Source organism: Danio aesculapii, chromosome 2, assembly GCF_903798145.1.
Source record: "Danio aesculapii chromosome 2, fDanAes4.1, whole genome shotgun sequence".
In the NCBI taxonomy this organism is placed as follows: domain Eukaryota; kingdom Metazoa; phylum Chordata; class Actinopteri; order Cypriniformes; family Danionidae; genus Danio; species Danio aesculapii.
The window spans coordinates 30,094,640-30,362,627 of NC_079436.1; the positions used below are offsets into that span (position 1 = coordinate 30,094,640).

At 36.6% G+C, this 267,988-nt stretch overlaps 8 protein-coding genes across 15 annotated transcripts in view; 3 read left to right on the plus strand and 5 right to left on the minus strand.

The window, feature by feature from the left end:
* ankrd33bb (ankyrin repeat domain 33Bb) overlaps positions 1-2,550 on the plus strand; it is a 19,064-nt gene extending 16,514 nt beyond the window's left edge. The window contains exons 3-4 of the mRNA XM_056466905.1: positions 1,456-1,596; positions 1,730-2,550. Of these exons, the coding sequence (XP_056322880.1) occupies positions 1,456-1,596; positions 1,730-2,550 (962 nt within the window). The remainder of the gene's footprint in view (positions 1-1,455; positions 1,597-1,729) is intronic.
* Positions 2,551-10,024: 7,474 nt separating this feature from the next.
* On the minus strand, positions 10,025-155,062 carry ctnnd2b (catenin (cadherin-associated protein), delta 2b). Of its 7 annotated transcripts, none has more exons than XM_056477004.1 (23): positions 154,836-155,062; positions 128,398-128,531; positions 114,624-114,736; positions 88,612-88,646; positions 86,005-86,115; positions 73,005-73,171; positions 70,282-70,822; positions 69,988-70,131; positions 67,736-67,985; positions 62,504-62,560; positions 47,468-47,600; positions 44,752-44,965; positions 38,449-38,632; positions 32,328-32,445; positions 29,695-29,880; positions 27,041-27,235; positions 26,464-26,614; positions 25,391-25,613; positions 21,302-21,386; positions 20,940-21,066; positions 17,130-17,261; positions 15,009-15,085; positions 10,025-12,300 (listed from the first exon to the last, which is right to left on the minus strand). In XM_056477004.1, exons 2-23 carry the CDS (start codon positions 128,524-128,526, stop codon positions 12,055-12,057), a joined length of 3,618 nt encoding a protein of 1,205 aa, XP_056332979.1. In that variant the 5' UTR covers positions 128,527-128,531; positions 154,836-155,062; the 3' UTR covers positions 10,025-12,054. The 7 variants fall into 7 exon arrangements, with proteins under 7 accessions (XP_056332979.1, XP_056333021.1, XP_056332987.1 ...); XM_056477046.1 differs by having other exon boundaries at positions 70,282-70,636; positions 85,999-86,115; XM_056477012.1 differs by having other exon boundaries at positions 27,062-27,235; positions 85,999-86,115.
* An 11,582-nt stretch (positions 155,063-166,644) lies between these two features.
* On the minus strand, positions 166,645-171,262 carry LOC130236252 (serine/threonine-protein kinase pim-2-like). Of its 2 annotated transcripts, none has more exons than XM_056466927.1 (7): positions 169,777-170,164; positions 169,477-169,574; positions 169,326-169,376; positions 168,246-168,627; positions 167,986-168,162; positions 167,648-167,777; positions 166,645-167,556 (listed from the first exon to the last, which is right to left on the minus strand). In XM_056466927.1, exons 1-7 carry the CDS (start codon positions 170,162-170,164, stop codon positions 167,538-167,540), a joined length of 1,245 nt encoding a protein of 414 aa, XP_056322902.1. In that variant the 3' UTR covers positions 166,645-167,537. The 2 variants fall into 2 exon arrangements, with proteins under 2 accessions (XP_056322902.1, XP_056322894.1); XM_056466919.1 differs by lacking the exon at positions 166,645-167,556 and adding an exon at positions 170,739-171,262 and having other exon boundaries at positions 167,644-167,777; positions 169,777-170,076.
* A 6,904-nt stretch (positions 171,263-178,166) lies between these two features.
* On the minus strand, positions 178,167-179,918 carry LOC130234903 (probable G-protein coupled receptor 141). Its single transcript, XM_056465239.1, has 2 exons — positions 179,902-179,918; positions 178,167-179,565 (listed from the first exon to the last, which is right to left on the minus strand). Exons 1-2 carry the CDS (start codon positions 179,916-179,918, stop codon positions 178,695-178,697), a joined length of 888 nt encoding a protein of 295 aa, XP_056321214.1. The 3' UTR covers positions 178,167-178,694.
* Positions 179,919-189,494: 9,576 nt separating this feature from the next.
* On the plus strand, positions 189,495-194,307 carry si:dkey-94e7.2 (uncharacterized protein LOC100141353 homolog). Its single transcript, XM_056466938.1, has 7 exons — positions 189,495-189,517; positions 189,773-189,888; positions 190,017-190,172; positions 190,309-190,413; positions 193,589-193,798; positions 193,903-194,095; positions 194,205-194,307. Exons 1-7 carry the CDS (start codon positions 189,495-189,497, stop codon positions 194,305-194,307), a joined length of 906 nt encoding a protein of 301 aa, XP_056322913.1.
* Positions 194,308-196,040: 1,733 nt separating this feature from the next.
* LOC130236275 (oxygen-regulated protein 1) lies at positions 196,041-202,952 on the minus strand. The gene is made up of 3 exons (XM_056466950.1): positions 202,284-202,952; positions 201,689-201,848; positions 196,041-201,550 (listed from the first exon to the last, which is right to left on the minus strand). Exons 1-3 carry the CDS (start codon positions 202,950-202,952, stop codon positions 196,041-196,043), a joined length of 6,339 nt encoding a protein of 2,112 aa, XP_056322925.1.
* Positions 202,953-209,565: 6,613 nt separating this feature from the next.
* On the plus strand, positions 209,566-215,998 carry tcea1 (transcription elongation factor A (SII), 1). The gene is given in 13 exon segments (XM_056466957.1): positions 209,566-209,752; positions 210,539-210,603; positions 210,693-210,798; positions 212,271-212,370; positions 212,505-212,650; positions 212,969-213,025; positions 213,157-213,171; positions 213,174-213,266; positions 213,269-213,309; positions 214,605-214,722; positions 214,725-214,750; positions 214,858-214,929; positions 215,909-215,998. Coding segments are annotated over 13 exon segments (930 nt in total). The 5' UTR covers positions 209,566-209,670; the 3' UTR covers positions 215,918-215,998.
* A 14,585-nt stretch (positions 215,999-230,583) lies between these two features.
* Positions 230,584-246,688, minus strand: rgs20 (regulator of G protein signaling 20). Its single transcript, XM_056477059.1, is given in 6 exon segments — positions 230,584-230,640; positions 230,642-230,776; positions 237,266-237,500; positions 238,095-238,172; positions 242,074-242,237; positions 246,621-246,688. Coding segments are annotated over 5 exon segments (666 nt in total). The 5' UTR covers positions 242,235-242,237; positions 246,621-246,688.
* Positions 246,689-267,988: the final 21,300 nt, after the last annotated feature.

A 267,988-nucleotide genomic window follows, 5' to 3' on the forward strand; every position in this document is an offset into this window, starting at 1 on the left:
ATCACCAACCCTCAAGTGTCTGCTAAGGTTGTAGCGCTCACCAGCTCTCCTCATCTGCCCTCTGACAAGCTATCTCTGTGGGCTCCCATCGCGCTCACCATGAGCCTTCGTAAGCCTTTTCAGTGCTGCACACCAGCTTGCCTTTGTTTGACTTTGTGCCTAATAAACTGTCCTTATTTTGCCCGCACCCCTGGTGTATTGTCTGTCCATTACAAAATGGAAGAAGAAACTAATCCATGAGCTGTTTACTGAAAGTTCCTGTAGAGCTCTGTCAAAGTCTCATACATAACTAGTCTTTTCTGATCCTTTCTTTAACAAACGGCTTTAACAAATCCCCCATTATAAGCGTGTAGATTGCTAAAGCACTAGTCAGGAAAATGACGGGAACAGCACAGACTTGGCTATAATGCTGAGGTATTTTTGCAAAAATAAACCTCAACCACTGACTCTTTACAGTTTCATCTTTGGGTAGAGAAAAAAACACTAACTTTCCCTCACACTTTCAATAATATCAAGCTAAGCACAGCGTCTTCATGGCTCATGACTTAAGGATCTGTTTGTCTTCCTCTTTATCTTAGTGGGCGGGACCGCAGGTTTAAATGTTCCCTAGTTTGCATGTGCAACAATTGGGGCTTATGTTTTGTATCCACGTCACGCCGAAACGGCTGAAGATTCGTTATCAAGACGATTCATTCGAACCACTGAGTTAACTTTTTATTTTTTTTTAGATAAATCAATAATTTTAAACACTGTCCACTTTCAGATTTAAGCCTTAGCTGGATATTTCACTTCACTTAGAGCTGTGTTACACACTACATGGAAGGTCATTTTCAAAAACCCATTATAGGGGCTCTTTAAAGAACCCCCTCCCTTCCAACCTACTCCTTTTTCCTAGATAGGTCCACACGGCGGCCCAGTCGTTGGCACTGTTAACTCACAGCAAGAATGTCTCTGGTTCAAGTCTTTACCAGTCGACATTTCTGTGCGGAGTTTACATGTTCTCCCTGTGCTCGCGTGGGTTTCCCCTGGGTTCTCTGGTTTCCTCCTACCGTCCAAAGACATGTAACATAAGTAAATTGACCAAACCAAGTTGGCACCATAGATGAACTCTTGGTCAGCAGTATATCTGTCCATAGCAATCCCTAATTTGTCATTAGACATAAATAAACAGGGCAGTTCTCAAGATCTACCAGAGCTCAAACTCTTTCACCCTGCAAAAAAGGTAGGAAGCCCCGGGCTTGAGGATCTTATGAGTTCAGGGCTCTTTCCCAGGACAGCATGCCAAACACGTTTATAAAGATACCTGTGGACATGGCCTAAGGTTAACTCTTGTTCTAGATCATGATTGTATCAACGCCAAAGTCATGAAATTCGTGAATGTATTAAATAATTCTGCCTTGAATAAGAGTGCCAGTTTGAAAGTAAATGTTTTCTTTACGACCTTCTGATTTATAGGCCACAGCATGATTACACACTACCTGCTAAACTATTTTCCTGGGATTGACACTGAGCGTAGGAACTGCCATGGCTTCACTGCGCTGATGAAAGCAGCCATGCAGGGTCGAGCTGAATGTGTGCGGTATCTCATGATGACAGGTACAGCATCATCAGCTGAAACATTAATACAGATTCCTAATTTAGTTCATGCATACATAATGATCCTCTTTTATGTTCCTTCAAGTGGGCATTCATTTTCCCCCACAAAACCTTTTGTCTTTCTTTTGTGCAGGTGGAGACATTGATGCAAGAGACTTTGGCCGTAAGCTGACACCCCAGGAATGGGCCTTGTTTACAGGCCGCTACGAGACTGCCAAACTGATTTCCAGACTAATGGATAAACCGTGTGCCGAACAGTTCTGTGACTCTTATCACATGGGGTGGCCTATGCTGAGCGAAATGGTGGCCCGATCGAAGGAGCCTAAGTCCTGCTGGAGGAAGTTCTCAGAGTGTATCTGTAACATGTTTAACATCAGCATGAAGACCAATCCCGTAGACGAAGGGGTCATGGACTACACTGTGCGAATGACCACAGCCCTGGCCAGTCCTCTTATAGCCACTGCCTGTCACACTGTGTGCCCAGGTAGCCCCCCGTGTGTAGGAAAACGGCGTCCTGCTGTACAGGATATCCTTCGCAGACAACGGCTGGCTGAGCTGAAGAACCTGGGACCCGACCGCCTCAACAACTACAAGAGGCTCTTCCAGAACTCCAGGGTTCTCTTGGTGCCCAAAAAGCAGGAACGTCGTGCCAGTCTGCAGCCACAGTTACTGCACAGTGTCGCAATGGCTTCTACTGTGGCCTTGAGGAGAAACAGCCTGCTGCCCCTTCACATGATGCGCAGGAGCAGCGTACGTCCTGGGATGGTGGTGCCTAAAGTCTTGCTGTGTAAAGCTCCTCCTCCAATACACATGCCAGAGCGGCCGCCACGCAGGAGTTCAAAAGATTCAGCACAACTACAGATCCCTAAGTGGAAGTATAAAGCTCTAAAGGAGGAGAAGAAGAAAGCTGAACAGATGGAAAGGTTGAGATTGCCTATTGGGAGGAAAAAGTAAAGTGGCTTTTGATGCCTTAGGTTCTTTCCACTGTTGGTTTCAGGGCTGTGAGAACTGCTCACTTTTTAGAATGCCATGGACTTTTGCACCTCAATTCTATAATGTAGTCTCACTTATACACTTTATTAAAGTGATGATGATTACTCATTTTTAATCATCTAACCTAATTTAACTAAATTGCCAAATGTTTTGGGAGATTTGTTTTTACATGCACAAGAATTTTAATGACATCCCAATCTTATTTGGTAGGGTTCAATTTGGAGTTGGCCAACCCTTTGCAACAGTAACAGCTTCAACTCTTCTGAGAAGGTTTTCCACAAGGTTTAGGAGTGTGTTTAGGAGGAGAATTTCTGACCAATCATTTACAAGTGCATTTGAGAGGTCAGACACTATCTACATTTCCATCCACCTATTTTTATGCGCATTTGGGACGTGCGAATAAAAAAAACCGGCTGATGGAAATGACAGGACGTGCATAAGTTTTGAAAATGCGTATAAAAAACAAATACACGTAACTGATTAGGACACACTTTTTATTCGATATGAAAAGATGCGCATAAACTGATATAGAAACACTTTTACCGAACAAATTCAATTACGCGCATTAAAAAGGTCATGTGATTTTGTTATAAGAGATCATGTGATGATAAAAATGTGTGAATGAACAAACCAGCAGGCTGAGCACATAGTAAAGCATCTAACATGTTGTTTTGGTCATTCTAAAACCATTAACCATTTCAGGTTTAGTGTTATTATATTATTAATTACCTCCAGAACTCGTCACCTTAGAATTATAAGGTTCTGACATTTTTGTCAAAATTGAGTTATTGACGTTCTTATTAAATGACAACTTATTTACATTAAGGAACTTTGTTATAAGTTGTTTACATTTTAAGACTTTTTATTTTAAAAACAAATGTTACACATATACTGTTTGCTATATGGAATGCAAAAACGTTGAAGCTCAAAAAACTCAGAACGCACATAGAACCTTATAATTCCAAGGTGACGAACTGTCAAAAGCGTCTGTGCTCCGTGTCTTTCAAACGCTACCACACATTCATTGTGTGTCGGCATTGTCTTCTGAGGCGCAAGTCATTTTTTTAATATGAAGAAAAGATTGACGCAGCTTCTCCTACTGCAGTTAATTCCATTTTTACCTTTTATATTTGCTGCCAGTTTATCAGAAAATGATGATTTTGTTCTCTTTGACTACTTGGATGGAAACACTGCTTTATTTGCATGTCTTATCTGTGATATTCCAGTTTTACGCTAAATTTAATTTGCATCTTTGGATGGAAAGATATCTACTGATGTAGATAAGAAGGCCTGGCTCACAGTCTCCACTCTAATTCATCCTGAAGGTTGAAGATTCTGTCAGGGTGAGGTCAGGACCAAACTCACTCATCCATCTTTTAATGGACATTGATTTGTGCACTGTTGCAGTCATGTTTGAGCAGGAAGAAGCCATCCCCAAACTGTTCCATCAAAGATGGGAGCATTGAATGTCCCAAATGTTGGTATGCCGAAGCTTTAATTATTTCTTTCACAGGAACTAATGGGTCAAACCCAACCCCTGAAAGACAGCCCCACACCATAATCTTCCCTCCACCAAACTTTACACTTAGCAGAATGCAGTCAGGCAAGTAGCATTCTCTTGGCAACTACCAAACCCAGACTTGTCTATCTGATTGCCAGAAAGAGAATTTGTCACGTCAGTGAAAAAAAAAAAACTCCACTGCTGTAGAGTCCAGTGGCGGCATGCTTTACACTATCCAAGTCTTTGCAGTGCACTTAGTGATGTAAGGCTTGGATGCAGCTGCTTGGCTATGGGAAGCTATTCTCTTCCAAGCTCTTTGATTTAATTTGAAGGCCACACACATTTTGGACGTCTGAAGCTATTGACTACGCAGAAATTTGGCCACTTCTGTGCACTGTAACCTCATTCTGTGATTTTAATGTGGCCTAAGTTGCTGTTATTTCCAGTTGCTTCCACATCGTTATATAACCACAAACAGTTGGCTGTAGAATATTTAGTAGTGAGGAAATTCCTTAAATGTACTTGCAGTATTTTACAGGTGGCAACCTCATGCTACCACACTTGAATTCATTGAGCTCCTGAGAGTGACCCATTCTTTCACATATGTTTATAGAAGCAGTCTGTATAGACATTATATATACACACCTGTGGCCATGTACTGTAAGTGATTGGAACACAAAATGTTTGGCATTCTGCAGTAGTGTATTTACAGAGTAGGAGTATTTCTTGCTGTTGCTCTTTTTATTTTACTGTTATTTATTTTTGCTTCTTTGAACCAAGTCATACTTGAAATATGTTGCACAGTATTTTTTTATATTGCACTAAAAGACTGAACTTACAAAAGAGAGTGTTATATAAAATCTTGATGAAAAATAAATAACATATTTATCAAGCATTTTCATAGAACTTGTCATGTGTTGGGTTGGAACTATACCTCATTTTTGACAGGAATGAAGACAGAAGAAGTGGGGGATATACATACAGTATGTTCAATGCATGATTTCAATTTAGCAATCTTTTGACTAACAAAACTCCATAATGCTTTTGAGTAAAATAATAATTAAACAAGTTTTGAAAGTTGTCCTTACAACCTCATTTCCACCTAAGTACAGTAAAGTCAGTATATATGCTATGAATAACTATAATAATTGGTCTAATCCTATGAAAACATGAAAGTCCACACCACTGCTACAGCAATGGACACAGGATATTGGACAATTGGATTAATCAGCGATAGATCACATACGGCTGCGGCCGGAAGTTAACGAGAATTATTTACATTATTTATAAAATTTCCCATTAATTGTATTTTATTAACGTCTACCCCAACCCTAACCCTAAACCCAATCATCACAGTAATGTAAAAACAGATGTGGATCTGGAGTCTTCTCTATTAGTAAAGCTGATTAGCCATGAAAACTATTTATATTGTTTATTACATTTCCCATTAATTGTATTTTATTAACGTCTACCCCTAATCCCAACCCTAAACCCAATCATTACAGTAATGTAAAAACAGATGTGGATCTGGAGTCTTCTCTATTAGTATAGCTGATTAATCATGTGGATGGATGATAACAGCCTTCTGAGCCTGAATCTGGACCATGGTGTAATGCAATAATGTAAATGCTTTTATAAAAATTAAGCACTTTCAATTAAAAACCTTTAACCTAAATTAATTCATATAAAGTCATATAAACATAGTAGATTTTAAATCTCAATATGCGCCTAACTTCTGTTGTCTAGATCAGAGATGCCCAAAGTAGGGCCTGTGGGCCCAAGTTGGCCCATTGCAACCTTTGATTTGGCCCACCACCCCATCTGAGGGAAGTTAGTATGATGGAGAGGGTTGGGATGGATGTCTTTAATACAGAGATCGTCATCTCTAATTTGACATAACCTTTTTTGTTGTTTTATTGCTGAGCTACAAAAAAAAGCAAACACAAATGAAATTTTTCAATTAAATGCTGTAAATGAATTTGTTTTTAAAATGTAAATACTGTCACTCAACGGATAGAGAACTATGCAGAAGACATCGGCAAGCAAGTCAAGGCAAAAACTATTATAATTCTGTTATAAATGAGATTGTTTTGTTTTTATTGTAGAAAGTTTTTAATTAAATGTATAAAACATGTATTAGTTAATATAAAGCAATGTTTTCTAGTCATTTCTAAACATTAATAAATAAACTAGGAAATTACCCATGGCAACTATATTTATCTTCAGCCCACTAGCCTCAATCTAGTTTGGTTTTTAGCCTTTCATAAGAAACAGTTTAGGCATCTCTGGTCTAGACAGATGATCTAGCTTTTGTTATGAGAAAAATGTTTCCTTACGAATTTCAATGATGATGTCCAATGAAATCATTTTACAGCAGTTGGACTACTATGGGTGCATCTTTACCAGCAATGCAGAGTGAAATGCAAAATCCATCGCCAGTAGGGGTCAGTCTTACATCTATTCGATCAAGTAAGTCTTCATGTTCCTAAAACACACAATCCAGACATGTGGCCATTTCAGCTCTCAAAATGCAGCTTTTCAATAACCATGTTTAATCACATACCGTACATGTTGTTTATTAGCAATACAAACCAACAGCATCACCACATATGGTCTTGTGTCGATTGATACTTTCTCATGCATTAGCATTGATGAGATTGAAAATAAATGGATGTGAAAGGCTTGGTGTTTCAGAGTTGTAGGCTGGAGATGTCATTTGGCGCCTGTCACACTTTTTTATACTACAAACTGGCTCTCAGGACAAAGTGAGAGGCACATACCCTGTCAATGTCAAAATGGCTCTCTGTGGGGAAAATGGTAATGAAACAGTCGTGATGAAACCCTAACAGGAGCTCATGGCTTGCTCGCCTGGCCTCTGATAGCTATCTAGGAATTCTATCAAAAATACAATAAATGGAAAACTCAAGGCAGTACAAGGTAACAGAAAACTCTTACGTGTTGATGTCTGGAACACAAAAATCTGGTTGAGTAAACCAATAAAAACATCTGTGCTGTTAAAGTGTCTGTTAAATCTTTTTAAAATGAAAGATATATTGGTTTGGATGAAACCCTAGTTCATATGCAGTATATTTTAAAGGGTCTGATTATGCTTTCACCTTTTGAATGTCAGTTTGTTGTGTGTTTGAGCATAAAAAAGATTTTTTTGTCTCCTAAAACTAAACAGCTTGTTTGGACTTCAGCTTGTTTTCTGGGCTTCAAAGTGCTGTATGTAAGTTTTTGACTCCAAACCCGCCCAATGCCAGTTAGCCAGTTATATTTCAGCACCCCAGGTTGCCTTTGTGGAAAACAGCATATTTGATTCCTTCAGTCAAAAAGGCTCTCAAAGCATACGTCCCTGACCGAGATGCAACCTCCGGTGGACAGTAGCAGACTCCGAAATGAGACACATATTCAGTTCCACATGAGGTTATTAGTTATCAAATAATATAAATATGACGAATGTAAACATTAGATGAGCAGGTTACATTGTAACCCAGTGTCCTAACAACACTCTATGTGACGAGATTTGCAGTGATAAGCACTTTGGCTGTTTGCACCAGACGAAACATGACAGAAATTTAAATACAGCCATTCAGAAGCACAGAATAGTGGACTTACTGCACTCCAACGAAGGTTTACAATCTAATTAATACATATTAAACCTGTTTAACATGATTAAATGTACATGCTGAATCACTAATATGTGTTGGATTTGAGTCACAGTTCTAAAGTTTAATTTCAAACGGTTTATTTTATTTTGAAGATGTGAGGTGAACTGTCTGCTGCCGTTTTCAGTAGTATGGCAACAAATGTCATGTAAAATGGCATTCAAACTCACATTATTAGCATTAAACACTGAATAAAGCATGAGGTGTACCTGAGATGATCATTGTCAGTTTATTCTTTTGTTCAGCTGCAAGAAATAGAAGCCATTTCTAAAATATTACTTTCAGGTGTTGGTTAGGACAAAAACTCCTTTTAATATGAAAAATACCTTCTATAGCGTGCCGTTGCTTTTATTTAGAACATGATTTAAATCAGCCTTTAGACTCGATAGTCAGGCACACTCCTGTTGGTGTCATCAATCTGGCAACCTGGTCTTGCGTTTGTTTTGAACTAAGTGCAATACCTAGTTCAACCACTGGGTGTCAAACTTACATACTGCACCTTTAATGATGTCACAAAGAGGCCCAAATCCTGTCTATGTAAATTCGAATGGTAGCAATGGGGAGGGGAAAAGCAACAATAACGTTAGCACTCTGATATGTCTTGCTATATGCGTGCATGCAAAGGTTCTGCGCAATCCTCCTGGCCAATATTCTCAGCATTTACATCTTGCTGCTTTGGCAAGGGGTTTGGTAATACTGAAAAACTGTCTGAGCTGTTTGGCAATCACAATGCACTGGGACAGCTAACCAATAACTAAACATTTTGTTTTCAGAAAGTGGGCCGTCATCAAACCCAGAACTAATTCCTTCATTTGAGCCAGGCTAATGTAAATGATGTGAAAATCATGTGCTTTTCGAACAACCAAATATGAGTGCATGCTCTAGTACAGTGTTTCTCAACCATGTTCCTGGAGGACCACCAGTTTTCCAAATTTTTCATGTCTCCTTAAACAAACACACCTGATTCAGATCATCAGAGAGTGAAAGATCTGTAATGGGTGTGAAAGACAAAGGAGACGTCCAAAACATGTGGTGTTGGTGATGCCTCCAAGAACGTGGTTGAGAAACACTGCTCTAGTACAGGGTTTCCCAAACCTGTTTCTGAAGGCACACCAACAGCACACAATTTCAACCTCTTTCTAATCAAACACACTTAAATCAACTCAGCAGAACATTAGAAGAGACTCCAAAACCTGAAATGAATGGGTCAGATAAGGGAGACATTCAAAATATGTACTGTTAGTGTGCCTACAGGAACAGAGCTGGGAAACATTGCTCTAGTACCCCCCCCCCCCCCCCCCCCCCCAATAGTCGAGGGCAAAGCGAGGCTTCGTAAAGCACTGAAACAGTCTAAGTAAATGTGTCGAAGCTTCGAATGTTTCAAAACCCGTCTCTACAGTGACACCTAGTGGTCACTCTTTATGTAAAGCTCTGGAACAGATTTAGCAAAACAACAGCAACAAAAAAACAGATAAGCAAATGAGGAATTAAACCCCTGGTTTAAGGGTCGAGGCTTCAAGTGTTTTAGTGAAGCGGAGAGAGTTCCAGATTAGCATGTTGTGATAATGGCTTCGATTCCAGGGTGATGCAGCTATTGATGTATGTTTTCTAAATGTTCTGTTCTTGTAATGTGTTTTGTGTTAACATTGATCTGACATCCGAATGAACACTTTGTGAATAAATATGTCTTGTTTTGGTCATAAAAAGTAACATTGTTAAAATACATCAAGTCATAATTTAATAAATAAAAGTAATTAATAAAAGTATTTTGGAATTCAAACTCGGCCTATTTGCAGCACAGTTATTCTGTGCAGACGCACGGTCCACTAGGCTACATGCAATAGAGTTTATTTCCAACCCTGTCAGTCAAAAGCAGATTCGCTAGGTCTCGAAACGCTTCTGAAATGACTGATGCATTGAATCGCTTTAGTCACATGACCAGGTGTTCAAAAACACTTTAGTCACGTGATCTGGGTGATTCGAATAACCTTAATCACATGACGTGAGTGTTTCGGATCATGCTTCGGTGCAGTGTTTCAAAACACTTGAGCTTCGGGATTTCGACCCTGTGTCGAAACGTCAGTTTCACGTCAGCCATCCCTACCCAAACAGAATCAAAACTTTGTAAAAGGGCATAATAGGACCCCTTTAAATAAAATTTGCCAATATAGTGCAGGTTGATACCAAATTTACCTTTAGAAATACCCAAATAAAGGAAATAACTCGGACAGAGAACGAAAGAAATCACAAAACGGTGATTCTCCATTAGTTTATATAGCAGTTGCAACCTGGCATTAAAAAGGTTCACAATTCTCTCAAACACTTTGTCTAGCAACAGAAAAAAAAGTTTTACTTACATCTTCAATACAGGTTGTCTGATATGTCTACTTTTCACAGATATTTTGCTTGTTCTTAGACGTTCACTATCAATGGTGCTGAAGATATGTGAGTTCGGGGATCATCCTGAATCCTTGCATCTGACAATTACCTAAGTGTAAAATGACATGAAGGAAAGACCAGGGCTTGCTTCAGACCTTCCCTCTCACTCTCTCTGCCAGACTTGAAATTTACAGTTTGAAAAATCGCTAAAATTACAGGGTAGTTTGATTCTTCGTTCTCCATTCAGTCAAAAGAGGAATGTTCACTCATCTTCTCTTGCAATAAGATGACCTGAGATATAGGCAATTACCTACAAGAAGAAAAAAAGTAAATCAAGAGGTGTGTCTAAACGCACACAGCTCTACTTCTAGATTCGAAGCTATTCGTTTTAGTGGAATCCGTTTTGCTAAGGACATGAAGCACATTCAAAACGCAATAATAAAAGGTAGCAAGGTGTGTGCCAAAAGGTGTTAGAGCGTGGTTTTAGCACCTTTTCAAGTCAATATTAGACACGCCATCACATCGGCCCTCGCTGAGCCCTGGTCTCGCCTCTTTTACACAGCAACAACATGACAACAGGAGGTCAACATCTGGTTAGAAATCAAGGTGAACAAAACCCTATGCTTTTTTTTTAAACTAGCATTTTTTTTCTTTGCAATGTTTCTGCGTTAGGTGACATCCACATCTGCACATAAAAAGTATATATATATTTTGTATTTATATAATATATATCCATACTCTATTGACAGATTTGTCTACGATGAGCTTAAGAACCACTGATTTTCTGGAAGAAAAAAAGCAGATTTTGCAAATGTCTATTTTACAACACAGCGTCAACTAATTGTACATCTTTGGAGGGGAAGTAGCTGTCAAAGACGTTGTCCCTCCGTTTCCTCTTACAGTGTGAATGCTGTCCAAACGCGTTTTTTCTTTAAAAAAAAAAAGCATTTACAAATGGGCGTCGATTAAACGAGTGACTCGTCGTTAAAGCGTATCTTCAACGACAGCTCTACAGCACCCCTTGGCTCAGGGATTACCACATTTGGCACATAACTAAGCACAGATCACTCGACGGATTGTGGAATGACCAGTCTTTACGTCAGTACAGCTGGAAAAAAGTGACAGAAAAAGAACTGACAGATATGCCTGAAATTGTTCTTATTATTGGTGGTAAACTCTGTCCAGGCAGTGATGCTCTGTCATCAGTAGTAAGTAATTTCCTCTCATAAAAAAAAAAAATAACATTAGAGCAAGCAAAACCTTTCTATCGCATTTTCTCACCCATAGAACAGGACGCTGAAGTTTAGGGACCGTATTTTGCTCTCTTTTTCAAAATACAGGAAAATAAAAGGATATATCGAGCCACGCGGGGAGGACACTGAAGTCTTTGCGTAATATACACAATGCACCTTGTATCTACATCTGTAATATACAACAAGTACTTTACACCAGACTCAAGAAGTTAAAAAGGAGGTACAAAAACAAGCAAATAATAAAAAGAAATCCTAAAAACAAGAACATACAAAGGCTTAGAGTGCGCCGGAGCACTCCGTAAAAAGCATGGTGTAACCAAAAGAGATGTCAAAAAACAAAAGAAAGTGTGAAAACTACTTCCTTAGCTTGTGTCGAATGTCATTTTCTTGTGCTTCACGTAACTATCCCATCTCTGCGCCACATATAGTATCTTCCGCTTTCCTGCTTTCATTCCCTCCGATGCTAAAGTTCAAGCAATCCGTTTGGTAAAATGCATTCCTTGCGCGTCTTCCCTAAAATCTCCAAGCACTTTCCTAACCGTGCTCACCGGCCACTGTGGTGCGAGCAGTGAACCGAACTGAAGGTTTACGAGTGTGAGATGTCTACTAGTGTTCATGCACATGCTGGTCTGGTGTCTGTTTGCCAGCCGCCTCAAGCCTGCCTCTACACCCAGGAGTCCGGCGAGGCAGGATAGTGGCTCGTCTCGTAGTTGAGTTCACTGTATGGGCGAGATGCCGAATAAAAGTCCACGTAGTTGCCTGTGGACTTCAGTCCCAGGTGCATGGTGCCGTCTGCGGCAGGTGGGGGCCTTTTATGCGCTTGGTCCTCGTAGTACGGCTCCTCAAAGTTGGCTCCTGGGGGAGTCTGGAAGGGAGGGTAGGCCTCTGGAGGGTTGCCTTGAGCCGAGACCTGACGGAAAAACAATGAGAGCATAAGGAAGCTGCATTGGGAGGTGACATAAATATATTCAGATGCAAAGAATCTCATTTACAATTCAAATCAAGCCCGATTGGTAGTAATGTTATGAAGAAAGGAGCCTATGAGATATTTTTAAAAGGAGCTTCATCTCATCTAGTGTTTCCCATTGTTTTGTTTTAAATTTAAACCACACTGAACTGAACTGAACTTCAACTCTGAAATCTGGACTTTACTAGAACTTCTATGTTAAGTGACTTTGACACAATCTACATTCTAAAAGCACTATAAAAATAAACATGAATTAAATTGAATTGTTTTGTTTTTTTCGTCTAGTTTCCCCCCACTGTACCTTTAAAAAAGACTCTTTTTTCATCCACACCTTACCACAATTGTGACCCGGGATAATTTCTAGAAAGTGAGATTCATTTATTGTCTGAAAGCTGAATAAATTAGTGGAATAAAACATTGATGTATGGTATGTTACTAAAATTTATCAAATACTGTTTAAAAATCTGATCTGTCCAAATTAAGTTCTTAGCGATGCATAATGCTGATCAAATATGTTTTTTAAATATATTTACTAACATTTTGTACAAATACAATATCATATACATATACAAATAAGTACCACACTTTTCAGCTTTTTCACAACCAAGAAATAATAACCATAAAAACAATATAGTTATTAAACAACACAGTAAATGTAAAAAGAAAAAAAATAATAGTTAAATATAATAACAAAAAGGCTTCATTCCTCTTCTGTTTTAAGATCAATTGTTATGTGATGGGACGCTGACAAAGGAATGTGGATCCAAATGCAGGTTTAATCAACAGAAGGGTCACGCAAGCAACGGTCAACACAGGGGCAATCAGATACATACAGAGAATCCAGAGTCGTAGTCAAGTAACAGGCAGATGGTCAAAAGGCAGAAAGCAGACAGGAATAAACAATAAAACAAGGAAAGGATCTAAACAAGGCAAAGCAAGGCGAGAGAAACGTGTCGTAATGTTCACAATACAGCTAAACAAGACTCAGCGCTGATGTGTGTATGTGCGCTGTATAAATAGTCCTTGAAATCAGTTCGTAATAATCCTCCAGTTATGTGTGTGTGTGCAATCAGCGTAATCCGGAACAGGTGCGTGTGACTGGTGCATGACTGGATCTGTAGTCCATATCATGGCGGATTTGTAGTTCTATGGTGATCTGCGTGTTTACCAGCAATCTACAAAGATTAGATCGCTGGTGATTGGGACATCGATAGAGTCAATATAATTCAACAAAGGTTTCCATGTTTTGTAAAAAGATTTTAAAGACCCTCTTAATGAAAACCTATTTTTTTTCCACTTTTAAACACACACAAAAAATATTTTATCCGTCTTTCAAATAAAGGTGGAGGTGTTTGTTTTCACTTAAGGAGAATTAGCCTAAAAATACACTTTATATATGTATGGAAGAATTTTTTTTTAATTCTTAATGAAAGATGATCTTCACTTCATATTCTAATGTTTTTTGGAATAAAAAAAAAAAAAATTGGTCACACTTTATTTTGATGGTCGTTTGTTGAATTTAAGTTACATTGCATCTACATGCCACCTAATTCTCATTAGATTATAAGTAGACTGTTAGGTTAGGTTTAGGGTTGGGTTAGTGTAAATTGACATGTATTTACAAAGTTTCTTATAGTCAGTTAAATGTCTGTTGAAGGAGCAGTATCAGCAGATATTAAGCAGACATTCTACTAATACTCAAATGGACCATCAAAATAAAGTTTTACCAAAATTTGACTCATACAATGTGTTTTTGGCTATTCCCTCAAATATACCCATGCAACTTATATTGTCATCTAGGGTCACACATCTGTCATAGATTTTGAGCTCCATATTATGCTTGATAAAGTTTACTAATTTAATATAAAGTCTATTAGATGTGAGAAACAGACTCAATAAACAGCTCATATATATTTATGCAGGAATCATCAATGCAATTTTAAAGTCAGTCCTTAAAAAGCAACTAAATTTCTCATTTAATTAAATTACAGGGTTATTTGGTACAATCGTAATATACAATGCTCAGCATATATGAGTACACCACTCACAAATCTATCTTTTAAATTCATATTTTTAATAGGAAGTCTATTCACCTTATCCTTCGCATACGAGCGGGCGCAGCCATTTGAATCTTTTTGGCTCGAGACTTCCGGTCTCATTCACTTTCATTCATTTTTAGACGTTAAAAACAGCTTGTGATGCTGCTTGATGTTGCAAACTGACATTTTCTTATTATACGGCTTTGTCTTTTATTTACTGAGAAATGGATAAAAATATTCGTTTTCAAAATAGGGTGTACTCAATGATGCTAAGCACTGTATATCTCTAGCTTCTCACACTTGTGAACTGGTAAAAGGAAAATGGACATTTCACATTGCTCATAATTAACCAAGAATTAACAATTGTTTCCTTTTTACTATTCATATGCTGATATTGACGGGACATTTCAAAATGTCCTGAATTAGCCTGTAAAGTATTTATTAATCTTGGTTGATGTTAATTTCAACATTTACTAATCATTATTAAAATCAGAAAAGTCAGTTAATACTATATAATAGACCTGAGCTAGCATGAACAAACTTTGTCATTAATGTTTTGTAAATAATGCAACCATACAGTAAACTATCTCCGAAACATTGTGCTGAGCTCACCTGGTTATGCTTGATGTCATCAGCAGGAGACATGTAAGCACCTCTGAACAGTGTAGATGTTCCACTGGAGATTTGAGCTGCAGAGACAGAGAATTATAAAGACTCTCAGAGGACCGGATGGTGATTTCGCTTTTTATATACTCCAGAACTGCAGGAGTTTACATCATCTTACAGGTGCAGAAACATTTTGTTGAGATAAAGTACATCACACCAGGATGCACAGGTGAGATTACAGATACCTTTCTGTGAATAAAACTGTAAACTGTTACTAATGCATTTACATTTACACATCTGGCACATGCTTTTTTTTATCCAAAGTGACTTCAATTGCACTGAAGGAAAACATTTGATCAGTTTCTACTGTGTCCAAACCACAACCTTGCCATTGCTAACGCCATGAAATTGAGCAACAGGAAGGCTACATACTGTAGCAATCCTGCATAGAAACCTGATATATGGCATTATATGCCAGATGACTATGACACAAAAATATATGGATTTAATATATACACACAAATATTTAAATATATTAGCTTTTTGTTTTATATATGGCTATATATACACTCACTTTATTATTATTACACCTTACAACTACTGGGTTGGACCCCATTTGCCTTGAGAACTATCTTAATCCCCCGTGGCATAGATTCAATAAGGTACTGCAAATATTCCTCAAAGATTTTGGTCCACATTGACACGACATCATCACACAGTTGCTGCAGATTTGTCGGCTGCACGTCCATGATGCGAATCTCCCATTCCACTACATACCAAAGGTGCTCTATTGGATTGAGCTCTGGTGACTGTGGAGGCCATTTGAGTACAGTGAACTCATTGTCATGTTCAAGAAACCAGTCTGAGATGATTCACGCTTCATGACATGGTGCATTATCCTGCTGGAAGTAGTCATCAGAAGATGGGTATAATGTGGTCATAAAGGGATGGACATGGTCAGCAATGACACAATGCTCAGTTGGTACTAATGAGCCCAAAGTGTGCCAAGAAAATATCCCTGACACCATTACATGACCACCGCCAGACTGAACCGTTGACACAAGACACATGGATCCATGCTTTCATGTCGTTGATGCCAAATTCTATGTGAATGTCACAGCATCTCATCAGACCAGGCAACATTTTTATAATCTTCTATTGTCCAATTTTGGTGAGCCTGTGCATATTGCAGCATCAGTTCCCTGTTCTTAGCTGACAGGAGGGGCACACAGTGTGGTCTTCTGCTGCTCTAGCCCATCCGACTCAAGGTTCAATGTCTTGTGTGCGTTCAGAGATGCCTCAGTTGTAACGAGTGGTCATTTGAGTTACTGCTGCCTATCTATCAGCTCAAACCAGTCTGGCCATTTTCCTCTGACCTCTGACATCAACAAGGCATTTGCGCCCACAGAACTGCCGCTCACTGGATATTTTCTCTTTTTCGAACCATTCTCTGTAAACCCTTGAGATGGTTGTGCATGAAAGTTTGAACTGCAGCACATCGTCTTGACCATGTCTACATGCTCAAATGCATTGAGTTGCTGCCTTGTGATTGGCTGATTAGAACTTTGCATTAACGAGCAGTTGGGCAGGTGTACCTAATAAAGTGGGCGGTGAGCGTTTATTCAAACGCATATGAACATATTTAAAAAATCAAATGTTAGAATTATTTTTATATGATACAGCCATTTTTGAAATTTTCTAAATATATGTTGCATTCATCATACGTCATATATTTTATATACAGTGTCAAAAAAAGAAATCATCATACCCCTTTGAAATAATTACTTTATTTGTCATACAGCATGAAATCAAATCTCTTTCCAAAAAACTTTTCCAGCCTTGGAAATGTTTTGTAGCCTTCTCCTAACCTGTGCCTTTCTATAACTTTATCCTGAAAGTCTTTTGAAAGCAGGGTGTAATGTGACTATAATAATTTCTACAGGGACTCAATGTGAAAATCCAAATATGAACTTGTATGCCATTTATTAGATTTCTATATGGGATTGTTAAATCTCTTTGCCTTTGGTCAAGGTATATTTGATGGTTTGTCTTATAATCAGAGTTGGCTATGTCAGTGACTTGGTGGCGATTATATGCAAGCTTTAAACACCTGAACTGCGGCCTTACCTGCCATAGCGTCTTTTCTGGAGGTGTGCTCGCCTTTGTTTCCATGATAAGTAGAGTTACTTCCAGTGGACTCGTAATCTGTCTTCCTCTCCTTCAAGCTCATCATCTCTCGAGGCGAAGTGGGGGCACTTGCTAAAAAAAACAAAAAACACCCAATAATGAGTGAGTAAGGGCTCAATAACAGCCTGTTCGCTCAGGCAAAAGTGTCTTGACAAATTTGAAATTCCAATAAGATCTCATTCCATCAAAAGATCTTTTATTTTACATAAAAAACTCATTTACTGTAATGAAGCAATTCTCTTGTTGCCTTTCGAGGCAAACAAGTGTCAGTGCTCTGCTCCTAATTGCTAAATGGAATTGGTCAGGTAATTGATTGGGTTTGTCTGGGCTTCTTACTCGTTCCTTCAACAGTCATTTATTTCACCTTTCTTGCCACTTTGGTTTTCACTTAAATAAAGCTGTCTAGAAACTTTCCGTAAGGGAGTGCATTACAAGATGTGATTTACAGAAGGTAACACTTCATAAAACACTTTATAACAGTGATTAATTATGCTAATTTACTATGGAAATCGTAGTATAAAATTTCATTAAAATAACGTTTTAATATGAGCTTCATTTAACAAAAATAAAATAAATTATTTTTAAAAAGGACAGTTTCCCTAGAAATCAAAATTTGCTATCAATTTATTCATCTTCAGGTCATCCAAGATTAATTAATTAAAGCAATTAAGGGAGATTATGTAATAAATTATGTTCAGGGTGTAGCGCAGACCAATGTTTCGCTTAATCAAACCTTGTATTGTCAGGAGCCGAAGCTATTAATTTTGTTTTAACTAGATACGTTTGTTTGCTTTTTGACTTTCAAATTGTCAGTATCCATCGACTTGCATTGTATGAGTCACTAAGTACCATGGTTTCATCTAGAACTTTTTACTGAGAGAACAAATCATCTATATATAAGTAATTATAGTAAGAGCAAAGTGTCCTTTTGTGGTGAACATTCCTTTCAAGAAAATGCTTGGACATTAAAGGCACAAAATGTGATATAGAATTTAATATAACATTTCAAATGTAATAGTGTTCTATATTTTGCTGACCTCTGTAACTTACGTTATCCCAAATGCTTTCAAAAAATGCTTTGCAGATTTCTGCAGGAGTCCGGAAGGATGTAAGGAAGATGACAACTCATCCTATGTTTCCACACTCAATCAGGTCGCACACCAGAAGCGCCGCTCGGTGACGTGCAGCGTCGTACCACGCAGCTCCATGCATTTTAGAATTCTAAACATAGGTTTCTATCAGGGTACACACACCGGCACCGCAAGTCGGCAGCTGTCCGTGGCGCCCAGCTACGACTCAGGGCACTGTTCATATTTCTGCTGCGCTACAGAGCGCCATCTGATTAGTTTGATTTTAAATAACATGCAAATATGCGCGTCTGGTGTGCGATACTTTCAACTGTAATGTGCGCACCGTGTCCCGCCGGTGTGTGACGCCCTTCAGTCATGGCATCATTGATCTATGCCTTTGTTTCTTGTGAATATGGTGAAGGTTCCACAAGGTGGAAAAAGATTGATTTTAAACAAAACATGTCGTTGTATTTATCAGTAAGAATTGCTTCTGTGCCATCATTGATTATTCTGAATGCTAATGAGTGACTCTTTGTTAAAAGTAAATCCGTTGTCCATTACACAGTCTAGTCCACCAGATGACAATCTTACTTGCAAATGTGCTCATTTTAAATTCCCTCAGAATAACAACTTGAATAAAAACATTGGGATAGTTCCCCACCACACCCTCCTGAGTAGCAGGTAGAATAAATATGCCCTTCATTGTTTGTCCCATGATATTCGGGCACATTATGAGCATTTAATATTCAGGTTGCCCTTAGTCCACACTTGAATAAACATAATGAGGAATCTGATTCATCACAGGCTGGAGATGATACAGCAGCACTGCTAGACATGTAACAAGTGCAAAAGCAAAATCTACTAAAATAAACATTGGTATTGAAACACAATTATAGAATGGACAGCGCCTGCTAAACAAAGCGTGTTAATTGAACAGAACAGACCCTTCTGTAGTGATGTGTAATTAGGATACACGCAGCGCCCCAACAGATAGTACAGTACATTATTCTCTGTCCTGCTATCAGCTGGAATGCACAAATATCATGGTGTACCCAGATCATGACAGCTGTGTTCCCTCAGTGATCACATGATGGCATAATACACACTTTCTGAGTGGAAAAAAATGCATAGGAATTTCTAACCGCAAGTTTTCACCATATTATGTGACAATATTCTTTTTAAAAACAATTTTTATATAAATTATTTTTAATTCATTCATTCGTTAATTTTCTTTTCGGCTTAGTCCCTTAATTAATCTGGGGTAGCCACAGCAGAATGAACCACCAACTTATCAAGCATATGTTTTACGCAGCGGACGCTCTTCCAGCTGCAATCCATCCCTGGGAAATAAATATTTTTTTTTTATAATTAATTAAACAATTTTTTATAATTCATTTTTAAGTAATTTTTAATATGATGACGCAACCGGAATGAGCTGTTTACCTTGAATGTCTTAAACTTGAGACATGCTTTATATGAAGGGCTTCAAGCTGAAAAAATACAACTTGAAACAAGTTCCTAGGTGAACTTATCTGCATGTCTAAATTTCACTGTAGCATTTTTTTAAAGCCTGTATTTATAATGCATAATAAGGATACTCTAAATGTATTATAATTCCTTATAAACAATGTGCATAATGCTGAACATAATTTTATCCCTTTAAGGGTTTATGTACTGCATATCCCATACATAGTTTTATATCTTCTGGTTTCCTAAGTTTCATATATTGGCATTGCTTGCTGAACAACATCATACTAGCACTAAATATCTTTCACTGTATGAAGTGATAAAAAAGTTGACTTTTAAACATCCAACAATTAGTTTCTGCCCCTTGTACCTTAAATAGAAACGTTAATAAAAAAATTAGTTCATGTAAATAAAATATTCACAGCCCCTATAATGGTTTATATAATTGTCAATATGATTGGGACTTGTGGAGCTGCGCATCGGTGGATTTGCACTTCAGTGTTTGGACTTTCAGCAGTTTTAAACCACACTGAACTGAACTGAACTGAACTTCAACTCTGAAAACTGGACTGACACTGTTTCAATTTACTAGAACTTCTATGTTAAGCTGCTTTGACACAATCTACATTGTAAAAGCGCTATAGAAATAAACATGAATTGAATTGAATTTAATATATAACCGACCATAGTCACTGAAAGTGTTTAAGACACATTTTTTTTTAGCAAAATACATGTTTGGAACAACATAAAGCCTAAAAGTAAAGTATATAATAGATCATCTGTGAAACGATGAAATAGCCCATAGCAGGCTAGGCCTACTGTAGGTCAGAAATCATTCATTATGCCTAAAAACACTGAAAACGTACATAAGCTTGATTAAAAAAATGAGATGCTCTGCCAAATTTGAGCATTTCCAGCACCTTGAGCATTGTGTTTAACAGTTCACTGTGTTTCAAGCCCCTGGCCAATTCCACCTCAGTGCACTCTGTCCATCTGAAACAATCCTATTATACAGATTGATTAGTTGACTAGGTGTTTATGCAACTCACTGCCTACTTGCATTAAAAATAAGTAGTTTTGATCATTCCAAGTACTTTTTGTATTCCCCTAATCTACTCCTGACAAGGAGATAAAGACGCTGACGATAGAGTGCAAAGAAAATGTCAATGATATCACTTGTGGTCAAAATGGAGGAAAGCGGAGCAGCTCTCACCTGATCGATTATTGGGTGAGGTCCGCACAGGAGAGATAGATGGAGTGCGAGAGGAGGAGTAAGGTCGTTGTCTGTCTCTCTCAATTGTAGATGAAGAGCCAACAAAGTGATACTGAGAATAACCGTCCTGTTATGAAAAAGAATTGGATCATGAAACATCACTCATCAAAACTTTCTGGTTACAAGTGTAAGATGGACACAGACCAACATTTCATGCATTCGATCTAGAAATGCTTTAAAATAGAAATTAATTCTGTAGATATACTTATTTGGCAGCAGAAATGTCTCTTGATGCCCATTCAAAAGTAAACAGATGTGAATGTAAGAGATGTAAAAACAGCAAGGTCTACCAAATTCATTACCTTCTTATAGAGGCTCCGCAAGTCTCTGTACTGCCACATGCTATTGAGAACTTGAGATGCTGCTTTCACCACTTTCGGTGTATGTCTGCAGGGAAACATAGTGGAGAAAATGGATAAAACAAGGCCCCATTGGCAATGACATAAGCAATATAGGAAATGAATGTTCAGATTCTAATCCATTTCTGGGGCTGCTAATAAAATAGATTGCTTCATTTTTACTTTTGCAGAGTGCAAACTAAATCATACTGCACAATAAAATGCAGACACTTTATAAAAAGTACAATCTCAGCTCTATAAACAAACAGTTGGCTATAAATAGCTCAGTAAAACAATCTGAGTTCAGCCGTGTGCATAGATTTCATTAACCCAGATGAATTTCTAAATTCAAAATAATCTCCAAAGGCAACCATAAACGCTATAACATACACTGTAAATGCTGAGTAGATGTATTCCTCTAAATATCAATTCATTTAAAAAATACTGCTCTGAAGTAGTTTGGGATCAATAGTTTTTGATCCTTTATAGTGGCCAAAGTGATGTCCAGAAGCATCAAAACAGATGCGTTTATTCGAAATATTGTTTTGTAACATAAAAGTCTTAACTTGAATGCATCCCAGTAGAATAAACTATTATAAACAGTAGAGTAAAGTTAACAGTTAACTAAATGTTGTGTCTTGTTATGCACTTTCAGAGTTGACTGATTCAGTGCAATAGCTCACAAACACTACTGGATCTACTGGACTTCCATCCATCCTAATATCTCCTGGGAGCAGGTTTGGCTTGCATGAAGGAGAAGGCTGTTGGTTGCACTTTCCAAATATGCTTTCCAAAACCGTTCTCACAATGAAGTATGTTTTATCTGAAACACAGCATCTTATAGATCCTCTGCAATTCACATATCAATTTTAACTATATTATTCCTGTTGTACTCTTATCTAGAGAAACCGAAAACTCATTCAAAATTAATTTTTCTGGATTTCTCATTGGCTTTTAATTGTATTTCTCCAAGCATATTAGCAATTGTTAGACAATAAAATGATTGACTGAGTGACCATTTTTTTTTACTCTAGAATCCAACAGGTTAAAATGGGAGGTTTTATTTCAGATAAAATGTGTGCTTCAGTTGGAGCTCCCCAGGGTTGTGTTTAATCTATATGCACTATATCTATTTTATTATTTATTTTATTTACAAATTCTTGTATGAGTTCATTTAAAAATAGATATAATGTAAAATATGCAGTTGATGCTGCTTTGGTGAGCCTTTTAAATAAAAAGAAAGAACACTGGCCTGTTATTGACCTCTTTTTAAACTAGTGTGAAAAATGTAAACCTTCTAAATATTTCTAAAAGTAAGGGTTTTAGAGAATATTGATTTTAGAGAGAGAGAGAGCGAGAGAGAGCGAGAGAGAGAGAGAGAGAGAGAGAGAGAGAGAGAGAGAGAGAGAGAGAGAGAGAGAGAGAGAGAGAGAGAGAGAGAGAGAGAGAGAGAGAGAGAGAGAGCATTCATTCATTAATGGGGAGCAAATTCAGTTAGTAACACATTATAAACTTAACCTCCTGGGGCTTAGTGGCCACATACATGGACAGCACATTTTAACTCTTAAATGGCTATTTCAAGAGTTCCCACTTAGATATGCTTGGCGTATAAAGCAGGTTTGGCATGCTGTCCCGGGAGAGAACCCTGAGCTCGGAGATATTTGAGCCCAGGGCTCACGCCCGGTCATTAAGCATATCAGGAGATCCGAGATCAGGTAGGTCTCGAGAGCTCCCCCTTTAGAAAAGGGAGGAAAAGGAGGAGATGGGGTGGAAGGGGGGATTCTTCCAAACAAAGATAGAAACAGTAGGGAGAAAATGATCCATTTATAGTAAACTAGGATCACTCTGATTGGATTATTACTGATTACAGATGAGTGGCCAGATGTGCTCAATCATATCACGAGCTCCTCTCGAAATTAGTTTATGAAACTTCATTTAAAATACTTTGAATGTTTTAAATTTTGTTACAGACATACAGTGTCATCCTGCAACAGTTTTGCAGCATATAAAATGTCCCAAACACTATTTATAACACTATTTTACTTTCTGATAGTCAAAACATGTTCAAAAAATGCATTTAAAAACAGTCAGGAAAAAGTGTTGTATGTAAATTTGGACCACGAGTACACATATATGGACATAATTTTTCTGTAAAGTACATCATATCAAAAGATGATACTTAGATTTTAATTCTAATTAGGTTCCAATAAGCCCAAATAGCAAAGAGAAATAAAAAAAAATTATGTAAAAAATACCTTGGGCCTTAAGAGGTTAAGTGGGATGTATGGACTGACTGTATAGGGAAAAAGCTTCAACAGAGAATGTACTTCTCAAAGAAACGATTGTCTTTTATTGTTGACAACACATTGTTGATCATGTTTTATAGTGCTTTTATCAAAATTATTGCAACATTTTGTGTGATCTGTTGGTATGAAAATGCTTCTGAGGCCCAGAAGAGGTCACTGGGAAAGGTGGTAACAACAACCAGTAAGATGTTAGGAATAAAATTAAAGAGTATTGATAGTATATACAAAGAAAGAGTACTAAATAAGGCTATCATGATTATCAGAGACATCCTTTATCATACACCTTCCAATTGTTACCAACACGCCGTCAATACTGTGTTCCCAGATGCGAAAGAAATAGGATAAAATTATCATTTATACCAAGCAATTAAGTTTTTTAATTCCTCAGTAGCTGTTGATGGGCAGTAGACTGGATATTTATTTAGAGGTACCATGTTTTTAAAATGATTTATTTATATAAATGCCAAATGTGAAATGTCCGATGTCTCTGTGAGTGTATGCTGCAAATAAAATTTCCTTACAGGGACAAATAAAGTTAACGGTCACACTTTATTTTTTGATGGTCCATTTGTTGAAATGAAGTTACATTGCATCTACATGCCAACTAATCCTTATTAGATTATAAGTAGACTGTTAGGTTGGGGTTGGGGTTAGTGTAAGTTGTCATGTACTTGCAAAGTTTCCTATAGTCAGTTAAATGTCTGTTAAATGTCGGTATGCACAGATATTAACCAGACAGTCTACTAATACTCAAATGGACCATCAAAATAAAGTAACTTCTAACGTAACTGCTTTAGTGGATTCAGAATAAACACTGTATGTACTGATATCCGTATAAATATACTTGATACTGTAAAAGAGTAAATCTAGTTTGTCTAAATTCTCTAATTAATCATGTTATCCTGAGTTCAGACAAGACTGGGACACTATAAGTTTGGTCCACTATAACATGTTTTATTACAGCTTGGGACACAGCATCTCTTCAGTACACAGTTTCAAGCTTGACAAAAAGGACTATGATATTAGTGTAATGTGTCAACTGTTATGTTGTATTTTTCTTATTTGTGATGACAAGATAGCCAGAACAAAACACAGCGCTTCGGTTTAGCCACTGTTTGTTTACACCCTTATTTTAAGAAGTCATCCACCAGTTATGCCTTCATCAATGTCATAAAAAAAGGCAAGCAATGATTATTCACATTATGTCAAGTAGTCAAAATTGCTTAATCTGTGTAGTCTGAACTCAAAAGACAAATTTTCAGTAATATATAAAATTCAAAACAAGACCAAAAAGCCTTTTGTGAGAAAGCGCTTGTAATTTATAGACAATTCAACCATACATTCGGCAGAAATTGTATTGTTTGTGCTACCATTCATTATTAGACAACACAATATCAGTGTGGAATAAAACAAAATCTATAAACAACTAATTATTTATAGGAAATTTAGAAGAAATGCTTGTAGACTTTCTAGCATTAAACAAAAGCTAAAAAACTCAAACCCTTATCTAATACATCCAGAGAAACTGAAAACTGTAAAGTGGCCTTTTCATTTTTTCCCGCAGCTTTGTATAAATCAAGATGCAGTATAGGCCAAATATTTTTAATGGAAATGTGTTTTTATTTTACAACTAAAAATTGAATATTAATTCACTACAAAAAAAGACGCTGTTTTATGATTTTAATTGCTAGTAGTCAAAATTGCTTAATCTGTGTAGTCTCAAAACAAAAAATACTAAAATACTAACTTGTCTCCTTTGCTGCGGGCAATGCCAATGAGTTTCTCGATGCCGCCAGCATCACGAAGTGCCTTGGTGTTCTCCATGTTCTTGGTGATGACTTCATGCAGAGCGCAGCAGATCGCTGTGATGGTGTCATCGGACATGCTTTTGCTAGATCCGCCGGTGCCAGTACTGTTGTTATTGTTGCCTCCTGGTAGACGATGTACCAGATCCCTCATGGCATACTTGCCTTTGATAAAAGTACGGAAAAGAAAAGTCAGAAAGGAAATATAACAACAATATGCCTTTTCAGAACTGCAGAATCTAGATTCAAATTCTGCACCGTGGGCATGCAGAGCTCTTTACATGCACTGAACCTCAAGGCTGGAGCACTGGAAATGCCAAAACAATATATCCACATCTCTGCGCAGCAGCTCGCTTACACTTCACGTGACCGCAAAATGGCCATTCCCACCGGGGAGCAAATCCTCAGCCTAACAACCTGCACTATAAAACTGCTTTCAACTGGTATGCATTGAAGTTACATGAAAGAAAGGTTCCCATGTGCAGCTTTGCCCACTTCATGACTGATTTCCTTAAATAATGAAGGACGTCTGAACTGCTCTATCCGCAAAGAACCCACAGGATCAGTATTCTGATGGTGCCAGCGTCTCGACATTTGTACAGTTTTATGCCTTTCCTCTTGCCCTATATTCCAAAAGAGATTCAGACGACTTCGAACTCACGCAGGGCTGAGACCAGACTGAAAGTGCGCCAGTGGTTGCCATGGAGACAAGGGGGCGCATCAGAATACACAAACTATTAAAAAGATCAATAGTCTGTTAGTGTCGTGAGCAGCCTTTCAAACAATGCCACCTCACCTCGCTGCAATACCTGACTAAAAACGCTACACGGATGCCCCTCGCTGATACACACATAACAAATACACATGCTTGCACACAAAAGAAAATAGATCTTGAAAGGCCTCTCTGCCTTACAAGTAATTTAAAAGTACACGTACCTCTGCGGCATTCGGCTCAGCTGGAGTCAAAGAGAAAATGTTAGCTTGAGGCAAACACACTTCCGTGTCTCGAACCCACCTATGAGCTCCTTGTTCCTGACATCAAGGGCCATGTTTCGGAGAGCTGTGGCCACGGCACAAACCACCCGGTCATTGTCTATTCTCAGCAGCTCCACCAGAATGGGAAGTCCTTTCTCTTTCCGAACCGCAGCACGGATGTAGACAGACCACTGTAGGCGTAGAAAACAGATGCAAGATGATTATCAAGATGCGCTGATGAGATTTTGTTGACAAGGTTGCATTACTTCATCCATATAACATGAGCAGAAAATGAGCATAACAGTAGATTCTAAAGTGTGAAATGTGAATATCCGAGTCGCTGTCTACACTTTCAAGACTGAGACTGAGAATTGAGACCCTTTCTACGTTGTATCCATTTGAAGATGTGAGTTTCAAGCTGTCAGTTCTCTTTCTTTCAAAAGAGACTTTGTTCTCGATATGAAGTTCACTGTGTTCTCTAAGCTATCTGTTTGCAGAACTCTGTGACCTTGATAGACAATATTGAAGCATGAATGTGTATGTGTGTCGGTCATAGTGGTGGTGGGTGCCAGAGCCAGTCTGGGTGGGTTGTGGCTCTTCAGGTGCGGGTTACTCACAGGCTTTAAGGTGGGGCCTACCTTCCAGCTACCCGCTGCCAGGTTCTGTAGAGCCCCAGCCGCTCCCTCCAGTGTGTCCGGGTTCGAGCACTCAGACAGCAGAGTGAGGTACGGTTTCACTATGGACGGGTGCCACAGCATCTGTAGTCCCTTCGGAGGGTCACTAGAGTCAGGAAAAGGTCCAACACCATCCCACTAAAAGCAGAGACAGAGCAGGTGTCATTACATACAGACAAGATATCTGTAACTGGTACTATTAAGAGAGGCATCGTAGACAGAATGTCTCCACAAATAATGTGCCAAAAATTGATCATTTATTTGTCTTATTTTCTGTTTAGTTTTACAACCCTGTGAGCAATATTTGTGAAATGTCTAATATTTACCAAACTCCTAAAGTGCTTATAATTTATGAACAATTAAAGCATACATTTTGCAAAAGTTGTATTGTTTATGCTTCCCTTTATTATTAGATAATACATTACCAATGTGGATTATTTTATTTTATACAACAGTTCTGTCTGGTTCTTAAATCTGATCACCTGATAGTCGTGCGATATTCTGCAAATAACAGCACTTGTCCAACCTCTTCACCTTACGGTATTACTCCGCCCACATACAGCAACAAGCTGAGGACACTCTACAGCTTGACAAATATTGCTGCTGTTGGACAATATAATGTACTTAAGGCTTTTTTAGTCAAGAATGTAGTTGTTTAGATTGTAACTATGCATTTTATTTATAAGGATAGTGCCTATTTTAAATATTTATCATTTATTAGAGACAGCGCGTTGGTGGCCATTAGCCTGTCACTGAGCAGAGCAAAGACGGTTGACATTCCACCACAAGATGGCAACAGAGACGGCATAATAAGCCCTTAGAAAATAAAAAACTGTGTAATTTCTAACTTCAGCTGATCAAATCATTATTAAACAGGCAAGTGACATTCTAAGTCGAACTCTCTCTTTTTTATGTTGCAGTGCTGAATTTATACCAGTGTGAGTGTGAGATGAGACTCAGATATCAGGAATGTATGTATTTTGTGTTGGCCACTCTTTGTATAGCCCTGAGTTAATTTTTGGTTGGTCATCTGTTTCTAATAAGTCTCCTGTTTTTGTTACTGCAGACTAGTTCAGTAAACAGAAAGAAAGAAGAAATGCCTACATGTGTTTAGTGTTTTTCAGTATCGCAAACGCAACAGTTATCTGTTAGTGTTTGCTTTGCTTTGGCAGTTTTTGGATAATTATTGTGATCTCCTGTTCGCTGTGTAGAGTGATGGCATTTCATGTCGTTCAACCTTATAATCTTAAAATGTCAGCAAAATCACCTGTTTTGTCATCACTTTAGACATTATGCTAGAGAATCAACACTAGCTCTAAAGTGACGTTGGTGAAGTAGTAACGACTTCTGCTGTTCTGACGTCAGCTACAGGTGTAAATGAATGGCGGAAAATAGTAGTTCCTCACACAAAAGGGTTTTTAGACTCTCCATGTTTGATTTTCTTTTTTTATATACGCGATTTTGCTGAAATGTTGTATAAATGCAATATCACACTCGTTGCAGTGCGATATGGCTATGTATCATCACTGGTGAGGGCACTAAGGCACTCGGCCTGTGACCTCGTGCCAAAGCACGCCTCCCAACAGTGCCTATATACAGCCATATCACACTGATACGCATGTGATATTGCTAATATAGCAATAAACAAATACCAACATTTTACTCAAACCCTTACCTAATACATCCAGAGAAACTGAAAATTGCAAAGTGGCCTTTTAATTTGTTTCCACAGCTTTGTGTAATTAAAAATGCAGTGGGCCAAATATTTTGAATGGCAATGTGTTTTTATTATTCTACAGCAAAAAAATTGAATATTAATTCTGCAAAAACAAAAATGGCACGGTTTTATGATTTGAATTGCTAGACACATTTGAGATGTGGCAGGCCAAAATCCTAATTTAAAAAGGATGGAGTGGGTTTCACAACAAAAAAAACAAAAAGTTGTGCCAAAGTTTAATGGGACAGCAAATTGTACCCTATTCATGGAAAGTGCCAGATGCTATTTATTTTTGGCCACTTTTATTTAGAAGCACTGTATAGACACACCAGGAAATGATTGGGAGAAGAGAAGAAATCAGGACGCGCCAATGTCTCAAGCCAGGCTTCAGCACATCAGCTCGATGTGCTATCAGATGATCATACCATAGTATATATAATGATTCATAAATTACAGTATCACTATAATAAATGGAAATATTTTTTTTGTTGTTGTGTATTTGTAAAATCTTTCAAGCTAAAGATCACAAGTTGTTTAGGATACAGAGTAATTGATGAAACAAGACACTCTCAACTGCCACACAACCAGATGTGCATTTGCATTGTTGTTACCGAAAGAGATGACATACTATTTATTTATTTAAAAGCCACAATGCAAAGTAATGCCACCTTTTACCTTGCTATTCATGCCATGCAAATGCAGAACAAACACTGCCGATGCCCCTGTCTTCATCTGTTTTCAGAAACTAAATGAAATCAGCCTGGAAAATACGTAATTATCCACTGGAGGAGGACGAGTGTCGACGCAGGCGACCCGCACACGAATGCCGCTAAGTGATGCTAATTGCCAGCAGCTGCAGGGATAAAAACCCCCGGCCCACCTGATCGTGGCTCTTCTTTTTCTTTTTCTTCTTGCCCCAGCAGCCGGAGCTCTCTGCATCCTTCCCGCTGGCATCGGTGCACAGAACCCCATCCAGTTCCTCCGATCCCATCTGCTGCCCCTGAGACGTCTCTGCCGCCAACCTGTAGGACAGGTTCCGCAGGATGCACACACAGTTCTCGATGGTCTGAAAGAGGGTGCGTTTTGTGCACAAATATAGGAGAGAAATTTTTTTTATTTCATATTATGAGGTATACAACGCATAGAAGCAACTGCAAATGGGAATAATCTTTTATAATCAGTATAATCTTTTGGAAGCACACCTTTTAGAGGTCTGACTTGACTCGACTTTTCACAGTAAATATCAAAATGTCTTTTTCTATTTGCAAAACAATCTGTCCGCTTTGGGAAGTCTGTGCATTATTGTGCTCTGAACTCTTAATAGTCTCTTGTTAGATTAGTCCTCTGGATGGATTCCAGTGGAGAGCTGGAGAACTAATCCTATTGTGATGAGCAGTGAGGCAGGAAAAACAAAGAGGACGACTTTGATCTTGTAAATGCTTTCAGAGGGATTAAAGTGTGATGTGCTTTTTTTTTTCTCATTCAAACTTGTTCTCACCGAGTATTATGCTAGTAACAGAGACCCCTCGAAAATCAAACAAAATGTAGACTCAGTATAGAGAGGTGTGTAACAGCATGCCTTTATCTGTGTAATTACCACAAAGCTCTCTTAAGAGCGACCACAGATATACAGAACAGTTGTTGGTGGCATAAGCAATTATAGAAGCCAAAAAAACCTAATCTGACTCCTTTGATACAATGTCCTTTGTTTATGCTACAAATCTACCAGTTTGTACCAGTTTTAACCATCCAAGATGGTATAACTGAGTGGCCAGTGTAATAATGAATCAGGATCATCACAGAAGACTCAGTGATTACTGATATAAAACAATGCATCACAATAATGTAAAAACATAACATTAAACACTATAAAACATATATAAATAGGTTCAACTGTCTTAAAGGGCACCTATGATGCAAAATCAACTTTTGGAAGCTGTTTGTACAGAACTGTATATAGGTATAGTGTGTCCACTCTCATATTGGAGTGATAAAAAACGCAGCAAGTATTTTTATTTTCCTGACATTAAAATTGGATCTCAGTGGTTTTAGGGCCCACGTGATATAGGAGTGCAGTTTCCCTACCCACCAAACTGATTGACAGGCATGTATTAGCATGTCTCCGTAGTAATGCATATAAACATGTCCACAGAACAGGATTTAAAAAGAAACTGGAATTAAAAGATGTGTTCAACTCTCTGTGATGACGTGTGATCAAACATTTTTAAAACAGTGCATGTTTTAATAAATAATAGTAAGTAATTTTAAATGAAAACACTATGTAATTCTAAACCGCTGGACCACAGTCGCATAGTGTCAGTATAACTTACAGTATATGAGGAGCAACAATATACAAGAGCAAAAACAGTGCACAGATTTATAAATTAAAAAAATGTGCACTCGCTTCTGAAAGTTGTACAAAGTCAGCATTAGCACATTAGCACAACGCACAACTGAAAACATTAATTAACTAGGGGGCGGCACGGTGGCTCAGTAGTTAGCACTGTCGCCTCACAGCAAGAAAGTAACTGGTTTGAGTCCCAGCTGGACCAGTTAGCATTTCTGTGTGGAGTTTGCAGGATCTCCTCAAGGTTTCTCCAGGTGCTCCAGTTTCCCCCACAGTCCAAAGACATACACTATAGGTGAATTGAATAAAATACATTTTCTGTAGTGTATTTCCCAATACTAGGTTGCAGCTGGAAGGGCATCCGTTGTGTAAAACATATGCTGGAATAGTTGGTGATTTATTCCTCTGTGGCGACCCCTGATAATCAGGGACTGAGCCGAAGGAAAATGAATAAATGAATGAAAACGGTAACTTTGTCACAGATTTAGAACCATAATAGAAAACTATCATCTTTGCTATTTTTCGCTATTTACAAATGTATGATTCAGTCTTGATTCAGTTTTTAATTCCCTCTTATGCCCTACATAAGGGTGCTATAGCACATGCACATGTGTATTTAAAATATTTGCTATATACATACAATAAAATAATGCTTGGTGGCATCTCATCTTTAACCCAAAAGGAATGCAAAAAATGGATTGTACTACATGATAATGCACAATTTACTAAAAATAATGATCTGTTTAAGTTCACAGGACATACATTTCAGCACACACTGACAATATATGTTTGCAAATGTGCAATGAAACAGTGGTTTTAGCAAAATGGTTAGTAATTTAAGACCATAGATGTCTAACTATGCTTTAGGGAAATGCACCCCAAATCAAGAGTTTGTGCGCAATATCCATCAGACGGTAAGTCAATGGACTATGGGTGGTCTGTGAACACAACATCTGAGACTAAACTGTCTGGAAAGATTTATTCAGCAGAATTGTTTTCCACTATTCTGCATTTTGTCTTCAGTCTCATCTAACATTTAGCAGTGGCGAAGTGCTCTGCTGCTGTATTGGAATGGTCTGGGAGCAAAAACTGCACAACTAAACCTGCTAGAATTCCCAATGAATGCACGCACTTTTGTAGAAAGGCAGAGGAGGGAAAGGTCAAACCTTGCTGTCGATCTCACTGGTGCCCAGGGCTGTCTGGATGACATAAAGCAGCGCATCAGTCAGACCCTCACACTCACGCATCCTGCGACGGGCCTCTTCTCCAGCCGAGCTCACATTCCTGTAGAAAACACAAGAACACACACATGAACTCAGCGTTGTGTATGTTGGATGCTATTTATTACATTTCACCAGTTTTGAGCTTCTAAGTTAATACCAAACCAACCAAACAAACAAAGGACAGATGGTTTTCAGCATTACTCATATTTATTACTCAGTCAGCTGTTTCTTTCTCTTTTTTATGCACTTCTCATATAATGTTGGTTACACTTCCATCAGATGTCATGTTATAAATGCCCATTGTGATCTCCATGCATGTGTTTATAGTAGGGAAGGACTCTCCTTTGGCAACCATTTTTTCGGTAAAACAGCCACTGACAATATATGTATTAGGAATTATTTTATCTCCTTTTTAACCATGGGAAATATATCCCAAAAAAAAAAGTAAATAAACTACTGTAGAAAAAGGGTATCACACATTTATAACTTATATAGACCTATCTTTTTAGTAATACCCACAATGCATACACACAATGCATCACATAACAGTATGATGCATGAGTGTGCTCCACGCGGGCTTGACAAACACCTGTAGGACACACTCCTCCTGTCTTAATGCACCAGACATTGTGTTAGAAACTCTCATATGTTTTACATGTTTGTTTATATAACTGCTATTTTCATTTATAACACTCCATTTTTGCATCTTGTTTAAAAACACCATCAACAGCAGCTACGCTAATTATTTTCTTTATTCACTATTTCCACCTGGGGAAACTCATCCCAATGCCCCTAGACACTATGAAGCGCCATTGATGCTATCCAAGACCTGTGAAGAGATGATCCCAAGGTATCCATAATCCTGGACCAGGCCGTATCCCGAGCTGATGCTGTGGTGGTCATGAAGGAATGGAGTGCATGAGACTGATTCCTGAAAGACCAAAGTGACAAACGATTCCCTGCATTGATCCTATGGGCAAGCCTTACTCACACCTGCAGCTTCTCCTCGATGGACGTCCAGCTTCTCCAGGCTCCTTCACCTAGACTGCGGCTCCACACAGGAAGTTTGGCCAGAAGAATAATGGCAGTGCCCAATAGAGCCTGGTTTCTCTCGAGGTTTTTTTTCCCCTTCACTTTGTCAAAGTTTTTTTTTCACCATTGTCGCCACTGGCTTGCTCGGATCAGGACTTGAAATTTAAGACACTCTGAACTAAACTAAACTAAACTAAACTTCAAATCTGAAATCTGGACTTTACTAGAACTATGTTAAGCGGCCTTGACAGTTTACATTGTAAAAAGCACTATATAAATAAACATGAATTCAATTGAATTATAGGGCAGTACTATACGTATTCCTCTCCAATAGCCCTTAGTCACAAATAAGATCCACAAAACATGGCAATGATTTGTTTTCCACATTTTCTCCAACATGCAGAAAATGAACTACTATTGTGTAATTTCTGAGGAGTATCTAGCTTTTTGAACCAACAAAAAAGGCTTTTTTTTTAACATAGCAAAATTTCACACATCATGTTTAAGAGGCATCACCATGCCTCAAAGCAACAAGCCTAGATTCCCAAGAGCTGGAGCCTCAGGAGACCTGAATCGGGAAGTCTGATCTGAGCAGGATCTTATTGGAAGGTGGCTGTGAGAAATCAAAGAGAGCATCCTGTGGTCTCTCTCTCTTTCTCTCTCTCTCTCTAAGTAGCTTCTAAGGGATCTGTGTGTCTCAGGCAGCTGCAGGTGGTGTGGCAACTGTGTCCAACCATTAAATATTCAATCAGACTTCTAGTTCCTCAGCCATCCATGAAGAGGATTAATTATCACGCTGGGCGTAGGGAGCTTAGTCCAGCCATCCAAGAGTGACTCAGCACTTTCTACAAGTCCTGCTGCTTCAGACCTGAACGCTGATGAGCAGAGGGAATAAGTATAGCACTGTATGTGCATATAGTATGCGTTATAAATGTAAAGTGTTGTTAATGTCAAGCAAAAAAAATTCCTGAGCTCCAGAAGTGCTTTTTGATGTTTCCTGTGAGCTCCAGTTATACAATCAAAATGCACCTTTCCATTGAGTAAGCAGAAAATAGAAAGCAACTGGAAAATATTATATTAAGATCGCACTGTATCAACAGCACTATGATGGAAGCCGGAATATGTGTGAATAATGTGATTAACACTTATTCGTGATGCACTAACAGCTCTAACGAAGACAAAGCCACGACACACTTGAGTCAACCGTATTAGGCAGGCTTTTTAGACCACACATAGTGGAGTACCCGGATTCATAAACATCTGACACAGTGCCAGAGGTTTTCCCATGCCTTTGTCGTGCTAAATCCAACCCCCATCCAAACCTTTGGACTCCAAGGAGTTGCTGTAATCCCTCATCAAAAAGTCAGTCACGTCATGGCCATGTTTTGTTCTAGTTAATTGCAAGACATTATTTGTGCAAAATATGTGCAGGCTGGTTAGATTTTTGGTAAGCTAACAATACATTCATATAGCTTGCCACACAATGTTATATTACATTATAATGTTATTAATCTCTTTTTGACATTTCTGTGGTTAAGAATGAATGTAAGATGCGTTTGACAAGTTTAGACAATGGGAAAGTCATTATAACCTATTTTATTGCATAATAATTATGCACAGTATACTTTAAACTATATACACTAGTTTAGAGTTGGTTGTTGAAAAAGTATGTAATGTTCACCAACACAGCAATGAAAAAAACACTATAATAATGTGAAATAGTATTGCAATTAAAACAGGGTGTCTGCAGGTTTCGTAAAGTCAAATTTAAGACTTTTAAAGACCCTTTTAAGACCATTAAGAATTATATTTTAGACTTATACAGGGTTTCTAATGGCCCGGTATTATCGTGAGGAATCATTTAATTGTTTTATTTTTTTCCCACTGATTGGGGAATTTAATTTGGGGAATTTGCTGTAAAAACAGCTGTTGTGAACTGTATCTCTTTGCAATATAAAACTTGAATATTAAAAATAAGGTTTTATTAAGATGTATTGTTGGTCATTGGATGGATGTTGGCCCGATTAAGTAGCTTTACTAAGAAAAAGGTAAATGAAGACCTGTTTAAAATTATTTAAGGCCTACAACACAGTATGTCAGTGAATTTAAATCCTTTTAAGGCCTTTTTTAAAATTTAAGACATTTTAAGACTTTCTAAGACCCAGCGGACACCTTGAAAAATAAATTTGAATTATATATATATATATATATATATATATATATATATATATATATATATATATATATATATATATATATATATACACTTTTAATTAATTTTTTAAGATCTGTCACATGACCCTTCAGAATCATTCTAACATGCTGGTTAATGTTCAAAATCACTATTGTGGTAAATAAATATCAGTGTAATATTTTAGTGAAAAACATAAAAAAACATTTGTTTGAGAATTATTTAATGAACTGAAATGTCAAAAGAAAAGCAGTATTGTGTATTATTATATGTATCTATTGTCACTTTTGATTAAATGAATGAATCCATGCTACATAAAAGCATTAAAAAAAGAATAGGTGATGTAATCGCTTTGGGCTCCAAAGAAAATTTGGATAAGTAGAAGACTTTGGCATGCCACCAGGTCCACAGTTACAGTGCATAACACTTTTCCAGATCTAGAGAATCCTACTGTCGAATCCGTCCAATAGTGGGCAGAATATAATCCTGCTAAAGTGGCAGAACGAGCTCCATCACGAAATGGTTTAATGCTCAGAGCCTGAGACCAGCCAAATTCATCAAATGCAACTGAATCTATTTATTCAAATCAATTAATTTAAGTTATCAGTGAAGGGGCTCCTGGAAAAGCCTCAAAGCTAATTCTCAAATATGTTTAGTTGACACAGAGAAGCACAGTGCTATTATCCAGTGATGTACTTTAGCCTGCTGAGACCCCAATATACTGTGACATTTCTGAAAGCGCGCAAATTCATCATATCAAGTCACACTGCAAGATGGAAGCTATGAGGCATTAACATAATATTTGCATAATTCTTACTTGTATAATCATCTAATAAAACAATGAATTGCTTCTAGGTGAAGATTAAGCCTCTAGAGAAACCACAGATCTTTTAAAGTGTTGCTGTACTTGTACACAACCTGACAAAAGTCTTGTCGCCTATCCAAGTTTCAGGAACAACAAATAATAACTCGACTTTTAGTTGATCATTTGGTATCAGAAGTGGCTTATATGAGGCAATCGCCTGTAGATTACACTTATTTTACCAAAATAAAATAAGATGATTTTTAATTATTTAATTAGGACAGTAAGGTCTGAATTTGCTGAGACACAAGTTTTGTCACTTAACAGAAATAATGTACAGTATAGAATATAAAGTCATGGTGCAGTGGTAAAAGAATGAATATTGTGTATGACTCCCATGAGCGTGGAGGACTGCATCCATACATCTCTGCAATGACTCAAATAACTTATTAATAAAGTCATCTGGAATGGCAAAGAAAGTGTTCTTGCAGGACTCCCAGAGTTCATCAAGATTCTTTGGATTCATCTTCAATGCCTTCTCCTTCATCTTACCACAGACATGCTCAATAATGTTTATGTCTTGTGACTGGGCTGGTCAATCCTGGAGCATCTTGGCCTTCTTTGCTTTCAGGAACTTTGATGTGGAGGCTGAAGTATGAGAAGAAACGCTACCCTGCTAAAGGATTTGCCCTCTCCTGTGGTTTGTAATGACGGCAGCACAAATATCTTGATACCTCAGGCTGTTGATGTTGTCATCCACTCTGCAGGTCTCTCGCACACCCCCATACTGAATGTAAACCCAAACCATGATTTTTTTCTTCACCAAACTTGACTGATTTCTCTGAGAATCTTTGGTCCATAAGGGTTCCAATGGGTCTTCTGCTGTATTTGTGATGACTAGGATGCAGTTCAACAGATGATTAATCTGAAAAATATGCCTTCTGCCACTTTTCCAAATGATCAACTAGAAGTCAAGTTATTATTTGTTGCTCTTACAACTGGGATCGATGACAAAACTTTTGTCAGGTAGTGTATATAAATATGAATAAACAATAAATATGGTGGCGACGCAGTGGCGCAGTAGGTAGTGCTGTTGCCTCACAGCAAGAAGGTTGCTAGTTCGAGCCTCGGCTGGGTCAGTTGGCATTTTAGTTTCTTTCCATGTTCTCTCTGTGTTTGCATGGCTTTCCTCTGGGTGCTCCTGTTTCCCCCACTGTCCAAAGACAAGCGGTACAGGTGAATTGGGTAGGCTTAATTGTCCGTAGTGCATGAGTGTGAATGAGTGTGTATGGATGTTTCCCAGAGATGGGTTGCGGCTGGAAGGGCATCCGCTGCGTAAAACATGTGCTGGATAAATTGGCAGTTCATTCCGCAGTGGTGACCCCGGATTAATAAAGGGTCTAAGCCGACAAGAAAATGAATGACTGAATAAATAGGGTTCCCCCATGTTAGGACAAATATCAAATTCCCTGAATTTCACTTAATAAAAAGCTGCATTTCCATGCCATCTAATGAACAAAAAAATAGGCCACTGTTCTGCTTACATATTAATAATATAACATTGAAATATGTTAAAATAATACCAATATTAAAATGGTTTTGCTTGAATATAATTGTGCATGACTTTAATATGAGAACAACAATTAATAATTTACCATCCCTCTTCCATAATTCATATGTAGCTCAATATTGTTTTACATTTACTTTATACTTAGCTTTCTGTCATCTACTTTGTAACACACAGTCTTTGGAGTGCTCATTTTGAAGTCAAAGCTCTTATAATTTGTATTTGACTTAAGTGGCTGTCACAGTCAAAACAGAACAATATATAAATATGACACAGAAAAAATATATTTTAATAAAAGCAAACTACAATTTAAAGCGACAAACCAAAAAAATCCCTGATCATCCACGACTATGACCAAAAATATATAAACATTTCCTGACTTCTAATGGAATTCCATGACCTGTGGGAACCCTGAATATAAAAACAATAGATGCTGCATTAAACTCGCACTGGTATTAAGTAGAATGTGTACCTGAGGCACCCGGTAGCATTGCGGAGCACCTGTGAGGAATGCAGGTGCAGTTTGCGGTCATCCTGAAGGGGCGAGGTGTCCCATCCCGAGTGAGGAATAATAACCGTGTTGGTCAGCACTGCCAGGGCATCCTGAATTATGGGCATCTTCAGAGCATCGCATGAAGACAAGTTCCACAGCACACCTGTACACAAGAACATCAGCTATGAACCAAAAAAAGCATCTGATCCAGCGGTGAAGAATGCACTCTATATTTATACACAACCTACAATTTTCCTGATTCACCTTGAGCACAAAAATATATGCAATTGAAAGCACTGATTGCAGCAGGCTAACAACATGCCTTTGAATATTGCATGAGGTTTTGGCCCTCAAACATGAAATTATTTCTAAAGTTTCACTAGTGTGTCCTCATCAGCCCCTGTTGGCATGCGGGCTAAAATGTGTTAAATTTTGCATACTATTTGTCCAAAATTGTACGTTATGAATATTTCATTTCCACCACGAGACCCCTAACTGCTCCGCTTCAACTCTCAAGTACTTTCGCACATTCCTCCTCCCTGCTGCTAACTGTCTAAGCTAATTGTATCTTATCATGTTTGCTAAATATCACAGACTTCCAATTCCCGAACATTCAGCAAGAGAAGTGCATCCCTCTTCTATACAGTAGTGCAATTAAATTAAAGAAATTAACACTTTTATTTAGTTAGAAATCATTTGTATGGTCAAGTGGTTGTCGTAAAACATGCATACAAAACATTACGATAAAATAAATGGAGTTCTTCTGAACTGACTATTAATAAAAGAATACTGAAGAAATTAAATCAGGTTTTCGCAAAAATATTAAATAGCCAAACTGTTTTCAACACTGATTATTGCAATAAATGTCACCAAGGCAGCTTATTATAACATAATTATTGTAAGACATATTACAGGTTTATAAATATGTTGAGAGATGAATCAATATTGACCTAAAGCTTAAATAACAATGCATTACCTATACAGAAAAACCCCATACAGTCCAGAAAAACCACATAAGCTTTACATCCGCAGTATCTTAAAATCCCATTTGGAGTACATGTGAAACATTTCTGAACACTTTTTATGTAAAACTCGTGCACATATTATATGATCAACTGTGGACATGTGTGGAGACGTGATCACACTACAGTGGAGACTCTTTAAACTCGTGGAGACGAGTTTCATATTAAAAGATGTTTGTGATTTTGTGATTTTAACATGCTATTTTATATATAAACTGTGTGAAACTCAAGCTCAATCAGTATTTAATATGGGATACTGTGGTCTTAAAAAGCTATTTAATTAACAGTCTGTGCATACAAATCATCTAAATACATCCAATATTGTTAGTTTATGTTCAAATTTACCTTTTATGTTAGAGATGAAAACCTCCACTGAATTAAACTGCAGTAAAATGCATCTTATAATTTTTTTTTTTGCATAAATCTATTAATAAAGCTCAGTCCTGATCAAAACTACTAAATGTTTTTAAAAAATTACAGGATTTTAATGCTTTAATTGCCAAGTTCGCAAATGATGTGACTGATTTGGTGAAAAAATAAACACAAAATGATGTATTTTTAATATAAAAAGTAATTGTGGACTGGATTTTTTTTACCTTTCATCAAAGTCTTGAACATGTGAATGATTAGTAACAACATTGGCTTTAATGCATTGTTAGATTAAAATTGTTTCTCCCTAATTCACTGCTGGTGGCTGTTTTTGCCCTTTTGACTTCCAATATAACCACATTTGATGGTGCTAAAATAGTCTTTGTTTTTGTTTACTGCATGTAGTTCTGAGAGCGGAGACGCATATTTTGATCTTCTCAGACATCAAGGTACTGTAAGTAAGCAAAGGTCACTCTCACACACTCACGGACACACACATACAGGCTTTAACTTGCTGTTATACTGCTTTTTTACTAAGCTTTTTTTTTTCTGAAGGGTTAATGTTGCCAACTGATGATCAACAGTAAAAGCTACAAATTTGACCTCTTCCAAACAGGAAAAACCACCAACAATCAAAAATGCATGATATGGTGCCATGGCTTTGTAATACAAAAATGTGGTTATAATGGAATTCAATGGGGCAAACACCACCACCAACAGTAAGTTAGGGAGAAAAAATGAACATCCATAAAAACAATGCATCAAAAGCAATGCTGTTTTTGTGTGTTTTTTTTACAAAATCAGTGACATCATTCATGAATCTGACAATTAAAGAGTTTTATTAAAGTAGTTTTGATCAGGACTGAGGTTGATTAACAAATTTATGCAGAGAAAAAAAAAGAAAATTAAAATATCTGATGCATTTTTACATTTTTAATAATTTAATTTAAGGTACTTAATTAGCATAAGGGTTATTTTAATGAGTTAAAAAAAACTCTAAGCGTTTTATCAAAATATGTGTCAAAAAAAGCCCAACAGTACATAAGGGTTAAGAAGTATTTACTTTGCAACATCATTAACATATTTTTATTACATAGTATGTCATCAAGGTGCACATATTTAATAATAGTCTTTTTAATGAATCATTAGTCACAGAAATCATAGTCCTTACTAGTGTTTGTCAATCAAGCTTATACAGGTTAGAGTTGCCCTGTTAGCCCTTGCTGGTTGATGCATCATTTCATTTTAAAAAACATGTTTCACCATTGACTGCCATTCTAAATTGGCTATGCATTCAGACTAAATAAAATGGTTTGTAAGCAATACATATGTCGTTTTTCCATTACATTTTATTTGAAAAGCATGAAATGAACTTGCTGCAGTGCGCTCTTGTAGGTCCGTCCTCTGTGCTGCTAGCAGGTTGTACAGCTCTGTCCTAGCCAATTCAATCTTATCTCACGTTATCCTATCCAATCTTGCTTGTTGAACATCAAAGATGTCCTGTCTTTATGCGCCACCTGCAGAACGAAGACTTCTGAGCTCAAATTCTGGCTCCAGTCACAACAGGGCCGTGTCTGGCTTCAGAGATCAGCAGGTAATGGGTCTACGAGGTGTTACAGGATGAGAAGACTTTTTTTCTCCTGTTCTGATCCACACTCAAATTTGCATGCTAATTGTCTGTGAGAAAGCTCAAATTGCTTTTCTGTTCTTTCCAAATGTGTCATCTAACGTGAATAACATGCACAGAGACATGGAGCTGTAATAAGCAAGTGCCATTCTGCTTCTATCTGCCTATATTCAGTTTTAAACACTGTAGCTGTTTCTCCGAGCGCTGGATTGAGGATGATGGTGATTTTTCAATTGATGGACGTTTAGATTGCTCACCAAGTCTGAAACACAAGGGAGCCGCAACATCCTATTGAAGTGTCTCCCAACAATTCAGCATCTGACATTTATGAAATGCCTGAAAAAGCAAATCGCCGCCCAATTTTTCAGACATCTCGCAGAAAGCTTCTTTGTAACAGGAATATTTCTATAGGGGATTTAGAAGAGCCTTTGTCTTTTGTCAACGCGTCAAGACTCATTATACACAAGTCCCTAAAGAGGCTATGCCAAGCACTGGCATTATCCTTAATTATTATAGCCCTTACCAATTAGGAGATCATTAACAAATCATTTAATGGGTAGCAGGGTCTACAGTAACAAGCGAGCGATTCTAGGAGAGCTGATTAACAAATTGGGCCCAATTATAAGGAAGCCCTAGATAGTGACAGAAAGGTCACATACAATGCATTTGTATGCTGAACGAGCAAAAAGGCGGAAATAAGGACAGAGTGCATTCATATATAGGGGGGCAGACATTGCATCCTCATCAGGCACCGCATAAAAAAGACAGGATGTTTTGATCATGCCCATGATGGAATCACATTGGTCAAACATCCTTTTCAGTTAAACGAAGTGAAATACAGTGTCTTTCAAGTGGAGTTGAAAATATTGAAAGACAAGTTTTAAATGTATGAAAGACTCGAGTGTGGTATTCTTGAGTTGGAAATTGACAAGCTTCATTTTTAAATGTGTATTTGATGTATCAAAGTCCCCTTTTAATCGTTTTGGACTGCTCATTTTTTTTTGTCCATAAGATGTAAACTAGGGCTGCACAACATTGTGATATTTTACTTTTCTGCAATAAATATTGCAATGGGGCGACACGGTGGCTCAGTGGTTAGCACTGTTGTCTCAGCAAGAAATTTGCTGATTGGAGTCCCAGCTGGGTCAGTTGGCATTTCTGTGTGGAGTTTGCATGTTCTCCCTGTGTTCGCGTGGGTTCGCGTGGGTTCGCGTGGGTGCTCCGGTTTCCCCCACACTCCAAAGACATGCTCTCCAGGTGAATTGAACAAACTAAATTGTCCGTAGTGTATGTGTGTGAATGAGTGTGTGTGGATGTTTCCCAGTACTGGGATGCAGCTGGAAGGGCATCCGCTGTATGAAACATATGCTGGATAGTTGGCAGTTCATTCCACTGTGGCGACCCCTAATAAATAAAGGGACTAAGCTGAATGTAAATAAATGAATGAATATTGTGATATATACAAATGGATTGAATAGCTGTATTTGACAGTTTGTTTTTTGAGTTTAACAATATTCAGGTGCAGAAATTAAATAATCACAATGCAAAACAATTTTTTTCCGCATATATTTAATGCAGATCACGTTAGTTGTGTGCCTATGTGTCTAAACGCTTACACATTGTTTAATAAACACAGGATGAACATCAATATACAAATATCTTTACATATGACAAAAATTAAAAGATTAAAATGTTACAAAAATTATTTTCTGGGTGCAGGGCACATTTTTAATCCTTAAAATTGCAAAAGTGGATTTGGACATGGCCTTAATGGTTTTGCGCCATGCGCTTTAGACTTTGCCCCTAGATCGTCAAAATAGAGCCCTTGTTTTCGTTAAAACATGTTAAATTATTTGCCAATGGGATAATTATTTAAAATGATCTTAATTTCAATTTGAAACATACATATTTAGATTAGAAACAAGAAAAAATGTAAGCAATTTTTTTCCCCCATAAATCGTATGAATAATTAAATAAAATCAATCTTGGTTACACCTCCAAACATCATACTTTTTGTTTTCCAACTTTCTTGAAATGCTTATTCCAAGGCCATAAAAACACATGCAAATGATAAACTTTCACTCTATTATGATTAAACTTAGCAGTGACTCTACAAATAAGATGAGCTCTGTCGCTCCTGGTCAACTATAATTCAGACTCAAAATTGCAGATCTTGCGACGTGACTATTGATGCGCACATTGCGATAGCGATGCTGAAACGATATATTGTGCAGCCCTAATGTAAACACTAACTGCACTGTTCATTTTTTCAGTCAGAGAAATGCAGAGAGATGGAACAACAACAGCACTACTAAAGATGGCAATAAACATAGACATGATAAGTTGACAAGTTTCATGTGTGAGTGGAATAATGGATATCACTTACTGCACTTTAAATGACTTCAGAGTCATATTTATCAATCATACCTTTTGTGAAAAAGTGCAGATGCAGCAGTTATTGCATGATAGACTGACTTAAAATGTATGATAACTTATAACTTCTGTTTTTAAAATGTTAGATTATAATGAAATGCGTTATGTACTCCATCCTGAGACATGCGATAAAAAATAAAACGGGTGTCATAGTTTGCCAAAGAATGCAAATATTGTCATATTTCAGAAAAAAACAATAATAAAAATGCTGAAATTTGAATCTGACTTGTAGCATAGCAAGAATACTGACTACTTTGCTGTTATAAATACTGTAACTGTTATTTAGTGCTAAATTGTTGCAGTTAGGTTAGGTGGCTTAGGTTTTATTATGAATTTGTTAGGTAAATTTGTCACAAAAAACTTGGCAGTCAGTGTTTCCCAACCCTGTTCCTGAAGGCACACCAACAGAACAGATTTTCAACCTCTTCCTAATCAAACACACCTAAATCAACTCATTAGAACATTAGAAAAGACTCCAAAAGCTGAAGTTACCAGGTCAGAATAGGGAGACATCCAAATTATGTAATGTTGGTGCCTCCAGGAACATGGTTGGGAAACACTGCCCAAGTAATTAAAAAATTTATAATTTTCCTCATTTTGAATTCAGATGTGGTTAATTTGGTTGTTTCAGTCTACTTCTGTGTTTTGTTTCCATGAATATGTGACTTATTATGATAACAAACAGCTGAGTCAGAGGTATGAGTATCCCAGGTCCCCTAAGTCTAGCAGCATTTTATCTTCCAGTGTGGACAAACAAATTACTTCTCGCCTGAATCATTTCATGTCAGAGAACAAAGGAGAAGAAACAAAAGTGCTTATTTCTGTGAGTACCTGTGAGCAGCTCTCTGATCTCCACGTCAGTTGTCTTGCGCAGGAGTCGCACGAGTGCAGGGATGCCACCGCAGTTCTTCAAGGCAATCTTATTGTCATCGTTGGCCTTGCCATAAACCAGGTTTCTGAGTGCACCACAGGCACTCCTATGCACGTCGGTCATACGGTGATCCAGCAAGTCCACCAGCAGCTGGATCCCACCCTGCCTTCGTATCTGATACACAGAGCCACACATATACTGTATTAAAGACACCATAGACACCATCATTCAACCATGTAAATACACACCCACACACGAAAACATACAGCGATGTCCAAAACTATTAGAACTCTTGGCAGATTAAAGAGGTTACAGTTGTTTTTTGTTGAATTGGCCATTTTCAATATCCATAAAATAAATGAAATATCTACCAAATCATGATTATGCTCTATGAACTATAGAATAGAATCATCATAAAGATACAGAATGTAGTTTATCTCTTGGACAGCAGCCTTGCTGCTTTTCAGTTTGGCCAGAGGAAAACTGGTCCCCTAATTAAGCCAAGTTTCTCCAATGTTTTGTGCTCCACTTCCATCAATTGGTGGAGTTTTGGTTTCTTGCCACCGTCACCTCTGGCCTGCTTGGATGAGGTTGCTAGAGCTGCTCTTCATCGGTTCGTCCTTGAAAAGTGACATTTGCATCAAACTAAAGTGAATCAGTTTTAATTTAATTACATCTACAACATTCTGCCACTACTCTGCTGCCTGCTTATTTTGATGAACATGTTCCATAATCTGAAATTTTATTTTATTTTTTATAATTTCTTTCCATCTATATCAGACCTGGGCATTTTACAAAGAGCAGGCCACATGCGGCCAGCTGGACTTCTTTGATCGACACATATGAAGTATTTACTTAATTTAAATTTAACCGCAAACAGGGCTTTGCAATGTGCTGGTCTGATATTGCGAGTCAACAAAAAGGGACTTTCACGTATAGCGTTTTGTGTGCTTGGTTTCGTTTAAATCGCAAATAGGAAGGGATGCACATGCGGTATATGTCACGCTCACGTTTTCTAGGCACCGCGAGTTGAAAAAAATCGAAATTTTTATTCAGAGAGCCACGAACGAACCACTAGTCATGAGACAGAAACCAACCAGGCAGCTTCACACTTTGTATGGAATTTCACAGTAATTAAGGTAGACTAATTACCTCACATTAACGATTTAACAAATCCAGATACAGATCCTCTCTCAGTGATGATCATTAGATCATATAGCCATCTCACATTCAACCTGACTTCAGTGCACTTGTTCAGCCCAACACATGCTAGAATTCTCTCAATGAACATTAAAAAAAAAATATATAAATATAAATAAAAAAAATGAATGAATCAATGAATGAATAAATAAATAAATAAATAAATAAGTAAATAAATAAATAAATAAATAAGGGCAGCATGGTGGCGCAGTGGGAAGCACAATCGCCTCACAGAAAGAAGGTCGCTGGTTCATCTATGGACCTATAGGTGAATTGGGTAAGCTAAATTGTCCGTAGTGTATGTGTGTGAATGAAAGTGTATGGATGTTTCCCAGTGATGGGTTGCAACAGGAAGGGCATCCGCTGCGTAAAACATATGCTGGATAAGTTGGTGGTTCATTACGCTGTGGCAACCCCAGACTAATAAAGGGACTAAGCCTAAAAGAAAATGAATGAATAAATAAATAACTAAATAAATAAATAAAAATTAACTAAGGTGAAGCAATCAAAAAAAAACAACCCTGTGGCATTTATATGAAATTGAGATTGTGATGCTGGTCTTTAAAATACTTTTGGTGTAAAATGGATTCTTTTTAAAACTTTTGAGTTTTTCTGAATGTTTATTGAATAGTTTCACAGAATGTTTTCTATTGGTCTGGCCCTCTAAAACTGCCACAGAGTCTAATGTGGCCACTTGGAAAAATTTATTGCCTACCCCTGATCTATGAGAAGCATCTTTGACACAATTTGCATTGTAAAATGCACTACAGACATAAAAATGACTTGATTACCATACAAAAACAAGTTAGACATACCAAATACTTAAGTTAAAAGTGGACTAAACAGTTTAACCATCCACATCTTTTGAACATTAAGAAATTAAATCATGTTTTGAAGCCAAAAAATGTACATTTTTTACTTTGTATTATTTTTTTATCGGTCAGGTCTAATCATTTTGGCCACCACTGCAAATAGTACATGAGGGTGTGTGTATATATGTCTAAGCTGTTTAGTCAGTAGTGTTTTAACAAAATACAATCATTGTTTGTATTCAATGAATTCAAAAATTGATCAAAAATTGTCAAAAGCAAGTCTTTTGTCAAAAAAAGCAATTATTAGAAATATTTCGAGGGCATAAACAACAGAGGATGTGGGCATAAGAATACACAAAAGCCGTGGCAGCAAGAATGTAAGCTTTATCAAGGCCAAGCGAAATAAAGATACATAATATAATTATTGGGTGATTAATTGTGAGAATGAAGACTTTTTTGTTCTTGTTTTTAAAACATTTGTTTCTTTACCCGAGATACATAACAACAGACAGATAAAGAAAACACTGAGCTACCATTCCTGCATTGACCAGCATCTGAACTAGCATGGAAATTCAAATAAACCTAAAACCATGATCCTCACTGCAAGCATATATAAGTAGATAGTCTATACAAAACAGCTTTGCTGTTGGTATGCAGGAGTCACCTCTGATTTGATCTTGTTGTCTCCAAAGCACAAGTGCTGCAGGTAAGCGGCAGCATTGGACTGTACCGATGGAAACTGGTGCTGCAGCATTTGGATGACCTCTGGCAGCTCCGGATCCCTCCAGCCAAATTCCCTGAAGAGGCACATAAACATGCATAAGTGAACACAGAGAAGCTTTCACATAGACAACAATGCAAACATGTCTTTGAATGCATCTAGCATACTGCAACAGCTTACTTTTATATGGGCTGTAAACATTTAATTCTCCTCTCTTGGGTCTTTATGTATTTCTTTTCACAATTAATCAAACCGAATGCAACTGGTTTGTAATTTCTGCCAACGTCTGATCTCCTGCTGTTAGTTGCACTACTTTTCTCCTTTGAAAATAGTAAAGTAGTAGTAATTAACGTAGAAAACGAATACCACTAAACAATGGAAACAAATGAACCTCAAAATATGATGTATGACAGTGTCGGTAAGGAGAATAAAAACGGAAAAACAAATAACGCATGAGAAACAAAAGGTATTACAGCCAAACATGCCAGCGATCATTTTATATTTGGAATTTTATGCTTTCTGCAGAGGAACGTCAGATCATGGGTAATGTATACAGACAATAACATCCTCCCGGAAATGTGAGTCTCATCACAGGTGTCAGTGACAGCTAGCTGTGCTATTGCCTGGAGCTATCCTGAGGTGCATCAATCCCCAAAGGAGAAGATCTGCATTTTGTAAACCCTAGGGTCCCGCGACTCGATCATCACAATATCAGAGCCAACAGCAAATAAAATAGGAGTAAACAAATCCAACACTATCCTCCTGATGTGCAAACACAAATTCTGCACGTAGGCAAGATAGGAGAACTCGATGTCTGACATATCGAAGTTTGTTTCTCTCTCCGACCACCAACCACTGTCTCTACACTACCGCCATGTCAGAGACTGTCAAACAAGAGGAATCGATTCAGATAATAAGATACACTATGTGAGAGATGGGGTGCTAATCATAGAAAGAAAGCGCAAGGAAGGAGAGAAGCGAAGAAAGGGAAAATAAGACATGTGTAGGCAGAGAAAATGCGATGCTGGCAATAAAAAACCCAACATGATGGACAAACATCTCTGTGTAAGAGGCACCATGGGAAACATCTATTGTAGCATGTCCTGTTTCTATATAGTGCAACCGGTAAACCTGAGAGGGCAATTGCGGTCGTGAAAAAGAAGAATGGGATCCATTGGGAAAAGGTCAAAAAGGAGATAATACTGAAAGATAGCTACTTTGTTTTCAATCGCTGTATCATTGTTGGTTTTATCACTGTTTAACCTTGAGAAATAAGCGCTTGTTTGAAGCACATCTCGCTGAGCTCGAACTATGTACTGAGAGATTTGTTCACAAAAACAGAGAGCAAAATCCATTATGGTGGGTAGGAAATGGCCATCAAAACTCCAATGCTATGACAGGAGGCTGACACAAATCACAGGAGCGGACTAACTGATAATGTTTGCGTTAATCAGTAATTAAAGCATAACATAAAAATGACTATAAAATGGATGAAGTTTATATGGTAATCAATGTAGCGCTGTCGCATAAGCCAACTCTGGGTTAATTAGTGTAAATACATTTTTGACAGAAGCTCTAAAATGACTGTGTTAATTAACTAGTGCACTAAAGTGAAATCATTCACTCAGTGTTTACCTCGTGTAATTATAGATGGCAATAAAGCAAAAGGCAAGGGTCCCAATGCTTTATCAGCTTTTAAGTTTATCAACTGCTCAACAATTTTATATTACAGCCAATATAGATAATATAAAATATAAGATAATATAACTATAAAAATCTAAGCATCTTCCAAAAGTGACACATACAACCATTTATTAAACTATAAATCATGTTAACGGAGTCTTTTGTCAGCTGATCCGAATGTTATTACTTGATTGAATTGGTGTTATCAGTGGTTATCAGCTAATGTATTTGGGCCAGTAATGGCCTTCTGTGCCTACTAGTAGGCTCAGAAGGCTGTTATTATCCATCCACATGGTTATTCAGCTATACAGGCCGGAAGTTACCAAGAATTATTTATCTTATTCATTACATTTCCCATTAATTGTATTTTATTAACGTCTACCCCAACCCTAAACCCAACAGTCACAGTAATGTAAAAACTGATCTGGATCTAGAGACTTCTCTATTAGTATAGCCGATTAACCACATGGAAGGATGATAACAGCTTTCTGAGCCTTTCAGTAGGCACAGAATGCACCTGCTGGCCCATATCTATCAGCTGATAACCACTGATATTGGTTATTCAATCGAGTGATAACATTCAAAGCGGGTGTTTTTGCAGACATCCTGTCATTAACTATATTTATACTCTTGTCAGTTAAAATACTTCCAAATTAAGCCACTGAAGAATCATTCATTCAGCCTCTGAGCAACACATACTGTAGTTCATTTCACAGTGAATCACTGTTATTAATTAATCATTTGACAGAATACTTCAGTGATTCATTCATAGACAGTCAAGAAACACCACAATGTCCTGAATGCCTCATAATGAAATGAGAATAGATTTAAGCTTGATTTAGGATATTTTCAAATTTAGCCATTCTTTTAATGAATGGCCATTTTCAACATGAATGTCAGGGGCTTCCAGTTTCAAAGCAATCTGTTATGCTGCTTGATGCTGCTACAGTAACTGCTATTTGGTATAAGTATTTAATTTATTGCCACAATCATACACACACAAAGTAGTTTGTAGCCCAAATAGTTTTACAGTTTTCTGCATTTTGTTTTACTTTTAGTCATTGACCTGTAATGGCTAATGTGTCTCTAATGCTATCTCATGGCAATTCGTAACTTTTTGATTTAGTTGCTAATTCATATTGATTTGTTTAATCTCATTCATACATTTTAGTACAATTCACTCATCCCTCAATGAGGAGTTAGGGGTGGGGTTTGAGGGCATGCCTTCCTTTCAAGACCATAAGTTTTCATATTAACAACATTGTATGAACTTTTCTGAAAATACATGTTTACTCTTGAGATCGGACTTGTCTCACAGATTTAAAAAATACCTTACTTTTAGCCTGAAAATACAGTGGATATAGCAGGTAGATAAATTCAAGTACAAATTGGTGCAAGCCGGTACAGTCACAAACTATTTGTCCGTTGCTTTTTTAATTAATCAATAATGCGATTATAACAACTGCTTAGGGCAATTTATTCTAGCAATTAAAATTACTACCTTTCAGTTTAGTTATAGTAATATGTATAATATCATGCAATGATTTATTAAATGTATAGAAATTACTTATTAAATGCATTTAGTTTTGCCTTTAACCTTATAATCTGTTTTGTAATTTCTCCTAGAAAACTCTCGTAATTCCACCCCCCTAGCTTTAATTTTTTTGGTGCAGTCTCCAACAACAGTCTCCAGCTCGTCAACTTTCGCCATCATCGCCGGCCATATATATTTTAGTGTTCCACCAGTTAAGAGTCTGATATTGCGTTTATACAAGGGTCTACCGAGGGTCTAAAAATGACAAAACAGGTGGTTTTGCAGACATTTTAAGATTATAAGGCTGAACGACATGAAATGTCATCCGTCTACAGAGATTTCCCAGTATTTCTTTGTTGCAATCGGGATATCACAATAATTAACCAGGGCCCAGAAAAAGCCAAGTTGTGTTTGCGATAAGGAAAAACGATAAACACATGCAGACATTTCTTCTTTCTTTATATATATAAGCGGTATGAATAATTTCGGCTTTACTGTTTATACACAGTAGCTGTATATATATAGAAATTATTATGCACATACAGTTTCATTACAGTAAAAAAATGTCCAATGCATTTCATTAAATCAGTCAGAGGAGGCAAAATGTAAGTTTTAGCTCATGCTTGTTTCTGTCATTGAAAATGTTATGAAACTGCAATATTCTATTTTGTACTCAAAGATACCTCTGATACCAAGCCCACCAAAGTAGTGGGCAGTCATAGTTGTGTTTTACATCCATCGATAATGCAAAATCCTGTCATGAACGAACGCATACATAAGTGATGAGGACTAAACGTGTAGGGCACGCAGATTTATGAGATATTTGCTGCTCTAGAAACTGCCGATATCATTTATGATTAAAGTCAGAATAGTAATGGCACCCAGCTCGTCCTCATTCGCATCATTAAACCTTAGCGCTGAATCATTCCCAGCAGGCCAGTCCTACAGGGAACACACACATATGCAGAGTGCAAGCTGCTGGAGCCTGGTGACACTCGCTCCTCTCTGTCAGGTCTGTCACTGGCAGCCAAATCCCTAACCTCGCCATTACCACAATTAATGCCCGGCTGAGGCCACACCCCCCACAGTACAGCTCCAATCACTGTGACAGGCCGATGAACCTACCATTAATCACCAAACATGAATAATCAAACGTCTGCTCAGAACCCAGGCCTACAAAAAAAAAAAAAGAAAAGTCATTCCTTGCCAAAGCCGGAGAAGGATTTGGCTGGGAAATGACTCATTCACGCTACAGAGAACAGAGAGCTCTTTGGTTGTGCATGCGCTCAGACTTGTGATTTCACCCTTCATGGTCTGATATAGAGACATGCTTTGGATGGATGGCTGGTCTACTAATAAACCGCTCGTCCCTTAACCTTCACCTGCAAGATCCACCCCCTTATTAGCACTATTAAACTAAACGTTGACCTTCATTCTCGCTGTCAGAAACATGAGAGAGAGGCTCTGTTCCAAAACCTTCTGAGCTGCTAACATACGCAGCATTTTAAAGTACATCTTATAAGCTGCACATAAACTGCCACTTAATTATATCTTCTGCTCAAACTGACCAAATAAAAATCAGCAATTCTTTCAAGCGAGGAGCATTGCTCAGTAAAATATCTCCAAAATGATGGATAATAAATTTTAATTAGCTAAAGTCTGCAAAGTATTTTTTTAAATGTGATATATAATGTTATGTTTTTTCTAAGGAATGAGCATCCTAAGGAATTAGTGCCTCTATTATGATTTTTCAGATGTTGAGATATTTTGTTGTCTCCTCCAATAATTTTACATGCATTCAAGGTTAGAAATACTTTACTTTTCACATAATATAGGTTTCACATGACTCTATTTAAAGATTTGTTCTTTCTGTGCTCTTTCTGTGAGGTTAGTCTGATTTGGCCAGATGGCCCAGTCTGTTTTGATTATTCTACAGTATTTTTTGGAAATAAAATGGTCTCATTGCATCTCCAAAACCTTAATCAATCTGTACATACAGTAAGACAGTAACAATGGTATTGATTTTTATCATATTAACATAAAGACCCATTATGATGCATTGAAAAAACTATTTAATCAACCGAAACCTTTATCACAACCATAAATTGAGCATTATGTTTCTTAGGGCGTCCTCACACTATGCACAGTTGCCATGAACCATGCTGAAGCGCGATTGTCCCCCTCCCCTCTCCCCCAATGGCCTGCACTCACACTGCGTTTTGCCTTCCGAACCTAAGCACGCTTACATCATCGATGAAATGACTGTTCAGTTTAACAGAAGAGAAGCGCTCTTGCTCAGCACAGTGGACATTGCTTTAGTCATATAATTTTAGTCATTTGGGATGCAGTGACGTCCAGTCAAATATTTTGCCGAACAGATCCACATTTTTTGACGTTCATAAATTATCATAAAGTCCTCGTGCTGCACATATCAGGAGGTTTGCTAAAGGTGCAAGCAGACGTGCAGCAAAGGGGTTTGCATCTTTAATAAACTATGACAGTTTGCTTTCATTGAAAAGTAAAAATTATTATTAAATCCATATGAAACAGTCCCTTTAAAGCTGACATTGCATCTTCAGTTTCGGGCTCAGGCGCACTTTGCCCAACCAAACCATGCTCTCACTCACCTTTTCCAATCGGGCCAGGGTCAGCCAACTAAAATGCGCCTGGCCCGATTCTGAGAATTCACACTTCAAGCGAACCGGAAACGTGCCTGGGCATGGTTCAGATAGCATAGTGTGAGTACACCCTTAGAGAGTGAGTCCAAAGCGCGTCTGAGCCTGAAACTGAAGATGGAATTTCACTTTTAAGGGACTGTTTTATCTGGATTTATTAATCAGTCTAACTGTACAATGAATGGAAACAGTTGTGGTTTATTAAAGACTCAAACCCCTCGATGACTATTATGATATATCATGAGTGTCAAAAGTAAAATGATATAAAGCAAAGCAATGTCCACTGTGCTGAGCAAGAGCGCTTCTCTTGAATTGTCGCATCATCGATGACATAAGTGTCTTCAAGTTTGGAAGGCGAAATGCAGTGTGAGTGCAGGCCGTCAGGGGAGAGGAGAGGGGGGACAAGGTAACTGTACCTTGTCTGAGTAAGCCCTTCGTGGTATGTTTTTACTTAGTTTGTGGTATATTATGAACTGTTGTAGCGGTGTAATTACTTTATCTCTGAATAAAAAAAAATAAATAAAAAAACACATACACACATTTCTGTTGAGCTTATGAATGCAATGAGTTTAGATAAGTCACCACTGAATATGCCAGAATTTAGTTGAGTGCATTAATACTTAGTGATCAATCATAGCTAGGAAGTACTCATATAAGACATTTATTTGTTAACCAGTGACTGCAACGGGATGGTTTTATAAAAGTGCAAAAGTTGTGCTATAATAAAGCTTACTCTCAGAAACTTGCTTCTTGACATAAGGTCAACGACAGAAGAAAATGATAACATAACACATGATGTAAAAGGCAATATTTTAAATAATAGAGGCATATAAGCTTAAATTTTTTGTGTGTTTTTTAGATTAACAGATGGCAATGACTGTACCATTTAACTATCAGTTAATCGGTTCCATGATCATTCATTCAATTAATTCATGAATTAATTCATCAGGGGACGCCACAGCAGAATGAACTGCCAACTTATCTAGCATATGTTTTACACAGCGGATGCCCTTCCAGCTGCAATCCAGTGGTTCCATGATCTGCTTCAATGTAATTAAGATGAACAGGAAAACTTGCTCAGTAGTCTACTAACAGAGTTGCGTTTATACTCACATTCATACAAACTTTCTAACTAGAAGATTTTAAAGGGGGCCAATTATGCTCCTTTATATAAGATGGAATTAAAGGCAAAAGTGTCCCCAGAATGTGTCTGTGAAGTTTCTGCTGAAAACACCTCAGAGATCATTTATTCTAACATGCTGTAAGTGCTCATTTTTGAGTGGATAGCACATACACACTTTGAGCACATACACACTGCTTTTTGGAGTTTCTCATTAATTGCAAATCAGATGCTGCTCTAGCCCCTTTGGCAGAAGAAAGCAGAGACTTAACATCCTGCATCTCTGACACTCTCAAGAGAAAACATTTGCTTGGTTTTGTCATGCCTGTCACAGTCACAGGACATTGCAGTTCTTCATCATCATGAAAGTGCATTATCTGCATCTGTCTCAAAGCCTTGCCACTCCCGATAAACTATTTTCTAAATGCACACATCTGAAGTGCACAATTCCATTCAATTCATCTTTATTTCTATAGCACTGCTTACAGTGTAGATTGTGTTAAAGCAGCTAAACATAGAGGAAGAACATAGATGAGAGACAGAGAAAGCCAGCTGTCAGCAGTCAGCATGTCCATGAATGCCAACAGCTGGGTAATAAATCTCATTTTTATTAGCTCTATTTCGATCTGGCTGTTTAGATCTGTTTGTTTACACACATACCCCTTTTCCACAAGCATGAACTGGGTGATACAGTAGTTCAGAGCCAGTGCTATTGCCAGTTTAGAACTGGCTCTAATGTCAAGCTAAGAACTGCAACATCACTTAATACATCCCATCTTTCCCAGCAATGCAAATGTGGAACGAGTCAAACACGCCATAAACATTGCATTGTTATTAATGCTAATGGGTTTGTAAATCCAATCCCAGCATATAGTATACAACATGTTTGTGCACCACACTATTATTTCAACTCAGGCTCATTGGAAAAACATTGCCAGGGCTACATGTTTAAGAACCGGGAAAATGTACCTTTGCCTAAATATGGTTGCAGTTTTTGTTTTTCACAAATCCAATAGAGGCCACGGTGAACATTTTCTCAAAAAGGTTACTAGGGCATGTTTTCTCATACCTGCTATTTCTCGCTGTGTACATTTCTGCCAGTCTCAGATGTAGTAACAGTATTTGTTAGCGGCCTCATACTGCCCGTAGCATTCGCTTTCCAAACAAAATGTAATCATAAGTATCCCAGGACACATATTCCCTTGTTCTCAAATATGCAGCCCAGGGCACATACTCCCAATATTCTGTTTTGCATAATTTGCATGGATGGAGATTACAAGTGATAATATTTTGTTTGTGCAATGCTCCTATCACTGTGTAGACTGAGTGTGATAATAATGTGTTCAGAATATGGAATTAGATGCTTTGTTTCCAGTGAGAACTTAGAGAAACTTGTTCATGCTTTTATCACCAGCAGGGTGGATTACTGTAATGACCTCCTCACTGGCCTTCCCAAAAATACACTATTAAAATCAGAGCACATCACACCTGTCCTCAGGTCTTTACACTGGCTCCCAGTTAAATTCAGAATAGATTATAAAGTATTATTACTTGTCTATAAATCACTAAATGGCCTAGGACATCAATACATTACAGATATGTTCACTGAATACATACCTAACAGACCACTCAGATCTTTAGGATCAAATAAACTATAGAAATTCCAAGAGTTCAAGGGTGAATCAGCTTTCAGCTACTATGCCCCCTACTGCTGGAATCAGCTTCCAGAAATGATCAGATGTGCTCCAACATTAGGCACATTCAAATCAAGACTGAAAACACATCTGTTTAGTGGTGCCTTTACTGAATGAGCACTGTGCTACATCAGACAGATCGCACTTTTCTTTTATTACCTGTTTTAACACATTTTAATTTGTTTAATTGTTTCTTTTATTCCTGTTTATGTAAAGCACTTTGAATTGCCATTGTGTATGAAATGTGCTATATAAATAAACTTGCCTTGCTCTGTTATTTCCAAATTGTTTTTCAATAGAGTTTTGCTTCATCTTGTTGATCATAGTAACCCTGACATCAGCCCCTGATACAAGCGGTTGTTACTTCTAGCTCAGCTAGGTTTGGTGATACTTAAGATCCATTTCCCTGGTTTGGAACGAGGCTCTGACTTTAAACCAGCATTCAAACTGTACTGACGGTAAAGAGGTAAGTGTGGGCACACATCAGTGTTCGAACACCATGTAAAGATGAATTTTCCATAATAGGTCCCATTAAAATACAGATTGAAAGGAAGCTCGTTTGTGGTGACAATGAACAAATCAATCTGTTATTGGTCATAGAGCTTATTTCCTGCAATAACACAAAAGCCAATAAAGAAAATTATTGGCTTTTTGCGAAGGGGAGTAGGGTGATGCTAACCTCTGGGTTGGTCTCCAAAATGATGTCATCCCTGCAGCACTCTATTGAAATCAATGGAGTCTCCTGTGGGAGAGGCTGCTCATAGGTTTTGGGACAAAGCTACAGAGAGAAAGAAATGGGTCTTGTTGTCTATGGATTTATAAAAGGTTTGCTAGGTGTGCAGCCTGAAAATCCTTTAGCAGAGTGATGTAACATTTGAGCACTCACTGGATTGAGACAAACTCCCCTGTTTGTGACAGGTCTTTGTTTGGGCTTTTGTTCTGGTTCAGTCAGGTGAGCCTATCTTTCATCCCCATAGCAGAAAAATTAACACCACAAATCCCAGCTTCATGTTACAGCTCAACAGCCAAAATAACCCACTGGGCCAGAGGAAGAAGAGGATAAGCCCCTCGTGGACCACTGGCTGTTGCGTGGCATAAAAAAAACAGCCAAATAAAAGCATCATAAATTATGCATTCAGGATGCCTGGCTGAGCATGATTATTAAGAGCTAATGGGTTGATATTTTGGAAGAGATGAAATGGAGGTAAATTTAATATAGACACACACAACAGTCCTCATCAAAAACACGTAAATGTCAACGTATTGATGTGAAGCTAATATGGGCCAATTCCCAAAATACTACACAGATTTAGTGTACTAATTTAATCTTTTTCCTTTATTAGTGACGATTACGGTATGTGTGATTTTCAACATTTAATTGAGATATCTGAATTAATACTCAAAGTTAAAGAAGTAAATGTTGGCAAAACAACATTATAATGCAGTTATAATAAAGAATGGTAAAAATATAAATGAAATACTGAAGAATAAATATCTAAGTGCCACATGCTAAAAGCCTCATCATAACTGCCACTCTGCAGGCCTGTTTGTATGTCATACAACTAGCTTCTGGCATTACAGGCAGATGAATGAAGAACTTACACATGCTGAACAGAGTAAATAAGACCAGCCACCAGCCCATGTAATCGCTGCAGCTCTAGCTTGTGGCTTAGCCGCTGAAGCGTGCACACTGTTAAAACAAACACTCTAATGAGCATAGAGCTCCTCTGTCCTCTCAGCTTGCTCCCTGGCTTTTCTATTCAAACACGAGCAGAATGCTGAATAAGCTTCACGTACATGAAACATGCACTTCATGCACTTCCATTCTGGTGCGTGCCTTTGTCTGAAAGAAAATGAGTACTGGAACAACAACATGTGACAGCTCAATCAAAGATGATGCGCATACAAAATAGATTAGACAAGAACTGTGAGCTTATAGATAAAAGCAAAGCTGAAATGCCTTTTTATCTATCCCACCTAAAAAAGATAGTCAATCTATAACATTATTAATTCAACTTCATGGTGTTTCAAACCTCTAAGACTTTCTTTTATCTTTTAAGAATGTTTTTAAAGTTTTCGTTCATACATTTGAAGTAAAACTGGGATGATATATAAAGCATTTAAAAGGGGTTTTGAAGGATATGTTGGGGATTCAGAGTAAATGCGGTCAGAATCTTTACAGTGGCTTTTTTCGAACACAGCAATGTAACTTTGACCAATTGCTTGAGCTCAGGGTGGGATTATCTACTATTCTAACCAGCAATTGACAAACAACTATGATAAAATAATCAAATTAATTCCTAATGGTCAAAACCAACTTCCACCCTTTAATATACAAGTCCCTCACTCAACATATAATTTCGGTATTTTAAATTAACAACAAAATATCTAATCAGCCAATCAGATGCCAGCATGTAGATGTGGTCAAGACAAACTGCTAAAGTTCAAGCTGAGCATCAGAATGGGGAAGAAAGGTGATTTAAGTGACTTTGAATGTGGCATGGGCTGTTGATCCTGGAAAGACAAAAGCTGATGGTCTACTGGGTTAAATATAATGGGTCAAAGAAAAAAAACACACTTTTCTTAAAGGGGGTGTTTAAAGGACTGTCATGAAACCTTTATAATCATGACATGACACATCGTGAATATGAATGAGATTTTATGCATGCTTATGTCAACTGCATCATTCGCTCAGTGCATAAGGGACATTGTTTGAGATGACTGTGCCATGACATCTTGACATAACCAAATACATCATATACTGTCTTGTCATAACCAAGACATAAGTTACAACATGATTGTCATGAGGCCATTGTAATTGTCATGAATTTTATAACATCATCATCAACTACTACAGCGGTACAAATTGAATTTGTTATCATTAATAAATAACATTTTATCACGATTATAGTTATAAAATTATTTGACAGTTTTTGACAGTTTTGACACTTTTAAGGGAAATTTTTAACGACAAATTTATTTCGATTATGTCAAATTCCTTTTGATTCTTTCATTTTTGTGAAAATATTTATGACACAATTATAATGGCCTCAAGACAATATTAATTGTCTTGGTAATGTCAAGTTGTCATGACAAAGACATCTCAAACAATGTCATCTTTGCATTTGAAATTACATTACTGAGCGAATTACACTTAATAACAGTTGGTTTAAGCATGAATAAAATCTTGTTCACATACATGATGTTACTCATGTCATGATTATAAAGGTGTCATTACAGTCTTATGAACACCCCCTTCAAGTAAACATATCGAAAACATCAAGTGAGCTCAAGTTCAGTGTGCTAAAATGCCTTGTCAATGACACATTACAGCAGAGAATGAGCTGACTAATTCAAACTAATAGAATTGACACAGTAAGTCAAATAACCACTCGTTACAACCAAGATCTCTGAACACACCAATAATATCCAGCTGCAGACCCACAGACCCACAGACCCACAGACCCACAGGTTTCAGGCACACACAATCCAGCATACACGATCTAGGCAAACCATATATGGTTACGACGGATGTTATTGTTATTAACGTCTTCTCTCATATTGTACACAATAAACAATAGTGTACACTATTTCACAAATACGCCAATCAAGACGGGCGAATGGAGATCATTGTTTCCAATCGCCATTCAATTTAATAGAACTATCTATCCATCCATCCGTCCGTCCGTCCGTCCATCTATCTATCTATCTAATTAATCTAATTATAATTAATTTTTTTTTAATTATGTAAAAGTTTAGTAAAAGATAAAGTATTTTATCAGTTTATAACTATATTAATTTTATATTATTAACTATAGTAATTCATTTTAATGACACATTATTGTTTTGTTTTTTTGTTTACAGCAAAACAATTTTAACCAAGTATGACTAGTGCTAGATTGTGTGTGCCTGAAACGTGTGTGGGTCTGCGGGTCTGCAGCTGTATTTACAGTATCTTGAACACACAACAGATTCAACCTTGAAGCAAATAGGCTACAGCAGCAGATCCCACCAGTCACACTCCTGTCAGCTAATAGTTACAATTGTGAGTGAATAATTTTTCCAGAGAGGTTCTTCTATTAAAATCCTTATTTAGTCATCCAGAACATTCTGTCAATCATAGTGGGTAAACAACATTTGTTCCAATATATCATTTGCCTCTGATTTAGGGCAGGTTTATGTCAGGTTATGTTGTTCCAGGACCAAAACAACACAATTTACTTCAGTAAATCATATTGTGTGGGGCAAATGACCTCAGTCGGTTTGAGATTACAGGTGGCTAATACTGACAGGTTTCGCCCTACAGTAGAACGAACCTCTAATGCACGCTTTTGACAGCTGTAAGAGGAAGTGGGAACTCAGAGAGCTGCTAACGGTCACATAAATATGATTTGTGCTGCCAGGAGCAGTGAGTTCTAACAGGGTGTGAATGTGTGACCCGTGGTTGACCCCCTATTTAGGAAATAGTGGACATCAGTGTTTTGGATCCAGCTCACACATGCTTGAATGGCCCTGAGAGGCGGCTTGAACTGTCTGCAGTGAGAGAGGTCAGCAAACATCCCTGTCACGTTCAGTGATCACTTCATCTCCTGTCGACCACTCAGAGCACGGATCACAGAATCAACACTGCGCTGCTCAGCATTAGACTATATTAATGCCTCCACATGCCTGAAAAAACAAATGCTTCTGACATTTTTCAACAAAACAATTTCCACAGATTTCTAACACAAATCCTCACATCTTATATTAGTGGAGTCATTCTGAAAACAAAACAGTTCAGTTGAATCACAGATCATATATTGTTTATAACTGTGGGTAAAGTCTGTCTGTCTGTCTGTCCGTCCGTCCGTCCGTCCGTCCGTCCGTCCGTCCGTCCGTCCGTCCGTCCGTCCGTCCGTCCGTCCGTCCGTCCGTCCATCTATCTATCTATCTATCTATCTATCTATCTATCTATCTATCTATCTATCTATCTATCTATCTATCTATCTATCTATCTATCTATCTATCTATCTATCTATCTATCTATCTATCTCTCTATCTATCTCTCTCTCCATCTATCTATCTCTCTCTCCATCTATCTATCTATCTATCTATCTATCTATCTATCTATCTATCTATCTATCTATCTATCTATCTATCTATCTATCTATCTATCTATCCCTCCGTCCGTCCATCCATCCATCCATCCATCCATCCATCCATCCATCCATCCATCCATCCATCCATCCATCCATCCATCCATCCATCCATCCATCTATCTATCTATCTATCTATCTATCTATCTATCTATCTATCTATCTATCTATCTATCTATCTATCTATCTATCTATCTATCTATCTATCTATCTATCTATCTATCTCTCCATCCGTCTATCTGTCTCTACATCTGTCTGTCTGTCTGTCTATCCATCCGTCCGTCTGTCCGTCCGTCCGTCCGTCCGTCCGTCCGTCCGTCCGTCCGTCCGTCCGTCCGTCCGTCCGTCCGTCCGTCCGTCCGTCCGTCCGTCCATCCATCCATCCATCCATCCATCCATCTATCTATCTATCTATCTATCTATCTATCTATCTATCTATCTATCTATCTATCTATCTATCTATCTATCTATCTATCTATAAGTCAATATTTTAGTATTTTAGTTCTATTTAAGTTTTTTTCACTGTAACCATAACTGTAAACTATTTTGACTGAAAAAATCTAATTGGCAACCTGAACCCAGTGTTAATGTTTTTGTTGCCAATACAGTGATTAAATTATGCAAAATGTGGTACACAACGACACAATCATGGCTGTTGCTTGCATTGAAATAAGGACAATGGTGTTAAATAAAAGTAAAAAAAAGGATAATAAGCATGCTTTAACTTAAAATGATAACGAAACAATGAATGACAACACAACAGGAGACACACGCACACAATCACACACACAATGTGATGCTTTGCAGCAATGAACGACTCTGGTCACCTATGATATATCACTTCTTGTGTTAAAAAAAGAGATCTGAACACGTGCTTTACTATGATTTACTTCTAATTACTCTCCATTATAATAATCTTGACCAGGCTTGACCAACAAATGTACTTTCTATAGATGAATAGGTAGATCTTTTCTTGTAAACACACTGTAGAAATTCCAAAAAAAGCATTTTCTGACAAATTGTGTAAAGCAAAGCTGGTCTCAACACAGTCATGCTGCCCTAGCGTATGATGTTGAGTAGAGAGGAGAACAGTGCTTTTGTAGATGAGGAGTAGAAATGTAAATAAATGTTGGATTACTTTGTCATTCTTTGCTCGGCTTGATTTTGATTCCAGACAAGGAATTCAGGGTCGTACCTATCAGGAGACAGGCAGAGAGAGAGACAGGGTAGGTGTCTAAGTACAAAGGGATTTGACATTTTAAAAATATAATGTATTTACTGTGTTTAGCTGTCTTCTTACTGCTACATGAACATATTACACACTTGCATTTGACTTTCCACATGCACTATAAAGTTGATTTGTAGCTGGTTTTTATTAAAGAGGGGTCTCACACGATGGATAACAACTCCATCTATATCATTCTGGTGTGAACTCATAAACTGCAATACATGTTTGGGGGTGGGATCAGTTTTCACATTTCAAGTTTATGTTTAAGTACTGATATATATGTTTAGACGTCCTCTGTACTCTACCTTTAGGAAGAAAAACAACAGATAATCCAGATCAAGAGTTTTCAAACCTAAGTTGATGAAAGGTATTAAATGAATGTCTGACACAATAAATAACAATAATGGAATCTGATATTAAACTAGATACTATGCAAAATTGCTGTGCGACAATATTTACTGTTCGAAAAAGCATTTAACATATACATTTCAACGTACTTACAGTGCTCAGCATAACTGAGTACACCCCATTTTGGAAACAAATATTTTTATCCATTTCTCTCAGTGAATATAGGTCATATATTTTGGTGCATTTGTACAAAACAGATTTATTAAACAGCTATATTTATTAAAACAATGTTTTAGTCACCGAACGACTTTAGAAATAGGAAGATAATACATTTAAATTCATGCAAAATATTGGGAAAAAAATAACACTACAAAAATTTCAAAATTTTTTTAGACATTTTCTGTTTCTCTTAAATTTAGCTTTTTAAATTTTTTTATTTACATTTTTCCCTAACATATAAATTTGGGTGTACTCATTTTGGACCGTTATCATAAGTTATTTTGTTAGATAAGCTCCAGATTTGGTATCAGTACTGACTAATCTAACGTATATGCACAAATATAATACTGTAAAACTTCTTATAGAAATATTTATTTAAATGAGAATTTGTGAGGGATGTATTCTGAGCACTGTATACTTATAACAAGTGTTATTCGCCTTGTAGAAAACAATGCTGCCAGGTCAAAAGAAAATAAATACTATCAAAAATGAGCTTTGGTTTAAGAATAATGAAAATATAAAAACATAATTATTTAAATTTGGAAACATGTTTCTTGTGTAATAGTATAATACTCATGTAAAATTTCAGTATAACTGGTTCTTTACTGTAACAGTACATACAAATGATATAAAGATCAATTTAGTGCAAATATTTATAAAAATGCTCCTGACAATAGTTAATTTCTCTGTTGTAAGCTGTAGACACTCAATGGCTTTACTGAAGTAAATGTAATACCATAAGACATTGTTAAATGTTTATTAGGATAATGTTCAATTAAGAAATATAAAAAGAGTTTCAAAACAATGTGTGGAATAGTGTATTTGCTCAGTATGTTTGCATACCAAACTGAAAAATGCCTCCCAAAACATTGTGACATTTACACAAGTGTTTTATATTTTATTGACTCCTTGATTCATGGTTTCTGCAGGTTTCACCAAGCTAAATTTAAGACTTTTAAAGACATTTTTAAGACCATTATGAATGAAATTTAGACTCATAAAGGGCTAAATGCTAAGGACTTTTTTAAATGGCCCGATGGAAAAGATGTTTATTTGCCCTATCAAAAATATATATATATTATAATTTAATACATTCAATATAATAATAAATTAATAATATATTTTTTTATATTTTAAATATTTCTTAACAAAATATTTTATATATTGTGTGAAAACAAGCAAGCTCTACTTGTATCTACACACGTTTTTCCAACATAAAACTTTCTTTAAAATAATAATAAAAAAGAACAAATTTTTTAAACTAAATGTATGCTCCACAATCTGTCCAGGTTGGTGTCCTCAGCAGAAAATACATGGAGCACTTTTAAATAAATGTTATTGTAAGGAAAGTAATTAAACCATTATGATAAACAGTTAAAATGACCTTTTTTAATAAAAATTTTTAAGTTTTACTGAGATGGATTGTTGGGGATTAGATGGGTGCCAGATTGGGTAGCAATATATGAACAAAGGAAAATTAAGACCTGTTTAAAAAAAAGATTTAGGACCTGCAACACAATATTTCTGTAAATTTAAGACTTTTTAAGGCCTAAAATTTAGTTTTTGACATTTAAGACATTAAGACTTTTTAAGACCTCGTAGAAATCCTGTTGATCATTATTTTACAGTACTTAGCATCATACAAAAAGTTTGAAAACCTCTGATCTAGATGTTCCTGGTTCTTCAAAAGTGGTACAAGAAGTTCTAATGTTTTGTGTCTTTTTATATCCAAAATATAGCCAAACATGCTTTTTAAAATGGCGTTTTTAGTTGACAAAAATGATATTTTCTGTAATTGTTGTGCTAAAGTGTGATCGGTGTGGTTGCCAGACCCACCCTTTAATATACCAATCTCTTTTAGTGAACCAAAGGAATGTTCTGAAAAAGTATGAAATTGTCTGTGCATATCTGTGCATCTTTTTGCAGCCAGTAAATGCAATGCATCACACGTCATACCATCTCCACCATAACCACTAGCAGTGAAAAGACATGGAAGAGAAACAAAAGCATGAGGGGTCAACAAAAGGGATGACAAGAAATCAAAAAAAAAAAAAGTCAAATCAGCAGAAAAAGCAAGCAAACAAACAAAAAAGAGAACGATCTACAGTACTTTAGTTCACAGGAGATGATCATCAATGGCCTCTCAGCACATCAAATTAATGTCACACGATAAAACCAAAAATATGCTTAATATCAATATAAAGACAGAGTGAAAAAGGTGGAACTGATTACCTCATGCGCTAATATTTCTGTAATAATACTATTGTGGAAATGCGTGATATGTTTTTGTGATTTAGCCTTTTGTAAGTGTACATAGGCAACCAAGGGAACTGCAGGTAGTGAGGTCATGTGAAGTCTGATTCATGCTGTAGGGGAGAGAAGAGTAAGATGTGTCACCCTCTTAATCAAGCAATGTTGTTTTTAATTGGACCACATATTGGGAAAAAAGTCCATCATAAGCTTCTTGGGGTAGAAAAATGCACAAATAGTAGCGTTTCATTCATTCATTCATTTTCTTGTCGGCTTAGTCCCTTTATTAATCCAGGGTCGCCACAGCGGAATGAACCACCAACTTATCCAGCACATGTTTTACACAGCAGATGCCTTTCCAGCTGCAACCCATCTCTGGGAAACATCCATACACACTCACTCACACTCATGCACAACGGGCAATTTAGCCTTCCCAATTCACCTGTACCACATGTCTTTGGACTGTGGGGGAAACCAGAGCACCCGGAGGAATCTCACGCGAACACAGGGAGAACATGCAAACTCCACACAGAAACGCCAACTGACCCAGCTGAGGCTCGAACCAGCGACTATCTTACGGTGAGGCGACAGCACTACCTACTGCGCCACTACCTCGCCAGTAGCGTTTCATGATCTTCATTAATATTATGACTATTATGAATTTTAACTTTAAAATAAGCATAACATTTCTTTGGACAAAGACTAATTATATCTACAACTGTTCAAATGTTCGGGTTTAGTAAGATTTCTTTTTAATTAAAAAACATTTTCAGCAAAAATGCAAACAAGATTCACAATTAGGATATTTAAAAGTTATTTAAAATATACACAAAATATCTCTGTTTTGAATATATGCTGTTTTTTAACTTATCAACCTTAATAAATAATAAGATATGGTTTCAGACACACTACCTGACAAAAGTCTTGTCATTGATCCCAGTTGTAAGAGGAAAAAATAATAACTTGACTTCTAGTTGATCATATGGAAAAGTGGCAGAAGGTAAATTTTTTCGATGAATCACCTGTTGAACTGCATCCCAAGCATCACAAAAGCTGCAGAAGACCTAATGGAACCCGCATGGACCCAAGATTCTCATGAAAATCAGTCAAGTTGGGTGTAGGAAAAATGGTTTGGTTTACATTCAGTATGGGGGCGTGTGAAAAATATGCAGTTTAAATGGCAACATCAACAGCCTGAGGTATCAATACATTTGGGCCGCCCATTACATTACAAACCACAGGGGAGGGCAAATTCTTCAGCAGGATAGCACTCCTTTACATACTTTAGCCTACACATCAAAGTTCCTGAAAGCATAGAAAGTCAAGGTGCTCCAGGATTGGACTGCCCAGTCACTAGACATGAATTTTATTGAGCATGTTTGGGGTAAGATGGAGGAGGAGGCATTGAGAATGAATCCAAAGTATCTTGATGAACTTTGGGAGTCCTGCAAGAACACTTTCTTTGCCATTCCAGATGACTTTAATAATAACTTATATGAGTCATTGCAGAGTATGGATGCAGTCGTCCAAGCTCATGGGAGTCATGCACAATATTAATTATTTTTCCATTACACCATGACTTTATATTCTATACTGTACATTATTTCTGTTAAGTGAAAAGACTTTTGTCAAAGCAAAGTCAGACCTTACTGTCCTAATTAAATAATTAAAAATCAAAGCATGATTATATATATTTATTTTGGTAAAATAAGCGTAATCTAGAGGGTTTTGCCTCATATAAGCCACTTCTAATATCAAATGATCAAATAGAAGTCAAGTTATTATTTGTTATCCCTAAAACTTGGCGACAAGACTTTTGTAAGATAGTGTGTGTGTGTGTGTGTGTGTGTGTGTGTGTGTGTGTGTGTGTGTGTGTGTGTGTGTGTGTATATATATATATATATATATACACTGACCCCAAAAGTTTGAATGGCATCAAAACTGTGGGGTAAAATTAACTAATTGAAATTAGTTATGTTGGCTTAATAAACAAACAAATAAATAAATACTAATAATTAAATTGTTTAAAGTCATTTCATTAAACATTATAAAGCATTAAAAGACTTTTAAAATAGCTAGTTTTTTTTAGCTTATACACAAATACAGCATTTGCTGCTCGCAAAACTCTAATCTGTATTACTTTTCATTCCTTTTTGCCCAAGAAAAAAAAGTGACACATCTTCCCCACAATCTCCCCAACAGACATCTTGTGCGTGTGAAGAACTATCTGATGTGTTAATCACACAGCATGTGAGTGTGTCTCTCAGTCCCGCTAAGTGAGTGAGCTCTTTCTTCAAGATGCTTCAAGACAGTGTGAGGACTCACCTGGGGTCCTTCTGGATGCTGTCCACCGAGGGTGACCTGACCAGCGTGGCCTCTGGAGGCAGAGCGGGTCCTGATTTGCTGTAGGGCGAGTCTGTAGACGGGCAGAACTGCAGTGTGCGGTACGGGTTGGCGTAGTCGGCGGTGGAAGGACCTGGGCCGGTGGCGTAACCAGCACGAGGGAATGTTCCAGTGGCATTTTGGCTTCCGGTGCGCTGTAAGGGTATGGAGTCAACACCGGGAGAGGAAGGGGCTATAACAGGAGAGTAGGGACAGAGCAGAAAGTTCAGGACCTGGTCACAAAACTGGTTCATTGGATCTTTGGGTGCAGCAGAAGGTGAAGCATGTTTTACAATTATGAGAGAGGAGAAGGAGGACAGGAGGAGCAAAACAGAACAGACAGGATGTTAAATCATCAAAAATAACTAAATGACCCTTAATGATAGTTCTTCAGTAGGTGCTTTATTAGCTTGTCTGAGTGTCAATGCAAAGCAGTTTTTTTCCGCTCTAGCCTGCTTTTGTTCAGATTTGAATAGCTACCCAGAAAGCAGCACTGAGGGCTGTTCATCCTGACCGCGGAGTTTTCCAGCTGACCGAGCTCAGAGCCGAGCTGGAAACATTCCCTGCTTTCAAGTCAGCACGAACATTTGCTTTTTTTATTTAACCTAGACTGGTTTCTCTTTACATAGTGTTACTAATAGAACAGTAAACTTTTATTTTATTTATTTCCATTTTTAAGCTTTGTCAGGCTATTTAAATGGTGAAGGCATAGTCGAGATCGCTTGAATAAACGGCTTTTAAAACGGCTAAAATTAGACAAAAATACTGTTTCCTAGGGCTGGGCAATTTGGCCTAAAATCAAAATCTTGATTAATTAAACATTTTAACTCAATTACAATTAATGAACGATTAATTTATTTATTTAACAACTTTTATACAGTAAATGTTCTCATATTAAGGGTGCATTACTTGATTTAAAAAAAATTGAAGGAAACACACACTATCTATAATTATTAATTGAATATTCATTCATTCATTTTCCTTTCATCTTAGTCCCTTCCAGCTGCAACCCATCTCTGGGAAACATGCATACACACTCTCATTCACACACATACACTACGGACAATTTAGTCTACCCAATTTACCTGTACGGCATGTCTTTGTACTGTGGGGGAAACCGGAGCACCCAAAGGAAACCCACGCAAACACAGGGAGATCATGAAAGCTCCACACAGAAATGCCAAAACACCTAGCCGAGGCTCGAACCAGCAACCTTTTTGCTGTGAGGCGACAGCACTACCTACTGTGCCACTGCGTCACCCAATTAAATATTATATATTCTATATATTAAATAGAATGTATCATTCCTGCTTATATCTGATACGCAAAACATTACAATTTAAAAAAAGATTTATTTATAATCATTTACTAGTGTCATTTTTAAATTTGTATGAATATTTCTATTGCAGAATACAAAAGATCATTTGAAAAATGCTGGGGCCCAAAATAACATTGGACCCCACTACTATTGCTTCTTTTCCCAAAATATTTTCTTTTTTAATTGAACCCAATTGAACCATTTTGTTTTGTAATTCAATTGACTTAAAACCAATACATATTTGTTATAATTGTACAAGCTGAAATGCACAACCATTAGTCTGTAACAAGTATAGTCAAAAATAGTCCTCTAACGTCTTTTAGTCAATTTGAAGACATTTTTAGGAACAAAACACATGTCTACACATGCCATAAAGCCCCATGAGTAAGTTGTAATGACGTTTTTTTGAATGATTTGGAATGATTTTTTGTAATTTATTTAACTTAAATTATTGTACAAGCAGAAATGCACAACCATTAATCTGTAACAAGTACAATCAATAACAGTTCTCTTACATGTGTTTTTGTAGATCTGCAGACATTTTTGGAAGCAAAACATGTGTCTAGACATGCCATAAAGCACCATGAGTGATAATAATGATGTATTACATTCACAGCTAAAAAACAAAATGTGAACAGAAGTAAATTGACCTTAGTGCATTAAAAGCAAAACCTGATACGATCTCATTCGGTTATAGGGATGTTTAGTAGCTCACTGCTATTAATTGGGCTCTTGGGAAAACATTTCTATTTTGAACCAAAAGAAAGCTGAAACAACCCTTTTACTTCTTAAGCACACCTGAGCCACGATGTTCCAGATGAGAAGATTTAGTTTTTCCCCTCACCATTTTTAGAGAACGTGATGTCTGCAGTCTTACCCTGGGCTTGGTTGAAGTTCCTCAGGGGGGCTTTCTGATAGACTCTGTCCTCATAAATGGGGTCGATGTGGTGCTCGGGAGACTGCAGGGGTCTGAGCTCGGAGCCCAGGTGACTGTGCTGACTGCTGTACGAACCCCTGGAACCTGCATCGTTGAGAATTCGCAAGCACCATTAACCAGAACATAAGTGCTACAAAATACACTTAAATACAACAGTGTCAGATTCTGATGATATCAAACAAGCACAACGTGTGAAAATGACCAGTGCTTATGTGTTTTTGAAGGCGTACTGACCTGCCAGACTGCCCGGTCTCTGGAGAGTGGCGTTGGCGTACAGATCATGAGAGATCTTGTACTGGTCGGTGGTGTGCAACATACGCTTGGTGGGTGACAGAGTGGCGTAGCTTCCTACGGCGGCGCTGAGCTGGTGTAGCGGAGACGAGTTGGAGACATTGCCCGCTCCGGCCATGTGTAGTGGTGAAGAGGACGACCCTCCTCCCGCCGCCATGTTGATGGGAGAGCTTGTGCTGTAGGATTTGGCCAGCCGGCTAGGGGACTGCTTGGGCGACGACACTCGTGCCAGAGTGGCATAGCTGGGCATGTCAGAGGCTGAGCCCAGCCTCTGCAGTTTGGAGGGGGAGCCCAAAGCCTGCATGGAAAAGGGAGAGCTCACTCGCTGAGCTGGTAGAGTGGCGCAGGAATAGTTTACAGGGGCTGTTGGCGGATCGTCAGGCATGTGGAATGCACTGCCATGACTCTGGGCATAGGAGTCTCGAGAATGGGCCCGGGCGGCTGTCTCTCTGGCAGCCAGCTGGGTAACACGATTAGACGTCACCTGGAGGTAAGTGACACGTAAAGAGCTAGCATTTCACTCACTCTACCAGCTTTGAGCTAAGTGATGGTGACCCACATCATGTTTAAGGGGGAATTGGGAAAGGGGGGGGGGTGAATTCGCTAATCGATTGCGTCACTTTTATTTGCATTTAGTAGACACTTAGAGGTGTGGGGACACATCGTAGCTTCTGCCTTCTTGGAACGCTCAACAAATTGTCATAGATCAAAGATGCCACAACATTGTATAGTCGTCCATATTCAAGTTCCTGAATATATTAAGATTACCTTCACAGCTGAAAATGTGCTGATTTATATTTTTAATGCTGAGTTATAGTAGCTAGTGCCTTCATCTAGTTACATTAACATCTAATGACATTACTTAAATTGCTTAAGTCTGTCATATACAGTTAAAGCCCCCTGTTTATTTTATTGTTTAAAGGAGAGCAGATTTTTTCAACATATTTCTAAACATAATAGTTTTAATAACTTATCTCTAATATCTGATTTATTTTATCTTTGCCATGATGACAGTAAATAATATTTTACTAGACATTTTTCAAGACACTTCTATACAGCTTAAAGTGACATTTAAAGGCTTAACTAATTAGGTTAACTAGGCAGGATAGGTTAATTAGCCTGGTTATTGTATAATGATGGTTTGTTCTGTAGACTATTGAAAAATAATATAGCTTAAAGGGGCTAATAAGTTTGACCTTAAAATGGTTTTTAAAAAATGGTTGCTTTTATTCTAGCCGAAATAAAACAAATAAGACTTTCTCCAGAAGAAAGAAATATTACCAAACATACTGTGGAAATGTCCTTTCTCTGTTAAACATGATTTGGGAAATATTAAAAAAAGAAAAAAAAAATCAAAGAGGGGCTAATAATTCTGATTTCAACTGTATATCTGTGTAACTATGGTTGCAGATGTACAATGAACTTGCTCATGAGTGTTAATTGCTTTGATATTAACATAAGATATAAACACTGCACTGACAATGATTTTTGCAAAAAAAAAATTGTTAAAATTGATGGTGTCAGAATTCACGGAGTCCTGTACATGATATGTGAAGAAAAACAACTTGTTGATTATTATAATACATTTGTTTTGTTGTTTTAGTTCTACGTTGTGGTACTGATTTATATCTTAATAAACATCATGCCCCCAATTTAACTCAATTAGAATGATACAATGGATTAGTAAAACATTGCCATTATTCAACTAAATAGAGATCTAATTAATAAAATATAACCACAAATTAAAGTCAATGGAATATAGAAGCTAAAGTTGAGAGAATTTTTTTATTCATGTCTATATTGCTTATTTGCTGCATGTTTTGTGAACGAAACATCTTGCATGAGCTTTTAAAGATAAACAAAAACATTTTCAGTGCATTGTTCATAGTTTCTTATTGTGTTAATTTTATACTGTAGAAAACATATATAATACCATTTCATATATAAAGTATTTGAATAAATTGTAAAATTACTTCGAGTAAAACTGACTAAATTTAATAACATAGCATGATGAAATATTGGATAAACAAGTTTTTTTCTGTCCTCAAAAGAAAAGTCAAACATATTTTTCACCAAAAGACAAAAACCATAGCTTAAAAAAAGATTCATGCACATAAATGGTGGACGCAGTTCTTAGTGAATTCCCCCAAAGGGTCTTCTTGAAAAACAGGGCTCAGTTCATATGGTTTAAAACACAGGTGTCAAACTCAGTTCATGTAGGGCTGCAGCTCTGCACAGTTTTGTTCCAACCCTAATTAAACTAACCTGATCAAACTAATTAAGTCCTTCAGGCTTTGTTTGAAACCTACAGGTAAGCATGTTGGAGCAGGGTTGGAACTAAACTGTGCAGGGCTGCGGCCCTCCAGGAACTGAGTTTGACACCCCTAGTTTAAAGGGATAGTTCACCCAAAAATGTTATTTATTTATTTATTTATTTATTTATTTATTTATTTATTTATTTATAATTTTTGACTCTCAAAGGGCTAATCTGCATTATATGAATAACCAAGGACCATGGTTTCACTTAAAAATCTGTACAGAAAAAAAGAACTGCCTATATTTACAAATGGCCTGAGGGCGAGTCAATTAACGGAGTAAATTTTACATTTTTGGGTGAACTAATACTTTAGAGGTGTCAGAGGTTTTCCAAAGCGATGAATCCCCACCTGATTATAGCTATGTAAGGCTCCTCCCACCTGACCACTGCGAGGCGGCTGAGAGGCCGACAGGTCGCCGAGGGCCAGGGTCTGGTTGCTATGGTAACTGACTGGATAGGGAAAGGTGCCCTCTTGATTATTGAGCTGCAGAGCACTCTGAGAGAGGATGCCTGGTCCTGTGAAGGGGAAATTAGGGAGAAAGAGACACATGATTAAAACTGATCCGCTAAGATTTGAACTCTAAGGGTGTGTTCACAATTGATGTTTGCCTTTCTTGTTTCATTTGATCTAGACCCAAAAGCAAAGTATACATTTGGTCATGGTTCAATTAGCATTTACACTAGACATGTGACATTTAACGTAACTAGACACTTTTAGAATGCCTTTTAAGAATATTAAGATTTAGTTTTTGCAGTGGTGTGTAAAGTCTTCTTGAAGTCTACTTAAAGTCTTGTTGAATACTTAAAGCCTTAATAGGCTATTTAGTTTCAGACATAAACAGTTTTACATGTTTATCTGGCCGATGCCATGTCCATAATGACAGAAAATGTTCGGATTACTTCTATATTGTAACTCATTTAAGTCATTATAGTTTAATTATTGAAGGAAACAACTAATGTTCAATAGTGCTTTTTAAATAACATTCTTCTCTAACAAATCCATATGGTCCTTGTGCATTCTTAAAATTTGTGTCACCACATAACATCTCATACTGTGTCATTATTTATGGAACAAAAATAAAGCCATGATAGAAAAGCCATGGGTGACAAACTTAGGAATCTGTATGGTAGGTAGGTCCATTTTAGCAGTAGTTACTTGAAGTAACATTTTCCTCATCAGTCTCTCAGATGTTTCTGGAGGAGTTTTGGAGTTTTTTTGCACAGCTCTTGCCACAACATTTCCGTAAGGATGAGGTCTGGATCTGTTGTAGATTTGGTAGTGTTCTAGGGATCATTGCCTTGTTGCATGAACCGATTTTGGCAAAGCTATTGGAGAGGCATTGCATTCACACACAACTGAATGCTCCAGAACAACAAACTGCTAAAACTTCTGCTGAGGATCAGTTAAGGCATTTGAAAAGATAAATTTTTTCCCTTCACTTCTGTCAATTGGTGAAGTTTTGTTCCTCGCTACTGTTGCTACTGGCTTGCTTGATTTGGGAATTTTAGAGCTGCACATCGATTGATTTCCTCTTCAGTGTTTGAACTTTCAGCAGTGAAAATTAAACCACACTTAAATGAACTAAACTGAACTTCAACTCTGAACACTGGACTGACACAGTTTCCGTTTACTAGAACTTCTGTGCTAAACTGCTTTGACACAATCTACTTTGTAAAAGCACTATAGAAATAAATATGAATTGAATTGAATTGAAAAAGCAGTGACGTTTTTGTTAATGCTACATAATACAGTGTTTTTCATCTGAGGTTTAATTTTCCAGATTTTAAGATGTGCCAAAGTTACCTGTTGTGGTAAAATTAGAATCTCAGAGTGTCCTCATTTATTTTAAATTTATAGTATAAATCAATTCAAATAATGTAGAGCTTTTCAGAGAGTGAAAATCAGTAACTTCACATCCGTTTTTAAGACTCTTTCCATACACTCTTTCAAGACCTCATCACCACTTTAGGTTGGTAACATTGCCGACATTTTAACGTACAGTATATTTACTAAATACTGATTGTAAGAAACTAATCCTAAACAAAAACATTACTCATAAACTGAATAAAAATGCTAATTGGCGCCTGTAGAACTCCAGGATTTTATCGATTTCATAAACTACACAGTAGGGTTGGGTCGACAGACGATGCCATCGTCCTTTGCCGATGGCCGATAGACATCACGATGCTGAGCCAGCATCGCGATCCTCCACCCCGCCACTGTCACAGCAGCAACCCGCTTGAGAAAAATACACACTTAGGCCCTGTTTACACTGATATGTCTTATTTTTAAAACGACATTTTCGAATGAAAACGATCCACGTCCACACTGGCGTTTCATCTAGCACTTCTGTACGGCGTCGGCTATCCGTCCACACTATACTGTTGAAAGCGCACATCATATGACCACACACACACACACACACACACACGCATGCGCTACAGAATATGCGCACGTCTGAGCTCCAGGCAGTCAGTGGGAGCTGTGACCACAAAACCCTCGAGAGCAGTGCATGTCACACAGTTTATCAAGGATGTACCACTGGATCGCGTCTCACTATTGTTAAACGTGATATTTAATTAATCTTGTCTATCTAACGACTCTTCGTTCTTTTGAATCTATCAGGTAACGTGTCACAGCATCAGTACACCGCTTCAATCTTTTGCTTTCAGGCTTGTACTTAGTAATTTTAGTAAAAGATACTGTCGGTTGGTTGCTGGTTGTGCACCTTTTTTTACCAACCACGTTTGTCGATGCCATTATAACAACACAGATCACTCTGCCTATTCATGCCAGAGTCCTGCGGAAAAAGTGATTGACAGGTTGTAGTCTGTATATAACTTATCTTTATTATTTATGATTTGGTTATGGGTAAAACAAAGACCATGTGGGTCAGGTAGTTGAAACGGTAGGCTACAAATAATTAATTTGTAATTAATTAATTTATTGTTCATAAATAATTAACTCACCGCTGCCTATGACGACGATGCCATCGTCCATCGTGATGTTCCACATTAGACATCATACGATGCCAAATTGGTCGAAATTTCCCAACCCTACACAGCCCCCCAATATTCTGATAAAATTCAGATAAACTTTAGCATACAACTTTACATTGCAGAATAAAAAATCATACAAAATTTAAGACTTTAATACTTTTTAAGGGTCAAAAATTTATTTTAATACTTTTTAAAACCCCACGGACACCCAGTGTTCAAATAACCATCAAAACAGTGACGATAAGGCACACACAAAACACATGCATATTTAACGTACTTTACGAACATCCAAAACAAACCGTCCTTCAGGTGGTCTCGCTGGTATTAAATTAACAATCTGGGCTTTAAATTATTTAAAATAAAGTGCAGTTATTTCCTCATTGTTAAAAGACTCTGTAAGTTCGTGTTCCATGGATATACGTAGTGATGTTGTTGTGGAATTTGGCCATCGATGATGTTAAGTGTGTCTTTATTCGCTTTATTCGATGCGCAGCAGGAAAGAAAAGTCTTTCAGCAGTGCATGCAGTCACAAGTAAAGTTCGCAACCGGATCACCTGGAGTTTTGTGCTATCAAATACAGCGCTGCATGCAATAAACTCACGCTCAGTCAGGCGAATTAAAGGTCTCATTGCCTGTCAATCAAATTAATTATAATAATTATATTATATTATACATGGTTAATAGTATTCGAGTCAATGAAATAATAACTTTAATAGGAAATAAAATATCTTCGTAAGAATGTGATGAGTTATTCACTTCTCTGCCAGAGGCTGCTCTATGGTTTTAAAACCCTTTTCAAACTGTATTGTTTAGACCTGGATCATTTTTTATATTAAATGTAGTGTAGTTTATTTGTGGATGTCTGATGACTAGTGCGCTTCGTCTGAGCCATCTGTGGAAGCTAGGCAACAGAGCAGCGACGTCAACACACAGAATCAGCACGGTTGTCTAACCGTGCCGAGAATTCCGGGCCGAGAACGGTTTGTTATCATGCAGCGCCTTTCCAGGCTCAGTGGAGAAACAACCGTAACCATACCCAAGTGTTCTAGGAACGGTTCGGCACGATAGTGGAAAAGCAGCTTATGCTATAAACTGGGCTAAACGCACCCACTGTATGTGAGCACATGCAACGGTATTTTTGTCAGTTAAGATGTCAAAGCAATCAAAAAATTCCTCAACACATAAATAAAGATCTACTGCCAGAAATGTTTCTGACGCCATTCTGAGCAGTAATGAGCAATGTCGTGACTATGAACAAAAAAAAGAGCACTATGATTTGCTCGAGCACATCTTGCCCTGTTTTTGGCTTGTTTAGATATGTGATATATTTAGATATGGGCTGTGTTCATATTTCAGTTGAACCGCACACTGCTCACACATTCAAATGAACTGCACTAATGGAGGAACATACCACATTTGTTTCAAACAAACCAAACATGCAAATTGTGAACACACCCTTGCTCTAGTGATTTCAGCATACACTTAACTATGCTAACTTCCTTTAACGCTGATTATTGTGTACAGCCCACTGAAATCAAGACGCATGATGATTGTGATGATAATGTCAAAGCAGCATAAATACACCATTACATTTCCACAGAATCAAAGCCTAAAAATCTAAACTTACATCAAACTTTATTTCCTTTGCCTCCTTTCAAGCTCAAGTGTTTCCTTGAGGAGATGTAAATCTCGTTAGCCTTTCTTCTTCGTCCATATAATTCCCCTCACCTCATTTTACCTTTGTAAAATTGGTTAATTGCTTCACCATTTCATCTCATATTCTTTCATTGTCTTCCAGCCTCCATTCACAGCACTTCTCTCTGTTTTACTTTTCTTTATTCTGCTCATTATTTCAAGCCTCACAGTGAGTAGATGGACAGAGTAGGCATGCATAATTAATCATTGCTGGAAGACACTCAGTGAGCACACATTTAGGAAAACGGGGTCAGCGTGAGCAGAAATCGCAGTCCCTTCTCTTTGCTCGGCCCTCCTGTGATATCGGCTTGACACTGTACCATATAGCAGTGATTTCCGGTCCTTCTGTGTCTTACAATCTGTCCCCAACAACCACATAAATAAGAGTACTTCTGGAAAGCGCTCCCTTTTACTGGTTATCAGAATCGCAGAGTTACATTATCAAAGCAGACACATTCATTTGATTGATTGTAAAACTATAATAAATAAATAAATATTACACATTGTTGGCTAAATCAAATGAAGCAGAACCAATGGACTTATCTATAGTTTGTTCAGCAGATTCTATTCACAGGATGAACATTTTGGAGAAATACAGATTGTTTCAAATAGAATGCTACAAAGAAAGCCATTCCTGGAAAGAGTATTTCAAGCTAATTTAAAAATTCACTGAACAACTGTGTCAAGCACATCCAGTGCTTGATAGAAATGTAGACTGGTGAAATTTCATTTTGTATTCACATTCATTTAATATATGTTGGACTTTCAATGCAGTTTTTGACCATATTTAATTAAAATCCTGCATGTATTGCATAGTGAACATTCATATATTCATATATTTATTTTAATTAAATGTTTTTAAAGAATATGAATGGTGTTATCAGCAGAGATGCACTGAACTGATTTAAAAAAAAAAAACAGGAAATACATTTGAAGAGTTTAGATGCTAAAACCTCTGAAAGCCATTTGATATTTTCTTCGTAAATTAGCATTTTTCTCCAACTTTTGTGTGTTGGCTCAGAAATGTTGCATTTATACAGTAGTGACGGATAAGTTCTTTTCATTGCCTTTCAAGTGAAATAACTGAACATAAACATAAAGGAGGTTGAGAAAAATTCTCATTTTAGGAGAACATTTCAGACGCCATTTAGAGGTTTTTGCATATGAATTCCACTTTTACAAAATATCTTACATGTACAAATGAAATGTAATGTAAAGAATTATAAAATCAAATAACGTTCCTTCTATTAATCAACTAAAAAATCCCCAAAACAAATAATCATGATTTCCACAAAACAAAATAGATTTTCAACAACTGTTTTCAACATTAATGAGCAGAAATGTTTCTTGAGGACCAAATTGTCATTTTAGAAATATTTACAGTAGAAGATTAGAAATATCATTTGACATATTGAAAGAGAAAATATCTATTTTAATTTATAAATAACATTCCATTAAATTTCATTTTTTGTTTACGATCAAATAAATGCAGATTTGTTGAACATCAAACCCTTAACAAAACCCAAACATTTTAATAAAAATGTGCACTTGAAAAAGTACAAATGTTTTAATCCAGTTAATTTAAAGTCCACATGAACAGGAAGCTGCAACCCAGTTCCTAGAGAAATGTAATATTAAATGAGAAAACAGTGGGCATGACTTGTTTTTTTCTACTGCAAGCTGATTGGATGTAGTAAAGTAGCCATTTTATTCAGAAAGATCAGGAAAGGAGTTTTAGAAAAGTTATTACAACCTCCATTTTCACTATTTCTGTTTGTTTTCAAAACAGACAGTTGGAGTGACGTGATATGTTAATCACACCCAATACCTAAGACCAGATTTGGGTGTAATGCGTTCCACAGTTACGCATTACTGTATTCTAATTACATTTTTGAGGAACGCAGTAATATAATGAATTACATTTTAAATTTGAGTAATTTGATCACATTTACTAAAGTCAATGTAATTGCGTTACAAATATGGATTTTAGAAGAAAAAAATGCTTCTTTTAAATCACGTTTTCTGGTGCAGCGTCAGTTAATAAGCATGCACTTTTAAACTGCTGGAGAACGCGAGTTGAAATGGTTGCTGACGAGAGTGCTTGCTTCTTCAAGTGGAAATACAGACATTACTTTGATTTCATTGAGCGTAAAAACAAAAAATGTCCAGTCTCTAAAGAACTTTAGACTGTTTTCAACTCGACCAGCAACTTGTTCAAGCACTAGAATAAAAAGCATTCTGCAACAATACACGTCACCAAGGAGGACACCATTGCCCAAAAACACAGCGGCCAAACTCAGCCTAAACAGGCTATCTTCTGAATGTGAAGAGAAGCGTAGCTGCTTATGGGGCAGTTCACATGTTGTGTCTTTTGCATGCACGCATATTGGGAGCGCATATTACACTCGCATGCTCGCATTTTCCAGCCGCCCACAGTTGAAATCCGCGAGTCTCATGACAAGAACTGACTGATCAGCTTCATACTTTGGAATATAGACATTTTGGTAGACTAATTACCTCAAATAAACGCAAAACATTCAAACACTGCAGTGCTTTTTCATACTATGGATGTCAATGTTTACAAGTATCCAGTTTTCTTCTAAATGTTTTCTTTTGTGTTCCAAAAGTAAATAAATAAATAAAACAACAAGCACACGATGAGAGATTTTAAGTTTTGGGTGAACTCTTTAAGTCTTTTGAATATGTCAAGCTGCTGAGATCAATCCATTGTTTTTCAGTAAATATTATACTACTGAAAGAGCTGCTATTTATTTTGTATTTTTATAGGTATATTTTATGTTTTAAAAGTAACTTCAAAGTAAAGTAATTAGTAATCTGATTACTTTTTACATAATGTAATCAGATTACAGTTTTCTAGTAGTAGTCAGTAATTTGTAATCTATTACTTTTTTTAAATCAACTTACCCAACACTGCCTAAGACATAGGAAATCTGAGAAATTAACTGAAGAAAAAAAACAGGAAGTGCATTTTCAGATTTCAATTAAAGATTACATAATCATATGGTTAGTTTTGATTTCAATCCTAATTCTTTTATGCCATTTAAGTAATCATGTATGAAAATAACTGTTAGCTGCAGCCCTTTTTAAAGTCATAACATAAGTTTTACAGGATTAGCAAAGCAAAATCTACATTTCTGTTCCCCCGTACCCTGCTAAAGTACTTCCTGTGGTTTATACTCCTGTTTGGAAATCACTGCCATATTGCACTACACATCATCTGCATGCACAGAGACAGGTTTAAATGCCGTTTAATCTCTGACAGCCTGCAAAGTCGATCATGATGGTGTGTGGTTTGCGTCGTGTTAACCGAAGCTTACTGCTGCACTGTCAGACATGTTTTTTCCTCCTCTGTGGACTTCTGACAGCACCAAAAAAAATGTTGCATGTCTTAAAAGATGTGCCAGTTTAAAAAGGCCTGATGGACAAATAATGTCTGTTTACAAATATCTAAATGTCACAACACGCTGCGAGATTTGTTACATTACGAAACACCTTATTTTGGTGATATATCTTTCAATTACTTAAAAAAAAATCTTGTGGTTTATGAAAAGATTTCTCATAAGCTGACACACATACACACACACTATGTGATAGAGTGACTTCAAAACAATTGAAGATGATAACTGGGTAATTTCAGATGGGTAATTTCAGATGACCCAGTAATATCAGAAAGTGGCCCGCCCGACTGATATAAGTTTACTACTATAACCACTTAAGCCACTATCAGATTCAAAAAGAGGCGCATTTACTGGAAGTTTCATAAATCCATAATCAGACTTCTGGTTCTTCTCCAGTCTCAAACCAAGCGTCTCAGACATTTTAAGATGCCATTTGCTGCCACAGAGATGGCTGTGCAGCAGACGGTCCATGTCCAGGTGGCTGGTCACTTATCTGTTTGGGGAGTGGGCTTTTTATCTCCTCACTCTATGACCTGCATTTTAGATCAGGGCCGATATGAATATTTAAACTGAATTCTATTTATAACTCACAAACAGAGAGAGTGGAACTACTACAGCTAATAAATACAAAATCGACTTTATGTGTGTTGGATGGTTCCTTATAAACCATTAAGGGTCTGTGTATACAGTTGAAGTCAGAATTATTAGCCTGCCTTTGAATTTTTAAAAAAAATAATAACAGAGCAAGGAAATTTTCACAGTATGTCTGATAATATTTTTTCTTCTGGAGAAAGGCTTATTGGTTTTATTTGGGCTAGAATAAAAGCAGTTTTTAATTTTTTAAAAGCCATTTTAAAGTTTAGAATTAATAGCACCTTTAAGCTATATATTTTTTCGATATAGTCTACAGAACAAACCATCATTATACAATACATGCTTAATTACCCTAACCTGCCTAGTTAACCTAATTAACCTAGTTATGCCTTTAAATGTCACTTTAAGCTGTATAGAAGTGTCTTGAAGAATATCTAGTCAAATATTATTAACTGTCATCATGGCAAAGATAAAATAAATCAGTTATTAGAAATGAGTTACTAAAACTATTATGTTAAACAGAAATTGGGGGAAAAAATAAACAGCGGGGTTAATAATTCAGGGGGGATAATAATTTTCACCTCAACTGTATTTGGTGATTTATTTAGCAGTTTGCTCAATTTTTTATGTGGTTAAAGGGATAGTTCAATCAAAAATGAAAAGTTGCTCACTATTTACTCACTCTCAAGTGGTTCCAAACCTCTACGGGTTTCCTTTTATTAGATATTATTTTTATTATTATTATTATTATTTTTATTTTTTTATTAAATTAGATATTTAGAAAAATATTAGAAACCGATAACTATATTGACTTTCACAGTAGGAAAAAGAAATATTATAGAATAGGGCTGTGCAATTAATGGAAATCGAATCGCAATCACAATTTGAAACGTTATGATTAGTTAAATGCAAGATGCTGCAGTATGAAATATTCATTCATTCATTTTCTTTTCGGCTTAGGTCCCTTTATTAATCTGGGCTCGCCACAGCGGAATGAACCGCCAACTTATCCAGCACATGTTTTACACAGCGGATGCCCTTCCAGCTGCAACCCATCTCTGGGAAACATCCATCCACACTCATACACTACAGACAATTTAGCCTACCCAATTCACCTGTACCGCATGTCTTTGGACTGTAGGGGAAACCGGAGCACCCGGAGGAAACCCACACCAACACGGGGAGAACATGCAAACTTCACACAGAAACGCCAACTGATCCAGCTGGGGCTCGAACCAGTGACCTTCTTGCACTGAGGCAATATTATTAAAAATATATATTATTTAATTTCCCCCGCCTGGAGCAAATGCATGACTGCTGCCTGTGCGTGACAGTCTTACTAGCCAATTGAGTGAGCACACTTCGTTCTGCCCAATCAAAATTACGCAATCGAACTACAGCCACAATAAAAAAAAAAAAGAAAAGAAACAGCAAAGCGCTTACAAGAGGGATCATGACGTCTGCTGCTTCAGAAGCTTCAATAGACTAATTAATATCTAGACAGCATTTGTAATATGGGAATATTTTGGTTTCAAAGTCACAGACACCAAACGAAAACAGGTCATTTTTAAGAGCTGTTGCAGAATTGTTGCTACGACTTACAGATTATTGAGCTGAAGCTTGACTACAAAATTAAATAGTAAATCAAATCGCAATCTCAATATCTGTCAAAAAAAAAACGCAATTAGATATTTTCCCTAAATCGCACAGCTTTATTATGGAAGTTAACGTTTACAGGTTTCCAACTTTATTCAAAATGACTTATTCTGTTTGAATACATAAGGAAACTCAAACAGGTTTGTGTTCAGTGAAGGGTGAGTAAATGATGACAGACTTTACGTTTAAGAATATAGCTACTAGGGCTGCACAATACATTTGTATTTTGTTTCAGGATCGATATCACAACGTGTGCATTCGCAATAGTCATATCGCAGGATCTGCAATGTGGAATTGGGATTATAGCTGATCAGCAATGAAGAATACACAGGGTTATTTTACATTTGACATTACATTTGATTATTCAATAATATAGGGGTGGGACAAAATATCCCTGTGATACATTATCAATTTGGCCAAGTATCGGTATTTATTTGAAGGCACAAAAGATCTGAATTAACTAATCAGCCTTGCTCTGCTACTGTTTACCGCAGTACACAAGGTGGCACTTCTCATAATGTCAAATTACAAAACACATCAATGTTGCAATTTCACACAATATATGTGTTGTTAATAAAAAAAATACATCTTACAACTTTTTGATGCATTTTTTTCCCTTCATTACAATGTATGATATATAATATGATATATTGTGGATGGTTTTCTGATCTATCATTGTCGTCATTATCAGTATCGGGGGCAAAAATATCACGATCATATTGAGTCGTATTACTGCACCTGAATATCTGACTATTATTTCACTTTTATCTTTGCTCTGTCTTATTTATGTTGCCGATTTGTTTGATTCACTCCGCTACAAAATTATTCCAATCAATCAAAATTAATAATTTCATTCCAAATAGAGCTATTCAACTCATCTGCCGAAATTGTATTCATATTACAATATATAATGACATAATATCACAATGTCAGATTTTACCAATATTGCGCAGTCCTAATACTGTAGCTACAGTATGTTGTAAGAAGTATTGATCAGGTTAGATAGATGTTTGTGAGCAACAAATCAGCATGTTAGATTAAGTTCTAAAGCATCAAGTGACACTGAAGACAGATGCAAAAACGGGTGTTTTATCTTGTAATATATAGTTGAAGTCAGAATTATTAGCCCTGTTGAACTCTTGGCCCCCCTGTTTATTTTTTCCCCAATTTCTGTTTAACAGAGAGAAGATTTTTTTAACACATTTCTAAACATAATAGTTTTAATAACTCATTTCTAATAACTGATTTATTTTAGCTTTGCCATGATGACAGTAAATAATATTTGACTAGATATTTTTCAAGACACTTCTATACAGCTTAAAGTGACATTTAAAGGCTTAACTAGGTTAATTAGGGTAACTAGGCAGGTTAGTGTAATTCGGGAAGATATTGTATAACAGTGGTTTGTTCTGTAGAGAGTCGAAAAAAATTTGCTTAAAGGGGCTAATAATTTTGAACTAAAAATGGTTCATAAAAAAATTAAAAACTGCTTTTATTCTAGCTGAAATTAAATAAATAAGTTTAATCAGACATATTATATTATCAGACATACTGTGAAAATTTCCTTGCTCTGTTAAACAACATTTGGGAAATATTTAAATAAGAAAAAAAATCAAAGGTGGGCTAATAATTTTGACTTCCACTGTATATTTTTTACAGAAATACAGTTTTTACCTAATAAAGGCATTTCATTTGTTCGTTCATTTTCCTTCAGTTTAGTCCCTTTATTTTATTAGGGGTTGCCACAAAGGAATGAACGGCCGACTATTCTAGCATATGTTTTATGCAGCGGATGCCCTTACAGCTACAACCCAGTACTGGGAAACACTCGTACACTCTCTCATTTACACACACACACACACACACACACACTTTGGCCAATTTAGTTCATCCAATTCACTTACAGAGCATGTCTTTTGATTGTGGGGGAAACCGGAGCACCTGGAGGAAACCTACGCGAACATGAGGAGAACACACAAACTCCACACAGAAATGAAAATTGGCCCAGCCGGGACTCAAAGCAGCGACCAGTGCTAACCACTGAGCCACCATGCCACCCCTAATAAAGGTAATGTCAAGCAAAAAGTTTTTTTTTAAATAGTAGTATGACCTGGAATAACCCTATTTATTTATTAGAACTGTTGTTTGTATAATCTTATGCACACAGTAAAAAATCTGTGAATTACCTGTTGTATGATTGTATATTCTAATAAAACTGCATGTCGTTCACAACTTGCACAAATCTTTCCTCTGATTTACGCTTTTGAAATGATAAATGAGACCTTGATTTCCGCTCTGACAACTTTTGATGTGAAAATTTAAAGTGACTTTTATTAATCTTTTTAGTATTCTGAAATCATATTTTTTTTCTAGGTTGGTCAAGTCAATTAAACTGCAAGTGCTTTTTTTCTGATACTTTACACATTTATTTCTTAGAGTGTACTCAGGCTAATAATGTCATTATAAATAATATTTTTGTGTCCACATGAGCCACGTTTTAGATTATCTGGTAACATTTTAACACTATAGCCCCTTTAAACCTTTGAAAATGTATTAACTCTTTCATGTGTTCATCAGTTCAAGGTAAACCTCATATTCTCAGCAGGGTGAAAATTCTTTCCGATGTGCATTATTATTTGATGCTTTCTTGAAACTAAGAAATAATCTCGAATTCCAGCATTAGGCTAACATGCATAATGAGGTTAAGGGAGGTTCACTGATAAATTTCACAAAGCTGAAGAATATACCAAACTGATGTAAAAACACTCAACATCTTCAAACCCACATTATGAGCAGCTACATTTGCATTTCTGACTAAGAACACTTAGGGAACGTAGATTACAGTCCTCAGCTTTCAATCATTTCGCCTTAATTTCACAACTCTGCGGGATCAGAACATTTAGGAGTCATTAACACTGTTCAGCCTCTGTATTTTCTTAATTGTGTTAAAGTGTTAAAGCCTCTAAAAATGCCCCTTACTTTCACCTGCAGTAAATTCCTGTGAATCCAGAATCCCAGACTCTTGAAGAGATCGGATGCAGGAATCTACAAGCTCCAGGCCTGTGGTGAGCTCCTCCTCTATATCCTTCTGTCCGTCTGTGGACAAAGACACAAGAGGAAACTTCATCTAGCAGGCTTTTCATGCAACTAATGGCAGGCAATAAAGCAGCCCCCCACAATAATGAGCATTTAAAAGCAGTCTTACAAATATTTTCTCCGTGATGATGTAGAAGAAGCATTTTTGTTTCCCCAAAGAACCTTTCGGTAAACAGTCCTTAAAGAGGACCTATTATGCCCCCTTTTATAAGATGTAACATAAGTCTCTGATGTCCCTAGAATGTGTATGTGAAGTTTCAGCACATAAATAATGTTTTATAACTCTTTGAAACTGCCCCTTTTAGGCTTTAATCCAAATTGTGTTGTTTTGATGAGCGTCTCTTTAAATTCAAAGGAGCTTGTGCTCCCAGCCCTATTTTAAAAAGAGGGCGGAGCTTGTTCATTATTATCATTTTGCAGCATATTCAAAAAGGCTGCTTCTCACTCAGGGCTGTCTATGGTAATGGGCCCTTTTCACAAGACTGTTATGACACATTTAACGGTCATCATAATCTTACATCCTTGAAACTTTTTAACAGTCTTGTAAAAAGGGTTTTCGCATCAAATTAAAAACACGGATTACCGCTTGTGCGAATCATTTCTGATGCAGCATCTATGGGGTGGGACAGTAAATTTTACGTTATTCTATCCTCTGGCTGTCGTCATCAGTCTTACACAATTTTTTCCTTTTTCTGAAAGTCTTGATAACAATATCGTGGCATTTTTCTTTATTATTTCAGCAAATAGGATTGTAAAAAAATATTTGTTGTACTCTCTGATTCACTGCGCTCTAAGTTTACCCAACTATGATGTCTTCCGCTACTGAGAGACCTGGAAATGTGAAAAGGGTCTATGTGGGAGAGATCGTCACTAATGGGCGGGACTTTCCACCTCTGATGACATGTACAATGAGAAAATGACAATCAATGTCAACCCATCCGCCATTAATGAACCGCCATTATTATTATTATTATCATTATTATTGTGATGATGACGTGTATATGTCTGTTCAAACACGCACCCAAAACCCAGTGTCCAATTGAGCTCCGCATTAAATCATGTACGTACAGAATCCGCTTGGGAAACAGCGTCTATGCACTATGGAGCGCATCAGCTGACAATCATGCATCATTACATGAACTGACTGTTTTGAGGATTGCATAGGGGCAGCTCCTGTGATGAAAAGGAAATGAATCGCGTCGTTTTTATGTTTATTTCAAAGTGTTTTCGTGTCTTAATAAAATGAAAGCACAGAACAGATTCACATTTAGGAGCAAGGGGTGGCCCCTGGTGGTTCGGTGGTATAGGTTGCATATAGGGAGGATCGGCTCTTCGCGGAAAGATAAAAAATACGGGAGAAATACGGAAAAATACCTTTCCAGTATGATGGCGGGATAGAACTGTACCCGGTTACTAAGGTGTTACTTTGATTGGCAGAATAGATTCAAAAATTGTAAACCTCAGTTGTTTAACTCTGGAAGAGTTGTGAAAGTAGTGGAGTGTTCAATTAAATACTCTTCATGGAATGAACAATGCTAAAAAACTCTATTTTTAGGTGTCTGTGCTGATATTAACAGTCAAAAGTTTTACAGTGTTGCATTTCAAAGGTTAGGTTACACTGAATTTTTCTTTAAATGCTGTAAAATGCAACAATTTTACAGTTATAAAAATGCAGTTTCTATAACAAACATAGCCCGTACAATCTGCAATGTTCTTTTAAGACTTTACCAGATCCATGATCATAACAAAACATATGAGACATTTCTAGTTTAGTCTAATGTACTGGTATTTCTATACTTGTACATTTAAAGGAATACAAGGTACTACACACACAGACACAAATGTATCAGAAATATACAGCATACTAAATTTTATGTTATCTGTCTCACAACATTGCGTAGCTTCTTATAATGAACAAAACCAATACTAGTAATCACTGAAACCAATAAACATGCACAAAAACCACCAAGAACTGACATCCATACATTATTTGTGAAATATATAAACATGTAAAATGTGATATCCACCAATGCATCTTATTCACATATTTTTTTCCTCATAAATTTACTTTTTTCTTTTTCCAAACTAGCAATGCATGAAAATGAGATGCTTAATCTGGTTTTGTTTTGATGCTTCATCAAGAGCCCAGTATTTTAAGAGTGTGGCGTGACCGCAAGCTCATGAATCATTCATGCGCTGCACTGCTGCTGCTCTTCAATCTCCTCTGTGTTTTATGTTCTGGGAAGGCAGAGGTTGTCATCTTTAGCTAACGTTTTGCTGTAGCACAATCAATAAAGTCAAAAGTCAACATGTTTTCTCTCTGACATGCACGGTTAACCACGTGGGCTGCTAGATGATGACAACTGTCAAAACGCATTTCAGAAGGTGTCTTCATACAACATTCACTTTCTTGTAAGGTTTCAGATCACGGATTTTGAAAAGATAGGCTGAGGCGCAAGCAAAATCTTCATTTAAGCAAGAAAACAGTTCAGTTACCTTGGTTGTTCCAGCGAAACTTCTCATCCGCAGAACTGTAAGAGTAAAGACAGAGTAGATTTAGATGCATCGTCAACACAAAGTTTAAAGACAGCTCACTCAAAAATGAACATTTTGCAGCCTGATCTCATGACCAAATGTAACTATTTTATGTTTTGTCAGTTTAGTGGCTAATATGTACAAATTTGTACGAGTTCAGTCACCCCTTAACCCAACCGCAATTCGGGGGGTGAGCAAATCTCTATACTACATTGTACGAATGGGATCATACAAATTCATAGGAATTAGCCACTAAATCAAAAAGTTTCGAATTGCAGAGAGATCGTGTTGACATTTTGCCATCGTTTGCTGTTTCTCTACTTGTTTCTGCCTGAGTTTCTTTCTTGTCTTTAACACAAAGAAGATATTTTGAAAAACGAATTGGGTCAATGTTTTGTTGTTCAGAAGAAAGAAATTCATAAACGTTTCAAACCACTTGTGTGTAAGTAAATGATGATTGGATTTTCATTTTTAGCTGAACTATCCCGTTAAAGAAATCACAATTTGAACTTAATTTTTCATCTAATGCTACCACCCTTACTACCTGCTAAATGACTTGCTGTTGTCTAAAGTACCTGGGAACCTATACAGGTGCATGCTTGTTGAATACGTTTTAAACCCTTGGCATTAATAGGGAGCTGGTCTTCTGTAAAAGCTTCCAATTTTATGGTAAAACAGACACAAGAGCATCAGTGAGGTGAGGCATGACGGGGGCTAGCTCACGATTCATTCCAAAATTGTTCAATGGTTAGGATTCAGTGAACCATTTCTTCATGGACATTGATTTGTTCACAGAAGCATGTCACATGGGAACAGAAAAGGGTCCAATTTTACTTTAAATGTTTGACTAGGGAGATTGAACGACTATGTTTTTTTAACGAAAGGTTTGCTTTGACTGGTAAACACATTTGAACAACTGTACAACTGGTCGATGGTAATGATGTCATAGACATAGTCTCTGGTTTATTTCCTTTGTTTAGTACAAATATATACACTAAAAAGCTGTTTTATACTAGGGCTGCACGATTTGGAGAAAAAAAATCTAATTGCGATTTGTCTGATCAAAACTGCGATTTGCGATTTAAAATGTGAACTAGTTTAATTTCATAAAAGAGCTTCAGGTTTAATGTGGTGTTTTAACAGCACCAAAGAAAACCCAAGCATAATCACAAAGTGCGCTACATAATACTACTGTTTATTTAAAACCATTTTTTCAATAAAATTGTCAGTTCTCATGACAAATTAAGAAAATAACTAAAGTATTTTAAATTCAGTTACATACAAAAGATTAAAAAATAAATAAATGACATATATATGACATACGAGTTCATGTTTACATTTTACATACATAAAATATGTAATATATGCAACATACATTTCAAAATATTGCAAAAATGGATTGGTTGAAAAAACAAATACATAAAAGCGGCCATTCTCAAAATATTTATTGCATATATGACATATCAAATATGAATATTTTCGTATAAGTCATTTGCATGTATTGCCATATATCATATTTCTATGTGGGTCCTAAATTATAAATAAATAAATATATAAATGTATGAGCAATATCACACTCGTAGCAGTGCGATATGGCTGTATATTGGCACTGGTGGGAGGCATGCCTTAGTGTCCAGTGATGATATACAGTGATGATATACAGCCGTATCGCATTGCTACGAGTGTGATATTGCGTTTATACAACAGTTCGACGGCATAATCATGTATATAAAAAGGAAAATCAAACACGGAGAGTCTAAAAACCGTTTTGTATGAGGAACTACTTTCCTCCACTATTCATTTACATCTGCAGCTGACGTCAGAACAGCAGAAGTCATTACTACTTCACCAATGTAATTTTAGAGCTAGTATTTGAATGATTCTCTAGCCTAATGTCTAAAGTGATGACAAAACAGGTGATATTGCTGACATTTTAAGATTATGAAATGCCACCAGTCTAGAGACATTTCCCAGTATTTCTCTGTCTCTTGTGGATGTACAACATCAACCGTCTTTGCTCTGCTCAGTATTACAGGCTGATGGATGCCTATGCGATGTAGAAATTCTCAGAAATTATAAACATTTTAAAATAAACTGCAAAGTTGCGACCTAAACAGCTACATTCTGGCCTAAAAAGCCTCTAAAGAACATTATGTTGTCCAACAGCTGCAATATTTGTCAAACTGTAGTGAGTTTATTGATCTGCTGTCACTATATGTGGGCGGAGTAATAGAGAAGGGTGAGGAGGCTGTACGAGTTCTGATATTGCAGAATATTGCATGGCTATCAGCCAATCAGATTCAAGAACCAGACAGAACTGTTTTATATATATATATATATATATAAATATAATATATAATATATACTGTAAAAATATATAACAGTTCTGGCTGGTTCTCGAATGTATTTATTTATATATAAATGTTGTTCTTTTAAACTTCATTTGTTACCAGAAAATCATCACACACTTTTTGCTTTTCCCCATGTGGTGTTACTAAACACGTTGACGAACATAAACTGCTTATGTAACTGTTTCCCCATCAAGTTCATAAATCTATTTGCGCACCCTCTGAATCACATAACTCACTGATCAATGAAGTATCATCTCTGTGGTGAAACACACAAACAGTAGTTATGATGGTTATGGATTGACTGGAAATGAAGGTTTGAGGAAGAAGAACGTGGAGCCGCATATCCCTAATCATTGACCGGCATCGGCAGCGCACAGTAAACAGCGTTCCTGTCTTACCCGTAACTCTATCAGGAGGCTAAATGCTCACCCATTGTCCTTGGAGCCTTACAGCAGCTGCTAAATCACTCTATTGATTTTCTTCCGGCGAGTGTGTAAGGATTCATTTTGGTGAGGCTGCCTATGTTTGTGCGGGGGGTGACAAATCGCAGAAGAAAACAAAACGCCACATGTTAATAGGGCCACGCCGTTGTTCTCCTAAAACCCATTCATCACCGATTCTTCCATGAACAATGCCTAGACAGAGACAGGCTCCAGGAGAGTGAGCAACAGAGATGAGCCACAAGGCATTTTTACAAGAACCCCCCATTTAGTGAGTGAGTCGACCTGCTTTCCAAACAAGCATGAACTGTTTTCATCCTAATAGCTCCTCATGAAAGACAATCACTGGCTAAATATGTCAGGTAATTGCTAGGCAAATAAATAAATAAGTGCTCGAAGGTAGATAAACAAAGATTTAGTAGCAAGATATGACTGCCTGCAACACCAAATGAATAAATAAACAACTACAGTGAGTGTTCCCATTGGCTGGAATGGTCGTTCAATTTCCAGTATGCTATAAGACTTAAAGTTGTGATATTGCTCTAGAAGACTTCTTACGAGATAACATCACACCGATAGGGCAGAATGAGTCTGTCTTCATGGGGATCATCATTAAAGTCTTTTAGGATGAAGATATTTTTCTCTCCCTCGATAATTAACTTGAGAATAATGACATGACGGATGAGGCAATCACAGCTGTGGGTCATTGTGTGGTCAGTAGTTAATCACTGTTCTTTATGTGCCCCATTTCCATATTGACTCAACATATTAGCTGAAACACTTAGAGCAATGCGATTTGGACCATTACAATTAGTACACTGATTTAGTGTTTTCTTACTCCATTCTGGATGAATGTAATCATCTGCATGTTGTTCTACTGTTATTCCCAAAAAGATTATACTAATATTGAAATATATTCTTAGTGTGTAAACAAATAGAAGTGAACTAAAAAAACTGCAATCTCAGTAAACAGTGGCATCCGTTGCATTGCTAAGTGTACCATCAATGGTGCTTAAACATGATACTTTCTACCTGTGGAGATTCAGTGATAATTAAGCGCCACCTTAATTGTTGCAAATTATTTATGTTTTGTCATCAGCAGTAGCATATATATGGGCTACAGCTTCTAAAAAGAAACATTTAACACACTTCTTTATTCAAATAGGTCTTATTGTTGAAGGCTGAAACATTTGCTGTTGAAATTTTCAGACCAGCTGCATTTACATGTAATTAATTATAGACAACACATGTGCATTACTGTTTAATCAATAAGTAGGCCCACACGGAATCTGCGCGCGCAGAATTATGCAGATTTCCGCAGATGTTTAGCCTATCATTGGTTCTGTTTATTGTGTAAATGTGTGTACATTTATATTTATTCCGTTTTTTAATTAATTACAGTAATATTATTGACTAATTTGAAAATATTCATTTGATTTATTTACAATACATTTTGTAAAGTAATATTATCTGTCTTTTAGTATATATAATATATGACAGACTTGCTTTATTTACCAAATAAAATGTATCTAATTGGATTTGCATTGTAAACATTAAATAAAAGTTAAAAAGGTATTACTTTTTATTTAATATATTAAGGTTTTAGTTATCATTCTCCCAAAATAATTCCGCATAAATCCGCAGATTTTTAACACAATTCTACGCACAAATAGCAAAAAATGTCCGCAGATTCCGTCTGGCCCTACCAATAAGTATAATTTTATTATTTTGACAGTTAGATTATAATACATATTCTATATACTTCATTAACTATTATAAAAATATGCTCTGTATCTTTCTCGGGTTTGTTTTATGTAAAATTAAAGACATGAAATTGCATACACAGATTTTTTTTTAGTTATTATTATTTTATTTTCATTTAATCTATCCATTCTTTTATCCATCCATCCATCCATCCATCCATCTGCATAAACACTCTGCAATTCTCACATGGTCGCCCACTGAAGCTAAGCAGGGCTACGCCTGGTCAATACCTGGACGGGAGACCACATGGGAAAGCTAGGTTGCTGTCGGAAGTGGTGTTAGTGAGACCAGCAGAAGGCGCTCAACCTGCGGTCTGCTTGGATCCCTACTCTATACTGCTCAGTGAGCACCTTCTTTCGGATGAGATGTAAAACTGAGGTCCTGACATTCTGTGGTTGTTAAAAATCCCAGGATGTCTTTCAAAAAGAGAGTAGGGGTTTAACCCCGTCATCCTGGCCAACATTGCCCACTGTCCATCATGGCCTCCTAACCATCCCCATATCATAATTGGCTTTATCACTCCTCTTCAACAATCAGCTGGTGTGCGGTCTGGCGCAATATGGCTGCCATCGCATCATCCAGGTGATGTGTAAAAATGTGTAAAGCACATTGAGTGTCCAGAAAATCACTATATAAATCTAAGGAATTATTTATTTTTTATTTTTTTAGTTATTATATTTTATTCCATTTAATGGCATCAAACGTATGCATCCATTCATCACTGTAAAAATGCTGGGCTCCATACAGTTCCTTCATGTTTAAGTTCAGGATCAATTTTTAAAACATTTAAAAACATTTAAGTTGTCCCCCTAAAAAACAACTTAAAATAGTTTTTTCAACTCATTTAAAATAAGTAGTTTGAACTATCTATCTATTTGTCTATTTGTCTGTCTGTCCACCTGTCTGTCTGTCTGTCTGTCTGTCTGTCTGTCTGTCTGTCTGTCTGTCTATCTATCTATCTATCTGCACACACACATGCGCAAAGTAACTAAAAGCTAAATCACCCATTCTGTGTTATCCATTTGACAACCTGTGTTTTGGAACCTGCTTTAAACATCCTGCCTACACTGCAATATTACAAAAAGTTTTTTTGTGTGTATGTTTTGTTGCAGCCTGTTTGCCTTAGACTGTCACAGGAGAAAGAAAGCTGAGATTCTGGTGTGAAAGAGTGAAAGTGTGCTATGAAAAGCTGGAACAAAGCTGAGAGCGCCTTTTGTTCACTGCTAACGTATGTGAAAAGAGTGAAAGAGAGCGAGAGAGGAGGAGGCCGGCCTCAAACCACTGGGGGTCAATGAGTGCCTCACAATGACAGACAGACAGAAAGACAGACACATGCCATCCAGACTGCTATTTCAGGCAAAATCTATATATATATGTATATACACGGCTAATGCAAAATAAACATTACACAAGAAGAACTTCATCCCAAATAGACGAGTGTTAAAACTCCAATGCAAGATTATACTGTAGACGAAATTAACTGGTGATCTGCACATGTATTTGATGGAGGGGGTGAGGCGAGTTACATTCCCATGTCTTTAGTGCTGTGTGTGTATGGGCCATGCTGTCTGACGGAGCATGTGAAAGGGCTTCACGTGATTGCATTAATGAATGTGGAGCTGATGCACTCGTCCGTAAGAGCCAGGCCACCCATCATTAAACCCTACATGAGTCTGACTAAAATAGTCCTGCTACTGTATGTGAAATACTGTACGTAACATGGAGAATCATTAATCATGAAACTTTTCAGCAAGACAGATTGGAGTAACACATTTTTATTTGTCATAATGGTTATAAAGGAGTTCACCCTAAAATGACTAATTCTGACTTCATTCTTTTGTGGGACATAAACTGTAAAGATTATTCATCATTCATTTATTTTCCTTTAGCTTAGTCTCTTATTTATTAGGGGTCACCACAGTGGAATGAACCGCCAACTAGGGCTGCACGAAAATTACACATCGCGATATTTTTTTATTGTGCGCTATATATATTGATATGAATACAATTTCAGTAGATTAGTTGAATAAATGTTTGTAAAGAATCTATAATTTTAGATTGATTGGGAAAATTCTGTAGGGGAGTGCATAAAATATAATAAACAATCTACAAGCATAAAGAAATTCAATAAGTATATGCTAATTAAATAAACGTTTTATTGTTTTCCGAAAAGTCGAAATGTATTCAGGTATACAGTAATTGAATATTCAAATGTAAAATAATACTGCATAGTCTTCGTTTTATAAACATTTCAATAAAACATATTGTTATTAATTTTTCAAAGTTACAAACAGTACATTTTATTATGCCTGAATATGTTTAAAACCCTCACTCAGTCACAGAGCTCAAAAAACACTTGCAAAATAATATATTATAATTCAGACTCAACATTGAATATACTCGCGATGTGACTACTGCGAATGATCACATTGCGATATTAATGCTAAAATAATATACTGTGCAGTCCTACCGCCAACTATTCCAGCATATGTTTTACACACCGGATGCCCTTCCAGCAGCAACCCATTACTGGGAAACACCTATACACACTCATTCTCACACATACACATACTAAAGCCAATTTAGGTTATTCAATTCACCTGTACCGCATGTCTTTGGACTGTGGGGGAAACCAGAGCACCCGGAGGAAATCTACGCCAACACAGGGAGAACATGCAAACTCCACACAGAAATGGCCCAGCTGGGACTCGAACCAGCGAACTTCTTGCTGTGAGGTGACACTGAGCCACCCGTAAAGATTGAAAGATAGCTCAGCCAAAAAAAAAGTGACACCAAAGTGGGTCCAAACTTTATTTTTTATTTTAGTTATTGATCTCCATTAAGGGCAGAGTTATATGGCCAAAAATAGATTTTTTCATATCAGTGGATATTGATACAGTAATTGTGATAAATGTCAAAGTTTCTTTCGAGTTTAAAGGCAGATTTTTGCTTATGTTGAGTGAAAAGTTGTAGAAACCAAACAGTTCATTAATCTAAAGTACACTTTTATTGTCAAAATATCACAAACACAAAGATTTCACAAATATTCATTCACTCGTTCCTTTTCCTTCGGCTTCATCCCTTTATTCATCAGGGATTGCCACAGTGGAATGAACCACCAACTTATCCAGCATATGTTTTACACAGCGAATGCCCTTCTAGCTGCAACCCAGTACTGGGAAACACCCATACACTCTCACATTCTCACACATACACTACGGATAATTTAGTATATTTAATTCACTTATAGCGCATATCTTTGGACTATGGAGGAAACCGGAGCATCCGGAGAAAACCCACACGAACACGGGGAGAACATGCAAACTCCATGCAGAAATGGCCATACAGAACCAGCAACCTTCTTGCTGTGAGTGCTAACCACTGAGCCAGCGTGCTGCCGATTTCACAAATATGAGTTGCACTGTTTAGAATGATAAATAGTTACGAAATTTGCATTGAAGTAAAATTCTGTGGCAGTCTTTTTCCATAACAAAATATCTTAACCTTAACATGTTACTGTTTAACTGACAAAAATTATACTTTGTGACAATTATCATTATTTTATTGCTCATCCCTACTTTCATAGTAGAAAAAATACTATAAAAGTCAATGGCTACTGTTTTATAGCATTCTTTAAAATCCAGGAGAAAAAAAACTCCCAAATGGAAGAGAAAAAATATATATTCGAGGATGAGAAAATGAGTACATTTTTTTTCATCCATTTAAAGGGCACTTATTTTACCCTTTTTTCAAGATTTAAGATAAGTCTTTTGTGTCTCCAGAATGTGTCTGTAAAGTTTCAGCTCAAAACACCCATCAGATTATTTATTATAGCTTTCAGAATGTTGGAATTTTCTGCTCTGAACACAATGTAGCTGTTTTTGTTGCCTGTGCCTTTAATGCTGCTTCTCCCCACCCAGAGTGCCTCAATCTCCGCCTTGACTGCGTCAGATAAACAGCACAGTGACAGACATGAAGCAGAGCTCACGTAACGTTTGTGAGAAATAAGAACTTTCACAATGATTATTTGATGTATTATTTGTGGAGTTGCAACGGTGAGACACACAATGTCGTTACAAAGTTCACACAGACACACATACACAGCGCACGCGTTTAACCTTGCACTGTTTTGCACACACATGTGACAGGATACACGTTAATATCCACTGCTGTATGGATATGCGTTATGTTAATGTACAAAATAAACCGGATTTAACGTCCACAAAACAGGATTTAAACGTCTTCTTTTATCATTTTACTGACATGTGGCTGTGGTGATAAAGTAAAGACGGTAAAATCGCTGTAATCCATTACAAACATGCAAACATGTTTTAAAAACATTTTACATTTTACTACATTACATTACATTAACTTATTCTTGATCACATTTAATGGTGATTGATGATCACAGCGAGCTCAACAGATCTTTTAATCCCAGTTGCTTTGTGCACGTCCTGTCTTGATGATATGATATTACTACATATAGTTGGAGTCAGAATTATTAGCCCCCCTTTGAATTTTGTTTTCTTTTTTAAACATTTCCCAAATTATGTTTAACAGAGCAAAGAAATTTTCACAGTATGTCTGATAATATTTTTTCTTCTGGAGAAAGTCTTATTTGTTTTATTTTATACAATAACCAGCCTAATTAATCTATCCGGCCTAATTAACCTAATTAATCTAGTTAAGCCTTTAAATGTCACTTTAAGCTGTATAGAAGTGTTTTGAAAAATATCTAGTCAAATATTTTTACTGTCATCATGGCAAAGATAAAATATATAAGTTATTAGAGATGAGTTATTAAAACTATTATGTTTAGAAATGTGTTGAACAAATCTTCTCTCCGTTAAACAGAAATTGAGGAAAAAAATAAACAGGGGGGCTGATAATTCTGAATTATTTTTTTTTTTCGGCTTAGTCCCTTTATTAATCCGGTTTCGCCACAGCAGAATGAACCGCCAACTTATCCAGCACACGCAGCGGATGCCCTTCCAGCTGCAACCCATCTCTGGGAAACATCCATACACACTCACTCACTCACACTCATGCACTACGGACAATTTAGCCTACTCAATTCACCTGTACTGCATGTCTTTGGACTGTGGGGGAAACCGGAGCACCCGGAGGAAACCCACGCGAACGCAGGGAGAACATGCAAACTCCACACAGAAACACCAACTGACCCAGCCGAGGCTCGAACCAGCGACCTTCTTGCTGTGAGGCAACAGCACTACCTACTCCGCCACCACGTCGCTGGGCTAATAATTCAGGGGGGCTAATAATTCTGACTTCAACTGTATATGCTTTACTACGGAGACATGATAATACGCATCTGTCAGTCAATTGGGTGGGCAGGGAAACTGCACTCCTACATCACGTTTCGGTCGGCCTCAAAATGGGAGAGATTTGGATCCTATTTTAAGAGACTTATTGTCTTTATATCACCCCAATATGACTGTGGATACACAATACCTACACACACTCCTGTTCAAACAGCTTACAAAAGATGATTTTCATCATAGGTGCTCTTTAAAATGTTCATGCTCACTCCTTTCTTTATTATAAATGTGAACGTTATCTGTCAAGTTACAAAATGACTAAGACGAACTATAAAGGTATCATAAAAGTATAGTTTTCCAAGTCTTTCTGTGAGGAATACACTGAAATGTAAGTAGTTTTTCCAACAGAAGCCCTCCCATGGTCCATAAAAAGTCAGTTTAGTAAGGACATGAGAACAGCAGAAACCATATTGTGTGGGCCTCTGGACTCTTCATGCATTGACATACAATACGCTACAAATCAAGAGAGATTCACAGCCCTCATAGAGGAATACATTTCAATCCCAAAGCGCAGAAGAGAGAGAGAGAGAGAATGGCGTAATGAGAGAGCCCCTGTTGAAGTGCTGAATCATGGTCGTCTTTCTCACAGCAGATCTGTGTCAGTGGATATGAGGGCAATGGCTGGTGCAGCACAGATGCTGTACAGCTGCTCTGTGATGGCAAACAGTCTTTTACACAGTATTACTATGAATGGCATGAAGGTAAAATACTCTCACTACAAATCACAGCAGTATAAACACGAGTCCCCAGACACTTCTGCAGAGCAGTCTGGCGCAAAATGGCTCTCATCTGGAAACTGCCTCATGAAAATTTATAGTAGATTTAATATAGCAACACTAACTGTGGAAATGCAGCTTATAAAAATGTAGAAGCTATTTATATGGGAAAATCATGGTGTATGTGGTATATGTATTGGAATAAAAAACACGCAAACACCAAATTAATTAACTAAATAGCTAAGAAAATTAACTATAACAAACAATCAATAAATATAAAATAAGGCCAATAAAATGTAATGTAGTCAATGGATTTAACTGTAACAGGAAATTAATATTGTAAAAATATTTTTAAAGTTGTGAGTCATGGGTGTTTATCTCTGCTCCGATTTTGATTTGATTTTCAACTTTTGATGTTGAAAATGTAACTGCAATTTATTGACATTTTAAAGTTGGGAGCGAACTTAGCGACTTTTCAGACCCCCCATGTGTCCGTGCTGTACCGTTCCTAATGTTACTCTTCGCAACTACCTGCGGGTAATGCTGTTAGTCTCTCCCCGCCTTACAGCTCTCAAAGGCGGTGCAGTGCCACACAGCCATCTCTCACACCTGCAGTATTGAGAGCAAATCATTCCTCTGCATATCGACAGCAAATGTTTTAGCAAGGCGAGCATGAGGTATTTCCCTGGTACAGTCAAACAATCTGCTTTTCCTTTGTTTTAAATTTAATAATTTAAATGGACCATATGCACACACACACATACATATACATATATATATATATATATATATATATATATACATACATATATATATATATATATATATATATATATATATATATATATATATATATACATATACATATACATATATATATTTATATATATATATACATAATATATACATACATATATATATATATATATATATATATATATATATATATATATATATATATATATATATATATATATATATATATATATATATATATACATACACATATATATATATATATATATATATATATATATATATATATATATATATATATATATATATATATATATATATATATATATATATATATGTATATATAAAAAAATATGCAGTTTATTTTTCAAAAATGAGTGCTACGGAGATCACACGGTGCATCAGTGTTTTCATAGCAAAAGTGTGAAGCTGTTTTTCAGACTGAAAGAGACAGACAGTTGTTCTGTTACAGAACCAGGTATGAGACTTTCCTTTCCAAAATTTTCTCCTTTCCAAATTACTTTATACATACTCTAATAATTTGCTTATAATTATTGAATATTTAAAAATGTTCAAGATTATCTCTTCTTAAGCGTATCACACTGATACTTACACTAATTAATTATACAAGTACTATTAATTATTCACCTTCATAATCATGGTTAACTCCTGTCTCTCTCCTACTATAATTAGTCATTTTATAATCAGTTTTTTTATGCCAGTGGCCAGTCCCCTGCACCAGAGGGCCACCTCTGTACATACTGTTCTCTGGTTTAGGAAAGGCTCACCTCTCCACACCAGCCATCTCAGGCCCCAGTGAAAGAGTTTTCTCATCAGCTTGGGACATTGTAAATGTGCAAAGACCTCTGCTTATGCCAGAAACACAGATATGCGGATATTTCTTTTTAAAAATGTAAAATTCCAGCACAGTGACAGTTTTAGTGCGTTTATATTAATGAGTCTTCTTTAGTTTGTGTTATTATTATTCTTTTTTGTTTTTGTTTTTAAAATAGCCATTTATTTATGGCAGAAAATATATTATTTCGCAAAAAAATGTGCAAAAATCATGACTTAATTGTGAATCGTGAGATTAGTATCGTTAATTGTATTGAATCTTGAGTCAGGTGAATCGCTACTTCCCTATACAGTTGAAGTCAGAATTATTAGCCCCCCTGAATTATTAGCCCCCCTGTTTATTTTTTTCCCCAATTTTTGTTTAACGGAGAAAATATATTTTTTTCAACACATTTCTAAACATAATAGTTTTAATAACTCATTTCTAATAACTGATTTATTTTATCTTTGCCATGATGACAGTAAATAATATTTTACTAGACATTTTCAAGACACTTCTATACAGCTTAAAGTGACATTTAAAGGCTTAACAAGGTTAATTAGGTTAACTAGGCAGGTTAGAGTAATTAAGCAAGCTATTGTAAAATAATGGTTTGTTCTGTAGACTATCGAAAAAATATATAGCTTAAAGGGGCTATTAATACTGAACTTTAAAATGGCTTTTAAAAAATTAAAAACTGCTTTTATTCTAGCTGAAATAAAACAAATAAGACTTTCTCCAGAAGAAAAAATATTATCAGACATACTGTGAAAATATACTTGCTCTGTTAAACATCATTTGGGTAATATTTAAAAAAGAAAACAAAATTCAAAGGGGGGCTAATAATTCTGACTTCAACTGTACATCCATTTTTGTTAGTAATGATAAGCTATTCATTGTTATGGCTGCAATTACAAGACAAACACCACAGTTCCACTACAGATACGATTCAAGAATGATGGTAAATTCAAATGAGCCCAGACAAATACGGATTAAAAGATTAATGAAACCGTGCAATTTTTAACCCCAGTGTGCTGCCATGAAGCTACAGTTTAAGACAACAGCAGTTAGCCGGAGCAATTACAGGATCAATCACACATTTCCTATGGCAAGTGTACTTTCTGAAAGGACAAAGTGTTATTTGGAGTGCATCTGAGGATGTGCTGGGTCATTAGCCTGGCAGCGTGAGTGATGTCCATGTAGGGAGCCTAGTAGTTGACATCTGTGCTATGCTAGGCTAAGGCTGCTTTTTTACAAGGCAGACTGAGCATGTGTTACTGTCTAGTGGTGAACTTCTCTTAGCATGGGCAGCCATGTAATTCTGTCAAAAGACAATCTACACTAGACATTCACTCTAAAAACCATGTTAATAAAGTGATAGTTCAATCCAGAATGTAATTTCGGTCATCATTTACTGACCCTAACCCCTTAGTTTCTTAAAAGCATTTAATTCAATTTTTTGTCCCTACTATGGATGTCAGTGGTTGCTGGTTACCAATATTCTTCAAAATATCTTATTAAGTGTTTAATAGAAAAATCAGCAAGTCATAAAACTCATGAAAAAGTCACAAAAAAAGTTTTGAAACACTTTAGGGTGAGTACAAGATCAGTAAAGATTTACTTTTAGATGAACTTTCCCTTAACAACATTAATAATTTAAAAAACACTGGCATTAGATGATCAAAACAATTCATTTGGCATTTTACTGCTATGTTCATGTGTCTTTTTTAGGGATGCACCGATCCCAATACTTGGATCGGATATAGTTTAATACCGTAAATTTTTGCTGGATCGGGTATCGGCCAGCTGGTACCGATCCAAATCTGATCTTGCACGTGCGCTATATTCTGTGTAATTTATAAGTCAACAAAAGCCATGAAGGTAGCCTATTATAAGGCACTAGAAAGTTGTGATGTAGGCCTACTATATTCCAAATGCTCTGAAGCCATTCTATAGTTTAATGTCAAGTACAGATGAATATTCACGTGGTTAAATTTATGTTCACTTTAGCAATTTTTGCAATAAATTGGTTATTTTTGACGTGCAACAAGGAGTTCATCGATGTGTCTAAATAATGTTGCGCGCTGTGTCTGTTAGATCAGCAGATCGCATTCACAACACTGAAATAGAGAGGGTTATTACTTGCTCTTCACACAAAATAGGCTCACCTGAAATTTTACATTAGAAAAAGCTCAATAACACACTGGACAGATCCTCAACACACTGATTTCTTCCCTTTGTGCTGCTAAGTTTTGAAAGGATTCACAGATACCGGAGGGCTGCACGCTGTGTCTCAGTGATGCAGGTTGGTTATTTTAACAATGATTAGGGTCAATAATCGTAGCCTATTACAGATTTCAAAGAAAAATCTTAATATTAAAGAGAAAACATGTTGTGGTCCCAAACTGGACCACAACAGATCAATGTCATAATGAATGCTCATATAATGTAGCCTAGTTTACAGCAAGCATTGTGTTTTAAGTTAGATTGTGTCATCTGTCATAAACACTCTCAGAAATAAAGGTACAGGAGCTGTCACTGAGGCAGTACCTTTTTAAATTATACATATTTGTACCCAAAGGGTCCACAGTGGTACCTCAATGGTGCATATTATTGCCCAAATGTACCTTTGAGGTACCATTATGGACCCTTCAGGTACAAATATGTATAATTTAAAAAGGTACTGCCCCAGTGACAGCTCCTGTACCTTTATTTCTGAGATTGTACAGTAGACCTTTAGGTCTGTTATTTATTAATTTATTATTTGAGTTTATTACAAGAACTATAAAAACCGTATTATGCCTTAAAAAAAAACAAAATGGCATAGTATCAGAATTGGATCTGTATTGTCCGATACTGAAATGTATACTACTGAATATATATATATATATATATAAATATAAGGGTGTAACGATACGTGTATTCATATTGAACCGTTCAGTGTGAGACTTTCAGTTCGGTACGCATTACAAACCGAACAATTCAGACTAATATCTAAAAAGAGAATAAGTGTACAAAATGTAATCTTTTCAGTGCAACAACGCTCAACAAGGCATCCCAAATGACGTGACAGGCAACATTCTACCTTCCCCGCCCACCTCCAAACACTACTCCAGTCAGGCACACGCTGCTATAGCTCGCAAAATGGCTAGTAATGTTAATGTAATCCTCCTATAACCAACAGCGGGTCTGGCGTTTGGGAGCACTTTGGTTTCCCTGTAAGTTATGAGGGTGATGGCAAAATAGTGGTGGACAAAAAACAAAGACATCTGCTATGACAGTAAGCTATTTTAGTGGTAATATTTGAGCATGTCAACTCATTTACACTGACATCACTGAATCACGAAAACTGGAAACACGCGCACTACATGCAACTATCCCCGCAGCATTCCTACAGATTTGAACAGGGCAAAACAAATCACCGAGGCGATCCGTACATTTATAGCTGTGGATATGAGACCTTAATCGGTAGTGGAAATTTTGGGTTTTAAGAAAATGTTAAATGTAATAGAGCCCCATTACATTATTCCTTGATAAGCCCATTTCAGTCAGATAATTCCTGCTTTCAGATCCACTAAAATGGCAGGTGACTGTCAAATCAAGAAGATCTTTGCTGTCTGATGAAAAGGTGGACACTCATCGTTCTGAAAATAAAAAAGTTACTTAAAAATTTATTGAAACTGCGTTCCATATTAAAAACTAAATTGTTCTTTTCTTTTTCTTTGTTGAACTACTACAATATTACATTTATATTTTATAAGCAGCTTTTTGGTTTTGAATATAAAGAAGGATTTGTTTTATTAGCAGCTAAGCAGAAACCCCAGAAGTATAGCTCTATTACTGTTTAAAGCAGGGGTCACCAAACTTGTTCCTGGAGGGCCGGTGTCCTGCAGATTTTAGCTCCAACCCTAATCAAACACACCTGAATGAGCTAATCAAGGTCTTACTAGGTATACTTGAAACACCCAGCCAGGTGTGTTGAGGCAAGTTGGAGCTAAACCCTGCAGGGACACCGGCCCTCCAGGACCATGATTGGTGACCCCTGGTTTAAAGTAAAAGAAAAAAAAAAACAAGATCATACTTTTATGATGTTAGTTTTAATACAATTAAAAAAATGAAATCAATTTTTTGTGCTGTATCGAAAACATACCGAGCCGTGTCACCACTGTGTCGTATCGAACCGAACTGTGATTTTTGTGAACCGTTACACCCCTAATATATATATATATATATATATATATATATATATATACTGTATGAAAGAAAATATGTCATACAATATTTTAAACCTCTTCGAAAGACATTTGAATATTACTAACAAGACAGTATGCTCTCAGTACATATCATTCAGCATAACCTGGTTATCTAAAGCTTCTTTCTTACAATAACTTCTAGGACATCCCAGTTATTGAGATGCAGACAGTATGCTTGTCTCTCGGTCACCAGACTGGGTTTACGTCTACACTGTTAGGCTAAAGTCAAACAGTCCGGGCTTAAACTGAACTTATAACTGAACTTGGGCAGCACAAGAAGCTTTCATCACCTCTAAAGCCTGACAGATTGCCTGCTAAATCAATACGCTCTGTATTCCCTGTACTGTACGGGGAGACACTTAGAGTGAGTCAGCCAGTGCAGCAGACACCCTTAATATGCTTAATATCCTTTAAGAGTGGAGAGGGATTGTCTGAGCACAGATGCCCCTGGTGCACAGACAGATGGGAAGGTTTCTTATTGGTCTTCTTACTGCCTGTTTCCTTAACCCTGCCCCTTCTAGAAGAGTCCAGGCAACTGAGTTTTAAAAAGGCGGCATCTTCAAAACAACATTTTTGAAAAAAATGTAGTAACAATATGAATAATAGAAAGAAAGAAATAAGCACTGATTTCCAAAGTTCAAAAACGTCCATATACTGTACAATAAAACATTGCGTGCAAAAAACAATCTACAAAAAGACTACTATTTATAGGATTCAAAAGAGAGTAGGTGGATGGACTATGACATACAACTGAAGTCATAATTATTAGCCCCCTGAATTATCAGCCCCCCCGTTTATTTTTTTTTCCCAATTTCTGTTTAACGGAGAGAAGATTTTTTTCAACACATTTCTAAACATAATAGTTTTAATTACTAATTTATAATAACTGATTTATCTTTTTCATGATGACAGTTAATAATGTTTAACTAGATATTTTTCAAGACACGTCTATACAGCTTAAAGTGACATTTAATGGCTTAAATAGGTTAATTAGGTTAACTAGGCAGGTTAGGGTAATTAGGCAAGTTATTGTATAATGATGGTTTGTTCTGTAGACTATGGAAACAAATACAGCTTAAAAGGAATTAATAATTTTGACCTTAAAATGGTTTTTAAAAAAAATTAAACTGCTTTTATTCTAGCTGAAATAAAACAAATAAGACTTTCTCCAGAAGAAAAAATATTACCGGAAATACTGTGAAAATTTCCTTGCTCTGTTAAACATCATTTGGGAAATTTTTAAAAAAGAAAAAGAAAAAAAAGAAAAAAAAAAATCAAAGGGGGGCTAATAATTCTGACTCAAACTGTATATATACACTTAGGCACAGTAACAAGATCCATTCCTGGTTGCTACAAAATATATGAGTGATAAAATGTCCTTTCGTTCATTTAAAGCAGGGGTGCCCAAAAGAGCCAAAAACCAAACTTGATTGGCCGAATATATAGCAAACCCTATTAGAATAAATTTGCCAAGGGGAATTTTCTAATTTATTCGATAATAATAATAATAATAATAATAAAAAAAAAGCAAGAAAATGTTGCTTTAAATCATATTAACTAACCCAGTATCTAACATTTTAGAACTTATTACTGTAAAAACATAAACAATTTCATTTATAACACAATGGAGTTCAATGCTGAATACAATGGTCCACGATCTGTCAAGTGACAGTATTTACAGTTTAAAAGTCTGACACCTTTACAAAATTTAATTGAATCATTTCATTTCAGTTTTTTTGTAGCTCAGCAATAAAACAATGAAACAAAAGGTTGTGTTAAATTCAAAATGACGATCTCTATCAAAGGCATTCGCCCCAACCAGCTCCCCATCATTCTCCCTCTCTTTTCAGATGAGATGGTGGGCCAAATCAAAGGTTACCATGGGTCAACTTCGGCCCGTGGACCCTACTTTGGACGTTTCTGATACCATATAATAAAAATCTGGATATTGCTGAATAATAAAAGTTCAGTACGAGGAAATAGCATACTGTGAGCATCAAACACCATTGTTTCCTCGTTTTCATGTAAATCATGTGAGAGTAAAATCCTGGTGAAAAACAGGCCAATCAGAACCAAACACATACTGTTACATATGGAATCATTAACATGCATGCCCTTGACTGTATTTAATTGGCTACAACATATAATAGTGAGATTACAACAACCCCATCGCCCCCCCCCCCCCCCACACACACACACACATACCCGTTTATTTTGATGTTTATTCATGTTTATATTACTTACTATGTGTGAGACTTTTACTGTGTGTGTGACTCTTGTTTTGAAAATAAAAGAGGCATGAAAACTAAAGCCCACCGCGCCATGTATTTACATTGTTTTCTATACGTTGCTAAGTGACACTGACAGCCAAGGACATGGTCTCTCACATCTCCCATTAATAAGTCATCTCTGTCCAGTGTCTCTGCTTCTATTCTAGAGCAAAATTGTCTTTGTCCACTGATAAAAATAATTTGTTAAAAATAAATTGTTTGCAACCACTTACCTTAAAAAAAAAGTAAATCTAATAACATAAACCCATTTTTAGCAGTGTACTTGTTTAAAATATATCTATGAATATCAATATATATTTTTAAATGCTTGTCAACAAGGACATCTGCTACTTTTCATATTCAGTAGTTTGGTTTTTGTTCTATCTACTCTAATTCTTTTGTGAGACAATGACCCAGTTTAGCTTGAACTAAGCAAAATAACAATTCAGCAATGCAAGTTGGCTAGAAAATCAGACTACACACATAATTGCTATGCATACTTAGAACTGTACTCGAACCCTAGTATTAGGGCTGCACAATAAATTGCTTCAACATCGATATTGCAATGTGTTTTTGATGCCTGTGATTGTATAATGATTATAAAATCATTCAGGTATAAGAAATTGTACCATTTGTAACTTTAACAATGATTAATTTTATTGAATTATTAATATTTTTATTATTCAGTTACTGTACTTGATTACTGTTAGACTCAGGAAGCGATAAAACACTTTATTTCAATTGTATCTTTTTCTTGATTGTATTTATTGATAGTTATGCATAAAAATACTCACAACACATCCAAATACAGAAATGCACTGCAAATAGCACCAACCACAACGAAAATGTGTCAGGGGACCCCAAAAAGTTTATAGACGGTTTATTAGATTTTATGCATATGCAAATAGTAAACATTAGTTTATCAATCTCTGACTAAACACGTGCATGAAAATACAACCCATGCAAATACAGAAACGCACTGAAAGTGACACAGACAACAACAAATTTTACAATTTTATGGAGATGTACTCCCACTGCAGAATCATTCCAATCAATCTAACATTATAAATTCTTTCTAAATATAGATATTAAATCAACTGGTGAAATTGTATTCATATCGCAATATATACCGCAAAAAATATCGCATTGTTAAATTTTTCCAATATCGTGCAATACCCTAACTAGTATACCAGTTTACTGGTGTAATGTGATTGGGACGCTGACAAGGAGGGTGCGAATCCAAATGCAGGTTTAATGAGAACAGACAAGCAACGGTCACAATCAGGAGCAAACAGATGTATGCAGGTAAATCCTAGAGTCTTAGTCAAATACACAAGTGATTGGTCAGTACAGGTAGGAAGCAGACAACATAAACAAACAAACAAACAAGGCGAGGGTCAAAAATATGGCAAAGTAAAGCAAGGAAAATGCATCGTAATGTTCACAAAACTGTTTACAAGACTCAGCCCTGATGTGTGTGTGTGTGTGTGTGTGTTTGTGTGTAAATAGTCCCTGCAATCAGTTCATGAGCTAAATGAGGAACAGGTGCATGTGAGTGGTGCATGACTGGACCTTGTAGTCAATATAACGGCGGATTTGTAGTCCTTTAGCAATCTGTGTGTTTACCAGCGATCTGCCAGGATTAGATCGCTGGTGATTGTGACAACTGGCATAAGTATATTTTGAGATGAATCTGACTTAGTAACGCTTAAAATGAGCTCTTCAACACTGCATATTTGCACTGAAAAATGATAATGACTTACTGTAATTTACATAAACACACCGCATTTTACGCTTATTTAAAGCCTATTTAAAACAGATTGCTGGTGCGTTGATAATATAAAGCAATACTTGTGCTAAAATACAGCACGCACAAAAACCGTTTAGTGAATTCATCCCACCATCTCCTCTTCTTTCCATCAGTTTACCCTCTCCAACTAGCAGATAAGAGAAACATAATGCAATCTCAGTACAGTCTCACCGGAAAAAAGCCTTTCAATGTTTGCTTTCCTTTTCATGTGCAATTTCAAACAAAGTGGGTTTCTCGTACCACACATACTGTACATTTATGCGTTTTACATTCAGCCAGATGCTTTTATTCCAAGCAGATTGCATTGCAATCAAGGTATGCGTTTTATAGGTAGCATCAATTCTACCAATCGAGAACCGACAAGAAAGCTTGTTGCTGAAATAATGTACATACTTGACGAACTGAATGCTAATAATAGTATTTTCGCACTGCCAACTGTACGGCCAGAAGCTCTCGCTTGCCATTATACTACAGCAAGATTATAGCATTAGAGCTGTCAAACACACTGTCTCCTCAATACAACTTATTTACACCACATGCCAACAGAGCATTATCTCTCCTCGAGGCACACATTGTAGACGCGTACGCAGTGCCAGCGCAGTCCGAGCTCACAGGAGACTGGTGGACTAATCTGGCAGGAAAACAGTCAAACAGCTTTGGCTTAATACTCCCTCGCTGTGCTCGACAGACAGCGTTTAGCGGGACAACTCCACGCTACAGGATAGGGCTCAACAGTGGAAGGTCTAGTATCGAGTCAAAGGCCTCACTCGGAGCAGCAGATGTTTGACGCTGTGTCGACGTTCAGTCTGGTGGATGTCCTGCTAGAGACAATAAAACAACTACTTTTGGCATTTCCACCACGATGGATCATCGTTCTGCACTCTAGCTAATCAGAGATTTGTTTTTGCTGAGTGTCAGAGTGTTAGCAGAAGAACTAGGCCAGCGTAACAGTACTGTATGTTTGTTGAAAATGGAGTGCTAGTTGAAAAGAGCCATGTTTCATTAAACAAGTGGGTCACCGGGCTGAAAGTGCTCTCTTTAGCCCACGGTGCTTCTCTTGATGCCATGACTTTCAGCTTGGTGCCTTATAAAAAAGGAAACAAATAGCAGCCTGCGCAGTGTATTGTATCCGCATTGTTCTGCTACTGTAATCGAACACCAGCTAGTAACACCATCACTGAATTTGTGCAGTCGCTGAAATGAACAGCGTAAAAAAAAATAGGGGATAAACGTTGCACAAAGTAACCAAGACCAATCAAGTTTCATGCAAACCCTGATTAGACACTTGAGCACTGTTATTTGACTAGCAGCTTCTATTATGGCCTTGAGCAGATTGTTTGTCTGTAAGCTGTATTTGTCTTGAGAAGAGATCTGGCCTAGCCTGACTCTTTAAGACTTGACACACACTGACAACCAGCAATAAATAAATGAACATTCAATGATGGAGCATCAGTAGGATTATCAGGGTGTCCACGGGGTCTTAAAAAGTATTAAAAGTTGATAACTCAATGTAGAGAAATTTAAGGCCCTAAAAAAAATCTTAAATGACATTTTACAAGGTATTACATTTGCTAAAGTGTGCCTGAATTAAATCTGTGAATATCATGATGCTGTGTAGTTTATGAAATCAGTAAAATCCTACAAGATTTGACATCATCCTGCTTTGTTTACTGCAGTAACCAAGGCAACACCATTATTTCTGCAGTTCTATAGGCGCAAACCTGCTGAATTAGCTAGATTTAATAGATTTTTTTTATTTAGTATATGAATAATGTTTTAGTTTTGAATTAATTTCTTATTTTAATATTTAGTAAATATACTGCAAGTTAAAATCTTGCCAGTGCTTCCGGTTGAAAAGTGGTTATAAGGTTTTAAAATGTATGGAAAGAATCTTAAAAGGTATTGAATTTCACTCTCTGATTCCTGTAAATACACTGATTATATTATACTTTTATAAATATATATAACACAAAAATAAATTAATAAAATAATTCACATAAAAATCTGCAGCCTTTCATGGATATATATATATATATATATATATATATATATATATATATATATATATCCATGAAAGGCTGCAGATTTTTATGTAAAGGAGTCTTCACTTACGTGGCAAAGAAAACATTTAAATATGACACATGAAATATTATAGTCTCACATAACTCAATCTATTTAGTCTCTAGTCTGAAATATATACAAATATATATAATTATTTTCACAAAACTATAAAAACAACACAGAATATAAAATATAAAACCATTTAGTACTATAATAAATCATAATAATAAAGAGAGTTACATTCTCTACCAAGTACAATGTTTAATGCCCACATAAGAATTAATTATGTTTTTATTTTACTACATTTTCTACAGAAATTCTCATCCTTATTATCTGTGTCTGAATGTGTTACGTTGTAATTTAAACATATTACAGTGGTTATACAGTGGTTAAACATATTACAGATCACCTTTCGTGGATTCGCAGTTTTGTGGATTTTTTTAGTGCAATTTGACATGCCTTTTTTTTTGCAGTGCATTGTGCTTTGTGTCTTGATTGGCTGAAGACCATTGTCTCCTCTTTGTCTCCTGTACAGTACAAATGCATTCAGCTTGCCAAATTATTATAAATCTTTGCTAGATATGCGAGTTCCAACAAAGATGCAAAAAGGGTTGTAACTGTCTGAAGCAAAACCATCATAAAGGCGGACACACACCGGATGTGTCATGCCACTCAGTGCCCTGCATTTTAGAATTGTAAACATAGGTTTACATTAGAATACACACACAGACGCCGAAAGTCATCTGCTGTCTGCGGTGCCCAGCTACGACTAGGCATGGGCTTGTATAAGATTCTGATGGTATGATAACCTTGGATAAATATATCACGGTTTCACGGTTTTGTGATTACTGCTCTAAAATCTGATCTTTTTAACAGTCTGGGTAAAAAACAAAAACTTTTTTTCCCATTTGAACCTAATATATATTTTATTTTAAGAAACATTTAATACATTTTGTAAGCGTAAACATGTCAGGCTAAATAATTCAAATGAATCATTGACTTCTGCTGTTTTCATTTGTTATAAACACACAGATTCCTCTACAATATAAAACGGCATATCTTTTCTGCTGGAGATACTGTTGTCCTAAAAACCAAAAAAATTAAATAAAATAAAATATTATATATACTGTAGGAACAGTAAAGCAGAAAATTTTGCCCATTTTAAAACCTTGACTTTTCAAAACTGCGATATACCTTAAAAACGGTCATCGTCCCATGCCTAGCTACGACTCAGGACACTTCAAATTTCTGCCGCGCCACAGAGCACCACCTGAATAATTTCATTTTAAATAACATGCCAATGTGGGCGCCCGTTGTGTGTTACTTCCAACTGTCATGTGCGCGGCACATCCAGTGTGCGAGCCCCTTAAGAATGGAGTCTGCTTTAATTTTGTGGATCAGTGACTACAAGAAAAAGAACATTACGCTGGATGCCAACATTATCTGCACAAAGCTTTATGAACCTTTTTCTGACAGCGATGAATGTTTGGCCCAACAACAGGTTTTGATCTTTGATTTCATTCTATAGTACTGGACTTATTTTTTTGTAAACTCCTTGAACTTTGAGAGTGTTTAACAAGAGAGAAAAAGTGTATAAAAATGTAGTGAGGGGTTTTACATCCTTAAAACATCTATAATAATTGTAACAAATAAAGCTGACTACTTTGCGGATTTCATCTTGTTATTATTAGCACGTACAGATAAACAAGGGACCACTGTAATAGAATTTTTTGACTAAAAACTAATGACTTGTTCTTTTAGATTACTTTACGTGACAGAAAGTATTATATTCAGGAAATAATTTGTTCTATGTATAATTACAATGAAATTAAAAAATAATGACTTTTTAAAACACACAAAAAGTTCAAATAAAGTTTAATTTGCAAGATATGCCCCAAACACAGCCATAACTCATTAACAAGCACAACCTTTTTAGACCATGCATTTAAAAATGTTAAAACAGAGCCCTGAGTCTTTACTCATTTGATTAATATGATGTGTTCAGGAATTAATTAAATAGCTCTCTTTATGAATGGGCAAATGAATCACTGGTTCATTTGATTCTGCTCAATTTCCATTAGCATCATTAAAAATGTTTTTTTTTTCATAACTGCAGTAGTTAATCATATTAACACAATAAACTTATGTTCCTAATATAAACAAACACAAATAGGAAAACAAATAAAATATTTAAAGCCAGGTCAGCAGAAAGAACTTGTTGAGCATGTATGGATGAATGATATATTGCGACATTTTCTCAGTTTTAGGCTACCAGTGTGTGTGAAAGAATATGAAAGGGCCCAGTAGTTATGGGTAGGCCCACAGAATTTGCGCGCACAGAAATCTGCAGATTTCCACAGATTTTTAGCCCATTATTGAGTCTATTTTTTTATTTTGTTTATTTACTTTATTCAGTTTTTAAATTAATTTCAGTAATATTACTGACTAATATGAAAATAAATCATGAGATTTGTTTACAATTCAGTTTGTAAAGTAATATTTTCTGTCTTTTAATAGATATATTATATGAGAGACTTGCTTTTTGTTTACCACATAAATGGATCGAATTTGGATCTAATTTCATTAACATTAAATAAAAGTTTAAAATGTAATATTTTTTATTTAACATATGTGATTCCACATAAATCCGCAGATTTTTTACAATATTCTGCACATATCCTGTTTGGCCCTAGTTATGGGTCCTCTGGCTGAAGTCTCCAAAGCAAATCAATGGATAATAATACAGATACAAATCTATACCTGTACACCTGATATCCTCTACAACAAAGTCCCTCAAAAGCAAGCAGGGTGGGTGTCTTAATGACTGAACAGCCAAAGGACATTTGATTTGAGTTTTCAGGCTTGATGAATAAACATAAAATAGTGGACAAAAAAGAGGACAAAACAATGAGGCCGTTCAGTTTAATTTGAACATTCACTGTAAACAGTGATTAGAAGCACTTCTCCTCCTCTGAAGGGTCAAACTGATTGCATATATAATCCATAAAGTCTGTTTTATTATGGTATCAGTTCACGTTTATTACTTAAACATGGTGAGATTTTAATTACAGGCTGAATTCAAAGCTTGTGACAACTTAACCCTTTGTTTACGCTGTAATTGTGAAAGAGTTTAATTTAAGCGGGGGAGTTTAGATCTGAGTCTCCTCTGAATGTGATTACACTAAAATATTCATGATGGAATGAGACAGGAAAGCACATCAAAAGATTTCAAAGAAGAAACTATAAAAAAATGACATGCTTTTAATGATTTGATGGTTTAATGACAAGTCGGCTGGTAAAGATCAAGGAGAGGTTGAGAGATGTGAAAGATGGCTGGTTTTAGCTGGAGAAACAGAGGCGTCACTGAACTTGACCCACCTGATGCTGCTCATGCTTCCGGTCTCAGATCCCAGCTTGCATCTCTCCAGCTGGGTGGCAACAATCTGCCTCTCAGCCTCCAACTCTCTCGTCAGTCGCTCAAACTGCAGCTCCTGCACACATAAAGCAGTCAGAGTGTATGTGTGAAGCCCTAAAGGAATTATACAATTGATTCTGTCTATGGCATGTATCACACTTGCACTTACACATGCTCCAGTAACTACTACAGTGAGTGTGTGTGTGTTTGGGGAGGGAGGGTGCAGAGAAACTGTGTGGCTGTGCAACGCTCAGAGCTTCTTCTTTATTTCATATTGACGAAATGCATTTTATTTCTTGACATATTTGGCATATAAATCTAGTCTCCAGTAGATCAATAACTTTAATAAAATCTTGCAATAGTCAAGCTATTAGACTGACTGTCAGGCCCCTTGTTTATGTTAGCAAGGCGTACAAAAGTATCCATTAATGAAAGCATCTGTCAAATGTCTGCATCTTCTGGCAATGTTTGCCGGCTACTTTTCTTGAAAACCATTTGGTGAAATGTATGTCTTCAAGTCTTCAAGCCACACCAAAACCACTATTATTAACAAAATCATGAGGTGTCATCTTAACACCAATTGGGAAAGACACAGTCTCACAAAAAGATGGAAATTAGCTACTAATTTCAGTTATTCCTGTTATTCAAAGCTGAATTTTATGCATACTTAGTCTAGACACATGATTCTTCATAATTCATCCTGATTAGATGATTTTCTGCATTATTATGATCAGCTATTAGTGATGCTCATTCTGCAATAGTTAATAATGGTTTTTGCTATTATTTACATTGAGTTAAACTTTTTTCGCTTCATATTATTGTGAAAGCTGTGATAAATGTTACATGTAAATCAAAAGTTTAAAATAGCATTTTTTTATAAAATGTTTTGTAAAATTCTAAAAGATATTATTATCCCTTTGCATCAATTTAATGTGACCTTGATGAATAAACATTAAAATAATGGTATTTATGAATAGTAATTTATCACAGGTGCACAAAATATTTAACTTTTATCCAGTTTCTTGAGCAACAAATAATAGGTTACATTATAAAATATACTAAAACAGAAAAGTTGTTTTAAACTGAATACATTTTTCACAATTGAACTATTTTATAATATTTTTAATTATATCATATAACCTTGGTGGGGAGAAAATACTTTCTATTTAAAAATAAAAGAATTGTCCAGGTTTCTAGGATCAAAATTGTCTGAATTAATAATAATTTATTTAAAAATCCTAAAAAAAAAATTTAGTTTCTAGAAAATTACTAAAAGCGTTAAGATAAATTTCTTAAATTAACATCAAATTAAAGGGACAAAAACAGTCTTCTGAAAATGAATAGACCGTCTGTACTTTGCACATATGAGACTACTATAATCTCTATGTCAAACTAAACTTTCAAACAGAAATGTTGCTGGAATACATAATGCTGAAAAAATGTATTGTAGTCTCTAGAAAATTACTAAAAGCAAACTAATCTAAGAAAGTTACACTCAAAGAGAAATAATAAAAAAGTGTTCATAATATATAAAAAGAAAAGTGTCTGCTGTAGTTCTTACTATAAATTAGGCATTTCATAAATGTTTAGGTTGTTAAATCAGCTCTCTCTTGCATGTGATTCTGTTAAGCACAATGGATACAGGAGAATTTTAATGGGAGAGAGTCTCCAAGAGAGTTTTCTTAAAAAAAAAAAAAAAAAAACTAATGAAAAGTAGTGTTTTTAAAGTTATGACCAGGTTTCTAAGATCAAAATTGTCTGTATAATATAATTTATAATGTTAGATTTCTATTTCAAATAGAAATACTGCATTTTTTAACATTCTGTTTATTAAATAATCTTTAAAAAGTATTGTCGTTTCTCGAAAATTACTAAGCAGTAAACTTTTTTAACACTGAAGAACGAAGCATCATGTGACACTGAGAAACGAATAAATGGCTGCTAAAAATCAGCTTTGTCCACAAAAATAAAAAGAATATCGTTATTTAGGATATTTAGCATACATTTTAATAGTATTATTTTTTCCCAACAATATTGCTTTTTTATTGATGTATTTTTCTAAAATAAATGCAATCTTGGTAAAACATAAGAGACTAAAAATCTGTCAACCCCAAACTTTTCATCAATATAATTTATAGACCTAGCCTTAAGTTAACTGGGCACAAACAATACAATCATTAACAAATGAAACAGTGCATTGTCTTTAACTATACTCTACACAGTTTGTCCACACATCCAAAAGCAGTGTTCTGAACTTTGATGGCCACTGGACCAATCTGGCACTAATACACCACCCGGCTTCGCTGTTAATTAGATATGCACTGCTTCACATTTAATGACAAACTTGTCGATGCTAAATCAGAGATGAAATCCCAGAGCTCCTCTTTAAAGTAATCACTGTGAAAATCCACTCGGAAACATTGCACTATGTGCCTGCGCCCGGGGCTACGACAGTCAATGCAACGTTCCCACTTCTTTTGTGACAAGGCTGAAATGAGTTCACTCAGCCACAAGGTCAAAGACTCTCTCCCCGGAGCGGTTAACGCTAAGAGGGCTCCAGAACGCATCACCTGCTATTTTGGGCACGAACCCAGATGAAGGCTACAAAAATACCCATTCAGAGTGTTGAAGGGAGCTCTTTGGACCATGACGACTAAAGAGGCGCTAACCGCAGCATTCAAACACTTTTCAACAATCATTCCACATGTCTAGGGTCTCAATTAATGCCTTCACGGCAGTCGCATCTCATTGCATTTGCAGCAGACAGTCTTACTTTGCTCTTGTTTTAACCTGTCAGTTACAAAACAAACCGGCGTAATCCCTGACCTTTTCTTATTTCCCATGAACGAGATCACGGCTGAGCTGCAAACATCTATCCATCATCAACAAAACTCCTCCAAGCTGGTAATAAACCACCTGTTGACTTTGCGAATAAAATAACAGCACACTTACTGGCACATGTACCATACTCCAGAGGACGTCTGAGCTGAGAACAAGCCGTGTCGGCGCATCACTATCCCACAAGACTGTGTTCGTCTCTGCTTATCGAGAGAGTAAAGTCATTAGAGAAACTACAAGAGTGGTAGTGACTGCCTTCCAGCGGGAAAGCAGAAAGTGGAGTGCAGTCAGGCACAAAGGTCGTCATGGCAACAGTGAATTTAGAGCCCCTTTGGCATTATTTATGCAACATTGCATCACAAAGGGTCCCTCCCACCAGCCAGCCAGCCAAATACCACCGCCCTCCAGTCACTCTTCCGCCTCCTCCTAAACTCTTCCCCTCTTTCTGACGCCATCTGTGCTCTGCTCTGAAGAGGAGAAGGGGGAGATGCGGGTTCTTGTTGAAAGGATCGCAGAATGACTGAGAGAAAGAGGTGTTTTTTTTTTTTTTTTGCGGGTCCAGGCAGCAAAAAAGCATCGTTCCACTGAGCAATGTGAAGCTTTGTGCTTCCTCCAGAGATTCTAACAGGCTGTTATGCCTCAGTTGCCTGCAATGGACAGGCTCCCTGAGCGGGGAGTAGCATCCACTTTCCACTTGTCACAAAAGTTGGTTAAATATAGCACTCAGAAGAGACAGAAAACACTCAGCGAGCCCAGTAGGACAGCAGACATGTCACCTGGACTGAAAATGGTTATTCTGTAGCATTCAAAGCGTTGTTTTTCCTACTCCTATGCTGTATTAAACATCAGTTAAACCGTCTTCTGAAAATGAATAGACCGTCTGTACTCTGTACATATAAGACTACTATAATCTCTATGTCAAACTAACCTCTGCAAGTTACACTCAAAGGGAAATAATAACAAAGTTGGTCCCACTTTATTTTGATGGTCCATTTGTTGAATTTAAGTTACAAGTCAACTAATTCTTATTAGATTACAAGTAAACTGTTAGGTTGGGGTTAGGGTTGGGGTTAGTGTAAGTTGACATGTACTTGCAAAGTTTCTTATAGTCTGTAAAATGTCTGTTGAAGGAGCAGTATCAGCAGATATTAAGCAGACAGTCTACTAATGCTCAAATGGACCATCAAAATAAAGTGTTACCAAAAAAGTGTTCATAATATAGAAAAAGAAAAGTGTCTGCTGTAGTTCTTACCATAAATTAGGCATTTCATAACTGTTTAGGTAGTTAAACTAGCTCTCCCTTGCATGTGATTCTGTTAAGCACAATGGATACAGTAGAATTTTAATGGGAGAGAGTCTCCAAGAAAGTCTTCTTTTAAAAGAATAATGAAAAGTAGTGTTTTTAAAGTTATAACCAGGTGAAACATCAAAATTGTCTGTATAATATAATTTATAATGTTAGATTTCTATTTCAAATAAAAATGCTGCCTGTTTAAACATTCTGTTCATTTAAAAATTCTGAAAGAAATGTATTTTAGTGTTTAGAAAAATACTGAAAGCACTAAGATAAAATTCTTTAATTAACATCTTCTGAAAATGAATAGACTGTCTGTACTTTGTACAAGACCACTTTAATCTACGTCAAACTAATCCCAGAAAGCTACACTCAAAGCGAAATATTAAAAAAAAGTGTTCATAATATAGAAAAGTGTCTGCTGTAGTTCCTGCCATAAATTAGGCATTTCATAAATGTTTAGGTTGTTAAATCAGCTCTCTCTTGCATGTGAATCTGTTGAGCACAACTGATACAGAAGAATTTTAATGGGAGAGAGTCTCCAAGAGAGTCTTCTTTAAAATAATGTAGCGTTTTTAAAAGTTATGACCAGGTTTCTAAGATCAAAATTGTCTGTATAATATAATTTATAATGTTAGATCTCTGTTTCAAATAGAAATACTGCCTTTAACATCCTGTTCAGACAAAACACACCAATCAGACAAAACTGCATCAAATGCATTTTGTAGGGCCAGGAGTGGAACAAGTTTAATTTTTACACCTGTTATTTAAATGTGCTTTCATCAATCTGATCACACATGGACAATAATAAATACAGGTGCATCATGGTCTAAAGCAATTGGTGCTTGTCCACTTTTGACCTCTTCTTGAGGTAGTCAAAAACACATTTGACTAAATTGGTTTTGTCATGTTAACGCTCATGTCATTGAATGCATCTACACTGCCACAGTAGATCCCATACTGACCTAATTCCTGATTGTTTTAGAGAAGGGTTGTGACTCGTGACAAAGTTTACCAAACAATTAAGTCAAGTCAAACTATATTTATAGAGCACTTTAAAAATACAGAAGTGAGCCAAAGTGCTGTACAGAAATATGCATTATAGCATATAAAATACAGAAAATACGAGACAAAATATAGATAAACTACCTAAAAAGGCATATAGATTAAAATAACCAGTTAGTAAGATCAGATGTCAAATGCCAATTAAAAAAAAAAGAGTTTTAAGAGCTGATTTAAATGAAAACAATAGTCAAGTCTACAACAATAGCCTGTCTAATGGGTATCGGCAAATCATTCCAAAGTCTATGTATTTTTCCTTGCTGTGACGGATGGATTATTCTTGAAGTCACATTTTTTCCATTTACATATTTTTCATTCACTTACCCGCCTACTTGTGTTTAACGTGAGTTTGTTTATTAAATACCCTTACAAAAATAACTGCAGTAAACTGAAGTAAAACTGCAGTATAACACCAGTATATAGAAGTATAACTGCAGGTAAATTTAAGTACAAATTGCAAAATTGCAATACAATGAAGTATAAACACAATTCAAATGCAGTACAATAAAGTTTAACAGCAGTATAAGTTGCCACAAACTGGAGTAAAAACAAATAAACTCTTTACTGCACTTGTGCTGCTGTAGTCTGATATGCCAATGGTGTGGTAAGAACTGTACTGCACTTGTACAAAAGGGTTTGTCCTTCAAAATCTTCCAACAATATTTAGTACTTTTTTCAGTGATGTTTTTTGGATTCAAGTAATTTTCTAATTATAATTATAAGAGTTTATTTGCAAAAACAAATAATAGAAAAAAACAGCAGGGAACTAAACAGTACAACAGCAGTAGTCTATAAACAAGGATAACTGTGGCAAAATTCAATGCAACTGCAAATTTACAGTATAATGATGTGTAATCAAGGTTCAACTACAATACAAAAAAGTTTAACAGCAATACAACTTGCAGTACAACTGAAATAATAGTAAATAAACTAAGAGGGGCAATATAGTGATGTTATATAATTTATTGCACTTAGGTACATAAGTATTAAAAGTGCACTTTAGTTTTATTGCAGTATTGTAGATGTATCTTTGTAGTTAGTTATACTTTCGAAAAGTGCAATACAATATATTGTGGTAGTACTTCAGCAAGACAACTGAAGTACTGAAACCTCATTTGGAAGCCATTATCCACTGAGCAGGAAAAATAGTTATTGTACTGCAATTGTGTAGCAATAGCGGTATGGAGGCTGTACTGTAGTAGACCTTCAGTTGTATTGCATAGCAGTACTGCATTATAGTAGTTGCAGTACTTCAGTACCATTGTAGTAGTTGTACTTTATTAAAGTAGTAGTATCACTTCAGTACTATTGCAGTACTTGTACTGAAGTTGTACTGTAGTAGTACTTCTATTGTATTGCAGTAGATGTACTGCAATTGGTTGTATTGTAGTACTTCCATTGTATTGCAGTAATACTGCAATATACTTCAATAATGCAGTTTATGTTTCATGTCCAAAAAACTGTTCTTTTCAGAAGTTAACTAAAACTGCAGTATTCATTTAAAAAACTGCAATATTCTTTTTTTTTAACTGCAGTAATTTTTTGTTAAAATTGTTTAAACCGTACCTGTGTGATGCCGGTTACAAATTAACAGTAGTAGTGTAAATATTGCAGCAAGGAACTATCTTAAGCCCTCTGCTGTTTTCAATAATTATGCTGCCCCTTGGCAATATCATTAGAAAACAAAGGGTTGGTTTTTTAGTTTTGCACATAACACAGCTACATTTTCTTAAAAAAAATTAAGAAATTACAACATAATCTAATTTAACAGCAAAAAATGATAAATAATTTCTTTCTTTTAAAGACAGATATGTAAACAGAAGCTGTCAGAATACAATTTGGTTTCAGACAAATTCTGAGCACTTCATCCTTCAAGTTATAAAACAGCCATATTGAAATTACATATTGAACACAAAATACTTTTACTTACTTACAATACCCCAAATCAGGGGTGCCCAAACTCAGTCCTGGAGGGCCGGTGTCCTGCAGATTTTAGCTCCAACTTGCCTGAGCACACCTGCAGGGATGTTTCTAGATAGCCTAGTAAGAGCTTGATTAGCTAGCACAGGTGTGTCAGATTGGGTTGTAACTAAACTTTGCAGGACACCGGGCCTCCAGGACCTAGTTTGGGCATCCCTGCCCTAAATGATTCAGATCCTATGTACTTAACCAGTCTTTTATCACACTACCTATCTATCACTTTCATAAGATAACAAAACTCAGTACTTAGTAGCGGTCATTAAAAAACAGCATCTGAATACATGTTAAAACCAGGTAGAAACAACCTTTTGTTTGACCACTTCTGATCAAATGACTGACAGCACAGAAGCACCAATTGCATACAGGGATGAAGGTTGAGAAACAGAAATGTATTTACATTATCTTACATAAAAACCTTAGAAAAGGCTGTTAAACCTTTTTGTTTAGAAAATAAGCAGCCGAGGGACAGAGAAATTGATTTGACTGCTTCCAGAGCTGAATGTGGTCTTTTGGCCTAAATGCCTAATTGCGCCCTGTGGACAAAGACTGACATTTAAGTTTCTTCACTGGTCCATTTGATTGCAAAATGTCACTTGGGGTTCGCCTCGCGAGTTCCTTTAAGGACTTAACCCAATTTCAATAATTTCATGCCGTTTAATGAGTCCAGACCCACTCAAGCCTGACCACACAGACTGAACACCATATAGAACAGCGGACATGTTTACATAACAACCACAAATAAGTTCATAAATTAAACAAATAAAACCCGATTCGCAGGTTTATGTGCAAATCAATAACCTACTGTAGCAATGCAAGTAAATGACTGAATTATTGAAGTATTCCCTGGTGGCGATGTAAAAACATAAACATCCTTCACTCAGAATATTCTATTTATTATGCGTGTTGTGATGATAAATAAAGCATTAAAAACCCCAGAGTATTTCAAAATGTCAGTGGGAAACCTGCACAGACCCATTTTCCCATATTAGAAGTTTCTACCACTGTACCACTGTTTAAGCACGTTAAACAAACTGGAATTACTCAAATGAATTAGTTTAATCTGTCTCACTTAAAACAGAAAAGTTCCATTTTCCTGCAAATTACAGAAAAATGAGACCTCCCAAAACACCTCAGATAATCTTAAAGAGTTGATAATATGCTCATTTGCCTCAACTTAACTCATAAAAAACAAGTAATTAAAAGAACTGCCTCATTTGATTGAATATGTGACATTAATAATTACAGTACGTGAAAAAAAGAAAAATTCTAAATGACTTCACTCCTGGCTAAAACAAATCACTCCTGTCGGACGGAGATATAATGAGCTGATTAACATTCTTCGCCTAAAATAAAAAGACCGAAATGCAGAGTTCGAATTAAATGGAAAGTCAATCTTGACCTTAACTGTTTTAGCCCTTACAAACCCTGGCGCTCTCTCCAAAAAATGCCTGCCATGCTCATAATTAAACCTCATATGCCAGTGGCTTTTTTATGAGTATTAATGTGTCAATTTAAAAGCACTAAGATAAATTTCTTTAATTAACATCATAATTAAAGGGACTCAAAAAAAAAACAGTCTACTGAAAATGGATAGACAGTCTGTACTTTAATCTCTATGTCAAACTAATCTCAGAAAGTTACACTCAAAGGGAAATAATAAAAAAGTGTTCATAATATAGAAGAAGAAAGGTGTCAACTGTAGTTTTTACCATCAATTAGGCATTTTATAAATGTTTTGGTAGTTAAATCAGCTCTCCCTTGCATGTGATTCTGTTTAGCACAAGTGATACAGGAGAATTTTAATGGGAGAGAGTCTCACACAAGAGAGGCTGTGTTCTGCTTGCACGTGCAACCTTGAAAACTGCACACAAAGCACACATACAAGAGACATGGACATTCTGCCAGACATATTGGTATATAGTAATTATACACAGCAGAGGGGAGATGTTTCAGAACCACAGAGTATCATTTGTCATCATAATCTACATTGGTTTTGGATCTACGCTTCAGTTTATTTTGTGATTTTTGCTTGATGACCTCTCAGATAAACTCCATCCACTAGATGCCTTCAAAATGGGAGATTGCCATCTAGTGGAGGACAAAATAAACGATGGTGATCTATCATAATATAAGTGAGGTAGACAAGCAGAGGCAGAATGATAAACATTTCTTTTCGGTGTATTCTGAAAGCAACAACATGTCTGCTACACTTGATTACATCATCATTGTGAATCAGAACTACTTATATATGACTGTAATAACAAAGGACTGAGAAAAAAAGCACAAGCCAAGGTCATACTGAAACTCAGTGGGATGTGGATTTGTATAGGAAATCATTGGAATAATCAAAAATAATTTTTATTTTTTTATTCTTAATGCTAACACACTCCTAAATGTTGACAAATACATGTAAAATGTAGAAAATCTATATTTTGGACCAGACATAATGATGACCCATCTTGTAGACTTGAACTACAATTTTGTGTACAATAAAACGTACATATAAATGCCTTGTAAAAAAAAAAAGGAACCATACTACAACCTGTACAACTGCTTATCAATTTACAGTAAGGTATTTCAAATTTAAAGGATACTAATTATAACTAATTTTGAATAGATATGAATAAATGAATGGTTTTAATCAAAGGTGTACTTACAGCATCTATGAACAAAGGCTAAACACTTTTTAAAATATTAAACTACCATTAAAAATGTAGCATCAAAAGACTATTAATAACTTTTTTTTTTTACTTTTGTGACTAGAAAAGTCACAGTTAAGACATATATAATTGTGCAAAATATTGCACTTGAATAAAGAAATGATTTCCAATATGATCAAAGATGATGGAAACTGATTTTGAAATATATGTTATACACTTACTGGCCAGTGTATAACATACACTTTGTGTAAATTTGTTAACTGCTCGTTAACACAAATTTCTAATCAGCCAATCACATGGCAGCAACTCAATGAATTTAGACATGTAGACATGGTTAAGATGATCTGCTGCAGCTCAAATGTGACTTTTAACGTGGCATGGTTGTTGGTGCCAGATGGGCTGGTCTGAGTATTTCAGAAACTGCTGATTTACTGGGCTTTTCTTGCACAACCATCTCTAGGGCTTACAGAGAATGCTTAGAAAAAGAGAAACCATCCAGTGAGCGGCAGTTCTGTGGGCACAAATGACTTGTTGATGCCAGAGGTCAGAGGAGAATGGCCAGACTGGTTCGAGCTGATAGAAAGGCAACAGTAACTCAATAAAACCACTCGTTACAACCGAGGTATGCAGAAGAGCATCTCTGAATGCTCAACACGCTGAGCCTTGAGGTGGATGGGCTACAGCAGCAGAAGACCACACCGGGTGGCAGTCTTGTCAGCTAATAACAGGAAACTGAGGCTACAATTCGCACAGGCTCACCGAAATGGGACAATAGAAGATTGGAAAAACATTGCCCGGTCTGATGAGTCTCGATTTCTGCTGCGACTTTCAATGGTATCAATGGTTCAGGCTAGTGGTGGTGGTGTAATTGTGTGAGGCAGTGGTGTAGTCCTAAAAAAAATAGGTGGTGTACTATCAACCCAATCCAAATTTTAAAAGTAGGCAAAGAAACGATGAAAGTCAATGTATCTTTGATTCATTTGATTCATATATACACACACACATGCTGTGGTTTGCTGACTAACTAAAAAACGAGTTCAGGAGCGGGTCTTTGCCGCAGTTTTTATATCAAATTTAAAGGGGACTGAGGCGGTTATTTAGTAGTGTACAGGTAATCGCAAAAGTGTTAGGGGGGCTGAATGGAAATATAGGAGGGCTAAAGCAACGCCCATGCTGTTTTACAATTTTACTTGAACATTTCATCATTCAGATGATTTATTGTGATCTTCGAAAAACACAAATACTCAATACACAAAAATTAGGTAAGTCTAATCACCAAAACAAGTGAGTATACCGAGAGTATGATCCTCAGAAGTTGTAATATCCAAACAGCTCGTGGAAAAAAGTAGGCATACTAAGTATAAGCAAGGACTACACCACTGGTGTGAGGGATTTATTCTTGGAATACTTTGGGCCCATTAGTACCAATTAAGCATTATGTCAATGCCACAGCCTACCTGAGCATTGCTGCTGACCATGTCCATCCCTTTATGTCCATCCCTTTATCTATACCACAGTGTTCCCATCATAAAGTCATAAAGCGCGAATCATCTCAGACTGGTTTCTTGAACATGACAATATTATATGAATTATAGTTATTCAGTATTTAAATTAATTTCACTAATATTATTGGGATATAATAATAGTAATATTAAAGATTTTCATATGATTTATTTACAATACAGTCTTTTGGATGTATCATATAAAAGACTTGGTTTGTTTGCTAAATAAGTGGATCTAACTGGATTTACATTGTAACCATTAATTAAAGGTTACTAAATGTATTTTTTATTATTTATTATAGTTATGATACTCATAAAATCATTCCACATAAATCTGCAGATTTTTTACAAAAATCTCCACCGAAATAGCAAAAATTGTCCACAGATTCTGTCTGGCCCCAATCATGAGACACTGTGATGACTGCTATAAAAATATATAGTCTCCAGAATAAATGCTGCACATCAGAAAGATGAACAGATTTATGAGAAAAACACCCAACTTACTTTTTCAAATTGGAAAAAAAGCACAAAACAAATGTGTAATTAAAAGAAAAAGGGTGTATTTTTTCACAAAGCTTATTTCAAATTAAGTGAAAGATGTTAGGTGACCACACTCTTACGTCAATATAACCATTAATTAAAATGATATACATTATACTATGTGAGATAATATTTCATAATAATACAGTTTTTACTGTATAGTTGAGGAAATAAATGCACATTTGTATGAATATACAGTTGAAGTCAGAATTATTAGCCCCTGTATGTTTTTCCCCAATTTCCCTTTAACGCAAAGATTTTTTTCAACACATTTCTAAACAGAATAGTTATAATAACAAATTACTAATAACTGATTTATTTAATCTTTGCCATGATGACAGTAAATAATATTTGACTAGATATTTTTCAGGATAATAATATTGAGCTTAAAGTGCTAAAGGTTTAACTAGGTTAATTAGATTAACTAAGCAAGTTAGTGTAGTTAGGCGAGTCATTGTATAATGATGGTTTGTTTTGTAGACAATTAAACATATATTGCTTAAGGAGGATAATAATATCAACCTTAAAATATTAAAAAAAAAAATAAAAACTAGTTTTATTCTAGCCAAAATAAAACAAATAAAACTTTCTCCAGAAGAAAAAATATATTATAGAAAATACTGTGAAAATTCCTTGCTCAGTTAAACATTTGGGAAATATTTGAAAAAGGAAAAAAGGGCTATATTTATGATGTTTATAGTTAATTCAAGATTTGAAATATGTCTCACAAAATCCTCCTATTTCAACAGAAAATACTCCCACTCAGGAAAGAAATATTCAGACCATTTACATGTTTTTTTTAATCTCTCATAGAGAAGCAGTTCATGTGACATGGACCCTGTCCACCAGTACCCTCTAGTGAAAAGCATCAAAAAAAAAAGATGGCAGACAGTTTTTCTCGCTCTGATAGGAGAGCTATTAGACTGGCCCACAGCAGCCTATGGCTCTGGCCTACTTTAACACTCCCTGTGCAGATTTCCAATGCTGAGAGCATGTCGTCTTTTTCTATCTCATGGTTAAAAGTGTGAGCTAAACGCTAGTAGGAAGCGAAGAGCCTGTCATGATCCATTTTTATCTACACATGGCCTTGACTCGAAAATGGCCTCCAGCCAAGACAGACATATATGCAAACTAAAAGTGTGGAATTCTGTATATTATCACGCACTAAATTCTGACATATGCAATAATCCTATAAGGCATTTCACAATCGACAAGATTTTATATGACAGGAGGTTATAAGCAATTACAATCATCTGTCATTATTCCTGACAGATCAAGCTGGTTTATTGTAAGGTTTTGCCAGCGTCTGGGAATCTGTCCACCTGTCTGACAAGCAGGTGACCAATCTTATTATAGATAGGCCATGGCGCTGTGACTAGCATAGCATGGAGACCTGATTGCAACATGGCGTGTCAAATATTTCACATTTCTTACACCACACAGTCCTGAAACCTACATCCACTCCTCCCACTCATCTACAAAACCATGTGAGGCGAAATGGCACATTTTCAGTGTGTTGACCATCAAAAACCATTTGTATCTGTGAATTTAGACACCAGGCGCTAAACGAAACCGGTAGCACAAAATGATGGAAATGACTCATGCAAAAAAAAAAAAAAAACACACACCAAACCTTGCGGCTTCGTATCCCAGATGGCATATGCAGTTCATCTGAGGACTAGTATGGCTCTGTGTAATTACTGTTTACAGTATATAAAGATTTAGAGAGTTTCTAATTAAACTGTTGGAAAATGAATGTTTCCGTAAAGCTTGAGTCTATGAGTGTGGGGGAAACATAACCTTCTATTACAGACACTCCGTAAGAATGAAGGATTTCACAGTTTTGACACAAAGCGCTCACCTGTTCTTTCACAGAGGCCAAGATGGCAGAGGTGGTCTCTGTTTCAGATCCGTCTCCATTGGAGGCGTTCAGTACCGGGCTCAACATGCTGGAGTTCTCTGTGTCAGAGGGCTGGTCTGGTACTGGCATTACTTCTGTCGACCAAAACAACAACATCAACAGTTATTCAACAAGAATTCTTCAAGTCATGCTTCGTTTAAACAGATCCTTTACAATTGCAGACTGTCGGCTAAAACTACATTAAAAATGCCATGTTTGCCACTTTGCGGCTGCCATAATACTAATCAAAGTGCTTTATCTGCATAATGATTGTTTGCCATGATATAATATTTGTTAGACATGATATTTAATTAATCATCTCTGTCTCTGTTCCTTGACCTACTTTCATCTCCTCATTTCAAAAGGTTTGTGATTCCAATTTTGATTCTCAGCTTGTTGCCGTCATGCTTTGATTTGTTTACATCAGCTTCAGAAAAGATTTTTAAAACATGGTTTTAGTTTTGTGGCTTTTAGTTGTGTTTTATCATTGAGGACAGCTCTACATTAATGTAATCAATGGCATTTACAAATGGAACGTGCAGCAGATTTAATACTATTCAAATGTTTGAGGTTGGCAAAAAGTTTTGAAAGAAATCTCAACAAGTCTAAATTTATTGATCAAAATACTGAAATATTTTGAAATCTTACTAAATAAGAATAAAAAAATACTTTATCAGCCTAATTTTACTAGTCTTTAGAGTCAAATGATTCTTTATAAAGCTCAAAAACATTTAATATTTTAATTTAAAAAGGGTTGTGCTGCTTAATATTTCTGTGTAAATCATGAATCTTTCTTTCAGAATTCCTGAATGAATTAAAAGTCAAAGCAACATCATTTGAAACAAGATTTTTTTGTATTTACCATCCCTTTTCATCAATAGCAAGTGTCTTTACAAAAAGAAAGTGACATACTATCAACTTTGGAACAGTAGCACCTACAAATTAAATGAAAACTGACCAAATATACTTCTGACTTATCCAGCACTAGATAGATTTGTTTTCAATAAGATGGACTCTAGCAAGATGGATACATGGCTTCAAAAATAAAAGCCACTATAACACCAATATACAGCATGAAAAAGCCAGGATTCAATTTAAACTACTCCAACTGTGTTTGTCTGACAGAAAAATATCAAATAAATAAAGGATTGTAACAGTTATTAAAACGGTTAGTTAGCTTGACGGTTAGTAAATTATGGGGTAATTAAATTTTTAGATGAACTATTCCTTAAACCTCATTAACCTGGTTTTTGTCCATTTATTGAAGTGCATGTGTGATATGTTACACAAACACTTCCTTAATGTGTATTTAAGTACATCCAGACAAAATATATGGAATTTTAGCTTCTTTCTTGACCTAAAGAATTATATGTTCTTTCACAAAAGAAGAAATGCTACAGTCAAACCAGCGGAAACTACTGTATGTGAGTCGTAACACAAATTATTACATTATGATGTCACTACTGGGAAATAAAATTACTTATTCATGAGGCACTGTCAGGTTTGTTTTCATGTAAATCAGGACAAGAAGTCAATTTCAATTAGCTGATTTTTGTATTTGATCAGTGCATATAAAGTAAACAAGCTCAGTGTGTTCGGTCTTCCTGTTACTCAGCCGAAAAGAAATGAATACATCACCAAGTGATTTTGTGGCCTTTTAAAACCCTGGATTTTGAGTAATAAAAACCGCACTATAATGCTTCGACTCTCCCAAATCACTCTCTTCACCCTCAGCTTTCTTCTGGGCAATTGCTTCCCCTCTCCAAAATCAACCACCCCGATTTAAAGCCTCCCCAGAGAACAGTCTGCACACAGCAGGAGCAGAGAGAAAATGGCTGCTCACATGTGAATGTGTACCTATGAGCACCAGCACACTGAGCTTTTCTGCACAACCACATCAAGCACAACTGTGAACACATCTGTTCTGTGCGAAGGAGAGAATATTCAATCAGAAAAACCTGAACGGTATGATCTGTAGAAACACAAGTCGGCTATACAAGGCTTACAGGGCAGAATGGGAAAAGTACTGACAAATGTTCAGTTTATACGTCAGATTTAGTGACCCCATAACAGATACTTTTCATTTCTAGGCCAAACCGATGACTTGCTATATCAGTGATATCAGGCAGAATACAGCAGATCAACTAATGCCAGCCCCAGCTGTTGGTGCGTGTGGGTTAAGATGGATTACACTTTTTTTGACAATAATCTTAGTCATCCATCTGCCTCTTATTAATAGCATCCTGATATCAGAAATAAATCATGATTACAAAAACAACCACAAATATAATTTCATGGACTGCCTACAGGCAAGTGTTGCAAGCCAGTAATGTGTTGTTGTAATAAAATACTGTTTTTTATGCCTTGCAATCCTGAAATAAATGGTATGTAATGTACCAAACTAAATTTGTTTTAGATTTCCATAACTGCCAATGACTTATAGCCAAATGAAAAAGCTAGTTTGTTTGTTTGTTTGTTTGTTTGTTTGTTTGTTTGTTTTTATAAATGAAGATGTAATTTAAAAAAAATACATTAAAAACACAGTTTTAATTAAACGTTGCTATCATAGGAATAAATTAAGCATCCTATTAATTCCACAATGCAGATAACATGGACAGAATTTCAGAAACTTAAAGGTGTTGTATGTAAGTTTTTGACTCTTCTAAAGCATAAAAATACCATAATATTTTTGCAGATATTTAAGAAACACCCTAAGTGAACATACTTGTTTATCTGATAAAAATCAAAATGTACATTATGTGCGAAACCCTATCTGTGTTTTGGTTCTTTTATCCCGCCCACTGCCACTTTAGTCAATTATATTTCAGCCCCCCGGGTTGCCTTGATGGAAAACCGCCTATTTCATTCAGTCTGCATTTACACTGCAGATCCTGATGGTCAATTCCAATTTTGTGAATATCTCCGATATTTTTGATGACCGGCTTACATCATCATTTAAAAGGGACTCGTATCCGATTGTCTGCATTTACACAGTAAACGGCAAAGGTGCAATGACCAGGAAAAAAAGAGCCGGCACTGACCAACAGTTGATAATAAAAGAGCACTCTTTTCTCCGTTTCCTGTATTTAATCTGTTCACAGAGTTTCATTTTTTAAATTCTTTTTGACAAGCTGTTTTACTATAGTTTATGACAGAAAAGTTCTCATTTGGCCATCTTCTTTTAATCTAGGCCTTTTTAAACCTGTTGGCATCTTAATGCTATGTCCATGGCGTGATTTAATGACTTGATGTATGCAATAGTTTTTTATTAGTTTATATTGGTTACGTGGCGGATATTGCGTTCTCTCTTGCGCTCTCTCTCTCTCTTTCTCTCTCTCTCTCTCGCTCTCTCTCTCTCTCTCTCTCTCTCTCTCTCTCTCTCTCTCTCTCTCTCTCTCTCTCTCGCTTTCTCTTTCGTTTACATGCTTAAATATTTGTGCTACATGAAAATATAAAAGCTTTTTTAGCCCTCGTGTATTTAAGGCTTGGGACTCTGTTCTGTTCTGAAGTGTCAGAGTTTATGTTATTCGCTATGGTTTTTATTGATGTACGACTCGCATTGACAGGTGAAAAACCATTGCTTACACTGCAGACACGAGGGCATGAATTCGATTCATATCGTATAAATTTCCACATTTGAACATGAGGCCTGAATCTGATTTGAGTAAATTGGAATCCATGTAATTTTTTCCTGCTTACACGTACAAGGGCCATATCTGATCTGTGCCACTTGACAGAAAAAATCGGAATTGAGTCACTTGAACAGTGCAGTGTAAATGCAGCCAAAAAGGCTCTCAAAGCATGTGCACGTGACCGAAAGGCAACCTCCGGTGGACAGCAGACTCACAAAATGGTAAGGTTTATAATCTAATTAATACATATTATACCTCTTTAACGTTATTAAATGTAGATGCTGAATCACTGATGTGTTTAGTTCTAAAGTTCAATTTCAAGTGGTTTATTTCATTTTCAAGATCTGAGGTGAACTATCTGTTGCTGTTTTCAGTAGTATGGCAATAAATGTCATGTGAAATGGCATTTAAACTCACATTATTAGCATTACACACTGAATAAAGCACATGAAGTGTACCTGAGGTGATCATTGTCAGTTTTCTGTTGTTCAGCTGCAAGAAATAGAAGTTGTTTCTAATACATCAATTCGAGGTGTTGGTTAGAACAAAAACTCCTTTTAATATGAAAATATTCCTTCTATTGCATGCCAATGCTTTTATTTACAACACAATTTAAATCAGCCTTTAGACTCACTCGTCAAACTCACTCGGTCCTCAATCTGGCAATCTGCGCTTACATTTGTTTTGATCCAGGAATGCAATACCTAGTTCAACCACTGGGTGTCAAACTTGCATACTGCACCTTTTTTATGATATTGAAAATATATCATCTACACAAAGAAACTCAAAATCTTCACAAACCGTCAAAATATTGAAAATTGAGACATAAATAATAATAATAATAATAACACATCTTGTTATGGACTAATAAAACAATGTGAAATATAACATAAATATAACAACTTTAAAAAAATAAAAAACGTATTTCACATAGTGCCTTTCTGAGCAAATGAATGCAGTCTGACTGAGACTTCTTTCCAAACAAAAAACAAAAAATATATATTGAATAGTAGTCTATAAAAATGCACTGCCGTTTCAGCAAGCCTTTACATGTTTTACTCTCTGCATCAAATAATTACTGAATAATAAAATCTGAACGTTCTGAGTAAACACCACTTCTCTACTGACCAGCCCCACTAACATTTTCAAAGAAAGAAGATGTAGCTATCTTTTTACACTGTCATTATATGGAACAATCATGTAAAAAGCATGCAATTTGTATTATAATCATCTTGTGTACATTGCATATATCATTAAAATCAAGCACACTGTTGACTTTCTTTGAACTAATGCTTTTACTTTTAGAAAATTGCTGAATGCTGAAATTGTGCATTAAGAACTGGAAGTGATTTGAAAGGATAATACAGTGCATCAACTAGAGGAGTTACAATATTATGTAGAGCATACATTTATCTAAATAAACATGTACACTGTAATGAATACCCTGATTTCTGACTCAAAAAGCATACTACACATCAGTTGAAAATGGTAAAACTCTTAACGTACTGAACAGAGCATAAAAAACTAACTAGCCTGACACACACTCTATATTTGGCAGAAAGAAAGAAAGAAAAGGTACCTTAGAAAAAGGTAAAAGAATGTAATTGCATTGAGTCACATGATTGCTACAATCACTCCTACTCTACAGTCACCTTAGAAACAGACCTGTGCTGCTTGGTATATATTTACTGTAATTTTACTAAGACACCTTTCACAATGGCAGAGTAGTGTACAACAGAGTCCCGTAACACAACCTCAATTACATTGTCAAACACTAAACAAATTGAACAGTTGAAAAGCCAAAGCTATTGTTGCCAATATATCCCATTTCATTTCCTCAGAGGCACTTTTCATTTAAGGTAAGACACTGCTGCAGGTTAATAGGGTAAAAAATGAACTAAAAGCTGTCACCATACAGTTAGGCATGGGATGATAACCGTTTTCAAGTTATACCACGGTTTGGAAAAGGTTTTAAAACCATAAAAATTTTCTGTAGGATCGTTTCTAAGGTATGTGTAAGAATTTTTATTTGCATTTTTAACAGTATCTCCAGCAGAAAATATATCCAAAGATGTTGTTTTAAATTGTAAAGAAATCTGTGTTTTTGAAACAAATGAAGAGAGCAGAAGTCAATGATTCATTTGAATTATTTAGCCTGACATGTTTACTGCTCCAAAATATTACAAATATTTCAAAAAATAAAATACATTGTTTTCAAAAGGTGAAAAAAGTAGTTTTTTGACCCAGACATTTCAAAAGAATATATTTTACAGCAGTATACCATGCCAACGTGATATTTTTATCCAAGGTTATCATCCCATCAGAATCTTATACTGGCCCATGCCTACATTCAGTACTACTGTAGTTTATTGTTTATATTATGAATTGGGGAAATTGTTTTACATGTGTTTATTTTTTATGATGTGCTCATTGTAGCACAAAATCTACATTAACGTCTGATTCTTATTTTACATATTGAAACCAATGAGTTTTACAGGAATTTGGGGATTCTCTTCCTACACAAACAGCCAGAAAACAAATCTCTTGGTAAAAACCTTCAGAATATAGATATGAATAAAACTGTGAAGTCTGGTGTATGCTGAATGTGCTGATGACTTGTGACTTGTGATGAAGTGCTGCTGAATTGGAGTTTCCTGACTCAGTGCAAGAGAAAAAAGAAGAACGGTCTTTAAAATCATGCATTGTAATTTAAAGTTTTCAGTCACATGACTTGTGCAAGACCTGGCAAAAAAATGGGTCGTAATGGCAGGGATCTCCATAGAATGCAGTGCAAGCTGATCAGATTTTCTTCTGTTTCAAGCAACTAATGTTTAGATCATGTCAACAGAACAAATATAAATTTTGGGCACTTGTGATTTTGACACAGCACCTGCAGCTTTATTTCAGTTATCTTGCAGAATTCCTAAGTGAATCATTCATTAGTGACAGTGGTATTATAAATTTGCCAACTAGATTTCCGCAAGTAGCACATGTTCCTGAATTAACATCTATGTTGATCCTGAAACAACATTCCAATCAGCCAATCAGAATTGATGCATACGTTTACCGTTTCAAGTTTACGCTTACGGTTAGGTTTATGTACTTCTACATGATTGTTCTCCAACTATTATTCCCCTCTGATTTTGGGAATAATTCACAGTTATGGCTGGGTTTCGATGTAGGGAATAGGTATGGATTACATATTCAAAAAAATTATGTTTCAGGATCAACACAGATGTTAATCAAAGATCACATCGTACTTGGCAAAATCATGACGTGCATCGTAAGTTAGCTGTAAGTTGACTTCTTTTTCAGCATGTTAATGCACTACCCTCTGAAAATGAAGCAGGGGGCGGGGCTTTGTTTTTGTGCATCATTCCTTCATAACAAGCTAACAGTAAGAGGGGCCTGGTTAAGAACATTGTGGCTGAAGCAGTTAAACTGACATCAACAGAGAAGGGCTGCTACACAAACGCAGAAGCAAATGGACACCCTTTGAAGATAACCAAAACAAACTTTTTTTCGTTTTTGCTACTAAGCCATTCTTACATGCTATTTCAGACCGAATATTCAAAGTAGCATGGTAAACCATATAGGGAGCGTCACAGGTTGTCATTGTTTAAAAATGAACCAATGTGAATATAAAACCAACTTCACCTCAGTAAAGCAGGCTAGGCAGAATAGCGCTATATACTTATGTTTTGTTGTTCAACTAAATATAAATATACATTATCGATGCTGTAAAAGGTCCCTTATGAAATTGAAAATAGCCACATCAAGCTTTTGCCATAAGATTTCAGTGGCTGAACAACACTTCCGTGCATATAACCCATTCGTAAAACAACACAATCTACATCAGCTCTGTATGACTAAAATACTTTTAAAACATATTACCTGTCTAACAGAAATACTTCCGCCATGGTGTCGTCCTTTCTTCAGTGTGCAAAAGTAACTCCAATATTAATTCAGGATTTTAAAATTTTGATTCAGCATTTGTTTTTACCGCTGTCACTCATGTCCATGTGACCGCGTGCATGCGCAAACGGCTGATCTGCGTAAACGGGTGCACAGATGTACAAATCTACATTTGCTGACAGACAGTTTGGGCTACTTATCAGAATTATGGGAATTTTTATTGGATGAACATTTTTTTTTGTTTTATGCCTTACCCAGAATATAAAAATACATATAAATACATTTAGATCATTTACTTTAATCATTACTACTGGAATGTGAAGAGACTTTCAACCATGTTTCTGAAGGCAATCACCTACTGTACCTTTAATTATTCACCTAAAGAATCAAAATAGCTAAATAATTATTGTAAATTATCATGTCATACAAACTTTAAATGAAATTAGAATAGAAAATGTTAGAATAAAAATAAAAAACACACATATTTATATGCAGAAATAGGTACTTATGATCGGGATGGGTCAATAATGCTGATGTTTGGCACAAATTTCTTTCTGCTTTTCTTTCTCTAAAAGAATTCTGTAGATGCATGTTTCCTCGTCAAGTAGTATATCCTGTTGCACAACGACTGTCTAGCATTTTCGCTAAAAAACTAAATCACCCAGCTCTTGTCGGACAGTGACAGATAGCGTTGTTTTGCCTACCAGGGGGGCATTCCCCTAATGGTATGACATCACTTGAAAGCTATAAATTGAAATCTACAAATACAAATTGACAAAGAAATGCTGGAAAATGTTCTATAGACTTAAATAAACCTAAATGTAAAGACAAAAAGCACCAAATCCTCAATTCCAACAGGTGCATGAAAAAACACTGTCACCTTAAAGTGACAAAGGCTACATTTTTAGATTAACTTGATTGTGTCTTTGCCCGGATGACCACTGAGGTGAATGTAGACATTTTAAGTCTTTCTACTGACATTGGCTGCAGATATCAAATAGCTAAAACGCAGAAATTGACATAAATTGATCAAACTGGAGAAATATTGATAATAAATGTCAGCTTAGAACTGCTGAAAGCCCCATAACAAAAGAGAATCTCTCTATTGGAGCTCAGCCGCACATGTCTGAATGCCTAATTTGTCTATGACATCATGCTTGAGCCCGCTAACAGGCTCCCGTTTCCATAGAGATATCAATCCATTATGACAGTCTCTCACCAAGAAGGCGAACCGTGAGGCATACAGTTGATCATATCTGTGATGCTGCGGCACACAGCAACTAATTCCTCTCAAGATGTTTTGCACTAATGATTCAAGGTAGTTCTGGATGGCAAAATATTAGCCTAATATTTTCTACATGGGTTTATCCTTGTGATTAAATTCTCCAAAAAAAAAGAAACATTTCAAACAGTGTCTGTGCAATACACTATATTAATATTCTGTTATTCCAAGTGTGTCTTCTGCATGTGTAGGTTTATATATAGATGGTGTAAGAGACTTTGACTGCACCCAGTTATTCTGCTGCATCATCTGTCTTTTGGGAGTACTTACAACTCATAGCAACAGTATCTACAAAAACAGAAAGCATGAATAAAACAGAAATCAGGATTGCAAGAAATCACAGTTCTAATACCTGTTTTAAGGGCGTATGATATTTATCATATAATATCCTAATAGATGTTTTTTCAATATGCAAGCTCAAGTATGTCACTCCCTATATAAGAAAGCAAACAAAAACACTTATTAAGATTCCAAATACATTGAATGCGTGACAATGCAGTGCATGAAATAGTGTTTTTTCCAGAATTTTCTTCTTGAAATAACCGAGTTTAGAACAAAGTGAGAAAATAATTCATTGATCCATTCATAAAGATGCTAATCCTCTTTGTTTTTAAATGAACAGTTCAGTAAATCAGACATTAAAGGTGCCATAGAGTGCAAGTATTCAATATGTAACATTTTTTAATGATATCTACATAGTAAGTACAAATAATCTCCAGAAATGTATTATGCTCATTAAAAACCACAGGAACTACCCCTAGAAGGAAAAGTTTGGTTTTGACTCTATTTGGAATGGTCATGAATATTAATGCTCTATTCTTTTATTTATTCTTATTTGTTTATTTATTGTTTTATCATTTATTTTCAGTGTAAAATTATTACTCATGTTTAAATGCCACTTACTTTTAAGTCCAAAGTGAAATGGACTATTGTATTTTTTATATTATTTTGTATAATATTATTATAAATTTTTAATTGTTTTATAATTGTATTATTATTGTAGTATTATTTGGTTACTGAGCAGCAATAAATACCTCTTTAAGTTTTCATATGATTTACTAAACTAGTAGTGTTATGAAATTAATGCATAATAATCAAGAAACCGTACAACCAAAGTCTATAATCATTGCATAACTAATGCACACACACACACACACACACACACACACACACACACACACACAAAGCATGATGTACTCTGAAAATAATAATTGTTCAGTTGTCAAAGCATATTTTAGAAAACAGAGTAGATCGACACTGTTTTCAGCTGAAGTCCTAGAAAGTTTTATTTCAGAGTAAAATTAAATAAAGGTTTGCACTTTATAATTTGTCTTACCTGAATTTTGTGTTGAGCTTTGGTTACAAGCTGCGATAAGATTCACCACGCCTGTTTGCATTAACTGAGATTTCTATACTGTAATAAATTTCTATAATTCTTGTTTTCAAAATATGAGTCCCGCATACACAGTATAATGCAAGCTATAGATCAGAGATGCCCAAACTAGGGCCCGCCATCCCATCTGAGAAGAGTGGAAGAATGATGGGGATGGTTTAAAGCAGTGTTTCCCAACCCTGTTCCTGGAGGCACACCAACAGTACATATTTTGGATGTCTCCCTCTTCTGACCCATTAACTTCAGGTGTTGGAGTCTCTTCTGATGTTATGATAAGTTGATTCAGGTGTGTTTGATTAGGGAGAGGTTGAAAATGTGTACTGTTGATGTGCCTTCAGGAACAGGGTTGGGAAACACTGGTTTAGAGATTGAATTCATTTCAAATCTAATGTAAGCTTTTGTTTTATTGTTAAAAGCTAATTGAAATTAAATGTTTCAATTAAACATTGTAAATTAATCAGATTTATTTAAAATGTACATACTGTCACCTGATGGATAGAGAACAATGCAGAGACATTGGTGAGCAAATCAAGGCAAAGGCAGATTCTGCTTGACTAGTGTATTTAGCATTAAACTCTAGAGTTCACTGTTATGTTTGTATTGTAATAAGTTATCATTTGAAAAGTTACACTACATTAGTTAATGCAATTTAAAGTATGGTTTTTATTTATTTATTATGAAATATTATGAAATAAATTAGCAATTTAAGCATGGCAACTTTATTGTAATACAGTTTGGTATATTTACATTCGGCCCACGGCTCATAATGATATTTGTTTTTTGGCCCTTTATGAAAATGTTTAGGCACCCCTGCTGTAGATCAACTATGATCAGCTAAATCAGCTATGCCTACAATAGGTATATCCAGATTGTCATTCTATGGCACCTTAAAGACAGAGACCTGCCACCATCTAACATCCCAATAAACAAATCCCTCAAAATATAATTTTTGTAAATATTGCACATCACTAATCAAATATTGAGTAACTTAATTTATGTTATGCTTTATGCCAAGCTATCTCACAACCTGTTAATCTTGTTTTGTGTATTAAACATCTCATTAAAAAACACTGCCCTGCCTTCCTGCCTTTGCATTTTCATTCCCATAACATCCCATTAAGACATTGGCCATATGCTTTTGACAATGTTTCAATCCCTTCAGACATTCTGCATTTTTGTTTTTCCACAAGATTCAGAAGACTCACTCCCAAAATCTGATCACCCAGTGAAACGGCAGATGTTCCTGAAAAAAAACGATGCATCTTGATGGTGTTCAGCTGATGTTGCTATTGGCAGACATCACGGCTTTGATCCCAGGTTCACAATTAGTCATGTGATCCCACAGGATACTATAAGAAATGTGCAACAAAAGGCACATATTGTGTTTACAGTCACACCCCACATTCACACACTTTTACCCACCCAACAATATTGTCAGAATAAAATCAGCCTTGATTAGTGGCTGGAATTAATGAGACGGAGAAAACGAGGGCGATGCATTAAGAACCAGCATTTGGAAGATAAATATTTATGTGAAATCTCATGTGAAATCATTAAAACAAAATCCCTAATTATTACAAAGTATATTAGTTATATAACATATATGCCGGGGGGATGGAAAGATGAAGGAAAACAAATATTTTTACAGCTTCGTTAAGAGCACAGACATTAATCAGTCCTTTGTATTCTGACTGTGGACAGATTTGTTTTTTATTGTCTTGACACACGACTGACAATGCTGAGAATGAAGCGGCAATAAAATTCTGAGCACACTGCAAGATTAAAATGTTCAATAAGGTCTTAAAGGAAACTAATCTCTTTTTCTGTGAGTCTGGCACACTGGGAGATGACGTTATGTGCTCCTGCACAAAGCACCGAAAGGGGACTGGAGATAATGTGTCTTTTATATTGCAATCGGTATATTAATTTAACCGTGTCTTTGCTGTACCTGTAAATATTTTAGTGAATCTGAAATGTACCACGCATGTGGTACATGTGCAACATGGTCAAAATACAATCATAATATCATATGATATAGATATTTATCGCAATATTTTTTACGCTATTAATAAAAGGCTAGGGCGACGCAGTGGTTCAGTAGGTAGTGCTGTCGCCTCACAGCAAGAAGGTTGCCGGTTCGAGCCTCGGCTGGGGCGGTTGGCGTTTCTGTGGGGAGTTTGCATGTTCTCCCTGCATTCGTGTGGGTTTCCTCCGGGTGCTCTGATTTCCCCCACAGTCCAAAAACATGCGGTACAGGTGAATTGGGTAGGCTAAATTGTCCGTAGTGTATGAGTGTAAATGAGTGTGTATGGGTGTTTCCCAGAGATGGGTTGCGGCTGGAAAGGCATCTGCTGCGTAAAACATGTGCTGGATAAGTTGGTGGTTCATTCCGCTGTGGCGACCCCGGATTAATAAAGGTACTAAGCCGAAAAGAAAATGAATGAATGAATGAAACGCTACTATTTGTGCATTTTTCTACCCCAAGAAGCTTATGATGGACTTTTTTCCCAATATGTGGTCTAATTAAAAACAACATTGCTTGATTAAGAGGGTGACACATCTTACTCTTCTCTCCCCTACAGCATGAATCAGACTTCACATGACCTCACTACCTGCAGTTCCCTTGGTTGCCTATGTACACTTACAAAAGGCCAAATCACAAAAACATATCACGCATTTCCACAATAGTATTATTACAGAAATATTAGCGCATGAGGTAATCAGTTCCACCTTTTTCACTCTGTCTTTATATTGATATTAAGCATATTTTTGGTTTTATCGTGTGACATTAATTTGATGTGCTGAGAGGCCATTGATGATCATCTCCTGTGAACTAAAGTACTGTAGATCTTTCTCTTTTTTGTTTGTTTGCTTGCTTTTTCTGCTGATTTGACTTTTTTTTTTTTGATTTCTTGTCATCCCTTTTGTTGACCCCTCATGCTTTTGTTTCTCTCTCATGTCTTTTCACTGCTAGTGGTTATGGTGGAGATGGTATGACGTGTGATGCATTGCATTTACTGGCTGCAAAAAGATGCACAGATATGCACAGACAATTTCATACTTTTTCAGAACATTTCTTTGGTTCACTAAAAGAGATTGGTATATTAAAGGGTGGGTCTGGCAACCACACCGATCACACTTTAGCACAACAATTACAGAAAATATCATTTTTGTCAACTAAAAACGCCATTTTAAAAAGCATGTTTGGCTATATTTTGGATATAAAAAGACACAAAACATTAGAACTTCTTGTACCACTTTTGAAGAACCAGGAACATCTAGATCAGAGGTTTTCAAACTTTTTGTATGATGCTAAGTACTGTAAAATAATGATCAACAGGATTTCTACGAGGTCTTAAAAAGTCTTAATGTCTTAAATGTCAAAAACTAAATTTTAGGCCTTAAAAAGTCTTAAATTTACAGAAATATTGTATTGCAGGTCTTAAATATTTTTTTAAACAGGTCTTAATTTTCCTTTGTTCATGTATTGCTACCCAATCTGGCACCCATCTAATCACCAACAATACATCTCAGTAAATCGCTGAGATGCCCGCTGAGAACCGCTGTGGTGACCCCGGATTAATAAAGGGACTAAGCAGACAAGAAAATGAATGAATGAATGAATAAAAGACTATAAACTTTGTGAATGACTGCAACAGAATAAGACAACTTTTCAATAAAATCCATTGAATGATAAAATTTGTATTATTATTTTTTTTGATTCTGTGATTTATATCAATAAAACATTTAAATATTTCCCTTATACATTATGCATTACTACAAACAATACATAACTGTAATAAATCTAACCCTACATGCAATGCTTTTTTTTCAAAATAAAAAAAATAACTGAAAAAATTATAATTTTATAGTTTACGGTGAAAAAAATGGTATTCCTATTTGACATAAATGGTTTACATTTTATGTTTTTCACAGAAATAGCTGTTTCTTCATAGTTTTTTATCATACTTTCCCATCACTACCTGTTTTTCAAGAAAAAAAAATAGCTTATAAATAAACTTCACTTGGTGGTTGTCATTGTGCATTTATGTAATGTCGGATAAATTATATTTACAAGCTTAACAAGGGAGTGCGGATCCAAACACATGTTCATAAAATGGAATGGTCAGGCATGCAACAGTTAACACAGAAGCAAACAGATGTATACGGGCAATTCAGAGTCGTAGTCAAATACACAGGCAGATTGTCAAAAGGCATTTAGCAGACAACATAAACAAAGAATCAAAGCGAGGGTCAAAAACATGGCAAGACAAGGCAAGGTAAATGCATCATAATGTTCACAAAACTGTTTACAAGACTCAGTAATGAGAGTGTCAAAGTGAGCTGCATGTATGTGTGTGTAATCAATCCATGCACCATCAGCTGTGAGAGTGTAATCAATAGAGACTTGGAGCAGGTGTGTGTGTGTTGCATGACTGGATCTTGTAGTCCATATACCAGCAGATTTATAGCCCAATGTGATCTGTGTGTTTACCAGTGATCTATAAGGATTAGATCGCTGGTGATTGTGACCATTGGTACTATGAGAGGGGAAACTCAAATTTTAATTGAAGCGTCAATGACTTGGCTTTGTGTCAGTGAGAAACAAGACAGAATCGCTGATCAATAATGAATTATATCACTATATCTTATTACATATTAATCAGTGGGCTGAATTCATGGGTGCAAATTTAACTCTTGAGGGCTGTCAGTGATAAAATACAATTGATGCAAATTTTAGCTCCTCATTTTCTATAAGCAGTTAACAAACCCAGCTGTAATTTCGTATAATTTATCAAAAGTAGGTAAAACGCCATCTTGTGCTGACGAAAGCGACTTGAATGCACCCGAAATCATTATTACGACTTGTCAACTCATAAGTAGGAAAATCCCAGGAGGATTTGAACGCAGCATCAGTGTACTACAGATACAGGTAACAAGTAGGTAAATTAATATCAGTTAACGAACAGTTTTTTTTATTTATTCATTTTCCTTTGGTTTAAAGTCCCTCATTTATCAGGGGTCACCGCACCAGAATGAACCACCAACTATTCCAGCATTTGTTTTTCTGCGGATACCCTTCCAACTGCAACCCATACTGGGAAACACACATACACTCTCACATTCACACACACACATACACTACGGCCAAATTTGTTTACCCAATTCACCGCATGTCTTTGGACTGTGGGGGAAACTGGAGCACCCGGAGGAAACCCATGCTAACACGGGGAGAACATGCAAACTCCACACAGAAACGCCTCCTGGTCCAGCCGGGACAACCAGAGATGCTGATATTTTGCTGACATTCCGAGATGTGTAGTTTTTCTCAAATTAAATGCTTTTTCTTAAGTGAAATGTTAAAAAGCTCATTGACTTATTAGCAACGAGAACTGGCTGGCTGTTACATTTATTTCTGCCATGTGGCTCAATAACGATCCAGCCTTAGACATACGGATTAAACACCTTTAAAAAAAATCATTTGAAATTAAATGAATAAGAGTGACCACTACAAAAACAGACACATTCGGTTATCCTCTCACTATACAGCACAGCGCCTTCTAGATCTAATTAACTAGCTGCAAAAGTCCTGGTGGCGGATTGTATGGCTTTTCAAGACATGTCTCCTTGCCCAAAATGTCAACGATACATTGAGAAGCAGCGCAAATGTGAGGCAATTAAAATGCTCCTCGGATCATGTTCTCAAAGGACAGCTGAGCGTGACATCGATGATAAAGAGTAATTATGTGAGGCTTGCTGTGATCAAACAGGCCCCACTGCTTATTAGGGCTTTTTCTCCTCTATAGTCTCTGGTGATGATGTCTGAGTGCATTATATTTTTTCAATAGCTACCTCTTTCCCTCTTTATTTGCGTTAAGTAGAAGAACATAGCAGCATATTATAGGTAGAGCCTATGTGAATTAAGAACTATAATTGAAACAATTATCCCTTTGGCTTTCATTTAACGACAGTCTCCGTATGGAAAGTAGCAGAAAACAGCTCTCCTTTTAGTTACTTTCGAACTCACTGATATCAAAAATTTTTTACACATCATCCTATGATTAACTTTTCAAATTCATCTGCAACCTTCAAGCGTCACGAAGTGAACGACTTATGATTTGTGGTGTGTCAGGGAAATGACAGAAAACATATATTTGCAGTTCTGCTATGCCTAGAAAATGCATCAAGGGATATCAGTGTAAGGCTTGGATTTTTCAAGCGTGGCACGAGGACATTGCTGCCATGCCTGTGTAGCTCTGGGTGGAATCGGTTGGCTCAGTAAAGAGCCTGACCTAGTATGGGATTAATGACATTGCTGCTGGAGAAAGTTGACATTGCTGAAAGCTGTGTTTACTAGTGTTATCTGTGAAGAAACAACAGCGGAAATCTAATACACCCACTGAGTTCTCCAAGACAAAAGTAGCGTTATACTCCTAAAGGATGAAGAAAGAGAAACTGAACTTGCAAACATTCATGTCAGGCTGTTGTTTGCTTATGTAAAGCTAATTTACGAGCATACACTTGTGGTTGTTCCAGATAATAAATTTACTGATGTGCCGGAATCCTCTATAATTGGCTGCCGAACAACAGCAAAGAGGACTCCTTCTGGTCAAAATGATAGCAATAGTTTACAACCACTGCTTTTTAAGACCCAGTAAAGAAAAGTCTACGCATAATATGAAGAGAGAATTTGAAAATCTCTATGCAAATTTGTAAGGTGTACATAATAAGCTGTGTTTGGGAAAACAGAAACTTTGTATCAGCCTCATTTACTTCTTTTAATTTATTTGACAAAATAAAGAGCTTAAGGTTAGATTTTTCAGTGCGTATTCAATTCAAGATGCACCGTGATTAACAAAATTACACAGAAGCAGTCTTGTTTTTAATTTAGCTTCATTTCTCATGGCTTAATAGAATTCATTTCTTTGTTTTGCACATCAATTCTGATTAAAGAATGTATTTTAACATTCTTAAATCAGAACTGATATGCAAAATGAAGAAATTAATTCAATTAAGCCATGAGAAATTAAACTAAATTAAAAACAAGACTACTAGAAAACTCTATACTAGAAAACTCCTGAGGAAGTCATTTTATGCAATACATTCTAAATGCTATGATTTTAAGATTGTCTGCTCTCATTTACAGTGTATCTGGAAAGTATTCATAGCGCTTCACTTTTTCCACATTTTTTTATGTTACAGCCTTATTCCAATATGGATTAAATTCACTTATTTTCTCAAAATTCTACAAACAATACCCCATAATGACAATGTGAAAAAAGATTTTTGTATTTTGCCTTTGCTGTGAAGCTCTAAATTGAGCTCAGGTCCATTCTGTTTCCACTGATCATTCTTGAGATGTTTCAGCAGCTTAATTAGAGTTCACCTGTGGTCAATTTAGCTGATTGGACATGATGTGAAATGGCATACACCTGACTATATAAGGTCCCAGGTTTGACAGTGCATGTCAAAGCATGAAGACAAAGGAATTGTCTGTAGACCTCCGAGACAGGATTGTCTCGAGGCACAAGGCTTGGGAAGGTTACAGAAAATTTTCTGCAGATCTGAAGGTTTCAATGAGCATTGTAGCCTCTATCATTCATAAGTGGAAAATGTTTGGAACCACCAGGACTCTTACTAGAGCTGGCCAGCCATCTAAACTGAGTGATCGGGGGTGAAGGGCCTTAGTCAGGGAGGTGATCAATAATCCAATGGTCACTCTGTCTGAGCTCCAGCATTCTTCTGTGGAGAGAGGAGAACCTTACAGAAGGACAACCATCTGTGCAGCAATCCATCAATCAGACCTGTATGGTAGAGTGGCCAGACAGAAGCCACATAGCACAGAAGCACATAGCAGCCCGCCTGGAATTTGCCAAAAGGCATCTGAAGGACTCTTAGACTATAAGAAACAAAATTCTCTAATCTGATGAGACTAAAATTGAACTCTTTGGAGTGAATGCCAGGCGTTATTTTTGGAGGCCAGGCACCCCTATAGCATCCCTACAGTGAAGCATGGTGGTGGCAGCATCATGCTGTGGGGATGTTTTTCAGCAGCAGGAACTTTAAGGCTAGTCAGGATAGAGGGAAAGATGAATACAGCAATGTAAAGAGACATCCTGAATGAAAACCTGCTTCAGAGTGTTCTTGACTGTCTGGGGCGACGGTTCATCCTGAATGAAAACCTGAATGACGGTTCATCCTGAATGAAAACCTGCTTCAGAGTGCTCTTGACTGTCTGGGGCGACGGTTCATCTTCCAGCAGGACAATGACCCAAAGCACACCGCCAAAATATCAATGGAGTAGCTTCACAACAACTCTGTGAATGTCCTTAAGTGGCCCAGCCAGAGCCCAGACCAAAATCCTATTGAACATCTCTGGAGAGATCTGAAAATGGCTGTACACCATCACTTCCCAGCCTGATAGAGCTTGAGAGGTAATGCAAAGAGGAATGGGCAAACATTCCCCAAGACAGGTGTGCCAAGCTTGTAGTATCATGTTCAAAAAGACTTGAGGCTGTAATTGCTGCCAAAGGTGCATCAACAAAGTATTGAGCAAAGGCAGTAAATATTTATGTACATGTGATTTTTCAGGTTTTTTATTTTTAATAAATTTGCAACAAGTTAAAAAAAATTTCACATTGTCAGTATGGAGTATTGTGTGTAGAATTTTGAGAAAATAAATGTGGAAAAGGTGAAGCGCTAAGAATACTTTCCGGATACACTGTAAAACTTTTTAGGATGTGAATTGTGGACATTTTAATATGCAAAGAAACCTTGTAACTGCAAAATAAACATAAAATATGTTTAATGTAAAATAAATGTGTAAAAAAATGTGTAAACAAAATAAAATTACTTTTTTTAGTATTATCCTAGAGTGGCAGTAAATTACCCTGTTGACATAAATGCATCAAATAAAAGCATGAATAGACATGACATAGTGATTTAAACTAACATTATTTGATAGTGCAAGGCAAGAATACAAAAGAGCTTATAATGCAAAAGCATAGTACAGTTATTTAGAAAATTGGTTGCCAGTGGCAACAGTCAATTGTCCAGTTTAATGTTCATTAAACAAAAGCATTTGACCATCTGAATGAAGCATTTCATCTAATATTAAAATAATTTACAGTTATACAATGGTATAAAAGTTATGGTACTATTTGTAAAGCATGGTCATGACCCAGACATTTTATTGAATAAACTGTGCCTAAATACCCACATTTTTTCATCAAGCACATCCAAGATATGGGTTTAAAAGCAAACTTTTGCTGTTGAGTTTAGAGGAACTTTAAACAATGGTATAATGGCATCTGCAAAAACAACAATAACCTTCCTTTTGAATTTATTTTGGTTGGCAAATCTAAAAATAGATCGCAAGGGCCCTGCTGTCTCTCATATTTCATATTTCATGTGTCAGTGGATTCCTTAATCACAAGTGCAAATGCTCAGTGAGCACAGCTTGTCTCTCCTCACTCCAGGTCTGTATAATCCAGGCAGTCAGGTAAGAATGTATTTTCTGCCCTCCTATCAAGTCTTTTCTGGAGCACTGACAGTGTGTGCATAAGCAAGGCTGCTCCCCGGTGCATTGGCCGTGTGCATATAAGAAGATGTTTGCATGGTACACTGGCTAAATGAAGTTGAGGAAAGATCGCTCACTCAAGCACTTGATGTGTACAAGGCAATGCCGGGAAAATACCCCCCCCCCCCCCCTCCCCCAATAACAGTAAGACAACTTAGCGCACGTAAGAAATAAACACAAGAGGAATATCCAACTTCAAAGCCATATCTACAGGATTTTGTATGGTCATAATTCCACTATTGTCAAATTCACGACTACAAAGAGAATCGGTTGATTTATGGAAATGAAAAAATGAATTGAGTTGATATTGTGGTGTTACACTGACTGGCCACTTTAAAGTTTCAGCTGATTATTAATGTGAATACTGCATCTAATTAGCCAATCACGTGGCAGCAACTCAATGTCTGATGTACTGAAATTCAAACCAAGCACCAGAATTGGGATTTAAGTGACTTTGAATGTGCCATGGTTGTTGGTGCCAGGCAGTCTGAGTATTTCAGAGACTGATCTACAAGGATTTTTACACAAAACCATCTCTAGGGTTTACAGAGAATGGTTTGAAAATTAGAAAAGAGTGACATTTCTGCAGACCAAAGTCTCTTGATGACGCCAGCTGTCGGAGGAGAATGGCCAGACTGGATCAAGCTAATAGAAAGGCAACAGTAACTTTATTTAATTCACACGAGCTCACCAAAATTGGACAATAGAAGATTGAAAAATGTTGTCCTGGTCTAATGAACACTGCAACTAGACATAAGCCGATATATGGATAAAAATATCACAGTTTTAAAGTATCATGTATTGCAATTACTGCTCTAAAATTTGTTCTTTTGAAATGTCTGAGTAAAAAACAGCAACTTTTTCCCCCACATTTAACACAATATATTTTATTTTATTTTAAGAAAACATTTAAAACATTTTGAAGAATTGAGCATGTCAGCCTAAATAATTTAAATAAATCACTGACTTCATCTGTCTTTATTAGTTTCAAAAACACAGATATCTTTAGATATATTTCTTTTCTTTGAATATAAATAAGCCACTGCACTGTTCAGGTCCATAGCATGCTTGGATATTGATATATGAGCGATTTGTTTTTCAAATGTTTCCTTAATTGTGTGCTGACCAGTAGCTTTTGATGGGGAGATACTGTTGCCCTAAAAATCTAAATGAAAAAAAAAAAACAATTTAAAAAATCAATATGCTATAAGAGCGTAATTTTGTGGTTTTAAAACCTTGACTTTTTCCAGACCTCAGTAAACCTTGAAACCGTTTGTCGTCCCATGCCTAATTGTAACATTTGGATGGTAGGATCAGAATTTGGAATAAACATCTAAAAAGCATTGATACATCCTGCATTTGTTCAGGGTAATGGTGTAATGGTGTGTGGGATTGGCTGTCTTATTACTAATTAAACATTGTTTAATGTACTGAAGCCGAACCCTCCATTTCTTTATGACCACAGTGTACTCATCTTGCGAAGGCTACTTCCATCAGGAACACAAAGCTCAAATAATCTCAAACTGGGTTCTTGAACTTGAGTTCACAACTCCAATGTCCTCCACATTCACCAGATCTCAGTCCAATAGAGAGCTTTTGAGATGTGATGAAAGGGAGATTCACTTTATGAATGGGAAGTTGATCTCAGGTACTGCATGATACTATCATGTCAATATGAAGAAAAATCTCTGACGAATGTTTCCAGCACCTTCGGTGTAAAGAATTAAGGCAGTTATGAAGGCAAAACTGGTATTAACTGTGTACTAGCAAGGTGTACTAACAAAGTGCTGAATCTATAATTTATGATATGTAAACCAGGCCATTACACTGTACAAAACAATGATCCTACAGCCATAAGGCAGAAATCGATCAATTTCACAATATTAAACTATTTCTGAGCCAATTTTCATAAAACATAACTGTGATGCAAGACGCTGTGGTGTGACATCATCACATAAAAGTATCTGCATTGATTACACAGTAAAATCCTGAAAGCAGTGTTTTGTTGTTAAAATAATTGCTGAACTTCACAGAAATCTAAATATGTAGCTTTCAGTCATATGGCTAGAGATGCAGAGAACAAATTCCTGGAAGGAATTTGGTCTTTTTCCTTTACGAACTTAATAAAAACAATAAATAAAAAATTAATGATCAGCAAAAAACAGCCTTGTATTTCCCTTAAGGAGAGTGCTTCTTTGGGGTTTATGGCATGTGAAAACTATTAACTGACTATCATTTATAAATATACTAGTCTTCAAATATGACAGGCAAAGCTAAAATCAAACATGTGCACATCTCAAGTAATCAAACACTCAAATAATATCCACCGAGGTTAACAACTGTAGTATCTAGCTCCAAATTAAGTGAACACATCAAATCGAAGTGATTCATCAAAGATTCATCAAAATTCAAGACACCATTTGGCAGATCTTCAGTAGGCATATTCATAAAAAATATAAAGGAAATGTATGTGCTCTCATATTATCCTGCGTGACAGCTTTAACTACATATCAGCTGTGTGTGTCAACTCAGATGACAACAATGGCAAATGTCTGTGTCATCACCAGCTTTATCTCTGGGGTCATTATCAGAAAGGGAGACTGAGTCAGCCCATACCAAGTGGCTGGAGTCAAGTCTGATATTTATCAATAGGTCTATTACCTTGTCCTGAACAGAATACTGAACACTACATGAGCACAATAGAGTTTTACTCTGTTCTCATTTAACAAAAGAGCATAAAAGAAGAGAAATAATAAAAACTCTTTATATAAAAAGTATGAATGTTAGCATCAATAACAAAATATTTCTTTAAAAAAAAAACAGATACATAAACTTAATAGATCAAGATAAATCTAACAGAAATCACAGTTGAGCAAATCCAGCCTTATGGATGTGGCATTTAAAGTAAAAATTTCAAACATTAATTCACAGAGACCATTTCATTTTAGTGATGTCATTGGCCCATGAACATTTCCTGCATGTTGTCAAACTATTGCTTAACTGTAACAAGAGTTGATTCAATCATAACTTAGCATTATAACAGCAATCATTGTTTATCAATATATATAGATAGATATTTTTGGAATCTCAGAAGCTGAGGAAATTAAAAATGTATAACAGGAAATACACTAGGACTATTGTTGTTGTTTATATCCCTCAAAATGGTCTATATGTTAACATTATATTAAAACATCTGTTTATATTTTCCAAAACTACTAACCACAGAGTTATGGGATCAGAAAAATATTATTCTGTAAACATTTTGTGTAGTTTAATTGAGGGAAATAAACATGCATTATCGATGTGGGGAAAAGGAAATGCGCATTTCCAGTATGCAACATACTTTTTTTTTTTCAGGGTTTTCACCTTTAATGGACAGGACAGTAGAAAGTGTTGACAGAAAAGCATGGGGAGCAGAGAGAGGGGAAGGATCGCCATAGGACCGTGAGGCAGGAATTGAACTGGGGTCGTCGCGAGCACTGGAGTGCATGTGTCGACGCACTAACCACTACACCAATGGCGCCGACAATATGCAACAAAGAAATTCTGTGAATTAAACTGCACAACCCAAAAGAAGTAATGCTAATCAAAAGGATGGGTTGGCTCACTATAGAACAAAAATATAGATTATAATATACATGTAATAATAATACAGATATAAATTTTATTTGATTTTTACATGTTTGCATTCATGAGAAAAAAGCTTTGTTATGGATGTGACATATATGAAATTGCCACTTGTGTGATGGGTAAATCAAATTGAATTCTCTGAATACATTAACAGAGACATTTTACCTGTTTAACAGTACTGTAAAATACAAGCCTACACAAAAAACGTAGAAAGGGTTTCTCTATTTTGGTGAAAACTTTTTTTTTTCATGTCAAGGTTGACATTTGCATGGAATTTCTCAGTGCTCAATGAAACATTAAACATTTTGATTGCAAACAATGATCTAACAGAAGAACATTGAAACCCTATGGTGGGTGGCTTTGGGATAATGATGAGAAATAACAAGTTGTTTGTAAAAAGCCTTTAATAAACTAATGCACTCATGTGATGCATGCGCATCATTTTAATAATTAATAATAATACTAGCATTGTGCAAATGTGGTGTCTTCGTGCCAAGTCTAAACTATTGACTACCTATCCATTCTCCTGAATTTGCAGGGCCTTTGATGGAAAGTCAAGTTACTGTATAATAACAGTTATTGTGCAAATGGTTAACTATATAAATGTTTATGGGAGTTGTTGCATTTTGTCTTTGCACAAAATTGCATAAATAGCTGCTTTTTTTGCCATACCTCCACTAGGCCTTCGAGTATACACAACCTTTTACAAAATGCATACACAGCTCCCCCATTCTAAATCATATGCATCCATATAGCGAGCAGGTTAATACCAGCATGCATACAATATTTCACAGTCATGCACTGTTGCTCTCTGAGAGCACACTCTTAGTGTGGGTGCATCAGGACATTAAAATGTTGAATGCCAGGGCCAGGTCTGCTGAAACCTTTCTGCACAAAAAATTCCATATGCAATGTATAATTTATGATCAACCTGAGAATGCCCGATCCCCTGAGCGATCAATATTCTCTCTCTCTTTCAATCTCTCTCCATCTCTCTCATTATATCTCTCTTGATTTTTTCCAGCAGAAAAGTACTTTTGTGCATTAATGCACCTGTAAATCACACCAATGCAGTCACACTTCATCACTACACATGGGAGAAAAAAAACAGACCGCTTGAAAACTCTCAGCTTCTCTGCTTTTTAATATATTTAGTAGGTATGGATTTGAGATATGAGCAATTCCAGCATTATGGATGTGACATTTGCAGTAAAAATTCAAAACATAAATACACAAAGAAAGTATGTTAACATTATATTGAAAATCTGTTTATGTTTTCTAAAACTACTAACCACAGAGTTATAGGATCAGAAAAATATCAATCTCTAAACATATTTTTTTTATTTAAATGAGGAAAATAAACATGCGTTACGGATGTGACCAAAAAAGCCTGCGAGTTTACGGTCTACAACATACTTTGTAGAAATTCTGTGAATTAAACTGCACAACCCAAAAGAAATAATGCTAATCTAAAGGATAAGAGTTAACTCACTATAGAACAAAAATTATTGATTTTATTTTACATTATTGCATTCATGAGGAAAAAGCCGCATTATGGATGTGACACCTCTTCGTTATGGATGTGACCGATGTAAAATTGGTACTTGTGTGACTTTGGTAAATCAAATATAATTGGTTAAAAACATTGAGAGACACATTTTTGAGTATTTTTACAGTACTATTTTGGTGGAAACTTAATGTTTTTCATGGCAAGGTTGACATTTCCAGAAAAATATGTAAGAATGCTTTAACTTTTTGTGATTAAAAAAAGGGTTAATAATCCAACTTTTTTTTTACTTCTTAACTATTCTTAAGAAAAAGATGTTTTGTATTGTCATAAATACAAATGTGAAAACATCACACCTTTTTATGATATTTTATGCTATAAATGAAAACATTGATATTTTTAAATTATCACCAGTTCATAGAATAAAAAACATTACGTTTTGCTCAACAAAATATCGAAAAAGAGGAATTCCCAGAACTCTGTTGAATTCACTTTACTAAACATCAAAGAGTTTGTTTTTAATGTAAAAGATTTCTGTTAGACAGTATTTTCACAGTGAAGTTCTTGCAACAACAGCAGGTTTTTCGAAAAACAAACTATCAAAAATCCAATAAGGAAAGATGTCAATAAACAACTGCTTGTGCTGAATTAAACACCAACATCTAAAAACATTATATGTAACATTTTATTCACATAAAAATGAATAATCACAGCATAAGGGCCTAACTGCTTCTAAAAAAGCTGAATTATTATTTATTCTCTTCAAGTCGGCCTCACCTAAGCAAGTGCAGAGAGTGGCGGTCAGTGAAGCCACACACAGCCCTCCCATTTCCACATCAGCACACCTCAACTAATAAGCTTTATTCTTATTTCATACTCAAAACGTCTCCTTAATGGTATTTTAAAAATAATTTGTCAATGTAGTTGTCATAAATGCACATTTTCGGCGGTAATGCTAGAAAAAACTAAGCCTAATAGCCAGCATATCAAGAAATTCAAAATGAATGGACACAAATGATGCAAGCAAAGACTGCTTCAAGCAAAGACCCTGACAGTTGGCTTTTCAAAACGTTTTGCGAGAACACGCTGTAAAACTAAACAAAGAAGCAGCGGTTGTGTCCGTGGACTAGTGTAATCTTATAAATACATCATTGAAATTTAGGTCAATAGGGAAGTAATAGGTTTTCTGTGCTCTCGCTCCCCCTCCCATCCGTCTTGGATGGAGAATGATGCTCTAATGGATTCCATTTTCAGTTTCCAGCCTGCGCTCATACGAGCAATAAATGCGATAAAAGCCCTACACAAAAATGCAGCGACATCCACATGCTAATAAACACACAACACGCGCTGCTAAAACCTGGGGTCTCGCAACTGTTTCGACCGTTTTCTTGGCAAGATATCGTGGTTGTAGGTGGGGAATGTGACAGCTGGAAATGCAACTGGAATGACATTGCGCTTACCGAATAATGTCCAGAGGAACAACGCTCTTCTCCGCTTCCCCCTCCCCGATTAATGCCGAATATTCACAGCGAGCAACACACAGAAATCATTCCCAAAGGCTGGCATTGAACGCTGAAGCGACGCTGGAGGGAAAGGATAGCATCCGCTAGGTATCCAAGGAAAACCCGTGGGTATAGAAGGAGACCGGAAAACCGCGGTGGGAAGCCACGGACACAGCAGCAGCAGCAGCGGCGGCGGCAGCGACTGCTCTCTCCCTCTCTCTCCTCCTCTACCCTGCTGGACCATCCCCATCCCCATCCACCTTGCTGCAGTGTCGACGACGCGTCCCACAGCGACATCGCGCGCTCACTTGTGGAACTGCACCTCTACAATTTAAACTCCGATGTCAGACTTCTTGACCAGCGACGTAATTTGTAATCCCCACATGGGAGTTTTTCACCCCTGTAACTGTTTTTTTGGTAACAACCTACTTCCTGCTTTGAAATAAGTGTTTATAGGCTACTATCGGGATGTTGAATGCTTGCTAGTGACTGACTGGTAAACAGGTGTGCAATTATTTTCAGCTAAGGTAGGCAGGTCTTGACAACATTGCAGTTCCATATCACTACGCTAATTGATTTCAGATATTTCACAACCTACAACAGTCAAAAATAAAAGCACAATCAAATGCTATGGTTGAAAAAAAAAGACGAATCAGGCCCGTAGCCAGCCAAGTGAAAAGGGTGGTTCTTTTTTTCTCAAAAAAAGTGGAGCTTATTGCAGTTATAGGCCTCATTTGGGATACTATTTAAACATAAGATTTAAATACTGCAGTTTAGTGACATTTTGAGCACAACTTTAGCTGAAACAGATTGTCGGATGATCATGATAACCAAAAAAGTACATTTGAAAATTCATGGATAACAATCATAAAATGGTACTCAAATTAATTTTAATAATGGCTGCTTTAAACGTTACTTGTAAAATATTTTCTCAATTTAAAAACCGCACAGTAGTGAAAGAAGAGTTCTCTTACGTCAGATTGTATGTTTTCTTGCACAGCTGGATGTTGAACTCTTGAAAAATAAAAGTCACACTGAAGCAACAGCCAACAGAGGATTCCACTTGGTCTTAAAACCTTTTTGATGGGTTATTTTCACTATTTATGATGGCATAGCAGTCAAAATAGGACAAATTAGTTCATGCATGGGACAGATTCTGGACCTTTGTCTAGTGAGTTCTAAAGACCCACCCGAACCCCCCTGGCTACAGGCCTGAGAAGTCCTACATACATGAGCTGTTTGAAGGTCAATGACTTGAAAAAAAAGATATATAATTTAAACTGTTTATGTTTGTGTAATATAAACTGCATCACTCTCTTTCTCTCTCTCTCATTCTCTGATCAGTTTGATTTTGCATCACTTTGGGTGTGCATTATTTTCTAACAATTCAATTATGCTTTATATGTAAAGTGCAAGAGCTTTGTGTTCGGAAACTAAGCTAGACAACCATGGTTTTACAAATGCAAATCAATAAGTCAAGAAATATGGTTTCTTGGTAATGGTAATATAGTAACACTATACTGTAATAAAACCATGGTTCATTTCTTAAAGATATGGTTTATCCACCCTATTTTTACATTAAATTATAAAAGTTTTACATAAAAAATGTAAACATGCAGCAAAAAAACAAAAACTGCGCAGCAAAAACAAACATTCTATTATAACCATATTTGGTGTATTACCATTTGTTAACCACGTATTTACTACAAATATACAATGATTAAATGTTAATTAGTTAGTTAGATAGATACACTAATTCTTAAGGAAATTCATTCATATAATAGCATCCATAGCATAAATGCAATTAAAAATGTGCTTAGTGTAGAAAAACCATAGCGAATTTGTTGTCACAGTGGTCACAGTTATATCATTATGTTTTTGTTTGTTTGTTTGTTAGTTTGTTTTTTGTAGTAAAACCATAGTTCATTCATTCATTTTCCTCTAGTTTAGTCCCTTTATTCAAGATGTCCTCTCTGCAGCCCGCAGGTTAATGATGTAGGCGATCGTCAACTATGTAGCGGACCTTGTACCACCCACTAAGGTAACGCCCTTGCTACTGTGATGGCTGGGTTTAGGGTAGTGGGAGATGTAGGCGATCGTCAACTACGTAGTGGACCAGCGGCGCCCACTAAGGTAGCCCCCATGCAACTGTGATGGTTGGGTTTAGGGGAGGAGGAGGTGTAGGCGATCGTCAACTACGTAGCAGACCTGGTCAACTACATCATCAAGCTGCGGGCTGCAGCGAGGACAGTCTCACTTTATTCATTAGGGGTCGCCACAGTGGAATGAACCGCCTACTTATCCAGCATATGTTTTACACAGCGGATACCCTTCTATCTGCAACCCAGTTCTGGCAAACACCCAAACACACTCATTCACACACATACACTACGGCCAATTTAGTTTATTCAATTCACCTATAGCGCATGTCTTTGGACGGGGGAACCGGAACACCCAGAGGAAAGCCCCACCAACACAGGAAGAACATAAAATCTCCACACAGAAATGCCAACTGACCCAGCTGGGACTTGAACCAGCGACTTTCTTGCTGTGAGGCATCAGTGCAAACCACTGAGCCACCTAAAATAGTTAATTTTTGTAAAACTAATTTTTGTTATACAAAATAACTCATCATGCTTCTTGATCTTACAAACTGTGTATGGATGTTTCACAGGAAGGGGTTGCAGCTGGAAGGTCATCCGCTGCGTAAAACATATGCTGGATAAGTTGGCGGTTCATTCTGCTGTGGCGACCACAGATTAATAAAGGGACTAAGAATGAATGAAGGTAGAAAATGAATGAATGATAATAACAATACATTATTAACACTCTGGCTTGTAGCAAATTATTTGAAGGCACTTTGATATTAGGCGCTAATGAATCAGAAGTCTCAGATATTTCTAAAAACATTTGTACATCTGTTTCAAAAATAAACTGGAGAAGCCAGATGGGGAAGAAAAAATACCAACAATTTATTTCCCAAACATATTGTCTAAACTATTAGTTTAGTTACAAGTATTATAAGTATATAAGTAGTATATAAGTTAAAACAAATGCTTATTGTAAATTGCTAATATGGCTTGGTTTTCTGACAGACTTGGGGAGAAAGCCTACTCCATTATTCCTGAAATCTGCAAACAGTCAGCCAATCTGATTAGAGCTTGCCAGACCAAGAAAGTGCTTTTTGGTTTTGTCTGCAATATCCTTCAGACGGTTATTTAACAGAATTAAGGTGTTCAGCTAAAAAAAAAAATTAAAGAATGTTTTAGTAGATGTAGACTGACATGAATTCTAATAGGAAAATGTTTTCTCCTTTCTGGCGTGGGGAGTTAATGGAGGTAAATGGACAATCAGATAAAGGACAATTTCTGTTTGATCAGTTTAGATCGCTGCTGCCTTTGTCTGAAAAGGTATTCAATGCAGAGCAAAATGTCAGCATGATGTCATGTGAGAGGCACCATTGTATGAAAACACTGTTAATCCCATTTCTGCCAGCGATCAGCCAAACCACAGAGAGACAACCACAGAGAGACGACGTGTCTGGACGAGGAACTTCCGCTGTGGAGCTGCGGACACAGGCGTTCATTCACTCCAGTGTCATTGAGTGGAAGATTAGAGGATGAAAAGGCACAGACAGTTCCCTCATAATCAGCCCCTATTCCATTACAATGCATCATTTGAAGATGGATGTTCCGTGGGTTTAGATGCACAGTCAGAATCACAATCAGAAATCATAATCCAATCTAGCATGGACTTTATACTGTAACAATTCGTTTTTTAACATGTTGGTGAGTGGTATTAGGGCCATTTCACGAGTTCACACTTGCAATAGTTTCAGAATAAAGTGTATTTGGCGTGCTGTCCGGGGAGAGGGCTCTGAGCTCGGGGAAGACACCCAAACTCGAGTTATTCCCCTTATCAGGAAACAGAGAGGAATTGGGATTTGAGTGAAGTTTCTAGCCCGGCCCCAGAACGCTCCCCCCGGGATTGTAATGCTTAAGAGGTGAGGTGACGGGGTGGTGGAGGGATGCTAAAATCGTAAGATGCTGCAGGTAAGACAGCTTTGGTATATATAGGGGTTTGGTCAGGAACTGATTGGATAATTGAATAATTGTCAATGACGTATTTGATACTGAAACTTCTGCGCGTGCTCCTCACAAAATTTGTTTATAAAACATCACATATTATGGGGATACAACACCAGTACCGCACTGATGCTTGTGCAATAGCGAATTACACTCAAATACTATGTCAGCAAAGTTAAAGATTACTCAGAATTTTTAAAAGCTACAAGTAAACTTAATTTTATTTTTAAATTAAAATTTGAGAATTAAACTAGATCAAACAAGCTATGTTTCTTACTTGTCAAAATGACAACAACAACAACAAAAAGCTAGAAAAATATTTAAGGGGCTATATTACGCCTTTTTCAAGATGTAAGATAAGTATTTTGTGTCTCCAGAATTTGTCTGTAAAGTTTCAGCTCAAAACACCCATCGGTTTATTTAGTATACCTTTTTAAATCTGGGAGATTTGAGCAGTTATAACATTGTAGCTGTTTTTGTTGCCTGTGCCTTTAATGTGAATGAGTTGGTTTTCTCTGCCCACCATTCCCATGTGCGTGTCAGAGCCATAGCCTTCACGTAGACAAACAGCACAGTGACAGACAAGAATGAAGCAGATCTCCCTTACTACAGCAAGAACTTTTCCAACGATTATTTGGTATATTTGTTGTGGAGTTAATTCAAGCCTTTCTGCAATGATGAGTCACACACAATGTTGTTGTATCGCTCGCAATCAAATCGATGGGCGAGGAAACCCCACTCCTATACGTCATGTTGTGGTGGGCCTCAAAATAGGAGGTATTTGAATCCTGTTTTAACGTCAGGAATTTTTTACAAAGAGACTTTTTGTGTTTATATCACCCCAATATGACTGTGGACACACTATACCTGCACACAGTTCTGTCCAAGATGATTTTCATCATAGGTGCCCTTTAAAGAAACCGATTCATGATATAGAGGAAAATTTAAGTAAATACATGTGGTTTTTCAACTACTAGGCATGAGAAGTTTTACAGTACTACACATTTCCAGACATTTCAGTTAAGGATGCTGAGTATGCAATAAAATGTTAGATTATTAGTCTGCAATTATAGCCCAGATTCGCCAAGCATTATAATATGCATACTGCATCTTTTATTATGTTTTATTTTGACAGGAGGTGGGCAATTTTTCTTTCCTTTTGAGGAAAAAACTTTGTAATAGCTTAAAAACACTACTGTCAGGTTCAGTGCAGCACTATGAAGGTTTTGGAGGACTAAAAGTTTATGTAGTCAAGGAGAGAAAACTTTTCAAATTCATTACTTATTAAACAGCTGCACACACACATTGTTAACCAATAAAAAAATCAATCAATTCTAGAGATGGCATTGTTATCATACCATGAATAATTAGACAGAGTACTTCCTTTTCAAGCTTCCTAAGGACTTTAACCTCCAAATTAGACACACCTCCTTTTTCTGGATGCTTTGTCATATCCATGTTGACTGATTTAAAGTACCAATAAATATGTTTTTATTACTGGTCAATCAGAAAAGCTATGCAATTTTCCATCTATTATCAGTCATAGACATTCTTTGCTTTCTCTCTCAAACTTATAAAGTTCCCATTAAATCAAAATGTGTGTTTTTGGCTTTTAGTATGAATATGTTTGCACACATTTAAATAAAAGTTAGTTTGCTCCATAACTAAGTTTGTATTTAGAATATATATGTAATAAAAATGTACAGCCTCTCATTTCTGCCAACATGGATCAACAATATTGATGACATAAATCTGCGTTAGCACTTCAGCTCATTATGAAGATTTTCTGTCCTATCAAATGTGCATCTAAAGCATCACACCCTTAAAGAGTAAAGTAGATGCAGTGACTTGGTATTGCAATGTAGAGGACAACAAAGTACAGCAGATCATATGCCCAAATTGGCACAATCACAAAGCACATTGAACCCATTTGAATTCTAAACTGAAAAATATACACTCAGCGGCCACTTTATTAGATAAACCTGTCTAACTGCTTGTTAACACAAATTTCTAATCAGCCAATCACATGACAGCAACTCAATGCTTTTAGGCTTGTAGACATGTTCAACAAGATCTGATCTGCTACAGTTCAAACTGAGTATTAAAATGGGGGAGAAAGGTGATTTAAGTGACTTTGAATGTGGCATGGTTATTGGTGTCAGATGGGCTGGTCTGAGTATTTCAGAAACTGCTGAGATTGCTGGGATTTTCACGCACGGCCATCTCTAGGGTTTATAGAGAATGGTCCAAAAAGGATAAACTATCCAGTGAGTGGCAGTTCTGTAGGCACAAATGCCTTGTTGATGCCAGAGGTCAGAGGAGAATGGCCAGACTGGTTCAAGCTGATAGAAAGGCGACAGCAACTCAAATAACCACTTGTTACAATCGAGGTATGCAGAAGAGCATCTCTGAATGCTCAACACGTCCAACCTTGAGGTGGATGGGCTACAGCAGCAGAAGACCACACCTCGTGCCACTCGTGTCAGCTAAGTACAGGAAACTGAGGCTACAGTCCACACAGGTTCACCAAAATTGGATGATAGAAGATTGTCCATCCCTTTATGACCACAGTGTGCCCATCTTCTGATGACTTCCAGCAGGATAATGCGCCATGTCAAAAAGCACAAATCATCACAGACTGGTTTCTTGAACATGACAATAAGTTCACTGTACTCAAATGGCCTCCACAGTCACCAGACTTAATCCAATGGAGCATTTTTCGGATGTGGTGGAACGGGAGATTCACATCATTGATTAAAGCAGTTCTGAAGGCAAAAGGGGGTCCAACCCGGTACTAATAAAGTGACCGGTGAGTGTAAATTAAAGTAATATGCAGATTAGGGGAAGGATAGCATTATAAGCTGTCAAATGTGACTTTACCATGGTCAAGAGATCTGGCTGAGTTATGATAAATGAAATGCTACTTGCTATTTTATTTTATAAAGGGGAGGGGCTACTTAATATGTCCAGGCCTCATGTTAGTGTATATAAAGTCAATATATTAAATAGCTCTAAATGTTTTGAGTCACTTTACAGGACCTTTATCTTATCTTACTAATACTAATCGTGATCCTATCATATCTATCATGATCTTATTTTATTTTACTCTTTTTAAAATCCCAGTAATTGTATACTTTAGGGAGCATGAACATTTTCTGCATTGTTGTTTCAGTGATGAGGTTTGTTTCACGTAGTTTAGACTGAGTTTTTTTTATGAGCAGACCAAAAATGCCTTTCCATTGACTACAATGGTGTAAAGACAGACCATATCAGCTGTGGTTGGTTACTGGGTTTCGCAGTTTATAAGAGTTGCTGATCATGAGGAGTCACACATAAGGATGTTTATGGTACTACAGTGTATAATTAGTCACAGTTTAGTGGAAGTGGCTTGTTCAGTTTATTGGAAGTGTACAAAAAACCAGTGTGGCGATGTAATTTTTAGTCACAAAATGACTATGACCAAAAAAACGGCTTACTAAATAGTAAACAGCAAATTCTCAGAAGCGATAGCTGAGGCGTTATTTCAGTTCTTCCTTAAACTAATAGTTTTAAAGGTAAAAGTAAGTCATTTATATTATACTGTATGTTACTGTTGGCACAAAGCATTTTTGTTGTTGTAATATCATCAGTCGATAGCAGTTAGATAGGCCTACTTGATGTCCTTGTTACGGCAAGCGTTTCAACTACCTCTAGAGGGAGCTAAAATAAAAAACTGAATTTTCCCAGTGAAGAAATGCTGAACCTCACAATCACTGAACCCAGGGGCGTAGTGGACATTTTAAAAGTGGGGGGGACGGCTATATGAAATCCAAAGGTTTACATTCTTAATCAGCTGTTTCTAAGTCGTCTGTCTCTAAAAGTGAGGGGGACGCATCCCCCCGTCCCCCCCGATTGCTACGCCCCTGTTATGGGTGGCGGCACATCTTTATCTCTGTCACTGAATTGTTTATTCAGATTCATTTAAAATGGCTCATTCATAAATTAATTGACTCGTTAGGAATGACTCGCTCAAATATTTATTGTTAACCTCAGTTGTTAGGTGCTGCATCAATGGTAATGTGTTTAAATCTTTGATTGAAATAGTAACAACATAGATGTAAATAAAGTCTATATTGTTGTGGATAATGTACAGGGAAAGCCACTTTAGTTTTACATTAGGTTATTTTAGTCTACTGTATATGTAGGATGGTGTAAAGTTATGTTTTGTGTCCAGGTAATGATACATGGGGCAACTTTTTGAGCAGTGTTATTGGACAATATTGTTGAGTTATGTTGGTTGTATAGTTTGTAGCTGAAAATTGGCCACAAAATCTTTACCGAAAAATTAGAAATGTAAGTTATTTTGTATAGATGTATACATGATGTGCAGTGTGGTTACCGCTGTGAAACTAAAACAGGTATAGTAATGAATACTTTATACTTAAGTACTTATTTCAGGCTGTACTTCTTTACTTTCACTTGAGTATAAAAGTGTAGTCAGTACTTTAACTTTTACCAGAGTCGTTTTAAACATGAGTATCTGTACTTCTACTTGAGTAAAGGATGTGTGTACTTTTGCCATCTGTGTTCATTTATTTAAAATAATTATTATTTATAATTTAATTAAAATTCGTCATTCAGGGATGAGCAAATCGTACTAAATTGTACGAATTAGATCGTACGAATTCATACGAAATTAAGAATTAGCCACTAAATCAAAAAGCTACGAATTGCCGTAAGATTGTGTTGGTACACCCCTCACAGATCTCTCTTCTTACTATTTATTTCTATAGTATACTTTACAATAATATATTTGTGCACATACGTTAGATTAGTCAGTGCCAAAGCCAAAACTGGAACTAATCCACAAAAAAAACTTAAGGTCACTGTCCAAAAATGTGTACACTCAAATTAATATGTTGGGAAGGAACATTAAATAAAAATATAATACAAGTGAAAAATCAAGAAAAACATGTTAAATATTAAATTTAAAGTTGAATTTTTTTGGTAATAATTTGTTTAAATTTATGAGCAGAACTCTTATTTTTATGAATATATCTGCTTAATAAAAGTGTTTTGTTTAAATGCTCCAGCATATATTGACTCGCTGAGAAATTGATAAAAATATGGTGAAGTCATTTATGCTGAGCACCTTATGACAATGGGTCAGACTATATCTGAAGTATTTAGAAGTAATTAGCATTTTCCTTTAATTAATTAATTAAGTTGAATGCTTAATGTGACTCAGTGCATTAAAAAGACCAAACTAAGTGTAACCAGACATCTCTAGCTCATCTGACTCCGTCCTCTTGTAGCTTCATTTCTGCTTTTCTTCTAATACATTACAATTTTTACAAGCACTAATTTAATGGAGGCGAAGCAGTGGCACATTCGGCAGTGCTGTCGCCTCACAGCAAGAAGGTAGCTGGTTCGAGCCTCGGCTGGGTCAGTTGGCGTTACTGTGTGGAGTTTGCATGTTCTCCCCGTGTTCGTGTGGGTTTCATCCGGGTGCTCCAGTTTCCCCCACAGTCCAAAAACATGCGGTACAGGAGAATTGGGTAAGTTAAATTGTTCGTAGTGTATGTGTGTCAATGAGTGTGTATGGATCCGCTGCGTAAAACATGTGCTGGATAAGTTGACGGTTCATTCTGCTGTGGCAACCCTTGATTAATAAAGGGACTAAGCTGAAAAGAAAATGAATGAATTTAATGAATTCAGTTTCAGCTCATCTCTATTTCTGTAGCGCTTTCCTAGTGCTCCAGCAACCCCAACCAAGGAAGTCAGATATGCCAGTGGAAGCAAAACTCCACCAATTGACAGAAGTGAAGAACAAGCATTTGGAGAAACCAGGCTCAGCCCGGCCAACAAACAGAAGTTTTCCACTGGCCAAATGTAACAAGCAGAGCTGCCCATGGGAGAGCATCCATCGGTAAAATAGTCATTTGAGATGTCTCTATTTAGATTTTGTCAGTAAAAATATCATTTATAGATATCTTTAATCACAATTTATATATATATATATTAATGGAATATGATCTTTACTCTGGATGGTTGTTTTCCAGTACTGGGTTGCAGCCAAAAAGAAAACGAATGAATGCTCTTTACTTCTAATGATTTTCAGCATAAGAGATAAATTAATGATTTTGACCTAACAATGTATTTTGGGCTACTGCAAGACTGATGAACTGCGAGTAACATTCGACTAGATATCTGTCAGTAGTGATGCACAAATAAACAAGGAGGACATATAAATCATTTCATTTATTTTGAGCACAATTGTTATCTTTATTCCTTTACATTCACACATTTAAATTTAGGACAGAAATCAATTTAAAAGTTATTGTTGGTTATCTAAAAGATGCTGTAATGTAATTGACTGGTCTCTTATGTTTCTTTCAATACTGATTTAACATGTTTCTCTTTATTAATTTTGTAGATTTTGTCGTAATGTTGCTGGACAATGAAGAACAGACAGGAATGAGCTATGCAGTGTATCTTCTAAAAAGCAGACGTTAGGTATTCAGGAACTTCTCTTGTAGCCGTAAAGCTGTCAAACACAGTCCAGTTACTCTAAACCAGGGGTCACCAATCTCGGTCCTGGAGGGCCGGTGTCCCTGCAGGGTTTAGCTCCAACTTGCCTCAACACACCTGGCTGGATGTTTCAAGTATACCTTGTAAGACCTTGATAAGCTCATTCAGGTGTGTTTGATTAGGGTTGGAGCTAAAATCTGCAGGACACCGGCCCTCCAGGAACAAGTTTGGTGACCCCTGCTCTAAAAAGTGTAAAACTGTTGCTTTACACTGAGATTGTCAAAGTTTGGACAATTTGTAGTCTCAAAGGGTGGTCTGCAATCTTGACTGTACCAGGGGGGAAATATATATGAACAACAGATCTGACAGAGTTCACTTGTGTGATGTTCACTCACCGTTTTAACCGTGATAAAGAAAAGCTCCAACACACACTGGAGTCCAATCACACACATTTATACTTTTATTTTCAGTTTGTGATTTGAGATTTAGTCGTTTGAGTCTACAGTTTAACAGACTGAAACTCTGCTGTTTAAATAAAAGATTAGTCCAGTACACTATTTGTTGTATTAGTACTGTATATGATATTGTAATGTAAAACAACATATTGTCTAATAGCGAAACCTTCTCTGTGGTTCCATTTGGCTAAACAGTCTCCACAAATGTGTGTTAAATCATGGTAAACATAGTATATGGCACTACTGGTTTGTTAGAGATTCCTTCACCCAATAATGAATATTCTGTCATCTTTACTCAGCCCTTACTATGAGTTTCTTCTGTTATACACAAAAGAAGGTATTTTGAAAAATGCTGGAAACCTGTAACTATTGACTTCCATTGTATTTGTTTTCCTACTATGGACATCAATGGTTACAGATTTTCAGATTTCTTCAGAGTATCTTCTTTAGTGTTCAACAGAAGAAAGAAACTCATGGGTGTGGAACCACTTGAGTAAATAGTTTAGGGAGAACTATCTCTTTAATTGAGTAAGGAGTCATTTAGAAAACTCACAGAAATGATGATCAGAGCTTCAGTTTGATTCACAGGATTTTAATGAAAAGCAATTCATTACAAAACAATTCAAAGAACAATTCATTACAAAACAATTCAAAGAACAATTCATTACAAAACAATTCAAAGAACAATTCATTACAAAACAATTATGAACACTTAATTATAAAACAATCAGTCTCTCTTATGACAGAACACCAGATTCATTTATGAGGTAGACAATAGTTGAGCAGATCTTTGATGACACTTTAGAGGAGAAAACTGTGACAGCACTGGACTTCCTAATGGAGTTTTGTCATTAATTCAGTTCAATTCATCTTCATTTCAGCGCTTTTACAATGTGGATTGTGTCAAAGCAGTTTAACATAGAAGAACATTGAAACTGTGTCAGTCCAGTTTCAGAGTTGAAGTTCAGTTCAGTTCAGTGTGGTTTGATTGTCTCTGCTGAAAGTCCAAACACTGAAAAGCAAATCCATCGATGCGCAGCTCCGCAAGTCCCAACCAAGCAAGCCAGCGGCGACAGTGGCGAGGAACAAAATTTCACCAACTGACTAAAGTGAAGGAAAAAACCTCAAGAGAAACCAGGCTCAGTTGGGCACGACCATTTCTCCTCTGGCCAAACTTCTTGTGCAGAGCTGCAGTCTAGGCACCATTAATTACCATTATTGTCATTAATTAGTCACCTCATGTCCTTAGTTCATATTCATGTTTAGTTCATATTGAGAACACAAATTAAAACATTTTAGATGAAATCTGAGAGCTCTCTGACCCTCAAACCGCACATTCATCAGAGCCCAGTGCACTGTATGTGTGTTGCACTGCTGACGTTTAACCCAGAGGCCTGCGCGACTTCCTCTGATTTAAACAAAGCGTGGGCACACCTAAGGTAAACGTCAGCAGTGGACACACATACAGTGCAGGACAGAGCTCTCATCAACACACATCATGAACTGACACTGAAGAAAAGTAAGGTCTTCTGGGTTTGGAATGACATGAGGGAGTAATTAATAACTTTAACAGTCTTGTGAAATTTCTGGAAATGGTGCTTTCCTCCTCCTCACTTCTTTAGTTTTTTTCTAAAATGAAGAAAAACAATCAGAAATAACACAAAGTTATTTAAACAGTAAAATGAAGGGCTGTCAAATAAAACTCGGTGTGTTCCTCTACCTCCTCTTGTCTGGCTGCTGCACAGGATTTGGGCTCGTTGGATTGAACCACCAGTGCTTTTCAACCTGATGTAACTGTAGCCGTTTAACTGGGTTACGGATCAAACACTTGGAAATCAGGTTCCGGCATTCTGAAAAGTGTCACAGAGAGTGTGAAATATGTCTGCATACTCAAGATTCATGAAGGTGTTTAAATCTTACTACATCAAATTACACAACATCCACAATTAAATGACTTTAATATCTACAGTGCCTGTAACCATTATATTTAATCCTTTTTACTCGTGAACATATTTTTTCTGTCACTGAGGCTGAGATTGTTCAGAGGTGTCTGCTTACCTGAAGATAACCTGGGGTGTATCTGAATGCAGCCAGATATTATTGATTGTCTGGTATAAAAGGCCATTCGTCTATGCAATATTTCATACATAACGATGCCTATTGTCCAGACATATGCCGGGTTAGCATGGAATGCGCGACACTGTAAAACCTCAGGTGGCGTGTAATATCTGGCTCCTGTAAGAGAGACATTTTCAGAATTCAGTCATTTCATAAGACAATACTGTGACCAAAGAAACTAACACAAAAAGCCAACTCACCTTGATATTTACTGCTACTGAAAGGCTTGTGGGTAATTTGCTGAGCACAACCAAAGTCAATCAATTTGAGCTCTAATTGGGGTTTAGTCACCAGGATGTTCGCCGTGTGTATATCACCATGGAAAACTCCACGCTCAGCGCAAAACATTACAGCTCGGATGAACTGTTGCATTAACTGGAGTGCTTGGTTTTCACCAATGTCCTTTGTTTCTCTGATGTACTCATACAAGGTCTGGCATGACTCTGCATACTCCAGACTGAGAATGACATTGTTCTTATTCTCAACCCAGTCATGTAATCCGATGATGTTTGGACATTGCGGAGCATTCATCAGCCTAAGCATCATTGCCACTTCTGCAAGCACAGGTGTGGAATGACCATCCTAGAAAAAAAAACAGATTTCAAAGATATTACCAAAGCAAAATGAGACAAAGTACAGTAACAAACACTTGTCACAAAGTGAGTAATCACTAAGCTCCATGTTGACACATTTTTGCTTGTATTTGAGCATTTAGTCATGCAGTTTAAGCTAAAAGAGGACTCTACATGTGTGTGTTCTGTCCGTCTGAGGCTGAGCACATGCACACAACAGCACAAGCTCTCTTTAGCACTATAGAAGACATGAATGAATCATAGACACTCTAATAAATCAAGCACATCCCTTGCTGCAAAAGTCACGCTACATGATTTCACTGATTTCCATGTGAAACTGAGCTTTGTGTAGAAATGAATGCAGACTGCTTTACAAGGGGCCGGGATATGACGCAATGATCATCTTGATCTCCATTAATGTTAAATGAATTTTAATTAATTCTACAGCCCTACATTCATGTGTTCAAAACTTCTCTCTGGGTTTATTTCTTCTGCTGAAAACAAAAGAAGACATTTTGAAGAATGTTGAAAACCAGTAAGCATTGACTTCATAAGCATTTTCTTTTTCTACAATGGAAGTCAGTGGCTACCTCTTTCCAACATATCTGCTTTTGAGTTTGAGTTCAGTGGTCCAGACAGGTACGGGACAAGTGAAGCATGAGTAAAGGGTCAGCACATTTTCACTGTTGTGTGAAATATTCAACTTACAATGTTGAGATAACGGTCCTGTTTGCGCTTCTTGATCCACTTCAGGGCAACCTGCGGAAAAACAACAAGAAATTAAATTAAAGTCAACAAATTAGTTATATTAAATAATCAGCAGGAAAATGTTGGCTGAATTTAAAAAATAGTTCTCTACCTTTTCACTTTTGTCACGTTTGTGAGATGCCACATACACCTTGGCAAAAGTTCCTTCTCCAATCAAGTCTCCTACTTCAAAATGAGACAGATCAAATCCTGAAAAACACAGAAAAAGAGCAGGGAGATTCACTTGGATTGTCTGGTATGAAACAGATCAAATAAATGACTCCTATCCTTTGAATCTGGATCTAATGCAATGAGCTAAAAGCAGTAACTTCCATCAGAATTGCAGGAGTACATTGATTACTAATTTATATTATTTATGAATTACAGAAAATAGAAGGAAGTGATGACTTACCAAGAGTGACCCCAGAAGCCTCTTTAGGCTCCTCAGGAAGCTGGCCTGGCAGACACACTGACTCAGGGTCAGCTGGTTCTGCGCTTCTAGGCGTAACTTCAACTGGCACTGCCTCAGGGTCCGCTTCATCTTCCAGTTCGGGCTCCGGCTCTGACTCTGGCTCGGGCTCTGGCTCAGGTTGTGGTGTAAGATGCTGGACTATATCTGTGTCACAGCACAGGAAATGGCGCTTTGCAGCCTTCCATACTCTCTTAAAGAAAGCAGAGACTCTTTTGCCTTTCCTTCCTTTCTTGGGTTTTTCTAAAATGAAGAAAACAAACAGAAACATCTCCATGAACAGAGCTGCAGCTACAGTGCTCAGCATATTCATATTAGCTGTACACCCCATTTTGAAAATGAATGTCTTTATCCATTTCTCAGTGAATATGGGTAATATATATTGGTGTATTTGAACGAAACAGATTAATTAAACAGATTTATTTATTAAAGTAATATTTTAATCACAGAACATGGAAAATAACACATATAAATTCATTCAAAATATTACAAAAATGTTTTTACAGACATCAACATTTCAACAAAATTGTCCATATTTTTTGTTTCTCTTTGATTTTTGCTAATTTTGAAAATTTTATTTAATATTTTCCCCTAACATATAAATTTGAGCTACTATTTTTTGAACCATTATTGTAATTATTTTGTTAAATAAGTTCCAGATTTGGCTTCAGTACTGACTTAAGTAATGTACACGCACAAATATAATATTGTAAAGCATCCTATAGAAAATATTAATTTAAATAAGAGATTTGTGGGGGGTTTGCTCATATATGTTTAGAACTGTATTAGTTAATACACAACCAATAGTACAACCAATGACACTGTCTGATTTATACGTTAAAAACAACAAAGCTTAAAAATAACAGATGGCAGAAATAAAATGAACCAAATTCAGGAGGACTCACCATCAGTCCCATCAATATTAGAGGGGTCTTGAACAGACGGAGGCGACTCAGGACAGGCCGAATCTGCATCCGTCATTTTCTTAAACTTGGAGAGGCCATGAACACTGATTGGCTGAGGATCTTCCCAGATCTGGCCTGGCAGACACACCAGCTCAGTGTCAACATGACCTGTGAGGACCGTTGAGGACTCAGGACGGGCCGGATCTGCTGTTTGCTTGATCCTGGAGGGGCCCGGAACACTCAACGGCTGAGGATCTTCACAGACCTGGACTGGCGGACGCATCTGCTCAGGGTCAACATGATCTGCAATGGTCGTTGGCTTGATCCTGGATGGTCCTGGAACAGCCAACGACTCGAGGCGGTCGCAGACCTGGACTGGCGGACGCATCTGCTCAGTGTCAACATGACCTGTGAGGGCCGTTGAGGACTCAGGACGGGCCGGATCTGCATTCGGCACATCTGCTGTTTGCTTGATGCTGAAGGGGCCCGGAACACTCAACGGCTGAGGATCTTCACAGACCTGGCCTGGCAGCCACACCGGCTCAAGGTCTGCATGTGCTGCGACGGTCCTGGAGGGACCCGGAACAGGCAGATGCTCGAAATCGTCGATATCTGACTGTGCTTCAAAGGGCACCACTCTGTTCCAGTCACAGCAAAGGAAAGGGCGCTTTGCAGCCTTCCATGCTCTCTTAAAGAAAGCAGAGGCTCTTTTCCCTTTCCTTCCTTTCTTTGGGTTTTCTAAAGTAAAGGAAATGAACAGGGAAATATTAGGAAACTCTTTAAACACAGGTTTAAAATAGACAAACTGCTGAAAATTAGACATATAAAAGACAATCACAGAAAAGAAACAACAATAATAAAGGTACAATTATAATAGAAAATGTTTGAAAACTAAAATTAATTACGTAGAATTGCAAATCATTTTTTTTGATGTAAAATGACAAATACAAGCTGACAAATATTCGGTAAGTCATAAGTCCATATTAGACATAAGGGAAAGTCTTATAAGGAACTATTTTGCAAAAATAAACATTTCACTCCTGCTCACACAAAATGCAAACTATTATAATAACTCATTTTTTAGTCAATTTTCTGAGTTTTTCCAGCTATAGTTTGAGTTATTTAACAGTCACCATTACAATGTTTAATTTCTCCTGCTCTTAATCTTCAGCTAAGAAATCTGTGAGTAAATTATAACTTAAAACATTTAACAATCAGTCTTAGAAATCCAAATGAAAAGAGAAAAAAAAAAGTCTTGCTCCAGAACTTCAGTTACAGAAACAGAGCTATAGACATTTATTAATATGCAGGTGAAGTTGGTTTTATATTTGCACATTACTTCATTTAACGGTCAATATATATTGTTTACCATGCTAATTTGAATATTGGGTCTGAAATCGCATGTAAGTATGACTTCAAAACAACATTAGCACTATTTAACTGACTGTAAACAATGTTGTCCGGTGATAGTCATTGACGGTTAATATGATTTCCCCATTTAGAATTTAAAACAATATTTTTGTTATTATTTTATTAAGGAGAAAGTCAGAATGTGTGAATTTAAAACCAACTTTACCTCAATAGTATTAATTCATCCCTGCTTGAACAAATAAAGACTTAAATATAATATTCTCACTCAGTTTGCTAAAATATAACAAATATTCCTCCACACCATCAAAAACTAAGAAAATTACTCTGTAGGTCTACACATAGGATTTCAATTAAAGTAATATTAAAATGTTTTTATCAGTAACGTTAACAAGTCACAATTTCTGTTGTGTAGAAAGGAGAAACTTAAAAGCCAGAATGTCAGTACATAAAATGACAGCAGGGCTCAATCTCAAAATCATATATATATACAATATTATAGCTACACAAACAATTACAATCACGAGAGGTTGAATAGTTGCCTCTTAAGTCGTTAAATCGCCTTACATGGCGATATATTATTATTATTATACTTTTTATTAAGTAATAAGTGGGAATACACCGTTTTTGTAAACTCTCATCTCACCTGTTGGGCTTCTCATCATGGTAGGGGTTGTAGGAGAAGCCATCGTGTCACTCGGATGATTCTCGTTGACAAATACAGGCATGATCAAATTAACTCGAGTAAAAAACACAGTTGACATGTTATTTGCTATTTGAGATGCAAAACAAGTCGATAAAGTCACTTAATCACTGTTCACTGTACTCGTTCGTTTGTCAATCTGAGGAAATTCTGAACTGTATTCTGTTCTATGACGTAACGGCATTCTTTCGTTCTATTTATTTGTCATCGGTGAGGTGACGTGCGCGGGGTGATCCAAGATGGCGCTCTGATCGGTCAAGTTCTACAAACATGTATAAAAAATGTATTTATCAATAAATTTAAAAACATGTATTAAAGCTTTACAATACCAGCAAAGTTACATTCATTATATATTACCAATTAAGTATTAAGAAATGAAGGTAAGTGCGGTGTTTGTGTGTGTGTGTGTGTGTGTGTGTGTGTGTGTGTGTGTGCGTGCGTGCGTGCGTGCGTGCGTGCGTGTGTGTGTGTGTACTGCGGCCGTTGTAGACGGAGGGGAGAATTGCTTACCTGTCTTTTTTTGGCAAAATACCTTGTGATATGTATGATATCCCTTCAAGTAAGGAAAGTCAATCGCATATAGAGTGTTTGGGCTTTTAAAAATATATGCTATTTTCATAGTCTAAGCGCAGCCTTGAATTGGCTCGTCATCCGGCCGGCTATTTATTGCCCACTGATAGCCTAAACTGATTCACTCTATTTGGCCGTGCAGCGCGTACATCACGCACGCATTATCAGTAAGTGTTAAGGTGTAATTTCGTGACATGTTCTATTTGTAGCCATCATTTAGCTTTGAATTAGATGGGCTTTACCCACCTCGCAAAATTGACATAAAAAATTAATTGCAGACTTACTGCCTTTTTATTTTTAATTAAAAATGAATATGGTATAATATATCTTATTTATAATATATTACATATATCTTACGGTAAAACAAGCCAGATCTAATCAGTTAAGAAAAATCAATGCAGTTCTGTAATCCACACGATAGATGGCGGTATTGCACATTTGTCGAGTCGGCTCGGCTGAAATGGACCAAGAAATCAAGAGGAAGAAGCTGTTGTGGTTTGAAATTTGTAGCGCTAAGGGTTGCGAGCGCGAGTGGCCTGCAAGGTAAGTGTAATCTGCTTTAATATCATGTTGTTTAGCAATGTTTTTTATTATATGTGCGAGTTTTAATATAGTATTACGCTAATATCAATGGACAGGCACCATTTATTCCAAAAATCTTAGACAAACAAAAACGGTGTGAGGGAGTGTTACAACATTTTAAACACGCAAAATTAAACACTTATTAAGCAAAGTTCGGTGATTAAGAGCATTTATTGTGTACATTGCGAGTCGTCTTAATTAAATTGCCTCATGAAGTCAAATAAAAAAGTCAGTCATGAGATGAAACTTCTGCAGTTCTGGCTTTTAAATCATGTTTGCTTGTGATTTCATAACGAGAGACTTTTAAACACAAACACCAAGTTAATTCTGTTTTTAGAAATTCAATTCAAGTTAATTTCTGATTTTTTATTGATTTATATTTTATAAATAAACTTTACTATGTCATGGAAAATGTCATTTTTTAGTAATATGAGTAACTGTATTTTGACTTGTCACAGTAAAATCTAGTATAAAGTAAGCTGATTACTATGAAGTTGTTGTTGTTGTTGTTGTTGTTGTTGTTGTTGTTGTTATTATTATTATTATTATAATGCTTCTTTAATATTTGTAATTATTTGTTTTTCCTCCACAGATATTTGAGTGTGGCTGTGTAAAATGAGCAGTCTAGCAGGTAGGAGTTGCTTAAACACTTTAGACTAAAACATTTACACTATGACCACATTTGCTGGTTTCCCTGTCCATATGCAGATTGTCCATGTGCATTCACAAGCTGGATGAAGCTTTCGAGTCACATCAAACACACAGAATGAATATTAAACAATATTTATGCATTATCCATATAACTGCTGTTGACTTAAAGAAACATTGAATATAACACACTGATACTAAAATAGTTAAAATAAGTGAATAAATAATTAAATTTAAATGTGTAAATAAGTAAAAAGCTTTAAGCTGTAAACCTGTGGCTAATTATTTTTTATGTTAATAGATGTTTTTTTTCTTCTAGTTTTAATACGTAACCATCAAGCGTGATTGTGTCCTGAAGACCTACCGCATTTGAAGAGTGTGTGCATCTACCTCAATGAAGACTTGTAAAGGAATATGTGGTAAGTGTGTAAACCCACCCTCCTTTCATAAATGTATTTGTAAATCTCACAGTCACAGGACTGAGTTTGCAACACATCTCAGTATTTTCTCTCCTTTTTCTGCAGGACTGAAAGTGGCTGAATCTCAAAATGCACACACAACAGTGGAGATCTTTATCGTTTGGGCTGAGGATGCTGGTCCTGGGGACAGACCTACAGATGTTGGTGTAGAAGTTTTGCAGAACCTGCTGAGTGTCACATAGATTAGATGGACTTTTTGGGTTCATGTACACTTAAAAGGTTTTTTTAACCAGAAATGAAAACGTTTAATTATCTGTGTCGTACCAAACATTGATTTGTCTTCGAAGTACAAATTAAGATACTTCAGGTGAAATCTGAGAGCTCTCATTCTCTATAGACAGCAATGGTCCCAACTTGTTTAAAGTCCAGAGAAATTGCTAAAACATCCTCAAAACAGACCACATGCTTTTAGTTGTTTAATCAGAATATTTTAAGCTACAAGAATAATTTTGAGTGCATCTAAAGCAAAAATAACAGCCTTTGAGTTTCTTTATTCTGTTGAACAAGATATTTTGAAGAAAGCTGAATACCTGTAACCATTGGTATATAACCTGTACTTCCATGGTATGTTTTTTACAGGTTTTCAGCTTTCTTCAAAATATCTTCTGTGTTCAACAGAAAAAAAATCTTAGTTTTTATCTTATTTGTTTTGTCATAACTTTGACATTTTTATATATATTTATTTTGTATTGTTTAATGTTTTTAATACTGTTAATGTTGCTTTCATTAATAAAAGCTTTGTTTAATTAGTTTGAATGGATTGCATTTTTGAGAACCTGTTGATCAAAAATGTTGATATGTATATGTGTATTTTTGTTGTTTATTAAATATAATTATGTTTATATATATAACAAACATAATCATTCATTAGCTGAAATTTTGATGACTTGTTTATGCTTGGGCTGTACTTAGACGTCTATTAGATTTTCACTGACAGCCCAAATTTAACCCTTATTTAACCTAGACCAAATTTCACTGTCTAATAGACGTATATATGTAGCCGTTGAAAAGGCGTCTAAATCACGTCTAGTCTAATCTTGGGCTATGGTTAGACGTCTATTAGATTTTCACTGACAGCCCAAATTTCACCGTCTAATAGACGTATATATGTAGCCATCTAAACTTGGGCTATTTTAAAAAAAATAAAATTAAAGAAATACATAAAGAAATAAAAGTAAAAATGAGGAATTAAGACAAAATGCTTCATATTAGCCTAAAGATCGTGTAGTTGAACATGACTAGATGACTTTTTTGGCAGATGAAGAATAGTCAGTACACATGTTTTATGCTTAAAGTAAATATGTATTTATTTATTTATTTTGCACTTTACGTGTGTTTGGCTGTAAAAGCGCACCTACAGGTGTTTCTCTAAACAGGCGCAGGTCAGATTTTCTCCAGGTCATCATTTATTTCATTTAAATTCATTTTGTGTAAAAGAATACATTAGTTAGACCTGTCCAGTAGCGGACATTTTAAAGGTGGGGGGACGGCTGTATGAGATCATATGTTCATATAATTATTAATCACCTGTTTCTAAATGGTCTGTCTCTATAAGTGAGGGGGACGGATCCCCCCCGGTTGCTACGCCCCTGACTGAACCAGACTGTATTTTCATTGCTCTGCTTACTTCATAGTGTTATTTACACATTTTAAAATACTATTTTATTGTGATACCCATGAGTTGCTACTTTATGGTTAACAATACTGTTATGGTATGAGGAACTCACACTCAGACCTTATCACTCTGTTGAACTGGTGTTATCAGTGGTGATTTGACACTTTTTCCATATTTAAAAAAACTGAATTCACAAGTACAAGAACAACAAATTCATGTAGAACTAAGAATAGATACTTTAGCTTTAACCCTTGTGTGGTGTTCATATTTATGTAACTCAGCCATTGTATATATTTTATCAAATTAAAAACCCCAAAAATTGTTGTTATTGTGTGTGTGTGTGTGTGTGTGTGTGTGTGTGTGTGTGTGTGTGTGTGTGTGTGTGTGTGTGTTGAAATACTCAACAGATGCTTAATCCCTTCTAACTGCAAGCAATATAAACAGCATTTTATGGTTAATATCTACCATTTAACTTTGCTAGTTCACATACAGTATATGACTTAAAGTTCTACTTGTTTTTTGTCCTATCAGACCCATTGAACAGACTGACTTTACATGCCAGCCCGTACATTACATGAGGGGAAGAGTTTTACTGTGGAACATATGTACTTTTTGCACTTTGCATCTTGGGCCTTTTTTTTGCATCTACAGACAAGGAGGAAACAATAACAATAAAAATGCAACTGCCAGAGTGCTTACTAAGTCAAGAAAATATGACCAACATCACCCTAATTTTATCCTCCTCACTGGTTGCCTGTTAAGTTACATGTTGATTTTAAAATATTGCGTCTTACCTTTAAAGCTTTAAATATCTAGCTCCTGTTTATCTAACCAACCTTCTTTCTCACTACCACCCAACTCACTCTTTAAAATCTCAAAACTCAGAATAGCAAAGTCTACTAAAAGAGGTCGAGCCTTCTCATTTATGGCTCCTAAACTCTAAAATAGCCTTCTTGATAATGTCTGAGGCTCAGACACACTCTCTCAGTTCAAAACTAAAGACCTATCTTTTTAGTAACTTATACACACAACGAATCACATAACGGTATGATGCATGTACTCCATGCATGGACACACCACTAATGCACCAGACATTTTGTAAGAAATACTTACAGGCTTTTTACGTTTGTTTCTATGCTTGTTTATATAACTCCTATTTTCATTTATAGCGCTTTTTCACATTGACATTTAATATCTCTTGTTCAAATACATCATGAACAACAGCTATGCTAATTATTTTCTTTGTTCTGTATTTCAACCTGGTGGTGCCCATCCCAAGGCTTCTAAAAAGTGTGCAGCGGCATTGATGGGATACAAGACCTGTGAAGAGATGATGCCAACCCTCAAGTACAACACATACACTTAATACATAAATACACTTTATTAAACTTATACACATCGACGTAACCTATATGCTATAAAATGAAGGTTAACAATGCCTCTATATAATAACTCATATTTGATTGTAACATTAACTTAAATTGATTGTAATGCAATAATGTCCACATTTTGTAAATTATTTTGAAACAATATTTGCAACAAACTTACATGGAATTCAATTAAAACAATAAGGTACCCAGCACCTACAATTTTCACACTTACTTATACCTTGGGTCTAGTGGACCTAAACATCCACAATTGAAGTGTGTGGTCATTGAGAATGCGCTCTGATTTATCTTCATCATAGAAAATGAGCCAACGTCAATGAGTCTGAGATTGAAAATAATAATGACTGTACCAATTTTATTGAAAAAAAAAAAAATGAAAACGGGTCCCACAGACTTGACCACCATATAAATATAAAAACTGTGTCCATGTCTTGCACAAATAAATACTATGTAGATTTAATACAAATGTTATTATAAATCAAAAAATCAACAGGTCATACTAAACAATCCAAAACAAAGGAAAAGAAATGGAAATCAGTTCACACTATTTCAGGAACCATCCAGAAACACATGAAGTCAACACAGACGCTATGTTATATGAATTTAAAACAACCCTTTAAAATGGATAAGTTTGCAAATATCTCTTCCAGCAAACACAATCATATCGAAGCAACTAAAAGCAGTGACAGCAAGAAATACCTCGTTTATGTTATTATTTTTCATATCAAACTGACTTACAAAATAAATTCTAAACCCTTGATAGGGCACAAAACAAAAAAACATAACCGACAGAAAAACGACATTCTTCATCTGTGCCCAGAACTCTTGACGATGATATATGGACTTCCCAAATGTCTTAAACACATAGAGCAGAAAATAAACCTGGAATGATGCCAGCACGCACCAAATCAGAATCACTAGTATGCAAATAATATAGTTAAATGTCTTCACAGCAGGAATCGTGATTTCATTATTGAAATGAAAGCAGTGAGTTGAATCGTTCTGCAAGGTGCCATAGTTTGCTAAAGTTGCGGGAAACACAGAGCCGAATATGACCAACCAGACTGTTGCGCTTGCAGTCAAGGCATGAAGAAGGCGATGAAACTCAAGCGTGTGCTGGAGCTCACAGTTCTCTAGAAAACGCACGATAAGAAGGATAGCATAGAAGATGAACGCAAGATACATGTGGGCATGGATCATAAGACTGACAATTTTGCAGAAATCTATGCCCAGAGCCCAGGTGCCTGAAGCGTAATAGTAAATTCGAAATGGTACCGTGAGGAGGAAAATTGCGTGGACTGCTATTAAGTTGATCACAGATACTTTGGTGAAAGAGAGACGACTTTGGACCTGTAGCATGCAGGACATCAGTAAAACATTCAGGGTTCCGGCGAGAAAGATGAATATGTATAAAACCAGAAGAGCAATTCTGAAGTCCTCCGGTAATCCAGTGGTGTTGTTCATGCTTGAAGATCTACATTGAATAAAAAGACATAAATAAAAATATGTAGCATGATATATTATGTAGTTAGTCATAGTTATAGTCTAGCATGCATTTAAACTTTTATTTACAGACGGCACCACTAAAATATAACTCAAATAGTTAATAAAGTCATTTTTGTATATCTTAGTACTGTGTATAAAGTTAGTATGATATACTCTATATTGTCAGGCATATTTAGAACAAGAACAATTTGAATATTAAAAGACTTTATTTAATGATCACAGTGCAGCCCAAAAATATGAATTAATTGTAACTTTAAATATTCAGGCCTGTAGCTAGGGGGTTCGGGTGGTTCGAAAGACCCACCCCACACTGACAAACATCGAGAATTTGGCTCCAAGCTCATTTGTCCCATTTTTGACAATGTGCCATCAAATTGGGAAAATAATCGATAGAAGAAGGTTTTAAGACTAATTTAGTTTTTAAATATTCAAGTGGACAAATTCTGACTGAGGAAATGAACTGGCCAGTTTGTTATTTGCCTATAGCCAATGGTTTTTAATTTAATTTGAACAGATTCGTTTGTTTTTTTTTTAATGATGGATGATAATAAATTTGTATTTTAAAAACAAGCATATTTTCCTATTTTTTGTTCAGAATTTTTTTATTTAAAATTTAAAGCTCATTACATTATTTATAAAACTGTAATAACTTACAGTTTAAATGCACATTTGTAAAAAACAAAAACTTCACGGTAAAATATTATGGTAAACACTTTTTTTGTTGCATTAAAAATAAAAAAAAACTAATTTTGTTGCCTTAAAAGCATATAGTTATGATCAATGTCCGACAAGCTAATCCTGCAAAAATTTGTGCTTATTAGGTAACGAAAATGCAATATTTAAACTAAAATTTAAAGGAAAATGAGGCGAATAACTGCAAAGAGGTCCACTTTTAGAGACATAAAGAATCCAATAGGCTGGCTACAGGCCTGATATTTATACCCAATCCTTCAAAACAGTAGCTTTTACCTATTTGTCAGCAATACGCTTTCCCTCATTTCACATGTAGTATTTTTTTAATATGATCACCACCTTTTATGCATATTTTATAAATATATATAATAAATATAAAATAATAAATACAGGCCAGAGTAAGTATAAATGTTATGCTAAAGGGTAATGGAACAATAATTCACACACATTTAGATGTTTTCACAAAAGCTACTGTCTTTATGTTTATTTAGTTATCTACTTTCCTTAGAAAATGAAAAACTAAAGTTGACACTTGCATTTAAAATGCTTTTATACTGTAAATATAATTGATACAGATTAATAAGTCTTTGATATATATTTGTAAATATTAAAATATATTACAAAACAAATTCTAAGAAACGTGTATATGTATATATATATATATATATATATATATATATATATATATATATACATATATATATATATATATATATATATATATATAGTGAAATATAATACAACTTATGCACTTTTTACATTTCTTTTAGTAAAAATGCAGTAACCATTACAATGTAAAACATTATATGTCATAACAATTAGTCATGACAGCTTATGTTTTTAGTTCATTGTAACTTAATAAACTAAGTTCATCATGTTCTAACTTAATTTTATAAATTATCTAAGCAGTTTTAACATAATTCAATGGACTCATAAGGTTAATTTGATTCAGCCTAAAAATTTAAGACAACCAGGATTTATTTTTACAATGCAGAGTTATCATCTTTCCTCCAAACCTCTAGAAATGTATTTCTGTATATTTAATATTTAGACTGGCGGTTCATTCCTCTGTGGTGACCCCTAATAAAGCAGGAAGGAACGTGTGTGATTCAATATTTTAATCACACAGTCCCTGTTAGGGTGAAATGGACAAGATTAGTCTTGTTTGTATATGCTCAACTGCATGGTTCTTTCACATGAGGTAATATTAGCAGAAGCAGAAGTTTCAAAATACTTCCCTTGCACTGCCTTTAAACACCTTTTACACTTAAAGGAAAAAACAAAAGAGAAAAAATAAATCAAAATGAATCATTTTAGTCAAGACTGCACCTAAATTTGTAAAGTAGACCCTCAATGGCAATCATCTTTTTTATAAACACCCGTTTCTAAATCTAAATATGGTAGCTTAGGTTTGTTCTGCAGAACACTACAACTATTTTAGAAATAACTGAAGTAATTCTGTTTGGCATGATTGAAGATACTTTACCTTTATAGCATCAATCAAATGTCAATATTCCTTCAGCAGGAGCAGGCAGGCGGCTTGCTATAACGGAGACATTTTATCCATTTACTGTTGGTGCCAAGAGTGCTGAAGATGAATGCGATGTCAGCTTGTCAGTTCATGTGTAAATCTTCTGTCAGTGTCAAACGGCCAGCCTCCAGAGCTTTCAGGAAACACCTCTCAACTGTTATTGCTAGCAGAGATTAAAGATTTACAATGCACAAGGAAGTTAGAGAGCTTTATTGCAATATTTACTTTCTCAATCTGGTCTTCCTCCTTTCTTTTTCCCATCTATATTTTTATCCACACACTCATCTGTGGTTTTAATAGTCTTTTTCTAGTCTTTTGCTTGCTATGATGGTCAAGAAAGGTTATCATTAGGCTATGTTTTTATTATGGTTAGATTATGCAGCATAGTAAATGTAGATTTATATATAATATAATATAATATAATATAATATAATATAATATAATATAATATAATATAATATAATATAATATAATATAATGCGATAATATATGCGATGCGGTGGCGCAGTAGGTAGTGCTGTCGCCTCACAGCAAGAAGGTCGCTGGTTCGAGCCTCAGCTGGGTCTGTTGCCGTTTCTGTGTGGAGTTTGCATACTCTCCCCGCGTTCGTGTGTGTCTCCTCCGGGTGCTCCGGTTTTCCCCACAGTCCAAAGACATGAGGTATAGGTGAATTGGGTAAGCTAAGTTGTCAGTAGTGTATGAGTGTGAATGAGTGTGTATGGATGGTTTCCCAGAATGGTTGCAGCTGGAATGGCATCCACTGCGTAAAACATGTGCTGGATAAGTTGGCAGTTCATTCTGCTGTGGCAACCCCGGATTAATAAAGGGATTAAGCCGAAAAGAAAATGAATGAATGAATAATGTAATATAATATAATACAATATAATATAATATAATATAATATAATATAATATAATATAATATAATATAATATAATATAATATAATATAATATAATATAATATAATATAATACAAGGAAAAGTTTTTGATGTACTAAAACAAGGTAAGTTTTTTTTTTCTCTGGTTCAGGTACCATAACTTTGCTAATGTTTATTGAGGCACAATTGAACAATTCCATTATGTCATGCATGTAAAAAAGAAAAAAAAAAGTTATTGACTTTTCTTTAATTATTAGCTAAAGGTGACCTGGTGACGATATGCTCCATTTCTTTTTCAGTACAGCAAAAATCTACTGTTGGGGAACAGACAGTTTTAACTCAAAAATGACCTGTGTGTCCAGTGAAGAAGACCTAGAGTCAAGAGATTTGATTAAAGAAAGTTTACTGAAGATAGTTTACAGTTTCATTAGCAGAAACCACTTTCATATGGAGCTTAAGATATGCCAAAACATTCTGAATTTGAATTGTCTTAATTTGAATGATTAACTATTGTAATTTAATAAAACTGAATATTAAATGCCTTTGACATTTGTTTTGAATATGGAAATGGTAACTATTTGGAAAAATAAATTATGAAAGCAAAATGTGTACATTTTTAATCAGTTCCAAGTACTTTGTCTGAAATCTAAGCACTTTTCAAACCTTTAGATTAAAATATATTACAATTCAGCATTTTCGAGGATTTCCAGATCCCATTTGCACACGTGTGAACAAAATCTGAAGTTAAAAAATACGTCTAAAAACCTGACTTTAAAAAATACACATTCAAATTTAAATTCAGGTGTTTAATATTAAAGTTATTAAATTCAAATTCAAAACAAAAAAATTAAATTCAAAACATTTTTAATGGCATATAATGTTCAGTTTTATTGAATTACTATTTTATTTTATTTTATTTTATTTTATTTTATTTTATTTTATTTTATTTTATTTTATTTTATTTTTATTTTTTATCCAGGAATGACCCATTAAGATACAATATCTCTTCTACCAGGGAGTCCAGGTCAAGACAGGCAGCATAGGACAAAGTTACAAAACATACATATCACATAGACCAGTGTTTCCCAACCCTGTTCCCGGAGGCACACCAACAGTACATATTTTGGATGTCTCTGTTATCTGACCCATTAACTTCAGGTTTTGGAGTCTCTTCTGATGTTATGATAAGATGATTCAGGTGTGTTTGATTAGGGAGAGGTTGAAAATGAGTACTGTTGGTGTGCCTTCAGGAACAGGGTTGGAAAACACTATCATAGACACACAAAAATAATATAAACCATAATCAATTGTTTAAACATGCACTGTTCTAAACTGAAAAATATTTTTTAATATATAGATAGACGGTACGGATTTCATATGTAGTGTATATCTTGAAGTTCATTCCATACTTTTTTTATTCAATAAATAGGCGTCAACCATACAAATATCAGAGATAATCAGAAGTGAAATTCATCTGCAGTCTCCTTCACACATGCACAAAGAATGCTTATCTACTTTAATGATGGCTTGCTCTTGCTTCCATTTTTACTGTTAATATTTGGCGCCAGTTAGTCAGGAAGTGATTTTGTTCGCTTTGACTCATTGGATGGAAACGCTGCTGTATTCGCATGTCTTTAATGCGATATTCCAGTTTTGTGCATAAAGTTAATTCGCATTTTTAGATGGAAACATAGCTATTGACCTCTTGAAGGGGCCTGAGGAAACAAATTACTTGGCATACAGAAAAAAGCAATGACACAAGATTGACTCTAATAAGGGATGACATTAGGCCATCGTATACAGTTGAAGTCAAAATTATTAGCCCTCCTGTGATTTTTTTTCTTTTTCAAATCTTTCCCAAATGATGTTTAACAGAGCAAAGAATTTCTCACAGTATTTCCTATACTATTGTTTCTTCTGGAGAAAGTCTTTTTTGTTTCATTTCAGCTAGAATAAAAGCATAAAAGGTTTTTATAAAACCATTTTAAGGTCATTATTATTAGTCCTCTTAAGCAATACTTTATTTTTTGATAGTCTGCAAAACAAACTATTTTGTTTTTTAGAAATGTGTTAAAAACAATCTTCTTTTTCTATTAAAAAGAAATTGGGGGGAAATATACCAAGGGGCTAATAAATTCAGAAGGGCTAATATCTCTGACTTCAACTGTAGACCCTTAAAAACAAATTCAACTTTATTAAAAATCATATCATGCAGAAAGGATATTTACCACTCCTGGAGTGATCATCATCCTGATACCCCTCCTTCAATGCTGTCAAAAATATTGGAATATTTGCCTTCACATGCACATCAACTTTAATGGCATCCCAGTTTTAATCCATAGGGTTTAATATGAAGTTTTCCCACCCTTCATGCCAGTTTCAACGAAAGTGGTCTAGATGCAGACTAGGTGCAGTTGTAATCTGAGCTGCATGCAATGCTTTTAATCTCGACACCTAACCCCACCCCTAACCTTACCCCTCACAGTGATGTCACTAGCTCCATTGAGTGCATTGTGTCTGACATTGCATCTCTGAGATATGCAGTTTCAGCTTACATATCCAAATCTGCATGCAGATACTATTGGTTTCAACTCTAGCGTTTAGTGTCTCAGTGGGAGCTTGTGTGGTTGTACGAAGTCGTTTAAGTCTCCTTTTCTCTTTTTAAATGTACTGTATTTTGTCATTCATCTCAAGCCATTTGGAGCCAATAAACTGACTTATTTTATATTGAGCAGGTCCTAAATTTTGGCCAATCCCCAAATAAGTCAAACCAAAGGTTAACTGTAGAATCTAATTTGTTTATGTAACAATAAAAACTGCTAACTGGATTTAGTGGTGAATTCGTATGATCTCAATCTACAATTTAGTACAATTTGCGTATCCCCAAAGACGGTTGGGTTTAGGGGCGGTTTGGGTGCCACACCAGCTTTTTAAAATCATACATTTTTATACGACTGAACTTGTAAAAATTCATACGAATTAGCCACTAAACTGACGAAAGGTAAAATACTTAAGTTTCCTCGTGAGATCAGGCTGATTTTTTTCTACTTAGAACTTGTGAGATTAGCATTTAATGAATACAGTTTTACAACCTCACAAGCTAAAACCACCAATGTCACTGCTTTCCACTGTGATTTCCTGTACTTTAAGCCTGAGATTGTCTAAGCCATGCATTCCTTAGGTAAAATCAGGTAACCGTTATAATCAAAACAAAAATATGTGATTGACTGAATTTAGTCCTGCAAAATCTGTTTATACACAACAGAAAATATTAATACACAGATATTATTGGAGGGAGGGGGTGTTTTGGTCGCACAGGGTGTGTGGGTGTTTTTTGGGGTGTGTTTTGGGCATAACATGCTAAACCAATCAGAGTCATCTCTTTAAGCACCAGTTTTTATTTTTGACTTTGCATGCAGATCTTCTCATGCACAAGGTTAAAGCATGAAATGAGACTATCAGGACATGCCTGTGCAATATATTTATACATAGTAATCCTTTCATTTTATTTTTATTTAATTTTATTCCAAGGCTCTTACGCCAGTTGAACCACATTTCAGCATTTTTATTGCCAAACTTAACCAATCATATTCAGTTGTTTTGGGTCAATTTTGTATTTACACAACCAGTGCAGAGCCAGCCTCGGGGATTGAGAGAGGCTAGATCGACCTCAACCAGATCCAGTCCTATCATTTTATTTTAAATATTTAGCATGTTTGAGTGGTGCTGCACATCCTGTGTGGGTGCATAAAACTAAAGCATTTTTTTTACATTTTTTATTTAATATAATCTATATTGTGCCAATGACTTTAGATCTGGGTTCAGTTGGTCAGTGGTGCAGTTTATTTCAGTTGCTCAAAAACAGCAACAGTGTGCATGAGCACACCTGTTTTCAGACCATCAGCCCATGAGCAGGCAAATGAGCGCAAATGTATTTGCTATTTTAAAAAATTGGCACAGGATGTGAACATGAATACTGCATCAACCTGAAACTAGCAAAATCACTTACATCATGTTTAGGATAGGGAGTGTTCACACCAGAAATGTTTGAGTGTGATGACCACAGCAAAGTGAGTATTTAATTGGAAGGACAGCTATAAATGTGCTTCAAGAAACTGGTCATTTATCAGTTTGATAGTCTAAACTAGATAGTTTGCAAAACATGGGTGGTGTACAACATTGTCATATGAAATGCTAAACAAAAAACACAACCAAGAAAGCAGCTTATTATAATTACCTTCATTATTTTAGATTTATTTATATTGTGCTTTAGTATTATAATTCAAGAATGCATGAAAGTAGATTTTTCTTGATGCCAAAAAAATATCATATTAATTTTGCAATGAAGCGGTTTTCAGTATATCTCAAATTGTTTGGCCTTTTTTTAAATACATCATATTTACACCAGAACTGAATAAATAAAAATATGTTTACATCTTCTGTACTCTACATCTTTTGGATTATCATTGTTTCCTATGCTCAAAATATGCATGCCTAGTGTAATAACGTTTAGTGTGTTTAAATAAGTTTTAGTATGAAATCATATTTATTTTCAAAAGTGTGCTGCCACTACTATATTTGTGTGTGTGTTTATATTTTTGGTTCCTTTAGGTGTGTTCTTCAGTGTGTATTAGAGGCCTAAATAAATACAGATTTTTTTAAAAGAACAATTTTCATTCAAGAAAATGTCAGTATTTATGGTGAACTCTTTCACAGCTAGAACTGTTCTGAACACACTGTCCTGAAATAATGTGCGATGTAATATCAGGCCTCTTTTAGCACTTCCTATGTAGTTATTTTTAAATTTCAACTATCATATTTTACCCAGATGCTTCAACTCTGCCTCTATAATATTCAGGTCTGCATTTTTTTTCCTCCAAATATCATTGCACTGCATTAGTAGTGTATTTGGGATAAATATCATGGTAAAAAATAAAGTCAATGAGGTGCTTTATAGTAGGAATTGCATAATAGCTAAAAATGTATAAATACACTCACTCACCGGCCACTTTATTAGGTACAATAAAGTAAATGTCCAACTGCTTGTTAACGCAAATTTCTAATCAGCCAATCACATGGCAGCAACTCAATGCATTTAGGCATGTAGACATGGTCAAGACGATCTGCTGCAAATGAATATTTCAGAAACTGCTGATCTACTGGGATTTTCACGCACGACCAGCTCTAGGATTTACAGAGAATGGTCCAAAAAACAGAAAATATCTAGTGAGCGGCAGTTCTGTGGAAGCAAATGCCTTGTTGAGGTTAGGAGAAAATGGCCAGACTGGTTCAAGCTAATATAAAGGCAACAGTAACTCAAATAACCACTCATTACAACTGAAGTATGCAGAAGAGGATCTCTGAATGCACAACATGTCGAACCTTGTGGCGGATGGCCTACAGCAGCAGAAGAGCACACAGAGTGCCACTTCTGTGAGCTTAGAACAGGAAACTGGGGCTACAATTTGCACAGGCTCACCAAAATTTGACAACAAAAGACTGGAAAAATGTTGCCTGGTCTGATGAGTCTTCATCATCACATTCGGATGGTAGGGTACCAACTGAGCATTGTGTCAACGTCACAGCCTACCTGAGTATTGTTGCTGACCATGTCCATCCCTTCATGACCACAGTGTATCCTTCTGGCAGGATAACACACCATGTCATAAAGCACAAATCATCTCAGACTGGTTTCTTGAACATGACAATGAGTTCACTGTAATCAAATGGCCTCCACAGTCACCAGATCCTAACCCAATAGAGCACCTTTGGGATGTGGTGGAATGGGAGATTCACATCATGGATGTGCAGCCGACAAATCTGCAGCAACTGTGCGATGCTATCGTGTCAATATGGACCAAAATCTCTGAGGAATTTTCCAGTACCTTGTTGATTCTATGCCACAGGGGATTAAGGAAGCTTTCAAGGCAAAAGGGGGTCCAACCCGGTACTAGTAAGGTGTACCTAATAAAGTGGCCGGTGAGTGTATATAAGTAGATTTTTGCATTCTACAAGCACTCATTCATCTATCTCTCCCCAACTTCAAACCCTAGACCCCTCCAGCCACCATCTGTTTCATTATTATTTAATTTTATTTTTAGACCAATAATATAATTGTGGGGGTGACAAGGTGGCTCAGTGGTTAGCACTGCCACCTCACAGCAAGAAGGTCGCTGGTTCGAGTCCCAGATGGATCAGTCGGCATTTCTGTATGGAGTTTGCATATTCTCCCCATGTTTGCGTGGGTTTTCCCCATGCAGTCCAAAGACAAGCTATAGGTCATAATACATGTATGTGTGTGAATGTGAGAGTGTATGGGTGTTTCCAAATACTGGGTTGCAGCTGGAAGGGCATCCACTACGTAAAACAAATGCTGGATAAGTTGGTGGTTCATTCCACTGTGGCGACCACAGATTAATAAAGAGACTAAACCGAAGAAATATGAATAAATGAAGATAATTCCACTCTGCTGTTTTTTAAATCCTATAACTCCAAATCCATTATTCTGTGTTCTCCCCTCTACTCATTATTCGTTTGTTTTCATCTGTAGGTTGTTCAAATTCACTATAATTGTAAGTTAAAACATTTATCAGGTTTCCAGAATCCAGTGAGGAATGCATTCACGCTGAGTTAACAGTAGATCAGAGCTTTAAACCGATTAGCTGGGGATTAGTCTGTTCGATTTCTAATCCACACCGATGCACTGTGGCTCACGCTGAACAATGCATTGTCTTTCAGTGCAGTATCTGTGAACAACTCCAGAGGGAAGTCATGTGTTTCCTTTAGAGAGCAAGATGGCCAACATATACGCTCTGAGGTAGGTTTATCATTTCTCAAACTTATAATTAATATATCTAAAGTGTCTTTACAACTAGATCTAGGTTACCTGAGACATATTACAAAGAGTTTGTATCTGCTACTGTTGACATTGCTACATTGTTTTATTTAGGCTTTTACATAATCAAAGTGATTGTTTCCTCTTTGGTCCACCATGCGTAGTTTATATGCAGTGATTCTTAAATTAAGCTCACAATTGTGTCTCTTTAATTGGCATTTATGATGTTTTGCACAGAGACTTTTTTGGCGGCCAGTGGTCATCTAATGCACGACTCGATGGCAAAACAGTCATTATCACTGGAGCAAATACTGGCATTGGAAAAGAAACAACAAAAGACCTGGCAAAACGCGGTAGCACATTCATCTTTGTCTTTGCAGCAGCTACTTCTTGTAATGTAAATCAGATTTTAGACACACCAGAAATGTTTGGTTTGAGGACACCAATTATAAAAGTCATGTGTTTTGGAGTTGTTCTACAGGGGCTAGGATAATAATGGCTTGCAGAGATGTCGAAAAAGCAGAAAGAGCACAAAGAGAAATCATGGAAGATTCAGGCAACCAAAACATTGTGATCAGGAAACTAGACTTATCTGACACCAGGTCAATCAGAGAATTTGCTGAGGTTATCAACAGCGGTAAGTGATGATGATTTTTTTAGAGCCACATCTGTATTGATGTTAAACCGAACAAAACAGTTGCTAATTTTAAAACTACCAGTGTGTCACATACAGAAGACTATAATAGTTCCTATTAAAATCCTTCTTGTTTCAGAGGAAAGAAGTCTTCACTTACTCATAAATAATGCTGGGGTCATGATGTGTCCCTACTCCAAGACAGCAGATGGTTTTGAGATGCAGTTTGGTGTCAACCACTTAGGTAAAGTGCTCTCATTGAATGCCATCACCTTACATACAATGCATGTTCAACCTTCATCCCTCCCTTGTTATACTCTCACGTATCTTTCTGTCATTAAGGGCTCTATCATCAAAGACTCTAGAGTACACAAGACATGTCATTCGTATACTTTTGAATGGGGAAATGTGTAACTGTCAATATGGCGAATGAAGCCCCGCCTTCTAGCACAGGAGCCAATCAGCGATCACTATATGGTGAATAAAGCCTACCTTCTAGTACAGGAGCCAATCAGCGATCGCTATAGAGTTACAGGTCTCTGGGGGAGGGGCTCCGACCAGACGTGAGATTTTGTGTGATATGAACATTTAGAAATGGTAGGGTCAGAATTTGGCATCAACAACATGAAAGTATGGATACATCCTGCTTTGTATTAACGGTTCAGGCTGCTACTGGTGGTGTAATGGTCTGGGAGATATTTTCTTGGCACACTTTAGTACCAATTGAGCACTTTGTCAACGTCACAGCCTACCTGAGTATTGTTGCTAACCACGTCCATCCCTTCATGACCACAGTGTATCCTTCCAGCAGGATAACGCACCATGTCATCAGAACTAAATAGACAGTTGCTGTTTAATTTGATTGGTTATTCGTAATATGGAATTTAATCATAAGCTTGGCTAGTAGTTTTAGAGAATTTGATGTTTCCCCATTCAAACAGAATGCCTGGGCATACTGCCCGAGAAGCGTTTCAAAGATGCCCGCAGAGTGAAATGACTTTCCTTAAAGAAACTTTGCTATCATACTCCCGGCGCAATAAGTGCGATTTGTTATCATTTTTAGGCCAGAACAACCCTAATTTTCAGTTGGCGCACGTTGTTTAAACAGCAAATCCATTTGCTCCACTATGTGGACTTTTTGCACATTGTTGGTGCGTTGCTATTTTTAGGAACTGAAATAGACTGCGCCGTTGACCAACTGAAAGCTGGTCTAAAGTCCAGCGCAGGTGCTTAGTTATGCACCTATGAAGGTCCAAATGCTTACACATTGCTTAATACACACAGGATGTACAGCAATACACAAATATCTTAACATATGAAAAAATTAAAGATTAAAATGATACAAAATTATTATTTTCTACATAAATATTAAAACCACTACAAGTGGTTTAGATTTGCAAGTTAAGCATATAACAAGTTTACATTTGTCCACCTGTCGTGTTTTGAAGACGTATGCATCACCATATGGGGCATAAGAATAGAATGTGTGTTTGAATATAACTCAGTTTTTTTGACCACACTTCGTTATTATTGTTCATTTATTCGTTTGCTGGAAATTAGAACAGAATTTAGAAACAGTTTTGAAACAAATCTTTGCACTTAACAAATGAAATTAAATATGTAGGCTAATGGATGTCTGTGGAGTGCGTTCACGTAAGTTGAGTGAGTATCCATGAAAGTAAAGGTGTAAAGTAAAGAGTAAAATTAAAGTAAAGAGTAAAGAGGCCAAATGGAGGAGGCTCGTTCTTTATCCTCGCACTTCAGATGGTCTGTTTTCTTGCTAGTGAAGTGTTCAGTTTTTGTAAATAGCAAATGCTCCATGGTGCGATGCATCTGACTCTTAAACGGAAAGGTAGATGAGACTCGGGTTGGTTTAATGTATGTTATGCTCAAAACACACGCATAATGCATTATGACAATAAGCACAACCCTGTCAGGGTGCACATTTTTCCATCCTTAAAATAGCAAAAGTGGATTCAGATACGCCCTTAATGCTTTAGTGCCATGCTCTTTAGACTTTGCGCCTAGAACGTTAAAATAGAGCCCTAAAAGTGTTACTTTTTTTTGGTCCAGAAATCTTGTCAGTCATTTATATAATTTTGTTATTTTAATAATTTCTTAAACAAACAAAAAAACGCATTAGTTTACTTTTTCTTTCATGACTAAAATAAGACAAAATCCAGACAATTTCACAGTAAACATCAAAATATATTGAGTGTCTCTGAAGCCCTGTTGTGAAAAAAAAAACATAATGATAATTAATAATAATAATAATTCCTTACATTTATAAAGCGTTTTCTAGACACTCAAATTGCTTTCCACAATGGGTGGTGGGTGAGGGGGGGCGGGGGGTCCACTCATCCACCATCAGTGTGCAGCATCCACCTGGATGACGTGACTGCAGCCATATTCCGCCAGACCGCACACGACACACCAGCTGATTGGTGGAGAGACATAACACTGACACAACATAACATACCATAACATTGTTTTTTTATGGTTACTGCCACTAAGAGGTTGATACAAACCTTAATGAAGTCTTTACAAAACAAATAAACTGAATTACGTGACTATTATAATTTTTGCTTTCAGATATTCATAGAAAATTTTTAAATAGTTTAAACAAGGTAATTTTTAATCAAAATATGCAAATATCCTTCATATACATACAATATGGGTGAGTGTGTTTGTATTGCATTGTGCCAGATGTATTGATTTAGACAAATAAAAGGGAAAAACGTCCCATTCTTTACTATAAATATCAAAATGAGCCATATCAGAAAGATTTGTTATTCAAATTCCAGCTTCAAACTTATACTAATTTGATGAACAATCAATTGAAAATTGAAATTAATTAAAAAACAATAATTTCTAGTCAAGCGCTGTCGCCTCACAGCAAGAATGTCGCTGGTTTGAGCCTCGGCTAGGTCAGTTGGCATTTCCGTGTTGAGTTTGCATGTTCTACCCGTGTTCGTGTCGGTTTCCTTCAGGTGCTCCAGTTTCCCACACAGTCCAAAGACATGTGCTATAGGTGAATTAGATAAGCTAAATTGTCCGTAGTGTATGAGTGTGTGTGAATGTGAGAGTGTATGGGTGTTTCCTAGTGATGGGTTGCAGCTGGAAGGGCATTCGTTGCATAAAACATGCTGGATAAATTGGCGGTTCATTCTGCTGTGGTGACCCCTGAATAATAAAGGCACTAAGCCAAAAAGAAAATGAATGAATAAATGAATTTCCAGTCAAAATGACCCAAGGAGCAGGTGAAGGTTAATGTTAATAAAAAATAATGACATTTCCTCATCACAATTATCTTGTACTGTATCCAAAATCTTGTCTTGCTACATGTTTAATGAAGCGTTTTTGATGTACCATTATGTGTAAAATAAAAACATGAAAGTGTAATAGCTGATGTCATTCAGGTCACTTCCTGTTAACCTTCCTGCTGATCGACCTGCTGAAGAGATCAGCCCCCTCCAGAATCATCAACCTTTCATCCATGGCTCACAGTTGGGGTACAATAACACTTGATGATATCAACAGTGAGAGGAATTACCACAGTAGGAGGGCGTATGGTCAAAGTAAACTGGCCAACATTCTTTTCACTCGCTCCTTGGCCAAAAAACTCAAGGGTAAATGTCCTTTCAAAATACAGAAGGTCAGAAGAATAGGTACAAAAATAATGGCTAACTGTGTCAAAGAATATTTTGGAGTACTAATTAAATTGTATCTTCAGACACAGGTGTCACATCATATGCAGTCCATCCAGGAATTGTGCGAACTGAACTTAAAAGACATATGAATCTCGGACTTCTGATCATGTGGAAAGTTGTCAGGCCTTTCACAAAGACCCCAGTGCAGGGCGCACAAACTACCATCTATTGCGCAGTGCAGCCAGAGTTAGTTGCAGAGAGCGGTGGATACTACAGGTATTAAACAGCGTCACACTGAATCAAATACTGTTGCATAAATTTATTGGCACCCAAATGAAATTTATTTACTTTGCATTTTCTTTCTATTCCTTCCCCATTTTTAAAGTAACTGCGGACCTTCAAGATGCACCAGAGCTGCTAGAGATGATGAAATGGCTGAGAAACTTTGGGAGCTCAGTTGCAATATGCTGGGAATACTCTGGGACTGAGTGCAAGGAGTGCAATTTTCTTTGTTTTGCATTGACAATTCAGTGTACCCATGAAAAATACCCAATTTTATTGCTTATGAATAAATAAAAAATGCCACTACACAAACTTCATTAACAAATCAACATCTTTTTTATTTCATAGTTTCATTTCCAACTATGTACTCAATTAAAAATGATTGTTTTCCTTTCTCACAAAATAACAATCATTTCAAAATCATTTGAAATACTTCTCCATTTGCATTAAGAACTGAAAACCTTTTTGATTGCAGCCACGATAGAGTAAAATTACATTATATGGCAAGCACCTCACACTTCCCATACACTGGCATTTAAGTCAAGTTCACCTGTTTGACCTTTGACAGGCAATATTTCTTTAAACCAATGGTCTCAAACTCAATCCCAGAAGGGCCGCAGCTTCGCATAGTTTAGCTCCGAATACTTCCAACTCAAACCTGCTTAATAGTCTCTAGTAGTCTTGAACACCTTGATTATTTGGATCAGCTGTGTTTGATTAGGGTTGGAGCAAAACAGTGCAGAGCTGCAGCCCTCCAGGAATCCAGTTTGAGACCTATGCTTTAAACCCTGCATTGCTTAGCAACTGTTTTGTGAGAACTAGGCCTATTTGTATTTACACTCGAGAACCCTCTGAACAAGCCATGCCTACAGTTTTGCCTCTTTTGTTTTTATTCTGTTTGTCTATTTGTTATTTCTGGTTCGGTTTGCAATGCACTGTTTCAGTGACCTAAAATATTTGAGAAAAAAAAGAATATACATATATAACATACATGTTATATACATATCCAAATGTGATCAATATACAAATTCATATAAATGCAGTATACCCTTAAATAAGATAGATCCTAGAGGTTATTAGTGTATATTTTATCTGCTCTCCTAGTTATCAGCACAATAAAAGGAATCCATCTCATTGTAATGTAAGCTGCCTTGAGTTTTATATTTTTGCGTTGCGCTATTCTCCTGGATATTATGTTATGATGTTAATACTGCTTTTAAAAAAGCATTAAAACTAAATGTTTAAAAAAAATCTCAACAAATTCCATTCCAACAAAACGAGTTTACCAAATAATCTGTTGTGCTTTATAAACCAAAAAATGGCACAAAAATATCAGAAAACAAAGTATTATTTCCTATTCTCTTGTTTTAACCAAACAATCCCACATGGAAAGAACCTATATAAACATATATGAACCTATATCAAACCTATATCAAAACCTCTATTAAACCTATATGTTCATATAGGTTCTAATTACTTTTCTCTGTGAATTTGAGGGCTTTTATAAAAAGACAATTTAAAAGTGGTTCAAAGGGTGAGGCAACACACACTGAGAGATATTAATTTAGCAGACCACCCTTCAAAAGGGTACTTTTGAATGGTGATTTAAGCACAAGTTCATGATTAGAGTAAGCCAGAGTCTCCACATCTCTGGAAAACAAACTCAAATCAAGCATATTATGGGGCTTGGGTGAATTATTTATCATTCACCTTTTACCTAGGAGAAATGCCACTTAGGAAGTTCAAGTAAATCAGATTGATTGTGCAATTTAGCCCCTTCAAAATGGAGACATACTTAAAATAAGCCAAAACATTGTAATCGTAAAGACTAGCAGGCACCGAAGTGAAGTCATGTGTGCTGTTCATTTAGTTAAAGCAAATTAACTAAAACAAACTAGAACTTAAATAGAAGCAATTCTGGTACACTTTCCCTTTTGGACTATAATATTGGGCAGTGCTGCCCACACCTGAGATTTAGCCCAACCCTGGACTCCTCCTCTTGAACTATCTGACTGTCTTGACTCTGGGATCTGTGAACCCCAGAGCTTGACCCCTTCTGAGGATGAACTTTGCCATCGGGCAGTTTGAACTCAACAGATGCAAATGAAGACATACTTCCATTTTTCTTTGCCCACATGTTTGAAGACTCCCCCATCGGACATACCTTAAGCTCCCTTTTTCTCCTAGTATCACCTCCACCACTGCCACTCCTGACACTTTGGGCATCTATAAGAGGATCAGAGTCACTGCTGTGTGCCATGTTGAAGTACGTACACTTTGGTGTAGGGGGTTTAACCATATCTTCCAACTCAGAAGAAGATATTGCAGCCAGAGGTGAGGCTTGGTTCTCACAATATGGATGAGATGAATCTTCACTCCTGTTATCCTGAGCCGTGTCAGCTGATGTGGTGTCTTCATTTCCGTACATTCCCATGGATGCAGGAGGAGAGTTACGAATTAGGTGGTTTTCTTTGAGAAGCCACCTGCCTTTATCAATGAGAACTCCCTCTTCAGAGTTGATTTTATCTTTTAAAGTCATGCCCTGTACCGATTCAGCATCTCCGTCAAGTGAACTTTTATTGCTAGGTGATACACTGTGGGATAGTGGCTCATTTATTGCACTATTAGTATCTCGAAAAGAATTAAGACCACTGCTTTTTAAACTTGGACTGCCAGTATGTTTCGTTGCCATCCATGTGGGTGATTTCATTGAGCTGTTCTCTTTCACATGGTTTCTTAATCTTGGCTTCTCTGAACTTTGTTTTAAAATTTCCCGAAAGATATGCAATCTCTCCGTCTCCTCATCTCCACTCTCGGTAAAAAACTCCTGAGACTGGTATCCACCAATGTCAGACGTCTCAGGTCTATAATCAGACAGATCAGATGTGTTAGGACTCGGGAGACGTTTTTGACCATATTGATCATCTGTTCTTTGGCCAGCCATAAACATCTCCTTCATTTTGCATTTATCTGGCTCTATTCTGAGGTTGCCATTTGAATCAGATGTGACAGTCAGGGTAGAGGACAACAAAGCTGAATTGATAAGGTCTAACAGCTCTTGTGAGATCTCAGTTGGTTGCAGTAGATAATGATAGCCATGTTCCATCCCCAAACTCTCTGTATTCTCAAAATGATGCCCACTCGTAATTGTACTGCTGCATGATTCCCTTTCCGCAGAATCTGTAGTATTAGTACACACAATCGAGTTTTGAACGCCATCGATATTATTGTGAGAATCAAGTAAACTGCTATGATCAACCTCTTCTTCATCACACTCTTCAGCAGAACTGCCCTTTTTATCAATGAGACTATCTTCCTCTAATGTCTGGAGTTTTGAATCACTTGTGTTTGACTTTTTTTCTGCCACATCTTCATCCCCAACCTCAGGATCTGAGATTGTAGAAGAGTCCGGTTCAGCATCTGGATCTAATTGTTTACAAACCTCTGAGCCATCATGGTCTACTTTGTTAATGTCATGTTCTTCAACAAGGTCATCTTCAATATGTTGTGATTTCTCATAATCCGTTTCAGGGGTCATACTATTCTCAACATTACTACCATGATGAGGGCTACTGTTATTGAAGTGTGGTTCTGAATCCTCATCTTCTGAGACCTCTGATGTAGTACATACTTGTTCATCTGCATCTTTAATATCTGGAGACATCACTTGATCATCTTCTTGGCTGGATGATTGTATTGTTTGCTCTTTGAATTCGCCCTCTGTATCATGATGAGGTGATGATGTCTCTGAAGGCTCTAAAGGCAGGGACTCACCTTCTGATAATATGGACTTGTTTTCTTGCTCTTGCCCTCTATCATTAATTGTCTCTTCTTCTTCTTCTTCTTCTTCTTCTTCTTTGACACAATCCTCAGCTGTATTGTAATGATTGTCCTCATTTACCTCAGCTGCCTCTCTGTCTGAAAATGACATACACTCACTTTCCGATGCCGAACATGAGTGTTTGGCCCCAAAGGCGTCTGGTTCTGAATCATCTGATTGTTCACTAGTTTGCCTCATGTCTTGAATTGTGTCATTTTCCTTTTCATCAGTTTCTGTATCCTCTGCTATTATGTTTTCCTCTCTTTCAGACATATTGCCCTGGTCATCCGAGAGCTCAGAAACATCTTCACCTTCAGCTACATCTTCTGCAGTCATCTTCTGATCCTGAAAATCATCTTCTGCTATTGAAGAATGATTTCCTTCAGCATCTTTGTTTTCAGATTCTAAGTCTTCATACATCACCTTTTCTTGCAAGCTTTCTGCATTCACTTGGTTGTTATTAGACATTTTTAAAGCCTCTGCTTTACTTGAATCACTACCATTACCTTCAGGTGACTGATTAGGCACTGCTATACCAGAATCTTCATTCAAAAAGTCATTTTCTACCGTTTCTGAGTCAGGGGAATGAGACTGATTTAAATGAATCTCTGAAGGTTCTGGATCTTTTGGATCATTGGTTATGTCCTCATTGGCTGCATCATTGTCTTGGCCAATATTATCCCTTTCTTCTTCCATTTCTGCAGCTTTCTCTAAACTCCCACCTAAGGAGCCATCATCATTTTCCTCTTCTTTACCTGACATTTCAGTGATGTTCTCAGCATCTTTGATTGATTCTGATTGAGTAAAATACTTCAGTTCTCCTTCAACAAGAGAGGATATTTCTCTTTGAACATCTTCAGGCATGTTCAGTTCATCCAGTAACTGTGCAATACTGTGCTGTTTGTCCTGATCCCCCATGTCTCCTTCCAAGTCCACTTCTAGAGCAAACTCCTGTTCCGATAGTCTTGGTGACAGTGGGGGACTATCGTTATAGATATTTTGCTCTTGGAAATCTTTCCAGCTTTGATTTAATTTGGACGAAGTTGAACTACGAAGACTGGTCAAGCTGGCCCTTAGCTCATCTTCATCTTTAATGTTAGATAATTTTTCCAATGACTGCATTACCTGCAGGGCCTCTGGGCAGTCATTTGAGCTGCCAGTTTCAGATTCATTTTTATAAAGGACTGAAAGCCCATCTCTCAGAGTCATGACTGACAAGAAAGACAGAAGAGCTCTGGATGGAGAACCAAAGGCAGAGGCCACCTGAGATGAAAAGTCTGGGAGGCTACTGGACTTTTCCCTTTCCCCAGATGTTAAGCAGGTCTGACTCAAAGCACGCTTGATGGACTGTACAGACAAACACAACTGTTGCAAAACTGGTTTCATGCCTGATCTAATACTGACCTCTGTACTTTGAGATGTCCCCGAGGGTTCTGGGGGAAACAAGTGCTCGGATGACTTGTGCATTCTTACAATACCTTCTTGTTCAGAAGGCACCCTCAAAATTGGCATTGATTTACAAAAGCCCATTGTCTTCTGTGGCTCAATTGGCTCTCCCTCACACCTTATTTGCACTGGTGGGTGAGACATTGGGCTCTCGTCAACATAATCTTCTAATAATTGTTCTTTTTCATCTGTGCTATCTCTATCAGGGATGCTTTTAATCTCAGAGTCCTCAGTGGAGTCAGCCCCAATCTGGAATACAGCTCTTGGCACAATCTCTGGAGGGTCTGTCTCATCTTCATAGGGCAGAGATTCTGGTTCAATTCGTTTCAGCCAGTTTTCAACATACTGATTTACACTGGTGGAAGAAGACTGTAACACAGGCAATGACACACTTTCACTCAGTTCCTGTCTTGGTTTAGAGGATTTTGATCTGACACCATTCATGGATCTTTGTTTCGGAAGTCTCTTTATTAGTTTTGCTGCATGGGCTGGTGATTCAATGTCTAAACTACTTTTTTTCAATTTTGACCCTTGAGAGTCTTGGCTATTTGTGTTTATCTTGTGGGAACTGTCTTTTATGGTTTTATCTTTTAGCTTGACATCTTTATCTGATGGTCTTTGATTCCCATTTTCAAGATTCAAGTTTTTACTTTTTGAAGAACTTTCAAATATCTTTGTCTTCTTATTTTTGTCTCTCACTGCTTTGTGCTCATGTTTATCACTTTCTGCTGAGCTTGTCTTTTTCTCTGATCCTGTGTGGCTCATTGTGTCTGAAGTCACTTGGAGGTCTTTTGAAGAGCCTGGAGCACTGCCTTTTATGTTTTTCCCAAGCCTAGATGATCCAGAAGAAGTGCTTTGCTTTGATTTTTTGGACTTAGGTAAATTATTTTTGTTAACAGCAGTGCTTTTATAGGTGGAATTCGTTTCTGCTGCTGGATGCATAATCTTTTTTTGTATTGTTTCAGATGTGCACTCAACCAAGGATTGTTTTTCATCATCGGTAAGGATGGATAGATTGCTATTTATCTTTTTTGGAGGTGTTGAACGGTCAGAAGATAACGACAGCATTTTACTTTTTCCACCATCCAGGGAGTTGGAGCTTGTGGACTGCCTTGTGAGATCAACATCACAATCATTACTTGATGAACAGGGTCCTGAGTCTGTTGAGCCTGGCTTACTTTGAGGCAAAGCTTTTGTGCAGTATCCAGGCTTGTTGTCCGTATCCATCTGTGTATTTGCATAGTAATTGTCACATGTACCCTGTGATTCATATATATGTACCACAGTCTCTGTTATCCCCATCGTCCCATTGTTTTGTAGCTGAAGTACCTCTGCCACACCTGAGGATCTAAAGGAAGAATGAGACTTCTTCTGCTTAATCTCCCCTGATTCACTCTTCCCGGGTTTTGACACAGTTCTTGTGCTGCTGCTACTGCTGCGACTGACCACACAGTAACCCTCCATCAACTCTCCCTGTGCAGTTCGCTCCATGTATGAGTATGCACCCACTGTACTCTCCTGAACTTCAGCCTCTGAAACAGTTTTAATGTTTTCAACTGAGACCTCATTTCGACGTTGTCTAGGGGCTGGAGTGGGCAGCCTTCTATAGACGGGCATAGGCTTTTCAGAAGATGTATCACTGCCATAATTTTCTCTTTCTTCCTTGATGAATCCTACAGATTTATTAGGTGCAGTATTGATTTCTTTTGAATCTAGGCTATGAGGTCCATTCGACTCTTTGCCTGAGTCATTGGTTATATCTACTGAATTTGCCCCAGATTCTGGTTTGGAATTGCACACTGCCCTCTGCTGGCTATTAACTGAGGTGCGGCTCAATGTAGTCGTCCAGTGGATCATTTCCTCTTGTTTTATAGTAAGATGCACCTTCATCTCTACTGTCATGCTTCCATCCTCATTGACCCGAAATGATTTTTCAATGTCGTCTTCGTTAGGCATTATGGGGCAATTCCTCTCCTTCACATCCTCTGTAAAGTCACAGGCCTCCATCTCATCTGATCCCACTGGCTGACTGCCTTCAGTCTCCATTGATTCATCCTTTGTCCCATTGTGCTCTGTCAGATTTCCATTTAGTGACTTATTGATCTGCTCTACAAGGAATCTCTCAGAAGATAAAGAGAAATTCCTTGATCTTGAATTGGTCCCAGATGGAATCTTTTTTTCTTCTTATGAACAAATAAGATATTAGATATTAAAGATGGTGGGAGGAATGAAAAACAAAAAAAAATAATTAGGTTTTAAAATCAAAATGTAAATTTGCTCATCATTAAAGCAAAGTACTAAAATATGTCATTTAAACTTACGTAGTAGTGTCTCCGTTTGATGCAGGGATTCAGATTCAGATGGTATCTTTGACTGAATTTTTGTGGGAGCCTGAAGATTGTATATTCCTATTCTGAAGGGTTCATTACCAGCTGCCACAACAATCCCAGTGTACAAAATAAGAGCAGAAAGTCCTTCAACCTATTAATACATAAGAAAGTGTAAATAACATCATCTTTTTTCCCACAAAACGTAAACACTAGGACATTAGTTTGCACGCTCACATGAGCTTTAGCCAGTCATCATGTGCGTCACATTCCTTAAGACAAAAGTGATTACAGTCTACTCACACAGCTGGGGGTAAGAATTAAAACATCATGGCTTAGTGCATCAAGGATTGACAGAATGACTAATTACAAATTCAGTATACAGTAAAATCTATAGGCTAAAAAGTTCAAAACATGCCTAATATGTTTATAATTCATTGAGAATGCACAGTAAAACTACATTTTTAAAAGTTACTAACATCTTTTGTACAAAATCAAAACATAAAAGTAGTTTATTCCTATTTGTGATATTACTCTTCTATAACAATCATAGCAAGGAAACAGACATATTTATATATGATACACTTACTCTTCTGCCATCTTCTGTGTAAAGCTTCACAACAGGAAACTGCAACGTTTGAGAAAGATAATCCAAAAGAGCTTCAAAAGTAGGGGCTATTCTCCTATGAAGAACAATTACTCGCTTCATGCTCGGATCTCTGTTTTTATAAACCGTCAGCCTTTTTGGTGTCCGCACCACCACAGTGTTTTCTGACATTTTTATTGTTCTTGTGGACACTTGATTTCTCTTTGCTAGTTGCCGGACCAGTTCTCTGCGTGCTTGACGTCCCGCACTGACAGGTCTGGTAGTGTTCCAAGGCACCTGTCTCTTGTGGACCTCATCCAAGTTAAAAGGCTTGACTTTCTTCTGATCCGAGCACAGATAAGAGCCCCCATCCTGCACATCATCAAGGGAACAGACAGCATGTGTTCCCCTGGGTGTTGTGATGGTCCTTACTCCAAATGGCAGAGGCACTTTCTTTGAGAGGGCATCTAGTAGGGCATCAAAGGTTTTAAAAGTGCGACTGTTGATGACCATCCGGTGCCCAGTGAACTGAGGGTCACCGCTCTTGTAGAAACATACCCTTTTAGTGGTAATGGGGTCTGACTGAGGGAGCAGTGGCCTGGAGACCAATGTTTGCATGCTCCCTGGGGACAGGTCGGGATGGGGGCCATCATTCAGGGGTGTTGTGCTCATAATAATAGATTCTGTACAAAAAAAGGAACAACAGTTAACATTTATTTACAACTTAATATTACCAAACAACACACTATGTCTTATTATGTGCTTAATAACACTCTGCAAATCATACCAGAATATTGTTCTGTTTTTACTAAATTGCTTCCACATTCATTGTGTGTCACCCATAAATTAGTGTTTTTGCAAACAAGTGTACACTTAAGGACTTTGGGCTGATGACAACAAAACAAAACCTTTAAGTTTCATAACATTCTATTTTAATGAAGTCTTTATACTGTGCAGTTCTGTAGTTCATTAGCAGCAGCAACTACATTCTTCTTTTAGTTAATGTTTTCAATTTTTCATTACAGTCATTAACGAAATGGCTTCTTGCAATGAAATGGCTTCTCTTAAGGACTACGCGAGTTCGTTCTGGAAGGTTCTCTTCCGATGCCCAGGTATAAGAACTGAAATTAAATATAATAAAAAGATTCTAATATCATACTCATATTAAACAGTAAGGATGAAACAAATAATGTATATTTTTAAATACACATTACGTGTATACTGATCTGAAAAAGAACTTTAGAAAACTAAAGACATATTGAAACAGGTCACTAGTCATAAAATGTACTGCATGCTATTTGAAAACATCATCTTTATATAGATAGCCTTGCCGTGTGGCACAGACAGCCTCATTCAATTGACAAATGATGTCCTGGAAGAATTTTTTCAGTGCAGTAAACCATTGCATAACAGCCAGAAGACATATTCTGCAATCCATGATTCAAAAACACAAATATATAAAGCTCAAAACAGGAAATCTCCTTATAATCTCCTGCGAATGCTATTTTATAAAAATAAAACAGTCTCCACACAGCTACAAGCAAGCACCATGCTAAATGATACCTGATAATTAGCATGTTTTCTAGGGCGGGTTAATTGACCAACATTAACATTTTAAAAAGCTGGAATATTACAGTACTCTTGATGGCTTAAGTTAAAATACAAACTCTATTTCAACAAACTATATACAAACTATTTTAAGCCATTTATCTTACCTTTTTCCACATTTTCAGGAGGCTTGAGTTGGCCAGTTTGTTGTCCGTCAACTGAAGAGATTATGAACGACGCTCAAGGCTATTTTGAGACGGCAGGCATCAGGGTCGATTTGTATAATCTTTGGTCATGATTAAACAGCATTTTAGAGAAAGAGTGCATACTTTCATTTTAATTACAAAATACATATTTAAATCTGGATATTTATGCAGTTCCATCCAACTTATATTAAATTATATATTTAGCATATGGGCATCTAATGGTATTGACAACAGTAAGTGTGATGAACGAAATTAATGAGTGAACAATTTCACACATCTATATATAAAAAAAACTGTAAATCAGTTATGTAACAATCTCCATGTAAACAATTTGGGCTGATCTTGACTGTTTATATAACAGCCTACCTGCTTCTTTGTCTCATCGTATTACATAATCACCTAAATGAATTACATTCGTAAAAGATGATTTCTGAAAGGTTTTCACTTGAACGTAATGAGAACCGAAGTATATATTCTGCTGCGTGTGATATCCAGCAGATGGCTGAAGGTGTTTCTAATTTCTTGCAGAGATATAAGCAGATTTAGGGCCTGTGTTAATAGGGATTAGAGTGGGGTGAACTAGAGAGGTTTTATGCTGAAGCTGGCTATAAGGGAAAGGGAAGTCTCAGCTGGTAAAGCATGTGTCTCTCAGTGGGAGCATTTCTGTGACTACGGAAGCACAGCAGGAATATTGTGATTGTGATTGGTTTACAGCAGGGAAACACCAGTTCTTATTGCATTACATCTGGAGGATGTTAATCTTGTATCATTCTAATCAATCAGCACCAGATCTGTACGTGAGCTGCATATGAAAAGCGTGGACTTGACTTGTGCAATTGCCTCTTTAAATGTAACTTTTATTCATATATATATATATATATATATATATATATATATATATATATATATATATATATATATATATATATATATATATATATATATATATATATATATATATATATATATATTTATTTATTTATTATTTATATTTATGAGACAACGCTTAATGGGACGCTTAATGTTCAGAGATTGTTATCAGTTTCTTGTAATCACAACAAGCCCTGCAGAAATTTTGCTTTAACTCATTTATCAGGTGTTTGTTCTGTTCTAAAACTGGTTTCAGAACAGCGTAACATTCTTACTGTCATGATCAATATGTGCCATAATGATTTGTTTTGTTTTTCATGTAGATGTGAGGGTAAAACAAATTCAGTGGATGAGAAATCATGTCGCCTTGATCTCTAGGGATTAGAGGCTTGCACACACGCAGGGCACAAAGTAAAACATGGGATTTTTATTTAATAACACACAAGCACAGAATGCATTTAAATTACATCAATAATATTAAGAGCATCAAATTAATAATAATAATAATAATAAATTTGTGTGTGTCTGTATAATAATTAAATTTTGGTCCATATTGACAGGATAGCATCATGCAGTTGCTGCAAATTTGTTGGCTGCATATCCATGACGCAAATCTCCCATTCCACCACATCAAAGCACAAGGTGCTCTATTGGATTGAGACCTGGTGACAGTGGAGGCCATTTGAGTACTCATTGTCATGTTCAAGAAACCAGTCTGAGGTGATTCACGTTTTATGACATTATCCTGCTGGAAGTAGTCATCAGAAGATGGGTACACTGTGGTCATAAAGGGTTGGACATGGTAGGCAACAATACTCAGGTAGGCTGTGGCGTTGACACATTGCTCAATTGGTTCTAATGGACCCAAAGTGTGCCAAGAAAATATCCCCTACACCATTACACCACCATCAGCCTGAACCATTGATGCAAGGTAGGATGGATCCATGCTTTCGTGTTGTTGATGCCAAATTCTGACCCTACCATCCAAATGTCGCAGCAGAAATCGAGACTCATCAGACCAGGCAATGTTTTTCCAATCTTCTATTGTCCAATTTTTTGTGAGCCTGGGCAAATTGTAGCCTCAGTTTCCTGTTCTTAGCTGACAGGAGTGGCACCCGGTGTGGTCTTCTGCTGCTGTAGCCTATCCACCTCAAGCTTGGATGTGTTGTGCACTCAGAGATGCCTTGGTTGTAACAAGTATTTGAGTTACTGTTGCCTTTCTATCAGCTCGAACTAGTCTGGCCATTTTCCTCTGACATCAACAAGACATTTGTGCCCAAAGAACTGCCGCTCACTAAATATTTTCTCTTTTTCGGACCCTTCTCTGTAAACCCTGGAGATGGTAATGCGTGAAAATCCAAGTAGATCAGCAGTTTCTGAAATAATCAGACAAATAAACCTTGTCTGGCACCAACAACCATGCCACATTCAATGTCTCTTAAATCACATTTCTTCCTCATTCTGATGCTCGGTTTGAACTGCAGCAGATCGTCTTGACCATGTCTAATTGTTGAAGCTGTGGTCACACTTGACTTTTCTTTCCATAGACTTCCATCCATACGCACGCAAATGCGTCAGACCAGAAACGCAAGGTCATGCGTCAAGTTTCGCAAGTTGCTGCGGTGCAGAGTTCAAGCTTGGTGAACTCTGACCTGTGAAATCGCATCACTTGACTGCGTGAGACCAATCGAGGATCAAAACAGGACCTCTCTGGACAGAAATTTAAAACATGGAGCAAATCGGTGGCTTTTTTAATGTCTCAACATCTTGTTTAATCCCGCCCCTTTTCGCAGCGCCTTACGACAGAATTTCGCACACACAAAGCCCAGTGTGACCGCAGCTTTAAATGTATTAAGTTGCTGCCATGTGATTGGCTAATTAGAAATTTGCGCTAATGAGCAGTTGGACAGGTGTACCTAATAAAGTGGCCGGTGAGTGGCCTCTGTCTATAATAAATAGAAATTGCAATGACGAAAGTTCCAACACGAAATTCTGAATAACGCAAAATATTTCACTACATTTATCTTGAGTTTTGAATCATGTTAAAATCAAGACTATATGACAATCTTGGCGTTCACTGCACATATAATTATCAACACTCATATCTTTAGTAATGACATGCTCTAAATATTTAACAGTTTCACTAACATTTAAAACTTGCCCTAACAAATAAAAATCTGGAAAAATCATATCTCTTTGTTCTTTGTCATGTAAACAATCATTTTCGAATTGTTTTGCACATCGCATCTCTGCCCATAATCTGCACAAAATGTTATGATTTATTATAGCATCACCAAGCAGACAGCCAGTCCTACAATCACCTAATTCCTCAGACAACTCATTCATGTAAACATTTAAAAAAGCAGGTGAAAGTAAACCTACTTGCCGTACTCCATAACATACTTTAAATGTATCAGATACAAAATTGCCCTACTTAATCCGCATACTTTGATTAGTATACCAGAATTAAAGTTTACAACACTTAACAATCCACAGAAGGGCATCATTATATGCACATAGAATTCTGTCATCTATATCCGTGTTTTTCTTAATTGAAAAAGTTCCTGTGTACATTAAAGCTTTACTCATTAATCAATATGCTATACATTCAAGCAAATTTCTTATGCAAACCTTATATTAAAGCACAAACGTTTCTCAATATCGTCTTTCATTTTTCATTATGGCTACTTCAGCATCCTCTAACTCAGTGTTTCTCCTTATCCAAACACACCTGATTCAGATCATCAGCTCATTAGCAGAGACTGAAAGACCTGTAATGGGTGTGACAGACAAAGAATACATCCAAAACATGCAATTATGGTGGTCCTCCAGGAATGTGGTTGGGAAACACTGCTCTAACTTATCAATTCATTTTCTGATTAGTTTCTTTTTTTTAATTAACAAGAACCAGCATGTACAGTTTTTTTATACAACAAAATCACTTTTCACTTAACAAGAAAGGAATAAATGAGAAAAAAAAACAGAGGAGAGGGTACATAATTATCAAAATACATACAAATATATTATACACATTTTTCCAATTTTAGTTATTAACAAAGTTATTAAATGCACTTTTACTACAGGAAATGCATATATATAAACCTTTTTATGCAAAAATGATAAAGGAGGAGCAAATATTAACTGTTTTAATTGCCTTTCTATTTTTAGACTTTGAAAGCACTTTTATTTTCATTTGAATCTCATTACTCTTTTGGCAAACTTGGATTTATGTATGTCAAATTTACATAATAATAAAATAAAGTTTATTATAAAACCAGCATTTTTTAAAGAGCGATCCTTAACATAATAACCCAAAATCACGTGTTTATAGGATAAGGAAAATGATTTTAAAATATTATGAGCAATAAAAGCTTCAACATTAATCCAAAAAAGCCAAGTATATTGGCAAGACCAAAATAAATGTGAATAGTTTCATTAAAGCTTTCACAAAACAGCATTCTAACTTAATATCAATTTAAAAATTTTGTAGAAATAATTTTGTGGGATAAACTTTATGAAGTAATTTAAATGATATTTCTTTAGCCTTATTTGTAATTTTTAAAAAAAATTTAGGTAATGACCATACTTGAGTCCAGTTTACATTATTAATTAAAGATATTATTCCAGTAAAAAAACAACATATGGTACAGACGTATTTTCTTTCAAGATTTAAGATCTAATTTTGTGATTATTAGGCTTAAATCCAGAGAAAACCAACTGGGGTCTGTTCAGGTCTAGGAGGACAAACAGAAAGCGCTGATGTACATACACTGCTTTTGTACAGCATATGTATACCAGCAGGTATTGCCCTGTTAGAATTGTAAATTCCTGTATTGTAATAGGAATTTTGTATCTTGCGATAAATTCTGTAAATGTAAAAGATGTTCCTGCATTATCAAATAATTGATTAACTAATATTAGTCCATTGTTAAACCAATTGTGAAAGAATAGTGACTTATTTCTATACAAGATATGGCATTATTCCAAATAAGAAAACTATGTGGGGAGAAGTTGTGTTTATAAATAAGCACTTGTTGGCGAAATTTAGAGAGTTTGATTGGGAGTTTTTCAATTTTATAATTACACATTAAATTCTGGTTAGTCTCAGACACCCAATTCACAGTCACAGATATCCCATCAGGCATAACATTAAAACTTCTATGCACGAAAATGCTCATTGAGAATTCGATATCCTCACTTACTTATCTTGAAAACAATTTGCTTAAAACAGAAGAAAAATAAGAGTACATTACCACCTCACCAGACATCAAACCAGTGTCGTTTTGTTGTCAATCAGTTTCATTGTAAAACGAGCACGAGCGCGCTCTAGTGTTGCTTGTACAAATTTCTGTACATGCTGCAATTCGCTCACCAAACCAGACCGTTTTTAACACAAATCACTGCAAAAATTGCTGTGTGCTATCCACGGCCTCGTCATTTTTACTAGCATTGTGTTTATCCTTCGGATCATGTTTGTTTGTCGTTTAATAATACCCTGTATGAAATTATTCATCAATTTAAATCGCTCCTCATCTCAAGTAAGGCGGGCTGGATATTTTCGATTAATGTTGTCTAGGCTTTACATCGATTCAATCAAAGCGCTTTTCAATGGGTTGATTAGTGATGTCTGGGGCTTTTCATAGAAACGCCTTCCTGCCAGAGCTGCTACGGTCGCCGCCGGTGGAGTGGTGTGTTCGCGAGGGTTTTACGTTTTTTTTTACATTTATACTACGTTTAAATTAAAAATCTGCCATACAACATAAACAATGGGCAAAAAGGAAGAAGAAGAGATCATCCGGATCGCGAAGAAGATGGATAAAATGGCACAGAAAAAGAACGGGGTAAGGTGTTTTGTCATGAATGAATTCCCTGTGTCGGACGAGGCTACATTGATACATAGCAAGCTAACAGCTACATTTATGAAGAAGCGCCTATTTCATAATACACAGCGATTATAGGGATCAGTTTTATAATAGCTTTAGTGGCCAAATCTCAAACGAGCGTTGAATATAGTGGTTCAGGTTATTGTTTAAGAATTTGATCACCTAAAAGAGCAGTTAGCAACATTAGCTGCTGATAGCGCGGATAAATGCACAGGGTCAGTCAGCGGGAGGCAGCAATGCAACTGATTTCATCTGGAAAACAAACCAGACATTAGGCTCTTGCTTTATTGTAATCAAACATATGGGTCCACAATTTTTTACAAGCTCAGATCGTTGTATCGAAGTGAGTAAAAGTGATGCTAATTAGCAGAAGTTTGGCTACAAAGTGGCTGCTGTTGACGTCACTGTAAACACGCGCGTGTTATTGAAGTGATCATACTATTTGCACGACAAAATGTATAATAAATTAAATCTCTAAACTGCAGTTATCTTCTGTAATATATACATTTATTACCCTCTTCACTCTTAATTTTATCTATTATATATCTATCCTCAGATCTGATAGCCCATTGATGTTTTGTTTTATTTATTTATTATTTTTACACCATTGTTAATGATCGAATAATCTGTACCAAATTTATCTTTCTGTACACAATAAATGTAAAAAAAAAGTCCTCATACTTAATGTGCATGTTAAACAATTATATTGAGTTCAGTTTTACTAAATAATTGTTTGTTTGTTTGTTTGAAGGTTGGTTGCTCTGGATTTATTTAAAAGAACTAAAGAACATACCCATGACCCTGGAGCTTCTGCAGGTATGTTTCCTTTCTTTTCACATTCGTGCTTCATCACTTAACGAATTACATTTAATAATATGATATTTTCTTTGCATTCTTATAAAAAGTCTACGAGAATCGGGATGTCGGTCAATGCCATCCGCAAACAGAGCACAGACGATGAAGTGACCTCACTGGCCAAGTCTTTGATCAAGTCCTGGAAGAAGTTGCTGGGTAAGAAAAGACTAATGAGATATGTTTTTAATAGAAATGTGTTTAAGAAAACATTTTTTCTCCTTATGATTTTTCCATTTTATTTTAAAGTTATAATTGACCACATTATCCATATGTGGTCCTTTGTTAATAAATAGTATAATGCAAAATAAAAAATAAATAATTTGTAATAAGCAAACTAATGCATATATCTAAATATTTAAACAATTAGTGTACTTTGTGTAATAAAAATAATTTAATGACAAGCATGCATTTATAATTGTGAATTAGCCAAATATCCAATACCTTTTTTGAGCTTGTGAAAATGTATTGTGTGTGTATATGGGTCAGATATTTTGCAGCAGCAATTATAATTTTCCAAATGGATTAAATATAGAAAGCATGTTAAAAGCAAGAGAAGTGTCTATTTTACATTTGAAATCACTTGTAAATTCCAACCTTTAGATTTAATGGCTGTCCATCATCAGTGAGCGTAATGTTATATATATATATATATATATATATATATATATATATAATATATATATATATATATATATATATATATATATATATATTATATATATATTTATATATATATATATATATATATATATATTGTATATAGATGTTCTGACCTGTACTTATTTGTATTAAAGTATGTAGTCATACTAAATTTGTTATATTTTGCATAATTAAGATGTTATGCTGAGAAATGGACCAAACCTAATGCTTTGAAAAATAGTGGCAGTGTACAAATAAAATTGCAATTAATTACTATTCTGGTCATAAATTAATGTCACCAAACAATACTTAATCTAAGAATCCCTGATAATATATTGTTAATTAGTGTATGTTTCGCATAGTATGTGTAAGTATATGTGTTTTTGTGTATTATGTGACCTTTCACTGAATGACATTTTAGTGGGTGTCTTCTGTAAAGTGTTGAAAAAATGTATGATAGTATTTATTCAAAAAATTAAGTTACATATTCACATGGGGAAATTTTTTATAACTGTATTACACCTTTGTTTTCATGTTTTAAGGTTATTTAAGATGAACATAATTTACTAATGGTCATTGTTGTTGTAATACCACTAATTGCCTGTATGTGGTAGCAACTGCAGGTCTTATTTTTGTGCAATGTTCCAGATTCTGAGTAAATAAATTAGAGTTTGACCCTTATTACCAAATTGTACAAAAAAAGGCTCCGTTTAAACCAACAAACTTGGGACTTGTGGAACTGTGCATCGATGGATTTGCTCTTCAGTGTTTGGACTTTCAGCAGTGAAATTTAAACCACACTGAACTAAACTAAACTTCAACTCTGAAAACTGGACTGACACTGTTTCAATTTACTAGAACTCCTTGACACAATCTACATTGTAAAAGCGCTACAGAAATAAACATGAATTGAAAATAGTGAGACTCATTTGCGATCATTTATACTGTAACTCTAATGAAGTAACTAACAAGTAGTTTTGACTTTTCAGATGAGCCCGCTGCTGATAAAAACTCTGAGGAGAAAAAGAAGGAACGCACAACACCAGTGGTCTCGCCTTCTGAAACCAGCCCCGAACCCAGAGAAGAGAGGTACAAACACTGTGTTAACGGTTGACCCAATATTATCCAATTATTCTTCCTCTTGGGCCATAAAAATGCTTTACAGAACTAATCGTTTCTCCCTCTTGTTTTTTGTCTCTTCATTTTTTTATCGTTTCTTACAGTTCAAGCAGCAATTCTAGCAGTAAGAGCGAGTCTGTTGATGTTACACCCAACACTTTGATAGCCACTTTCCCACGAGCACCAGGCACATCTGACTCAGTCCGTATCAAGTGCAGGGAGATGCTGTCAAATGCTTTGCAAACAGGAGGCAAGTCATGGCAGGCCATTCTTCCACACACGTTTTTTTTTCTACAGTGTCTTGCCAAAGAACTTGTTACTAATTTCGTTTTCCGTCAAGTTTGTATGAAATTTGGAATACTTAGAATAAATAAATGTATTTTTAATTGTTATTAATGATTAAGAAATGCCTGGTTTGTCTTTAACATCTTTATTTTCACAAAAGTGGGTTGATTTATTATTTGTATCTGTGTGTTTATTTAATTTTTTCACAAGTTATATAAAAACATATAACGTTATATAGGTGTCTTATGTCTTTTTACATATTTTTTTTGTCTTTTTCTTTCAGATGATTACATTACGATTGGCTCTGACTGCGATGAACTTGGTGCTCAGATTGAAGATTATATCCTTTCATTTTTATCCCAAAATTAGTTATTGTTGAAGAGTGAATTAATAGGACTCTTAATGAATCATGAAAGTTATAATCTTTAGCATAATTATTTGTTTTAAATGAGTTCCTTAACAAAGTTCCACGTATCTTTTTGGAATTCAAAATACTGACATGAAATACAAGAATCGTGTACGAAGCCGGATCTCTAATCTTAAGGATGCAAAGAATCCAAACCTGAGAAGGAACGTCCTTTGTGAAATGTCAGTCCAGACCGCATAGCCAAAATGACAGCAGAGGTACGTAACTTGATGTGTTGTAAATTTTTTGGAGTAGTTTATGCATAACACAATGCTTAACCCAAGCTTGTCGTCCTTCTTAACCCTGCTTAGTAAAGGAACGTTTCACACTTGTAGTTTAGAGTAGGTGATGAGAACTAACGTTAGCTCTGCCTTTGTGTAAGGCTGCTAGAATATGGCAAAAATCATACTCACGATTATTTTGGTCAATGTTGTGATCATGATTATTTAACATGATTGTGATGAGCCATAATATCTTTTTTGTAATTATGGTTTTATGACATCTACATTTTAGTGTCCAGGAAAATTCACAAATTCACAATTCCTAATTACAGCAGAGTACTGGAGTGATTGATATTTGTGACAAACAAACCAATATATATGTTAGATCTTTATGCACAGATTTTTATTCACTAATCAACTTGGTGCAATACATTTTTTCCCCTCAGGCCATGTCCAACTTAAATAGTTTGAACATCAGTTGCCATAAACAAAATAGTATAATGGTGTCCATGCTTTATGTAACCTAAAAGCCATTTATTTGTAAATGCTTTATATATATATATATATATATATATATATATATATATATATATATATATATATATATATATATATATATATATATATATATATATATATATATATATATATATATATATATATATATATATAAGTTCACGGGTGCCCAAACTTGGTCCTGGAGGGCCGATGTCCTGCATATTTTAGCTCTAACCCCAACTAAACACCCCTGAATCAGCTAATCAAGCTCTTTCTCAAGGCAGATGTGTTGAAGGAAGTTGGAGCTAAACTATGCAGGACACTGGCCCTCCAGGGCCGAGTTTGCGCACCTCTGGTGTAGTTAGTTTGCTGCAGGTAGTTTAGGACGCAGTATAAGTGTTTAAATGTACTTGCACCTCTGCTTTTATCCCACAGGATTAATACAAGCAAGGCTCATTATGAACACCCTTGTACTTCACTTAAACATATTCATTTAATCATTAACTTCATTAAGTGTTTTTTATGTTCATGTGGTATGTGTAAGGATTATAGTTTTAGCCTGAAAAGCCAATAGTATTGTTTAAAAATAAAACTTGATTATCAGTTGGTAATATATATTATGGGGGATTTGCTAGAACTCACATAATTCATTCACTCAGTTTCACTGACACCGAAAATATGAATTTAAGGATGTTACCCCAGGATTGTACTGTGGGAAATGTGAAGCAAGATAACCCAGGATTAACTTTTTTTCAAGTGTGAAAAGCCCTAATGAGGAAATGTTAATCCAACAGGAAATGGCAAGTGATGAACTGAAGGAAATGCGCAAGAATCTGACCAAAGAGGCCATCAGGGACCACCAAGTGGCCACTTCTGGGGGCACCCAGACTGACCTGTTCACTTGTGGCAAATGCAAAAGAAGAGGTGTACATACACCCAGGTAAGATGGGGAAATCTGACTGGACTTTTCTATGTATATAATGCATGTATATGTGAATGCTTGTTTGTGTATTTATATACATTTTCTAAACTCAAATATTTCTCTAGGTTCAAACTCGAAGTGCTGATGAACCGATGACAACATTCGTCTTCTGCAATGAATGTGGAAATAGGTGGAAGGTACGTGCTTCTTTAAATGTTTTGTATATATTTCACATCTATATTCAATCATAGAATATATTGCAGTAATGAATATGCAAAATGTTAGCAAGATTCTCTTTCTGAATCTGCATGAAGAAAAGCCTTTCAAAGCACTACTGGTCTACTGATAACATGATTTTCTGGGCAATGTTTATTTAATTGATGTCAATTCATTGTATACACATAAATACGTATATTTAACACTAACACTATTAAGAACTACCGATGCTGTCATGTCAACTTAATAACTTTGTTAAAATAAAACCCACATATCTATAATCCCTGACTTTTCCTAAATATGTTATATTCTTTCTAACATTATTTTATTAAAACACAAAAGAGCTTTTGAGTATTTCTACCTTTAATTACCATACTTGTCAAAATAACCTCATGCATTTTTAGTGTCTGCTACTTTTCCCTGTGACTTTAAATATGTATGCCTCGGTTGCCTAGTAAATTCCTACTACTGTAAATAAAGCTTTTTAATAGCAACAACATAACTTTACTTGAGATAAAGATGTTTCAAAACAACATATTCAAAAAGCCTTTACCGGCTCGTGAAAGTGAGGACGCAGACCTTCGCTGTTGGTCTAGTAGCCTAACTACACGTTTATAGGCTGTACTACCAAACAGATTGTATTTTTAGGGTAATGACAAACATTCAAAGCATAATTTCATATCTCAGTAGAGGCATTTGAATGTAAATATGATGTGACATGATGACGTCTTATATAAGAAGCTATGGCAATTTTAGAAGTTACTGAACTCTGGTAGTTCCAGTGTCACACTTTCAACCTCTATATTTTATTAAAAGTAATTATCGTGTCATAATTTTTTATAGTGTCACAGGCCGGTTGTACACAATAATCGCTGTTATACTGCTAACGAAAATGATATTTCACATTCCATGATTTCTGAAATATGACACGATTGACATTCACTGTCTTTTTCTCCACAGTTCTGCTGAAGCTGGGGGTTGTTCTCTGTGTTTGGAGATGTAGCTAAATTCCAGGACCACGTTTCTGTATCATTGATGACAATTTCAATGACGCACTGATGTACAAAGGCCACAATAGATCCTGTCAACTGTTTGTTTTATTATAATGGTCCACAAACTCATGTCCTGTGTTTTAACTTGAGTTATAGCGAGGCCATAGGCCTTTGGACTGTAATCAATGTCGTGGGTTTCTGTTTTCTTTACCATCACTTTTTTATACGTAGTTAAACATTTTGACAACATTCATATTTAGATAGTTTTGCTTTGCCCTAATGAGAACTTGTCAAAACTATTAATTTTCCTAGGCAATCCGTTTTTAAGATAAAATGCTTTTAGTAAATGTTAGCTTTTGGTAACTACTCAAGATTTTTTTGTTTTTAAAACGTGTTTATTTGGATAATAATTTGAGTCTCTTTGTCACTCTGAATTATACATATTTATATGCATGATCTACAAATTTTTACTGTGTACATGACTTTTACTTTCAAGAGTAAACGTTTTAAAGATTGACTGCAAGTGTGATTTATACTCCTTATCAAGACAGCACATGTTTGAGAAGATTGCCTTACTTGTGAGTTTTTTACTGTATTTCAGAAAGTTGTTGTAAGAAAAAAATATGTAGATTAATCTCATATGTAGCACCTCTTGAAAACCCAATTACTAGGCTTTTGAACTTTTTGTGACTTTTAAAATAATCATTTTCATGTTGCAATCAAGTTTAATGATGTTTAATGATCAAATGTGGTTATTCGCCCAATAACCAGTGTAAGGTCAACGCAGGTTATTATTGGATGTTAACTTGAAGCCTATTTTGATGCTGATGTTTACAAAATCTTTTACACTTTTTTATTGTCACATCACAACTGTATGCCTCTGGGTTTCAACCATGTTTTTATACTAACTATTTAAGCTCCATTGGGCTCTAGATACATTTTCGAGTGAGTTATTCAAAACAGCAATTTGTGATGCTTTTTTCAGACTGTAGTTTGATGTATCTTTTTTTTTAGGCAGATCGGGAATGTTAATGTTAAAGGTTTGTGAAGGGTTTTGAAATATGCATTTTTATTTTATGTTTGACGTAATCTTAACCGAAACACGACAAGAAAGTAGAACATAGAGTAGCTCCTCCCCTTTTTTAAAAACAACCAATAGTGTTTTGTTTATCACTGCTTTTATTGGTTATGTTTTTTTTGTTTTTTTTTACTGTGTAGGCTACCTTTTTATTTTGTTTTAACAAATCAATAACCATAACAATGGATGACATCATGTACAATAATAAACAAGCGAAATATAAATAAAATAATACCCAAAAAGTTAATAAAAAACGGTACAGAGGCGAAACTATCAATAAAACTATATCACAAGTCTTTATAAAATGTAGCCGTTTTTACACTTTTTTTTTTTTTTTTTTTTTTTTTTTTTTTTTTTTGCTGTAAACATTTTGTAAAGTAGTAAATAAACAATTTAAGTCACAAAGAAATTCTGCAATTAGGTATTTATGAAGAAAATTTCATTTATGAATATAATATTTACCCTATAAAATAAATAAATTGGTTATGATGTGATGAGAAACTAGTGTGAGGTGATGTGAATAAAACCGTGATACGTTTTGGTGGAAGTGACAAACTAAATGTTTATATCAACTTATATCCTCTAAACACAAATTATGTCACTGTTTTAGGGCACACTAGCTTATAGATATCTTAAAAATGAATAATACTGGTACTTGCATCTACAAAACTTTTAATTTCATAGGACCTATAACAGCGTTCTCCATTAACACAATCTGATGATTATGATAAAGCAATAACATGCATTGACATGTCAGGTTAGGTCAGATCAGTCATGGTGATGTTACTTTTGACATCAACAATCAATACAAAAGTGGACAATATTTGCTTTTTGCAGCCAGATGATGTGTTTTGCAGATTTGTGAATGTCTCACTCTTCTCATATGATTTAACTGTAGGACCCACTGCTGCCTTGATGTCCTAACAAGCCCCCTTGCATTTGCAATGTCTCATCTGAATAACAAACAACCCTTTGGTGGCCGTTCTTAACGTCCTTTTGTGCATATGGAAAACAGGAGATGCTTATTTAGCTCTTCTTTTGCTCATCATTTATAGTAGTTGTAAAATGTTATGGAGAGTGGCTCACCCATTATTTAATGGGAAATATGTTTACATTTATGAATGTCTTTATGTATACACAACTTGGTCCTTAGAAAGAACTAAATGGGAGACACTTGCTTCAAGGATCATTTGTGAGGTCTCCAGGTGCATCCTCTCCAGAGATGATGTGAGTGGGCAGCACTTACTCCACTGGAAATCAAGACCAACACAAACCCTGGGGTATGCTGAAGGTTTCAAACTGATTATTAACAATTTAAATAGTAAATATAGACCAAATAATGCCATTCTAATGACTGGTGATTTAAAAAAAAAAATGTTTTAATGGTACACAATTGTACCTTTTTCCGTTTGTACCATTTAAGGGACAAATTTGCATTACAACTTACAACTGAATGTGTCATGAAATAAAATTACACTGCAAGTATAAAACAGTAAAAAGAAAAATTTAGATAACAAGTAGGCTACAGAAAATAATCTTCACTAATACAAAGACCACAAGAATATGGGTGGTAAAGGTACAAAAATGTACCCTGTACCTTTATAGCTCATTTGGGTATAAAATTGTACCCTAAAGGACCAATTTTCGACCTTTAAAGGTACAATCATTTATTTTGTTCCCCTAGGAACAAAATTGTACCCTCACTGTACCTTTTTTCTGACAGTGTATATCAGTTAGCATTTCTGAATCCCTGCAACCATCTCAGCTGTAGGCTTGAGTTTTCATCCTGGTTGAAGTGTGTTAATAGTGTGATGTCGTCGTGCAAGAGACACTAGCATGGGTTTCCATTACCCTGTGTTAATGCATATTATGAAATATCACATGAGAAACAACTGATGAAAATGTTTCATATAATCCCTTATTTTTTTTTTTTTTTTTTTTTTTTTTTTTTTTTATTATGCAAGAAAGAACATTACAAAGATACAATATGAACAAGGAGACAAAGAGGGTTACATAAATAAGATTCCAGCAAATTAAACAAGTTTAAATGATTTACACCAAGAAAGCGTTTTACATGCAATGCAATTGTTAGAGTCTTTTAAAGAGTTCACATAAATTTCAAAGTCCTTTCTGAAAATAAAAAAGTAAGGGTGTTTCTTTGAAAATTTACATTTATGGATGTAAAATTTAGCTAAAAACAACAATAAATTAATAATAAATTTACAATGAGAAGGATCTACATTGAGCGAGTAACCAAAAATACAATTTTTGGGGAGATGCAGAAGTTTGGAAATAAGAATTTTTTTATAAAATTGGAAAAGTCTACCCAAAACACTTTACAGTAAGTACACTCCCAAAATAAATGGTTTAGTGTTTCATCGTATTGAGTACAAAATGAACATTTAGGGGAAATATTGTTATTAAATTTAGCTAGTTTGGTATTTATTGGGTAGCAATTATGAATGATTTTGATTGAGACTTCAACAGCTTTATTAGATAAAAAGAATTTTTTCCGAAGAAGCCAAAACTGTTCCCAATCTATGTCATCAAATGCATTATTCCAAAAACCTATGCAAGCAGGTAAAGAGATCCGAGAACTATTAATAACCAAGCGAATATCTTTGTTTGACATAGAACTGAGAAGAGTTTGATCAACAAAAAGATTTGTGTTGTCAAAAATAAAAGAATCGAAAGAACCTTTAGGGCCAGATTTGATTAAAGGTATAACACAATCAGGGATTGCACCAAAAACTATGGCATATTCTTTGGGGGGAACAGGAAAAGAAAACTGACGCATAAATTTTTCGTATGAAAAAGGGACACCACAGTCATCTAAGAGCTGACTAACTAAAAGTTATTTTTATTAAACCAATTATTTAAAAAAAGAGATTTGTTTTTATATCTAATATTTTTATTATTCCAAATAAAATAGGTACGTGGAGAAAAATTATAATTATATGTAAGGGACCAACATATTAAAGCCTGCTTATGAAAACTAGAAACGTTTATTGGTATTTTAGATACGTCAAAATTACAGCGCAACAAAAATGTAAACCTCCAACTGAGCTGAAAATATAATTTGGAATAAAATTCCAACATGATGTTGGGTTGTTTAAAAACATCTTTAACCACTTAATTTTAAATAAATTATTAAGTGTGGAAAAATCCACTAAATCGAATCCTCCCAAGGCCCTATCAGCTAGCATAACACTTTTTTTGATTAGGTGAGTTTTACAGTTCCAAACAAAGTCTACTATAATTTTGTCCAGTATTCGACAGATTTCCCCAGATACATCCAGTGCCATAGCGGGATAGATAACCCGGGATAATCCATCTGCTTTAGAAAGTAACACTCTACCTTATAGATAAATCACGCTGTAACCAAGAATTTAATTTGCGCCGCATAGAGAGTATAAGAGGTTCAAAATTTAGTTTGATCTCTTTTTTTGATCTTTACATACAATTATACCTAGATATTTGATTTCAGATTTAACTGGGATGTCACCAATTTTACTATCAGTAGTAGAGTCTTTTATAGATAAAAGTTCACATTTATGAATATTAAGATGTAAACCAGAAGCCAAGGAAAAAAGATTAATTTTGTCTAAAGCTAAGATGACCTGATCTTTATTTTGTAAAAAAAGAGTTGTGTCATCAGCCAGTTGACTAATTAAAAACGATCGATTTGCCACAGAAATGCCTTTCAAATTACTATTTTGAATAACAAAGGCTAAAAGTTGCATAGGAAGAAGAAAAAGGTAAGGCGCAATAGGGCAGCCTTGACGAATGCCTCTATTAATATTAAATCTATGAGTGGTACCATGTTGTAATTTTACAGAAGCATTAGCATTACTGTACAAAGTTTGAATAGCATTAACAAAATTAGGACCAAAACCAAAAGTACTTAACGCTTTAAGAATAAAAGGGAACTCAATGGAATCAAATGCTTTATAGAAATCAAGAAAAAGTAAAAAACTGTCATCTGGAATCAACTCTGAGTAATCCAAAATATCAAGAACAAGCCTTATATTGTTTGAGATAAGTCTATCCTTCAAAAAGCCAGACTGACATTCATCTATTATATCATCTAGAACACATTTAATCTTTTTGGCAAAAATCATAGCTAATATCTTATAATCATTATTCAGAAGACTTATGGGTCGCCAATTTTCCAACAGAGAAGGGTCTTTTTGAGGTTTTGGAATCAGATTTATAACACCCTGGGTCATAGAAGGAGGGAGAATACCTTTTTTGAGGCTTTCTAAATAAACATTAAAAAGAAATGGAGAAATATCATTTGAAAATTTCTATAAAATTCTGTGGTTAAACCATCATTACCAGGAGATTTGTTTAATTTTAATTTGTCAATGGCCTCAGAAATATCTTTCATTTGAATAGGAGCTTCACATAAATTCTTGCTATTGTTATCAATTTTGCGAATAACATCAGTGTCTAGAGAGTTAAAAAATAAATCCATATTCTGTTGGGAGTGTCTGGAGCAATAAAGGTCTTTGTAAAACTTTTCACAACAATTAGAGATTTCTTTATAATTCTTCAAAACTACTCCATTTACATTGAGGCTATTAATAGAGTTTAGATGGTTTCGCTGCTTTTCCAATTTAAAGAAATAGTTGGAATTGCGTTCTCCCCTCCAACCATCTTCTTCTTGAGCGAACAAAAGCACCCTTTGCTTTCTGAATATACAGATTATCTAATGAATTCTGAAGTTCAACCAATTCTGATTTCTGGTCGATAGATAAGTTTTCAAAAGGAGTGCATGACATGCTAACAAGTTTTTTAATAATATCAAGTTCCTCTGCTTTATGCTGTTTTGCTTTTTGACTTCCAGCTTTGATTAAGAGTAATCTAATATTATATTTTAGCAGCTCCCAGTTAGATCCAAAATTATTTTCAGCTTGAGCTTTGTTGAGAAAAAAATGTATCTTAGATACCACAGAATGACAAATTTGTGCATCCTCTAATAAAAGAGAATTAAGTTTCCAGTAAGAGCTGAAAGTCTTTGAATGAGAAGATGGGTTATCAAAAGATAGAATAATAGATTTATGATCAGAGAGCGGAGAAGGTAAGATTTCAACACTAGAAACAGAGCTAGATAAGGAATCTGATATTAACCAAAAATCTATTCTAGATTTTAGTGAACCAGACGTATTAGACCAAGTAAATTGTAAAGCATGAGGATGCTTTTCTCTCCAAATATCAGTTAAGCCAAATCGAGAGATTAAACCACAAAGGCCTGACGAACTGTCAGAAGGTCTAGGAGGTGATCTGTCTAAATTATTATTTATAGTCTGATTGAAGTCTCCACCCAAGATAATAAATATGCTATGCTATTTAGATTTAAAATACTCTCTAAATGTGTTTCTATAGAATTAAATAGTTTAAGGTAGTTTTTTGCTGTATTATAAACCCATAAATGTTACCCAAGACAAAGAAAACATCATTTAAAGTAATCAGTAAAAAAAGTTAATGGCCTTCAGGATCAGCTATTGTTTCTATAATCTTTCCTCTAAACTTGTGCTTCAGAGTTAAAACACACCAGCAGAATAATTTGAGCCAAATGAAGAGAATAATTCATCACCCCACTGTGACTTCCAAAGCTTAATATCACTAGAATTTGCATGTGACTCTTGTATGAAACAAAAATCAGTGTTAAGCGATTTTGCATATAAGAAAATAGCTTTTCGTTTAATATCATTACGCAACCCTCTTGCATTACTGAGCAAATAGACAAATTTGGAAACATTAACAATGACACCAGAACGGTAGGAACAGGTGAGTTAGCCCTAGATATCCCATGAATAAAATCTTTTAAACAACGATATTGGGATCTTTAGAAAATCGAAATCGATAACTTGTTATGACAAAAAAAAAAAATATATATATATATATAAATTACCAGAAATAAAAATGAAATAAATATATTAATAAATCAATGTAGATACTAATAAGAAAAAAAGTGCTTCAAGTCTAAATCAAAATCTTTGATTTTTGTATAGCACTTAATAAAATAGATGTATAATTGTAATCATAATCAAATAAAATATATATATATAAAGAAGAAAAAAAAAAGTCCACCATTATTAAAACGAAACCTTTGGCCAAAAAAGTAGCAGACCTAATAGCAACCTTATTCGGGCATGATTCAATCGGTGACTTCCATATTCTGTGAAACAAGTTCTTTACCATCAACAAACGCCTTTGGACCGACGAAATAAGCGCGGCGTCCTTGTGCCGAGCCCTCTCCACAAGTGGCAAAGTTTATTGCGCTGCTCTCGATCTTCGGGGGACAGATCCTCCGCGAACCGCAAGTGATGTTTTGTTAGATAGGGAGAGTTCTTTGCAGCTTTCCAGAGAGCATCACGAAAGTGACGCATTGTGAACTGTAGAATAATCCCTCGAGGTTTTTTTTTCAGAGGACAGAGCACTCTCGCTTCTCATCTTACCCAAACGATGTACCACATCAATAAGCTCGTTAGCTTTTCCAGCGAAGGTTGGGATGACAGCCTCACATATATCAAGAACTTTCTGTCTGACGTTTTCTCCTTGTTGTTCAGATAAACCGTAGAGCCGCAAATTCCACCTCCTCTGATATCTTGAGAGATTCTGTACCTTATTTTCCAACTCTTCGATTTTTTTTTCAGCAGTTGTGACTCGTTTAACGACTCGCTCCACGTTTCCCTTCACATCCTTGATCTCTTCTGCCAGAAATTCAACTGACAATTTAAGCTCCTCGATGCCCTTATCAAGGATGTCGGCTCTCTCATTAATGACGGACTTGAGGGATGATATAATTACAGTGGCTAAGGAGACTGTAAGACTTCAACGCCGTCATCATCGTCATTTCTGCCTTTTTTTTGTTTAGGTTCCTTAAGTGGAGTTTCGGGTTAGTGGAATGAGTAGGCCTACATCTGAGGCGAGTCCACCGTAACACAGGCACCAAGACTTAAGGATGAATCCATCGATTTTGATTTGCGTTTTTTATCCTTTGACATAGTCCATAAATTTATCGAACAAGATCAATCACAGCACTAACAAAAGTAAAGTATCCAAGAAAGAGTGAGCCGTGGCAACAAACACGCTTAATTAACTGTCAACGTGAGCTCGCCTAACAGGACATAAAAAATTAAATGTGTAAGGTTAAGTATATCCAAAAGATCCCCTCACTGATCAGAAAAAGTTTAGAGTGAAGAATACATGTTATATCAAACGAACTGGGCTGAGAACTGAGGGCAAAGAGTCAAATGTCCCAGGACTGATTCACCTGCGCTGTCAACTTCACGCCGCCATTTTTTTTTTTTTTTTTTTTTCCATATAATCCCTTAATTGTTTTGGAACACACGCGTAATTAGCAGGTGGTTGCTAGAAGGGATACAGCTGCGACCGGAAGTGAACGATAATTTTTTATATTAATTATTAAATTATCCATTTATTGTATTACATTATTGTCTACCACTACCCCAACCATCAAAAACAATAATTACGCATAATATTGTTAATTAAATTAACAATTTAATTGTATTAACATCTACCCCTTCTGCAACCTTCACAGTAATGTAAAAATATGAATTATTGTTGTACAGTTTCACAGCAATCCGCAGCTCTATGCCAGCTTGAATTTACCCTCCATTATGCTTGGCATGATTACTGTTGGTTACTAGGTTACCAATACTGCAGTCAGTTGCTCTAAAAATTTAGTTAAAGTTAAACAGATAAATTATTCTATTGTATGCATGATTTAAAGTAAAGGCATAGTTTATGCAAAAATAAAAATTCTGTCATGATTTACTTACCATTCACTTATTTCAAATCTGTTTGACTTTCTTATATTTTTATACTTTTAAGACATTTTGAGGAAAGCTGGAAACCTGTAACCATTGACTTCTGTAGTATTTTTTTTTTCCCTACTGTGGAAGTTTATTGTTATAGGTTTTAAGCTTTTCTCAGGATATCATACTTGTTAAGCAGAATAAAGAAACCACTTTGAAACCACTTGAGGAAGAGTACAAAAGTGAATACATTTTCATTTTGGGGTTAACTATCATTTTACAAGGCATGAAATTCATAAGTGTTTTTTTAAATAGCAGTGAAAGTAGTCAGGCATTGTCAATCAAACACCAAAACATCATCATCGTAACACATGATAACTATACAATACAATAATATGAACTAAACATAAAACGATGAATTTAAGATTAAGAAACTAAGATTACACAAAATACATTTGTTCGCTCCTCCAAATGCTGTCGCTCCTCCAAACATCCCAAAGTGGCTCAATAATATTTAGTAGAGTGTGCAAGCCATGGGAGATGTTCAACTTTCATGTTCATCAAACCACTCTGTCACCAGTCTTGCTGTCTGTATTGGTGCATTATCATCCTGATATACTGCATCATCTTCAGGATACAATGTTTGAACCATTGGGTGCACATGGTCTTCCAGAATGGTTTTTTAGTTTCTGGCAGTGATGCGCCCATCTAGCACAAGTAATGGGCCTAGGGAATGCCATGATATTTTCATCAGGAGAAACACAGTTAGTCCTGTTGCATGTGGTTTGTCCTTCTTGGTGGTATGCTGACATTACTCTGGGTATCGTGGCTCTTGATACATCACAAAGACTTGATGAAAATGTCCCCTTGACTTGAAAAACAAAAATTCTCTTTTGAACTGATATGTCACCCATAATGCTGTTTAATTTGTAATATTTTAAGCAAAACTGTGCTATTACTCTGCTAATTTAACCTTTACAGTTGCAATCAATTAAGACTGACCACCAGGCTTGTCAAATTTAGCCATAAAACCTACAAACATATATGTAATGTAATGTGTGTCATTATCGTGTACAGCCATAAACCCAAAGCACTTCATAATCATAAAGGGGGGTCTCTCCACACCACCACCAGTGTGCAGCATCCACTTGGATGATGCGACGGCAGCCACAGGACAATGGCACCAGTTTAATAACCACACATTAGCTATAGGTGGAGTGGAGAGGACAGTGATAAAATCAATTTCCATGGATGGAGATCATTGAGAGGCCATGGAGGGAATATGGCCAGGACACCGGAGTTACACCCCCACTCTTTACAAGAAGTGCCATGGGAATTTTAATGACCACAGAGAGTCAGGACCTCGGTTTAACATCTCATCCGAAAGACAGCACTCACTGAAGCAGGTCGCACACCAGAAGCGCCGCTCGACGACGCCACGCAGCGCCATGCATTTTAGAATTCTAAACATAGGTTTCTATCAGGATACACACATCGGCGCCACAAGTCTGCGGCGCCTAGCCACGACTCAGGACACTGTTTCATATCCTGCCACGCCACAGAGCACCATCTGATTAGTTCATGCTAAAATCATGGGATTGTGCGCGTCTGGTGTGTGATACTTTTAACTGTCATGTGCGCGCATGTTGCGGTGCAGAGCGGCGCTTAGGGTGTGCGGCCCTGCTTGAGAGTATAGCATCCCCTCACTATACTGGGCATTTGAACTTTACACAGACCACTGGTTGAGTGCACCCTGCTGGCCTCACTAACACCACTTCTAACAGCAACCTAGTTTTCCCATGTGGTCTCCCATCCAGGTTCTGACCTGGCCCAGCCCTGCTTCGATTCAAACAGGCTTTAACATCAATGCTTGGCGGAGTGTGTATTCTAAAGTTGTGTCTGACGCAATTGTCATAGCACCATCAGCCAATGAAATTAGTCCGTAATAGCGGTCTGAGCTGGGGTATTTGCATGAAGCAATCTGATGGCTGACCTTCTGTTGGCACTGAAAGTTGGATCAATAAATGAAAAGTTGAAAAGTTGGATCAGTGAATAACCGGTCTTGGCCTGCAGAGTGATATGGTTGTCAACATTAAAGATCCCAAGAAAAGACACCGAATGTATTTGAACCTGAGTTCCAATGCCCTACAAGCTTACATATCACATACATGTTATTTCACTATTCTGCAGTCCACAACAATCACACATTTTAAAATTATTGTGCTTTATTGTATCTTAAAGATTCCAAATGCCCACAAATCATTATTTTTCTCAATTCATTAAACAGGAAAAAAACTAATCTGATAACTGTAAACATTCACATCTTATTAATCAGAAAAAAGTATAATTTAATGTAAACTGATGGAAATAACACTTTTTTTAGTAGACTTTACAGAACAACAACAAAAAGAGAGAAAGAAAAATATATAGGCAGTATAACTCCAAACCATTGGCTTAGATAGTATTTGAGGTGATCTATGTGGTGAATCCATCAGCTCAAATTGCACATTTCATAATAATATTAAGTAGTCTAAGACAAGTAGAAGCACCACCATGAAATACATGTTGGTAGATGTACAGTCTGGACGCAGATCAACAATCCTAATGAACTGATCTGACTAGCCAACAAACAGAACTCGCTTTCTCAAACGTGTGACTTCAGCACTTCACAAAACCAATGGTGTTTTCTCTCCAAAATGCCTCAACAAATGAAGTGCAAAACTTGATTCAGAAGTCACCACGCAGGACATCTCAACTCACGAATTGATCAAAGGCCCAGAGTACTGTATTTGGCAAGAGTTTAAACCAACTATTGCCAAAAATAAAGAAGAGATGTCACAAAATTGAATGTCAAGGCACTTCCCCGAGTGAGGATCTTGTCTTTGAGTGACGAAAGTCAGGCAACAAAGTAATCACAGAACTAAAAAATATAGTAAGAAACTTGGCAGCTCCAATTCTAGTCAGCTGTATTGGAGAAAGAACAAGCTAATCACACAGTTTTACTGGACTCCTTTGGTGTCGTCTACTTGCGAGGGTAGCAACAAAACCGGCACCTTTCCATTCAGAACTCGTGTTTAGATCTAAAACACTGTAGTTTATACCTGCACGTCAAATCTCTTCTATTAGAGTTTGCTTGTAAAGATAATACTACTACATACTGTTTGTAAAATGAGGTGTTTGGTCTTTAGGTTGAGTACCTGTAATAGTTGCCATGTCCAACCATCTCTTAGCTGCTTGTTTAGGATTTAAATGAATACTATGATATGGAAAACACTATAGATGGATTAATATTTACTCTTGATGTTTTTCTAATAGTACCAAGAGCAGATCAAATAGTTTGAATAAGCTGTCCGAGATATGCGTTTCATATTAAATACACTTTCTCTTCTTTTAGAGGGATAATTCACCCCTAACATGGAAATTTGAAACACTTACTGTCATGTAATTGGACATTGGCACTGTTGAGAGATTAAATGTCCAAAATAATGTTAATATTCTTGTTTTAAAGCGATCCATCTCACTTATATCATCAGTTGTCTTTAGATATATTATTTTAGTTTTGTCTATACTGTATGTGCTGTTTTGACTCTCAAAGTGCCAGTAGCCATTGTGTTACATTTTATGAATCACCATAAACCACAATTTGACAAATAAAACTTCCTTTAACTTCTACTAAAGGACAAGAAATACATCTTGGCTGGCTGGGGCCTGTTTAGTAAGGAGGTTCAGCCAGAGTTTAAACTTGAACTCTGAGTTGACTTCCAGAGAGATTAAAAACTCAGAGTTTTCGGTTTCAGAACAGCTGGCTGATCTGCGTTAGGTCAATCAAGTCTGAGTAGACCAATTCAGAGATAAGCGCGCACACCGCGACTATAAAAGGCATTATCAATGGAACGCAGATATTATGAGTCACCATGGCAACATCTGAAAAAAGTCTTTTTCTCTCCACCAGAATTTGATGTGCTCATGCAAAGTTATAGCAAATATGACCATATATTTAAAAACAAACCAACACCACTGCATCGGCGAAAACAGAGACAGTTAGCGTGGGAAAACATAGCTGATCAAGTTAATGTGAAAGTTTACATGTAAGATATTGAAAGTATTTAAATATTTAAGTATAATAAAAAATAAGTAATGTAATGTGTGACGTTAATAGACTTTTACTTGAAAAAGTGGGGAATTGCCTGTAATTTTGAAGTTATTTCAGATGTAATTGCATTAAATTACATAGAATAGGCTACTGTATAGTTTCTACAACAAATTTGACAAAACAAGAATGCATATAAACTTAACTTAATGTTCAGTGGAAATGTTTAATTTAAGGTTACCACTTTTACACACGTTGGTCAGGTTTAAGATACAATGTCTAAATTGAGTTTTTAATAGATTTAAAAGTGCACTTGTGTGTCTGCCTTTTTTATTGATCAAAGTGGTAGAGGTTGATATGACATTTAGAATGTAAGCAGTATTTAAATAAAGTCTTTAGAATGTGTAACAATCCCATTCGAATTGTCCCTGGTGAAGATCAGTGAATTTAAGCTAATTATTTATGTTTTGCTGTAATATCAAAGGTAAAACTTAAAACTATGGTATTGAATCTAATTGTAATTTTCCCAAATAAGGACAAGCCATTCTCATAACTTTGTTCTTTGTGTGACTGAAATGTAGGCAAGGAATGACTAAGGCTAAGGTGAGAAATATCGATTCGTCTTTAAAAAAAGGGGAGGAGACCGACAGAAACCTCCGAGTTTAGAGAATAACCCTGCTCCTGGCCAGGTTAGGTTCACAGAGTAAGTTACCACAGTAACTGACTCTGATTAAAAGTTACCTCTCTTTAGAAACAGGCTTGGCTTACCCTGCTTTCTCGAAGTTGACAAACCTGCCATTTTGACTTTTAAATTTTCACTTAACCTCCTTTCTGAAACGGGGCCATGGAGATAAGAAAACCAAGTATTTACATTTTGGGGTGAACTATCCCTTTAAGATGGTCTTTTTCTTATCCAACCCTTTATTACTATTATTATTTGTACATTTTGATCATGTATTAGTGATTTTAATATTTCCCCCTTTATTTGTATTATTATGATTATTAGATTTAAAAAAATATATATATATAATTATGATTCCTCATTGGAGACGCCAAGTTGATAAACTGGGAGTAGTGTGTAAAATAGCTGAAAAAAAATACTGTGTACCACAAGTAGATCTGAAGTGTTGCCTTGACTTGAGCTTTTGATTCTCATACGCATTTTTCATAAACGGGCAATACGTGTTACCCATAATTCCCTTTTAGTTAAATATTGTAACACAACAAAAAACAAGGTTGAAGAACTGTAATACAAATTCATAAATATATCTACCATATATACTGTATATAGCCAACAATTGGTATCACATCTTCCTTCAAACATTGATACAAAAAAAGAATTTAAAACAATAATAATAATATTAATAATAAAAAAAAACATCAACACAAATAAAATAGATTATTTTCTTAAAAACATCGAAACGCACTGATAATCCTTTGGAGCATCTGTTGCTATGCTGATCTGTAGCAGTACTTGTGGTGTTGAGCCCTCAGGAAATTTGAGACTTTTTTTTAATCCAGTGACCTGGAGACCTGAGCGTCTTTTTTTTTCAGGTACAGATCGCTATAGCAGTAAAATCCCTGGGAGGACCCGCAGTGAGGTCCTTTTAAAACATATTCTACACAAGGAAAGAACAAACGAAAGCTAGGGATAAGGGGGGGGGGGGGGGGGGGGTTGTCACAGAGATCTAAGATTCCACCGACTGAGTTTCAGAGACTGTCTTGAGCAGGTTTTTGTAGACGGGGGGAGTTCATGAATCGTGGGTATGAGTCTCTTTGCATTAACGTGTATATCTGGAGCTGGGCATCGTCAAACGTGTGGGATGTTGGTTCTAGCATGTTCCTGTTTATAACCTCCCGAACTCTGGAGTCGAGGCTCACCTGAAAGGGCACAAAATACAAGAACGTTATGTGTTATTCTGATTACACACATTTTTCCTATTTCCCATGATGCTTTGTGGGGAATTATGAAACTGACTTCCATTAAAACTGTAAGCAATCAGTGAAGTCTGTTAAAAGACAATGAGGTATTTTCTTCACATTTCATCCATCCAAATGTTAAAACTTTTTATAATTAACTAATTACTTTTTAGCAGACCATGAATAAGGCTCCAGTTACTAAAGTAACCCTCGTTCTTTGACGGGGGAACGTAAATACTATGTGGAAACTTCTACTATAGGGATTTCGTCAGAATCCAATCAGGGGAACGAGGGTTACTTTAGTAACCAGAACTTTCCCTTCGGGAGGGGAACTTCAATGATATGTGGAAACTTCCACTATGGGGATATGTATTGAAAACGCCACAATGATTGAATCTTACCTTGCCCCCGATGAGAGGTTATGCCAAGCCAAGAGTGTGAGTGCACCTGCTTCATTAGAGGCACGGTCTTCCAACATGTTTCCTGGCCCTTACTTATCTCACTTCAACAGAAGTTTTACAGATTTATGTATATTTTTTGGGAGTCGTAATGCATCTAGTAATTTCTAGGAATTTTAATACGACAGTAAGTTGGGAAAGCATGCAGTCCCAAGTGGGGAGACCTAGTGGCAAGAAGACATATGGACTAGCCCTGAAAAGGGCAAGTACACATGAAAAAGAGATGGTTAGCGGGGAGGGAAGACACGGGTCCACCTGGGAGGGGAGACTACATCGTGGCTGAGTGAGCATATGGGATCGGCAGCGAGGATCGCATTTAGCGGGCACCTATACCCAGAATGCGGGCTGACCAGCGGGCATGCCAACAACGTAACGGGCCAACATCTGAGGGCCTCGGAGGAATCTCAGCAGGGTTTACCAAGCGGGGAACTCAATTGACAAAGCAGGAAAGCGCACGAATCTCTGTGTTAGAAAGGCGCAACAAGCATTTTACAACACTTAACTGAATTTCATCATGGGTTTCCCAGCACACTTGAGGAAATCGGCTCTTCTCAAAGATTAAAAAATCTCGCAATGTATTAGATGTCGCCTAGTCCGCAGCTCTATAATGTCTGTTAGAGAGGCACCGCATGCTAACGCCCAAAAGGATGCACGCTCCGATTGGAGTTCACTCATGTCATTGGGGACACGGCTCGCCCTGGCTCTGATAAACCAGGGAGATGGCATCTGCTGTTCAGTTGGTTTGTTCCAACCTCTGTTTGAATATGGCACTTCCCTTCTGCCGATCATCGTAACATATAAAGAGCTGCTCAGAGGATCTTAAAGCCCTTGCAGGTTCACTACGTAGTCTAAAAGAGTGCTGTAGAAACCTAGTGCACCTAGGTGGGCCGGGGGTCTCAGGAAAAACGTGAGAGTGGGCTGGCCCAAAACGCTAGCACACTTCACTGACCAAAAATGCCTCCAGATACCTGCCCATTTGACCGATGCCAACGCGACCAGCAGAGCTGCCTACTTGGACAGAAATCTTAAAGATACTGAGTCGAGTGATCGAGCAGACCCTCTCCTCAGAGATCTCCAACTGGGTATTAGAGGGGGAACAGGATAGAATTAATATCCAGCTCTCGTGCCTCTGGAAACTGGATGATGAGGCAATGCTTTCCCATCGCGTCGCCATCGCCGCGTCCTCAGAGCAGGGATAATCGTAATGCCAACCTCTCCGTGTGGAGGGGACAGCCTTAGATCCAGCCAACTGAAGGAGGATAGCATCACACTGATCTGGCATGTTCGGGGTCCTTCTTGGGGAAAAAGAATACCACACATCGAATAGACTCCACTTCAGGGCGTAGGCATGCCTCGTAGAGGGTGCTCTAGCCTGAGTGACGGCGGGGCCAGCTGTGTAGCCAGTGGAACTCTGCAGGGTTCGTCAAGTGGGGAACTCAAGCGAGACAGTGTACAGAACTCTGTGTTAGAGAGAAAGGTGCAGCCCATAACAGCTGGATAGTCAGGGGTGGAGTGTCCATTTTCCCAGGCGAAACTGCTGTGAGAGTTGCTCCGGGGGAGCAGAAGGCGAGCAAGCTGAGACATGCGGCGAAGGCAGATAACTCCTGTGCAGTTGATATACACCAACGTTGTCGTGTTGTCTGTCCTGAGAAGCCCGTGTTTCCCCTCTAGCACCGGTAAAAACTGTGCAGCGGGCGATACACTGCCAACAGCTCCAGGCGATTAAAATGCCAATGCAACCAGGTTTCTTCCATGGACCCACAGCTGCATGCCCGCACCACATGACCCCCAGCGCAACTGGAAGCATCTGTCGAAACGATGACATGCCTGGACACTTGTTTTAGAGGCACACAGGCCTGTAGAAACGCAGGGTCCATCCTAAGGCTGAGGGCGCGGCGACACAGCAGAGTGACAGTCACTCGGTGCGTGCTCGCGTCTTGGGACCCGATTGTGAAGCCAATGCTGAAGAGGTCTCATATGGAGCACCCGGGTGACGAGACAGCAGCTGCGGATGCCAAATGCTACAGGAGCCTCTGAAATTATATCAGTGGGACCACAGTTTCTCTGTCGAACTCTCTCAGACAGGTCAGCATCAGCTGGGCACGCTATCGGACCCTGTCTCTGTGCGTAATCAATTGATCCCGTGAGCGCTAAATCAGTCAGTCGAGATAATGGAGTATGCAGATGCCTGCGGGCACTAGGGCACCCTTAGCAAGCTTGGTGAAAACAGAGAGAGCCCCAGAGAGGGAAAGACTTGTACTGCCAGATCGACCTTCAAACGCAGACCACTGAAACTGACGGTGGCATGGAAGTCTGGAGACATGAAGTATGCATCCTTCAGGTCTATTGCTGCACACCAATCCCGAGGACGAACGCACCAAAGGATGTGCTTCTGTGTAAGCATTCTGAATGGCAGCTTGTGAATGGCAGCTTGTTCATCGGTTCAAAATGCGCAGATCTAGGATTGGCCATAGCCCATTGTTCTTTTTTCGCAATGGCTTCACCGCTGTGATCGCTGACGTACCAGCAGTGTGGCAGCGCGGAGTGGGAGGGCTGATCTGGGGAGCGCTGGGGTCCCACGGAAGAGCAGGAGGCAATAGACTCCATCTCATCTCGCACCCAGGCTCCGGAGGAGGGGCTGGACGCGGGCCCGCAATGGCAGTCTCAATCTGGGAAATCGACTCGTATCCCATGGCTGCTCCACCAACAAGGGTGGTGAGGGCGGAGGACCACGCAGATCGGGCAGAGAAAGGTGCCCTCCAAGACTGCGTGAGCCTACTGTGCTCTTCCAGGAAGAAGGGGACAGAAGGCTTAGAAGGTCTGGCCTTTTTGGTATCCTCCATGTAGCACCCATCTAGTCGGCCCGGCTGCGGAGCTGGGGGATAAACCATCTCCAGGCCCATTGCCGAAGCAGCCCGGGAAAGCACGGTTATCATGTCTGCTTCTTGATCCGACGCCACGCTCGCTACCCCAGAGGAAGGGAATGGGTTTGAATCCTTCATCATACCATGATAGTCCGTCCTCCGATGCAGCGATGGACATCTGAGCCTCGGTGTCATCAAGTCAGAGGGCGACCATCCAAGGACGGAATGCTTCTCTCACTCGGAGCTTGGATGGAGCGCGTGGAGGAGCGAGAGGTCCGCAAACCCGAGGGTGGCAGATTAACTCCTACTGTAACCCTCAGATCTGCTCGAGTGCCCACCGCGGAGCAAGAGCCAGAGCAAGAGCTTTTACAAGGGCGAGCCGCAATTCTAACTGCGCAACAGACATGCCACTGCAGTGATGGCATGCACTGCCTGCGAGCACTGCATTAACATGCTGAACCCCCAGACATGAAACGCAGCGCTCGTGCCCATCAACCGGGAACAGGAAACAGTCAGAGAAAACCCTCTTCAACTCTCTCAGAAGCTTTGTGAAAGGATCTGCGCGCTGCGTTTATATTCCAAATTGATTGTAAGTAGCGACAGCTGTGCATGCTGATGCCGCCAACTCATTGGCATTTCATTGGCCCGTTTATATACTCTTTCATATGATTGGATTCTGACGAAATCCCCATAGTGGAAGTTTCCACAGAGCATTGAAGAGGAACTACAAAAACTATATTAATGATGTGTATTGAATATTTAACATAGGCTCAGTGGAAATATGTGCTTCTACATCTTCTAGATGCTTTCTACATTTTTGCGAATCCACAAAAACATACTTAAAGGTGTTGTATGTATGTTTTGACTCTTACAAAGCATAAAATTACCATAATATGTTTGCAGATATTTAAGAAACATGCCAAGTGAATATTCTTGTTTATCCGAAAAAAACATTGCTGAAGTCAGATATTCTGCTTTGAAAATGTGAGTCACATGCCAGAATGCTGTCTTTGTTTTGGTCCCTTTAACCCTGCCCAATGCCAGTTTAACCATTTATATTTCAGCACCCTGAGTTGCCTTGTTGGAAAACTGCATATTTTATTCATTCATTCAGAATAGCTCTCAAAGCACACGTCCATGACTGAAATGTCTGGTGGACAGTAGCAGACTCCGAAATGAGATTCAGAGTTCCATATGAGGTTATTAATTAGCAAATTATATAAATATTCCAAACGTAAACATTAGGAAAGCCGGGAACATTGTAACCCTGTTTCCAAACAACACGCTACGTTACAAGATTTGCTGTGATAAGCAATTTGGCTGTTTGCAATAGACGAAACACGAAGCACAGAATTCAGAAGCACAGAATATGCACTCTTGAAATGGTAAGGTTTACAATCTAATTAATACATATTAAACTTTAACATTATTAAATGCAGACGCTGAATCACTAATATGTGTTTGTTTGCATTATTTCACAGTTCTAAAGTTCAATTTCAAACAGTTTATTTTATTTTCAACATCTGAGGCATTCAAATGCATAAAATTGCATTCAAACTCACACTGTTAGCATTTAACACCGAATAAAGCACATGAGGTGTACCTGAGGTGATAATTGTCATAGTTTTCTGTTGTTTACTGCAAGAAATAAAAGCCATTTCCAAAAATAAAATTCCGGGGTACCGGTTAGGACAAAAACTTCTTTTATTATGAAAATATTCCTTCTATCGCGTGCTATTGCTTTTATTCACAACGTGATTTAAATCAGCCTTAAATTAGCATGGCTCGTTCCTGTTGATTCCGTCAATCTGGCAACCTGGGCTTGTATGTGTTTCGATCCAGGAATGCAATACCCAGTGTCAAACTTACATACTGCACCTTTAACATACGCTTGACTGCAGTATCTAGGTAAAATTAACACTACGGCGCAATATGAAGGCGCCAACTTTTGTTCCTTTTCACACTAATGATATTTACAGGAACATATTGTCGATGAATATATGATTTTTTCTGCACAGCTTTTTGCACAACATCAAATAAAAACCACTAAAAAACGTAACAGTGTATTTTATTTGTAATCAAATGCATTTGCCTCATCGATCTATCCATATGTAGAACATTTCTCAGCTGTGGTCAGTGATGTACATGTGATGCAAAATGCTCAGCTTTGTGTCCGATGAAGCACTGTTCCGCAAAAAAAGATAAAAGCAATGTAGAATCGAGGTAAACTATACTGTCACAGTGCACTTTTCTCTTATGTTTGGTTTTAAAAAAGAAAATTTTTGTACAAGCCTTGTTTTCTCGTGGATGTGTATCTGAAACGTACAACAAAATCTACCCTAAGTATTTCAGATCCACAAAAATGTATAAAGCGACCTCTAGTGGATTTGTCACATAAAACACACAACAAAAGATACCAGAGCAACATATTCTACTTGGCGCAAAAAAATGTGGGCTGTGGCATATATTTCCATTGAGTCTGGGCTGTGAATATTACTGCGCTGTAGGTAAATAAACTAAATAAGAACTTTGGCCTCAGATATGCTTAAATGCTATATATTAAATTACCAAGTATAACATTATTTTCATGAGGAATAAAATTAAGACACAAGAACTAAAGTTTTTAGCATGTGTATGGATTAGGCATGGGAGATAATCGTTTTTAAGGTATACCGTGGTTTGGAAAAGTGAAGGTTTTAAAACTGCCAAAATTTTCAGCTATAACGTAGTGTAAAACTAACGAAGACAGCAGTACTCAGTGATTCTTTTGAATTATTTAGCCTGACATGTTTTAAATGTTTAAAATATTTTAAATGTTTCTCAAATAAAAATATATTGTGTTCAAAGGGAAAAAAGTTTACAAGTGACATTTAAAAGAATATATTTTAGAGCAGTAATCACAATACCGTGAAACCACGATATTTTTATCCAAGGTTATCATACCGTCAGAATCTTATACTGGCCCATGCCTAATATGGATTATTTGTTGAGCAACATTATTATTTGAAGGGATTTGATTCTGTTCTTTTTTAATTGAATTAAATCCCCAAACTAGAAGTACATAGGGACATACAGGGACAGGGATAATTTTTTATTTATCTTCTATACGTGCAAATGTGTTCACTTACCTCTTTGGGTGAGAGAATAGAGATGTAGTCTTCATATATTATCCGTGCCTTCTCTTCGATGACGCTTTTATTGGCCTCCTTTCTGAACTCCTCGCAGGCCAACCAGAAGAGCATGTTTTCCTCACTGAACTCAGTGCGCAGAAACTGCCGGAAGGCACTTCTTCCAGCGGGGCAGTTCATCAGTTTGTCGAAGGATTGCCCCCATAGGCAGATCTCCTCCGCAGTTGGTTTCGGACTGCCAAAAAAAAAAGTCAGTCAGTTTTGGCAACAAACAGTTCAATAGCAGTCTTTCCTTTTCATCTTGAAGTTTTCTCTTCAGACGTGCTCTTAAGGCCTGTTCATACCAAGAATATCTATAAATATAACGGTAAGAGTAACTGTTTGTTATAAGCATGTTCTATAGTTTTGTTGTAGGCCACTTTAAATAGACACGTGAATTCAATATATTAGTAGTAAAGTTTTTATTTATTTGTTTGAATTTTGGAAGCCTTGTTGTCATTCATTTTAAATATATACAGTATAAAAGCTAAAAACCTCAATCAAATAATGTGGCACCCTGCAGTGTAACTTACATTACACTTTAGTTTACAAATCTAAATAAGAATAAAGAATATTTTAGATGAAAGTTTTTTAGAAAGTTGAATCTCAAAGAACTATAGTTATTAAACATAAATAAAAAATGAAAGCAATTTGGATTAAGTTATATTTATATAAAATTGCATATTTTTTCACCTATTTGGGAATATAATTTCTTTGCATGCACATTTAAGTTACATTTATTTTCACCCATTTACCTCTAAACCTCTTCCTATAAAAAGCAACAACTGACCTTTCCTCGAAGTCTGCATCCCCGTCTGCTTTAAAGTCATACGAGGCTCTCCGGTTCCTCTCATCTCTGTCTTCATTCCTAACAGTGAGACTGCAAGGTAGTAAACACATCATGATCCCAAGACACCTAACAGTAGGCATCAGGAAGCCCTGGAGTGGCTTTTTACCTGCTCAATGGTCAGTTTAACACTGTAAATGCTACTCATTATAAGCTCACTGCCAGGAAGCAATGAGTTCAGCTATTTATTTATTTTTTAATTTTTGAAAGCAGATGTCTTGGGATCTCTGAAACTTGAGTGAAAATGACATTTATTACTGTACATGAAAAATAAGCAAACACAGTATTTAATTCAAATGAGCAAAATTACAGGTGTTTTTATAATGCTAAGCATAAGTAGATGCAATATATTTATATACAGTAATAAGGATTTCTTGTCCTAAAAATCCTGTGCAAAACTCTACACAGGCATTAACTGACATTAGAGAATTGTGAACTGTGATGAACACTTATACAACTCTTATTTTTTGTTGTTGTATGTTACACTACATTATACAACCCATTTATTCATTATTTCTTTTTACTTGAGATTTGATCCATAATTTCAGAAGCATTATCATGAATTAATTTCTATGGCATTTGCATAGAAATTCAATATTTTGAATATTCTAAATAGCTACATGATGACACACAGTAAAGTTTTTAAGGTAACATACAATTCATGTCATCTATAAAAAAATTTAGCTGATTATTAACATATTAAAATTCAATACGATCCAGTAGGGCTGGATGATACTGAAAAAAAAATGCGATATATGATACTGTTGTTGAGTATTGCGATATCGATTATTTCTTACAATAAACCATTTTCCTAGAAAAATGTTTTTAAATGATTTATTTATTTAGTAATATTAAAATAAACAGATAAATGACATTTTTCAGATATAATTCATTCTAATTCAGACTTAAAACACTTTCAAAAGGCCTTTAAACACTATGAATGAGTGAAAACTTTAGCAGATATTCTGACTATGATAGCCTGTTGTCTTTAAAAGTATTTATTTTCAGCGTTGGGTTCACTCCAGCCATAGCAGAACAGCAACTATTGAACAGGTGAGTATAAAGATAGTAAGGCCACATTTGATTGTACGAGAGATGCCCAAACTAGGGCCTGCGGGTCATAGCTGGCCCATTGTAACCTTTGATTTGGGCCGCCTTCCAATCTGAGAAGACAGGGAGAATTTTGAGAAGGGTTGGGATTAATGCTTTTTTATACATATTGTCATTTCTAATTTAACGTAAGCTTTCATTTGTTGTAACAATCACCAGCAATCTAGGGAGTGTAGATTGCTGGTGAACTACACGCACATCACATGAACTACACACACTCTATTGAACTAGCAGTTCCAGATCACCATTGATTACACACACACACATCCAGCTGAAGGATTGTCAAGGACTGATTACAAGAACTATTTATTTCAGTTGGGTGTTACAGTGGCGCAGTGGGTAGCACGATCGCCTCACAGCAAGAGGGTCGTTGGTTTGAGCCTCGGCTGGGTCAGTTGCCATTTCTGTGTGGAGTTTGCATGTTCTCCTCGTGTTTCTGTGGGTTTCCTTCAGGTGCTCCGGTTTGCCCCACAAGTCCAAAGACATGCACTATCAGTGAATTGGGTGAGCTAAATTGTCTGTAGTGTATGTGTATGAATGGGTGTGTGTTTCCCAGTGATGGTTTGCGGCTGGAAGGGTATCCGCTGCATAAAACATATGCTGGATAAGTTGGCGGTTCATTCTGCTGTGGCGACCCCAGATTAATAAAGGGACTAAGCCGAAAAGAAAATGAATGAATGAATGAATGAATATATTTCAGTCTATGTTCCCCTCTCATTGTCTGCTGTTTTTTGTTGCTCCCAAGATGCCAGTGTGTTTTCTGATTTGTCTTGCCTTGTTTTAGTTCTGTTCTGTTTGTTTTGTTATAGTTTTTCATTAAAAGTATTTAATGCTGTGTTTGGATCCGTACTTTGTTATTCCCTCTGAACTACACACCGGACTGTGACAGAACAACAGACCACAAGAGGGGAACACAAACTGAAATATATATTTCTTGTATTCAGTCGTTGACAATTCTCCGGCTGTGTGTGTGTAATCAATGGCGATCTGGAACAGCTGTGTGGAAGGTGCATGACGGGCCTTGTAGTTTGATAGTGTGTGTGTAGGTTATGTGATGTGTGTGTAGTTCACCAGCGATCTACAGTTCCTAAATTACTAGTGATTGTTACATTAGTTTTATTTTTGAGCTACAAAAGACTAACCTGAATGAAATGTTTCAATTAAATGACAATGAATCCTTTTTTTTAATGAACATACTGTTGCTCAGAGGATAGAGCACAATTCAGAAGTCCTCAGTGAGCAAATCAAGGGAAAGGCAGGTGCAGCTTGACTAGTGTATTCGGCAATAAACTCAATAGTGTTATGAATGGAATTCTTATGTTTTCATTATAATAGTTTCATTATAGGGCTGTGCAATTAATTCAAATTTCAAACTTCTAACGATTATGAAAAAACATTATTGATTATGATTATTGCATCATATACTGTCCCCTTTCCACTTGTACACATTTGTTGCTCTGCACAGCTCAGTTTCACATGAAAATTACTAAAAGCATGTACTGATAATGTAACTTTTGTATGTGTATGTGCTCAGCCTCAGAGATGAGCAGAGCACTCATATCTAAAGTCATCTTAATGTAAGTGATTTAATGGTCAAATACTTGCAAATCTGTGTCAAAATGCGGTGTTTAGTGATTATTCATATTTACTCTCATTTGTGTAATAAACAAACGAGTTGAGATTCAAAAGACATGTAAAAAGTGAAAGCATAAATCAGAACCGTACTGCTCTTAAAGTGTCAGCACACAATATTCTTGCTGTCGACTGTTTTTATCATTATTAATCAAACAACAAAAGGACAAAATAACTTACTGCTCTCGACTGAAGAACTTTTGTAGCTATATTTAAAATTTTTCTTACAATGAAGATGCTTAAAGCACAGTTGGTTTCATATTTTTATTCCATTGTGTTTATTTCCATTTCCTTATTTACAGGGAGCAAAATAACTGTATACAGCTGAAGTCAGAATTATTAGCCCTCCTGAATTATTAGCAAAATTCCTTGCTCTGTAAAACATCATTTGGGATGTACTAATTAAAAAAAATTCACAGGAGAGTAAATAATTTTGACTTCAACTAAATATCGGTTAGAATAATTGTGATTACAATTATGACCAAAATAATAGTGATTATGATTTCTCCCATATTCAAGCAGCCCTGAGTTCAATTAAAATGTAAAAATATATAATGGATAAGTTAATATGATTAAAGTAATGTTTGTTGGTTTTTAATAAATGAGGAAATTATTCAAGGAAACTTTGTAATACAGCTTGATATATTTATCTTCGGCCCATGGCCCTCAATCAAGTTTGGTTTTTGGCCCTTAAGAAAAAAAGTTTGGGCACCCCTGGTATATACTACTGTCACGATACGATAATTTTTTGATATATTGTGCAGCCCTATAATCAAGGGTTAAAATTTATGATGGCTAAAAATGTCACCAAAATTTATAAAAATTGTAATATTCAAAATATCTCCCCTAAAAAAAGCCTAAAACATCACAATGTAATGTAAAAACAGTAAATGAAATGAAAAGTGTCAACTTGCAGCATTCATTTAGATTGTTGCAAGTTGCATCAGCTTAATTTTATTTGTTTTTAAGCTCTGACCATTATAACAATTACACATTTCTGTTGTGCTTACGAACAAAAAGCTCATATATATATATATATATATATATATGTATATATATATATATATATATATATTAGATGTGATTTTTTTATGATACGAGCATTTCCTGTCAAAAACGAATCTCATTAGATAAGATCGGACATCAGCAGTGTAAATAATGACAAAAAGCAAAATCGTACCAGGAGCAGCTGCAGCAACAGCACCAACAGAAGCAGCAGGCGTTGGAGGCACGGTTTCCCTGGCCGGGCTGCTCGTTCTGCGCCGGTGCTGTGGTGCCCGCCACCGACTCCTGCTGCACCGACATCTGCCTCTTTCGCATCTCCATCCGCTCTGATCCCATGGGCTGCAGGAGACAGGATGCGACTGAGATGGAGCCAATACAACTACGGCCACATACATCAACAGGACCAATTATTGGTTCAACAAGCAATTGAAGGGTGTAGATATCAGAGGAAGTTATTTTTCCTCAAGACCACTTAAACATTTTATGGTTGGTTGAATGAAGAAAGTGATGCTTTTAAAGAAATAGTAAGTGATAAAACAAATATGCACAAAAGTGGCTTCCATTAACTTATCATGCCGCATAATAAAAGGACTAAATGGGAGCCCTTGCAAGATGCTAAATGCGCATGTAGATTGACGAAACAAGATGTGTTTCAACTTGACCAGAAAGCAAAATGTCCTAACATGTCACGAATACTAACATGTGCAGACATGTTATGACATACTTACGCTCAGTCTGCTGATTTGAATATATGCATACTACCAGTGCTGTGTAGATTATCTCCAAGTTGCAGCTTATTACTGACTGCAAATTTCATGATGAAAATGGGCTATATGCACAGCTAGTGTTTTTCAGCCGATGATAAACTTTAGGTGAAAGCTTAATATGACTAGTGATGGGTAGTTCTGATTATTTTACTGACTGGGACTTTGAGTCTCGTTCAGTGAGATGAATGAAACTTTTTTCGAGTAATTTCGTTCATTTCGTTCAATTTGCCAAAATATTAAAATTGTCTTTTGTCTATGATTAGCTCAGCTCACCTCTTCTGACAGGTCTTCACATTTCAGTGGTTCGTTCACATCACACAGACAGTCCCAAATAAGCTTAATCAAAGCACACAGTCTGAGCCGAAAGGAGCCATGCCCAGTTAATCTTTCGAGTCTTCTGGTTTTTGAGTTGTTCGTTCATTACGTGACAGCATGTAAAGAGATGACTCAAACCTGAGGACTCAAGAAATGAACGGATCAAATCTTTTTCCGGCTCTGTCTTCTGTCTTTCACGTGATGAACGAACGACTCAAACCTGATAGAAGACTCAAAAAAGGAACTCATTTTCTACTCCATCTCCATCTGCATGTGCCCGCAAATGAACAAATCACTCCCTGAGAGGACTCATCGTTCTCGAGTCATACAAATGATTAGTTTTAAATGAACAAATTGTTCAAGAACAACCCATCACTAAATATGACTATTTTCAATCCATAGCGTTCCTTTTCCAGCTTCGATGTTGTAATGTAATTACAATACATTCAGTTAAATAGACTTAAGTATTTATTTAGTTGTTCAAGCATAAAGGGAGATGAAATACCTGGTAACCACACCATTGAGCAGAAACTCCATTGAAAATACTGGGGTAAAGTAAACTGTCATTTTAAAGACATGGTGGGGGAAATGGAACTTAATGCAGTGCTTCTTATCCGGTCTGAGACCCACTTTATATCGTATATCGATCAGGCAGTGAAGATTGCTGATTTTTAAAGAAATCAGACCTTAATCGTGGCAATTTTATAATGGAATGACAGTTCACCGGAAGAGCTGAGGTTGGCTGGCTGAAATTAAAAGTCCGTCTGCATATACCCCACTGTAGTCGATAGCATAATGTAAAACAGATTACTTTTGGATTACTTTTAGATTACTTATGGCTTAACTTGTTTTTAACGAGACCAATAACTGACATTAGAGAGTAGTGATGACATTGTCAGGATTTCTATGTCACATCTGCCACTTGCACTACATTATGAATAATTGTTTCATATGTTTTATAATTGATTAAGATGCGCTTTTAGCCCAAAATTCTGAAGAACGTATCACTAATTAATTTACTGTCTTCATAAACAACCAAGTGCTGAAATAATAAACCTGTAAGCACAAGATTAATTTTAATTTTGATGATTTTTTTTAAAACCAAGACTATGTTCTGCGTAGCATACAATTTCTCCAAACACAATTTTAATGCACTCTATCAATCAACATTAAAAATCATTATTACATTGTGAATAACTTTAATTACCAATAATGTCAATGTCAGTTTCTGTCACTGCATACCTTTACTCATTCATTCGTTTTCCTTCGGCTTAGTTTCTATTTCAGAGGTTGCCACAGCGAAATGACCCGCATATGTTATACATAATTCCGACATATGTTTTACGCAGCAGATTCCCTTTCCGCCGCAACCCAGTACTGGGAAACATCGATACACACTCATTCACACACACACTCATACACTATGGACAATTTAGTTTATCCAGGAAACCTACGCGAATATGGGGAGAACATGCAAACTCCACACAGAAATGGCAACTGGCCCAGCTGGGACTTGAACCAGTGCTAACCACTGTGCCGCCTCACACCCCTTTACTTTTTCTTTTATTCATTCATTAATTTTCTATTTGGCTTGCATTTATAAAATGAATAACATACATAGGCCTACACATTCATTCTTTTTCTTTTAGGCTTAGTCCCTTTATCAATCTGTCGCCACAGAGGAATGAACCGGCAACTTATCCAGCATATGTTTTACACAGTGGATGCCCTTCCAGCCGCAACCCAACACTGGGAAACGTACACTCTTGCATTCACACATTTACTCTGCGGTCAATTTAGCTTATTCAATTCGCCTATATCTCAACATCCTTGAACTCTGGGTGCAACCGGAGCACCTGGAGGAAACCCACGCGAACATGCAAACTCCACACAGAAATGCCAACTGACACAGCCGAGGCTTGAACCAGCGACCCACTGTACCACTGTGATACCCCACTTTTTATTTTATTTATTTAATCATTTCCTTTTAGCTTAGTCTCTTTATTAATCAGGGGTCACCACAGCGGAATGAACCGCCAACTTCTCTAGCATATCTTTTACACAGCGGATGTCCTTCCAGCCGCAACTCGGCACTAAGAAACACCCATTCACACTTACATTCACTATGGACAATTTAGCTTATTCAGTTAACCTGTACCGCATGTCTTTGGACTGTGGGTGAAACCGGAGCACCTGGAGGAAACCCGCGCGAACACGGGGAGAACATGCAAACTCCACACAGAAATGCCAACTGACTCAGTCGAGGCTCAAACCAGCAACCTTCTTGTTGTGAGGCGATCGTGCTACCCACTGAGCCACCATGATGCCCCACTTTTTCTTTCAATATAATATTTTAAACAGTTTGTTGTTCAAAGTATTTGGTTGGAGTTAAATTACATTTATATATATTAAATGAAAACAGTTATTAAGGTCATTAAAATGTCATTGACGCAAAGGTAAAATTGCCTCTAATAAAAAAGCCAATATCTGCCCAATACAAGTACTGCAGTTTTGGAATCTGATTACATAATCCAGATCACATGTAATCAGTTACTTCCCAGCACTGCACACGACACATACATACACATACTTTCTAAATATTACATAGTGAAAAGTTTTTTTTCCAGTTAAAAACTCCAATTCACACAACTAACACCAGCAAGGTTACAGTTCCTTTCATATCTGAATCACAAGCATGTTCATGAAATAGTTTATTATCATAAAATAATTAGCACATTCAGTGTTAACAGTGCTTCTCATTCCGCAAACATGCTTAGGCCCACAGCTCAATAAATTTAGACGTGTTGCCATGTGGGTGGGTTTTCTCTTTCTCATCAAGCTTCGGTGTTGGTGATTTAAACAACATGGCTTTGGGGCTTAAACAAACCATGCTGTGAAGGTTATCAGAAGCAAATGCATAGGTTTCTGGGATGAGTTGTCTGTTTAAATGCAAAGAAACGAGAGCTGCAATCGCCAAGTGACTCGTGATCAGCTGTTCTGATCTCTGTAAATCTTGCTGTTGTGATTCCATAGAATCATGGAATCATATTGCTCTCTCGAGCTGGAAGATGTTGGCATATTTGGGGGTAGGAGGGGGCGCGCTGCGCGTCGCTGCAGTCGGAGCCCTTCATCACTGATCACAGCCGCGGTGCATAAGAAATGCTCGAGCCGTGATTGATGATAATACACGATTTATATATGTTTAAAAAAACGGCTCATTTGCGAAGCATTGTGTCTCTTTGCTTGCACTAATGGCAAACGTTCATGGTTAGACTGGCAGAGAGAAAAAAACAGATATGCTCAGCTTGATATTGACCGCAACAGAACAGACGATAAAATTAATATTATAGCTTTAAATGCGCAACGCATGCTTAAAGATGGGCACGCGGGGAGAATAAAAAATACGTCGTGTATTTTACTTTTATAATAAGCAAATACGAAACGCAGTAACGTCTCCATCGCATATCCTCGCATTGCAAAGTGCCACCATGAAGCACAGCTACAATATCTCTTTCTCGCCCAGGACAACCATCGAAAAGACATTTCTGTCAAACATGACATGCCATCCTCAACAATCACATTTAAAGGTCGTTTTCTGCTCCTCGTATATTTAAAAACAACTTAGGATCCCCATACTTACAATTTCACCATGTATGCCCAGAGATAAGAGATATTCTTTCCCTTGATTACATCCGTTGGCATAAGGATTTTTTAAAGACCGGCTGTTTTTTGTCAGTGCGCATGCGTGTCTCTCGCGAGCTGTGGCGGTGGTAGCGTAAATGCTCTGGATGTCACTGATTCATGATGCACTAACATCCAACAGTAAAATACGAAACGATTAGACATTTTCAAACACAGCTGCAAGACCAACAGAGCTTTTTTTAATTATCCAATTTTGCAAGCCGTTTTGCAAAGATCGTCCCTGTATAAATAATACTACTAATAATACAACGGTTTAAATGTTGTTATGTGTGTTTAATGGAGGAGGATGGCCAGGTTTAAGGCTGTCACAAACTGAATGAGTGGTCATCAGATGCAAACCGACTGAATTCACAGGAGGTGTCAGTAATGTGTCAGAATGTGACTGACAGGGTTATTATGATGGACCATGGGCTTGAAAATGTGAGAAAGACCCCCGCCCCGAGCGCACCAACAGCATACGGAGGTTCCCTTTCTCGTCAGGCACCAGGGGTTTCGTAAACATCACGACATAATACAGATAATAAATAACCTAATAGATTCCGGTCATTGAATGAGTGCATGGCAGGAAAGCAAGCACAATAGATGCATTTAACAAATTCTCAAAAGAAAAGATAATCACATTAAGTAAATGGGCAAGGCAGTATTTTTAAAATAATATATTAGAAATATCAGGTGCGCTCTTATTCAATTAATAATAGGCCTAATAAATGATCTACTGTTCCAGTAATATAAAAGTCTTTTGTTAGTTTTACAGATTAGGGGTAATTTTCAATGTTTTAAATGCCCCATGCCCCTAAACATGATCATCCTTGGGCAAATGATCCCCATACTGGCTAATAGATGTAGTTTCTGTTTAAAGAAACTATGAAAGTGCATTTTTACTTATTAAAAAAAAGAATCATCTTAGTCTTGTTTTATTTTTTATATATATATATAATTTGGAATATAACATAATTATTAATTATTAAAATAATTATTAATTATCATAACACTTATTAATGATTATAATTAATTATATAATTTATTTATTTGAACCTTATTTATTCACAATTTGTTTTTGTAATTAAATAATTTAATCATGAATTTAAAACCACATTAACCATTTTAAACAAATTAGTAATAATAATAATAATAATAATATTAATAATAATATTATTATGTTAAACTATATGAAACGAAATCTTCGCCTACAAATACTCCTGGTCCAGAGATCCACAGGGGCAAAGGAGTTCAAAGGGGTTTGTGGAAATGTTTGGAAAAAATAAATAAATAAATAAATTAAAAAAAAAAAAAAAAAAAATATATATATATATATGTCATGGATTGGTCAGGCTCTCACGACCCCCACTCACGAAGATCACCATCACCTGACTTCTAATGAGCACACAGCTGCATCACATTCACGAGCACCAGATAAAAGCACAGCACTCCAGTCGCTCATTGTCCGGGCTCGTCTCGACGAAAGCGGACAACTGAGCGACCACTCAGCGTAGTCATCCTCAGCTAAACAAACGATTTACTTACCTGTTCTCTTTGTATTCCTCCTAGTCTTCCTGGTCCTCCCGAATCGTCCTGTCTTCCAGTCCTTCCAAGTCTGTGTCATCCTCTGTCAGCTGTATCTGGTGTGTGCTGTCCATCCTCGTGTATTCCTGTTACCCAGCCACGGAGGAAAAGACCCCAACATCATTCCTGATCCTCCTGGCTATCCTTCATGTGCTCCTTGTTGTCATTCAATAAACACCCTAACGTTTCCTTACCTCTGTCTCCTGTCCGCTTCATAACAGAAGCCCGGACCCATAACGACGACAACATGAGCACCCTCGATCACTTTCAAGAGCTGGTGGACCAGTTGAAGCGGATTCTACAGCCACCAGCTCCACTTTCCAACGCACCACCAGCACCGAGCACTTCCGCCTCCACAGTTTCTTCTTCGGCCCTTCCTTCCAGTCCCATGGCCCGACCAGCGCCCTACTCAGGCGGAGCGGGGGAGTGCAATGGTTTTCTGTTACAATGTTCCCTCATATTCGAAATGCAACCTTCTCTATATCCCACAGATAAGTCAAAGATCGCCTACATCGTATCACTACTCTCTGGACCTGCACTTAAATGGGCTGAGACGATCTGGAACCAAGCCGGGCCGGTCATGAATTCCATCACTACCTTCACGGAGTATTTCAAAGAGGTGTTTGGACGTTCTGATGGGGAAGTAGCCGCTGGAGAGCAGCTGTATCATCTAAAGCAAGGTACTCTATCTACACAGGAATATGCTCTCCGGTTTCGCACTCTAGCAGCTGCAAGTGGATGGAATGAGAGATCGTTGTTGACCACGTACCGGCTCGGCTTGGAACCCACTCTCCGAATCCAGCTGGCCACATTAGATGATACAATGGGTCTGGAGAGATTCATCCAACATTCTCTCCGATGTTCCGATCGTCTCCGTTCCTATCAACAGGACACCATCACCCCCTCGTCTGCACTCCTCCAATCGCCTGAGTCAACAGCCTCTCCAGAACCAGAACCCATGATAATAGAGTCTGGAAGACTGACATCAGCGGAACGACAGAGGAGGCTGACCCGGGGTCTGTGTCTATACTGCGGTGTCAGTGGACACACCCGTATGGAGTGTCCCCTTCGTCCCATTCGGACTTCAGTGAGTGTATTCAGTACGAATATTGAACAATGTAAACCACTTACTACCACCGTACAAATAACTACTGCCTCTATTTCTCTCCTTGTCACAGCCCTCATCGACTCCGGGTCAGCAGGGAACTTCATCTCCCAATCCCTCTGTCGTCAACTCCACCTCCGTACTGAGGCGTCCTCGCATATATACCAGATACAACCGATAACCCAGTGCACTCGATCTTCGACCCGTATCCATCGACAATGCGAAGACATCCTTCTTCAAGTGGGGCTGTTACATCAAGAGAGGATTCAATTTCTGGTTCTGGAGGGTGCAAATATGGACATCATTCTAGGGCGCCCGTGGCTGGTGAAGCACGATCCCATCATCTCTTGGGGCACAGGAGAGATAAAGAAATGGGGATCTGGATGTACACCTACCTGTTTTCCAAATCTCCCTCTTCAAGGTCGGAACCCCATTTCTTTGTTTGCAACATCGGTCGAGAGCCCTCCTGAGAAGCAGTCTATCCACATTCCTAAGGAGTACAGCTCCTTTCATGATGTCTTCTGCCCCAAGAGAGCTTCCCAGCTACCGCCGCATCGGCCATGGGACTGCGCGATCGACCTAGTTCCAGATGCCCAGTTGCCAAGAGGTAGGATCTACCCGCTCTCGCTTCCAGAGAATCAGGCAATGGAAGATTACATAAGGGAGGCTCTGAGTCAGGGGTACATACGTCACTCAAAATCACCAGCCGCCTCAAGCTTCTTCTTTGTGGCCAAGAAGGACGGAGGGCTGCGTCCATGCATCGACTACAGGGTCCTAAATAACGGTACAGTAAAATACCGATATCCCCTTCCTCTGGTACCAGCCGCTTTGGAACAGCTCCGAGAAGCTAAAGTCTTCACTAAATTGGACCTCCGCAGCGCGTATAATCTGATAAGAATACGTGAGGGGGACCAATGGAAGACAGCATTCGTGACCCCTACTGGCCACTATGAATATGAGGTCATGCCTTACGGTCTGGTCAACGCCCCCTCCGTATTCCAAAACTTCATTCATGAAGTCCTCCGGGAGTTTCTTCACCACTTTGTAATAGTGTACATAGATGACATCCTCATTTACTCCCGGAGTGAGGCCGAACATCGCCAACACGTTGCGGAGGTCCTACACACATTGAGAGAACATCACCTCTACCTCAAAGCGGAGAAATGCTCATTCCACCAGAAGTCGATTCATTTCTTGGGATACATCATTGATCAAACCGGTATACGTATGGATGGGAAGAAAATTGAGGCTGTTCTATCCTGGTCAGAACCCACTTCCATTAAGGAGCTCCAGAGGTTTCTTGGGTTTGCTAACTTTTATAGACGGTTTATCAAGGACTACAGCAGGATTACATCACCTCTCACTAATCTCCTCAAGGGTAAACCCAAAGGACTGGAGTGGACCAAAGAAGCAGCCGCAGCCTTCCGCCTTCTTAAGAAGGAGTTCACAAGGGCCCCACTCCTGACTCATCCTGACCCAAATCTTCCTTTCGTGGTGGAAGTGGACGCATCCACCACCGGCGTCGGGGCAGTATTATCTCAACATCATGATACACCGCCCCCGACTGCATCCCTGTGCCTATTTCTCTCGGAAGTTGAGCCCGGCGGAGCAGAATTACAGCATAGGAGACAGGGAGCTGCTAGCAATCAAGCTAGCCTTGGAGGAGTGGCGTCACTGGTTGGAGGGAGCCAAACATCCGTTCCAGGTGATCACAGATCACAAAAACCTCCAATATATCAAAGAGGCCAAGAGACTATGTCCACGTCAAGCCAGATGGTCACTTTTCTTCTCACGTTTTGATTTCTCCATTTCCTATCGTCCAGGACCCAAGAATCTAAGAGCAGACGCTCTCTCTCGTTTACACGAGCATCACGATCATGAAGAACTCCCAACGAAGATTCTTCCCGAACACATCTCCATTTGTCCGATCACCTGGAACGCTCCTCCAGTCGTTGCCACTCCGGAAGCCCCTGCTCCGCCGGGATGCCCTCCTCATCGGCAGTTCATACCACCTGACCACCGGGTAGATCTGATCCACTCCTTACATACCTCGCTAGGCACTGGACATCCAGGGATCAACAATACTCTCTCGCTAGTATCCCAACGATTCTGGTGGCCAAACATGGCAAGGGATGTGAGGCAATATGTTCAGGGCTGTAAGGACTGTGCCCAATCCAAGAGCCCACGTCATCTACCCGCTGGAAAGCTCCATCCCTTGCCGATTCCGAACCGTCCCTGGTCACACCTAGGAGTGGACTTTATCACTGATCTCCCTTCGTCAGAAGGTAATACCTGTATTCTAGTCATAGTAGATAGATTCTCAAAGTTTGTCAAACTAATCCCTCTGAAAGGTCTTCCCACAGCCTTTGAAACAGCCGACAATATCTTTAATCAAGTCTTCAGGTCATTTGGTATTCCAGAAGATATTGTGTCGGACAGAGGTCCACAGTTCATCTCACGTCTATGGAAAGCCTTCTTCAAGCTCCTAGGTGTGGCCGTCAGCCTCTCTTCTGGATATCATCCCCAAACCAACGGGCAGACAGAGAGGAAGATTCAGGAGGTGGGACGGTTCCTGAGGACCTTCTGCAGTGGTCACCAGAGCTCCTGGAGCCAGTATTTGGGCTGGGCAGAATATGCCCAAAATTCACTGCGGCAACCCTCCACCGGACTCACGCCATTCCAGTGCGTCCTGGGCTTCCAACCACCGCTCTTTCCCTGGGATGGCGAACCATCTGATGTCCCCGCAGTGGATCACTGGTTCCGGGAGAGCGAGAGAGTCTGGGACGAGGCTCATCAACATCTGCAGAGGGCAGTCCGTCGAAGCAAGGTAACCGCCGATAGAAGAAGGTCTGAAGAACCCAGATACACACCCGGACAAAAGGTGTGGCTATCCACCCGGGACATACGCATGCGACTGCCCTCTCGCAAGTTAAGTCCCCGATTTGTTGGTCCCTTCACCATCGTGGAACAGGTTAACCCCGTCACCTACAAACTACAATTACCCTCTCACTACCGTATTCACCCTACATTCCACGTATCACTCCTGAAACCCTATCACGATCCTGTTCTTCCCTCCACAGAGCCTGACCACGAAGAGGAACCCCCTCCTCCACTGCTCCTAGAAGAAGGAGCCGTCTACGCAGTGAAGGAGATCTTGCGTTCCCGACGTCGTGGTGGCCAGTTGGAGTACCTGGTGGACTGGGAAGGGTACGGCCCCGAAGAAAGGACATGGGTTCCCAGAGCTGATATTCTCGATCCTAGTCTCATGGTGGAGTTTCATGAGAGCCACCCTGAGTTCCCAGCGCCTAGAGGCAGAGGGAGACCACCACGGCGTCGGAGGTGTCGGCCCTCAGGAGCGGGCCCTGGGGAGGGGGGTACTGTCATGGATTGGTCAGGCTCTCACGACCCCCACTCACGAAGATCACCATCACCTGACTTCTAATGAGCACACAGCTGCATCACATTCACGAGCACCAGATAAAAGCACAGCACTCCAGTCGCTCATTGTCCGGGCTCGTCTCGACGAAAGCGGACAACTGAGCGACCACTCAGCGTAGTCATCCTCAGCTAAACAAACGATTTACTTACCTGTTCTCTTTGTATTCCTCCTAGTCTTCCTGGTCCTCCCGAATCGTCCTGTCTTCCAGTCCTTCCAAGTCTGTGTCATCCTCTGTCAGCTGTATCTGGTGTGTGCTGTCCATCCTCGTGTATTCCTGTTACCCAGCCACGGAGGAAAAGACCCCAACATCATTCCTGATCCTCCTGGCTATCCTTCATGTGCTCCTTGTTGTCATTCAATAAACACCCTAACGTTTCCTTACCTCTGTCTCCTGTCCGCTTCATAACAATATATATATATATATATATATATATATATATATATATATATATATATATATATATATATATATATATATAAAATCAAGTATGTTATTTATTTTTAGTGATTTATCTCTGTGGAAATGTTTGGAGAAAAATCACAAAAAAATCTATAACTAACTAATATAATTTTATTATATATATATATATATATATATATATATATATATATATATATATATATATATATATATATATATATATATATATTATAGTTATATATTATGCTATGTTCATTTTTTTGTGTGTGTGTGTGTGTGATTTTTCTCCAAACATTTCCACAGACCCCTTCCCTTGTAGCCCCTTTGTAGCCCCTGTGGACCCCTGGACTTCAGCTTGAAAACACGTTGACAGGAATAACCTTTTGTCCTACACTGTAAAAAATGCAGGGTTCCACACAATTAATTTATGTTGTCGCAACACAAATCGATTAAGTTAACTTAACACTTTAAACAAATTTATGTGGATTAAACATAAAAAAATTAAGTTGTCCCAATGAAATCTCAAAAATTGTGTTGTTTCAGCTGGTTTTAATTAAGTAGTTTGAACAAGTTTAAAATATATATATTTTTTGAGCGTAGGTTAACATTACAAATCTAAGTTTGCTTAGAGTGGTGTCAGAAACCCAATTTAACCAAAGGAAAAAACATTAATAATAATATTAATAAAAATAAAATAAAAATAAAAATAAAAATAAAAATAAAAATAAATAAATAAATAAATAAATAAATAAATAAATAAATAAATAAATAAATAAATAAAATAATAATAATAATAAATCGATTACAGTTGAGATTTAATGCCAATTCCTTATTTTAAACGGTATTTTTTTTTAACCCAATTTAATACTTTCATAATCCTCTCACATTTTAACATCCAGCCTGTTTCTTTCTATTCAAACATCAGTCGACAGTTAATAATCTGCGAAGCGACAAATCTTGCCAGCAGAAGGGAAGCAGATAACAGCCCAACTGTCTCTGTCCATGGTGCTGATTTCACATCAACATCTTCAGGGTGACCGGAAAAGTCAGCCCACAAATACTCCTCGTGCAGTGATATAACCAAATATAATAGTAACCCATTAGGTTGGTTGTAAGTAGGAGGACCATTATCGGCTGATCCTTTAGATATGAAAACGTTCATGACGTGTTCATTTGCTGACTAATTAGCAATCACATGCAGTCGTGATTACCATCTTTCCTTGCTGCTTTATGGCCTTTTATTAAGATATAAAAGAGCATTACTGACATCTGCTGGAGCTGTGCGCAGAATTACTAGAAAACCCATACATGAGTAAAACATCAAAGACGAGCCTGTGCTTTAAATATTAGAAATGCAATATTTAAAGCAGGTGACGTACAATAATAATAAGTGATATGTATAGAGATAATTAGAAAATACAACTAGAGATTTAGATATAGCAGAAGGATAGAGTCATCATCACATTAGAGCAATTTAATGGGATGATAGACTGTGGAAAATGCACAGGTTAATGCAAACGCTAGGTGGTGCTGTTTGACTGCTTGTATAGGTCTATATTTTTACAGAAATAAGGTTTTATTGTGTATAAGGGTCAGGGCTGCGAATTTAAAAATCATTCACATCGTTAGATAGCATGAATTATTGATATTCTTGTCATTTGCTGTGTTGATTTTAAAGTGTTTCTTATTTTTGTCAATTATATTCCAGCCTGCACTAAACTTTAATCTTGGACTAAATATAAAAAAAATGTCTATATCTCACCTAGTGGAACATTCAGAGAACAGAAAATGACAGCTCACACAAGAACATTATCTCACTGTTTGTTCCAGCACCTTCCATAAAGGCACACTGGCTCAGGCTGTTTTAAGACTTTAACAAATGATATCTTAGATATCTTAAACCACTCCAGATTTATTTATTTATTTATTGAAAATATCCTTCCTCATTATAATATGCAGTCAACTGGATATATAACTGTTATTATATTATTATATAAGTGTATTAAATGTTTTATAATGTGCTTAAAAGATAAATGAATGAGGTTTATACTCTCAAAAGATGACAGCTATATTGGGTTTCATTCATTTTCCTTTGGCTTAGTCCTTTTATTCATTCAGGGTCACCACATGAACCGCTAACTTATCCAGCATATGTTTTAGGCTTGAAGGATGCCCTTCCAGCTGCAACCTAGCACTGGAAAACACCCATACACTCTCACATTCACATAAATACACTATGGACCATTTAGTTTATTCAATTCACTTATAGTGCATGTCTTTGGACTGTGGGGAAAAAACTGGAGCACCCGGAGAAAACCCACGCCAACATTGGTAGAACATGCAAACTCCACACAGAAATCCCAACTGGGCCAACCGGGTCTTGAACCAGTGACCTTCTTGCTGCGAGGTGACAGAGCTAACCACTGAGCCACCGTGTCGCCCCTATATGACTCTTTATGTATCAAATGCTTTTGGACATGCATCAATTTCTTTCATATAACTCTCTGCTGCTTTATAACATTATCATTCGCTTATGTCATGCCAGTTAAAATAAACTAAACTTGTGAATGGTGAATAGTCATTCAATATAAAACTAATAGTCTTAATTTTATTACTTGAGTCATTACATACAAAAATGTTGAACTAGTTGTCAAAATCTGTCAAGCAAATTTTATTTAAAAAATGTAAATATTTTTTTCCTGAAAATGTCTTCTAAAATGAATAATTTCATGAATGTAATTACATGAATACAGACCTATGTATGTTGTAGGTTCATTTCCAATATGTTATGCAGTATTGTTTACAGTTGTACACAGCTCAACCCAAAGGAAGTTTATGTTTGTTGTAAATAAGGTTGTATTTATTCTTTTGCACAATGCTGTGAATAAATTAGATTTGCAAAGAGCATATGGAGTAAAAATGTGAAACATACATATTCAGTGTCATGTACTCAGATACCTCACTAAATGCAGCGATGTCTAACTTTACTGTAGTTTTCAAATGGCTGTGCAAATAGTATCTAGTGCTGTCTTGAGCATTTTCAGAAATGACATAAAATTGACATAAATACCGGCTTTTGAGGAATGAGCTATCCATTTGAGCAAGTGACACGCTTTTGCAGGTTATCAACTAGGTTTTGCAGTTTGTACTAATTGTTTTGAGAAATGCACTTTTGAGAAATTAACTGTTGTGCAAATGTAAATAGTGTTGTGAGAAATGCACCAAAGCGACTGAGCTATGGCGACCCTTGATTAATAAAGGGACTAAGCTGAAAAGAAAACGAATGAATGGATTATCTTGTCAGATGGTCATCATAACCACACTTTTTGATGTACCAAATACATTTACTAAAGATTTAGAATAAAAAAATATGAATAAATGCTTTTTTTAAAATGCAAATGTATTACATGCAATATCATTAGAAAAAAAAAATAGGAATCTGTTAAACATTTAAATTAAAAACTATAGCCTGTTGTCATTTATTAGGCAAATAACAAACTGGCCGGCACATTCAACTTTCCTCAGTCAAAATTTGGCCATTTGGACACACATTAATAATAATGTAGCTAGAATTTTTCTAGTCTCTCTTGTAAGAAAGTACATTTGAAAATGTCTTCATTTGTTTCAAAAACAGAACTGTACACATACCTTAGGAACGGTATTGCAGAAAATTTTACAATTTTAAAACCTTGACTTTTTCGACCGCGGTATACCTTGAAAACAGTTATCGTCCGATGCTTAGGCTGGATGGATGGATGGATGGATACAATTATTAAAAAAAATTATGAAATAAAAACTTTAAAATGTTAAATAATACAATTTTGGTTATTTAAAAATGAATATATAGCCTATAACAAATGTAATTATCTTTTTATTTAGTAAATGTATGTTTTTATTTAATTAATAATGTATTTTCTATTTGGGCTACTTAAATTTATATTTGGGCTACCAAAAATTGAAGAGTGCCTGCCCGAGGACTACCAGGAATTTAGAAATTTTGCGAGCCCTGCACGTGTATTTCTATAGTGCTTTATAAAATATAGATTGTGTCTAGGAGGTTGCTTTAGATTTACAGAAAAGAAAACATAACAATAATACATTTTTGTGGGACATTTTTAGCTTGTTAGGCTCGTAGAATGCTATGTTTAGTTCTAGTTAGATTAAAGCTGATTAATTCAGATTAATATAAATGCATTAAATGCTGTTGAAGGGCAGTCCACTGAAAAACAGCTTCACCGACCCCCGAGCAAGCCAGAGGCAACAGTGGAAATGAATTAATTGATAGTTATTTATAATTGAATTAATAATTTATCATTTAATTAAGAGCTAAAATAAATGTGGGCAGTACGGTGGCGCAGTAAGTAGTGCTCTCGCCTCACAGCAAGAAGGTCACTTGTTCGAGCCTTGGCTGGGTCAGTTGGGATTTCTGTGTGGAGTTTGCATGTTCTCCCTGTGTTTGAGTGGGTTTCCTTCGGGTGCTCCGGTTTCCCCGACAAGTCCAAAGACACACGGTATGGATGGGTAGGCTAAATTGTCCATAGTGTATGTGTGTAAATGAAAGTGTATGGGTGTTTCGCAGTGATGGGTTGCAGCTGGAACGACATCCGCTGCGTAAAACATCAACATCAAAACATGCAACCATCACTGCATCCAAAATGGTAAAAAGCCTTGGAGTTACGATTGATGACCAACTGAACTTCTCTGACCACATTTCTAGAACTGCTCGATCTTGCAGATTCGCACTCTACAACATCAGAAAGGTCCGACCCTTCCTATCTGAACATACTGCTCAACTCATTGTTCAAGCTCTTGTCCTCTCCAAACTGGACTATTGCAACTCTCTGCTAGCAGGGCTACCAGCTAGTTCTATCAAACCTCTTCAGCTGCTTCAGAACGCAGCAGCACGAGTGGTCTTTGATGAACCCAAAAGAGCACATGTCACTCCGCTACTCACCCGTTTGCACTGGCTGCCAGTTGCTGCTCGCATCAAATTCAAAGCTCTGATGTTTGCTTACAAAGTGACCTCTAGCTGTGCTCCTTCGTATCTGCTCTCACTTCTGCAGATATATGTGCCCTCCAGAAACTTGCGTTCTGTGAATGAACGTTGCCTCGTTGTTCCATCCCAAAGAGGGAAGAAATCACTTTCCTGAACTCTCACATTCAATCTGCCCAGTTGGTGGAATGAACTCCCTAACTACATCAGAACAGCAGAGTCACTTGCTGTCTTCAAGAAACGACTAAAAACTCAACTGTTTAGTCTCCACTTTCCTTCCTAATCTGCAACTGCCTCTCTGGCTATACCACTGTGCCCTCTTTCTCTCTCTCTCAAAAAAAAAAAAAAAAAAAAAAAAAAAAAAAAACATTTCTACTAATGTTTTGCTCTTAGACTTTTACACACCTGAAACTTGTCTATAGCGCTTGTTCACTGCTGCTCTTATAGTTGTGTAAATTGCTTCCTTGTCCTCATTTGTAAGTCGCTTTGGATAAAAGCGTCTGCTAAATGACTAAATGTAAATGTAAATGTAAAACATATGCTGGATAAGTTGGTGGTTCATTCTGCTGTGGTGACGCCATAGTAATAAAGGGACTAAGCCGAAAAGAAAATTAATGAATGACTATATAAATGTCTTTCATTTTAAGTTAGGGTCACTCTCTCGCATGAGGATGATAATATTGGGAGTTTATGATGATTTTTGAAGCTCCAATACAGTTTCCTATAAAAAATGAAAGGTCTGTTCTAAAATAACCCTCCATCAAAACCAATACTTTAATGCCAATAGCGGAGCTGAACTCTTCTTTGTGACCTTTGAAACAGAAAGGTCAGTAGAAACAGAAAGCGATAACTCTCTAGCAGAGCACAAGCTGGCTTTAAGGTGCATGTCATTTTCAAATTCATTTCCATGAAGGTCATTAGTGTCACTCTTATGTACATTTAAGACGGTCATTAAAAAATACACCAGGTTTGAAGCCCAGCCGGGTCTGCTAGATGACATCATCTAACAAAGAGCTTTTTTTCAACACAAAATTAAAAGAGAGCAGAAAATGTTCCTCTCAGCGAGAACAAGGCAGTGAATCTGAGATCTGTCATTTTTCCCTCTGACATCATTAAATAACCAAAAGAGCCCGTCGAAAGGCAACTATGCTAGAAATAACCTGTCGCATTTATTCAGCTGTTTCACAATGATGAGTGTAATAGGTCATCGTTTAATCAGTAGCACCAGTTCAGAAAAAAAATATTTCCATAATATTTCCTGACCATGGTGTTCTGTGTAGTCTACTATGAAAAGACTAAATACAAACCCTTTTTTTTTAAATTATGAATATTTGAATGTCTGAGTGTATGAATGTTTACAGTACATTAAATGCTAGCAAAAAAAAAAAAAATAAATATATATATATATATATATATATATATATATATATATATATATATATATATATATATATATATATATATATATATATATATATATATATATATATATATATATTTATTTTTAATAAAACTTTAAAGGGCACCTATTTTACCCCTTTTACATGATGTAAGATAAGACTTCAGTGTCTCCAGAATGTGTCTGTAGAGTTTTAGCTCAAAATACCCATCAGATCGTTTATTAAAGCTACCAGAATCTGCCCGTTTTGGTGACTGATGACAATGTAGCTGTTTTTGTAGCTTGTAGCTTTAAATTCAGATGAGCTGCTTCTCCTTAACCACCGTTCCCACGTGTGTGTCCGCTTCTCATGACGTGAACAGCAGTCAGTGACTATGTTTACATGGATATCAGTAATTAAATTATTTGCCTTAATCTGAATAATAAAATAATATGATTAAGGTGTTTACATAAGCTGCTTTTTGTATGTGCATTTCATGATGCCGTTTTACATGTTATAGCACATAATTCGATTAAAGCCATTGCATCACCATGCTATTCACATTTCCTGATGGAGTTTCATGTAATTTCAGTTTTAATTTAAAACATTTTTTACTTTAACTGCAGTTCGACAGTTTCATTCAGGAACATTTCATTCACGCCCCTGTGACAAACTGAGGTATTGGGAAGCAAGTATGAAGTAAGGACTGGTGTGTTGTTGTAATGGAATTTGATACCAAATGCCAAATAGAAAAACAAAACCCTCTGCATTTCGCAGTGTGTCTGTGGTCATTTACTGACTCGGTAGGTGCAGTGAATAGTGTCAAACTGCCGTGTGTGTAGAGACTATCCTGTCGCAAAACACGGCGAAAAGTTTTACATGACGGTAATAGTTTGATTAAGGTGTTTACATGTCTGTACTGCACTTCAATATTGTGACTAAAAAAGGCATACTCCACATGTCCACATCCTATTCTGTTTAGTCCGATTATTACCTTAATCAGATTAATCAAAAATCAGTTTACATGGTAGACTCTTAATCAGAGTTTTGTCTTAATCATATTAAAATAGGATTGTTTGTGTCCATGTAAACGAGTGATAGAGACAGAAACAGATGACATTAGCGTTTACTGACACCATGCAGCTATGGTGATTATAGTGGTTAAGTATTACATAGCAATTTTACTGTCTTTACTACACAAATGCTGTTTTAAAAACATTCTTAAATTTATAAAACCTATAAAAATTAAAAAAGTTGTATAAGATGTTTTAATCCCAGTTTATTTGTACAGAAATGTTCTGTAGACATGTGTATACATGTTATTATAGAAACATGTCAATAAATTCGGTGGGCGGGGCACTCCTACGTCACGTTGCGGTGGGCCCCAAAATCACTGGGATTTTGGTCCTATTTTAACATCAGGAAATTTTAAAAAAGAGTTAGTTAGTTAGTTAGTTAGTTAGTTAGTTAGTTAGTTAGTTAGTTAGTTAGTTAGTTAGTTAGTTAGTTAGTTAGTTAGTTAGTTAGTTAGTTTTTATTTATATAGCACATTTTTTACAACACAACATTGCCCAAAGTGCTGAACACAATCAATAGTAAATTAAAATAAAACATACACAACAATTAAAACATAAGGCAAACCCCTCAAACGGCTAAAAAGGCTCAATTGCTAAAGAACAAAGATGGAGTTTCAAATGCTTTTCAAAAACAGATTGTAGTATGTCTGATGTGGGGTGGAACCCGTTCCAGAGTTTTGGTGCGATAACAGCAAAAGCCCGATCCCCACTTCGCTTACACCGGGACCTTGGTACAGAAAGAATAAACTAATCAGAAAACCTGGTCTGATAAGAAACTTTTTTGTTGTTTATATCATCCTAATATGACTGTGGACACATTGTACCTGTTGTGAATTTCTCTAGTCTGGCTCACGGCACCGAACTGTTGTGAAATTCTAAGACGAGCCCAAAAAACCAGGGAGAACTTTCGGTTGTCATCAAAGCAGAATCCTTTAATAAGAAGAACTCAGCGTGGCTGTGGCGTCATCGAAAGAAAACTCTCAACTGTACAGCAAGCACTAGGTTTTTATACATTCTAAAACAAAGCATGCAAATGAAGTGTTGTTGTCGGCAGGGTAAACTGCCTTTTCAGGCCTGATCTCATCAGCAGGTAAGTCTGCAGAGTGGATGACAACATATTAGAAACCTGCCCATCTACTGACCACATAAAGGGGGTTTCTTCAACCTGAAAGTTTCACCCAAAGACAAAGGCAGAAAACAGTGTGCAAAATGATGTTCTGGAGACATAACCGTCTGACCAGTTGACCAAAAAGAGAAAACAATAGACACAGCCATGCTGTGAAACTGACAATTTGCATTACTTTAGAGACAGTCAGGGCTCAGGAAACCAAGACATTTTAAGGTCTGTCACACCAGTTATATATGTAGATAATATAAATTTATATTCCCACAACCTACACACAGTTCTGTCTAATTTTCATGATAGGTGCCCTTTAAACAAAACAATATGATGGACACCATGCTCATCTACGGTTTAGCTCATTTTTGCTCCTCACTTTGCTTCAGCTTATTACCTTTTTTATCAGGGATCGCCACAGCAGAATAAACCGCCAGTTACTCTGATATATGTTTTCCTGGCAGATATATCCTTCCTGCTGCAACCACACGCACTCTCTCATTATAGACTAAGGTCAATTTTGTTTATCCAATTCACCTAGAGTGCATTTCTTTGGACTGTGGGGGAAACAGGAGCTCCGGGGTAAATCCATGTAAACAGAACATGCAAACTCCAGACGGAAACACCTCCTGGACTTGGATTTGTCAAATATGTTTTATTGAAGACACAGTGGACTTGGATTTGAACTATTGACCTTCTTTCTTTGAGGTGACAATGCTACCACTGAGCCACAGTGCTGTCCATTTTTCCTCCTTTGATGACATATTGAGTAAATATAGTACAAAACTAAGAATACAGTATTTTGTTGCACATAAAGCATATATTCTCTATATGGTTGTCCTAAATTCAATGGGTTTAATGAATTAAATGTAATGTAAATGAATTATATGAATATATATGAATTATATGTACTAATTTGACATAATCCATGGCCATAGTTTTCCAAAAGTGTTGATGCATCAAGAGTATTCTCTCATTTGACCAGCATTCAGTGACCTGACGACCAATGCTTACTGATTAAATATATGTACATAACCATTGTGTTTTTATTGCAACTAAACTTATACGGTAAAATCTTTTAAAGGCATACTTTAACAAAAACAAATTCAATCATTTATTTCATCATTGAACCCTTTTTACCACAGAGAAACTAAAATCCTAAATATTTGGAACATTTTTTTGGACATTTTTTCTTTAGCACAAAACTACAGTAAAGACACAGTTAAACTGCAGAGACATGTTCCAATGTAATATAAACAAGAAAACCTAGCTGTTGGCATTATATTTGAACTGTATTGACTAAGGAAGGATATAGTCCTCTGGTCACGTTTGGTTTTTCTGAAGATTTGTTTTCCTTCATTATCCAGCAACAAATGGAGTTGCCTTTGGCCTGCACACCAGGGGACTAAAGATGTCTTGAATATCAATTAACTTCTGGCTGAATTGATTAAGGGTGAGCGATGTGACCAAAACCTTAAACCCTGATATGGGCCATTTTACACACTGCAATAATAATGTTTGGTTTGTCATAACAAAATTGTAAAAAATAAAAACCAAAAGATTTTCTTAATGCTTGATATGAATGCAAAAATGACTAAATTCTGCAGACAACTATATGTATATCCAGTTTAAATACAAAAGTATGAACAAATACTCACATTAAGTCATTTATAGCACACCAGCAGTGTGGAGTGTTTACTATATGTCTTTGGTTGTAGTCGCAAGTTCTTCACAAGAAATTTGGGACCATAATTCCTTTTGGAAAATCCACTAATACCATTTTTTTTCTCTGAGGCATAAAACGCAGTTGCTGCAGCTCAGACATCAAAACTTTGGAAACCAGAGATCCAGATAATTCTGAGGTTGGATGTTTGCCACTTCCCACTTTGGTTGGAAATAAGAGGATGGCTTGAGATGATAAGATGCAAACTTTTTTTATTTATATAATTTATTTCTTTTTTGTTATTTAACTCATATTTATGGTCTATGAACGCATATAATGCTTTTGTTTTTTTCCAACTAGACTTAAATGCACCATCATATCTAGATGACTTCTCCAAATTGGACATTCAATCTGCAATATACAATCGATAATTAATGTGTCAATTAATGTACATATTTTGCTAGTTTATATAATCCTTAGCATGTACATCTGACATTAGACAGTTCAGGAAAAGCGAATGAAGAGATTTTGGAATAGCCTAAATGTTGCTTTAATTTCATTCATTCATTCATTCATTTTCTTTTCGGCTTAGTCCCTTTATTAATCTAGGGTCGCCACAATGGAATGAACCACCAACTTATCCAACATATGTTTTACGCAGATGATGCCCTTCCAGCTACAACCCATCACTGGGAAAATTAAGTGGATTGAATCCATAAATCACTTAAGCTGTCCCCTAAAAAAAACTCAAGAATTGTGTTTATTAAGTTAATTTTAAAAGAGTAATTTGAATAAACAGCAAATGTTTTTGAGTGGTTTTCACAATAACTTCATTTGTGCTTCATTTGTGTTCAAAACAAAAAGGAAACACAAAGAGGTTTGGAAGCACCCAAGGGTGAGTAGGGGAGCGCGAGGCAAAAAAAAATTATTTAAAAAAAAATCTGTGAAAGTATGTGAGTAACATCTTATATTGTTGTGATAACTGTCTTCTAGGCTAATAGATGGAACCATTTTGAAAGATGTAAAAAACACAGCGACTGGTAGCCAGTTTTGAGGAAAACACGACACAGCTGGGTTAGTTGTAACAGGGTGTTACAGATAAGCCACACACTGTTGGACATCAATTAAACAAACAAAATAATTGTTTAAATTTGAGTGTAATATTAATAACGGTTTAAATTTAAAAAAATTATTTAATAGAAAATATTTTTAATAGAACAAAATTCATTTTATTGCTAATAATGCAAATAAATGCATTGTATAATAATGGATAATCATGTAAATAAATCCAAATGTGTTTAGCCAACAGATAAATAAATAAAAGTAACATACAATTGACATAAAAAAACATAAAATTCAGTTAAGTACTAAGTTAAGTACTGAGGAAGCATACTATTTTGTAAACTGAATTTAAATTAATTGTGTGAAATTTGACCTTGTATGCATGTGTTACAACTAGCCCTCTGTCTGTTACAACTTGCCCCACAGGTGGGATAAATAGTAACATTTTTACTCCTGGCACTTTTGTCAATACTGCACTAAAACCATAGGTCCGGGGATCAAACAACCCATGCGCATTTGTAGGAGAGGCTTGTGTGTTGTTGGTAAAAAAAATATATGGTTTGTTTAACCCCATAACTTTGTTCATTATTTGGCCAAAACAAAAAAGTGTTACTTTGTGCCCCGCTCTCCCCTGAATCATGAGTAATTTTTCCATTATTAAATTGTTTTTTTAAGTAAACTATCCCTTCAATACCTTAAGTAATGTTTCAATTAAATGTTTGCTGATCTATTAACATCTAAATATTTTTGACTTCAAAAATAATTGAAACCTCTATTTTAAACCCCTGATAAAACCAAAAAAATATTCAGAGAACAGGAGCAACAAATGAATCTCCTGAGTTTTGATGCCACGAGTTATTGAGGTTAAAAATATCCAAAATATTAACTTGATTACAGATAAGCACTCATCTGCTTCTATAAATAAACTCCCAAAGTCTTTCAAGTGTTTAAAAACAAGATTTCCCCCAAATCCCATAGACCCGATGCTTCCAATCACGTTGGTGTGAAGCTATTCCAGGTAAACCATAAATAGAGCTACTGCGCCTCCTAGATTATGCAACCATTCAGTCAAATTCTCTTAATCCTCATTCAGACAGGAAGGCTTCTGAAAACAACCTGATCACATCAAAGAGAGCTGCCTCCAACGGAAAATATATAACACCCAGTGGCCACTGATGTAAGTCCAAGGACACGCAAGGCCATTGTTACAATCAAAATTCGGACTTCTCATCACAGTCAATCTAGCTGTCATACGTAAAGCATGGGCTTTGTGTGACTCTCATGCGTGGCTAACTTTAAATAATTAATAGTGTTGACATCAGAGAGAGGTTGCTCCGTACTCTCACCTGAAAGGATATGGGATCCTTTGATCTGTCCTCCGTATTTTCGTTCTCGTCCTCATTTTCATAACTTCCGTTGGTGTAGTAACCCTCGTCTTGCCGACAGGCCTGGAGAAGATGCCTCAGCTGTCCCCACATCAAGTAGGGAGGACGCCGAACACTCGGTACCACAGAAGAGGGCCAGACCACCCACTTAAAGATGAGTCTGTTACATGACATCCCTCACATTAAAAGCCCTTCCATGCTGGCAAAGAACTGGCATGTTCCCTAAAGCCCAAAGCCACGGGGTTCCTCATGGTTCGCGGCAGTTTCACATCTCTGGTCAGCTGGCGCCTTGAGAAAAGCAACTTAAACTGGAGACGGCGAATGAAAACAACACTTCTTGGTACTGTATACGGGGCAGAACAGGGATTACACTTGTGCATGTCCCATCGAGACTGATCCCCCGGTGGTTTAGTGCACTTCAAGGGCTTAAGACAGATTAAACACAGGATGTATGCGCGCGCTTGTCGTTCACAGCCACGAGCGTGTCGTGTGGGAGATGCTTTAAATAAAACAGAAGTATTTATAGATTTGAGTCTATAAGAAAAAAGTTCCAGTCATGTGTGGTTTCATTGCCTTTCACTGACAATGCACATGCAAAAACTCATTATTGGGGTTACAGTCTTATTTCTAGCAAAAACATTGTGTTGTTCATGTTTTAAGAGTACAATGCTAGATCAGATTGTATTAGATTATTATGATTGTTGTTTAGAGATATATATTTTTTTATTTATCTAGTTAGTAAAGCTGAAAGTTTGGTATTTTACTTGGAAATTTCGCTTCAGAGACATAAGCCTTGTATTCATTCATTCATTTATTTTACTTTGGCTTAGTCCCTTTATTTATCAAGGGTCTCCTGAGCGGAATGAACCACCAACTTATCCAGCATATGTTTTACGCAGCAGATGTCCTTCCAGCTGCAACCCAGTACTGGGAAACACAGTACACCTCACATGCACACACATACTGTACACTACGGCCAATTTAGTTTATTCAATTCACCCATACCTATACCTATGGGGGAAACAGAAGCACGCTGAGGGAAACCCATGCAAGCATGGGAAGAACATGCAAATGTAACCCCGCCGGTCCTACACCACCCAAAGCTGGGATCGAACTGGCGATCTTCCGCATGGGAGTCGGTTGCTCTAGCAAGGAGGCTAAAGAGTAAAAGTATAAGTATATAACAGTATAAGTGTTATATATTTTTTCTTTACTAAATCCTAGGTAAGTTTTCTTAACTTAAGAAAATTGCAGAGTATATTTGTCTTACTGCACTGGCAGATAATTTGACTTGTTTCTAGTCTTTCTTTTATAAAATAATTTATTTATTACTCATATTTAGATGGTTATTTTTTGCACTGCATGTAATTTATACCAGGAAACACATGCAAATGTGTATATTTTAATAAATGACGTACATTGTATAGTCAAACTAAGCTATTTTGCTGGGAAAATTTTACTTTTTTATTTCAATTAAATGTTTACGTCAATATAGTAGTTAATTATATGTATGGAGTAGTGTATGGACTATACATTAATGATCGGGAAAAAATGTGCTCTTGAACTGCCAGTTTCAGACTGTTGAATGATATTTTTACTACCCTTGATTGGGCGATTGAATGCATCAAAGTGGTATGAACCGTTATTGGGAGTCAAATGTATATTTATATTATACATTTTAATTATTAATATTTTAAAAAGCTAATATTGAAGAAAGCCATTTCTTACTATTTAAAGGCTGACCCCCCTATACATCTCGTCTTGATGTCCTTCAGCGTGGATCAAGTGTTAATTAGGGCGTTAAACCCCCACAAACACCCCTGTAATTCGCACCACCGTTATACTCCATTTATAACATGCTAACCATTTTTAATGCATTATAAATGATATATTATACATTCTTAAGTTTGGTCTCTTCATTAATAAAGACACATGACAGATTATCTGCAGTTTACATTATAGAACATAAATAGTTCATAAATAATTTTTAAAAAACTGGTTATAAAGATTTATCAAGAGGTTTTTTTCTGTTGAACACAAATGAAGGTTTTTTTCTGTTGAACACATGCTGAAATTCTGTAACCATTAATATCCAAACGAGGA

Excerpts from the sequence above, each read along its gene's own strand:
- ctnnd2b (XM_056476996.1), bottom strand. The coding sequence starts at position 128,526 with ATGCCAGTACCAGACCAGCCCTCTGACACAGAGAACTCCAGCATGTTG. Across the intron at positions 27,236-29,694 it reads AAAAGAAGAGCCACGATCAG|TGGGATGGTGTTGGACCTTT; the intron begins GTGGGCCGGGGG and ends CTCTGCTTTTAG. Across the intron at positions 15,086-17,129 it reads CAGAAAAGACGCTATGGCAG|CTCAAATCTCCAGTGGAACA; the intron begins GTAAGGCCGCAG and ends CTGTCTCTGCAG.
- LOC130236252 (XM_056466919.1), bottom strand. The coding sequence starts at position 171,126 with ATGCGTCCGCCAGTCCAGGTCTGCGACCGCCTCGAGTCGTTGGCTGTT. Across the intron at positions 170,077-170,738 it reads TAATATTGATGGGACTGATG|AAAAACCCAAGAAAGGAAGG; the intron begins GTGAGTCCTCCT and ends TCTTCATTTTAG. Across the intron at positions 167,778-167,985 it reads ACACCCCAGGTTATCTTCAG|AATGCCGGAACCTGATTTCC; the intron begins GTAAGCAGACAC and ends GACACTTTTCAG.
- si:dkey-94e7.2 (XM_056466938.1), top strand. The coding sequence starts at position 189,495 with ATGGCCAACATATACGCTCTGAG. Across the intron at positions 189,518-189,772 it reads GCCAACATATACGCTCTGAG|AGACTTTTTTGGCGGCCAGT; the intron begins GTAGGTTTATCA and ends TGTTTTGCACAG. Across the intron at positions 190,414-193,588 it reads GTTTGGTGTCAACCACTTAG|GTCACTTCCTGTTAACCTTC; the intron begins GTAAAGTGCTCT and ends GATGTCATTCAG.
- LOC130236275 (XM_056466950.1), bottom strand. The coding sequence starts at position 202,952 with ATGAGCACAACACCCCTGAATGATGGCCCCCATCCCGACCTGTCCCCA. Across the intron at positions 201,849-202,283 it reads ACACAGAAGATGGCAGAAGA|GTTGAAGGACTTTCTGCTCT; the intron begins GTAAGTGTATCA and ends ATGTATTAATAG. Across the intron at positions 201,551-201,688 it reads TCAAACGGAGACACTACTAC|AAGAAAAAAAGATTCCATCT; the intron begins GTAAGTTTAAAT and ends TTTGTTCATAAG.